The sequence below is a fragment of the Lygodium microphyllum genome, chromosome 29 (assembly GCF_053477565.2).
Source record: "Lygodium microphyllum isolate KBCC chromosome 29, Lygodium_microphyllum_v1.1.10, whole genome shotgun sequence".
NCBI lineage: Eukaryota > Viridiplantae > Streptophyta > Polypodiopsida > Schizaeales > Lygodiaceae > Lygodium > Lygodium microphyllum.
Window position 1 is genome coordinate 70642907 of NC_141163.1, and position 288358 is coordinate 70931264.

Genomic DNA, 288358 nt, shown 5'->3' on the forward strand with positions numbered 1-288358 from the left:
TCTTGGCTTGCAACTTGACAGTAGGCTCAGGAATGTCTGCTTTATTGATTCCATCATTTGTGTACACTTGTTGTGTGTTCATCTCTAGCATACCATATACATCTCTCTTTGCCCTCTTCTCTAGCTTGTCCACCAACCCTAGATCATTCTCCACCAACTTTGGACTGACCATCCACCACTTCCACGGTCCTGGTTATGTCTCCTTGTTTGATCATAATTGTGCCAATGTTCTTCCTAACATTAAAGGACTTAAGGAAACTTGTGCACCTATTGCAATCTATTTGTTGACCAATCTTCTCTAGGTACTAGCTAGATTGCATTTCTCGCGATAATCTGCCTCGTCGCATCCACAATTGCCATGAGATCTTCCAGGTTGTGTATGCTCTGATATTGTAGCTAGTTGAACACCTGTATCTCTATGGTTAGGTGATATTTGTTCCATTCTTCCTCGATAAACATTAGTCCTACCATTAGGATCCCTAACATAATGCAATAGCTCACAATGAGTTCTCTTTGAAGGAATTTTTTAAAAAAGGAAACATTATCAAATAATGAAATGTATAGGCCAAGGAATGAAAATTTTTAATGTTCATCCATCCATATATTCCACACAAGAACTTTGTGAAGAAATTTTCACTAAATGAGAATTCACCTTCAATAAAAATTCACCTTTCACCATCCCTCCCCTCTTGGGACAATGAGAATCCTCCCTAGGATTGGAGAATGAAGGGATAAGGGCATTTGGTATGCTCTTGATGGGCTTTACTATTTCAAGAGCCAATCGTAGAAGTTTGGGTTGTACTCCAATGTAGCCTAGCGGTCCACGTCTTGTGGGCAAGTTCCCACATGTGTGATATAGGTCAAGACATCAGTCAAGAGATCATTCTGCTAGAAATATGAAGTTCATCTTCTGTCAAGATCCTATCTAAGTATGGATTCAGCACGACATTGTCTTCTAATGGTTTGTTTTGTGTCAAGGCTAGCATTCTAAATAAAGTTGGGGGCATGTAAGTGGGGACATATTCAGAAGTATTGATGGCTCGTCATTGCTATGCATTGGTCATGATTTGGCACTCCTCTTGTTCCCATTGGATGCATTGAGTGTACCATTTCCGTAGGAAATTGGACTCAGATTCATTGAGCTTTTTTAGCTCATCCAATTCATTGACCAGCATTGGAAATTTTCTTTTCTTAAAGGACGTGATTAACCACTGGTTTGAGGATTTCACTTGGGAAATTTCAATGACAATCAACTCAAAGCATTCATAGCTTCTAGAAAATAGTATGAAAGTTGAGTCCAATCATTTGATACAAGCGAGTAAGTCCTCTCTCATGTTCACGACCATATCAGATGCCAATTCAAAGGCCTATGGGTGATTGGGGTTTGACTAGATTGGAATGTTGAGCTATGGTGGCCTTTGCAATTAGTTAGTCATTGGAGGGTTTTTTATTTGTTGATTTGTGATGGAACTTGTAATTCAAGAGCCATGTGGATCTCTATTTGTATACTGAGTGGTGCATTGGAGGTGTTAGGGCAAGGCCTAACGGTAGTGGGTTTGATTTTTGGACAATAGACCCATTGAGTATTTGTGGGTTGAGCATCTTCTTGCTCACTCTAGTTTTTATCTCTTGCTAGCTTAGGAGTGTATGTATGTTGGTTGGAAGGTTGCGGCAGATAGGCAAGTGTGACATTTATGGGTTTAGGCAACCACACCAAGGTGTTGCCATCATAGAAGCCTCGGGTGCGCAATGGGGCTTTTGGCATCCATCCCAATTTGGTCATTTGATTATTCATGTAATGTCGGTTTTTTCACTTAGGTCTAGTGTATGGGACATGAGAGCCATGAAATCTTGTAGGTGTGCCCTTGGTAGATTACGATTTCTATTTGAGAATCCACTTGGTTATCAGAATTATATATTTACTTGGGGCTTCCAAGTGTTGCAAGCATTTCCCACTAGATGTCTATGTGGATTCACCCCCCCCCCCCCCCCCCCTTAGGGATGACAATGGGTTTAACTACCAATGGCACTATGGCCTTTGGTAAAGCCATGGTGGCCTTGCTAAAAGTCGTGAGACTATCCTAACATTGCCTATGGGAAGGTGGATGTGCTAAGAGTTGTAGTCCACATTGTAGTGAGTTTGTTTCTTGAAAGTGCGAGCCAAAAGTGATTCCTTACCAACACATTTTTTGTTAGGTAGTATGTAAAAGATGATCAAGAGGCTCTTAGTATTGATATAAACCATTACATTGCACTTTCTAATAGAGGATAGGGCTCCCTCCAAATGGGTTGAGCTTGGCCTTAGTAGTCAATTGTACTTGGGGCTAACAAATGAGGGTCCAATGATCATATGTGAGGATGTTGTTGTCAGTTCCCTCGTCGATTAATGCATCAAAAGTATATACCCTTTGGGCATTTATTGTTATGTGCAAGAAGATTGGCACTACTATTTCTTCGTCCTCATCCTCCATGCTTGTGATCGTTACCACTCTAACACTCATACTTCTTAATATAATTGCCATTGAAAAAGTGTCAAGATTGTGGGAGAGAAGGAAGGAGTCTCACTTGTAGCTTTCTTGCTTGCACAATGGGGGAATACACACAGAGGTGGAGGCTGAAAGCAGTTTTCCTCTTCTTAGTTGTGTAAGCCAAAAGAACTCTAATACAAAGAAATAGAAGAACCCTATATATGGGTTTCAAACCAAACTCAAATAACTAAGGTGGCATACTAACTGAGCCATGAACTAGAGTAGATAAGGATGGCTATCATCTAGCTATTATTCATGGGCAGTATACCAACCGCATCTGACAAGTGGTAACATAAATGCACAACGGTCACCCTGGCATATCACGAGTGGAGCTCGATATCTCAACACTCCCCCTCGAGCTCAATCCCAATTCCTGCACACCAAGCAGGTCTCTGAACTTGCGTAGCTTCTCTGCGCCCAATGCCTTCGTAAATATGTCAGCTACCTGATCCTCTGTGCTGACATAAACTAGATCAATAAGACCTAGTAAAACCCTCTCCCGCACATAGTGATAATGCACCTCAATGTGCTTTGTTCTAGCATGATAGACTGGGTTATTTGCCAAGTGTATACTACTCATGTTGTCACAATAAATGACAACTGGCCCATCTGTAGGCTGACGCATATCGTAAAGTAGCTTATACAACCAAGCTACCTCACATGCAGCCATTGTTGCGCCCCTGTACTCAGCCTCTGTGCTCGACAAGAAAACTGTAGGCTGTTTCTTGCTGCTCCAAGTGACTGCAGCACTTCCAAAAGAGAACACATATCCACTGGTAGATCGTCTATCAGAAATACTACCAGCCCAATCAGCATCAGTGTATCCATGCAACTGTATCTGAACCCCAGTCTCATAAATTAATCCATACTACAATGTGGACTTCACATACCTGAGTATGCGTCTAGCCGCATCCAAATGCGGTTTCCTTGGAGCCTGTATAAATTGACTTACCAATCCAACAGCATAGCTCAAATCTGGCCTGGTAATAGTCATATAAATCAAACTTCCTACTATGTGTTTGTACATAGTAGGGTCTTCCAGAAGCTCACCTGCATCTGCGCTTAGCTTCACATTCTGCTCCAAAGGAACTGAAATAGGGTTACAGCCTATCATCCCATATTTGGACAGCATGTCCAATACATACTGCCTCTGTAAGAGCCATATCCCACTTGGTGATCTAATCACCTCAATGCCCAAGAAATAACGCAGATCTCCCAAATCCTTCAACTCAAACTTCTGCTTCAATAACATTTTCCCATGAACAATATCTTCATCACTGTCACCTGTGATAATCAAATCATCAACATAAATGACAAGCAGCATAATACCTTTCTCTGTTTTTCTCACATAAAGTGAGAAATCTGCCTTGGAAATCTGAAAGCCAATAGTGACAAGATACTGTCCTATCTTGTCAGACCATGCTCTAGGTGCTTGCTTCAAGCCATACAATGTTTTCTTCAACCTGCAAACAAACTCAGGATGAACAGCATGCACATAATCTCGTGGCTACTCCATATATACCTCTTCTTGCAAATCACCATGCAAGAAGGCATTCTTTACATCAATCTGACGTAAAGACCATTCCTTTGATGCAGCCATAGCAATGACTGCTCTTATGGTTGCCATCCTTGCAACCGGACTGAATGTTTCTTCATAATCAATACCATATGTTTGTGCATACCCCTGGACTACTAATCTTGCTTTGTATCTATTCACAGAATCATCTGCATTGTGCTTCACCTTATAAACCCACTTACAGCCAATTGCATTCTTACCTTTAGGCAAAGGTATCAATTCCCATGTAGCATTTGCTTCCAAGGCATCCATTTCTTCATCCATGGCTTTCTCCCATTTTTCTTTTCCCATGGCTTGCTCAAAAGAAGTGGGTTCTGGTTCATGTATCACTTTGACCATATATGCATAGTGAATGGCTGTAAATCCATCATATTTCAGCCTATCCAGAGGATACCTAGCTCTGGTAGACCTGCGCAAAGTAGGTTCACTCCCAGGTGCTCTCAAAACATCCCTGGTCTTCCTTATTCCAGGTGTAACAATAGAAGGAATACCCAACTCATCATCAATGCTCTATTCTGAGCCACTGGATTCACCATCCACATAAGAGTGACCTGCATTCACATCAAACATTGGCTGATCTACCTTCTCTTTTCCTTTTCGTGATACCTGAATACCACTCTCTGCATTGCTTTGAGAATATTATCCTGATCTCAATCTGCCTGCCCATGGCAAAGAATGTGAACCACTGCTAGAGGACGCTCCAGGTCCACTAATATCTTGTGACTGCTGCTGTGAATTCTGTGCAGCATTACCATTTTGTGCATCTACATTATCAATCACATTTACTAGTTTATACCATCTACTCATCTCATAAAAAACAACATCTCTGCTCACTGTAAACTTACGAGTAGAAGGGTTATAGCATCTATATGCAGAGAGTAACCAAGAAAGATACACTTCTCAGCCTTTGGATCCAACTTGGATCTCAACTCATCTGGCACATGAACATAGGCAATGCAACCAAAAATCTTCAAATGAGAAATATCTGGTTTCCTACCAGTATACCTCTCCTCTGGAGTCATCCCATGTATTGCTGCAGTGGGAGTCCTGCTCATTATGTAGACTGCTGTAGTAACTGCTTCAGCCCAGTAAAAATCTGGCAAGTCTTTTTCATTGAGCATGGCACGAGATACCTCTCCAATATGCATGTTTTTCCTTTCTGCAATTCCATTTTGTTGTGGGGTATGACTGCATGAATATTGTTGCTTTATGCCATGCTCCTGCAGGAACCTTGCAAACTCATTTGAGAGGTACTCTCCCCCTCCATCTGACCTTAGGCATTTTATTTGCAGGTCTGTTTCTTTTTCAACCATAGCTTTAAGAGTTTTGAAATGCCCAAAAACTTTACTTTTCTTTTTCATAAAATACACCCAAACTTTTCTACTATAGTCATCAATAAAAGTGACAAAATAATGACAGCCTCCAAGAGATGCAGCTTTAGTAGTCCACACATCAGAGTGGATTAATTCCAATGGCTTCTTACTCTCTTGAACATGTCTAGGAAATGGTTTCCTTGCCTGTTTTCCAAATTGGCAGGCTTCACATACCTTATGCATTTCTGTAACCTTGAATTTAGGCAATCCTGCAACAATATTTTGGGCCTGCATTGATTTAAGTCGCTATACATTAACATGACCAATGCGTTTATGCCAGATATCAATATCTGCAACTACACTGGTCCCATATGCAAACATTGCTGCACTCAATTCAGACATGTCTGCATCCAATGTAAACATTCTGCCCTTCTTCTTTCCTTTTGCTATCAAGTGACCTTTATTTTTCATATCCTCAACAAAGCATCCATGAGGATTAAATCTCACCTGCAAGCCCTGCTCAACCATTTGACCAACAAAAACCAGATTCTTGGTGATATTCGGGACATGAAATACATCGAACAGGTATTTTTTTTCCCATCCTGCATAGACAAAGGAATTTTTCCAATCTGCACAATAGGATGTGCAGTATCATCACCAGTCTCCACATACACAAAAGAATGGAGAAGTTAACTATTCTTAGGGTTATTGTTGTCCCATCACAAAGAAATCTAGTGCTAAGACAAGTGCAAATATTGCTTTCTGTTGTTCCTTCAAAGGATGATATATTTAATGACCTTGTCAAAATTATGTGTGATTTATGGATTAATATTGCAAAGCTTGAAGATCAAGGAAGATAAGTGGCTCTAAAGGATCCCCCTATGGAACAATTCATTTACCGATATATTTGGTGTCATAACCTAATTTATCATGATCGCAAAGATTGTGATTTGTATAGAGAGGCCTTGTACAAAAATCTAATTTGTTAGAAAGAATGAAATATTCATGCTAGTGAGATAGAATTCCCCCTTGCTACAAATTTTAGAAAGGGAGGTATGTAGATAACTCCTTATGATTTGTCCATGTGGACAACCTATGTAGTAGTGGATTCTACAACCTATGTGGATTAAGAGCAAAGATGAAAAGAGAGTTGTGCACTTTTAAAATATTTATGCAAATCATTATAGGACTAGAGATACTTTGAGAGATTTCCCATTGTCATCTAATGCAAAATAGTTTAGAGAGTTGGGGTTCTTATGTAGAGTTAGTGTTACAAATTGCAGTCATATTGGGATCTAAATAGGGTTCTAAGTCCATCATTATACACATGGATTCAATATATTTCACGCTATTATTTATTTTATGATCTAGAAAAACATATGTTTGGAAGACATGGTTGAATTTAAAGTGGATAGAAACTATAAGACAGTGGACCAAAAGCTGAAACCAATTGTAATGCCATGGCCTTTTGACAGTAAGGAATTGATTTAGCCAAACTTGAGGGATCCAAAGAAGATCCATTATAGATTTATTGTAGATTCTCTCAAAGAATTTACAATGGAAAGTGAAGATCTTTTGTTATTAACAAAGATATAGTGCTTTTAGCATATGCTATCCAGGCATGGTAGGGCTTTTGCATTTCAACTATATGAGATAAGTTTGTTGATTCAAGTTTTATTTCGCCCATGGTTATCTTTATGATTCCAAATATACCCTAAAAATTACAACATTTTCAATTTCAAAAGGCATACTTGCCTAACCCAATAGTTCTATTGAATGAGAAGATAAGGGTAGGAATTTAAGAGCCCTCTTCAACTCTAAATTCCAACAAGTGGTTCATAATACCAAAGAAGAATGGGATGCTAAGATTTATTTAGGATATGTAGCCAGTGAACAAGGTGACTAAAGATTTTGTAGGGAGAGTCATATATTCATTGAGCAATATGTATTTAGGTTATGACTAGTTTTAGTTGGCACTTGAGAGAAGAGATCTTACCACGATGAAGACTCCATTAGGTTTAGTTTGCACATGTACCTTGCCTCAAGGGGATACAAACTTTGTGGCCCACATGATGAATGCCATGAACAAAGTACTTATAGATTATATCCTACATTTGATTATGCATTTCTTGGATGATGTACCCATAGAAGGGTGTACAAAAGAAGAGAAGCAAATTTTGGTTTTTCCATTTTCCTTGCATCCTCCATCCATTCTGCATGACCTGTCATGTGGTTTGATGCACCTGAGTCAACATACCATACATCATTGCTTTCTTCTGCACTTGTCACAGAATTGTTCATGTGCTGCACCATAAACAAATGCTCATTTCTGTCATCACCCTGTCTACTAGAAGATGCATAATTCCCTTGTTGCAATTTTCCATTCATGATGTATTTCTGCTTTTTATAGCAGTTCTTAGCCATATGACCCATTTTACCACAGTAGTAGTATTCAACATTGTTGTTTGCATTTTGGCCTCTTTGCCATCCACCACGACCTCTTTGGCTCCCCTTGCCTCTAGAGTTACCACGTCCTCCTCCATAGGACTGGTTTTCTTGAGTTTGCTGCATATTTTGATTTCTACCACGGCCTCCAGATCGGCCTCCTCTACCTCTGCCTCTACCTCTTCCAGCATTTGAGTAGAAGACAGCTTCTTTTGAAGTTCCTCTTGAAGAAGATGCACCACCATTTCTCTGCTCCTCAGAAATTAGAAGAGCAATCAACTCCTCAAAATCAGGAAATCTTTCACGGACGAAAATGGATGTTCGAAACTCTGCATAATCCTTTCCTAGACCATTCAAGGTCACAGAAACTAAATCATCATCTTCCACTGGCCACCCAATGGAAGCAAGTGCATCTATAATCTTCTTCACCTTCATGTGGTAGTCATTGATGCTCATATTTTCTCTTTGCACATTATGCAACTCTTGCTTGAGCTGCATTTTTCTGGCTTGCGTATTTGTGCTATACATTTTTGACAAAGTATCCCATGCCTCCTTTGGCGTACTTGCATCTTGAATATGCACAATCATAGAGTCTGAAATGCTGATAGATAGCCAGTACATAACTTTCCTCGCTCTCTTATGCCATGCTTTAAATGCCTGCATTTGCTGTTGATTGGGAACATCACGAAGAATCGGTTCTTCTTCATTTCCTGCAACAAATTCCCAATATCCTTTTCCCATGAGGAAATTAGTCATTCTAAACTTCCATGCTTGGAAGTTGTTCTTGTCAGGCTTTTCAGTGACAATCTGTGAAAGAGAATCAGACGCCATTACAGAACACTGCAAAAAATTATGACACTGCAAAGAACACAACTTCAGCCTCACAAGGGCAAATCTGCAAAACTGACGAAAGTGGTATTTGACCACACAGTCACTTCCTAGTGACGATTTTGCATCAACAGGCAACAAGGATGATTCTGTAACTCCCAATGTCTCTGCGCACAGGCATACGATGCAATTTTTACAGTAACTTTTCACCGACCTGTAGAATAGTGGTCGCACAGCATAAAATAGGGTCTTTTTCTGAGTGCGTGCAGAAAACTTTCGCCTCCAAAACAGGCCCCGAAATGGCCTCAAATCAAAAAAACAGGGTCACTAAGGGCTAAAGCCCTTACCCGCAGCATATACTGCCCTCTTGCTTCACCACGAAGGGCGTCTCAACCTGAGACAACGCACTCTTGCACTTTCTGGCTGTGCTACCTGCAGAGACTTGCTCCCAAAACAGAAAAATGAAAGCAACACTGGTCCTCTTATCAGAACACCGCGAACTTGGCTTGCTTTCTTGAGCTCCTTACCACGAACAAGGCTCTGATACCATGTCAAGATTGTGGGAGAGAAGGAAGGAGTCTCACTTGTAGCTTTCTTGCTTGCACAATGGGGGAATACACACAGAGGTGGAGGCTGAAAACAGTTTTCCTCTTCTTAGTTGTGTAAGCCAAAAGAACTCTAATACAAAGGAATAGAAGAGCCCTATATATGGGTTTCAAACCAAACTCAAATAACTAAGGTGGCATACTAACTAAGCCACAAACTAGAGTAGATAAGGATAGCTATCATCTAGCTATTATTCATGGGCGGTATACCAACCGCATCTGCAAACTGACAAGTGGTGACATAAATGCACAACGGTCACCCTGGCATATCACGAGTGGAGCTCGATATCTCAACAAAAAGCCTATACCCTCTCCTTCTAGGGTTTCAAGCTCCATGTTTCCTATTCTACTAATATTGTGGATTTTGAAAGGTCCCAACCATGTGAACTTCATCTTTTGTTTGTGACCATTTATAGAGTATAACAATACTAAGTCTCCTCATTCAAAGTCACATTGTTTGACATGCTTGTCAAACTAACTCTTATGTTGTGCTTTTTCACAATTTAGGGCATGTGTTATAATGAGCTGGGTTTCTAATAAGCATTCTAGCTTGACTAGGCGATTTGTCCATGCTTCCTTGCCATCCCATCTTTCTTAGATCTCTATCCTCAAGCTTGGAATGGAGAATTCTACTAGTATGACTACTTCAGTTCCATGGGTCATCTTGAATGGTGTTTGTCCTATGGCCATTTTATAGGTTATCCTATAAGCCCATAATGCTGCTATTAGCTTGTTGTTCTAGTTACTATCAGAGTTAGAGACCACCTTTGTTAGGGCAATCACTAGGATTTTGTTTATGGCTTCAGCTTGACCATTGGCAAGGTAATACGATGATGATTTTTGATGGATTATCAAGAAAGTGGATAACAAGTGAGCAATCACCTCATTGATGAAGTGTGTGCCTTGATTAATAAATAATTCTATGGGACATCCAAATCATGAAATCACTTTCTCCCAAAGCAATTTGGTAGTGATCCTAGCATCATTCTTTCAAGTTTCCCTTCAGTCTACTTGGTGAGAATGTCTCTATGGAGCTACGATTATATACCTCACTTTATGAGTATTGTGCTACATGGATGATCAAACCAATGAAATAAATCACCCATTTTTCAAATGGTTGGCATGCTATTACTAGGGTCTGTCTTAACCCTTACAAATAGGAACCTTGGTTTGCTGGCACTCATCGCAGTGCTTCACAAACTTAGCTACATTGTGGAATAGTGTAGGCCACCACAATTGGGAATAAAGCACCTTATGCTGTAGTATCCCCATTGAAATGCCCTCCATCAATTCCACCATGAGCTTTCACAAGGACATTATGCATCTCATGCTCATAGAGAGATATTCTCAACAGTCCATCTTGTCCTAATCGGTAGAGTTGGTTGGCAATCAACTCAGAATGAGACGTTTTAGTCTAGCCTTTTCAATTGGATGTTCAAGTAATCCATGTTCAAGAATGTGGACTATGTCATCTATCCAATAAGGTGTAAGATCCACTCTAAACAAATCTCTTTCACTGTTGGAGATTCTAAATAGACATGCATTGAGTAGGTCATCTACATTGCCATGACCACAATTGCTTCTCTTGTGGTTATGCTAGACATATGGTCAGCTATGTAATGTTGTTTTCCCTTGTGTGCTACCATAGAGAGGTCAAATTCTAATAGCATAAGTAATCATCAAGCAATGTGCCCTATTGCACAGGGTTTGCTCATAAGATAAAGCAATGCTTGATGATCAACAAAGAAAGTAAAGGGTGTAGTTAGAAGATAATGTCAAATTTTCTTAATAGTAAACACCATAACTAGCCCTTCCCTTTCTATTGTGGAGTAGTTCATCTATACTAGTGATGAGTTATCTACTTGTAAAGCTCACTAGGTAATCCAAGTTATGATCTCCAAGTTGATACAATATAGCTCCCATGGTGAGCTTAGATGCATCAATGTGCATATGGAAGTGCATATGGAAGGTAATGGACCAATCTAGGACTTGTAGAATAGGTGTGGTCATCATATCCTTTTTTAATTCTTTGTGCACTCCTTAGTCCACTCAAATATAATCAATAACTTGTAAAGTGGTCGTGCAATGAATGAATAATTCAACATAAACTATCGATTACCTCCCGTGGCCAGAACTCCCTTATACTTGGTTGGTGGTGGTAAATTGACAATCACTCTAAATGTGGAAAAGTCGATAGCAATGCCATTTTTTGAGACTATGTATCCTAAGTGTATCCTGGGATACATCCATGCTTTACCCAAAATTGGCATTTTAAGGGGTTTAGAGAGACGTACTACCTACATCATGTAAAGAGTATGCAGAGTTTGCTTAGGTGCTCTTCCCAACAACTAGAATGAACATACAAATCATCTACAAATACTTCGAGCCACTTCCTCACCATGTCATTGAAAATGCTACACATGAGAAGTTGAAAGGTAGCAAGAGCATTAGTAAGCCCAAATGGCAATGAGTAGGTAGGCAAAAACACCCCATTCTATTGCAAAAGCCATTTTGTGCATGTCATCTAGGTGCATTTGCACTTGGTTATAGCCAGATAGGCCATCTACGAAACTACAAGCTTTCTTCCTTGCTACTCTGTCAAGCATGTGCTTGGCATATGGTAATGGATACTTCTCTCTCTTTGTCACTACATTGATCTTTCTGTAATTCATGCACACTCAAATGTTTCCATTCTTCTTCAAGAAAATTACTATGGGTGATTCCTAGTCTGTGTACTTAATCTCGTAAAAGAATCCAAAATTCAACAACTTGTTTATTTCCTCCTTCACTGCATGAGCATGCTTTGGATTCATTGTGTATAGTCTTTGTTTGTTTGGTGCTACATTGGGAGTCATAGGAATTTTGTGAGTCACAATACTCAAGTTGATTCCCTTTAGCTCTTCTAAGGACCAAGCGAGTACATCTACATACTCTCGTAGGAGATTAATGAGATTGTGCTCCTCTTACTCACTTTTAGTTTTATCGATTATGTACACGAGTTGAGGCTTGTCCCCTTCTTTTGCCAAGTTGGCTTCCTTAACTTTAGCAAGTCGTCCTTCAATGGGTTGACTAACCTATTGTTAACCCCAATACAAAGAAAGCAAAAGGAAATAAAAAAGACGTAGGGCAAGGCGTAAAAAAGATAGCCCGGCTGAAGAAAGAATAGGAGAAAAGGCCAAAAGCGCAAGGGCAACTTTAAAAGTCCAAGGCAAATGCAAAAGGGGAAAGGTGCATTTTAAAATAAAAAGGCGCCCCCTGGAATCTTGTAAAAGAGCGCCGGGCTCTCACCCGTGCAATTTGTAAATGTAGACGGCAGTGGAAAGGAAGCTAGGAAGATAGAAGGACAATGGTAAAAAGGGCCTAGGCTACGGTCGGCCATGTAAAAAAGGGGAAAAGGGGATGACCGCCCAAAAGGGATTTAGGGTTTTGTATATAAAGTTGAAAAGTGAATGAGAAGCTCATTCTTGTGTGTGGCCAAAAGTAGCTCTCCTCTTTTTCTTCTTCTTCTTGTTCTTGCTTGCTTGAGCTTGTGCTTGAGAGAGGGAGTGTGAGAGTGTGAGGGAGTGAGTGTGTGAGGGTGAGGGACCGAGGAGGAGAAGCTCTCCATCTTCTCCTCTCTTCTTCTCTTCTCTTCTCTTCTCTTGTCTTGCTCGCGGCAATGGAGCTTGGAGCGTGGAGCTTGAGGATGGAGCTTGCTTGAAGCTTGCACTTGGATCGTGGAGCTACCGGAGTGCGTGGGAGAGGAGGTAACTCAAACGGCATGGAGGTAAGCTCACTACACCCATAGATATGGATGGTGCGTCAGCTATGTGAGAGGTAGCCATTAGTGCTCGGCTTGGAACGCTTGAAACAATAAGCGGTCCGTGGGTCTTGGCGGTTGAGTGAAAGCTCCCACACCTATCCTACTCATTTGGCTCCTACTAACACCACTATGCAATTGCCCTTCTTATACTTAGTGAAGCGTTTGGGTAAGTCATGTGGTTTCTTTTGTTCTTCAACTTCTAAGGACTTGGATTGTTTCCTTCTCTCTTCTTTGAGCCTCTTGCGCCTGATTGGAATGGGAGGTCCCCTTTGGTGCATCTGATCTTAAGTGGTCATGGGATTTCTCGATCACTTTTAGAGCTGACTCTTCTGACTTAGAGTTAAACTCATAGCCTTCATTGGAAGAAGGAATTTCCCTTAGTGGTCATAGCTTTGAGATAGATTCCATTCTAAGGAGTGATAGTGCCTAATCGCACTAATTGAGCTTGCTCATAATCCACTATGTTTGGGTGCTCTAACCACATACGATCACAATTTGGTCTTCATACTCATTAATCAAATCCTCATACTCAAGCTGTTCATCATTTCCATGGCTCCCGTTTTGTAGGGCATTTCTCATCCGCAATGAGGGCCCAATTGTATAATAGATTTAGGTCATACACCTTAGTCCATTGTTCCTTTGGATTCTCCATGATATTCTTAAGAGGTTTGAAGTTTGTAGTGGGTTTACCAGCTAGCTCTCTTGTTAGATATTCATGAATTCCATGTAGTTCAAGTTTATTAGTTGGTACATGGTAGGTGATAGGCATTGGTTGGTTGATGGTACTTTATCATGTAGAGAGACATTGATGGTGTGGCATCATTCTTGGGTAACTCAGAAATTGTGACTCCATTGGTTTTACTAGTTGCTTCTACAACTTGCCCGAATGGTTGCTAATACATGTATCCAATCACGCTCAAACTCAGGACAAGGAATATACTTAGTTAGAGGTCCATGTTTTCACTTTCCTTGTTATTAGTAACCTTTTAGAATTGTAGAGATAGCATCAATATCAACTGGTGACGTTTTTTTGGTATCCATCTCCATTCAAACAACTTCTATTCTATTTCCTCAGAATATTAGACCATTACCCCAATCCTCTATCACTCAGGCATTTCTCATCCATGGCCTGTCTAACAAAATATCATAGTCCACTCTCTTCATAACTATGAAGTTAATCGACAAATGGAATCATGCTATCTTCAAAGGACAATCTTTTAGCACTCTGAATAGTACTTTGACTTTCATTCTGTTTGCTAGTGCAACATTGAACCGTGCAATTTCGACTAGTGGATTTTTCCAAACTTGCAGAATTGCATGGCTAAGCACACTAACTCCTTCACTTATGTCCACAATTTCCTTTTTTGTGGCATCACCTAATGCAACAATAGGTAAGACTGTGTGCATTTCAATTTCCTCCCAGAAGGCGTTCACTTGTAAAGATTTAGATAATGAGTTCAAGGTTAAGCTGCATCATGGTGGTTTGGCAAGTTGGTTGCTTCGTGTCTATCGAGTCTAGCATTTTTTATTTTTTATTTATTGGTAAATTGGTCTTTTTACCCATTATTTCAATACTTGTCATAGCATGAGTCTTTGCCTAAGCAATTCTCCTTAATGGCAAGGTTACAGGGGTTGATATCAGTGTTGCGAGCAAATTGCCAACCTTTTTCTTTTCTTTTAATTCCAAGCTTTTTTGTCAATACTATTGGGCAGTTCATGCATTTATAGCATCTAGATTTCACTTGCTATGCTACATGGGGCATTGATGTGCTTCTTGAAATCAAATGCATAGGGGAGACTAGGGGACTCACACTGGAGAGCTCATTAATATCATCCTCCATGATGGGCTCTGCATCCTATAGGTGCACTTGAGCTTCTCTCACCCATTCCTTGACTTTGTCCACAACTTTTAATTGGTGTTTTAGGTTGGGGTATTCTCTAACCTTGGCACTTCTCTTTTCCATTGTCTTAGGAGTAGATTTTTCTACTTCCTCATTCATAATCTATTTCCCTTTGGTCAGTGTAGTGGCACTATCAATTTTAAGTGTTATCTTGGTGTTTGGCCCCTTTCTTCTCCTTCTTTGGCTCTTTTTTCCCTCAGAGGTTGCATCTAAGTTGCTAGGTCCAAGTAATGAGATACTGGCTTGCTTTGTTTGGGCTTGGGTCATGACGTTGAGTGGGATTGGTGTCATCACGTGTTTCGACGCTAAAGAGTCAAAGTGGTATTGATGGCACAATCGTCGTACTAGTGGAGGGTTTCTATCTAGGGCAATCAATATAGATGAAATGTGCCCGAGATTTCCACAAGTCCAACATGCCAGTGATTCTTGGTTTGGGTGCCCTCCTAGACCTCTATATGTTCCTCTACCTAAAGCCATAACTGGCATTGGTAAAAAATCCATCAATATAGGATTATCCTCCTCATCATAGGAGACATAGAGATTCACGTACATTTCATCCTCCAATGGCTCCTCTACAAAGTGTGTTGGAGCATCACTCAATGGTGGGTGAGACACTATGGGATCATGTGGCCTTGGGATTCCGATGGGATTAATATCCATCCTAAGAGCAGTTGGCTTTGAGTCATTGGGCATTGGTAGAGCTAATGGAGTTCATCTTCCAAAGTTGGGGCTGATATAATAGGCTGGAGTATAGGGTTGTGGGCATGGGAGCCTTCTTAGCAATCCGCACGTGTAATGCATTATGTCCAAACCTACCATAGTTAGTACAAGGCCATGATTTGGAGTTAGGACATTCATCTAGGAGATGATTCCCACCACAATGTATACACTACATATGGGGTCTCACTAGCCTTCTTAAAATCTTGTGTAGCTTGGCCAACTCCAACTTCAAGGCAATTATTTCTTGGTTTTGGTCTATGTTTTTTCCCTTATCCTGCATGCATGCCTTGACCGATCACTAGGGATTGTGATTCTCTTGGTATTCCTAGGGTGCTATTCTCTTGCGGTGTAACTCTTAAGCTTCTCTCTCTCAAGAAGTCATCCACATGTATTGTCTCCTCAAAGATCCTGGCTAACACGTCCCTTTGCAAGTTTGACCTACTAACTAAGGCTCTTATAGAACTCTTCGTTTCAGATTCTATTGATAAACATAGTGGAGACTACTCTCTGATTGGGTTGCTCGACCATTGGGATCCTCTTGTAGAGACTTCTCACATGAGTGATATAGACTTGGATTTCCTCCTTGCCATTTTTAGTTGACATTCATCGACATGACAATGAGGATGTCTTTGTAATGTCCCCATTATTAGCTTATTTTAATGTGAGTATACATTCCATAGAAAATTGATTTATGTTGCACATTTAAAAAAACCTAGCTCTAATTATGAAATTGACTCTCATTAAGAAGATTATTATTATTATTAATGAGGTATTATATGCCAATTCATGGAATAAAAACTTGGGAGACCCTCCCAAGACTAGCTTATTAAAACTATGTTTGTAGTATAGAACAACAAAAAAGAACTAGCCTAGTGGATAGTCACATGGCAGTAAGTGCACTTGGGTGATGACACTGTCGAGATGGGTAACCTCCCGAGAAGTTTTTCCTACAAGAGCCAATGGGAGCTTCTTGCGTGCAACCAATGGCACCAACGAAGCCTTTGTAGCCCATTGCCAAGTATGCCATGGCCAAGATGAAAAGGTCTATGCCTTGGTCGTAAGCCTTGGAGTGACGGTCGCCCGATGATGTGCTATGTAGTGCTTGCCCATAGATTCGTAAATTTTTATATTTGCACCACAAAAATGGAGCTCCTTCTCTGCTGTCATCAATGATATCATCAGAAGCGCTAAAAGAAAGTATTCTCTCTTTGTCATCGACGATATCATCGAAAAACACTAAAAAGCAAGTGTCCTTTCTTTTACCCCCTTGTAAAACTATAAATTGAGGACTTGGGGATGACCAAGAAGGGGGATAATAGCAATCTTGACGAGAACGAGACGCTAATCGAGAAGTAGGAGACTCTGTTCCACGAGACAAAGAGATATCATTCCATTCAATCTAAGGAAGGGGATACGCAAAATGTCTCTCATCCTCCTCTAATCTAATCTGAGAAGAGAAGGCACTGAAGAACTTTATCATATTCTATCAATCCAATTAGAAGTCATACCTCTACTCTCGTCCCTATTCCGTCTACTAGAGAGAGAGAGAAGTATTGCTCTCCACGAGGCAAGAAGAACCATCCACGAGGCCTACATCATTGAGTCCCACAATAACCATCATCATCATCAAGAGTCTTACACCTTTGCCAACCGGTATTACTGCCATATTCTACTTCTTCTACGAATCATATTTCCATCATGGCCCCGAAGAAAAAGAATTCAAAAGCAAAAATTGCAAATGACCCTACTAACATGGAAGCAACTATTAGAGTTGCAAGCACAGGAGTCACTAACAGAGTCACAAGCACGGATAACAACCCTCTACTAATTGCGATACCACAGGTTTTTCAAAAAAAAAATCTATCCGAATTCAATAGAAATAAGATAAGTCTCTTAAGAAATAATGTGATCTTAGAGTATTCACTTGGTAAATTATTAGAACATCTTATAGGCTAGAAACTATTAGGAAAACTATGAAATTCTAGAACTCATGAGAAATCATGAGGAATTTATTAAGAACAAACCTTGAAGAAATTAGTCAAGGATATAGTTTAATCTAGAAGCTTCGACACAATATTTTAAGATCGAAAATATCTCTAAGTTAAAGAAACTGACTTAAGGCCAAGAAACTTGGTTACAAGAATAAATATTAAACTGGGAAGTTAGAGATCCCAAAATTGAGATACCCTTAGTTAAATTCCAAGGGGAAGAGTTCATTATGTGAAATTCAAGTATCAATTGCTACTAGATTAATCATCACTTGAAATTTGCATGATTGATTGAAGTGATAACTGCTTGAAGACATCAATCTTGTTTGTGATTTTCTAGATTAGATCCTAATTGAATAAGGTATTGGAAGAGATATAAATTGAGGAGTCATATACCTCCCCCAAGGATAGGTGCTGAATCCCCATACTAAGAGGGGATGTTTTTACCGTCGTGGAAACATGGACCGAATCCAATGGCGAGAGGTCTCCCAACAGGGATTGTATTAAGTAGGAGGTGGTTAGGGTGCATTGGGGGCACTGGCTAGTAAATCCTTTAAGCACCTAGGAAGTACTTGGTCCCCGTATATGGCCCAAGTTCTACTTGGGACACCTAAAAACGCTAGCTATAGGTTGATTTGATCTTGGTGATGTGTAGATGTGCCGGATGAGATAGCACATGAAATTGTAATGTTTCTCCTCTATGGACGGGAGAACACACATTATGGAATATAATCAATGAATTTGTTTTATTTTGATTGTATGTCCATAAGTAATCTACACAAATGAACAATATGCATAAAAGGATTCTTTTTAACTAATGAAGGTGTTTCTATATGTTTCACGTAATGTGGTAGGTAATTAGATAACTAAGAAGTTCCATAGAGGGAAGTGGGTGCATGGATTCCCAACGAATCTAGTCCTATGGTAGGGTGGTCTCGGTTAGCCGAGAGATTTTCCCAAAAACAAATGCTAGGAATGGCCAATTCACTAACTTACCTAGGGTTTGGTCTCAGAACCCGAATTGTAAATTATCTTAGGGGAAAGGTATGGCAGCTGTGCCAGAGCACTACGAGGGATTTAATAAATCCTTAGTTTGCTATTGGAAAAAAGTGTTGCACTCCATGAACTAAGGGTAATGGCAGTTGCTCCTAGGGTTTGGTCTTAAAACCCAAACTATAAATTTTCTTAGGGGAAAGGTATGGCGGCTGTGCTAGAGAACTGCAAAGGATTTCATAAATCCTTAGTCTACTATTGGAAAACAATGTTGTACTCCATGAATCAAGGGTAATGGCAGTCACTCCTTCTGGACAAGAAGCCTCTCAAAGGACACCTCCAAATGTGAGCTACTTGTTAATATGTGACTATTAGGTCAATTACGAACCTTCAGGTAGGATCATCCATGGGTAACGGCAGGACGCTTTCCCTATGGGGTAGACCTAGGGTTATAGAGCCGGACAAAATCTGATCATTCTGGTTAGAGTACGGATGGCAACAGTTGGAAGGTAAACTATGGGCGACTGCCAAAACGTTACTTGTCACGTAATAAAGGTGGCTACATTAAAATGGTATTCGAGCCAAAAGAAATTTTAAAAAAACTTGGTAATTGTAGCCTCAAATGTGAGTTGTTTTTCCCTTCCCTTGCTAATATGTGTTTTTATCCTATCCAAAGAGACGAAGATTGGGAGTGGTTCCTAGTCTTTCGAGCAATGTTTACATCGGCAATGCATTCTATGGATTATGGATGGAGAATACAAGTAATGCGGTTTCTGGATCGCATCTATTTCTTAAGCTAATAGAGATGAGTTGCATGACTCTACTTATCATAAAGATTGCGTATCTTTTTCCATAATGTATAAGCACCACCCTTCATCTCAATGACATTGAAGTATACATGCTTTGACAATGATAAACTAATGGTAGACTTACATAGCTCACCGATCTCTTCCCAATCATATGTATCATCAACTTTTGGCCTATGCCCTCTAATTTCAATGTCTTGACTTGCTTCTTTTGCACCAATACCTACCAAAATTGTGTTAAACTAAATCGATATATTTACGAGGAAGCGATAAAGGTCATCCTAGCAGGCCAAATTATAATTGTTGGTTGCTCTAAATAGTGCAACTATGTCAAAGATGGACTTCCCAATCTTCCTTTAAAGTATCGATTTTTAGATGTCCATTCTTCAAAGCTCGATTATTACCCAATGGATGTATCCAAATGCCATGCTTAGATTATATTAAGGAAATTTTCTCTCCCAAATAACCAACCATCCCAAAATAAACCATGTACTTTTCTCCTACACAAAAAGAAATTATTTTGTTTATCCATTGAATATGAAATTGATTACCATTTTAGCAATTAAGAATTACAAGTCAGTAGATATATCTGAAGTCCATGGAAGATTATTTCATTGCTGGTGGAATTACCCTAGCTAATCAAGCAATGATCTTCATGTTAAAGCTAAGGAGAGAAGCCTGAATTTGGTGGAAACAATGGTGTAAAGTCCAAGGAATCTCCGAAGCGTCTGCTAGTTGGAACCTATTAAAGGATACAGTGCGAGACCAGTATCTTTCGCCAGCATATTGCACGCAAAAGATGAATGAATTATTTGGTCTAGAGCAACTTGGAATGACACTGGAAGCCTATTACTCGAAGTTTGTAAAACTTCTCAAGTAAGCACTGTCTATAGATATTGCGCAACAAGTATCCAAGTTTTGCCACGGATTGGATGTTCTCTTGAATACACGGCTTGAAGCAATGCATCCATTTGGCCCTCAAGACGCATTGATAAGGGCAAGACTAATCGTACAGGAACTCCGGACCAAACCAAGAAAAAATAAGCCTTGAAATAATAATTTCCAAAATAGAAATATAACTAGGGGCTATGCAAAAAGAGCCCAAGGTCAATTCCAATCTACTAATAGCAAGAAGGCTAAGATGTCGACTGTGGAGAACTTTACTGGTGGTAATAAGGATACTTTCAGATGCTATTATTGTAATGAACCTGGCCACATCCAAAGGCGATGCCCAAAACTCAGATAGAATGAGCACCAAAGCAAGTTTCGTAATAACGACCAGAGCTGCAGACAGCCACAATTAGAGGAATATTTTTTGACATAACCCTCAAGGAAGTAGAAGATGATGAAGTCCAACCTTGGAAACCGACATGGAGAGAAAAAAAATTCATGCCTCTCTCAACAAGAAGAGACCAAATCCACAATTCTTAGTGATTCAAACACTATCAACCTATAACGGTAAATCCTTTAAAATTTTGATTGATTGTGGAAGCACACATTCATTCATATTGCCAAGGTGTGCTAGAAAACTAGGCATAGACACAATGCATACACCTGGGCTGATAATAGTTGAGTTAGCTGATGGAAAACAAGTTTCCTCAACACAACAAACAAGTAAGGTGGAGTTTAATCTAGGTGGCAATCAGACCAACATGCAATTCAGAGTGATGAACCTGGGAACCTATGAGTGCATGTTAGGAATAGACCAGTTAATTCCCAATGACACTCATATTCATCGCAAAAAGGGCCAAGTCACATTCTTGAATCTTGTAGGATAACAAGTGACCACGCAAGGAATCAATTAGCGAAATATTCTCGAATCATGAAAGGTTTAAGAAAAGGCTCATGTGTATACCTAATCAAATAAAATAATACTGAGTAGCATAAAGAAGTTGAAGATGAACCAACGTGGCTTAGGGAATATGCTGACATATTTTCTAAAGAATTAACTAAACTTCCACCACAAAGAGAAGCCGACCACAAAATCAAACTAGTACTAGAAGTTGCACCATTTGCAAAGCGACCATATCGAGTCCATTCCAGAAGCCATAGAACTAAAGGAACAACTCAAATAACTCTTAGATCATGGATATATTAGACCCAATAACTCACCTTAGGGAGCTCCGGTGTTATTTTAGAAAAAGAAGGATGGGACTCTCCATCTCTACATTGATTATCGAGGGCTAAATTAGGTAATGATCAAGAATAAGTATTTGATTCCAAGGATCGATAAACTACTTGATCGACTACAAGGAGCGAAGATTTTCTCAAAGTTTGATCTCAGATCAAGGTATTACCAGATCATAATCAAGCAAGAAGATACCCCAAAAAACGCTTTTAGCACAAGGTATCATCATTACGAGTTTAGCGTAATGTCATTTGGATTAACAAACACCCATGTTACCTTCAATAGATTAATGCAATATATATTCAGACTTTATCTTGATGATTCCATCCTTGTATTCTTTGATGCCATCTTAACATATTCCAAGGATGAAGGAAGTCACGAGTCATAAATGCAAATAGAGACAATGCAGGCTCACAAGCTGTATGCTAAGAAGAAGAAGTGTATGTTCCTCAAGAAGCAAATCGAGTATTTAGGGTTTATAGTTTCAGCAAAGGAAATTTCAGTAGATTCGTCGGCCAAGGTCAAGGATGTACAAGATTGGACACCTCCGACCACTATAAGTGAAGTTCGTAGCTTTTTGGGTTTAATAGGATGGTATAGGGTCTTTAGCAAGAATTATGCCTTGATTGTTGAACCCCTCGCTGGCCTACTCAAGAAGAAAGTTGCCATTAAATGGATCCAAGTTGAACAGTCTAGCTTTGAGAGGCTCAAGCTAAGCTTAGTCACAGTCCCGACCCTCAAACTACCCGATCTTAGCAAAGAATTTGAAGTAGTGACCAATGCAAGCTTTCTTGCTTTGGGATACGTACTCATGCAGAAAGGAAATCCAGTAGCATATTCATCCAGAAAATTAAAGACTCACGAAAGAAATTATGCTACTCATGACCTGGAATTACTTACAATTATCCACTCTCTTAAGTTATGGAGACTTTGTCTACTCGAGAAGAAATTCTTACTAGTAACTAACCATAAAAGTATTAAATGGATCTTCACTCAACCAGATCTAAATATGAGGCAATGTCGGTGGTGGATCGAAGTCTTGCGTGTAATATATCAAAAGTTGAAATTCACACATAAACCCCCTTTTAAGTAATAGGGATAATGAGGTAGCATTTTTTTGAGGATAATGCAAAAAAATTTTATTATTCCCCTCCCCAGCCAACTGTTGTGCTCGAAGGGGAGGGGAATAGAAAGGAGTCGAAAGCTCCTCGATGGGACCTTGCTGGAGGAAGTGCCATGCAGGGCGACACGAGGGGAGGGAGGAATTCCTTCCCTCTCCCTATAAAAACCCCCTCCAACCAAGGGGGAGGGTAGAGGGAAGAAAAGGAGGACGATGCTGCCAAACTCGATGAGGAGGAGCTGAAGTGAGGAGGAAGAGGCGGACGAAGAGCAAATTCACTGAGGGAGCCACTGCCTACAGCCGTCGATTTGCAGCGCTGCCGGCCGTCACCAACAAGGCATTGAAAACCCCCCTGCCACGTGAAGCATAGAAGCTTCTTAATAGAAGCTTCTTAAGGGGGGGCTAATTAAGCCCCCTTTCACCCCCCTTGTATTTCCTTTTAACACTTTCCCCCCCCCAGGGTTTTTAAATCACCCTAAGCCCTTTTCACCCCCCTTGTATTCCCTTTTAACACTTTCCCCCCCGAGGTTTTTAAATCCCCCTAAGCCCTTTTCATCCCCCTTGTGTTCCCTTCGCCCCATTGTGTTGCCCTTTGTCTTTCCCCCCCTGGGTTTTAAAACCCCTAAGGCCTTTTCACCCCGTGTCCACACACCCCTCCCCCGTGTCCAAAAATCCCTTCAAGATCCCCCTTCCTATACCTTTCACTCCCGTGTCCAAAGATCTCCCAAGGCCCCCTTCATATGCCTCTGGAAACACACACACAACCCCCCTGTTTTAAGGCCCTCATCCCATGGATGTTGAAACCCCGTAATTTAAACCTTACTTCCCCCGTATTTAACCCTTAAGCCCATTTCCTTTGGGCTTGTTACTTCCCCCCCCCCCCCCCCCCCTCGTGTGTAAAACCCTATAGGGCCTTTTCCTTGGGCCTTGTAAGCCTTTCCCTCCCAAAAGAATTAAGGCCCTAAAGGTCTTATTACCCCCTCCTCGTGGTTAAAACCTTAACGGTTACTTGCCTTTCCAAAATACCCTTGGGACTTGGTTTCTCCCCTGCTCAAAAAAGTGAAGAAGAGTATTGACGTGCAAGGGAGCGACGATGGAATTCTGAAAAGGAGTGTAAAGCTGCTTCCACATTCGAAGGACTACAACTGCGATGCCTCCTAAGAAAGTCCAAGGAGTAGCTACGGGAGGGTCATCTCCCAGTATCCATGTGGATATCTCACCCCAAACCCAGCTTTTTCCTTCTTAATTTTATATCGGTTTTAATTCAATCGTGCAAGATGAATTGTTAGGGATAGGATATATTTTGTCCTAGTTATTTACGACGAAGGAATTTAGTTTAATTGAACATGCAAAATAAATAAAGTATAAACATAGTTTTCCTTCAAATAGCATTATGCATTGAAACGAATTATGAGCAAGATTATTTACCCACTAAAGTAGTGTACTTCGGTTAAGCCTAGAAGGTATAAAATTGCATATTGCACTATTAACCCCTATTCTTTTTACAACGAATCATCATGGAAGGTGCGAATCATGAAAGGTTTCTTACGATGCTTAAACTCTAGGAAGTTATCATTGCTAACTGCATAACTTAGCAAGGGAAAGATCGCTTATTTGGCATGAGTTTTGTTCGCAAGGAAAAAGGAAGATTAATTGAATTTACCTAACCTCAAATCAATAAAGTTTAGGATTGAAAAATCAATTGACACATAGATAACAAATCGTGCGGAGGTGATCTCGATATTTCCTTCTAAAAGTTAACCAAATTAATATAAACTTAGAAATACCTATGCTGTAAAATATTCATTGGGAATGAATTAAAACCCAAGAAACGTTTATACCTTAAATACTTGCCCACATTCCCTGATTGTAGGGTCAGTGAATTGTAAACGTAAAAGAAATTAGGGTTCATCCCCGAGTTTCTTAAAAGAAAGTAATAAAGCTAGGAAACCCTAGGTAACAATGTCAGCTTAAAGAAACTGAAACGGATTGTTTCGTAACTCCATTATCGCATAGTACGATACAGGACTTGCATGGCAAGTACGAAGTCATATGGTCTTGTGATTGATTCACAAGAAGAAAGGCTAAATTCTCGCAACAAGGATGGCGGATCCTTACGCAAGTTATCTTGCAAGAGGATGTATACTTTGATATCCTTCTAAGTAAGGAAGGTTAAAAACCAGAAAACTGAAGTATCCAATGAACTTTAGGGTTGACCAAGTTGGGTTAATAGGGTACGCCCTAACCCAGAATATAAGGGATCTTGCCAAGTTGCAAGACACCCCGGATCGAGTGCCAGATGCATTCGAAAGGAAAGATTCCTTCTTTAGCAGTTTAGCAACAACAAAAATCGATCAATGGAAATGTTTGTGCTTGCTAGAGATTTTAGAGCATTGTTTGACTTGTTTGACCAATGAATTACAAAGTAAATAAGTATCTATACTTCAGGTTGAAGGCCTGAAGGGAGTGGCAGCTTCAGTTACCCCCAATTGCCTACCTGACCCTAACCAGGGGGGTTGTTGACTGCGCCGGGAACGTGGACCGAACCCGCCACGAGAAGTCTCTCCGTTGAGCGCTACTTGGAGCAGGAGGACACTTGGGTGCCAGGGAGGGCTCTGGCCGTAAATCCCTCGCCTTCCGGGTCTTGCACAAGAGGCTAATGTGACTCAGGATTGGATCTCGAGGCCCGCATACTAGTCTAGGAGCGGAAACTTGGAATAGTGATCCCTGTGGATTGCTGGATAGCCTTCAGGTGGATTGTGGATAAGCCTACGGGCAGAACTTTTGTATTTCAAAGATAAATATGATGATCTGTTAATAAAGAACTTGTCTGAGATTGTTTTTCTATGTCAAGTGATAAGATTACGTGAAGGAACCAGTGCTTAACGGGTTAATTAAAGAAGCTGATTGTTACATGTCCAACTAATGTGTTAGCTAATTACATAATTAAAACAACCCGAGGAATTCCGGAGGATGGGCCATGGGTCCGTCCTACGGATGGGTGGTCCCGGTTGGCCGGGAACTTTTCTCAAATCACGAGGAATAGCAGGATGGTTGTCAAAAGACACGATTAACAAAAGCGTTGACCTAGAGTTATGTCTTACCCGATTTATGTTGTTTTAGGGGGAACGGAATGGGACTATGCCTTATGGTAGAAAGATTGAGCTTTGCATCCCTCTCGTTTCCCATTCTCCTTGAACCAAGTGCAACATGAATTCGCTTCGGACCTGGTGTTTCTGCATAAAGTAGTTCACTTGGGTCCGACGCTAGTTGCTGTTATGAAATGACCAATCAGGAAAACCCTAATTCCCGTCAATCCTAAGTGGGAACGGCCAGAATACTTCCGCTACGTGGCAGACGTGGAAAGCCCTAGATCGCAAATCCCGTAACATTCCATGGGAGTGCCGGGCGGAGCTTTCTAGACATCCTTACTGATGGACTGCTAAGACGTGTCCTGGATGATACTAGTGGACACGTTACAGTTGGTATCAGAGCCGACCAACAAACGGAATTGTTTTTATGAAATCTCAATGAAATAAAGTAAAGCAATTGTTGCTGTCCAAACATTTCCTTACCTTCAATGTTGTCTTGCAAAATTACGAAGCGTGGAACAAGTTTTTGGTATTTCGAGTCATGTTTATGATTGCAATGCATTCTCCGCTTTATAGACGAAGGATTGGGATGATGAACATCCTGGAGCAGATCCATAATCCATCACCTTTGTACATGGAACGAAGATGGACGGGTGCTTCAGGAATCTACTATATAGCCGCCCACCGGTTTGCTTATCTACAGACCAACCTAAAGAGGATCAAGTGGTTGGAAGACCTAAAAGTCATGAAGCTGTTCATTTTCGTGGAATCTCACGTAAATTCAACTTTACATATTCAAGGTCAGAGGATTGAGAAAAACTCATATGTATATGAGGAAGTAACCCGTGTAATTCCCGCCGACAGGATTAAAGTGTTGGGCCGCCATAAGAAGTATGGATTCCAATGGAAAGGATATCCTGAACTTCCAATGACTTATTGATTCCTGAAGATCCATGACCCAAAACCTTACTATTACACAGTTCCTATAGATAAATGCAATACAACGTTGTTCTCCCCAAACTAAATGTAACAATTGGCTTATCATCGCATGAAACGTTGTATTCAAAAGGGCTATGCCCATATAAATACAAATAAAGACTTCTTTTTATCAATGTCTGGCTGTGCATAACAGTTGATAAAAAGTTAAGTAGCTACATTGTTTAGAGATAGCTGAATTAAATATGTAATATAAGCTAACGTCGAATATCGTATAATAACATTAAGAAAACATTTATTCAGGTACAACCCCAGGTACAGGTTCCTAATTCGCCTCCTACATCAAGTACTGCTGTAATCCAGGAGAAGAAGTTCCTTCTTAAGCAGATTAAGCCACCCAAGTTTGACAGGAGAGGCAGATTCATCCAAGCTGATGCTGAAATTTGGATTGAATCCATGGAGAATTACTTCGAAGCAGCCGGTACTGCACCCACCAATCAGGCTATGCTCGCCAAGTTAAAACTCACCGACGAAGCCAGACTTTGGTGGGAGCAATGGTGCAGGGATCAAGGGATCGCAGAGGGATTCGTTACCTGGGAGAAGCTGAAGAAAGCCATGTAGGGAAGATACTTACCACCTGCATATCGCACGCAGAAAATGAACGAGTTCTACGAGCTAAAACAGCTAGGACTCACTCTTGACGCATACTACTCTAAATTCGTCTCACTTTTAAAGTATGCGCCACAGATGGACATGACACAGCAGGTGTCCAAATTTTGTGCGGGCTTAAATCCACCAGTAAATACCCGTCTCGAATCTATGCATCCATCAAATCTTCAGGATGCACTCATTCGAGTGGTGCCTATAATTCAGGAGATGCAGTCTAGACCAAGGGGTAACAAAGCTTGGTCTTATAATGACCCGAACAAAGGAGCATTCAGACCTCAAATTAAGAGAGTTCAAGGCCATAATCAGGGACAAAGAAAGAAAGCAAGGACGAATAACGTCAACAACTTTGTTCCTACTCAAAGTAATGGTTGAAACCTCCATTGTTTCCACTGCAACAAACCCGGTCACTTCAAGAGGCAATGTTCCAAGCTTGGTGGAGGACATTGCCAAGCGCCTTTTCAAGGAACCGGCCGTGGTCAAGGAGCCGCTACCTGAGGAAGAGGAAGAACCACCTGCATTGCCAATAGGTAAATGTGCGAAGAAGGAGAAGAAGAAGATCCAACCATGGAAGCAGAATTCGAAAGAGCGACACTCCATGCCGCTTTACACAAGAAAGGGCCGAATCGTCAGTTCTCGGTGATTCAGACACCGTTGAACTATCAAGGTAAAGGTTTCAAGACCTTGATTGATTATGGTAGTACACATTCCTTTATCTCACCAGCATGTGCAAAAAGATTAGAAATAACCACAGTAGAAGCACCTACCTTGCTTATGGAATTGGCAAATGGTCGTGAGGTTACTTGTACCAGGCAAACTGCTAAGGTGGAATTCTTTCTGGGAGGAAAGAAGACTTCGGTCAAATTCAGAGTCATGAATTTAGGTATCCATGAGTGTCTACTTGGAATGGATTGGCTTAAGCCTAACGACGCCCACATTCACTGTGGAAGGGGTCAAGTTTCCTTTCGAAACTCTGAAAGGGAATTAGTCACAACTCAAGGTGAGGCAGGAGTGCCAAGAATCCAATTGGCCAAAGTATCTCGGATCATAAAAGGAGTCAGAAAAGGATTACCTGTTTACTTGATCAAACTCAACAAATTAGATCAAAAGCAAGAGTCTCATAAAGGACCTTCTTGGCTAAAGAAATACACGGACGTATTCCCTGAAGAGTTGATTGAACTTCCGCCTCAAAGAGAAGTGGATCATGAGATTAGGTTAGTACCAGGAGCTGTGCCAATTGCAAAGAGACCTTATAGAATGTCCATACCAGAAGCAATTGAGCTGAAGGAACAACTCAAACAACTGTTAGATCAGGGCTACATCCGGGCTAGCAATTCACTATGGGGAGCTCCAGTACTATTCCAGAAAAAGAAAGATGGGACACTTCGACTATGTATTGATTACCGAGGGTTGAATCAATCAACAGCCAAGAACAAGTATCCTATTCCTAGAATAGATGAGCTTCTTGATCGTCTTCAGGGTGCGAAGATCTTCTCCAAGATTGATCTCAGGTCAGGTTACTATCAGATAAGGATCAAGGAAGAAGATAACCCAAAGACGGCCTTCAATACAAGATATGGGCACTTTGAGTTCTTGGTTATGTCATTCGGGCTTACGAATGCACTTGCCACCTTCAATAGGTTAATGCATGATATCTTTAGGCCATATCTTGATGATTTCATGCTTGTCTTCTTCGATGACACTTTAGTCTATTCTAAACAAGAAGAAGATCATGAACCCTTGTCCTTGAGACAATGAGGTCACACAAGCTGTATGCTAAAATGAAGAAGTGTGTATTTTTCAAGCATCAGATTGAATATCTGGGATTCATAGTATCAACAGAAGGAATCTCAGTGGACCCAGCCAAGGTCAGAGATGTACTTGAGTGGCCAACACCAATATCCGTCAAAGAGATACGTAGCTTTCTTGGATTGACAGGATGGTATAGGGTCTTCATCAAAAACTATGCTTTGATTGCAGCACCTCTGACAGACTTACTGAAGAAGCAAACTTCCATTGCATGGTCAACTCCCGAACAAAATAGCTTCGACAGATTGAAGCAAAGTTTGGTATCAACACCTATCCTAAAACTTCCAGACCTCAATAAGGAGTTCGAGGTAGTAACTGATGCTAGCATTCTTGCCTTGGGATGTGTACTTATGCAGGAAGGTCATCCAGTAGCGTACACTTCAAGAAAATTGAAGAGTCATCAAAGGAATTATGCCATGCATGATCTGGAATTGCTAGCTGTCATCCATGCTCTAAAGCTCTGGAGACACTACCTGTTGGGTAACAAGTTTACTCTAGTAACCAACCATAAGAGTCTCAAATGGATCTTTACCCAGAACGCTTATGGCAATTGATGTGGAGCTAACCTAGCAATCAATGGCACTAAAAGGGGACTAGTTAGTCAAGTGTATGGCAATAGTAATTACCTCAATATCTAAAAGTGTTGGGGTAAGCCTACATGGCCGGACTCTCTCCTGAATCACCCTATTCATGCATTTGGCAATACCATTTTGAGGAGGGGTGTAGGGGGCAGTCAACTGATGCTTAATATTTTTCTCATCACAAACTACTCAAAAGATTTTGAGACATACTCACCCCCATTATTTGACATTAGGTATTTTAGCCTATACCCAAACTAGTTCTCAACAAGAGCAAGCCAATGCTAAAAGATAGACAAGACATCTGACTTCTACTTAATAGGGAAAGCCCAATGTGAGCAATCATCAATGAATGTGACAAAGTACTTCACACCATCTACTAGCAGCAAGACTGACAAGGCATGGGAGCACATACATCCAAATGAATAAGAGCCAAATGCTCACCCATATGCTTCATGTCAAACTTCTCACGCATTCTATATGTTTGCTTGCCATATGAACAATGATCACAAAACTCAAAAACACTTATAGTCTAGGAAAAAAAGACACTACAAACTAATAAGCATTTTCATTTCTTTCAAAGACATATGCCCAAGGCAATGATGCCACAAAGAGATACATGTGGAATTGCAGCCATAGCCAAAACATTATCAACTAACCTAGATACAAGCAAAGGATAGAGGGTATTGGACTTAGTTCCACGTGCAATAACCAGATTTTCACAAAAAATCTTTCATGAGGAATCACCAAAAGAGACAATATAACCTTCATCATCCAAGGTGGAAGTAGAGATAAGGCTCTTCCTAAGAGCCTGTACCATGATGTACGTCATTGTTAACCCTCAAACAAACAAGGTGAAAAAGCTGGAAAATCTAAAGCAGAATACAAGGCCAAGGCAAAAGTGAAACATAAGACAAAGGTGCACCAAGAAAAATATGGAAACACAAGAAGTGCAGAAAATGCCTAAATAAAGGAAAAAGGCGCACAAGAAAAACCGCAAGTCAATACTTTTGTAAAAGAGCGCAAGCGCATCATGATTTAATTTAAAGAGTGCTGTGCAATTTGTAAAGCTAGATAGGCAGTAGGAAGGAAGCTAGAAAGATAGGAGGACAATGGGGAAAAGGGCCTATGGCCATGTAAAAAAGGGGATAAGGGGATGACCGCCCAAAAGGGATTTAGGGTTTTGTATATAAAGTTGAAAAGTGAATGAGAAGCTCATTCTTGTGTGTGGCCAAAATTGGCTCTCTTCTTCTTCTTCTTCTTCTTCTTCTTCTTCTTCTTCTTCTTCTTGCTTACTTGCTTGAGCTTGTGCTTGAGAGAGGGAGTGTGAGAGTGTGAGAGAGTGAGTGTGTGAGGGTGAGGGACCGGGAAGGAGAAGCTCTCCATCTTCTCCTCTTCTCTTCTCTTCTCTTCTCTTCTCTTCTCTTCTCTTCTCTTCTCTTCTATTGCTCATGGCAATGGAGCTTGGAACGTGGAGCTTAGGGATGGAGCTTGCTTGAAGCTTGCACTTGAATTGTGGAGCTACTGGAGTGCACGAGAGAGGAGGTAACTCGATTGGCATGGAGGTAAGCTCACTATACCCATAGATATGGATGGCGCGTTGGCTATGTAAGAGGTAGCCATTAGTGCTCGGCTTGGAACGCTTGAAGCAATAAGTGGTCCGTAGATCTTGGCGGTTGAGTGAAAGCTCCCACATTTTGGTTCCATTGACGAGGCAAATGGATTCAAGCCTTGAGCGCTTGCGCGCTTTGAATCGAGCATTGAAGTAGGGTTTTCCCTGAACCGGTGCTTGAGGTAGATAGGTAGGAAGTGAGGGAGTTTGAAGAGGTATTTGATCTCCTTAGCAAGTAGGTTTTTGTTGTTTTGGACTTGGGAAAGCAGTATTTTCCTTATGATTTTTTCTTGCATTCAGGAAGAATAGGAGCAAAACATTGAAGCATGCATTAGGGTTTTTGGTTGCTGTATAACAAGCTGAAACATGAAAAATAATGGCAAAAAATGAATTTTTGGATTAAATGCTGGTGAAGGGAGCAAGACTAAGGTGAGTGCAAGCCTGGGCAGGGTGATAAGGGGCCAGGAGTGGCAAGCAGGGTTTCAGGAGAGCATGAGAGAGGAAGAGAGATTCATCACGTGGACCTGCTTTGATCTAGCCATCCAGGAGTTATTTTCCCAGCACAGGTGATTCCACACATTTCCCTACATGAGTAGCTTGGATGTGGAGGTGCTCAACAAGTAGGAAGGCCTCGATCGCTTAGCGCGACAAATTCTTTAAAGTTCCGCAAAAATCGTGTCGCGCTCGGCCCATCCGAGTGACGGCGATTCTGAGCCGAGTCCTAGAATCGGCCCTCGGACTGCTCGGCCATTTGGCCCTTTAGTATTCGGCCCTCGACCAACTACACTCGAATGCCTTTCGCTCAGCTCGTATGAGTGAAGCATTTGGACCAACTTTGAAATTCGGCCCTTGACTCTGCTGACTCGGCCCAATCCTACTCGGACAAGTTGACATTTGGCCCAACCAAATTCACCATTCTGCCCTCAGTCCACTTGACTCGGCCCACCTGACTCGGCCCTCAGCCCACTTGGCCCTCGAACAACCACACTCGGACTGGCTGAATTTGACATTCGGACCAATTACATTCGTCCCTTTCTACTCAGCCTCGGACGGGCCGAATTGGGTATTCAGCCCCTACAATTCGAACCTATTGGGATGAATTTGGATTTTTTCAAATTTTAACCTGTAGACCCTAAAACTGACGAAGAGACCATATAGAGCCGAAAACACATCATAGATCTATCATTGGGCTAAAATCTAGAGCAAGTAGTTCAAAACTTGGCTATAAACAATCCTTCAAATCGCACATGGCATTTACCGTAATAGCCTTGCGGGCCAAGGGGGACTGCCTCCCCCCTGAGACCCCTGTAGAGGTGCCCCCTCTATACCTCCCCCAAGTAGGTTGGAGAGAAAATGTGCGCCATGACATGTCCTCCAAATTAGATCCTAGTGTAGTCATAGCTCTACACAAGTATGGACTCGCACCTGCAAAAGAGCAACCAAAAGCCCATACCCGAAAAAAGACACACAGAGACCCTAGAACCTCAATGGGCCAATCTAACCAACAAGGAAAAAAAGACCACACTGCAAAAACGCGTATGTATTGCATTCAGACTACATCTAGTCAAATCGTAAATCAACAATATCAAGCTACAACTGCAAGGATGACTAGATATGACAATCCTGACAATAGATGCACCTTGAATAGCACTACACAGACGATCGAAGACATCAGTGGAGAATCCACATCTGGTCGTGCAGTTGGGGACTCAAGGACATTTGTCAGAAGGCTTCAATTTATAAGCCAAGATGAAGACATAGTACCGCCTGCTTATCTTAGGGTCAAATTCACCGTGAAAAGAGAGCACACTGTATATGCTCTGCTTGATGAAGGAGCAGATTTTAATATCTTGACCTATGAAGCATGGACCCTACTAGGCCAACCAGATCTCACACCGACTAATGCAACTCTTAGCCCTTACGAGGGACAACCACAAGCACTCATAGGAAAGTGAAAAATCCTTGTGACAATTGAAACTGAAAGCTTGCCTATCCTATTTCATATTCCTCCAAATAGTGCTAATTGCAGGAAGGAAACCCTCCTAGGAAGACCCTTCAAAAGGGTGATCAAGTGTGAGGCTGATTACGTAGTACAGAGGATACACTTGACACTACCGAGTGTTAGGATAGTCACAACCTTTAGCAAGGGTGACCTCATCGAACCTCGAGGGAAAGGCAAGGAAGGTGCTGACATAACAGGCAAGCTTAGTAATGAGAGCAAGGACATGTTGAAAGAGTTGATACAAGCAAAGGTTGAACAACGAGGACCAGTGAGTGAAGCCATGCTTAAAACAAGGAGATCAAGAGCCAATGCCAAGGATAGGCTTTGGACTTACAAATATCTAGAAGACCACAAAAGAAGCCCAAGCCTTATAGACAAAGGCATCAATGGAGAGCGAGCACAATGCCGAGATGGATATATCCAAAGCATTGCTACGTGCTCAAGGGTAACTGATGGATTTGGATACCAAAGCCCCCTCCTAAACCTCTTCTATCAGCCGAAGGCCAGATCATATCAAGAGCAAATAAGCGTAGGAGGAAATCTAAATGAAAAACCAAGTCTCGAGTCAAAAACATTGGGGTGACTGAGCCCCTCACAATCGAAATTAAGAAACCAAACGGGACTATTCGAAGGGTAGAGCCTCAGCCTAGCATGCTTAATAAGAAGATGTTAGATGTAACCATTGAGTGTGCACAAAGACCACTAGTGCTCAAGGAGCCTTTGATTTCCCAAGAGGATAACAGGCATCATAGCCACAACATTGCTCATGGCAAGGTTAAATGCTCAACAAAGCAAATGGCAAAATCATCTAACAACCACAACCAAATCTTCCATCCAATGTCAAAGCCACTTAAGAGTCCCAAGTCTCCTACACCCTCTTTCCCAAAACAGACACAGGAAGCACAACACTAGTTGTCAAGTGCAGCTGCTCAATCCCAATCTCTATCTCCATCTAAGCTTCCAAATGTCCAAGAGGTGGGACATGACACCACCCGTAGCTCTCAGCCCAAGGATATGCCTATGCAATCTAATGTGACTAGATCAACTGATGCTCAATCTACACAAGTGAATGCTCAAAGGGCAACAAAAGACACACCCACTTTCGATTTGCTTGAGGACCTAACACCGCAATCTATTAATAGTAGCAAGTCCACTGGACTAGCCGTTACTACTTCCAATCAGAAATCACAGCAGTCACAGCCTTTGTCCGTGATGATGCCCCTTGCAGAATATGCCCTTAGCCATTCACCTGTGAAAGAGGTGTTGCAACCAACATCTTTGACACCCTTGGCACTGCCAAAGCACCTAAAGCCTAGGTTTGAGGAGAGACCTCTCAAAGATGTGGCCAAGGAGATGGCGCATCCGACCAATCAACCTAGCAAGGTTGTTCAGCAAGTCACAGCTAAGTCCCATGAGAGCACACAAGAGAAAGAGAAAAGAGTCCTAAGGCCCAGCCAAGCACATCGACTAACCTAGTTCAAGGTCCTGAGTCCTTAAAGGAGACACTGCAATTGCCCAAGAAAAAGAGGACAAAACAACAGAAACAACGACAGTTGCAAGTGGTGGTAGACGCCAATAAGATCGAGACCAAGAGCACTAAAGAGCTGAGGAATAAAACATCAAGCCCATCTACCAATGAACCTGTTGCCATCTCTCCTAACAGCGGTGAAACCTCAGACGTATCCATGTGTTCTGATAAGTCAGAGCAACCATTTTCATCAATGGTTTCTTGCAACACTCGATCCACTGACAAACAGAACTCGCATTGACCAATCAAGAGTGGATACAACACTGTCACAACAAGGTGATAAGACTATACCGGCCACATCCGAGGAGAACTATGACACAATAGCAGCAAGGCCTCAGGAGAAACATGGAAACCCCGAGAGCATAAGCAATCCTAGCATTGACCAATCTTGCTCATCTAGGCCTGAGCCCCCAGCTATGATAAAGCCTAGGGAAACTCCTACAACCTTGCATGAGATAGCAACCGAGCAAGCCCTCGTTGAACATAGAAGTGTCACAGAATACTTAACTGAGTTGGATGCTAAGCTCAAAGTGTTCGCACATGTCTATGTCCTAGCAGACATGGGCACATTCCCTAAGGAGTAGCTTGAAGAATACTTGCTATTTCCCCTATCCTGGGAAGATCAAGAACATCTTGAAGAGCACTATGACATGCTCCTGCATGAATGTATTTGACTCACCTCTGACGAGGAAGCTAACAAACTATGCTTAACTGTAACATTCAATTATGTGCTCTGCCAACCAAATCTCTTAAAGATAGAGCAACTAAAATGACAATCAGAGGGTCGAAGTCAATTTGAAAAACTTTGGTTTGAAAACCATGTTGCAATGGCTGAACTAGGAGCCCAAATTATGACAATCTCAGAGGAGCGATTGGCCAAATGGTGGTCTCAAAGAGACCCAACCTATGTGGCACCAACTTCCTTTCAAGTGCCAACTACCATTTGGGGTACGGACTTAGCTGGAACTAGCCAAGAGAACTCTCTAGGGGGGCCGATAAGGTTCTCACTGAGGAGGAGTTACATATTGCCAGTAGACTCAGACAAGGTACCATGCTACTCGATGTTGCAAAATATCTATCATTATTGAGTAACCTGCCACGAGTATTGTACTGGCATGTGCCACACTCTAGTACAATCTGAAGTTCTATAATTGGTTTTTATCCTCATGAAGTGACATGGATTTGTAGATATAAACATAAATAAACAATGAATTTTGTGACCCTGTATAGATAATATCAACACACACAAGCAATGATAGTCAAGCATAGGGAGAAGAGTTGGGTTTGACATGCTGAGCTCCTCAGGTCCTCCTCTCACCACACATTTAGAAGTCGTGTGACCTAGACCAACCATTGCAATATGTTGAGGCTATCAGGTCACACTCAAGCAAGTCACATGCTAAATTGCATGAGTACAACCATTGCAATATGTTGTAATGGTTGCACTCAGGTTACACTTAGGCAATGGACTAGGTAGCATGTGACTTGCGTGAGTGTGACGTACAACATATTGCAATGGTTGTACTCAAGTCGCACTCAGACAATGGTTGTACTCAGGTCACACTCAAGCAAGTCACATGCTACCTAGACCAAAATGCAGTTGAACATCACCAATACTAACTATCTCTAATGCTAGGTCATTAACCAAACGAACAGATCCAATTATATTGTGATAGAAGTGAAACCACTCTCTATGAGGGGTCACATGAAAGGAAGTCCTTAGAGGAGTCACATGAAAGGAAACCCTTGAATCTATCAACCAACACTGAGTATATCTTGACAAAGCATCAGTCAGCTCTAAAGCATCCAAAGAAGAAGTTGCCAAGCTAAGATCATCACCTACATTAGGTTGCCCCACATTAATATCCTCAATCTTGATATTGGACTTACTAGGCATAATATTGTGATAATCATTCTTGTCTTGCACTTTATCCTTCTACTTTTCCTTGTGCTCGTCTTCGTGCATTTTATGGAATTGTGGCAGAATATTACTTGCTTTTCTACAATAGTGGCAAGTAAGATGAGACTTATAGCCATGGGACTTACTAAGAGACTATCCATGTGTCCTAGATTGAGACATGTTAGAGTCTATACCACAACCATTTCCATCCTACCGACCTCTCATAGTCAATGCATGTGATGTGGAAGCATCCACTTTCTTTTTATTCATCTCTTTTGTTAAGAGGACACTCTCAACATCCTACAATTTCAATCTATCCTTAGTACAGAGAGCTGTATGAAAAGTGTCCCACAACTTTGGTAGAGTACCAAGAAAAAATAAAGAATTCAAAGTATCCTTGAACTCAATCTCTTGTGAAGATAAATGGTTGATGACCAAGTCTGAGGTCAGAGTCCCTACATATAATAGAGCTTCACCTTATTGAAGTTCACTTTAGTCTTCAAATCTAATCCTTGAAAATCTACTAAAAGGGTTGTAGAGCCATTATTTCCTAGACGAACAATGTTATAACAGCCATCCCACTTGGGTTCTAGTTTTCTAGGAATAGCTCATGATGGATATCATAATATAGTACCAATTGAACCTTGAAAATTTTATACTTATTGGCTTGAAGATCACGAAGCGCTTTCATCCGCTTCGTCCCTACTTCTTGATGTAGCAAGGTTTGCAATCTAATATCATCACAATACATAAGGGAAGTAAACCTTTCTTGCAATGCTTCCTCATCACCCGAAGAATGATTTAGACAAAACCTTACTTTAAGGAGCTCAATCTCCAAAGGCATCACACATTCTTCCCCATATACTAATTCGAAAGGGGTGCGACCTGTAGCTCTTTTATATATCATGTTATAAGCCCAAACAGCTACATATACTAATTGAAAGGGGTGTGGCCTATAACTCTTTTAAATATCATGTTATAAGCCCAAACAGCCACATATAACTTTTTATCCCAATCATACTTGCCTTTGGATACAATCTTGGATAAAGTCCCCACATGTTGCTTATTGATACACTCTACTTACCCATTCACTTGGTGCTCACTAGCATGCTAAGTATTTTTTAGCACAATGTTTGTGCTACTTAGTATTCCTAGCATGCAAATTAGCATGCTGAGTATGTTGTTTAACATAATGAGTATCCTAGTTAGCATTCCTAGTGTGCTAACTAGCATATTGGGTATGATGATTAGGACATTTATGCAGTTAGCATACCTAGTATGCTAAATACCATATTGAGCATGTTGAATTGCATACCTAGAGTGCTAATTAGCACACCTAGTATGCTAGTTAGCATTCTAGGTATGTTGGTAAGAACCTAGTCCATACTAGTTAGCATACATTGTATTCTAGTTAGCACACATGCTATGAAATTTAGCATACCTCATATGCTTGTTGGCACACTGAATATGCTAGTTAGAATACATTGTGTGCTAAATTACACACTAATTATGCTTGTTAGCATACTTGGTATGCTAATTAGCATACCTAGTACGCTAGTCACCACACATGCTATGCTATTTGGCATACCTCATATGCATGTTGGCACACTAAGTATGCTAGCTAACATACCTTGTATGCTAATTAAAACATTGTATATGCTAGTCAACATACCCTATTACATGCATGTTAGCATATTGAGTGTGATGGTTAATGCACTAATTTGTTTTGATTAACATACTCAATGTCTTAATTAGCATTCTATATATTCTAGTTAGCAATTAGTTATCCTAGTTAACATACTACTCATGGATAGTGTAGGTTGAGTTCTTTCACAAGTTCAAAGAAAAACATCTAAATCGCAAGATTTGTATGAGAATCTTTGAGATGTTGAAGCCATTCTTTTGTACTTCATTAAAGGATAGATACACATGATGTTGTGAATATGATGTGCAAATGTCCTTTTGAAAGGACACATTGAACCACATGCACTCTCATGCTTTTGGGTTGCATGATGCATGTTGCAACTTTGTATATAGTATTTGTGCGATAGGTGAAAACATTAGCATGGGTTGCTTGGCTTTATATCATGCATTCAAAGGTGTCACACATTTGTGGGAGTCAATTCTTTGTTCAAAGCAATGAGATGCATGTCTCCATAGAAAAGAATGTCTAACAAGAGTCTATAAGATATACAGAGTGAAGAGGTTGGAATTATGCAAGGAATTATGTTGCTTGGAGACATCAAAGCCAAGTTAAAGTATTACTATGAAAGTATTTGCATATGTAGAAGCAAAATACAAGCATGGAAATAGTTAAAAAATGAAAAGAACTATTACATAAAGAAATCTAGTGTTGGGAATTCCTTCAACTCTTGAAGACCAAGTTAAAGCTCTTCATCACTCATAACTATGTAGCTCAATGGCAAGGATAAGAGTTCAATGATTGTCTACTTTGGTTTTTGGATGATGTGGTTGTCTCAATTTTTGATTTTGTAGCCTATTTATGCCTTCAAGGACAAAAATGAGATTTAGTCAATGCACTGGCACTCTAGTGAGATAACCATTTTTACACCCATAACGTAGTACTACAAGGCAGGGGAGGTAGTCAAAACAATCCACTTCTTCATATTAGATGAAAAGGTGCATGATACATTGTTTGTGCAAAATTGCTTCATGTGACCCTATGATTGGTTGCAACAATAGGGTGTCACTCCTAAAAAACATTGGGTGTGGTCCGATGATGAAACCTTGCAGTTCAAGGGAGCTAGGCCTTTCTATTTTGTTGCAAGATATGGCAAACTGATAGGGATGGGGATGAGCTTGTTCTTGTTTGGATCAGGGCATGGCAAGCGAGAGCACGATGGTGTAGGAGCAGCTGTGAAAAGAACCTTGACCCATGAATAGCTAAAAACTAATGGGGTTATTTTGAGGTGTGCAACAAATGTTATTGATTATTGCCAAGTCAACACATCACAAGGAGCATCGACATCATATCCTTCAAAAGAAAAGGAATGTGTAAATGTGTTTTGGGATGTCAAAGTGGGGGATTTGAATAAGGAGGTCAAGTGGAATTGTGCCACTATGATGAAATCTCACTCTTTGCATGCTTTCCATGGTCACCAACCATAGGATACAACTGCCCCGCTTGCAACATGAAAATTGGCATGCTTTTGTGATGTATGCATGCACACAAAGTGGAATTGTTGCATTAATAAAGCTTACATCATGCAACCTTGGGATTATCATGTTCCAATGTCATTATGTGATGAGGTTGTGGCCAATTCTAAGCTAATAAATGAAGTTCCAGCAAATGAAGTCGTTGGCTATGATAATTTCATGTATGAAGGTCATCATGATCTGTTCAGTAGTGCCCTATGTGTTGGCAACACATTTTCAGTAAAAGTAGATGCTTTAGCCAATGCTGGGGATGTGGATTTCTATCTTGTCAAGTGTGTTGCAACAAGGGAGAAGGTGGAGAAGGGATACATTCACGAATGGAGAAATGTAATTGAGAAAAGCTCATATGTTGTGCAAGGATTGTATTACAAGAAATTGGATGCATACACCTTCAAGCTAGACCACAAGCAGCCCATCATCCACCTACTTTCACATCTAGTATGATATATCAAAATACCTATGGAGCACATCCCAAGGAGAAGGTAGGTGTGAGGCATGTGTACACAATGACCCTAGAAAGCTATAAAGTAGTCTATAATAGCAAGATAATAGCATGCCCTTTGGTTTTTAAGTTGTAACCTAAGGATTTTTAATATGGAGTTTTCTCACAAAATGGGTTCTATGTCTCTTGTGTGTATACACGGCTATGACGTTTATCATGGTCAATAACACATGATTGCATTGTATGCTGGTTATAAGTATCTTCACAATCAATATATTAGGTATGCCAGCTACCATATTCTTTATTCTAACTGGCTTACTCAATGTGTTTACCAACACTCAACATGCTACCATTGCATTCTTAGAATGTTTATAATACTAAAGAGTATGCCAACAGTAGACAAGGCATGGCCCAAAAGAATTGAATAGTATGTAGAGGCGAGCTCACGCTCAACTACCAAGACCCACGGACTGCTTATTGTTTCAAGTGTTTAAAGTGAACACCTATGGCTATCTCTCACCTGGCCAACACACCTTGGATCCTGCTGGGGTGTAGTGAGCTTACATTGATGCCCAAATGAGTTGCCTCCTCCCTCAAGCACACTGGTAGCTCCACGATTCGTGATGCAAGCTCAAGCAACCTCAAGCCTCCACCTTTAACCTCCATCATCCATAGTCGTGCGTGAGACAAGAGAAGAGAAGAGAAGAGAACAAGAGAGGAGATAATGGAGAGCTTCTTCTCCTTGATCCCTCACCATCATACACTCACTCCCTCACACTCTCACACTCCCTCTCTCAAGCACACACAAGCAAGCAAGAAGGAGAGAAGAAGATAAGTCCACTTTGCCACACACCAAAGAATGAGCTCCTCATTCACTTTTCACTTTATATACAAAATCCTAAATCCCTTTTGGGAGGTCATCTCCTTATCCCCTTTTTTGGCCTAGGCCATTTTTCCCATTATCCTCCTATCTTCCTAGCTTCCTTCCTACTACCTATCTACCTTTATAGTTTGCACAAGAGGGAGCTTGGCACTCTTTTACAAAAAGTTTTAGGAGCACCTCACATTTAAAAGTGTGTTTTTTCCTTTGCCTTAGCTTTTGAGGCTGCCCTTACACTTTTTGGTCGTTTCCCTTCCTGCTTCTTTTGTTGTGTCTAATTTCCTTTTAGGCCACCTCTTTTAGGTCCTAACTTACACTTTTTCCTATGCTGGAGTCAACATTACCCACTCCTAGCCTAGTTCTAGTCCCATGGCACAAATGGGTAGTAATTGGAAGGTGGAATGGGTGTAGTCGGATGGCTTTTTTGAGTTTGTATACAATCCCTTGCAGCAGATGGTGTCGGGTGGATCGGCTCTTGAAATTGAATATGGTGTTGGGCATGGTCTTTCACTTATGGTGACGATAGGGGGATCTATCCTTTGAAATTGAAGATAAAGTTGGACGAATCCTTCTTGGAGAATGGCGGATGGATGGCTCCATTTTTTAAATTGACAATGGTGTTGGATAGATGCCTCCTCCTACCTTCCGAGGGTGCTATGACTTGAGCTTAACATGGCTTCTCCTTATTCCCTTCAAGTTTCCTTACCCCTTCACCTATGCCCAGTTAGACTTTCCCACTTGCACAGGCGAAAATCTAGTATTTCTTATAAAATGAATTACATTGCACCTCGCACTTTCCTTGTGAGAGTCTTCGAAGGTTCTCCCTCATCCTTGAGAGAGCCTTGCTAGAATATCATGTGCTTTCTTTCGTCCTTGAGAGAGCATCCTTTATTCTTAATAGGACCTTCCTCATCCTTGAGAGGACCTCACCAAAGTAGTCGGAGCTCCCCCACATTGTTTCTGAGGGTGCCATCTCCTGCACTGTTCCTAATGAGCTTCTTCATTCACTTTTCAACTGGGGCTTTTGTGGCGTTTGTCTACTTCATTTTGGTTGCATGGTGACATGTGCAACGGTGGTAGTGTAAGTTGATGATCATGTGGCTGCTGGGGATTGGTCTTTGGAAGAAATTGATCAATCGGTTTAAGTGGTGGAGACCCAGAGTGTATTGCATGAATGATGGGGCCTCCGAAGTTGGTGGGTTGCAGCATTGGTTTCACCTGAAAAGAAAACAATGTGCACTACTTGGGGGATGTGTCTACCTTATCGTGTGGTGCATAGTGCTCGTGCGAGTGTAACTGGGAGTTGGGTTGTCGAGAACCATAGGCAAAAGCCTAGGTGTTGTCCCACACTTGAGGACCTAGTTTCTATATCGTTGGAGGTGCAGTGCATGGCTTAGAGATCAGGCGTGGAAGTCCTACCCTTGAGGTGCCCTAAGCATGAAGTGGGGCATCAAAATGAGCTAGGAGGTTATGGATGATCGAAGCCACCAAATTTGCCTTAAATTGAGAACCCCTAGGTGCAATGACTGCAACATGTGGAGCTAACCGCTTTTTCTCTTTTTATTTTTATTCTCTTGTTTCTTTTCTTTTTCTTTTTTCTCTTCTCTTTTTTTTGGGAAATTACATAGTCATGATGAGAGCCAATCTTTATCATCCATGTCAAGAGAGGGTGGAGTTGGAGGCTTACGAGATTTACTAAGGAATTGCCAACTCTGCATGTACCCTCTGAGATTCAGGCGCACTTGGAGAGTGGTACTAGAAAGAAATGGATGATTGCAGCATGTGAAGCAACTATCATTCATATCTTCCAAGAGGGCTAAGCAAAACAAAGTAGAGCTGCTCGCATCATCAATCTTGGCATGGCACAACTATCTATTCCATTGGGATAAAAAAAGAGGGGTGGAAGTGATGCTCTTGTGGTGCGGGATCCTGTCTAAGTAGTATCCTAAGTAGTCTAAGATAATTATTTGCAGGTAGTGATGAATGTGCAATTGGGACAAGAGGAGAATTCATCAATGAAGCGGACTATAGAATCATATAGGTCCTATGGTGCAAAAATGAGGGCATTTTCAAGTTTAATAGCGTTGGTGTTGTAGATCCATGGGAAGTTGTACCATGCATGGATGCTTGGGTTAAAATCCACTCCTGCCCTTCTTGGATATGGCATGAAGATTGGATTATTTCACTCGAAGGGTAGGGTCTTATAAAAAGCCATACTTACACGTGTCCATGTTCATGTAAAAAATGCACCTCCTCCATGTGGATTGGCACTCATATCCCTTCACAGCCTTGGGCACTTCAAAAAATTTATATTGCTAAAAATCGACGTCCTTGATCCCCCATAGGGTGGGATTCTTCTCTCTCTCCGACCTCCATTTGTCTCCTAGCCGACTTCCCACATTAATGACCTCTTCCACCACCTTGTCTGGCACTACTCTACACAACTTGGTAGGGAATCAGAATTTAAGGTCGAAGGGGCATTCTAGCAGTCTCCTGTTGCTCCTAGATCACAAGTTCGGCATTGAAGCTTGCTAGGCCATTGTCCTGCTTGGTGGAATGGGTGCGGTCAACACCACTGTTAGCTTGGCATTCAATTTGTGTCTTGCTTACTCCATTATCCGTTTCCTCTTCCTTTTAAGCTCTACTTTTCTTTCAGCAAAGATGTCTACCTACTGCTACTGCTGTTTTTCTGGGCATGAGGAAGGAGGTTATGGGACAAATTCTTCTTCATGAGGTCCCACATCAAAGCTTGTGCTAGCCCCTTTTCCTCCCTGGTCTTCTTGTTGTGCCCCCTTATTAAACCCTAGTGCATCAGCTTCTTGTATGGTCAAGCCTGCTTGTAGTAGATAGCTTCATTGCTCCTCAAGGCCAAGGCTAACACCCGTGGGTTGTGCCGGCATCTACAGGCTTGCTCTTAGGGCCCTTTGTGCAATCCCTAGCTTCTTCTTTATGGATTCAATGGCCTCCCCTTCCTCCATTTGAGTGACATCTAGCAATGTGCTCATCAGGAAGGCACTTTGCTGGGCTTCGAAACTCACTTGGGTGGCCTCTACTCTACTCTTAGCTATAGCACTTTGTCCTCTTCCACCTGAGCCAGACGGCGTGCCAAAGATTTGACTTTTCTCTCATTATGGTTCACTCAGCCCTCTGCTCTCTTCTCCATTTCCTCAATGCTTTCTCCTTGCCTTTGAGTCAATATCATCAACCTCTTCTCTTGATATTTGGTTTCTCTTTTTAGCCTATGTTTCCCTTCTTGCTCTAAGGTTGCCTCTTGCTTCAATTTCTCAATCTCCTCTTAGTATCCACATTCCCTTTCTTCCCTCACCACCTCTAACTCTTCTATGGCTTTATGGACCTTTTCCATCTCCCCTTGTAGGTCTCCATAGAGCCTTACAAGCTCAACATTATGGTGTTGTAGGCTTACTAGGGCTTGAGAATCTTCATTCAGCATTGCTTGCCACTCAGTTTCTGCTTTGTCCTTGGCTCTCAACTACTCCTTCAGCTCACTTATCTCCTTTTGGAACATGGCCACTTGATGAGTTTTTTTTAATTGTGATGCAGCCATGACCTCTTTTTTTGCCTCTAGCTCAGCATGCCATCCTCTTATCTTCCTTTGCCTTCTCTAGTTTTGACATATTTGTCATAATCTGTAGGTGGCAGTTCTATCATGGGCGTGGAGGTTGTGGAGGTTTCCCTCTTTTGCTTCTTGGGATCCTGCCTAGACTCAGTGTCTACTCTACTGCACCGGTCTTTTAGTTTCTATTATGGAGGTACCCTCCCCCATTCCTTGGGTCATTTCCTTATTAACAAAGTACTACACCCAAGCCATGAGGTTAGTAGCATCCACTTTGGTCATGGACCTCGATGTTGTTCCTTCACTGCAATTGGCACGATTTTTTACGCTTGTGTCTTGAGCTCCAGCTCTCATCTCTAGATGGGCTCATGGTGCCCAACTCATCCTATCTGCCTAGCTACTCTAGAGATAGGCATGCTGCCAAAGCCATGTCTTTGTCTTCTTTCCTTTTCGACTCCTCCTCTTCTTCTTCTACCTTCCTTTTTCTCTTCTCCTTAGATTTTCTTGATTCCTCCTTCAACTTCTCTGACTCCTCCTTTTCTTTCTTCTTCCTCTCTTCCCCTTCCTTCTTAGACTCTCTTTTGGCTTTTTGTAAGTATGTTTTTTCTTTTTTCTTGCTTTCCTCCTCGTCCTTCTCTTGCGACTCCTTCTTTGGCTTTTTGGGTTTTCGTTGGTTACTTTACATTTCTTGTTCTTCTTCCTCATCATCACTCACTGTCCTTTCACTAGAGTGCAGCTACTATTCATGGTGAGGAGATGACCTCTCTGGTGTTTCTCTAAATCCTTCTTCTTCACCCTGTCCTTCTCCCAATGCTTCCCTTATTATAGTTGTTAAAACCCCCCCAAAGTCAATGGTTGAGGCCTTGGAGAATGACACTTTTCTTTTTGCCTTGGTAGCTGGGGACTCTTCTCCTACGATTCTTTCTCCTATTGCTAGTGCTTTTGCTAAAGACTCGATGGTCTTCCGCACAAAGCCATTTAGGTTCACTTCGTCAAAGGATCTTGTTGTAATGCTCCCAAGCATAGGCACATTGATTTGGCTCATTATTGAGTTGTACATATGGTTGGAGAACATTGCATGCATCATTTTGTCTTGGAGCTAGATTTCGGAGTCAGGGATGTCTACCAAACAAGCTAATGCCATCGATTGTGTGGACCATCACCTTATCCATTCCTAACATGGCATACATATCTCTCTTCGGTCACCTTTTCCCACTTTATTGGCTAGGCCTAATGCTCTTTCCACCAACTCTGGAGTCAACTCGATCTGGGACTCGATGGGTTTTTTCTTCTTCTCGCATGTGACTGTGCCACAGTTTCTACCAAAGGTCTAGAGGAACTTCGCACACTTCTCATAGTCAACAGCTTGGCCAACTTCCTCCATATACTTTTGCAGATGGCATTGTTCAAAAATTTGCCTCAATGCTTGTTCCTCCATGGTGACATCCTCCAAGTTCAAGACATACCTAAACTTGAATTGGTTAAAGACCCTTGTTTCCATGGAGAGACCATATTTTACCTGCTTTTCTTCGGAAAATGGCAACTTGCTGGCTTTTTCTTGGCCTACCATGCTAGTCACGTGTCATGGAGCAATGTTCATCATTGGTGTTTTTCAAAATAATTATTTACAGAGGGAAAATATCACATGCTTGTAGAATTAAAATGCTTAATTATATAATTAAACTTATCCCTCAAGCAATCCATACATTCCTAGTTTTATGACCCTTTTTCTTAACCATGAATTGGCTTTGATTCATTTTCCTTTGCTTTTGAGTTTTATTCTTATTTCCTCCTTAACCCCTCCCATTGTGAAAAGCAGAAGAATCTTGCTTAGGATTATGGTTAAGGGGTTAAGGGCATTCTATGCATGGCTCTTATGTTTACTTTTGCATGACCCAAGGATAAAAATTGGGGTTGTATTCCATTTGAGCATAGTGGTCCATGTCACAGGGTCTGACACCTACTTGTGTGATGTAGGTGAGGACATCAAGAAGGAAATCGCCAGAGTCGACTATGTTAGCAATCTGGAGTTCCTCTTCTGTGAGAATTCGATATAAATAGGATGCCATCGGATATGGTCCTCAAGGTGTCGATTACAAACAGTGGTCAACACCCTATAGGAAGTTGGAGCTACATATGTCGGGTCATACTCCACAGTTTTAATCGCACATCTCTATTCAACATTTTTCATGACTTGTCATCCTTCTAGTTCCCATTGAAGTCAAAGAGCATACCATTTGCGTAAGAAGGAGTCATTGGTAGTAGCAACCTACTTCAACTTTTCAATTTCCTAGTCCGTGGCAAGGCCTTTGCTCTTGACATAAGATGTAATCATGTGTTGTTTGCATGCTTGGTCAATGGAAATCTTAGTGGCAATGAGTTCCTTGACTGCCTGGGAAGTTTTGATAAATATAAATTCAGATTCCTCCCATAAGCAAGGTAGCATGCGCACTTCCATTGCTAAACGCTTGTCCAAAATACCTAAGTCTAGCTTATCATAACTTTTAGCAAGCATGGTAAATGTGGCATCCAAGTGTTTGAGGCAAGCAAGCAAGTTGTCGCATGTATTCTCAACTAAGTCTATGGCCAAGGTTAGAATGGATCTCCACTAGTAAGAGGATCTAAGGCTGACAAGTGGCTTAGGTTTGGTTGGGCTTGATAGTTCCACAGTTATCGGGTGCAGCTTTGGTTGCGGTTCTGGCTAGGGTTGTGGCCTTGGTGCACTAGGCATGGCTAGTGCAGTGGGTAGCACTCTACTAGATGCTTGGGCAACGGTTGGGATACTAATAAGGCAAGGTTGAGGCAATTTAGAAGTAGTGAGCTGCGGTTCGGGTTGATAGACTTGTTGAGTCTCGATGGGTTTAAGTTTTGGAAGGGTAATGGGCCTTGCAGCCAGAGCCCTTAGCAATGCTAATGCTTGAGTCATTGATGCTTCGTGTGGTCAATTTTGAGGGCGGAATTTGAGTAGTGTCATTGGTTGTTTTGGCTTTACGTACCCAAATCCTAGGTTTCGAGGGAAGGTTCCTAGACTTGCAAGTTTGTGATTGGGTGCTCCTTGGCAGCAGTCTTCGATGTTTTAGTACCCATTCGAACTGGTATTCAAGGATTTTAGCTTTGTGGTCGGATTTTTGGTGGTGTTGAGGTTTGGTGGGGTGTGACAAATCACAACCCCTCTCCTTAGGCTTGATGGTGGGTTTCTCTACTGGTGGCTTGGTAGATTGTGATGGAGTCGTGCAGCCCTTGCTAAAGGCTGTGACAATTCATACATTGCCAATGGCTAGATAAATAAGTTGTGTGACTGGTAGTTGACATTACAATGAGTCTGCTTTTTAAAGGTTTTTCCTAACAGTGATTCCACGCTTGCATCTTTCATGTTTTGCAACACATAAAAGACCATGGGCAAGATTTTAGACTCAATAGAGACAACAACTTTGCACTTTCCCAGAAGTGCATATGATCAGCCCCCCCAAATGGGCTGAGTTTGGCATTAGTGGGCTATAACTGTGGCTTCCTGATTTGAGTCCAATGATCGTGAGTTAAGATATTAAAGTTAGTGCCCTCATCGATCAATGCATCAATGGCATGTGTCTGCTAGGTTGTAATGGTCATGCGCACATAAGCCGAAGCTATGGCTTCCTCATCCTCATCTTCAATTGTCGTAATGGTAGCTACTCATATATTGGCAGGGGATTCTAGCAGCATTGAGGGTTCGTGAAGTGGATGTGTGGGGGGTAGTACTTCTTCATGGGGCTTCCATTAAAGAAGCCTCTGCCCTCACTTTCCATGGTTTTGAGTTCCACATTACCGATTTGGCTTATGGTGTGAATTTTGAAATGTCCTAACCCCCTAAACTTCATTTTCTACTTATGTCCCTTGTCCGAGTACAATAGTACTAAGTCACCCTGTTTGCAGTCTCGCTGCTTGTTGTGCTTGTCAAACCAGCTCTTGCGTCATGCCTTTTCACAGATCACCATATGGGCAGCTAGAAGACGAGTTTTTATTAAGCGTTCTAGCTCAACTAGACATTTCATCTAGACTTCCTTTCCCTCCCACCTCTCTTGAATAGCAATTCTCAAGCTAGGAATGAAGAATTCTACATGTAGAATTGCCTTAGCTCCATAGGTTAACCTAAAGGGGTCTGTCCCATAGCCATTTTATAGGTTGTTCGATAGACCCATAAGACTGCCATTAGCTTGTTATCCCAATCACTACGCAAAGCAGAAACTACCTTAGTCAGGACATTTATCAGAATCTTATTTGTTGATTACGCGTGGCCCTTGGCCTAAGGGTAGTACTATGAGGCCTTCCGATGGATGATTAGGAAGGTGGACAGGAGGTGGGCAATCACCTCATTGATGAAGTGCATGCCTTGATCACTAACAAGTTGGATGGGGAAACCAAATCAAGAGATTATCTACTCTCGTAAGAACTTAGCAGTGATTCTAGCATCGTTCTTTTGGGTGGCTCAAGCTTCTGCTCACTTTGTGAGATAGTTGGTGGCTACGATGATGTACTTGGCTTGAGAATATTGAGCTGTGGGACTGATAGGCCCAATGAAGTCAATCCCTCATTTCTCAAATGGTTATCTTGCAATGATGGGGATTAGCTTCATTTTGTCCTTGCGAATTGGTACCTTGGTCCGTTGGCACTCGTCACAGTGTTTAACAAATTATGCCACATCTCGGAAAAGCGTGGGCTGCCACAGTTGAGACTACAATACCTTGTGGGCCATCGTATCTCCATTGAAGTGTCCTCCTGCAATTAAGTCATGCACCTCAAATAGTACGTCGTGCATTTCATGCTCATACACGCATCTCCATAGCAATTCATCTTGTCCTAGCTGATAGAGTTGGCTTGCTATTAACTGATAGGGTTGGATTTTGAGAATGAGTCACCTCAGTTGGGTATTTTTTATAGGTCAGTCAAGTAGTCCATGCTCAAGCACTTGTACTATGTCATCTGCCCAGTATAGCATCAAGTCGACTCTAAACAGATCTCTTTCGCTAGATAGGGCAAATAGATGTGCGTTTGGCAATTTGTCTCCAATGGCATGTCTAGCGACTTCTCTTGTGGGCATGCAAGACATATGATCAGCCATATATTGCTGCTTTCCCTTCTGTACAATGATGGAGAAGTCAAATTCAAGAAGCAAAAGTAGCCATTGAGCTATGCATCCTGTGGCACAAGGTTTGTTCACTAGATACAACAAGGCTTGATGGTCAACAAAGAAAATAAAGGGCATAGCCCCACAAGAAAATGTCAAAGTTTATTTATTGCAACACCATGGCTAACCCCTCATTCAGTTGTGGAGTATTTCATTTTTGTATCTGTGAGTTGTCTACTAGCAAAGCTCACCGAATAGTCTAGATTGTAGTCACCATGCTAGCACAACACATCTCCTACTGTGAATTTTGAAGTGTCAATGTGAACATAAAAGGTTATGTTCTAGTCTAGGGCTCTTAAGATTGGTGTAGTGGTTAGAGCCTTCTTCAATTCCTCATATGCATGTTGGCATTCCTTAGTCCACTCGAATATTATCAGTAGCTTGTACACGGGTCTAGCAATCAATGTAGAGTTTAGTACAAACTGTTGATAGTATCACGTACGGCCTAGGGAGCACTGAAATCCCTTGTAATTGATTGGGGGTGGAAAATCAACAATAACCTTGACATTTGAGAAGTCAGTGGAAATGCTATTTTTGGACACCATGTGCCCTAGGATGCATCCGTGCTTTACCTAGAACTTGCACTTTAAGGAGTTCAATGAGAGACGATATAGTTTACATCATTCAAAGACTGCTCGGAGTTTGTCTAAGTGTTTCTTCCAGTTGGAGTGAGTACACAAGTCGTCAACGAAGACCTCTAACTCTTCCTAAGCATGTCCTTGAATATTGTACACATGAGCCTCTGGAAAGTAGTTGGTGCATTAGTCAATCCAAAAGGCATGACTATGTAGGCAAAGACACCCCACTTAGTGGCGAATGTGGTCTTGTGCCTATCATCAGGGTGCACTTGCACCTGATTGTATCCTGAGAAGTCATCCAAAAAACTATATGCCACTCTCTCGAGGATGTGTTCAATGTATGGCAATGGATAGTTGTCCCTCTTGGTAGCAGTGTTTACCTTCTTGCACTTTTATTGTTCAATTCTTCTTTAGTACAATCACTATGGGCGAGACCCAATCCGTGTGCTCAATCTCATAAATGAATCTTGCCCTTAGTAGCTTGTCAATTTCCTCCTTAACAGTGTGAGCATGCTTGGGATTCATAGGGTACAGTCGCTACTTAACCGACGTTGCATCAAAGGTCATGGGGATATTATAAGTCACGACACTCAAATCTACCCCTTTCAGCTCATTGAGGGACCAAGCAAAGATGTCCATGTACTCTCGCAAGAGAGCAATGAGACTTGCTTCCTGTTTCTTGCTCAAGTCATTAATGATAAAGACATGTTAGGGTGTCTCCCCTTCCTTGGCCAGATCAACCTCCTTGACCTTGACTGTTGGTTCGCTTGCTTGTCCTTATCATTTGGCTCCTTGCAAGATAACTACCTTATCACCTTTCTTAAACTTATTAAATCGCTTTGGCAGGTCTTGCGGTTTCCTTTGCTCCTTAGCCTGCATAACTCTAGGTTGCTTGTGTCGCTCTTCCTTTATCCTTCAGTGCCTCAGGTGGACTGGCACGTCCCCTTTGGTGCATTTGGTCTTACGTGGTTGTGGCACCTCAAGAACTCAAAATCAAATTCTCCATCTTTGCCAAAAGATGGAGTCTCTCCTGGTGGTTTTAGTTCGAACGATGACTCTGTCCTAAGCACTAACAAAGCACTTGGCTAGGCAATGCCTTCTTGTTCGTAGTCGATTGCCTTTACATGCTCCAGCTAGGCTTGATCACAATCCATGCACATGAATCCTCTCTCAATTCTAAAGGCATTCTTCCCACACGGGTTGGAGTCAGCTTGAATTTGCTCTATCATCCTTCCCTTAGTGTTATATTCCATTGTGTCCTCCTCTCCTTCGCTTCCATCACTAAAGGAACAACAATCCTTGTATTCTTCGCTAGATCCTCCTCTGACTGCTCATCATCTCCTAGGTCTTGATAGGGCCTTTCCTTCTCATTGATGGCTAAGGCCCAATTGTATGTTAAGTTTAAGTTGTGCACTTTGGTCCATCACCACTTAGGTTTGTCCAAGAGATCTTTGAGAGGTTTAAGGTTAGCAGCTAGATTGCCCACTAGCTTGCTTGTTAGATATTCTAGGCTCTCCAAGATTTTTTGCTTGTTACTTTTGAGACATGGGGTTCGACGGAGTTGGATCATCCATTCGAGCTTTTGGCCATCATACGGATTGGCACACTGAGGGTGTGCTTTTGGGCTTATCAGTTGTCCTAACAACTTGCTTGTACTCCTCGTTGTTTGTCGAGAATGGAAGATCTATCGTAACGAGCATGTGCATCTAATCTCACTCATCTTTGAGGGGGTAGGGGATATATTTGATTAGTGGCCTATAAGGTTGTCTAATTTGCACATCACCCTTTAGCATGGTGGAGATGGCATCTAGGTTGACTGGTGTGGTCTTTCATATATCCATCTCTACTTTTACTACCTCTGTTTGATTGCCTAAGAAGATCATATCGTTGTTCTAATCTTCTATGACCCATGCATTGCACATCTTGGGCCGGCCTAATAGGATATCATAGTCTACTCTCTTCATGACTATAAAGTCAACAAAGAATTGGATCCCTGCAATCTTCACTAGCCAGTCCTTTAATGCTCCAAATGGCCGCACTTTCATTCCATTGGCTAGGATGACATTGAACCTAGCATTCTCAATAGGTGGGTTACCCCAATCCTGGAGTACTGCGTGGCTCAGCACACTAACTCCTACTCCCGTATCCACAATTCCCTTTCTTGTGGTGTCTCCTAGAGCTAGGACTGGTAAGACTACATGCATTTTGGTGCCTTCCCAAAAAGCATTAACGTGTAAGGACTTTGGCTTTGAGTGTAGCATTAGACTGAGTATCTAAGTTACCGCAATCGTGTAGATCAACTACCCCTTGCTCCATTGATCCTTCAACCCACTCCTTTAGTTCTTGCCATAGCATTGGATGCTGCCTAAGTAGATCTCCTAGGCTTAGAGTTACCAGGGTGTTCATAAGCATGGTGAGGAGATCGTTAGCTGCTTGCCTCTCTCCTAACACTACCTTTCTTGGCCAATGGCTCTGACTAGTTTGTTGGCCCATAGCATGCAGGTTCTAAGCAGCAATGTTTGTGGCACAGCCACATCTCTCGACTTTGGTCGTGGAGGCAAGGCTGGTGTGCTTATGCTTGAGAGATCATCGACCTCATCTTCCAGTATGGGCTCAGCATCCTTTAGGTGCTCTTCCGCTTCTTTTGCCCACTCCTTGACCTTTTTGATGGCCTCGAGTTGGTGCTTTGCCTTGGGGTACTCCCCCACCTTTGCACTTCCTTTCTTGGCCATCTTTGGAGCTGACGTTTCTACCTTTGCGTTTGTCACCTTTTTTCCAATAGGTAGCATCGCGGCACTCTTGGTTTTTAGCATGACCTTTGCATCAACTTTCTTTCTCCTTTGCCACGACTTTTCTTTTCGATTGAAGCTACATCTAAGTGGTTAGGCCCTGCCAATGATATGCTTCATAAAAGTGTCCATAGCTAATTTACTAAGAAAAGTGAGGGGAAAAGTTGCTTATATGCATGAGCAATTGCAATTGACTTTCATAGGCCTACACTTTGGATTCTTGCACCTCTGTTTACCGCAGCACAGAGGAGCGGGAAATGGAAAAAAGGAAATAGGCAAAGGCGCAGGACAAAAGGAAGAAAAAGGCGCCTTAACCGGTAACCAGACCCTGAAAAATTTAAAAGCACGGGCACGACCCTCAGGAAGTCTTAGAGTCACCCAAGGAAAGTAAAAGAGTAAAAGGCGCACCATTAAGTGTGAAAGCGCTCTCGAATACTTGTAAAAGAGCGCCAGGCTCACTCCTGTGCAAATTGTATGCATTAGTTGGGAATAGGATAGATTAGAACGGTGGGAAATGAGAAATGGGCCTAGGCTAATGGCCGGTCGTGTAAAAAAAGGGGATGACCGCCCATGAAAAGTAGGGCATGTATATAAAGTTCAAAAAGTGAATGAGAAGATCATTCTTGTGTGTGGCCAAAGCTTCTTCTTCTTCTTCTCTTGTTTCTTGCCTTCTTGCTTGTGCTTGAGAGAAGGATTGAGAGAGTGTGAGGGAGTGAGGGAGTGATTGTGTGAGAGTGAGGGATCTTGGAGAAGAAGCTCTCCATCTTCTCTCTTCATCTTCCCCTCCTCTCTTCTCTTCTCTTGTCTCGTGCGTGGCTATGGAGGATGAAGCTCATGGGAGAGGGATTGAGATTGCTTGAGCTTGCCTCAAGGATCGTGGAGCTACCGGTGTGCAAGAAAGAGGAGGGTACTCGATCGAGCATCAAGGTAAGCTCACTACACCCGTAAGGTAGGCATTGCGCGTCGGCTATGTGAGAGGTAGCCATGGCCGCTCATTTTGAAACACTTGAGCAATAAGTGGTCCATAGGTCTCGGGGTAGAGCTTGTAGTTCCCCTTCATTTTGGTTCCGTTGTTGGGACCGACGGAATAGAGCCTTGAGCGCCACATGCATCAAATCGAGCATAGAAGTAGCGTTTGCAGCCCGAACCGGTGCTCAAGATAGCTAGGAGATTTAAGAGGTTTTAATCCGTGAAACAAGTGTTTTGGTTTCTTAGAAGCATTAGTGTAGGACTACCATTCTGCATCTCTGTTTTACATTTTGGCTACACTAGATTAAGGTTAGATTAGGTTAAGAAAAGAGAAAACAGAGGTTTTGGCTGCTGCTGGAAACAGGGAAACAGGGGACCAGATTCAAATTTCTGGGTAAAACAGGGAAAAGGGAACTGGCTTTAAGGTTTTGCAGTGCTAGGAAAGGACCTTAAGGGGCTTGGGAGGCCAGGACAAACCTCATTTCACTGGTTAGCTTTGTGAGAGAGAGAGAGAGAGAGAGCTTCTGGTTACCAAGAAGAGGGAGCGCTATCACGATTCTGGGTGCCATCGATTTGTGCTCCTCCAGGTGAGTCTGGTGCTTCTTAGTAGTACCCTAATCAGATCTGGAAAGTCTCTTGTGATTGTGTATAGCAAGCGTCAAGTGAGATCAAAACGTGTCGAAATTGCGCGTGCCGCCAAACACAGTCGGACCAAGTCTCAGTGGTCCGATTCCCAGAATCAAACCACCCGAGTCCTGGAGTCGAACCGTCCGATTCCAAGAATCGGACCGTCCGACTACTAGAGTCGGACAACCCTGTCCGATTCCCAGAATCCGACAGTCCGATCGGACGTGCCACGTGGCACTCGGACCACACCATCCGACTGAGGGACTCGGACCAGGCTGTCCGACTACTGGACTCAGACCACGCTATCCGACTGCAAGAATCGGACCGTCCGACTACTAGAGTCGGACCAGCCCTGTCCGATTCTCAGAATCAGATAGTCCGATTCTGAGAATCAGATGGTCCATCCTGCCAGAAGGAAAAATAAGGATCTTTAGTTGACTCTGCCACAAACCTGACCCCCCGGACACAACCCTGAACACCCCCAAGACCCAGTTTGACCTTTAGAACCTTAGAGAGCAATCGAACTTAGAGCAGAATAGAAAACGCAGCACAAACCTTCAGAAAGACCATAGAATAGTCGGGAACCGAGCTTAGAACTCAAATCAGGCTAAGAATGTGGAGAGAAACAGAGTGGAGTTCGCATTAAACGCTTTCTGCATCAGCACTTCACTCTTGTGTTCCACTAAGTTTGCACTGCAAGAAAAGAGAAAAGCATGTTTTCGCACCAAGCACTACGAAAGCACTAAGCATAACATGTGAATAAGGATTGCAGCTGCTTTCAAATAACAAGGAACACATCAGGACATCTAATAACATTAAAGAACCCACTAGTAGGAGAAGACCCCAAGACTTAGACAGGTACCTGAGTGCCCTACTAGTAGGACTTGGAGAAGACACGAAGACACGGAAAGCAACAATATAGAGGATTGGACGCTGCCGGAGCTGCTTGGATTTATTGACAACCTCGTGGAGCTAGAAGCAGAAACAATGTCGGGATCAAGAGGCAAACAAGGAGAGGACCAATTAGACTTAGGGGAATCTCCAAACTCAGTCCAGGAACTGGTCCACAACTACGATCTACTCACTAGGACCGTGATCCAGGGCAGACCTGTAGAGGAAGTGGTAGCAAACCTGGAAGAAGAGAGAAGAGCAATCAAGAGAGCACTAGAAGGCATAATTGCCTACAACCATGAGCAAAGGGCTAGAAGCCTACAGCAAGACGTAGATATGTACGAGGCTAGACGAGTGCTAGACCTAGCTAGAGCGGCCAAATCTGGACCGAATGTAGAGAGGGAACGGGCAGCATAGGCTGACATGACATTGAGCGAACTAGTAGCAAAGCGACTCTTGGACAATATGTCCGTTGAACAGAGCGCTACTGCCCTAGCCACCGCGCTACTATCGAGATTGGGAGTCACGCAAGGGGCTAAAGGGTAGGCTAGAATCCCCATCGTAGCAAAACAACTAGCTAGATACGAACCTAGCAGTGACCCGTACAGCTTCATGGAGCAGTTCGAGCAAGTATGTGAGGCAAACGGTCTTAATGACCCTGCGCAGCAAGCTCAAACTTTCGGCCTGTGCTTAGGCGATAAGGGGAGAACCTGGTATTCTAGTCTAGATGACGTAGAACGTACGAATTTTGTTCGCCTTAAGGGCCTCTTCATCAAGAGGTTTTCGGAGGCAGGGTATTCGGATAACCTCATCGTTAGGTTGATGAATATCAGTCAAAGGGAGAAGGAAGACGTTAGGGATTACGTCACTCAGGTGCGTAGCCTCTACAAGAGAATCCCTGCCAATGAGTGACCTACCGAGAGGGCAGTGTCTACAGTGTTCATGAACGGGATTCGGAGTGAGGAGCTCTACAAGGCTTTGGCCAGTAACTCCACCTTGCAACGAGACGTGCTAGCTAGAGTTTTCGAGAAGGCAATACGCGTAGATGATCAACTCAGGGAAGGCAGCATGAGGACTACCAACCGAGAGAGTGCAAGCCAGAGGGACCCTGAGAGATCAACTACTTCGGGGGGAAAAGCAACTGCTAGTGTGCAGGATAAGGGAAAGAGTGTAGACCACAACCAGGGGATGGCAGAAATGAGAATGGAGATTGCACGGTTGCAAGAGTTGGTAGGGAAGCCTGTGAGATCGCATGTACAATGTATATATTGTGGCGGCAATCACCTCCCAATTGAGTGCCAAGATCCTAGATCTCGATCGTGCTCAAATTGCAGTAGATTCGGACATGATGCAGTGCATTGCAAAATGCCGAGGAGATTCCCGTACGCGCAGCAGTACAACCCTCCATACTTAGGTAATAGGCCACCCAATTTCTTTGGGAGGGGAGCCCAATTAGCTCTCCCAGCACTGACTGACTCAAGACCTGCCATACCTAGGCTGGAGATGAACCCAACTGGTATACCCATACCACCAGGTCCTTTTGTAACCCACCCATCTAGCGATGCTCCTGTTCACTTTGTGGAGGAGGAGCCTAATGAGGAAGAAACATATGTCAACCTGTACATATCCTATGACGAGGAGGGAAACCCAGTCCTGATGGACTATCGGCCGATGCCGGTGATGGCTTTAGAAAGAGAAAGAGGCAGAGGCTTTGGAGGGCCAAGCCAAGATCCAGTCACATGCTGGACTTGCGGCCACCCAGGCCACATTTCATCATGTTGCCCAGAACGAGAACAAGCTAACAAGGACAAAGCGGATCTCCGATGCACAGAGTGTGGAATCACACATCTATTTCTTGACTGTCCTAGGCGGAAGCCATCAACCAGCTCTTCCAACATACCATCAGTGCCTTTGGGGCTTTTTGGAGTGGAAACCTTTGACAGTGAGGATACACCCATCCCACTATATGTTATGACGCGAGCTCAAACAAAACATGTAGGCATCTCTTTGCCAGGGCCAAGTAACCTTCATGCAACCTCAATAGGAAAGAAAAGCCGAAGGAGACGAAAAAAGAGAACCGATGCAAAGATAACTCTTAAAACCGAGGAAGCGACTACGTTAGAAACGGGAAAGAGGGTCACAGACGCAGAAGCGGAGACCTCAGCTCCTAAGACAGTCGACCTAGGGAGTGCCAAGGTAGGGGAATATCCCCATCCCAAACGGTAGCTTGAGGCTATAGCTAAGGTCAAGGAGTGGGTCAAGGACGCCCAAAAGCACCTCAAGGATACTGAACCCATATTAGAAGATCCTATTGACGATTTCTCCAGTGTGAGCACACCAGTCTCACCTTCAAAACCACAAGCTGCGAGCATACCTGCACCACTAGGGGCAACTCAGCAACAAGGCCAAGGGGAAACTTGCCAGGGTAGACAGAACGCATGGCCTAGAAATGCTAGCCTCAGGGGAAGACAAGAGCCCAGTAGCCTCCTCACAACCTTGTTGTCTACTCCAGTAACTCTAAGCTTGGAAGACCTGCTTAGGCAGAATCATTCCTTATGGCAGGAGTTAAAAGACTTGATGGAGGGACACACAGGACTTGTGGGTGTTGATCTGCAAGATCATGATGCGGTTACACAAATCTCAAGTCTAACTCTACACTCAACTCCTAAGTCTTTGCACATCAATGCTTTTTGGGAAGGCACTGAAATGCATGCAGTTTCACCCATCCTAGCCTTAGGAGATATGACGTGAAAAGGAATTGTAGACATAGGCGCAGGTGTTAGTGTACTAAGCCATGCAGTCTTAGAGGCATGGGGAAACCCTCTTGTAGAGACTGCCAGGTTTAACGTCACGTTAGCAAATGGAATGAAGGTAAGACCATTCGGGGTCTTAAAGAATTGGCCAGTAAAGATTGTCGATGTGCAGTTTTCTGTAAACTTCATTGTCATGAAGGGAGTGGATTACGACATACTATTAGGCCGACCTTGGATGAGGAATGCGCGTGTCATTGAGGACTGGGGCAATGGTTTGATTTTCCTAGGGAATAGAACTAGTGCAGTAAGGGTGGAGATGGACACTTGGAAGACGACCCCTGTTGACCTAGATGCCATCTGAGCTATACTGAAAGGCGATACTCAAATGACCAAACCCTATGGATCACTCACTAAATATATTCCTTGCCTTGAGGATGAGAGGGATTGGATGCACGTTTTGGCAACCATTGACCTACCATTCTCGGATGAGGAAGAACTATATCGGCAGGCTGCTAAAGCTGCAACCATGCCAATTGAGGAGCCAATTGTGCCACTCTGCATGATGGCAAGAAGCTCACTCAACCCAGGCAAACCAGCCTCGTTCCATATCCCCAACAACAAACTAGAGCTTCAGGAAATCGTAGAGTATCTGACCAATAAACTAGAAGGCTACTTGGCTGCTAACTTAAAACCTCTACGTGATCTATTAGCTAAGCTAGGATGGAAATGGACCAAGGTCCACGACCTGAATTTGTTATATAATTGGGCTTTAGTTACTGATGACAAGGAGACAGGAGAGGAAAGCTTAGGTGATGATGAGCAGTCAGAAGGATAGGACTCTGATGACGAGGAGTATGAGGACTATCGCTCTACGGGAGAGGAGAGGGAAGAAGAGATAGATGCAATAAAGTACGACACGGAAGGAAAAGCGATAGAACAAATCAAGGCAGACTCGAGGCCTAGGAGAGGAAGGACCAGTCAGAACGAAAAAGGAGTCATGCGAATGGAGTGTGACAAATCGTGGCTAGAACACATGTGATCCGTGGATTACGAGCAAGCCGGAGTGGCACAACCATGGGTAATCCCAGTGCTCAAGACAGATGCACCTACTGAACTACGACCCCCTGGGGAAACACCTTCCTCAAGTGAGGGATGTGAGTTTAACTCAAAGTCGGAAGTCAGCACTGAGAGTGATCCCGAGATACCACAACCTTCTAAAGTCAAATGCACCAAGGGAGACCTTCCAGTCCACCTAAGGCGCAGGAGGCTAAAGGAGGAGGCCAGGAAGCAAGCAAAGGACTCAGAAGCAGAAAGACAAAAGAAACCGCAAGATCTACCCAAACGGTTTACAAAATTTAAAAAGGGTGACAGAGTCGTGATTCTGCTAGGTGCGAAAAGACAAGACCAAACTAGTGAACCGATCGAGGGACCCGCCAAAGTCAAGGAAGTTAACTTTGGCTAGGGAAGGTGAAAAGCCAAGGCCTGTATTCATTGCAGATGACTTGACGGAGGATGAGGAGACCAAACTTGTTGCACTCTTGCAAGAGTACATGGACGTATTTTCCTGGACATTGGATGAACTTAAGGGAGTCGACCCTAGGGTTGTGACTCATAATATCCCAATGGTCCCTGATGTAGTGCCAACGAAACAATGACCTTACCCCACGAATCCCAAACACGCCCATGCAGTAAAAGAGGAGATTGATAAACTCATGAGGGCAGGATTCATATATGAGATCGAGCACACGGACTGGGTATCACCTATTGTGATTGTCATGAAGAAAAATGGAAAAATTCGAGTGTGCGTGAACTACAAGAAAGTGAATGCCGCTATAAAGAGGGATAACTATCCTTTACCTTACACTGAGCACATGCTTGAGAGGGTAGCACGTAAAGAAGCCTATAGTTTCTTGGATGGTTTCTCGGGCTATAATCAAGTGCAAGTGCACCCCGACGACAGGCACAAGACTGCCTTTGCCACGGAATGGGGTGTATTCGCCTACATTGTCATGCCCTTTGGGCTGATGAATGCACCTGCGACTTTTCAACGCCTAATGTGCACTATCTTTAAGGACATGCTTAGGCGCAAACTGGAAGTGTTTGTAGACAACTTATGCGCACACTCTAGTTGGGCCAAACACTTAGAGAAAGTGAGAGTTGTCTTTGAAAGGTATAGGTTGTACCACCTCTCGTTGAACCCCTTAAAGTGCCAGTTCTGGGTGAAACACGGATGCATCTTAGGGCACGTAGTGTCAAGGAACGGCATTGCCACTGACTTTTCTAAAGTCAGAGTCATTGTTGACTTACCGCCACCCGATAACTACAAGGGAGTTCAGTGCTTCTAAGGACACACTGGATATTATTGATGCTTTGTACTAAATTACGCACTAGTTGTTAGACCATTGTACAAACTGTTGATAGTGTTCGAGTGGACTGAGGAATGCCAGCACGCATATGAGGAGTTGAAAAAGGCCCTTACTACTGCACCAATCTTACGAGCCCTAGACAGGAACATAACGTTTCATGTACACATAGATGCGTCTAAGTTCACTATTGGAGCCATGCTATGCCAGCCTGGTGAACATAACTTAGATTACTCGGTGAGTTTTGCCAGCAAGCAGCTCACAGAGACCGAGATGAACTATTCCACGACAGAAAGGGAGGGATTGGCCATGGTATTTGCGGTAAAGGAATTTAGGCATTACCTGTTGGCCACTCCAGGAAGGCGAAGCCAGTATACCACAAGAACATACCATGGAGTTCCGGTTGTGGCAGGAGCTAGAAAAAAAAAACAGATTAATAAGTGAAATCGAGTTTCTAAAGAGTGAAGGGCCAAGAGTCTCAGCAGCAGAAGCAAAACGGCTACAAGATGAAGTGCAAAGATTACAAGATGCATTGGAGACCTCCCAAGAAGATGTAGAGGCCCTCATGGCCATGGCTTTCAATCAAAAAAGGCTATTCCTTGCTGAGATCCAAAGCCAAGAGCAGCTGGTGCAAGAAAAATCAGAAGTACTGGCCGAGGTGCACCAAAGGCTCAGCATTGTAGATCAAGCCAAAGGGATTGTTGAAGAGCAGCTGGCTCACAAGTTAAGAGAAAGGAACCAGTTGTGGTTTTTAACAAATGAGCAACAAAACAGGTAGTGACCACCTTGGTGAGCCAACTGGAGGAAGAGAGAAAAAGGATGGAGGAAAGAGCTATGGATTGGGAAAGGAATAATTTTGACAGGGTGAGGGACTTGACCGAACGCCTTGCAGTGGCAGAATGCGAAAGAATGCTTGCAGAAGCCAGGGTTGAAGCTGCCGAAATAACTACTAAAACACAGCGGCAGGCCTTCCTCAACATGGTACTCCATGTCACACAAGCTGAGGGCGATGATCCAGTGGAAAAGGTGAAAAGAAAGTTGGAGCTAACCACCCGAGCTCTAAGATATGGTCTTCAAGAGCGGGAGCTCCCAACGAGTACAGGGATCACTAAGGAGCAACAATTCCGCTACTTACGCTGTACGGGCCTTTCCACTGTGCTGAGCTCAAGGAGCTAGGTTTTGAGGAGCATGAACAGCCACCACCACCACTGCCAGTCATCCCATCTGTCGTGGAGCGATATGTCGAAGAGAGTCCGGATTTCAAGCAAGGTGATGAAGAAGAGCAACAAAGAATGCCGAGTCCACCTCAACCCGATCTCCCACAGGAAGAACCTGCAGACGCCCATCTGCCTAAGCGTATAGTTGCAGCAAGGAGGAGAAGACAAGAATTAGCTGAGGAGGCCCAATGCCGAGCACACACAATTCCAAGACAACTTCCTGAGAAGCCCATGCCACTGAGAGGTGATGCACATCCTGTAGACTGGCCCGAGAAGTTGGTCATTTGGCGTCAGCAAGAGTTCCATAAAAGGCCGTTTGAGCTCTTGTTTGCTTTCCCACGCTCTCTGGACTGGGCCCTGCCTCTAGGAGTCTTAGCCAAGATCAAGGATCTGGCTAATGAACTTACAAACAGGTGGATAGAAGAGAGGAGCATGATAATGACCAGGTGGCGACAAGAGCCACAGGATTACTGGGAAGATAAGGTCAATCTGGTTCCCAAAACCGTCCAAGGCTACAAGGCACAGCCGAAATGGCGGAGGAGGATTTGGGACACCAATTTTGATGCATGGACCGCCTTTTGCAGTTCACTCCCCGAAGAGCGCAATGATCCTATATACATGCCCTACCCCTGTAGGCATGGAGTGGACTATGATAGAGACTTGCATGGGGATTACAACTTCCCAAAAATATATAATGTAAATGCTAGGAGCCCTGAGGAATGCTTAGTGTTTAGGTTAGAATATATACTTCCTTCTATAAATCGTTTCCTTGTAGACTTCTCTTCCTACCCGGATCCAGCGTTTTTGACCACTTGTAATTACCTCCGACTTATCAAATTCCTGCTACTCCAAAAACCCACAGCAGAGGAAGCCCATCTTCCCCCACTCTTCTTTGATATCAACCTAGGAATAGATAGTAGAGCTATGACTAGGTTAATGATGCGGGCTACTCTCCTTCCTTCCTTTTGTCTAGAGCTCTTAGAAAATATGAGTGACACCCGCTTCACAAGGTGTAATCACCCTTTCTTGTCAACCACTCCTCTAAGAGCTAAGGCCGATATTAAAGAATACCTACAAAGTCGCGCATTCTTATCTCAATGCTTGCGACCGCCTCGTGATTAAGTGGGTGTAATATGCCTTGACAATTGTACTCCCTCTCTCATTCTCAAAAAAAAGAAAAAAAGAAAAGAAAAGAAAAGAAAGCAAAGAGAGAAAAAGCCACAAGGAAACAAAGACAAGGTGACTAAAGAGAAAGACAAGAGCAAAAAAATAGCAAAGCTGAAAGATGAATCTACTACTCAGCAAGTTAACAAGGAGAACGCTTCACATGTGCTTGCAGTTTCCCTTCATTGTTATTGTGCACCACACTCACTCCATCTAGGGTTCTCCCTAGCCCCTTTCCCACTTCACACTTGGGGCACATCAAGGGCAGGACTTTCAGACCTGTCACCCTAAGTTTTGCACTGCACCTCCAATGGCGTACGAACTGGGTCCTCAAGTGTGGGACATTACCAAGGGCTTGCCCAAGGTTAGACCCAGCTCCCAGTTCCATTGGCACGGGCACCATGCACTACACAGTGAGACAGACACACCCCCTAGGAAGTGCACAACTTTTCTTGCAGGTTATGTTCGTGTTTCAAGAACTGGCTGCTTGGCTGAAGAAGATCATCCACTACATCCTCCAATGACAAGGAATTTTTCCATGAGTCGAATATGACTCCATTACTGCAACTTCAAGAGCTTCGCTACGAAGGTTTAAATGGCTCAACAGATTTCATGTTGCCAATCATCCGCCTACTGATGAGGCTGCCATGACTGAACCAAATCAAGCAGAAGGAAAACCCAGTGATGGATCTGCCATTGGCATAGATCTTGGAACCTCATCGTCCAATGATCCATGCCCAACGCCTCAAGATCTACGGATCGCTTATTGATTCCACAAGCCTGAAGACCTTCAACTCAAAACTGAAGACCTTCTACTCAAAGACAATGATCTTCAACCAAGGCCATGGATTTTCAAGGCAAACAGCATTCGGGGGGTTTCTCCAAAATAAATCCCTCCAATACAATCCTCCTAAGGGATTGCTTATTGCTTCAAGCGTTTCGGATACTCAAAAGACGATCGGCTACATAAGGGGAGCCACAACTGTGTATGAAATCCCGAGCATTTTCATGAAGTCTAAAGCACGTCGGATACTCTCCTGGTCATCATCATCAAACTCCATCACCTCTCATTCACAAGCATCAGTGTCATCTATCCACCAGTTCCACTTAGCAAAAGCATCATCTATCCCACTACTTCCCACCACAGTGCCATAGGACTAGCACTTAGCTAGGAGGAGGGTAATGTTTACCACAGCACAGAGGAGCGGGAAATGGAAAAAAGAAATTAGCAAAAGGCGCAGGACAAAAGGAAGAAAAAGGCGCTTAACCGGTAACCAGACCCTAAAAAAATTAAAAGCACAGGCACGACCCTCAGGAAGTCTTAGAGTCGCCCAAGGAAAGTAAAAGAGTAAAAGGCGCACCATTAAGTGTGAAAGCGCTCTCGAATACTTGTAAAAGAGCGCCAGGCTCACTCCTGTGCAAATTGTATGCATTAGTTGGAAATAGGATAGATTAGAACGGTGGGAAATGAGAAATGGGCCTAGGCTAATGGCCGGCCATGTAAAAAAAGGGGATGACCGCCCATGAAAAGTAGGGCATGTATATAAAGTTCAAAAAGTGAATGAGAAGATCATTCTTGTGTGTGGCCAAAGCTTCTTCTTCTTCTTCTCTTGTTTCTTGCCTTCTTTCTTGTGCTTGAGAGAGGGATTGAGAGAGTGTGAGGGAGTGAGGGAGTGATTGTGTGAGAGTGAGGGATCTTGGAGAAGAAGCTCTCCATCTTCTCTCTTCATCTTCCCCTCCTCTCTTCTCTTCTCTTGTCTCGTGCGTGGCTATGGAGGATGAAGCTCATGGGAGAGGGATTGAGGTTGCTTGAGCTTGCCTCAAGGATCGTGGAGCTACTGGTGTGCAAGAAAGAGGAGGGTACTCGATCGAGCATCAAGGTAAGCTCACTACACCCATAAGGTAGGCATTGCGCGTCGGCTATGTGAGAGGTAGCCATAGCCGCTCGGTTCGAAACACTTGAGCAATAAGTGGTCCGTAGGTCTCGGGGTAGAGCTTGTAGTTCCCCTTCAACCTCAACATTAATCTACCAAAAAAAATACAAAAATGACATGGTAAGAATATAGGTTAGTCATGCACATGTACCAAACATAATTTGCAACTTGGTCATTGGGTTTGACTTGTATCAATGAGTATATGTCTCCATATATGACTTTCTCTCTAATGAAATGATAGTGCACTTCAATATGCTTGTGGTCCTTGCATGGTAGGTTGGGTTCTTTGCCAACATAATATTGTTAATGTTATTAGAATACATGATAACTCCACCATCTATCTCAATCCCCATATTGCATAGAAGTTGTCTCAGCCATGCATGCTCACATGCTACTAATGCTATATCTCTATACTTTGCTTCTGTGCTTAGCAAAGAAATTGTGGGTTGCTTTTTGCTACTCTAACTCACCATGGTTGAGCCAAATGAAAAATCATACCCACTAGTGGATCTCCTATCCATAATACTTCCTACTCAATCTGCATTTGTGTATCCAAATAATGTAGGCATGATCCCTTTCTCATAGAACTAGCCAAATTTAATCGTCTTCTTCACATACCTCAAGAATCTCCTCGTTGCATCCAAATTTGACTTGCATGGCTTTTGCATGAATTGGCTTATGACTCTCATTCAATAATTCTAGTTTAATCTTTGTTATGGTTAGATGGATGAAGCTACAAAACATCTTTCTAAACATAATAACATCCTAAACATAGTATCCATTATCCACGATCTTTATATTTTGATCCAATGGTGTATCCATGAGCTTACATACTATCATCCTATACTTTTTTAACATCTCCAATGAATATTGGTTTTGCACCAACCGAATTCCATGTGGAGTATCAATCACTTCAATTCCCAAAAAGTACCTCGACAATCCAACGTCTTGGATGTCAAAGTCCTTGTGCAACCCCCATGCTTTACTCTAGTAATCTTTCTTTCAAGAGGACATGCAATGATAAGATCATCAACATAGATGATCAGAAGAACCATTCTATCCTCTATATGTCTAACATAAAGTGAATAATCAACCATGCTTTACTGAAATCCCATTCTACATAAGAACCTATTGATCCTCTCACATCAAGCTCTAAGTGCTTGCTTTACTCCATATAATGACTCTCTTAAAATTCCAAACATAATGAAGATACTTAGGGTATACATAGCATGTTACTTCCTCTTCCAATATACCATTCAAGACAGCATTGTTGACATACATTTGATATAATTTCTAGCCATAAATCAAAGCTAAGGTAATCACCTCTCATTGTAGTCATCTTTCCCACTGGGTTAACTATCACCTCATAGTCCAATCCATATATTTGTGAATAAGTATTTGCAACTAACCTTTCTTTGTACCTTTCCAATGAGCCATCCAATTCGCACTTGACCTTTATACACCCACTTATAGCCAATTTCCATCTTTCCATAAGGTAACTCTACTAGATGCCATGATAACACATGAAGACCATGAAAACAAGAAAAGAGAAGGATAGGAAAAACTGTAATTTTTTGGAAATCGCCATGGATCTAGAATGAAATTATTTTATTGGATGTTGTAATGAGAGCCAGGTTGTTTCGCATGCAATATGTATTGACATTAGACTAGCACGTTAGACAAGACATATGGTTAGGATTTCCAAAGGGGATGTGAAAACCTTAACCCTAAAACCTGTGTATAAAAATAATGAAAAATAATGGAAAATATTATTATTATCTATTCCAAACTTTGTTCCTTGCTTTCTTGTTCTTGCATGAGAGAGAGAGAGAGAGAGGTGGTTTGAGAATAAGGGAGTGAGAATGAGAGTAAGGGACCTAAAGGGTGAAGCATCCAGTGATTCTTGTGCTCTCTCAATGCCTTACCATGCTCTCTTTTGTGTAATGAAGGCCGTAGAGAGCTTGGGAGTTTAAAAGATGCACCTTGGATCGTGAGGCTTGCATGTGCATCATTCATTTTCAGAGATATGCTTTGAAATGCTCAATAAATACAATGGATCTTGATCCATGTGCGAGTGGCCAAGTGAGAGCTAGTCTAACAAGAGTCATGGTTGAATCTCTTGAAGGAATAAGAGGGTTTCTGAACATCCCAAAATATTGAGCATGTGTTGCTCAATATTTTAGTTCCATTTCTAGGACCTTGGACACATCAACTATGAAGTCACTTGTATGTTGAGTGCACTACAAAAATAGAAGGGGTGTATAACCATAAACTCTAAAGCATATGTGCATTTGTTAGGGTTTTTGTTCACATGATTATATGCAAGCTAAAATGGTTTTCATTGGATAAAAATTGTATGAACTCATTTTTCCTAGAACGTAATTTGCTTGCATAGGTTCATGAGCAGGATAATGCATTGACAAGTTGTTTTGGAGAAGAAAGTATCTATATTCATTTTTGCTACATGGCATTACTTATGCACCATCCACAAGGAGAGGCACACATGGTGGGTAGGGGAGCCTCACATGTACATCCCTCTATGTTAGGTATACTTGGAGAAACAAAGCAACAAACATGGTGTTTGGTTTTGGAAAGCTAGTGCTTTCCTTAATTAGAATCCTCCTTCTCCAATTGTAATGCACTAGAGATGTAATGCATAGAATGCATAAGTTATGGCATATCAATTTGATTAATCACCTAAGGCTCATTTAGGAGGTGCACATGTGTTTTATATAGCTTTTTCTTCCCATTCTCTTTCAAAAAATATCCTTTTTATTGGGTGAAATGCAAGTCTCCTCTCTCCAAAATGTCTAGACCAACTCCTTAACTTTTTCTATGCTAGGGTTATGATAGTGTTGCTTGTGGCATCATGTAGCCAATGAAAACAATCATCCATTAACAAGCCTCACCTGCCATGACTGACTTTAAGGATCCTACTATTTTTGCAGTAGGCATGTTTTCCTTTGAATTCAACATCATTTGCAATGTTGCATTCCTAAAAAACAACTCCTTGTTAGAACGTGGCTACTTGAAAGTAGCTAGTGTGTTGCAGACATTGGAGACGGTTGTGCTCTGTAGTACAAGAGTTTTCTCCACTAAAGACTAATCATGGATTGCTTGAACAAAGCGACAAGGTTCCAAATTTACTGCTTCACTTCAATACCCAAACCTTTAGTCCTACTCTTGAAAGCTCTCACAATCTCAAATGAGATTTTCTTTTTCTCCTCATCATCGAGGGCATGATATCATCTCTTAACTTTCATCTATTTGTGCTCTTGCTATTTTCTCTTTCTTTCTCTCTTGTATTTACTAATCACAAAAAGAACTGGATCTTGGAACTTGTGATTCATCACCTATAATGGCTCCCTTCTACAAGTTTCTCTTAAGGTTTTCAAACGTACATAAAACATTAATTTCTTGAAACACAAAAAGAGCTGGATCTTGGGACTTGAGATTCATCACTTATAATGGCTCCCTTCTACAAGTTTCTCTTGACGTTTACAAACGTACATAAAACATTAATTTCTTGAAATCATTTAAATGTATATCTATCAAAACTTGATGTTGTAATTTGGACATATTATGAAGAAATGCCCTCACTAAGCTATAGCTTTCAAAAGTTCATGATGTACTTTGTATATACCATGAAGAAATGTCTTCATCACCTTCCATACTTTCTACAATTCAACTTAGAAAAAGACTTAAATAGGATACCCACATAAGGTAACAAAGGCTTCATAATGCCCCCCAAAGCTCCCAATCCACTAGCATAGAAGCTAAACCAAGATCCTAATTGCCATTGGATAGACTCAAACGACTTGTGCCATCCTTAATTTTTGCAAAATAGTTGAAGATGCATTTTTTCAAATGCTAGCTCTTTCTCCTCTAGAAACATATATATCGTCTTCAAAATATGCACATATTTGAGTTCAGTGGGCACCCATATGATAAGCTACATCTTCACTTTTTGCAAGTAAGCTTGTGACTCATTTTGGTAAAGTGTCAGCTCTTGAAATGCAATTATGTGACCAACAAAAATAGACAACATTTAAAGTAAGTTGGCTACACACATGATTGGCTCATGAAGTTGTTGAAGTTGCACATCAATTATATACACAATAAAGCCTCCCTCAAGGCATGGCAACTATTGAGAAAGTCAAGGAGCTATTAACTTCATTAGGTGTACATGAAGACAAGGTAAAGATTAAAAGGACAACTTAACTTATAATGTAGCGCAAAAAATGTCAATGGGTGGAAAAAAGGTGAATAGATTCTTGATTGAGCAATATGACTAGTAAGCCATGAAAGTTAAAGTGGGAGGTGTGGAAAGATTTATGCAAATACAATATAGATCTAGAAAGAGACCCTAGTCTTAAGAATATTTGAGTGAAAGTTTGGCATTCTTTTGATAAGCTAGTGTGTATAATGTTAAAACCATCAATAGATCATTCCACTCAAGTTGAATTTCATATAGTGGTCAATGATTTTACAAGGCTAGTTGTGAATACATAGGGAGAAACCAATATTCTCCACTACATGGTATGCATTCAACCCTACTACTTGCATGTTCTTTAATGTTTGTATACTTTAATATTTTAAATCCAATGTCATTGCTTCATATATCTGCCACATGTATTGTATGCTCATGGATCATATATTTTGGAGAAGTATGGGTCTTTGGATATATGGAGCATCCAAGGTATGGAAAAGTCTCATTACTGGGCTTGTGGTGCATATTTCAAGAACACTTGAGGTGGTTGTGTCAAGAAAAGCTACCCTGTAGAAATATTTGATTGGTTTTATAGATGTATCTTTGATTGCTCCATCATATTGGAGAATACTAAGGCTATCACATTAGCTAAATCTCTTAGGCAACAAATCCAAGCATGTAATAAGAAAAAGTGACAAAACACATCTATACTGAATACACATGTAGCAAAGTACATGACAAGGTGAAGGAAAGGGTCGAAATGGGCATGTATGTAAAACCACGTGCGAATCCCCCTTAAACCCTAATATTAGATTTTATATTAATAGAGCTCTTTTAGCTCATTTTTTATTTCATACTTATATTGTTGTATTCTCTTCTCCTTTTATAATCCACCTCATGAGTGCCTACTAGGCAATAACATCCACTACTAGGCCAAGGCCAAGGATAAGTGTTTGCTTCTTCCCCATGGCAAGGCAAAGAGATCCCTAATTCAACCAATGGGATGACTCTAATAGCAGTACAAGCTCATCATCTCCATGCCCCCCACCCCCTAGGGGTCCATCCAAAGGCTCCAAGACTCTACCTAAATTGACCTTAGAGCCTTTCAAAAGATCTTGTGGACAAGAAGACTCTTTGAAAGAGGAAGAAGTGCATGAGGATGTGGAAGCTAATAACAACCAACTAGAGAATAATGAGGGTGATGCTTTTATGGATCAAAAAGGTGGAAACAATGATGATGAGGGCAACATTGACGATGACATCAATAAGCCCCATGATAGGATAGAATGGCATGAGGCTAGTACAAATGAAATCGAGGGGCACTCAAGAGATGGTAAGGGCCCCATGCGATGCTCCAAGCTACAAACGAAGTGAGCTAGACAACTTCCTTCCCCTCCTCGAGTACCCCTCCTACCCGCAACCCCACTAAGCAACCCACACCAGAGCCCCAACATTTGGCCCCACAAGCATAAGGATAACAACCACTACAAGTTCTAGCTGGACGAGTCCCAGTGCAAAGGCTAAAGTAGAGGAAGAACTATTACCTAGCAACTCTCAAGGAGATTTGTGAGTCCCAAAAGAGCATAGACTCACTGATCAAAAAAGTGCCCTTTGTGCACTTAGTGGAGGAAATCCTTTCCTCATGCAGATATCAATTTTTCATGCAAGGGATTGCAATGGAGACTATTCAAGAAGCCTTAGAAGTGTACCTTGTCGCCCTTTTTGAGGACGTATATCTACGTACGATTCATACTAAGTGTGTGACCATTATGTAGAGAGACATGCAATTAGCTAGACACATAAGAGGAGAGAGAGATTAGATTTGTAATACATACTGTAATACAATGTACTTTGTAAACTTTGACATGTAATGTTTTGCTTTTTATTGTTCCTCAGATGTCTCATATTGTATTTTTGCATAATGGTTTAATGATTAAATTTGCAATATCAATTGAAAACTCAACAAATAAGTAGAATGAGTAGTCAATTATCGAGGCAACCATCTAGTTAACATTTATGCTTTGTCGAATAACAAGTTAGCATGTGACATACAAGTGATGAAGTACTGAAAATTTTTAAAAATTTTACTAGTGAAAAATTTGTGGTTTGACAAGCCAAGTTGTCGTCTTACCCATTCACGTGTCGTAGTATCCAAGGCATCTTGCACAACTTGGATGACCATTTCTTTGACATTTTTGATTCACACTAAGCACTTTGACCTACTAAACCATAAATTTTTCACCAATCAATTTTTAATTATATTTTTTATATATGTCATACTTTGAAAATATTAACACTTGTATCATGTAACATCGGTTCATAAAATACTTCAATCTTATGATAGTTGAATATAAAAAAATAGAAAATATGTTTGATATAGATTGTAAGAGAAATATATTTGATTATAGTACAAAGTACAATGGGTTTTTTCTTTACAAGGCTATGCTTGGAATGCTAAAGCTTGTTTTTCTCATGGGCTTGCTTGTGCCTCTTCTTGGTCTCTTGTAGCAACCCAACCTTAACACTCTCCTATATGTGGTAGCCTGGCTAGCTCTTATGGCATTGCCAATGCCCATGGCCTATAGTATTATTTGGTGCATGCATGTACAAAAAATGTGCTTCAACTCCTTTTCAACAAGAATTATCTTGTGCACATATGAGGTGATGGTGGATGCACACAATACCTTTGACAGGGCCTTCAAGATAGAGAGTTGAGCCCATCCATTTGGGGTGAATGTGGCATGGACAATGGCCATGTCACTAGTGGGGATTCGACCAATGTAGTGCTCTATTGAGGCATCCTTCCTAAACAATCATTAGTCCTTTTGGAAACTTGTAAAATCTCGATGTAAATCTATAGGGCACACTCTCGATGTAATATTTTTCATAGGGCACACTCTCGATGTAATGTATCTTTGACCTTCGCACCATTAATGTGATTATGAATGGTAAACAACAATTAAAAAATCATAAGTAGAAAATAATGATGATTTTTTAATCCATTGGGATTCCTCAATGGAATGATTTTCAAAAAAACTAAATATTTATTATACTAATTACCAATTCTTGTAGTGGTTAAGTCATGGTCTATTATCTTTTCAAGAACTAAAATCTTAGTATCCTCATCTAACAAAGGTGGATCCTTAACTATAGGTGTTACAAGAGGTGTACCTTGAAAGAGTTTTAATAAGGTACATGAAAGGAGTTATGGATTTGCCAATGTAGAGGTATACCTAATCGAAAAAAATTATCATTAATCTTGCGTAGAATGTGAAATGGCCATTATAATGAGAAGTCACTTTGATCTTGGGATGCTAGTTAATAGCTTTTAATCGACATTTTTCTATGTGCAACTATATCAAAGTATTTTCATTAAATTTAATGGCTTGACACTTCTTATTAACTTGAATAGTATAGGGAAATTGAGATTATTTAATACATTCATTAGCATCCTCAATAATTTTCTTATGGGTAAAGCATTGACAACATGAATAGTGTAAGCAATAGTGGTCATAGGAGTGGAATTTTTCTTGACATAGATAATCTCGAAATATGCTTGGCTAGTAGTAGAGTGAGGTGTATTATTATAAGTAAATTGTGAAATGGACAAATGTTGATCCCAATTATTAGATTGGTCAATTGTATAAGACTAGAGGAGGTCTAGGATAGTGCTATTAATAGCCTTGATTTATCCTTTTCTTTTAAGATGAAAAGTGAAAGTGATGTCTAGTGTAGAACCTAAGTTCTTGAATAAGGCAACCTAGAAATGATTACAAAAACAACGGTCACGATCAAATAAAAGAATTTGGAAAGAACCATGATATGGAAAGATAGTGCTAATGAAAAGCTTCACAACTTGAGTAGTTAAAGTCTTTTTGCATGGAAGGAAATAGGCTTGTTTGCTAAAACTATCAACAATTGTCCAAATCATATCATTATGGACTAAATTAGTTAGCAAACTAGTGATGAAATCCACTTCTAACATGGTATCAGAGCTCAGGATCTATGCTCCTATATTTTCTTTGTTGGCCATTGCTTAGGCGACTAGTGCTCCAACCAAGCGACCTATTTTACCTGTGTTTTTGCTTACATCAACATCCGTATAGCGTGTGTTAGTCCCTCTACTATCTACGTGTCAATTCTAGCCTACATTTTGGTGTTTCTGCATCTTCTCCTAACTGGGCGACTGCATTTTCACAGCATTTTTGCTATTTCAAACAGTTTTTGGCTTAATTTTTGACTTTTCGTAGCAGATTTCTTCTTGTTTGGTCAGATTTTGGTGAATACTACATGTGAACTCTCATTTTCTGTAATCTGTGCTTGTAGTTTGACTGTGTTTCCTCTCCAAATACCTTCTTTTCTCTACTTCTCTTCTAAATTCTCTACAGATGGCTCCTTCATGCACATCCACTAATGATAAGTTACACGGACTTGATAATCTTACATGGAGTGATGCAATAAAGGCTTGGTTTAGACAAAAGCGTTTATGGTATATGGTTTGCGGAGCTATTGAATGTCCTCACTGGCCTTCTCTTGCTTCAACTGATTTTGATGAAGACAATCATGAGGAAGCGGTGCTTACATGGGATTCGAATGATGCTCGTGCTTACTCAGCCTTAATTCGGTGTATTTCCAAAGAATTCCTACAAGCGGTTACCTCTTGCAGGACATCTTTTAAAGTATGGATGATGTTGCAACCGATGTACATTGCACCTTCCACTATAAGGGCAATTGCTCTTTATGGACAAATACAACAAATTTTGTTACAAGCCAAAGATACTATCTAGTCTTTTCTACTTCATATGACCCAAATCCAAGACCAACTTCGGCAAATGCAATCTACCCTTCCAAAGCCTCATTTTATTGGACTCATACTCTCCAAACTCCCTTCAATGTTCGATGGAGTGGCGAATGCTTTGAGGGTGCAAACATCATCGACTCTTGTTAGTTTTGCACATCATGTCCTAGTGAGGCTCTTGCAGCTTTAGAGAGGGGTTCAAAGAAGAAGTCGAAGTCCCAATGTTATCATTGTGGGAAGAAAGGTCATTTACAGAAGGACTGCAAAGAGTTAGTGATACAACTAAACATGCCACAAAATGTGCATGTCGAAATGCAAGAGCAAGGGTTCAAAGTATGTTGGTATTTGAGGATGCAAATACCTTACTGATGGCTATTGAAACTAATGATATTGATGAGGAACTTGGTCAAGAAGAGTTCGTTGACCCCATAGACACCTTTCCTTTAACATAAGTGGTCATATGTCTTTGGATGCAGGTCGAAAGAGTGACTTATATGCTACCATTCTTTGTTCTATCTCATTGGATACTTGGAAAGGATCAAGAAGTCCTACTACACTGCACATGCAAGGCAAAATTCATGGCAAGGATGTGTTTATACTAATAGATAGTGACAGTATACATAGCTTCATCAATAGAGCAGACATGGATAAGCTGAAGTGTTTTCTCACAGAATTACAGCAACCTCTTAAGGTGCAAGTTGCCAAAGGAGATGAGGAAATAAACACTCAAATGTGCCCTACTGTGCATATACAACTGGCTGAAAATTTTGGACAGCAAATGGATTTAATTGCATTAGAGATGGGGCCTATAAATGTAGACTTGGGTTGTGACTAGCTGAAAACTTTAGGCACAATTACCATGGATTTCTCATTGCTGTACATGGAGTTTGTTAGTGCTGGACAACTCATTCATCTGCAAGGAATCCAAAACAGAACTGAATTTTAGCTCATTACCACCAAACAACTCAAGAAAGAGTTTAAGAGATGTTCCAAACTCTTTGTACTGCAGTTAAATAAGGATACTTCAGATCAGCCCAGCAAAACAGTGAATCATTCAACATTAAAAGCCCTCCTTGAAGAGTATAAGGACTTGTTTCAATTATCCACAACACTACCCCCCAAAAGAGCAGTTGACCATCCCATAGATTTAGAGCCACATTTGAAGCCAGTGAATAAACCAATGTAAAGATTGTCCAAATGTGAAAGAGAAGAGGTTGCTAATCAGATTAAGGAAGGATAGGGGATTCATCGAGCCTAGCTCATCCGTGTATGCTTCACCTGCTTTACTAGTCAAGAAGAAAGATGGCTCATTCACGATGTGTATTGATTCTCGAGATTTAAACAAGATTATTGTGAAGAATAGGTATCCCATACCTAGGATGGATGATCTGCTTGATGAACTCAAGGGGACTAGGTACTTTACAAAGATTGATTTAAGATCTGGCTATCATCAGATCTGTATGCGTGAAGGGGATGAGGTTAAAACAACATTCAGGATTGATCGAGGACTTTATCGTTTCTTAGTCATGCCATTTGGATGACCAATACACCTGCAACTTTTCAGAGCTTAATGAACAAGATACTTCATCCATTTTTATTCAGAGTTGTGCTGGTTTTTTTTACGATATCCTTATCTATAACCATTCATTGGAAGCTCATCTCTCATACATGAGACAGGTGTTTGATATACTGAGACACCATAGAATTTTTGCCATGGAGTCAAAATGCTCTTTTATGCAGACTGAGGTAGAGTGCTTGGGTCGTATTGTTAGTGAGGCATGCATTAAGACTAACCCAAAGAAAGTGCAATGTGTTAGAGACTGGCCTCTACCCTTGCAAACACTGCCTCATTGAGAGGATTTCTCGGTCTTTCCTCCTATCGCAAGTTTATCACGCATTATGCAACTATTGTAGCTCCTCTTACTAACAGACTTAAGGAAGCATTTTTCTGGGATGTTGTTCTAGATAGGAGCTTCAACCAATCAAAGGACTTACTCACTTCAGCCCCAATTCTAGTCTGCCTTGACTTTTCCAAGGAGTTCACTATACAGTGTGATATAGTGGGAGGGGTATAGGTGCAATACTTTTACAGGAACATGGGGTAATCGCATTTAAAAGTCGTAAACTTGCTAAAGATGAGAGGGTGATAAATGTCTATGACCAAGAAATGTTGGCAATCCTTCATGCTATTAAAAAGTGGCACCATTATTTATATGGTAGTCAATTTAGAGTCAAAAGTGACCATAGGGTACTCAAGTATTTCTTATTTGAGTCTAATCTCACTCCCAAGCAACGTAGGTGGGTAGCCACTTTGCAGAACTATAATTTTGATATCACACATACACGTGAGAAGGACAATGTAGTGGCCGATTCCCTATCAAGAATGTGGGCATGCAAGGTCTCAACTATCATGGAACTTCACAATGACTGGATAGATGAGCGTCAGGAGGCCTATTGTTGGATGTTGATTTCAACCATATTTTTCAAAAATTACAACAATGTCATTATGAGGAGAACTCCCCATTTCAACTAAAAAATGACCTCTTATGATTTCAAGGAAAAATTCTATTTCATACACTTCCCCATTCAAGCAAAAGATCATGCAAGAGATGCATTCATCACCTACAGCTGGCCATTTAGGGGTGTTTAAAACGTATGATAAAATTGCAAAAAGTTTTCTTTGAAAAGGCCTTTGGGGATATGTCAAGAAATTTGTCTTAATTTGTGTGCCATGTCAACAAAACAAGGACAACACATTAAAGCCAAGTGGGTTGTTACAACCACTACCCATTCCTTAAGGCAAATGGACACACATCACTATGGACTTTATCACAGGTTTGCCTCTCACCAAGAAAGGGTGGAATAGCATTTATGTAGTGGTGGTCAGACTTACTAAGGCACCTCATTTTTTTCCTACAAAAGTCCAATATACTGCATCACAAGTAGCCAACCAGCTCATGGAATATGTGTTTAAATTGCATGGATTACTGCAGGTCATAGTACATGATAGGGATGCCAAATTCATAAGCAACTTTTGGCAGGGGGTATTCAGCTCAATGGACACTCAATTGGCTCCCTCTACAACCTATCACCCACAGACGGATGACCAAACAGAGAGGGTTAATAAATGGCTGGAAACTTACTTGAGGCATTTTTGCTATGATGTTCAGCATGCATGGGACTCTTGGCTACACTTGACTAAGTTTGCCTACAATAACTCCACTCATTCCAACATTGGAGTTTCCCCTTTTAAGGCTTTATATGGATACTCCAACATTGGAGTTTCCCCTTTTAAGGCTTTATATGGATACAAGATCCCTCTTCCGACAGTCATTTTCAATGACAATATCAATCCTCATAGTAAAGAAGAATTGGATCAAATGCAAGCCTTACTTCAACAATGCAAACTAAATTCGAAGAAAGCTCAAGATCAAATGAAGCTTTATGCTCATGTGAAGAGACAAGACATTGAGTTTCAAGAAGGGAATTTTTTTTATTGAAAGTGCCTAAGTCTAGGTATGCCACTCTTAAAGACGGATCTAACAACAAACTAGCTCACATATTCTACATGCCTTACAAGATCATGAAGAGAGTGGGTGACTTAGCATATCGATTGGAATTATCCCCTTCTACTAGGATTCACAATGTCTTTCATTTTAGTCACCTCAAGCCCTTTATTGGATCATCACTGGATTACATAGAGGAGCTTCCCCCCGTGGATGAAGAAGGCATCATTCAATACATTCTAGAGGCGATCATTGACCAAAGAGAAAAGAAGCTTCATACTCGGTCCATCATGGAGTGTTTGATAAAGTGGCAGGGTTTACCACTTGAGAAAGCTTCTTGGATGCCAACTATAGTTGTGGAAGAGTTCCCCCCATCTCTTGGAAGCCAATTTGGCTGAAATTTAACTCATTGTGGCATGTTCCAATCCAGTAAGCTTGCAAGCAGCCTTCTATTTTGAACTAGATTTTATTCTAAATTTTGGACAACATTAGGTCCCATACACAAGCTAAAAGTACTCCTTAAGAGCTCTGTTTCCATGTATCAAACACCTTGATCAGAGTTCTCTACAGAAAGTTATCTCAGATTTACTACAACAGGATCCTGTAGTAGACAGCATGCTTTCCATTGCCTACAACCTTCATTTTCTTAGAGAATATGGGTCAAGATTTAAATTTTATCATTCCCCAATCATACCCATACATCATATGTGATCAATGACCCTTTATACATCAACAATTACCCCTTATCCCATTAGATCACCCTTGTGAGGCCTACAATAAAATAGTACTCTGGTCTGCCCCACCCTGTCTTTTGTACTAAGTGCCCAACTTGTTTTTTAGGGCAAAAACTTTTGGGTGGGGATAGAATGTAATTGAGGGAGAAATAAAATAATGGGGATCAAATATCAACTACAATGGTCGGTATAAAAGGTGTAAGGACTTGATTTTTTCACTATCATTGTTATAATACAAGTCTCCTTGATCTTCTCTCTTTCTCAGCTTTCATGGCTGCCTTCTCTCTCTTTCTTTCCCTCTCCTTTCCTAGTATTTCTCTCTCCTCATCACTCTCTTTCTCTCTCTTTTGCACCTCATCCTCTCTCTCTTCTATAGTCTCTCTCTTCTCTTTCTTCCTCTCCAGCCCATTCCCTAACACATGGATATTATGATAGCTTCCATCTAAGCTTCTTGTATTTCCACCAGAACATATAACCGAATTAAGCAGACACACCACTCTTAAAAAGATGGCTGCTAAAATAGGCACAACAAAAATGTCATGACATTTAGTTTTCCACAAACGAGTGCCAATTTTTATCTACAAAAAAAATGATCAATCAACAAATTACTTGAGACAATATATCCCAGTGCAAAGCACAAAAACAACCATGTAAGGAACAAAAATCTATAGAAAAGAGAAATATATTACAAATCTAAAATGAATAACCAATCCGGATGTCTATAATGTTAAATCGTGCTTGGCGTCAGATGAAAGAAATTGCTAAGCTCCTAGATCTTAAGAAAAGCATCTTTCCTCATAGCCTTTCACCTAAAGCAGGTCAAGTTCTGTAAGTTCTGTAAATCGACTAAGTTCTGCAAGTCTGCAACTCTGCAAGTCAGACAAGTCAACTGGAGTCAGAACTGACTTGTGTTCAAAACTCCTAGAAGGGCTGTTCCTGTGCAGAAAGTCCGAACTGCAAAGTTGTTCATTGGAAGGTACTCTACCCATACGCAGGTTTGCTGAAGCATTTTCAGCATACGAAGAAGGATAAAATGCAGATTTTTTGAAGATTGTGAAAGCTATACCCAAAAATACATAAGCCTTGTCTTCCCGAACTTGAGCTACGCTCATCCCGCTAACTTGATTTTGAGTGAGAAAGGTCTTTTGAGTTTTGTAGGATGACGGAACCACATATGGATGATCTTATGGCTCAAGGCATGGGGGGAGATTGCACCCAATTTGTCTTTTGCTCTTGTCGTTCATGCTTTTTACCTTGTAATTTGTGCAAAAAGTAGAGTTCCATTGTTCTTGGGGACCTTCCGGCATTCACTACGTGAGCATACAGCATCCGATCTGCGCACCAGTGGTATCTGAGTCACCCTCTAGCCTCTCCCATCTTCCATAAAGAGAGTAGACAATCTCTATCCAAACCTTGGAGAGTCTCTAAAATGAAGATGTTTAATAAATATATGGCATGACTATATTCTACAATCCAAATAAACCACACAATAATGCTAGCTATTGGGTTTCATTTGTGGCGATGCCCATGAGTCCATTGTAACTGTGAAACATTTGGGTAGCAATCTTTCTCAAGAGTTATGCTAGCACGAGGTAAGAATAGCTCTCTTGTACATTCTGCTATACACAAGTTAGGCCTTAGTTTATGACCCAACCAACCATCCCCCACATCTCATTGATCATAGTTTTTGATGTGCCATGAAACACCATCTTGAGGGCTCTTCTCCAAACCTCCTTAGCCTTAAGGCAATCCAATACACAATTCATGTTTGTCTCGGTTTTCTATATCTAACACAAGCAATTGAGACCCTACCATAACCAAGCCCATGCAACATGTTGGGCTTTTGTTTCCTAGTAACTAGAGAAACAGTAGGCTATCACCTAAACTTCTCAAAAATCTAGCTTGGAATGCTCATAATATATCCTTTCAATCAAATGCTAGGTACGGCGGCTTACTCTCATCCTAGTTCTATGGATCCTCTTCTTCAATTTGATGGTGTATTAGAAGAAGGGAACATCCTGTTGGGAATAAAGGCCTCATGCCTTTTAAATGTAATCGGGTGTGAACACACCCTTAGCACTTGTACTTACACACACACACACACACACACACACACACACACACACACACACACACACACACACACACACACACACACACACACACACACACACACACACACACACACACACACACACACACACACACACACACACACACACACACACACACACACACACACACACACACACATATATATATATATATATATATATATCTCTCTAAAATCCTAAAGGTACACACTCGTCATTGTACCTGTAAATGTACTCACTCTCTACTCTACTCTCTCGCACTCTCTCTGTCTCTCACTACATGTAACGACTGTCTGCTCGATCTTCGTGCCTCCCCCTCACTACAAACTGGTATCAGAGCAGGTAAGAGATAACTCAGGTGTTGCATGAGTCCCAGGTGGACTCGACGAGTGTCAATAGGCAGTTAGGTGCAAGCAAGAGTCGTTGGCCGGTCACTGACAGGGCAACAGTCAGTAGACTTAACAGGCTGCAAGCAAACGTAGCCTACCTTACGGGACTATTTGACAAGCAATTCGTCAAGCATCGTGGACAGCTGCAAGCACAATCGACAGGCGACATGCTGGAGACCAAGCGACAACAGGAGCAGCAATCGTTTGGATTAGTCGTGGACCAGCGGGAGGGCATTGACGAGTGCAACCAACGGGACAGCGCTGCCTGGGTAGGCGACGTGATGCCTAACGTGGACGTGGGTCAATGGACCCCGTCATGTTCCTATTATTCCCCTTTCTTTCAAAGGAAAAATCAAATTCTACCCCTTTTGATGGGGTTTCGCGGGTGTACGCACAAAATCTCATATTTGTGCAAAATTGGCCCACAAATTTGGGGCTTTTTCCAAATTTGGGGATATCAACACAGAATTGGACAATCTGACTCAAAAATTGCAAAGTCACTGCACATTTGCCCGGGAATTTTGGGGCTTTTCACATTTTAGTGAAATTCTTTCAATTTCATTGAAATTAGTGCACGCAAGACTTGGAAAATTTTGGGGATTTATCCAGATTTGGTGTGAGCAAGCTGCAACATTTATATATGTCTCAAAAATTGCAGGAATTTGACATTTTGTCCCCAACATTTGTGGCTTTTCATGTACATGCGCAAATTGGGCTGAAATTAACCCAATTTCTTGACATCGAGGCACATTGGACCCCGTGCAATTTGGGGCTTTTCCAGTTTGGGCAAAATATGTGCTGCATTTGGGCATTTTATGTACATGCAAGTTGGATTCCGCGCAATTTGGACATCAACACTTGGTAAAATTTGGGGGTTTTGCTAAAATTTCTCTATTTTGGCAAAATTGGCTTGTCCTATGCATAACATAGGAAATACAGATGTGTGTTTGATGCTTTGAGCACAAAATCTTGGAGCTGTTTACCGTTCGTGTCAAATTTTATGCCTGTGGATACATGCACAACAGAAATTGCAACTGAAATTTTGGGATTTCTCATGTAATGTGATGCATATGCCCTTGGAACAACTGTAATTAGTTGGATAATGCTGTAGCACATGGTTTGGTGCTCCTAAAAATTTAATTACAGATCTGAAATATGTACTTTTACATGGTCATTTATAGTTAATTGATACTCCTTTGTACCTTGGTCACTTGGGTAATAGTTTGGGCCTACATTTGCTGGTTTTTTTGTCAAATTTGGGCTAAAAATCAAGGCTGGCAGCAATGATAGCAATAATTTGATGCGCATAAAGAAGCTTGAAGGTACACATAATTTTGTAGTTTGGCAAAAACAGTGCTACAATATCCTGTTACAAAAGAAGCAGGCAAAGCCGATGAAAACCAAAGGGGCAAAGCTCGTGGACATGGATCAAGGCGATTGAGATGAGTTGAATGAGCTTGCACGCTCAACCATAGAGCTATCGATTTCTGATGCCTTGCTCTTCAACATTGAAGGTTTGGATTTTGCATATGCTATATAGACTAGACTGGAAGAACTGTATGCACAAAAGAGTACTGCAAGCAAAGTGTATTGGCTGAAAAAGCTTATGGTTTTGCGTATGAAAGAGGCTATAGCAATGTCTACTCACTTGAGTGAGTTTAACTCCATTTTCAGCCAATTGGTTGCCTTGAAGTTCATGTTGATGAGGAATTTAAGGCTACTTTCTTACTTTGCACACAATCAAAGAGTTGGGATACATTTAGGACTGCTATGAGCAATTCTAATGTAATCCTATTATATGCTGATGTAGAGAGTGCTCTACCTATGGAAAAGATGAATCGGCAGAACAATGCATCCAACAAATCTTCCAGTGCTTTGCATACTAGGGACAGATTATAGCAAAAGGGCAAATATGATGGAAAGGGACGCAGTAAATCACCTGGCAAAGATGTTGAATGGCATCATTGTGAAAAGAAGGGTCACTTTAAACATGACTGCTACAAATGGAAAAAAGAGAAAGGAAAAGGCAAAAGGACCAATGATAGCAAGGAAGAGAAGAATGACAGTCATCTTAAAAAGAGCAATGTAAAAATTGAAGAGGTGACTACATGACAGTGACAATGGAAGTGATGTACTCTTTGTCTCTTCACACTTTGGTGCACATGCTTTACTTGTTGCAGATACAGATGATGACATGCATACCTGGATTCTTGATTCAAGTGCTTCCTTTCATGTCACCCCTCATCGTGAGTGGTTTTCCACCTATCCAGGGGGTCGACATGGTGTTGTCCATCTTGGGGACAACTATGTATGTGAGATTGCAGGTATTGGTAGTGTGCAATTACAGTTTCAGCATGGCTCTGTCTTTACATTTGAGCATATACGACATATACCTCAACTCAAGAAGAGCTTGCTAAGCACAGGGCAGCTAGATGATAATGGTTTTCATACCACCTTTGGTACTGGAAAATGGAAGATCTTTAAGTGATCTAGGGTTATTGCCAAAGGTTGCAAGAGTGATACTTTGTATCCACTTCATGTATCTAGTGTGCCTAACCATGTTGTTGCCGTGACCGAGTAGCCAAGCGTTTCTTTGTGGCATGGCTAATTGGGACACATGAGTCAAACAAGAATGAAAGTGCTTTCTCGTTTGGATTGCTTGCCTTGTCTTTGTTATGCTGATTTTAAGCATTGTGATCATTGCATTTATGGCAAACATGCACAGACTTCTCACAAAAAGTCTCTTTCTTTGAAATCTTCTCCTCTAGAGTTAGTACATTCAGATGTATATGAAATACTAAGATTATCTTTAGGGGGAAAAAAATATTTTGTCACATTTGTCGATGATGCTACACGCAAGGTATGGGTTTATCACATTCATAGCAAGGATGCAATGCTTGATAAGTTTAAAAAATTCTTGGCATTGGCTAAAAATCAGGCAGATAACACTTAAGTGTCTTCGCTCTGACAATGGTGGGAAATATGTGTCCAAGGCCTTTCATGCATTTTGTGACAGCAAAGGGATAAAGAGGGAGCTCACTGCCCCTCATAATCTGCCCCAAAATGGAATTGCAGAGCATATGAATCCGACCATACAGAATAAGGTCTGTACGATGCTGTCTCATGCTGCATTACTCCATGATTTTTGGGTAGAGGTTGTTATGACAACCGTTCACTTAATTAATCGATCACCAAACAGGTCTTTCGAGGGGGAGGGAGTTCCCCAAGAAGCGTGGTCGAGCAAGCCACCTTTATATGCTCATCTGAAAGTGTTTGGCTGCAAGGCTTTTGTGCACATTCGTAAAGAAAACTGCAGCAAACTTGAGCCAAAGTCCTGTAAATGCATTTTCCTAAGATATGGTGACGAGAGTGAAATGGGGTATAGACTGTGGGATCCCAAGAAAAGGAAAGTAGTACGCAGCAATGACGTTATCTTCCAAGAAGATCACATGCACAAACAACCCGAAAAGACTAAGGAGGTCCGTAGGGTTGTATTCCGGGAAAAAATATCTTTTGGACAACAAAATATGCATGTTGTACAACAGCAAATACCTGCTGTAAATGAACCTGTGAATGCAAAAATGATGCTGGAAATGATCAACCAGCTATTGCCCACGAAAATGAGCCATTACATGTGTAAGAACAGGCAAGGCAGCAAGCTCTTAATGCTAATTTGCAGACTGAAATGCCAGGATAGCATGCTGAAAATGGAAATTTGCTGGAACAGCCAGCAAACAATGACCATTGGGTTAGGAGATCCTCTAGGGCTACTAGACAACCTAACAGGTTTGTTCCTGGTGCAATTAATGTGGCTCATTATTTCATGTTGACAGACTATGGTGAACCATCTTGCTTCAAGGAAGCAATGGACAGACAGAACAGCAAAAAATGGTACAAAGCCATGTTGTCAGAGATGGAATCTCTTGAAAAAAATGGCACTTGGGACTTGGTGCAGTTGCCTAAAGGGCAGAAAACCCTTCCATGCAAATGGGTTTACAAGATGGTCACTTCTGGTTCCTCACCAAAGTACAAAGCAAGATTGGTTGCAAAGGGGTACAAGCAGGAGCATGGAATTAACTTTGATGAGATTTTCTCTCCTGTAGTCAAGATGACTACATTGAGAACCATTTTGGGTTTGGTTGTAGTTGAGGATATAGAGCTCATACAGATGGATGTAAAGACTGTGTTTTTACATGGTGATCTATATGAGGACATATATATGCAGTAGCCTGAAGGGTTTGTTGAATGTTTTTACATGGTGATCTATATGAGGACATATATATGCAGTAGCCTGAAGGGTTTGTTGAACAAGGGAAAGAAAAAATTGTATGTAAACTCAAAAGAAGTTTGTATGGGCTGAAACAAACACCAAGAGAATGGTATCATAAGTTTGATACATTCATGTAGTCCCAAGGCTTTCATAGAAGTCAAGTGAATCACTGCTTGCACACCAAGAAGGCAGCAAATGGCAGCCTGATTATTTCGGTTTTGTATGTTGATGACATGCTGATTGTTGGCAGGGATACTCAAGCATTGGATTCATTGAAGCAAAGTCTTCATAGCAGCTTTGACATGAAGCATCTTGATTATGTAAATCACATTCTTGGCATGCGAATGCTCAAAGAGAGATCGAAAAGCTTACTCTATCTATCTCAGCAAGAGTATATCTCCAAAGTTTTACAGCGTTTCAATATGGAGGGGAGAGGAAAACAATTAGGATTCCATTGCCTCCATATGAAATGGCCAAGATACCATTGCTTCAGCTGTTGGCAATTTGATGTATAATATGCTTGTTACATGTCCTGACATTGCCTTTGCATTGGGAGTGATTAGCAGATACATAGCAACCCCTGGCAAGAAGCATTGGGATGCAGTGAAAGGTATTATGAGATACATTAAAGGCACAAAGAAGTTGTGCATCTACTTTGGAAAACAGAAGGCATCTGTTGTTGGCTTTACGGATGCAAACTATGCTAGTCATGTGAACTGCAGGAAGTCCACTTCTAGGTATATGTTTACTTTCACATGAGAAGCAATCTCTTGGATCTCTAGGCTACAAAAGTATGTTGCATTGTCTACTACAGAGGCAGAGTATGTGGATGCCAATCTGAGGCATGCAAGGAGACTTTATGGCTTTCACATCTGGTGGGAGAGCTTGGCATCACAGAGTTACATGTTCTCCATTGTGATAGTCAAAGTGCTATCATGCTAGCACGGAATCCTGTATTTCATGCAAAGAAAAAGCACATACATGTGAAGTACCACTTCATTAGAGATGTACTTGATAGCAAAAGCATTGAGCTTGTCAAAGTGCCTACAGATGATAACCCTGCAGACCTTCTCACGAAGGGTCTTCCACTAGAGCGGTTTGCTCATTGCCGACAAATGATGGGAGTTGGATAGATATATGTATTTCAGCTTTGTACATACCTAGACTTAGTTGATTCTTTTCTCCTCTTAAGGCACATTGCCTTTAGGTGGGAGGTTGCTGGAAATAAAGATCTCGTGCCTTTTAAATGTGCTCGGATGTGAACACACCCTTAGCACTTGTACTTACACATATCTATCTAAAAACCTAAAGGTACACACTCGTCATTGTATCTATAAACGTGTTCACTCTCTACTCTGCTCTCGCACTCTCTCTATCTCTCACTGCACATAACTTTCTGCCTCAATCTCCATGCCTCTCCCTCACTACACATCCTTCAATATCTTTAGGGCTTTTTCCAATTTGTAAAATTGATGTCTTACTCTTCCCAATAGATGAATCTACTTGAGAAAACATTATGTTGTCTCAAAGTACCTCTCTAGAATTTTGTAGACTCGATTTCTTAGGGGTTAATATCATACAAAGAGATCCCTCCAAATCCTCTCCCCAAGGTCCCACTATGATTTCTAGAGAGGCCTATAGGCTACTCCTATACATTCAATAACTCCAATCATTCATCATGCACATCACAAGGTCATATCTAAACATGTGCTATTGTTGTGACAATGAGTCAGCATCCTAATCCTCTATTAAAAGCATCCAACAAACTTTGATTGGTCCAAATCCTCTCTATTGAGTATCATTCTTCTATACTGAAAATATATACCTCCACTAGTGGCAACCACTACAAGAAGAATATCTCATTTGATAAAGAGCCCAATCCAAGTCCAAGATGTGTTTATATCAATCCTCAACTCTCAAGATACCACCTCCATAATGCCCTCTGTAATGACTTTGGTCCTTTTAATATCCTAAAGTCTCTCTCTGTAGATCAATAAATATGGCATGTTTTTGTCTTACATAAATGGTCGAAGAGAAGAGACTCTCACATCTCTTCAACCATAGTGGAAGCTATTTGGTGACATCATGCACATATAAATCTCTAGGTTCTCTTTATAGTAGCCACAAAATTTGACAAGACCTCTACAAACCCTTAGATCTCAAATTTGCTAACAATTCTAATGAACTAGCCGATCATTGTCATCCATGAGCAAGACCGGACTTCCATCTCCATTTGACCAAATAACAATTCTAATGAACTAACCGATCATTGTCATCCATAAGCAAGACCAACTCTTGTTGGTCCAACTCTTGTTGGACTTCCATCTCCATTTGATCCAAAAATAATTCATTAGGACTCAATTCAGCTTTCTAATGTATGATTTGGAGAATGGCCAACAAGAAGTAATTCATTACGGCAAGTAGAACCTAGTTAGCCACGATCACTACCTTCCTTGCTAGAGAAAGTCTCATCTTGCTCCGATAGAGAAGCTTCTATATAATGCTCAAGAGTAAGGGTGTTGACTACAACTCTTAAGATAATAACAATTCCCACATGATGACTAAGATATGTCACTAAAGTGCTGCAAGGAACTGAAGTAAAGTCTTCATGTCTCCTCCAATCTAGTTGTGGATGTCACAAACCCAAATTCCATAAGATTTGTAACAATTAATAAGAGCTTCTAAGGCTCTAGAAAATGCATCCATTATCATAACATACAAATTCTAAAATTCTAGTCTTCTCCATCTAAGTATTTAGTTATACTCCTAGAAACTCTACATCCAAAAGCTTCTCAAATTCTTGGATGGGCAATCCAATGCCATGAATACATATAAAATTATCCCTCAAAAAATATATCATGGCCTCTGTTATAAACAAAAATAGTGACATTGGACATTTTAGGAACTTCCAATCAAATCTAGTATAAGCCTTCTAAAAATTGAGACATAATATAATAATGCCTCATCTTCAAAAGCACAAAAAATTAATAGATTTCTAAAAGGCTTAAATATTCTCTAAGATACCATACACTTAAACAAATCTGTTTGCTTAGAATGAATGATATTTTACATTAAAAAAGATCATTTGAGATTAATTGCTTCAATAAGAATCTCACATGCAATCCTAATCAAAGTAGTCAATCTCCATTGAGAAATCTCTAAACATCCTCATTCCCTCAAAAGTTTCAATATTACTTGGGACATTTGAATAAAACCTATATAGATATGATGGATGATATTTGGCAAAAGAGATAATCTAACACTGAGGGACTAATCCATAGTAGTTGAAAATTATATCAATATTATCTACTTGCTCTCTAATAGCCTCCTCTCTAATAATGATTGGGATAGACTTTTACAAATCCCAAAAACGTTTTTTTCACTTGCATGGACAAGTTTTACCAAGTGACAATCTTTTGATCCCATTTTCTAGCATTATTCAACTTATTAAGTTAAATTTTTAAATATTAATTTTAAAAATTAATTTAATAATTATTCTAATATCCAAAAATAATTCCACCAATCAATAATAAAATTGGCTTAGTCAATTTGTCTCCCAAATATCCATGAGTAGTTATTAGCCCTTAAACCAGCATTAATTAATTAATTAATGCTTAGTCTCTAATATCACCACTTTGGACTATGTTAAAATTTGACACTATGTACTATCTAGTACATCTCAACCATAACTTATTACAACTTCTATCTTTAAAAACAAGTAATATCTTGAGGTTTTGAGCCCCACATTGTGAAATAATTAACTTACATCTTAAATGTGCAATAAAATTTCATGTCCTCCTGATGTAATAACTCAAAAGAAGACCGTGTTCAATACTGGACACTAGCAAGATCCTCCCTTGGAAAAGGGACCATTAAGTATCTATTGATACTCTCATTGATTACCATAGAAGTACTCTACCAAACAACCTCTCATAACCTAAAGGCCTAATAATGAAATCTAAATGGGTGTTATAATAATCTATGACCGTTGTTCAATCTCGAGGCTCCCCACAAAGGATTTGTTTACTCTTTTGGTTCTCTAAAGTCCTTATTAGGAGTATCTAGAAATTTAGTATGTAAACAATTCATATTCAACATATCACCTTCATGTATCCAAAAGGAAGCAATAATTGAAAGCGGATGTCCTAAAAATAAAAAGTGAAAGAAACTAATAAATGCTAAAAAATGGCTTAATACTTTCTAAAATGATGTTAGACCCTGGTGCCTTAAAATCCTTCACTATTTTTTGAATGCCCCAACAAACCAATAGTGGTTTTATAAGAATCTCAAGTTGAATGCACTCTTGTATAATTCATATTTAACTTTTGGTGAAATTTTTAAGTCTCTTGTACGTGCAAAAAAGCCTCCTATAAATGTTTATCATTGCAAATAATCCAACAAGGTCTAGTCCAGTCCGCAAGTCCAACTACTACTTAAATACCATGGGTAAACCATGGTCTATGGACATTGTAAATAAGCAAATCAACTAGACAACAATGAAAAAAGGGGTAAATATAACATCCAATCTAAAAGTTCAAACAAATAGAACTTATCATCCTTTTACATGTAAACTTTAAGAGCCATTGCTTCTCTATCTTCTCCTTTTTGTTATTATCATAGGGTATTAGAGAGAGGAAAACAAGTGTGACAGCAATCTCGAAAGAGGCTTTGCCTTTGGTAATAAGAAAGGAAGTCTGTGTGAGAGCTTGGGAGTCTTCCCTTCTCCTTCTCTTCCTTCTATTTTTCTTCTTCCTCATCTTTGATTGTGTATTGGCATCCGTGAATGGATTGAACAATAGCAAGCTAATATGAACCAAGGGAGATCTACACTTGAATCATCACACTATCGGAGCTTCCCTCAATTGATCACACTACAATGGAAGAGGTAAGGTTCGGTTAGCTACCACACCTAGCTTTAAGCTTTCTACTTGCTTCTTTGCTTTTTTGGCATAGAGTGAAGAAAGTATGGATGATTTGAAGCTCAAGAACTAGCAAACTCTATGAAAGGTAGCTTGAGCTTAGAGAGTCAAGACCTTAAATTTTTTCCTTTTATTGAAGAAATTTTGAAAAACCAAAAACATAAACCGCAATCTAGTATAAAGCATAGTCATAGACTATTCATTTGATTGTTTTGCATGGACTGTAAGAGCTTCATGATTCATTATCTTAAAAGAGCATTCTTGAAAGAAATGATACCATTCATGAACATGTATCATACTTTGGATTTCAGTGCTTCCATGGCTAATGTGAGCATCAACAATCTCTGGTCTGCAATTCAAGCATGTAAACCATTTCCATACATCATTTCACATTTTTTGTGATCTAGATGCTTGTTGGGAGTATATCCAATTGCATTGCTCACGTGTAATCTCCCTATTCTTGAAGAGATGACTGTATCATTCCTGATCAGAGTTCAAATTTCCAATCCCTTTCAAGTGGCCATAGTTTGTGAAGGCTCTTCCATATTAAGGTCATGCCAATTGTGGCCTGTGTTATGATTAAAAGCAATCGTTCAAGGTCTTAATCAAGCAATACTTCAAGTGGGTTTTCCAAACTAACACACAGCCTATTTTTGGAGGAAAAAAAAAGCATTCATCATGCCACCTTCAGCCATCAGCCACCTATCCTCACACTGCTGCCTACATGCCATTTGGAGCTGCTGCTGCATGTCGTCAGCTTGCCACCATCATCAGCTGTTGCCGCCCTAACTAGCGGACATTGCCATTTGTGAAGGTCTATTCGCAGCTGCCCAGACTGTTTTCACCTTCCTGGAGCAGTCGCCTTGCTGACATCATCATCCTCACAGCTGCTGCTGCATTTTCTGCATCCATACAGTTGTGCACTGCTCCTGGCCACCCTGCTGACGTCACCTCCCACAACCTGCTGCATCATCACTCTGACTTTCTGTCACCTTGCCAACATCATCCATCACAGCTACTATTGCATTTTCTACACCTGTACAGCTGTGTTTTGGCCCGGATGAGGCCCTCCTGCTGACATCACTCAAATGACAGGTTTCCTCTCACTTTCTTAAACAAGGTGGGAGGCTTAGTATTGCCTTTCATACTTGAACCCTGAGGAGTAGCAAGAGAACTGAAGGCCAACAGGTTTTGCGTAGAGCTAGCTTTTGAGATCGAAGGGAGAGAGGGAAATGAGGTGAGCTGAGAGTGATATCGGAGACACGGGAAACTCCAAGAGTGTGTTGATGAGGGATCCTGAAAATGCAACAGTAGCAGTCCACTAGGTTGATGATGATTTGGGCTGCAGTAGAGGGAGCAAAACGCACTCCTCCAAAAGTAAGCCTGATGATGGCGATGAAGCAGATCAGCAAAATGCAGCTCTCAGGCTGAAAATGCAGCAGTCCCACATTATTTTCCTTTGAAGCACCCAAAGCTACATTGAACCCGATGACGACCTATTTATGCTCTGGGTGAAGGTCTTTTGAGAAAGAGTTCCTTAAGCACCATAGTCACTCCATTCATTCACCATCTAGTAATAATCTTGCCCTTAATATGATTATATGGACATTGATGACAATGAGGTTTCAGAACATCATATCACCACTATTACAGTAATCAAGACAAGCTCAAATATAGACTAACTTTATTGAGCTACATTACATGCAGTCCATATGTGGCCTATTCCGCACATGGAAGTTAGGTGTTACAAAATTGTACCATTGCCAATTCCTCCATCTTGGTATGAAATTTAGTCCCGGCCTTTGCCAATCCAAATCATCTAGTCTTCTTTCTTGTTAGCTCCAATCATTTCTTGAATGATTATGAATCCACAAAAGGGATTGAGGTACCATTCTTGCATCTTAAAACTGAACATTAAAACCTCAAACAGCACATTCTGCCGGTAGAGATGCAGACCAGACAAAATTATGTATTAACTTACATCCAATGTGAGCTCAAGGCAAAATCAAGTAATTACTTGCATAAAATGTTGACAGAAAGTTCTGGAAATCAGGATAGCATCAATTTTCAGAAAACATGATTGTCAACCTAGATGAAACTGATGTAGACAACCAATTCAGATTTATAAACACAAAAGCAGGGCCAAAATCGGACTTTATTAGCTTTTCTAGAGACCTTGAAACAGGTTCAAAGCATCCCATGATGAATGAAAGGGACAGATATGCGCATTGGACCTTGGATTACTCCAAAAATGGAATCTCTGTACTCTGGGATTACATCAACCCAAACCTCCCACCCCCTTTTCCTCAGGGACCCTTCCCCACATATAGAACCCTTTTCCAGTAGAACTCGTGGCTGTGAGACCTCAAAATTTTGCAAAGGCTAAACAAAATGCTGTGTTGGGTATTCTTTGTGGTATGCATTGTAATCATAATACAAGCGCTCACCTTTTGCTATGTCTCGAATTGCAACCAAAAGAACCCTTGCTTGTCCATTGATATTGTATCTAGCACACCTCAAGTTTTGCTTCTTCCTCCCTTCCCTACATATCAGAACAAATTTGGCATCACTAGCTTGGAATAAAAAGCTCAGCATGAAAAATGAGAAACAGAAAACAAAACAAAGGCATGATTCTGGTCGATTGTCACATTCATGTCACTGCCTGCAGTATTTGAGGGATCAGAGAAGATTCACTACAAGGTGTGATTGTTGATTCCTGAGATAAACCGTGCTATATTTCCTCTTTTGTCTGGGCATATCACTAATTCTTTTGACGGATCATCTGGGAAAAGAAGACCCATGAGATTGTCGCTATCATCCTGCAATCTGTTACACATGTAGTCTACATCCCCCGTATATTCAGCAATCAATGTCAGATCTTTGATGTGGCTGTCCGCTTCCACAACGAACCTGCAAAATTGGCTCTGCTCTGGATTACTGATGGTCCTCATTAAGCAAATGCTACCAGATAGAAATAGAAACATACCCTTCACGATGATCATGTGTCACCATTAGGGGAGGCCATTCTCCTTTTGAACACATTGACTTACAGAGGCTGAGCGTTGCCAGATCTTCCTTTCCTATGACCTGGCACCATCCAGAACTATCGGTAAGGGAGTCACGAGTTACAGGTAACACTTGAATGTGGAAATGACAAAAGAGAATGGTTATCCAAATACTTAGACAAGTTGCCTTTTTGGTTAATCTCCTACTCTTTTCATTCCAGACCATGTCACAAAATGAAGAAAGGCTAGTTGCAACACTTTTCTAACTATATCCACTGATTAACCATCCATGCATTTTATATACATCTGCAGAGACCACCATCAGTGTAGACACAAGAAAATTTGCACTATAGATGCTTACACCTTAAGCACCTTATATGTAGCTTGTAGGTGGACCACACGCACAACATACATCTGCAGACCACAACTACTGTAACCAAAAAAATATTTGCAATGTAGATACCTACACCTTGTAGACGAACCCAACAAAGCTGCATGCCTGCCCAGGGGCACCATGCATATATTAACAAACAAGTGTCGTTGGATGCTTGCACCAAAGAACCCTGTGTTGCACTGTATAAAGAGTCACCGTATATTCAAACATAACGGAGGCAATAAGCAAGAAGTAGTTCTTGTCTGCTCACTGCTGATCTGAAGCACATATATTCAAATTGTGCAGTAGTCATCATACTAGTTTCAACCTGTCTATGCTACAGTGTACCTTCCTAGAGTCTGGTCCCCCAAAACATTGCCAAGCATTGGTAACATAGCACTTGTAACAGAATCTGCCCGTCGGCCCTGCACGTCAGCTCCCCCAGGTCAATGTCTTGCGTTGGACAGCTCCACGTCAGGTTGCAATGGTTGTCTCCCTGTCCCGCCACCACTGGTAGTGCCTGCCCCATCATCCCTACCCCTCAGCTCCCCCTGCCATCCCCCAGCCCCACACCACCTGTCTCCACCTCCTGGCCCGCAGCGCCAGCCTCTCCCACCATCCTCCAGATGCCCAGCCCCCACTGCCCCACCTTTAGTCCCCCAGGTCCCTGCTCCCCAGTTCCCTAATCCCCAGCCACTCCTGCCATGCCCCAGCTCCCCAGTGCCCACCTCTAGCCCAGAGTTCCCTGCTGTCACCTCCCAGTCCCCCAGTCCCTCCTGTTGACTGCAATCCAACCCCCTATTAACAGTAAACCTGTCATGGAAAGGGCTGTACACTGAAATGGTGGCTGTCTGAATTGAGCTCTCCCACAGGCCCAACAGAGCCAGAAGTTCACCCACAAAATGGAGAAGATCCAGATAGATCAGATGATTACCAATGCCATCAACAAAGTCAACAACGGACTGAGTATAGTGAACAGGCAGTTGAACAAGTTTAGAAAGCTGGAATTGAAGATCAAAGTCCAAGATGAGGAGATTCAATCACTTAGGCAGCATTTGACTGAAATTCAGCTCAGCCCTAGGCTAGGAGGAGAAATTCAACCTAGCATGACCGAGAAGCTCGCTCGCACATAGTTGAGGGAAACGGGGAGATGGAAACCAAAACACAAATGTAAAATTTTGAGGAGGAGAAACAGAAACACTACGTCATCAGGGGCCGGGGTTTTTTTCTTTCTTTACCTAGCACGGCGGGGGGGGAGGGAGGGGCGGCTCAGAAGCTAAAACTTTGAATACAAAGTTTCAAACTCAAAATCAAAGCTTTCTAATTTCCAAGTTTTAAAAGAGTTCTACAAAAGGCATAAGCTCAAAGGAGCTTTCTGATGCATACAAGGATAAGTGCAAAGAAAGAAGAGTTATAATATGCCGATTGCAAAGAAAGAACTACAAATTTCAAAACCATACAAGAGAGTGAGTGATAACTAATTATCATCTCCTAGTTCCTCTTCCTCTCTATCTCCCTCTTCCTCATGCATGTCATAATCTTCGATTGTTGTAGGAAAATCCTCTTCATTAGGATCCTCCTCATCACCTACACCTTGCATAGACCCAGAATCCTGCTCACTTTTATGGAAGCCTATGTATACATCTTGAGAATACTCTGAATTCATTTTTGTCAGTGAACATAGGTTTGCATTAACAAAAACGAGATCATCTACTCTCTATAGCCCCAAGCATTTCCTTTTCTTTGTATGGATGTGACTAAAGGTGCTCCAAACCCTCTCTAATGCTGATGATGGGCAAACTTGACTAAGAATTTATATGGCCAAGTTTTGAAGCTTAGGTGAGTCTGCTCTATAGTCCTCCCACGAAGTCACTGCACCAACATGGAATCTACAAGATAAATGCAATAACGATAAAAAATATCCACTATTGATTCAAATTATAATACTAAAAGATGCCTACATAAAGACTTTTAAAAAATAGATGAGATTACCTATCATGTTGAGCATCAGGCCACCTAAATATTCCCTCCTTATTGCAAAAGTTTGCAAGTTGATCTTTCACCAATTTACGTTTCTCGGAAGTAGGAACCAACTTTTGAAGAGTTAAATTCCAACCTCCCACCACCTTAGCATCTGATTGAAGAACTCTTCCCTTGTGTTGAAACTCACGATCTAGCGCATAAGCTACGCAATGTAGGTAATACTAATTCCACCTACTCACCACAAGTTCTTCAATCTCTTGCAGTCTAGCTTTATTAGTCTCAATGGATCGGATGTTTTCCATCATCCAATCCATTGCCTCATATATCTCCCCAATGTAGGGAACATCACTATCCACATGAAGCAACAACTTCACAATGAGTAAGCAAAGAAGCAGCAAATGCCTTACCTTAGGCCAATCATCCTCTTGAGTGATGGTGGTATAGCACAATTCTGCCATAGCTCTATGAGAAGTAGGCCAACCCTCCCATTCTAGACTAGCCAGCATCTACTTCAATGCCAATCTCATGTTGTGTATACGACCAAACATTAGAAAGTTGTATGCAAATTCGATCTCTACATATTTTAGCAACTCCCTTGCAAACTTTCTGTATAATGCCAATGAGAAATGGTGACAAGCGATAAATGTCACTACTTCCTTACCTATAGTGATAATGCTTTTTACCCATGGCAAAGAACCAATGTCCTTTAGCAAATTGTTGAGGCAATGTGCCATGCATGGACTCCATGTGACACTAGGGTACTTGCTTTCCAACAAGCCACTTGTTGCTCTATTAGTGGCCTCTCCATCTAATACAAATTGCACAGCATTTTGTGGGCCCACATACTCCACAACCTCACTCGAATGCTCGCATACGATAGGAGCTGTCTTTTGTCATGGACCACATCTGTGGACTTGATGTAAAGTGCTTTGCCGCGACAAGTTGTAAGCACCCCTTCTAAAGAATGACTGCACACATTCCCCTGCTAGTGATACACCGTATGAGCTCCACTTTTGCTTTATTGGTTGTATGGCCTCTTGAATGCTTGAAACCACAACCTCAAAGTGCTTTTCCCACAGTGCATCATATCTGGGTGGTGTACAGGTGGACCCAAATTGAGAGATCTCTATCACCATATCCTTAAAGAAAGGAGATCATGCAGCATTAATAGAAATCCCACAAGAATAAAAGAAACGGGCCACTGCTAGATCAACTTGTGCCTTGTGTTTGGGATGCCAAGAAGTAAACACTGTTCTATTTACCTCGAGAGGCTGGTTGGGAAGTTGCTACAACCCCATGCGTATTAAAGACACTGCCAGCTGAGAAAGAGGATTGGCTCCCTCAATCTACATGTGCATGAGGTCCCAAGGTTGCACTAGTGGGTTGCCTTGACATTGGAATAGCAAAGAGATTTCAAGCAGCTTTCGATTCTAGAAACATTTGTGCTCTCTCTCTCCATTCGAGCATCCTCCTCCATAGGGATCTTGGCGCAAGCCTTAATCCCACTTCCAATGAGACCAAGTAGATGGATTTCACCCTTTCTACTGATCCACCTTTTTCAATGCCACAGTCATGGCACATCCACCACCTGGCACCACCTTTCTTACTATTGTACTTGTGTAGGATCTTGACTTTATCTCACCAATAGTCAGCTTGGGTTCTCTCCTCCTCCACACTAGTCTCATTAAGAAAAGTTTCAGCAGCTTCAGGATTCATATTGTGAGAGGAAGAGAGCAGTTTGGGCTCTGAGAGAGAGAGAGAGAGGGTGGGGGGGACGTGTTTGCTTGAAGGCTAGGATGCTTAGATAGATGGTGATTGATTAGAAGATGCCTTGGGTAAAGCCGAATTGCATATTTATAGTATGCTTGGTGCCCTTGCTGGATTATTTTCTTAAGTTTTATGACTTTCTTGATTGCACAAAAGAGATGTAGTTATTAATTAATCTCTGTGATATTCTACAATCTGTTAGAGAGAGAGAGAGAGAGAGAGAGCTGTTAGTGACAGTCCTGAGTTTGTTCTAAGCTCATAACTGAAGTCTGTTCGCAAGTGGACTGGTAGGCTATTAGTGGAAGTCCTCAGTCTGCTGTATGGTCATGACTGAAGTTTGTAACTTTGTTGGCAAGTCAATTGTGGTAGAGAGAGAGAGAGCTGCTAATGGAAGTCACAGGTCTGTTATGCTCATAACTGAAGACTGTTGATAAGTGGACAGAGAGAGAGAGAGAGAGAGAGAGAACTCCACATCCACAAACGAACTGTCCCTGCTCGTGCTGGCCAGAAATGATCTTTGAATAATACGCGGCTGTGGATATGATGCACAACATGTTTCTCCAACAGCGACCGAGAGAAAAACAGGAAAACGGATAGAAAAGGCCAACATTTTTAAGCATTAAACATTAAATCTTAAATACTATTTAACAGTATTAGTTTTAAAGACAACGCTACAAAACATTAAACATTAAACATGATGATTAAAGCATTCAGTACATTGATTATTTACGTGAATAGTATCGTGAATAAAGTGACTTTAAATGCCATTATTCACGTTAGAATTAATCGTTTCAAACGTTTTAACAAAAACGTTTTAGACATGTCACGAAACGGGGCAACAGAAAACATTTCCCGAATCGGGAATGCCATGTTGCAGCCATTTCCCCAAAGGGAAAACGTTTCGGACAGGGAAATGTGTTTTGGGGCTGACTCCACACGTTTCAGCATTTCGAGTCCTGCAAAGTGGCGTTTTGGGGTGTTTCCACCTAGCATGACCGAGGTAAAAAGCATTATCACTATTTCGGTCATGCTAGGTTGATTCTCTAGAGGGACTTTAGAGACACTTGGATGCATTATACTCCTATGCACTGGACAATGGACTTTCAGTGACCCTTGGAAAAACCAAGGTGATGTATTTAATACTACACCATAGTGGATTAGGAGATCAACACCTAAATTAGCATATGGACGAGAGGAGTTGGAGTATGTGGATACTTATATATAACTCAAGAGCCTTATTCACGGGGCCCACATTTTCTATGCGAGAGGTAGCAAACACTAGATTGCCTTGCGGATAAATAGCACTAGGTGGTTTGGAAAGTATGTGCTCACAGGTACAGTTTCAAGAACCCTGCACCAGGTTGTGGCTATTCGATACACTTGTCACATCCACAGTACTCCATGGAGTACAAATATGGGGTCCCAGTCTTGACCACCATAGCAGATCAAGAGGCACTTATGACGAATGGAGGTCCATGGAGAGACCCTTGGTGTCCATGATATCCAAGATGATCACATGTAAGGTCTCACTTCCACATGACATCATCAAAGCTGAACTAACGGCTACATCGATTGTGGTAGAGGCCCTCATCCAATTGGTCACATACATACATAGCCCACGGGACTTGCCCAGACATAGATATGCATGGTTGGCTCTTAAGTCCTCTTGGCAACTCGCCAAAGAGGGTGATACTTCATGTTGGTCTACACAAGTGTCGGTCAGGTTTGAGCTACATAGCATTAGCAATGGATAGCTTATCCCCCTTCCAGTACTCCCTTGATGCACCATTTCTTGATTCGAGCAAGTCAGAGATCCACAGGATCATCAAGATAGATCTTACCGGATCCTAGATATCAGGTGGACATGGTTGCTTGAGATACATGGACATCAAACTTTCACATGGGATCAAATATACTATTGGATTTTCTTTTGCAAGTAAAATGTGGCTGATTATATTACTCGAAAAGACCGACTACAACGGAATGCTCATGCTCGGCAAACTAGCTGGAGCTGATGCAAGGTAATAAATAAATCATGTGCACAAGCCTCTCAAAGCAGTCTGGGGGGGATGGCGCAAGAAGCCATTTTGGGGGGGGAGGGGGGGCATATCACCACCTAGGGCTGCCTACCTACATCATGAAGAACAGGTCTTGGCCGCCCCAAGTGCGCATGAAGTGAAAAAGAAGCTCTTAACGAGCTCGAGACTCACCTTGCACCGAGTCCCATCGGCCGTAGAGGGAGTGGATGATGGAGGTCCAAAGCTCTACCAAAATCGCCTATACTGGAAGTCTCTCCCCACCAAGAACCTCCTGACACCGCACCTTCCAGATGTGCCATCCAGTAAAACTCCCTAGAATCTCCCATACCCCAAAGCGGTCTATTGTGGGCTCTAGTACTTGGCGGATGGGTAGAGCCTCCAAACCGACCACTGCGCACGACCCAGTCTCAATGACGAAGATCGTGTCCTGCATCCCAACCTCATACAAAAGGTGACGGCCCTGGCTGACTGCCTACCAGCAAAAAGCTCCCCATGAGATACATCCAAGGTTGGGTGCTATATGGCAGAGAATATGGCATGCTCCTCTCCACACGAGCTGCGCCACCTCACATGACCAAAGGCAATGCTTTTGGAGTTTCCAAAAACTGTTGTGTGCAGCGTTTACAACCTCCATCCTTCTACATCTGGGCTAACCGACTCCCCACTGCCAGGGCTCCATGTGCCAACAGCCATAAGAAATACGATACCCTCCTCGGCCTCCAGCTGTCCCATAGGCGGCGCCAAAAAGTCCGCCAGAAAGCATCCCTAATGCTATGCTCGGCCGAGTACCTACTACGCAAAGGCGCCCAATCCACGTTCTCCTGCATCAGTACGTGTCTGCCAATTTTGGCTGTGTACTCCAAGAACCTCCGTGGCTTCTTGGTGACCGCAATGGCCGGCCATAGCCACTCTCCAAGGTCCCACTCCAGCTCATCAAGTGGCCTGCTCTCCCATATCCAAAGGCGCAACTCTCGGAACTCCTCCCAGAACACATAAGGGTCCAGACACCATATCTTTCCCTGAAGGCCAACCACCCGAATCCTCCTCCACGGAAGGACAACTATCCCCTCATCTTGCTGCTCTCTATCAAGGACCAGATGCCCCCCCTCCTGCACCGTGAAGAAAGTCCCATGTGGGGCGCCGCCCACTCTACCTGCCACCTATAGGGGAATACCTATCGGTGAAAACCTAGCGGCCCATACTCTCGAGGTATCGTTGTGTCAGTCTCCCTTCTCCTCATCTCAACTCCTCTCTGGCAACCTGATGCCCACCGCAACACCTCCTGGTCCACCATCCTGTACACCTCCTGCCATGTCCTAATGGTACGAGCCGGGTCGGCCTTCCAACTAGCCAACCTGATGTGAGGGCGCTCGCCAATCTATACCCCATCCCGATCTCTAACCTCGGGATTCCAGATCACCGGCTAGCGGTCTATCTCTTCCTGGCAACCTAGGGGGCTCTGAATTAGAGCCTAACGGAGGCCCTGCCACACACGAAGTAGGCTGCGAAGGAAGGAGGATCTCGGGGGCATGATCTGGGCCATTGTGAAGATCCATCTCAAGGACGACCTCCAATCACTGCCGCGAGCCTCAGTCTACACTCGTGGAGACCCTCCTGCAATAGGACCTTCCATGTCTGCCCTCTTGGTGTGAGATTGCGGACTACTAGCTTTTACAATATAGACAGATCATCAAACATTGAGGTACTTTCTAACGTAGATGAAGTTATCCAAGAAGCATCTGAGATGGGCAAATTCTCTATGTTTCATTTGCACCGTCCACTCTACCTGTCACCTGTAGGGGGGTGCCTACTAGTGAAAACCTAGCTGCTCCTACCTCCCGGGGCTCTATCAGCTCTCGTATCAGGGGAGTAAGCCACTTCAGAGGTATTGTTGCATCTATCTCCCTTCTCCTTACCTCCACTCTTCTCTGACAGCCTGATACTCGCTGCAGCACCTCCTCGTCCACCATCCTGTACACCTCCCGCCATGTCCTGATGCTACGAGCCGGGCCGCTGGCCTCCCAACCAGCCCACTGGATGTGTGGGCGCTCACCTATCTGTGCCCCTTTTCGATCTTTGACCTAGGGGTTTCAGATCACCGGCTAACAGTCTATCTCCTCCTGGCAGCCTGGGGGGCTCTTGATTAGGGCCTTACGGAGGCCTTGCCACACGCAAAGTAAGCTGCCTAGTAGGAAAGGTCATCTAGGAGGATGATCTGAGCTGATGTGAAGATCCATCTGAGGGACGGCCTTACTCACTGCCAAGCCTCGGTCTACAATCTTGAAGGCCCTCCTGCAATGAGACCTTCGAGGTTTTCCCGCCTAGTGTGAGATTGCGGACAACTAGCTTGTCCAAGAGAGCCATACTCTGATACTCTGGGTCTATGATCCCAAGCCCTCCCTCGGACCGATGCCATATGATGGTCGCCCACACCACCTTGGCCCTGGAATCCCTGGAACCATCCGACCCTGACCAAAGGAAGTTCCACGCTAGGCGGCGAAGCTGCACTACGCAAGATGAGGAGAAGCACCAACACGAGGCAATGTACCAGGCCGTCGCTAGGAGGACCTGGTTAACCACCAGGGCTTGGCCGGCTAGTGAGAGGCGAGAACTGTGCTCCGGTAGGTCAGTTTCCTCCGAATAGAATCAAGGACAAGAAGAAACTACTGGGCAGGAGTGATGTCGAGTCTGACCTGGAACCCTAGGAACCGGACGGTCTTCCCTCTGCTCACCCATCTAAATCCCACGTGGACGCCCCACTCCGTGCTAGAGTCTCGATCTGTGAGGAAACCAACTGACTTTCGCCAGTTGATTTTCGCTCCCGCTATAGAATAGAACACATCAAGAGCCAGCCTCACTCTCTCCAGCATCAACTCATCGTCCTCTATATAGAGGGCTGTATCATCTACATACTCAGAGTCTAATAACTCAGTCTCCTCTCTTACTGGAAGTCGAAGGCCGCGTAATCCGCTTACACATGACCTGAGAAAGTGAGACATCACCTTTGCAAAGAGTAGAAATAGATATGCCATCAGGGGGCAGCCCTGTCAAACCGATCTCTCCAGCCGAAACTCCTCCCATTGCCTTCCGCCTGTGAGAACCCTGCTGGTGGCCGATCTGTAAAGGACGGAGACTCCACAAATCCAAATCTCGGTAAATCCCAACCTCACCATGGTGCCCTCTAGGAAATCCTAGTCTACCCTGTCATAAGCTTTCTCGAAATCCAAGAGTAATACGGCTAGTCTCTGCCCACTGGGTTGGGCCCACTTTGTCACCTCAAAGAAGGTAAATACATTGTCAAGGATGCTCCTATCTTGGACAACGATTGTCTCTGTGTCATGGATGATGTCTGGAAGCACAGGGCGTAGTCGCCTACCAATCATCTTTGCCAGTGCCTTATAGACCACTGACAATAAGGTGATCGATCTCCACTGGGAAAGCTCCAACAGGTCTCCCCCTTTGGGAAGAAGACTGATAAGGCCTACCGAGAGACTCCATGGCATCTGTCCTAAAGTGAAAATCTCCTGGAAGGCCATCAATAGGGGGTCATTCACCACTTTCCAGTAGGTAGCAAAGAAGGCCTTAGAGAGACCATCCTCCCCCGAGCATTTCTGCCTATCCTTTGTATGGAAAGCCTCCTCTAGTTCCTTCTCTGTGAAGGGAGCTAGGAGGGAGCGTCCCATCTCCTCTGTGACGAGGGAGGGATGTGACCCCATACCTACTGTCTGCATCTTTGTCCTCTAGCTGAAGCTATCTCCTGCTGAAAAAGGTGCGTGTAATAGTTGATGGCTCCATCACCTCGGCTTGGCTAGAACGAGTCCTCCCATACTGATCCCAAAAGTTGCACATTTGCTCTCCTGCGGAGCGAGGCTAGTGCACTTGGAAGAACTCCCTGCACATCGTGTCCCCCTTCCTCACCCAAAAGGCTGCTGAGGTTCGGAAAGAAAACTCCGAGCGTCTATCCTCTAGGCCAGCAATGGCTGCTCGGGTGCACACCTCCTATGCATGGACGGTAGGATCCCCTGGTGCCTCCTATAATAATCTCTGCGTGGCTGCCAGGTCCCGCCGATGTGCTCTCTCCTCCTCCCAACTCTACTGCTTGGCTTGTATGGCTACCTCTTGGCAGATTCTGCTCGACTCGGATAGGACCTCTGCAACCTCCTTTGTATCCGATCCCTTCTGTCCCAGTCTCTAGTCCAAATCTGCTCTATCTATCTCATCACCTCCTCCCTCCTATAGATCAAGTCAGGGATCCGACTGGATCGTGTGTCTAGGGCGGATGCTGGGGGGGTCAAGTGTCAGGAGAACCGGGACAACATGGTGCCTGCCAACGTGTCCAACCGCTCCAGCAAGACTCCACCTAGCCGCCTATATCCCCAAGAGAAGTCCAACGACCTCTCCCTCCTGTGAAAGGCAAGGTCTCTCCAGGCATCATGTGCTCCAACTGCCAGCAAAAAGACCTCCCATGCCTCCTGCTCCTCCCCAGCCATGCCCTGGTAGTTTTTGCCTCTGTCCTGTTGGTCCTCCAAAGCCTCTAGGTTGTTGAAGTCTCCTCCAACGATCCAAGAGTCCATCTACGATCTCCACCCAGAACCTACTGCCTATCCTAACTTCCGTAGGGGCATAGACATTGAGGACTCCAATGCACGAGTCCCGAATATTCAATCTAATCCATAGAACCCTCCCTACCACTATCATCCCGTAGTCAAGTACACAAGCGGTGAGACTCGTGCCAATAGAGGTGCATACACCTCCACTCCTGCCGTGGGCACCTATGGCGTGCTCCCAGTAAGTGTGCAAGCAGCCCGCAAGTACCTTCCCTACCCGCTGGACCTCGGTGGGGGTAAGCTTATGCTCCTATAGAAGCAAGATGTCGATCCGTCCAGCAAGGGCAAGCTGCAACTCCTACTAAACAATCAACTTCCTGGAACCACGTGCCCCACTGTAGTGGAGACTATTCACATTCCAGGATGCAAGATGTAAGCTCATGGGGAAACCTGTGACTGACCGAACAAGCATCTGATCAGTGTGGATGCTGCTGATGAGGAGGAGAAATTGCGAGGCATGCAAGTACGCTTTGCCGCCGGTCTAGATGGTGAACTCCAGTCCCCTATGGTGGCCCTCGGCCAGACCATAGGGGTGATAGATGCTCCAAGTGGTACTATCAATGCATCGATCAGCCATGCTGAGAGTCGTGACTCTGTACACTGGTAGAAACGGGCTGCCTGTGCCAGGGGCCACTCGATCACGTCCCTCGGAGCTCTCCACTGTGGAGGGGCTCGAAAGATAATGCTCAAGTGTGGGACCTCGGCACCAGCCCACCAATTAATGTCCATCATACAACCAAGCCACTGCTATGTAAAACAGTGCTAATCCTTCATCTCCCATCCACTGGGAGATGTGATCCGCCACCTGCTTCAACTCCTCCTCTATCTGTGTAGTCGTCCACTTCCTTGAGTAAGAGGACTGAAGAAAAAAAGAGGTAGTTTGGTCCATCCAGAGGTACTAGTAGATGGACCTTGCCCCTCCTTGACTTATGAACTACAAAGATCCCCACCTCAAGAGGTAGTGGGAACTCTCCGCGCTTCGCAACTCTCAGGTAGGACCATGGGCCACTGCGGAAGAACTCCTGTAGCAACAGTTGTGCCTGTCTAGGGAAGGTGTGACCGGCGGCAAGGGCAAATGAGCTAGTGGCTGTATGGGAGGGGCAGATTGCTGGTGCAAGGAGAAGGTAGATGTGTGTGGCTCATCACCTCCTGTGGGAGGAGGGGGGATGGGTCTAGGGCGAAACACCTGAACCGGGCGGATCAGGGGGGGGTGCTCGGTAGGGGAGGTGATGGGGGAAAAGAGGATCGAGGGATGGTCAAATGGACGGAGATGCATGGCGGGTGTGGGGGGGGGTGGGGGGTAGTGAGAGGGTTGTGGAAACTCAGGCAAGGCAGTCTGTGGCGCGGGTGGAGGATGTGGGGAGCTGCAGTCCTGCCAGGTGGGACGTTTAGAGGGGGGCTGTGGAGTGCTCTGCCGAGGGGGCGTCGCTCGCCCGCCTGCTCCCTGCTAGTTGACGCAGGGTCTAAGGAGTTGGCTGTACCCCCCCCCCCCCTTCCGTCTCCCTCTCTTTCGCCTTTGGACCCGTATGAAGCCGTCAGTGTCCACCTACGGGCCTGTCGGTGGAGCCGCCTTGGCTCTGAAATGCATACAAACTGCTCCCTGATGCCCAAAGTCGTGGCATCGCAGGCAGTGCCCTGGTTGCCCAGTCAGAATGACCTGCTACCTAGGAGTGCCTGCCTGCCTCAATCTCTAGGAAGTGTGGGATATTCTTGACCTCTTTCACTGCCACCCGTACCTTTGGGACTCCTGCTGCTGTCACTGCATCTGTGAAAGACGCAAAAAGGACAGTGCCGAAGAGCCATTCAAAGTCTTCCACCAACTGGTGATACTCTATCGCCACATGCCGGGGAAAAGAAGGGTGACTTGGTGCCGAAGGAACCTGTTGTGGAGTGCAAACGCCTCCACAATAAAGCCACTGTACCAAGGGACCATATATATGACCCCCTTCCTAGATGCATATGGTGAACTGGGGAGTAACTTACGAGCTGCGTCCGTCGCACTGAGCCAGACCATGAAGATCCCTTGGCCCATTAGGACCGCCTCCACAATCTGCGCTGTGCTGATGCGCAGCGTGGAGTGAAGTCAGTCCCGAAGCTGGGCCCTGGCTAGGGAATGTCCTACTATACCTCACCATAAATCATTGTTTCCATTAGCCCCAGCTCCTTAGCTCGAACGGCTAAGAGCTGCTCCTCAGAGAGGACGACGCGCAAGGTGTTTGACTGGAGCACTCGCTGAGTGCGCCGCTGTCTCACCAAAGGGGTTTCCATTGGGTGTCCCTTCTGAGAGAACTACCAATCACGTCGCAATGCTACCTGAGAGAAAAAAGTTGTTGCAGGAAGAGGGAGCAACTGGAGGGTGGGGGGATCAATGGGGGGAATATAGTCGTGTCTGGGCGGACAGGCGGGGTAAAAACGACCAGGCGAGGGGGAAGCGGTTAGGCGGAGCAGACAGATGGGGGGGGGGGGGGGGGGGGGGGGGGGGGAACGGCCCGCAATCCGGGGGGGGAGGGGGGGAACAATCAGACAGAGCAAGGGACGCAATCGACCTAGGGGGCGGGCGCAATCAGACAGAGCAAGGGGGCTGCTTGCGACATGATGGTGCTGAGCGTTTTTGAGGAGATTGGATGATAGCTCTAGACCTAGGAAGATTTGTAGTTGACGATGCTGAGCGTTTTTTAGGAGATTGGATGATAGCCCTAGACCTAGGAAGATTTGTAGTTGCAACTTATAGCCACCTCACTGATCTTTTGCAAAACCTAAAAAGACACATAGTATATCATACTTAGCTTGGGATACAAGTGTTGCTTTCCCTTCATTTTCTTAGGCCTAGCCTTTTCCAAATGCAAAAGAATCCAATCAAAAAGAATGAAAGCTTTTCTAAGATTTAGCAAGATTCACTCAAGGTCCCAAATAAGCTCTTCTTTCAGCTTATTGAATACTACTACTTTCTTATCAGGCCATGTAAAAGGAACTTCCTTCTTCTGCAAAGCATAAAGAAGTGGAGAAATTTCAGCGAAGTGACAAATGCACATCCTAGAGTATAAGCATAACCCCAAAAAACTATGTACATCATGCAAGGTTCTGAAATAGTAATCAAAGAAGGTGCCCACAAAGGCCCTATGCTTTCAAGAGAGTTTATCCATGATTTAACTACAAGTTGTAGGAGCATTTGTAAGCCCAAATGGCATAACCAAGAACTTATATAAGCCAAAATGCACTTGAAGATGTCTTACAAACATCCTCTACTCCAATGCATATCTAATAATACCTACTCTTAAGGTCTATCTGGTGTGAAAACTATAGATTGCTCTAATGGATCAAGGATATCAAGAATCCTTGATATAAACAAACAATTTTTTATAGAATTCTTTTTCAACATGTAATTGTCTATGCACATCCGTCCTGAGCCATCATTTTTCTAAATCAAAAGCATAATGAATAAAAAGAAGATCACCTAGGCTGAATCAGCCCCTTCTCCTACAGTGCTTTTACCTAACTCAAAATCTCCTCATTGCACTGCACTTACTTTATATGGTGACCAATTTGAAAGAGTATTACCAGCCACTAAGTCAATAGCATGATCGTCAAGCCTCTCTTGTTGAAATTTGGTCACTCTTTATCCTGCTTAGATAGAGCATCCTCAGGACTCCATGAGGAAAAGACTAACAGAGATTTCATGGCGTAGTCTGTCATTAAAGTTAGTGGGCTAAATGTCTCTCTTTCTGTATGGAATTGGGCATCTTCACTTGAATTCACATAACCGATCATTATTTCAATTAGGAGGCTTCTAATAAAATCTTTCTTTCTATTTTAAAACATTTTTTATGAGTTGTGGTATCCCCTAATCTGGATTCTATAGCTATGCTAGGCATATCCTATTCTCTATGCCCTTAAATCTCACGAGTGTGAATGCCACTTTGATCTCACTAGTACAATTCTGAGTTCTCATAGGGAGGGACATACGTAAATCTGTGAAGCCCAGGTGTCTAATAGAACCATCATTTGTAAATCCAAGAAAATGATCTCAAGACTGCTTCATCTTGGAGGGAACGGTACCAGAGCAAGTCTCTTGATTTTCAGGTGTGTGTCAAGTGTCAAACTCAAATTCAAAAGTTGTGTTCCTCTCCTCTCTTGATAATCCAAAGAATTGGGCTTTTTCATGATAATTTTTATATATCCTGAGGCATGATAGTAGATGGGTATCACTTGTGTCAATTCACTCATGGCTCTAGGACTCGGCATGTTCATTTGTCTAAGCTTCGCTCTAATACATCTAATGTATGTGATGACCCTAAAATAGAACATCTACCAGCCTGAGGATTACTGTAAGCTATGCTTTAATGATCTCATGTGGTACTGAGGGTTTGCTCCAAATCATCTCGAGGGTCATATGAACATAAGGTTCCTCCCTCCATCACTAAACATATATGGAGAGGGTAAAGGCCAATAAAGATACTGCATATGAGGCCCGAAATGACTTATATCATGTCCATGGAAATTCCATAACAGGTGAAAATAAACAGTGTACAAAAAACTGATATGCCAAAGCTGAAGTAATATTTTAATAGGTTCCATACTGCAAAAGGTGTCATACCAAATATATCCTACATGGGTCATGACAATGGGACACTTAGTGTAATGAGGCTGAGGCAATGTGGGAAAGTCTTCTAATGATAAGCTGTAAATGGTCATGGCCTACCTACATTCTTGCGGGTAAGGGCAATGTCACTGGGGTTAAATGTCATCTATGAGGTGAAATCTTGATACAGGACCATAGTTGCTCCCAATCATCAATGACATGAAATCATGTATTTTGAGTATCTACTTTATTATATCCATCTCAATGTTTCTGATTTTTTGCAGAATGGAGCCTCAATGCTGTGCTGAGATAGTAGAGTGACTCCATTTGCATGACATTAACAGAAAACCAAGTGCATATTTGAGCATATAACACTGTGCCTTTGTGCAGTGAAAGCTGCCCTTGAGGAAGCTAGTATCAATTGAGGTTATAGATGTGGTGGTATCTCCATATTCTTTGCAAGAATGTCACTATTTGAAACACAAGGCCTTGGAATGTACCAACTATGGCATCGAATTTGTGTAAGAAAAGGAGAGGGTGTTGTTGCTTGATTGGTTTTGCCATCTTGCTTTCAGCCTCACTAACTTCACCTTTTTGACTGCCTCACTAAGAACTAAACTGCCTTTCTCAGGACCACCCCACCCTGCAAAACACAGGACTCCAATTATAGCGGATGGATCCATCTCAATCTCTTCAACTAGCACAGCACTCCTCCCAGAAACTTGCAGCTGGAGGTGACACGAGTGTTGGTTTCCATAGGTTGGTATACCCTTGATAGACTACACTCTTCAAATGGACGCAGTGTCACTACAATATAATGTACATGTACCCACCTTCCACCTTAGTCCCATTGAAGTTTTGTGCATGTCCAAACGATTCCACAAATCATACAGAAGAGAAATCAACCCAAACAAACATGCTGACCTCAACATACAGAGGTAAAATAAAGGTGGTAAGTTTTGGGCCATGACACACCGGCCAAGAAATCACACCAGTAAAAATTGGTATGCAACAATAAAAAGTGGTCCCCACCATAAAAAAGTGGCATCTACCACTAAAATGCGCTGGGCAGGCACTTCTTGATGGTGTCTCTCAACGTCCTACCACTAAAAAGTGGTACACAGCAATAAAAAGTAGTACCCACCACACAAAAGTAATGTCTGCCATTAAAAGTGATGGCCAACCACTTTCTGATGGTGTCCAACCACTAAAAACTGGTATGCAGTAATAAAATTGGTACGCACCACAAAAAAGTGGATCTACCACTAAAAAGTGTCGGGCAACTACTTTTTAATGGTGTCTTACAACTTTTTAATGGTATGAAGCAATAAAAAGTGGTACACGCCACAAAAAAGTGGTGTCTACTGCTAACAAGTGCTAGACAACCACTTGTTGATGGTGTCTTACAACTTTCTACCACTAAAAGGTAGTATGCAGCAATAAAAAGTGGTACCCACCACACAAAAGTGGTTTCAACCATTAAAAAGTGCTGGCCCACCACTTTTTGATGGTGTCCAACCACTAAAAAGTGGTAATGCAGCAATAAAAGTGATACACACAACAAAAAATATGATTGATGACTGTTTTCCTATTCTTGATGACCATTATGCCGGGATTCCCTTTGATCCGAGAGGATTCCTTCTAAGAGAAATCAGCATGCCACAAGGCATTCCGTGTCCAAGATTTTGTGCTATTTTGGGTTTCCTCTGCAATACAGCTTACTATATTAAAAGTACTGTTATTGAATAAATTGCCTTAATGTCATCAAAGCCAAGGTTTCATGGTTGGAGGTGCTATCCCTCAATGTATAGTTCGATATGATATCTCATTTACTCAAAGAAAGGAAACTCTTTCATCCATAAAAAACTACCTCATCCTTCTTTGGCAAAATGGTTTTTTCCCTATATTACTATTTGGCAATAACATACAGGTATGGAAGGATCAAATAAGTATGGTTCACTACCCCTAGCTGAGCTACACGTGACCCTTAAATTTTCCATCTTTTCAAAAATTAAGGTTTAAACCTATAAAAATAAATACTAAAATCTACAGTTAAACTGTAAATCTTACACCATGAATAGATTTAACGGCATTAAAAAAAGCAATGTGTTTTTGGGACAGGCAACAAGCTAAAGGTGACAGCATAGTGGTTTTAAAAAAGCCTTTTGATACTTGTTTGGCCTTTTTCCCAGGGCCAACTGTATTATTCGTATTATACTTTTCCAATAGCAAACCGCTGCACTTTTGCACTTTTGCAAATGTTTGGTATTTGGACCATATGCATTTGAGAAAAACTATGCTTAGCACCATGCAACAGCTGAGCACATTTGCAAATGTTTGGTATTTGGACCATATGCATTTGAGAAAAACTATGCTCAGCACCATGCAACAGCTGACTTCATGGAAAAGATCAGTGACAAAGATGTCTTCCCCTTGGGCTAGGAGAAGAGCGCAAAACAAAATCTCCCGTGAGCTTGAGAATAGACCATTCCCCTAGATCTCAATACATTACAAGCAGTATAAATAACAAAAAAGGTAGGTATGTCTTCAGATAGCAAATTATTGTCAAGGTAGGCTTCTCTAACAATACTCCTCTTGTGATGACGTTAAATGACTTGCTTGCCGCTCAAAAAACCAACACACAGAACTCAGTAATAATAACGAACATAATTTGAAATATTAGCTGGCATTTAGTCAGGTGGTGTTGAGTCAAGTCACAAAACTGCCTGATTAACATATGAACACATCATAAAAGAACAATACAGAACAAGATCAAAAACGACCAGATATATGACAAATGAGAGGAATGCTGATTATCCAAGAAGTTACACATCATTATATCCAACTATCTAGATATCCCATGACAATAGCATGCATACATTTAGTAAAACCAAGGTTCAAGGGCGGTCATTTCCATAGTTCACAGAAGTTTAACTAGAATGAACTTTTTCACATCCTAAAATGATGTGACGATAATGGTGTTTACTGCATTCAAAGATTGATGTACAATTTGCAAAGCACCAAACATTTACATTCACCATATGAGGATTTCAAATTTATGATAAGCAAAAAAATATGGCTGAGACATTCTTTATGTCACAATAACGAGAGATTAAAAAAAGCATGTGATTTTAGTGAAATAAAGAAAGCAATGATGTTTTGTGCTACAAAAAAGAAGAGCAATGTTTAAAGTGCTCACAAAGGACCATCCCTCAAAATGCAATACGAGTGTTTACATTCACAATATCAGGATTTCATAATCTATGATAAGCACGCAAACGTGGCTGAGACATTATCCATGTGGCATTGAACAGATGGAAAAAGCATGTGATGTTAAGAAGCTCAAGTCAAGTGATAACACATTATACCACGAAAAAAAAACAAGAGAGGTGTTGATACTACTGAAAGCAAGAGTCAGTCATAGAGACCTGCATGCCTCCTCTTTCAAAAGCCGCTTGGTTAGCTGATTCAGGAGCAAGACCAGAAGGATATGTGAGCTCATCGCTGAACTCCACATTTGTACTAGTTAGAGCCGTTGCAAGCGAGGCCATTTGCTGTAATCTTCGAGTAGGATCTTTTGAAGGTATATGGGGAAGAAACCGCCTCTTTTTTTTATAGAGACACAAGCTGTGCCTTCTTCGTCTTCGCACCTCTGAGCTTAGTTCCACATCTTAACACACAGAATATCCCCAAAAAGTAACAAGACATTAAGATTGACACATTTTCTTCCTCCCTCCCTCCCTCTTGAAATTTTAAGGGTCTGCAATTGGAGACACAAGCAGCATAGGACCTACTGTTGCATCATCAAGCTTTCCACCAGCATGTGCCAAAAAAGAAACCAGGATACTGAAACGAAAGATCATTGTGAGCAATGCCTGCTGGGTAATGTGCTGAACTGTATGCTCTTTTCCTTTTGGAAATCATGTTCACATGCACTGAATTGATTGAGTCCAGTTCACTATTAGTATTCACTTGATAACGTGCTACTTTATTCTTGACTGGCCTAGTCACATCTCTCATAAAGAGCAGGTCTCTAGTGACCAACCACATCAAGCCTCAAATTGCCCAAACTGAGTTCTAAACACTTTGTAGTATGTACCAGCCCTATCACTCCATATTCATTCAGCGTACCATCTTTCTTAGCTTTCTATAAAGCTAGCCTTAGTTAGTGGGCTGGAAGGCCCTTAGTGCATTCAGTACTTATTTCATCAATCATCATGGAGAGAGTCAAAAAAAAAAGGAACAAAGAAAGATTCTTTGGGCCCCAAATGGCAATAACTACTAGGAAGGGGAACAGGGAGCCCTCCAGCATAGGGACACGAAGGCCACATTCTGGAAATGCGGTATTAAAAACTAGGTAAAACTTAGAAGTTCTAGTTCTTTTGATATAAACACTTCATGTGTATTGAAGGACACTTCAAATGAATCAATTCAAAGGAAAAAATGAACAATACACTTCTTGTTTCTTTGTTGGGGGGGGGGGGCACACATACACACACACACACATCGCAAGATATATTGACATCTGCATAAGGCCAATGTGGCCTATGAGACAAAATCAAAAGTACATCCATGTCTAATGTCATCTCATCAGTACGGTGAAGATAACATAAAATCAGTAAGAGGCCTATGAGACAATGCTAAGAAATAGGGTTTCACTCACGCCTATGCTCACAGAGGAGTGTCAGTGATCAATAGGACACGGGCACTTTTTACTCTAGGTATGGGAGGTTTTTTCCCCCAAAATTATTCTCTTCTTTCGCATGTGCCTATGTTACACACTTACGGGCACTTATCATGTTCAAGTGTGAACACCCCCTACAACCCTAAGGTTTAAGGGTTGTACTTTGTACTTTCAGTTTACACTCTTTCAGTCTATTGCATTGGGTGTTGTGCTTCACTCTCCACACTGTCTACGGCACTCTCAGCTGAGCTTTGATCCTCTCAAGACTCAGCCTCACATTTGATATCAGAGCTCCAGTTTCTCAGCACTCAGTCCAACAGATAGCTCCAGCTTCAAACCTGAAGGGCTGCCAAACAGGCATCTAGACTGTTCCAGTCCGCCCCCTGCACCAGAGGTCCACCAACTCCCAGCGTGGTGGCAACTGCACCTCTCTGCAGAGCAGCGCCCTGTGCAGCCCTCATCAGTCAGCCCGCCCACCAGCCTGCCCATACCTGCAGTGTGCCGCCCTGTGGAGCTCATCCCGCCAGTCTGCCTGCGCCGCCCCTGGTGTGCAGCCTGTGCAGCCCCTACCTTGTCAGCGCAACCTCCTCGCCGGTATCCTGCGCCCTGAGCCGCCAACCCACTGCGTCCTCTGCAGCACACGCTTGCAGCACCGCCTGGTCCAGTGTGCAACCCGCCAACCTGCAGCTCGAGCTTCACCAGCATCCAACAAATTTGCTCGCACTGCCTGACAGTTCAGCTGATCCTCCAGCTTCGAAAATCAGGGTAAAAGAAAAAATTTTATCAATTTTTTATTTCAGATCTCATTCACTAGAAGGGGCTTGTGCCTAGGCATCATTTCTCTGCTTTTGCAAGTGCCTGGAACACATTTTACGCAGAAATTTTGTGGAATTTTGGGGCTTTAGGGCTTTGGGAAGACATTGGTAAATGTACTACAGTCTCACTCTGAAATAGACTGCTTTTGACAATTTTGGGGCAAGAAATTTTGGGGTTTTTGCTCATACAGTGTTGCTGAGCATTGAATGCACCTTGGACTGCATGCATTAAAGACAATTTTGATAGAGTATATCTCAATGTACTAATTGCAGCAAGCTATTTGCTGTAATTTCTGGAAATTTTGGAGATTTCCAAGTTGGTCCAATTTGGACATTGCTCTTTTGCTTCTTTTGGTATTGATTATCATGGCAAATCAGGGAGGGGATGTATTTACCTATGTATCCAAGGAGGATAGATTGGATGGTAACAACTACTCACTTTGACTACTCACTTTGGTCCTTCATGATGAAGAATGTGCTGATTGAAAAAATCTTTGGGACTATGTCAATGGAGAAGAAGTAAGGCCTAGAGTTGTGGCTCCTACTACTCCTCTAGGAGGATGTGGACAACGGGCACCTCAACCTGTGCAACTTGCTCCACTTCAACCACTTCCCCAAAGATCAACAGCTCAAAAAGCATGGGATGCACAGGCTTTGTCACTGATTGCATTGGCAGTTCAGCGATCCATCATTCCTCACATTCGATCTGCAACTTCTTCAAGAGAAGCTTAGCTAACTTTGGAGCAGATGTTTGCTGGTAAGAATGAGACCCATATCTCTTTCTTAAAGAAAGAGCTCAAGACATTGAAAATGGATGAGTGTGATTCTATGCACACTTGAACAAAATTCAGGACTTGCAAGAGCAACTTATAAATGTCGATGAGTACTACTCAGATACACAACTGATATCTACTACACTGAACTCGTTACCTCCTTCATACTTGGCCTTTCATACGGCCCTAAACCTCACCATGAGGATTGCCCCACAGCCGATTACTTTTCTTCAGTTAGTCAATTTGCTTCTAGAGGAGGAGTAAACAAGAAGAAATAGTGATGTGGATGCCTAAGGCTTTGACATTTATGAATGGAAACAACTCCTGCCTGTCGCATTGCATGAGCTACCCCCACCCTGATTGATTCGCCGCACCACCATCGCTTGAGCAATCGCACCTACCTGTCTTTTCCCTCTCCGTCGCTAACACCAGACCCCCCCCTCCTTGCACGCGGTCCATTGCCCCTGTCTATCCGTCGCCCGTCTTAGCCATTTGTCGCATGCCTTGTCACCCCCCTGTCTGCGCCCCTTGTCTATGGCCTATTGCACTTGACCTGCCTTCCCCCCCGCTTGCGGCTCAGTGGTGCACTTGCCCTGCCAAAACCCCCCCCTCCCGACCTCCCCTGCTACCCCTACCGCCTCTGCCCTGAAGCCCACAGCACTCATCTGACAATTCCACCACCCGTACTCCCCCCCCCCCCCCCCCCCAATTGCTCCCTTCCTTTGTAGCAACTTTCCCCCCCACCGGTAGCAAAGCAACACGATAGGTATGCTCTCAACAAGGACGTGCAATGGAAAGCACTAGTCAGACGCCAATGCACTCTGCAAGTGCCCCCCAGTCAAACACCTTGTGCATCATCCTCTCTGAGGAACAGCTCTTAGTAGTCCATGCCACAGAGCTGGAGTTGAAAGAAACAACGATCTTTGGTCACATCGTTAAGCATTCCTCATCGAGGGCCTAGCTTCGGGATTGGCTCCACTCCACGCTGCACATTGGAACAGCGCAAATAGCGGACACAGTCCTCATGGACCAAGGGATCTTCATGATTCGACTCTCCTCTGCGGACGCAGCTCGTGAGTTAGTGGATAGCTCACCCTATGCCTCCACGAAGGGGTTCATTTACATGGTTCCTGGTACAACGACTTCACAGTGGAGACATTTGCGCTCCATCACAATTTTCTCAGGCATCCAGTCACTTTACTTTTTCCCGGACTGGCGGACTCTACCGCTAGCTAGTGAATGACTTTGGACGACTCTTCAACACAATTCTTCCTACCTCCTTTGCGGATACAATGACAGCTGCAAGAGTCCCACAGGTACCAGTGGCCGTGAAAGACACAAAGAGTATACCAAAGTTCCTACAGATTGAGGCAAGAGGTCACTCCTTTAGGCAACAAGTCATTGTGACTGGGCAACCAAGGTAGTGTCTGCGCTGCCATGACTTTGGGCATCACGCAGCAAATTACATGTGTTTCGGAGCCAAGGTGGCCCCGCCGACAGGCTCGCAGGTGGACGCTGACGGTTTTACACAGGTCCAAAGACGACAGAGAGGGAGACGGCAAGGGGGGCCGTAGTCAACCCCTCAAACACAACCGCGGCAACAGGGACCAAGAGGGTGAGCAATGGCCCCCCACAACCCGCGCCCCACCCGGCAAGACTGCAATCCCCCACATCCACCACCCGCGCCACAGGCTACCTCACCTAAGATCCCAAAGCCCCCACACCCACCCCCTCCCCTTCCCATGAATCCCCCACTAACCCTAGCCCACATCCCCTCCGATCACCCCACTATCCCTCGATCTTCTTCCCCTCCACCACCTCCCTTGCCGATCCACACCCAGTACAGTGACCCCCCTCCCGGCCCACCCCCCCTCTTCCCACAGGAGGTGATGAGCCACACACACCTACATCCTCCTCTCACCAACAATCCTACTCCCCCTCCCCACACAGCCACCAACTCATCTGTCCCTACCGCCTGTCACACTTTCCTGAGACAGGCGCAACTGTTACCACAGGAGTTTTTCCGCAGTGGCCTGTGCTCCTACCTAAGAGTTGCGGAGTGCAGAGAGTTTCCACTACCTCTGGAGGTGGGGATCTTCGTGGTACACAAGTCAAGAAGTGGCAAGGTCTATCTATTAGCACCCCTAGATGGACCAAACTATGCCTTCTTCCTTCAGTCCTCTCGCTTAGGGGACTGATGATGCCACAAATAGAGGAAGAGGTAAAAAGTCAGGTGGCGGACCACATCTCCCAATGGATGGGAGGAGGAGGACTAGTACTATTTGCACAGCAGTGGCCAAGTTGCATGATGGACATTAATTGGTGGTCTAGTACCAAGGTCCCACACTTGAACATTATCTTTCGAGCCCCTCCACAGTGAAGAGCTCCGATGGATGTGATCGAGTGGTCCATAGCACAGGCAACCCGTTTCTACCAATGTACAAAGTCACAACTCTCAGCCTGGCTGATAGATGACTTGGTGGTACCACCTGGAGCATCTATCACCCCCATGGTCCCACACGAGGGCCACCATGGGGGACTGGAGTTCGTGCCATCCAGGCCTGCGGCAAAGCGTATTCACATGCCCCATAGTTCTTCCTCTTCATCAGCAGACCGAACAAATGCATATTCGGTCAATCACAAGTTTTCCCATGAGCTTACATCTTGCAACTAGGAATGCGAATAGCCTCCACTACAGTGGGGCACATGGTTCCAGGAAGTTGATTGTTCGGCTGGAGTTGCAGCCGGCCCTTGCTGGGCGGATAGACACCCTACTTTTGCAAGAGCACAAGCTCACCCCCGCCCAGGCCCATCGGGTGGGAAAGGTTCTCCCAAGCAGGTCACATACTTACTCGGAGTATGCCATCGGTGCGCACAGCACTAGTAGAGGTGTTTGCACCTCTGTTGGCCGAGCCTTACCGCTTGTGTACATGATCATGGGCGATTGTGGTAAGAAGGATTCTATGGATCAGGTTGGATATTGGGGACTCGTGCCTAAGAGTCCTCAATGTCTACGCCCCTACGGAGGTTAGGACACACAGCAGGTTCTGGGTGGAGATCGCATCGGGACACCTCTATAGGGTGGAGATCGCATCAGGACTCCCAGAGGCGGACTCTTGGATTGTTGGAGACTTCAACAACCTGGAGACTCTAGAGGACCAGCACGGCAAAGACGGAAACTACCAAGGTATGGCAGGGGAGGAGCATGAGGCATGGGAGGTCTTCATCCTCGCAATAAGAGCACGCGATGCCTGGAGTGACCCAGCTTTCCACAGGAGGGAGAGGCCACTGGACTTCTCTTGGAGATACAGGCGGCTGGGCGGAGTTTTTCTTGAGCAGTTGGACAGGTTCTATGTGGGACCGTTGGGGTGTTCTCACGGAGACCAAGTAAGGCAGTTGGCCAGTACCACTCTATCTAATCACTGCCCGGTTCTCCTGACACTTGACCCCCCAATGTCAGCCCTGGACACACGATCCTGTCGGATCCTTAACTCGATCTACAGGAGGGAGGAGGTGCAGAGATAGATTGAGCAACTTTGGGCTAGGGAGTGGGGAAGAAGGGACAAGATCGCAGAGGAGGTTGCAGAGGTCCTAGCCGAGTCGAGCAGGATTTGCCAGGAGGCAGCCCTACAGGCCAAGCAGCAAAGCTAGCAAAGCTGGGAGAAGGAGAGAGCACTCCAATGAAACCTAGCAGCCACCCAGAGACTTCTCCAGGAAACCCCAAGGGACTCCACTCCCCACGCACAGGAGGTGCGCACACGGGTTGCCCTTGCTGGCATCAAAGACAAGCGCTCGAAGTTTTCCTTCCAAACCTCAGCAGCTTTTTGGGCATGGAAGGGGGACACGATGTGCAAGGAGTTTTTCCAAGTGCATCAGCCTCGCATTTCAGGAGATCAAATTCGTAGCCTCTGGGATCAGTATGGGAGGATTCACTCTAGCCGAGATGAGGTGATGGAGATTGCCACAGACTACTACAGACACCTTTTCTAGCAAGAGGCAGTCTCACCCAAAAGCACAGGGTTGTAGACAGCAGGTTTGGGACCACATCCTGTCCCTCATCACAGAGGAGATGGGTCATTCCCTCCTAGACCCCTTCACAAAGAAGGAATTAGAGGAGGCTTTCCATGCACAGGACGGGCAGAAATGCCCGGGAGAGGATAGTCTTTCTAAGGCCTTCTTCGCTACCTATTGGGAGGTAGTGAAGGACCCCCTACTGCTGGCCATTCAGGAGATTTTCAGCTCAAGATAGATGCCAGGGAGTCTATCGGCAAGTCTTATCAGTCTCCTCCCCAAAGGGAGAGACCGGTTGGAGCTATTCCAGTGGAGACCGATCACCCTGTTGTCAATAGCCTATAAGACACTGGCTAAGATGATTGGTAGGCAACTCCGCCCCGTGCTCCCAGATATCATTCATGACACACAAACACGTTTTGTCCAGGATAGGAGCAACCTCGACAATGTCTTCACCTTCTTCGAGGCGACTCAGTGGGCCCAGCACAGTGGTTAAGGGTTGGCCGCCGTACTCCTAGACTATGAGAAAGCCTACGACCGAGTGGAGTAGGACTTCTTAGAGGGCACCATAGTGAGGTTGGGCTTCCCCCAGGCATGGATCCGCAGGGTCTCTGCACTCTACAGGTCAACTACCAACAGGGTTCTCATAGGTGGCAGGAGGGGGGAGGAGTTCAAGTTGGGGAGATCGGTCCGCCAGGGCTGTCCTCTGGCCCCGTATCTGTACCTACTCTTTGCAGAGGCAATATCCTACTTCCTCCAGTCACGTGTGAGCGGGCTACGTGGCCTTCCACCTCCAATGAGGGAGGAGACGAAGCTGTTAGATTCAAAGTATGCAGATGATACCGCACTATATATAGAGGATGATGAGCTGATGCTGGAGAGGGTGAGACTAGCTTTGGAGGTGTTTTGCACTACAACGGGAGCAAAAATCAACTGGCAAAAGTCGGTTGTACGGACCCGAACTCTAGCACGGAGTGGGCGTCCACTTGGGATTCAGGTGGCTGTGCAGAGGGCAAACCATCCGATACCTAGGGTTTCATGTGGGAATCGACATCACTCCGGCCCAGTAGTTCCTTCCTGTACTCGACTCTATCAGGCAGAAGCTTACATACTACAGTACTACCTGCCTTTCTTTAGCAGGCCGAGCCCTAGTGGTCAACCAGGTCCTCCTAGCGACAGCATGGTACATCACCTCGTGCTGGTATTTTTCCTCGTCTTGTGTAGCACAACTCCGCCGCCTAGTGCGGAATTTTCTCTTGGTCGGTTCAAACAATTCCAGGGATTCTAGGGCCAAGGTGGCGTGGGCAACCATCATTCGGCATCGGTCTGAGGGAGGACTTGTGATCATAGACCAAGAGTTTCAGAGTCTCACCCTATTGGGCAAGCTAGTAGTCCGCGGGTTCACACCAGGCTACTGCAGGAGGGTCTCTAGGAGTATAGGCCAAGGCTTGGTGGTGATAAGAGGCCATCCTTGAGATGGATCTTCAAAGAGGCTTAGATCACGCCCCCCAGATCCTCCTTCCTCCGCAGCCTACTTCGAGTGTGGAAGGGCCTCCGTGAGTACCTAATTCAGAGCCCTCCAAGATGCCAGGAGGAGATAGACCGCCAGCTAGTGGTCTAGAATCCCCAGGTCACAGATAGGGACGGGATAAAAATTGGTGAGCACCCCCACATCTAATGGGTTGGCTGGGAGGCCGGCCCCACTCGCACTATCAGCATATGCGGGAGGTATATAGGATGGTGGACCAGGAGGTGCTGCAAAAGGCATCAGGGTATCAAAGAGGAGTGGAGCCGAGGAGAAGGGAGATCGATGCAGCGATACCATAGGAGTGGCTTGACCCCCCAATCCCAGAGTCAATAGAGCCTGGCGAGATATGGGCTGCTAGATTTTCACCGGCAGGTATCCCCCTACAGGTGACATGCAGAGTAGGTGGCGCCCCCTACGGGATTCTCTTCACCGTGCACGGGGGGGGGGGGGGGGGGAGTGGTTGGTCCTGGACAGAGGGGAGCAAGATGAGGAGAGCACTGTCCTTCCATGGAGGAGGATTCGTGTAGTCGATCTTCTGGGAAAGACCTGGCCTTTGGACCCTTGTATGTTTTGGGAGGAATTCCGGGAGTGGCGCCTCTCGATATGGGAGAGCAAGCCACTTGATGAGCTGGAGTGGAATCCTGGAGAGTGGCTATGGCCAGCCACTGCGGTCCCCAAGAAGCCACTGAGATTCTTGGAGTACACAGCTAGGATTGCCAAACATGTACTAATGTAGGAGCACATGGACTGGGCGCCTTCGCATAGTAAATACTGAGCGGAGCACAACATCACAGATGCCTTCCGTCAGATTTTCTAGCGTCGTCTATGGGACAGTTAGAGGCCGAGGAGAGTATTGTATTTCCTATGGCTTTTAGCACATGAAGGACTAGCAGTGGAGCAGGATGGAGGGTGTAAACGCTGTCCACAGCAGCTTTTGGAAGCTCCAAAGCACTCCCTTTGGTCATGCAAGGCAGCACAGCTCATATGGAGAGGAGCATGCCGCATTCTCCGCCGTCTAGCACCCAGTCTTGGATGCATCTCATGAGGACATTTTATTGGCAAGCAGTCAGCCAAGGCCGTCACCTTTTGTATGACGCCGAGACGCAAGACACGATCTTCATCATTGAGGTTGGGTCTTGCACAGTAGTCGAAGTCGGCCTGGAAGCTTTACCTAGCCACCACATCATAGTAACATGAGACAGGGAACGGGAATGGGATTGGGTAAAGGACCGTCCCGAGGATGGGGGGAAAAAACGGCAATTAAAAAGTAGTTTTTTTTTTAAGTATTTTAAAATCACACTTAATCTACTCTAAGAGAGGAACATTTGAAGGACACATTTGCACCAAATAGAAGAAAATAGAGCATCATATTAGGAAATCCAAGACTCGTGACCACTTGTCACTCAAGAGTCAAGAGCCAAGGCTCAAACTACAATGACAAATGTACATAGAAGATGGGAGGAGAGTGTAAATACTAAAGCCAAAAATAAATACAAAATGTCAAAATGCCACATAACATAATGGCAAATACTAAGTATGAGGGTAAATCGTAAGACTCAAGAATCTAGAGTGCTCTAGAGAGTCGAGAGTTGAGACTAAGTAGTGAGTCGGATAGTGGGATGAAGCGGAATCTCCACGGAATCTATGAAGTCCTCGACAACCTGTGGCTCCTCCTCACCTATGCCCTCAAGGTCCTCCAAAATCTCAACTATGTGAAGTGGGTCAACCTCTAGATCATGTTGTGCCTGCTTCCATTCGATGAATGAATCTGCTTTCTTCACCATGCCTTTGCAAAGCATTCGCAAGTTGAAACTCACAAAGACCAAATCATTGGCACGATGCACTCCAAGGCAGTTCCTCTTCTTAGAGGCGATGTGGCTATACACTGACCAAAGTTGCTCCAAGCAATTGGAGCTACAACATTGTGAGAGAATGCGGATGGCAAATCGCTGCAACTCTGGACCATCTGCACCATCATCCTCCCACCAAAGTGCTGAGCCGATCTTGAAGCGATCCGTCTGTGCATCTGGCAATCCATAACTACCCCTCTTCTCACGATATAATTGCAATTGATCTCTGATTTTGCACCTGATACCTGCGTCTGGCACTAGACAATCCAAGATAATCCTGAAGCCATTGCTAACCTCTTTGTCCTTTTCCTACTTGCAACCTTGAAATTCGGGATCCACCATGTAGGCTGCTGCATGGAGAGGGGAGTAGTAGGCATCCCACCTTGTCACACACATGGATTTGATCTCATCATAGTCCTCATCAGGAACATAAACCTTGAGGCGCTCTATCATCCGATCGATGGCCTCATATACCTTGCCGATGCATAGCAACATGCCATCGACAACCCTCAAGAGGTCCATGACTGGTTTGATCATGGTGTCAATGCGTTTCGCACTTTCCCACCATGTCGTGTCATTTGCTCGTGCTTTCCACTCTTGCCCCCTTGCTGTGGAAGCCTCTATGATGCTAGGAAACTCATCACTAAGGAAGAGTCCTCGTAATGCCCCACTAAATGTGGACAAGCGGCCTCGCATGAGAAAGTTGAAAGCAAACCGTGTCTCTGAATATTTAAGCAAAGAGAGGTTTGACCTCTTGGTGAACTCATGGCGAATCCTCCCATGGTTGAGGACAAAGGTGACAATTTTGTTGGCTTCATCCATGACAAGAGCTATCCATGGTAGGGCCCCAATGTCTTTGATGAGATTGTTAAGACAATGGGCCATGCAAAAAGAGATGGTGATGCGAGGATATGTGGCTTGAAGTATGTTCCCTGCTACTCGATTTGCCGGTTCGCCATCTGCACAAATGGTCACCACATTCTCTGCTCCCATGGTTTCTAAAGTTGTTGCCCACTTCACAGCAAGCACATCGGTAGACTTCCTGAAGCCGGAGGCGTCATGTGAGTCAACAAAATACATCTCTCCAAGAGAGTAGGCCACCATTCCATGAATAGACCGCTTGCGGGTGTCATTCCATCCATCCACCACAAGTGTGACACCATTATTGGCCCATAGCTCCTTCATATTTGCCGCAGCAGCCTCAACACTCCTCTTCTCCTTTTCGAGAAGGGTGGTGCCAAGGGTTTCCGAAGAGGGGGGAACATAGGAAGAACCATATTCCCCAATCTTCGTAACCATGGCTCTAAAGAATGGAAACCTATTCAAGGTTCATAAATCAAAGAGAGCATGTTAAGAATCAATATGATGATAAATAATAATGTTAAATGAACATAATAATTTATTATTTATCACTTCACACTAGAAACTCACCGAGCCGCATGGAAAGCAATGTGATCATGAAAGAAGAAACGAGCCACGGCCATGTCCGTCTCTTCTTTTAAGCGAGGATTCCAATTTTCCTCGAGGGTACTTTGGCGAGGACGAGAAGATGGGGTGTTGATGGGAAGGTATGTGATGGCACACCTCTACCCAAGTTACTGCTAGCCTCCATAGGACGTCCTCGTGACCCCACCATGAGATTGGGATCAATGGCCACTTGTGGAGATCGCCTTGCCGCTTCGGCCACCTCATAGATTGCGAGCTTATCAAGAAGCTCGTCTTTTCTCTGGGGTCACCTTTGTGCAATATCTCACCTCATTCGCGGGTTCGCTCAAGAGATGAGCTCGCACCTTGTTGGCACCACCACTACATTTGTATCCACAAAGTTTGCATGACCATGCTCTAGCACCGCCTCCCGAACCATAAATACGGCAATCGACCTCATCCCACCATGACCATCGATGTATCGCGGGTCTTCTCCTTCGAGTAGGGCTGGTGGTTCCTTCATGATTATCATTTTGTGAAGAGGTGGATGCCACGGTAGATGTGGGTCGGTTTGTAGATGGGAAAGTCGATGAAGATCCCATAGATGATAGAAACTTTGAAAGTTTGATGAGAAGTAGCCTTTGAAGTTTGCCCTTGAGGCTTGACTCCTTGAGCCTTCAAGGGAGGGAGAGTAGAGTCTAGACTCTAGAGACTTGAGAGGGAGAGAAAGAGTAGATAGTAGAGCAATGAGCATGTAGTATGTACTATAGACTATAGTACTAAGTAGTATAGTCTATGTACTATGTAGTATGTAGTAACAATGAACATGTAACATAATACATGTACATTGTACAATGTATGTAGATAGTAGAGCTTAAGCCTTAGAGGGTAGCCTTGAGGCTTGAGGCCCAAGGGAGAGAGAGAAAGAGAGGGAGAGAGAGAGAGAGAGAAAGCTTGTACAATGTAGAGGGTGGCCTTGAGCCTTGAGGCTTGAGGCCCAAGGGAGGAGAGAGTGGAGACTTGAGACTTGAGAGGGAGAGAAAGAGCCTTGAGCACGCCGGCCTTCAACCTTGAGACTTGAGACTTGAGAGGGAGAAAAAGAGCCTTGAGAAGTTGAGACGCTTGGCCTTGGAGTGTGAGTGTAGCTTGAGAGTGGAGCATTATATAGGAAACATTGGCAAGAGCATGGCGGAAATGGCTGTTGGCAGTCAAACAGTCAAAAAAAAAAATTTCAAAAATGGCCCAACGGCTCCCTGGGCCGTCCCCAATTGGCGTCCCTAACACACGCGCGTTCCAGGAACGCGTCCCCGCTTGGCTCACCGGTGTCCCCACTCAGAGACGGGACGTCCGTCCGTTCCGGAACGACCCCGCCCGGTCCGGTCCCTAGGACTGCGTCCCCCCGTCCCACGCTGCCGTCCCCTATTACTATGTGCCAGGTACTGGAGCCCACAACAAACTGCTCTGAGGTATGGGAGATCGTAGGGAGTCTTACTGGATGGCACATTTGGCAGACACGCTGTCAAGAGGTTTTCTACAAGGAGAACCTTTCAGCATAGGCGACTTTGGCTGAGCTCTGAAACTCCATCATCCACTCCCTCCGCAGCCGGTGGAAACAGGTGCAGGGCAAGTCTCGAGCTCATCAGGAGCTCCGGTTTCACTTCTTGCACACCTGGGGCAACCAAGACTTGTTCTTCATGATACAGGCAGGCAGCCCCAGATAGCAATACACCCCCCCTCCATGGCTTCTTGCCCCCATCCCCCCTAGACCGCCTTGAGAGGCTTGTACACTTGATATATCTGTGACTCTGCATCAGTTCCAGCTAGTCTGCTGAGCATGAGCACTTATTTGTATTCAGGTTTTTTCTGAAGTAATATAATTAGCCACACTTTATTTGCAAAAAAAAAAGGCTAACATTTATCAGAAATGTCATGGATGAGGCCTATTGGGAGGATGCAACTGCATTGGTAAAATCTGACTCCCATTTACACAGTTTTGAGGATCACTAATATGAAGGGTAGTACTCTAGGCCTTTTATACGAGCACCCTTGACAAAAATATCTTCTTGTTTCGAGATAAATAAGTAAATCAATAACAATTCGTTCTAATTTCACCTTTGTAATCATATGTATGAATCAATAATCTATTATGATTCATAATTTATATTGCTATGTGGGTAACAAGTTAACTTTAACATATACTATAGAGTGCAGGACATTCGCACAGTGTGGAACAGGAGATGGGATGGTTTCACAAACCAATCCATATTGTTGCACATTGCTTGTATCCTCTTTGACGCAGCGAGGATCAATATGTAAGTGAGGAGCTTGAAAAGGGGCGGCAAGATTATTTTAGTAAATGGGCTGATGGAGATGTTTCCATCATTACGCAACTTGAGGATGATCTCCTCAAGTTTCATAATCACACTCTCTCATTTGCACGCCCCACAACAGAGTTGCGTGAGACACAACTCCAACCTGTGTCTTAGTGGGAGAAGTATGGAAATTGTGCTGCAATATTGGTAAGTAAAGTAACAAGTTTAAACAGTAAACATGTAATATGATATATCATGCAATGATACATATAAGTTGTACATAAATAAGTGTGTTGAATTTCTTTTTATTCTTTTATTGGAATTTAGCAAAAAAGGATGGCTATCCATGTTCTCTCACAGGACTATGGTAGTGGTCCTACTGAGAGAAATTGAAGCACATGGGCATTGTTTCACGCCAAAATGAGAAAAAGTTGAAGACTGCTTCGCTTGAGAGATTGGTTTTTTGCCATTGCAATTTGCGCTTGATTGAAAATTCAAGCTATACACTTGAGCCAAAGCAGGTAAATATAGATAAGATTTACATAGAGAAGGTGAACGACATCCATACCATTCCAAAGGAGGAGATAGACATCTACAATATGCTATATGAGGAGACATTTGCACCTCCGCATCAAACATGGTCTAGGCATACATCAGCTAGAGCAAGAGGATCTTGACTTCAATGTGGAGTTGCTTCTACCTCTACAACTCCAATGGCTCATGATGATGATGAAGCCTCCTCCTCCTCTAGTAGTAGTACTAGTGTTCCTGCTAGTAGCCCTAAGATGGCTGAGACAAAGATGGCTTTGGATGATGTTGACTGACTTTCATGAGTCATTAGATGAAAGGTCGTGATATGATGATTCATAGACTTGTACTTTGTAGACTTGCTATTAATTGATTATGTAGATTCATGTTTATGGTTCAATGGCATTTGGATGACTCGGGACTCATGAGATACTATGATACACCATACATCATACATCATAGTTGTATTTCTTTTTCATGCACTGTTTACTATGTTACGACTCATGAGTACTCTCTTTTTGAGTCTATATGACATAATATGAGTCTATGACTATTCATTTTTTAGCCTTCAATCTTGAGTTTACTGTCTATGACAAGTTACAGTTTTTAGTCTTAAATTGAATCATGATTCGCGTATATTGAATCATGATTCTCGTATACCTTAAACTTGTCAAAATCTCGATTCTCTTCAAAGTTCTAATGTTATATTGTTAAGAAATTTAAGTTTTTTCATGTAGAGGTTCAACTAATAAGTGGTGCTACTCCATATATTTTTAGTTATATTTATGACTATATATTTTTTTATTTTTATACCTATATTTTTTAAATTCTTGTTTCCCATTTCGGATTAGGGCCAAAACTATGTTTCGCAACTCCAAAACGTGTTTTTCTTTCGCCATTTCTAAAACTCCTAGCAAGTATGGGCTCAGGATAGGACCCATCGCATCAATTTGGATCATGAGCTCCAAGATTTTAAAATCACCAACAAGGATGATTTGAAACTCAAGTTGGCTGAGTATAGGCATCTTCTCATTGAATTCTCAACCATAGGGACTCCTAAGTCCTCTAACGATCAGGTTACCTTGTTCTTAAGATATCTGAAAAGAAAGTATTTCCATTTTGTGCAGCAGGTAATCTCACAGCCTCAAGTGCCCACATTTTGAGTTTGAGTGTCAGTTGTTGCGTTATGCATGATTGTTCAATCAAATTATAATATGTCCTCAGTAGAAGGGGCTCTCGTTGCAACAAGCAAGGGCAAAAAAAACTTAAATCAAAATCAAAATCAAAACAAGGCTAGTGAATCCCGAGGAACCACATAAGCTACTCTTAAACCTAGATAGCAGAATGCACCTAAGAAAAATCGGTATTGTCAACATTGTCAAAAGGCTAGCCATTATGATACGAATGTCGATCTAAGGCAAGAGGCACATAGCCAAAATCAAAGAATCATACCCCCACATCCTAGTCAGATAGGGAAAGCAGGATAGTAGCAACCCCTAATAGGAGCAGCCGCGAGGCTAGACCCACATTCCAACCGGTCAGTCATCACAGTTGGCAAACTACTCAACTCCAAAGGGTTTGTCTGATTGGTCTCCAAAGACCCACATCATCTCCTTAGAGACATTGGATGCGAGTCTCATTCACATCTACAAGTTGTCTCTTGACGAGCTGACTGCAAAGGCCCACCGATCACAATCGAGCACATCAACACCTATTTGGCTTGTGCACAGTAGAGCTACCCATCACATGACTCCTATTGAGAACATTTTCATTTCCCGAGCCCCTATAGCTGACAGAGTCCGTATAGGAAACAACTCCTCAGTCAAGATTCAAGCCCAAGGTCGTGATTGTTTTTCCACTAACCAAGGTCCGGGATTTGGCTTCGCTGGATGATCTCTATCATGTCCCCCAACTTGGGATGAACTTGTCCATTCAGCAACTTTACTAGTTGGGGCGAGCAGTTTTCTTCACAGCGACCACCGTCGCGCTCCTAGACTCTTAGACTAGTTTAGTGATTATTGAAGGCAAGGCACAACCTAATGGCCTTTACCACATTACCCATTTTCTTACGAGCCAACTGCCAATGATTCGGAGTTTCATCACTTCCAAGCCTTGGCCACCATACAGGAGTCCATGGACTTTCAATGACTTTGCATTGGCCACCATATAGGTGGCCCATGGACTTTAAGCGTCTTTGGCATTTTCACTTGGAACATCTTGACCACAACTCTCTTTATGAGCTATTGCGTTAGGGGCATAGTTTCCACAAACGGCGTTTCTGGTGCCCAGAAACGAGACAGCCGTTTCTGGCCGTTTCCGTTTCTGGGAAACGGCGTTTCTGCCAGACAGGGGACGGGCAGGGTAAAACCCCCAAAACAGGCTGTGTTTCTTAGTCGTCTGCATATTTCGTCTCTCCCCCTACTCGTTTTGGACTCTCCTACTGCTGCACCTGCTTGAACTGAAGCAATCGTGCCTGAACTGCTGCACATCAGCCCGTGGTCACTCAATAACGCTGAAAGCTCTCTTCTCGAAAGGTAACCTTCAGCTGTGAACATTCAGCTTGTTTTCTGTATATTTCTGACCTGAAAGTCTGCAATTTTCACAAGATATATGAAATTTTTTGTCCTGCCACTTGTGTGTGCACTATTTCAGCCTTGTGTGTCATTTGTTTGTGAACATTCACCCTGTTTCATGCAGATTTCAGACCTGAATGTCTACAATAATCAATTTTCAGCCAAGATATATGAAATTTTTTGTCCTGCCAGTTGTGTGCACACTATTTCAGCCTTGTGTCATTTGTTTGTGAACATTCAGCCTATTTCATGCAGATTTCAGACCTCAATGTCTGCAATGATCAATTTTCAGCCAAGATATATGAAATTTTTTGTCCTGCCATTTGTGTGCACACATTTGAGCCTTATGTGTCATTTGTTTGTGAACATTCGGCTTGTTTTCATGGCATATGTAGATTTCAAAACTGAATTTTTGCAATTTTCAGCCAAGATATAAGAAAATTTTTGTCTTGCCAGCCATGTGCACATTATTTCAGCCTTATGTGTTATTTGTTTGATGTTTGGACAGCTTTCAGCCAAGAAAATACAATGGCTCCTGATCCTAATTGGCGCCATGTTACTCTCATAACCTCATATGAGGGATCAAGTGGATCTAAAAAATAGAAATGTATTTATTGTGACATGGTGAAAACAGGGAGTGTCACTAGAGTCAAAGACCATCTTGCTCATGTGCAAAGAAGAGACGTAGCTCCATGTGCAAATGTGCCAAGAGATGTGAAGCTTTCTCTTGATTTATGGAGGAGACAACCGCTTGGTCTTCCGACAGTTGGTGCAGAACAGGACCAAGACTTAGCCACAACTCAGCAACAAGAGGGTAGCACAAGTGTGGTTGGACCGTTAAAGAGAAGTAGGGCTGCATCAAATCCTGTTGCAAGTGCATCCGCTTCAGTCTCGGTCTCTGATTCACGTGCGACGAGGACTCCTTTGCCTCAGCCTGATGTTTCAGGTGCTCCTAGAGGTTCATTATAGAGGGCTAGCATACATGCTGCTATGCAAAAGCAAGCCATAGTTGAGGCAACTCAAGAGTTGATGAGATTGTTCATTAGATGTGCTATTCCCTTCCATGTGGCTAAAACAAAGCAATGGAGGCGAACCATAAAATCCATCAACAGCATTGGATGTGAATGGGAGGGCCCATACTCAAAGGCACTACGCACACGGGAGCTCAAGAAGGAAACGGCATGCATGGAGGTTCAATTAGAGCCATTGAAAGATGCATGGAAGAAGTATGGGTGCACCGTTTTGTGTGATGGATGATTTGAAGCCCATAGGAGAAATGTGTATGATGTCATGGCCTCATGCTATAAGGGCACTATGTTTGTGAAGGCCATTGATGCCTCTTTGCCAAGCCTTGTAGTGACAGGTGCATTTATATGGCAGCATTTGTGGGATGTCATCTTGAAAATCGGGCGAATATGTTGTGCAGGTTGTGACCGATAATGAAAGCAATTGTGTCTCCATGGGCAGCATGTTAGAGGAGTAGTTTACAAGCATTGTTTGAACACCATGTGCTTCTCATTCCATTGATCTTTTGATTGAGGATAAAGGCAAAATTTAATGGGTTGAGGCCATATTCACCACGGCCACAAGTATGGTCAATTTTGTGAGGAGAAGGCCCAAGGTTCTTACCATATTTTGCTCATTTAGCCACCTTGAGCTCTTAAAACCCTCCACTACCAGATTTGCCTACATCTTCATTGGGCTTGAGAGATTGGTACGCATTCACAAGGAGTTGGTGCGCACTATATGGTCTGATGAGTTCATGCAGTGGGATGAGTATGATTATCCAAAGACTATGGCATTTCGATGCAATGTCATGAATGATACTTGGTGGAAAGATGTGAAGGCTATGGTGAGAACTCTCAATCCTATCTACACAGTGCTACGCATTACTGATATGGAGGGTAGCACTATGGGTCTTCTTTATGAGTATATGGATAAGATAGGAGAGGCTCTAAAAAACAATAACTTTTTGCCCTCGGACAAGTAAGTAACTCTTGAGTCTTTATTTTACAAATTGATATTATATGTGTGAATTTTGAAATTTGAATAACTATTCTTGAGACTTGAATTCACATTTCTTCAATATTGGCATCTTAAGGACTACTCAAATCGTAGCTGTGTAAAAGAGGAGATGGAATTGGTTTCATAGACCAATTCATCCAGTGGCCCATGTCTTGCATCCTCTTCGGCGAGATGATGAGCAGAGTGAGTGTGAGGAGCTAGAGAAGGGATTCATGGAGTATATGAGAAAGGTGACAGGTGGCGATGTGTCAATGCTTCAAAGGATTGAGGATGATCTTTTGACATTCCGCAATGAGAGCTTGCATTTTGGTAGAGAGACTGCAAAGTTAAGAGAGACTCAACTTCAGCCTGTCTCATGATGGGAAAAGTATGGAAATTGTGCACCCACATTGGTAATTTACAACCCCAAGATTTCTTTTAATAATTATACATAATCACATATTTGTAATTTATTATCACTTGCATTCACCGCATAGTTTGATTCTTGGAAGTTGAATCTTAGATTCTTATGGCTCCATTTGTGTTTCTATTTGAATGACGATTTATAGAAATGCATTGCTATACAAGTTCTCTCACAAGATTGTAGCTCAGGCCCTTGTGAGAGAAATTGGAGTACTTGGGCCCTTTTCCATACAAAGAAAATGAATAAACTTACCATTGCTCAGTTAGAGAGATTGGTCTTTTGCCATTGCAATCTCCAACTGCTTGAGAAAAACGATATTCATCTCGAGCCTGCGCAGGTGATTATAGTTATATTTTGCTAATAGCTTATGGTCTTTGAAGTTTGACTCTTGAATGTCAATTCTAAAATCTAAAGATTGTAACTTTTTTGAATCTCTATGTCAAATAAACACATCTAAATATTGACAAGATCGACATAGAGAAGGTGAGGTTTGTTCCAGACATCACTCCAAAAGAGCGGGACATATATACCATGCTCTACCATGAGATGATAGCCCTGGGCCGTACCACACGCAACAGGACTGTTTCACAACGTCAGAGAGCCATAGATGGAGCTAGCACTTCAGCTGCTCTAGCAGATTCTCTAGTAGATTCAGGGGCTTCTTATAGTTCTGGCTCATCAACTGATGTGCATAGCGATGAGTCAAAGAAGGATCAGGATGACAGCACCTCTATTGGCTTAGATGATGTTGCTACAGATGCTTAAGCCTTAAGCCTTGATTTTATCGTTGATGTTGAACATTGTTGACAGTTGTCAGTTGCTTATGTTTTTTCCCATGGCTGGCCAATGGCCGTTGTTTGAACTTTGAAGTTATCAGTTCTTTGAGATCTCATAAATCTATTCTTACTTTGATATTTGACTCTTGAGACATGTCACAACTCACATAATACATCATATGATCATTGCTATAGCTTGTAGTCTTGACTCTTGAGTCTTTAAATTGGCTTTCGTTGATGTTAGATGTATCTAGATTCTAGAATCTAGGTTGTCTTCTTTTGAAATTTGAATGATGAATGATAAATCTTGATGCATCATGTATCTACTTAGTACTATGATCTGTCACCAGTAACTACTCGTATTATCATGAGTGACGAGTGATGAGTCTCATGAATGATGAACTTGACTTTTAACTTTTAAGTTCTGATCATGATTCTTGGATGACAGATGTTATGATGTTAGTATGTTACACTTTTGTTTCAAAATATTGTAAGTTATTTTGGGTGATTTAAGATTTCTTCGTATCTTGTGATTTGCAGTTTGCAAAATTGATAACTATGTAAAATTGCTGCGCAATGTGATTTGTGAAATTTAAATTATGGGTCTTGGAAGTTGGATTCTTGTGCTAAAAGTTAAGATTGTTCAGTCACCAGTGACTCTAGTCTCTAGTATACTTAGTATGTGTATATATATGTATATTCAATCATAATTTATTAGTTTCTCGGAAACGCTGTTTCCACCAAAATTTCAAATGGCCGAAACTCTATTTCTTCCAGTTTCTGAAACTCCCGTTTCCGAAACGCATGGAAACTATGGTTAGGGGATAGTTGAGGGCCTTCCATGCCTAAAACTATCTCAAGAGGTCTATAAAGCATGTCAACTAGGAAAGCAGCATCGTACACCCTTCCCTCAGCAGTCTACCACCTGTGCTGAGGAACCCCTTGTCAAGAAAATAGGTATGATTTGATACCATGTCAAGAAAATGAAAATGAAACCAGAGAGACAGCAGACCTGTCAAACACAAGGAGAGCAGCCCAGATACTAACGCCAAGGGATGGATGATGACACCACATGAAGGGACTGCCACCAGGAGGGTAAACGCAGCCTATGAAGGCTAGTCAACCCAAAAAAGGTGATGCTAGATGTGAAGGAGATCTCCAAGCAACCAAATGCAAATCTGGTGAAGCCTGAAGGAAGTGAAAGAGATCACCAACTATGGAGAATTAATGCCAAGGTAGGAGTGCTATCGCCAACAATCTAATAATGACGCCAACAGGGTGGAGCCTCCAAATGCAAGACCTGAGCAATGGAACAAGGTACCTAACGGAGAAGAGGAAGGATGACCACAAATTGCAATGCCCTCCAATAGAGGCATGGACAGCAATGAAAGTGAAGAGGAAAGAGAGTGGTAGTTACGGAGAAAGAGGGGTCAAAAATTATTGAATTGGTTGAGAGGTTTTCTCTCTCTAAAAATAAAAGGCACATACTTGAGTCCGAATCTCCCCTAATGACATGCGAAACCCTAAGTAAAGTGTGTAAACTGAAAAAGTGGTTTCTCAACACCCCTTAGACTCATTCATGTAGATCTTTGTGGTCCCACATCCACTTCCGCATTGCATGGCACGTTGTACTTGTTTTTTATAGTGGATGATTTATCTCGATACATGCGGGTATACTTCCTCAAGCACAAGTCCAATACCTTCGCTTATTTCAATGCTTGGAGACTACTACTTTATAATCAAACTGGTCGTCATGTAGGTACTATGAGGAGTGATTCTCGTGACAAGCTAACCTCCCACAAGTTCTCTAAGTTTCTACAGGAGTAGACATTGCTCGCCAACTCACCTCTACCAACTTCCCAACCCAAAATGGAGTCATAGAGTGTAGGGACCAGATAGTCATGAATATGGTATGCTCTATCCTATTCGCAGCAGAGCTCCCTAAGAGCCTTTGGGTTGAGACTGTTAACACTTCAATATACATCCTTAACCAATGTTGATTATGGCGGTGTCAGAGCGTTTGGAGTCGAAAGTCTACCGCGGGGAGTAAGAGACAATAAGGTGAAGGGAGATTTAGGGAGAGGAGTAGACAGAAGAGAAGGGGTGCATTATGAGAAGATAAATCTCTTATAGACAAAAACGTGCATAAAACAATGTTTCTCAGACCACCAATCTGATGCTTCCATTGGCTCCGAAAGGGGGGTAAAATACCACCACACCTAGCCAAAATTCTCCCAAATCGCTCCTCCTCCTAGTTGTATTGTTCACTGCCTGAAAACTGCGATCGCATGTCACACAATTTCATCAATTTTTCTTTTTACATAAAATCATCCCATAATGGCTGAAAGCTACTTGCTTTCTTTTACGTGTCATCTTATTCTAGAAGTTGTCTACAATTTTTGGATTTTTACAAGAAAATATATCTAAAATATCAAAAATTGGCTAAACTTGTCCAAAAATCTAGTATTTTTGAACCATCCACACTATGAACACTGACATTAATGACTAATATGGCATTCGCTCTCTAGATCAATAAGAAAGCCGCACTCTAGAGTTTTTCACACTGTGTCCGTGTAGCGGCACGACAGTGGTCTCTAAAAAAACTCTATATGAGACATTTTCTAGCTCTCGGCCTATTGTCTCTCACTTCTGAGTCTTTGGTAGTCGTGCTTATACGCACACTCCTCATGACAAGATAGAAAAGCTCGTCCCTCGAAATGATCTCTTAATCTTTGTGGGCTATTTTTCCAAAGCAAAAGCCTATTGTTTGCTCGATCCTCAGACGAACAAGGTGCTCGTCAAAAGGGATATCATCTTTGATATGAGAGACATTGTGCAGTCTTCTACACCAAACTCTATGTTCTCACCTCCGCTCATATCCTTTAAGATCGTGCCTTTTGGGCATGAGCCAAGTCTACTATCTACTCCTAATCTTCTCACAGATACTTCGATTCCCAGGCCTTCTCCATGAGACCCATTACCTTGATCGTATCAACAAACCATGCGGGATTCATGGATCCTTCCACCGGATTCTACTTTGAAGGGCCCTAAAAGGTCTCCTCAACTCGCCACTTACACTTCATATCCATCGTTGATTATAGCTTATTACATTGCCCAAATAGTTAGCAAGAGGCTCTCTAGGATCCTCTGTGATATGAGGCCATGGAGAAAAAAACTAGATAGTATCAACAGAAATGGGACGTGAACCTTGGTGAATCATCCTCGTCACAAGCCAGTCAACGAGATGAACTGGATATTTAAAACCAAGCTAAAGGCTAATGGTACTTTAGACAAATATAAGGCTCGCCTTATAGTGCAAGGTTTCATGCAAAAGCATGACATTGACTATGAAGAAACCTTTGCATCTACCACTTAGTTGACATCATTTCGTCTGTTGGTTGTGCTCATCGCTCATCACGGTTGGCCGATCTATCAAAGGGACGTCAAAAGTGCCTTTCTCAATGGTTATTTAGAGAAGAGAGTTTATGTGGAGTCACCCCCAACTTTTCTTCCGCTAACCAAAATGACAAGGTATATCACTTGGCAGAAAGCTCTTTATGGACTAAAGCAAGTGTCGAGGTCTTGGTACCACAGCATAGAAGAGTTCTTACAAACTCATGGATACCACTCTAACCCCTATGATCCAAATCTATATGTGTACACCACTAGCATGGGGGTCAGCTATATTCTATTGTACGTTGATGAGATACTACTCACTAGCTCAAATTCTGTGGCTATCACACAGATCAAGGCAAAGCTTTGTGCTTCATTCAAGATGAAAATTGATATCCAATTTCTTAGGGATAAAGATTGTTTGCTCCAAGAGAAGTATCTTTGATAAAGATTGTTTGCTCCAAGAGAAGTATCTTTCTGTCACAGCAAAAGTACATCTTACTACTAATGAAATAGTACTTCACAGATTAGACACCACTAGTGGCCAAGGCCTCCTCATCCCACTGTCCATCTACACAAGGATACATCTAGTTAGCCTTTTAATGCTCACACATATCAATCTATTGTAGAAAAACTACTTTGGGTGATTCATACTAGGCTAGATCTTGCATACTCAATTTGTTTGCTTAGTCAGTATATTAATGCACTCAGAATGTCTCATTGGATTGCTTGCCTTCATGTGTTAAGTTATTCGATGTGTATCTATAATTATAGACTAAATTATGATACTGGTTTATGCTTGCACAGCTACACTAATTCTAACTGGATGAGAGATCCTCACATCTGATGTTTCCCTAGTAGCTACCTCTACATCTTGGGCACAACACCCATCTCTTGCGCTAGTCGTAAGCAAAAGACGATGGCGGCTTTCATAACCAAGGCCAAGAATTGGACTCTCTTCAATGATACCATAGAAGCTATTTATTTGAGAAACTTGCTAGCCCCACTTCAGTTTTCTTGTGAGACACCTACAATCGTCTACTACAACAAATAAAGTGTCACTACCCTTACCGGCAATCCGATGATTACCTCTTAGATATGGCACGTGGTGGTTTATTTTCATTTCACCAACGAGCAGATTGAGCTAGGCACTATTTGCCTAGAGCTTGTGCAGTCCAGTGCCAAGTGTGCATATATTTTGTGTGAGAGAGTCAGGATCGAAGCTCAGCACAGAAATCAATAGATAGTGTGAGAGTGAAGCACGATACCCAATACAATAGACTGAAAGAGTGTGAACTGAAAGTATAAGGTACAACCGTTAAACCTTAGGGTTGTAGGGGATGTTCACACCCGAACACGATAAGTGCCCGTAAGTGTGTGACATAAGCACATACGAAATAATGCCATAAGTGTGGGGAAAAAAACCTCTCCTACCGAGACTAAAGAGTGCCCCAGTGTCCTATTGATCACCAACACTCCTATGTGAGCGTAGGCGTAAGTGAGTCATAAGTAAATACCCAACAAACTTCCCTTGAGTAAAGAGTGATCAAGAGTACAAGGATCATCCGCCACCAAACGAGATCAAATTTAAAGCATTGCGAAATGCTTCAAATTTGTCACGACGAAGAGCTTTGGTGAAGATGTCTGCCACAATACTGGTGATAGGGCAATAGACAAGGCTAATATCACTTGCATGTAGCCTCTCTCTGACAAAGTGATAATGTATCTCAATGTGTTTCGTGCATGCATGAAACACTGGACTCCGTGCCACTGCAATGGCACTCTAACTGTCAGTGAACAAAGAAGTAGGCTCCGTAGTAGATACATCTAAATCAGCTAGCAAGCGTCTAATCCATACTCATTCAACTATGGTAGTGAAAGTTGCCTTGTACTCATCCTCACATGACAATGGGCAACATTGGATTGTTTCTTGCTAAGCCAAGATATGCAAGACGAGCTGAGAAAGAAATAATTGCCACTAGTAGAGTGACGTGAATCATAATCACCAGCCCAATCAGAATCACTATAAGTATGTATCTGTAGTTGTTCCCCTTGGCATAAAGCAATCCAAGAGATCTAGTACCCTGCAAGTAATGCAAGACACACTTAACAGCTTGCCAATGTGACATGCATGGCTGATGCATATATCTGCTCAAGGCTGAAACTGAAAACTGTATGTCCGGGCTAGTGTTACCTAGGTAAATAAGACATCCAACTACTGGAGCATATATGTGTATATCAAACAAATCACTATCATCATGTAATGACAGCTTTAGTCCAAGTTCCATTGGTGTACAGATTGGCTCGCAATCCTATAAGTCAAACTTCTCAAGAAGTTTACCAATGTATCTTCACTATGATAAACTAATACCTCTACCATCATGTATAAACTGAATGCCCAAGTAATAATGCAAAGACCCCAAGTCTGACATGTTAAAACTTTGCTGCAAATTTTGTTTAAATGCTGAAATCTGATCAGCATGTGTCCTTGTAAGCAAGAGATCATCAACATATAGACAAATGATCAACATGGATCCCCCCTGTTTACATACGTAAAGGATAGACTCATATGAGTTGTTTATGAATCCTTGGCTAAGCAAGAAAGCATCTTTCTTTGCAAACCAAGCTCTAGGAGCTTGTTTCAAACCATATACAGCTTTTTTCAGCTTACAAACCAAGTGTTCCAATACCTCAACTACAAAACCAGTGGGCTGCTGTACATATACTTCCTCATGAAGTTCCCCATGTAAAAATGCAATTTTAATATCCAACTGATGCACAATCCATCCATAATGGGCAGCCAAAGCAACCATAGACCTGATGGTCGTCATACGGGAAGTAGGAGCAAATGTCTCCTCATAGTCAATGCCTTCCTTCTGTGCCTTGCCTTGTACATGTCAATGGATCCATCTACATTCTGTTTCAGCTTGTAGATCCATTTTGTTCCGATGGATTTCTTCCCAAAGGGCAAAGACACTAAATCCTATGTTTGATTCTTAGCGATAGAATCCAATTCAGCTTGCATTGCTGCCATCCAATGCACACTCTGTTGTGCATCTTCATCATCAAGTGTGCTTGCTGCCATAACAAACTCCATGGTATGTGTAGTATGATGCATACGAGCTTACCTTCTAGTACAACCAGCCACGGGTGCATCTAAATGACTATATTTCATAGTCTGTAAATACCATCTAGGCATGTGTCTTGCCTCCTGACTGTGCATGAGCTGAATTTCAGTTTCAGCTCTTTCCTGAATATTCAGATCAGCCAATGGCTGATTTTCTGCATTTTCCAAAGGAGCAACTGGCTAAACATTGAGTTCACTTGCTAAATCACCAAATGTAATGGGCAGCAGCCCTTCAAATACATCATGGGAAGCTTGATATGTATCTAAACCAGCAAGGGACAATTCTGATTTTTCATCAAATAATACATCCCTACTGACAAACACCTTCTTAGAAACAGAATCATAGACTCTGTAGCCTGTGCTCTCACTACTATATCCCAAAAAAATGCATTTGACAGCCTTGTTATCCAACTTTTTTCTGAGTACCTGTGGAATGTGTGCATATGCAAGGCACCCAAAGGTACGAAAGTGTCCAACAGAAGGTTTCCGGCTGTTCCAAGCCTCAAAAGGCGTAATTTTCTTCAATGCTTTGGTGGGGCATCTGTTCAAAACATCGCAAGCACACATGATAGCTTCCATCCAAAAACTATGTGGCAAGCTCTTTGCTTTCAGCATACATCAAGCCATCTCCATGAGTGACCGATTCTTCCTCTCTACAATCTCATTCTCCTGTGGAGTATAAGCAGTAGTGTACTGAAGGATAATGCCCTTCTGCTTCGATAAAGAATTCAGCATAGAGGACATGTATTCCCCCCTTCAGTCCGAATGGAGAACCTTAATTTTACAACCAGACTGGTTTTCAACAAGTGCAATAAAAGTCAATAATGCATCATACACTTCTAACTTTTTGACCAAAGAGTAGACCCAGCAAAATCGAGTAAAGTCATCATTAAAAGTCACAAAATAGTAACATCCTCCCAATGACTTTGTCAGCACAGGCCCATATATATCTTAGGCCCATATATATCTGAATGCACTAACTGCAACTTGGCTCTTGTTCTAAAAGCAACATCACGGGGAAACAAAAAACGATGCTTTTTCCCCAAAATACATCCTTCGTACAAGTGCTCGGGAGGTCTCTCCAGTAGTGGTAATCCATCAAGCATATGTGTACGTTGTAAAAGCATCAAGCTGCCAAAGTTCACATGCCCCATTCTAGCATGCCATAACTCTGCCTGTAACATAGCAGGAGTAAGCGTGGATGCCAAGTACAATGACTGATCAACTGAAATAGAATCCAACTCATATAAACCATGACATAAAGTGTCTGTCAAGACCAAGTCATGTGTTCTTTGTCTCTCACCATGCATCTGTCACATCATCAAATGTGACCTGCAATCCACAACATGCCAAAGAAGAAATAGAGAGCAAATTCTTCTTTATGCCTGGCACAAACAAAGCATCTTGTAGGCAGAGAATAGAGCCATCAATGGCTGTGAGCACAATCTCTCCAATACCTCTAACAGGGTATAATGCATTGTTGGTACACTGCACGGACTTGCCAACTAGAGTTGCACCAACAGAAGCAAATAAATCTGTGCGAGATGTAATATGACTAGAAGCACCACTATCAAAAAACCAAGTGTCTACATCCTCAGTAGAAGTAAATGCTTGATCAGCCCAAGAAGTGTCATAATTACATGTGTAAAAGAAATAGTCCCTATCTGCAACAAAGGATGCGGACTCAGTAGCAATGGAAAAAGCATCAGAAACAGTCGTCTTTGACTCCTCCTTTTCCTTCGCGATGCACTTTCTGCACTTAGTGATGTAATGGTATGACTTCTTATAATAATGGCATTTACTCTTTTTGGCTTGCGTGCCTCCTTGTTTTTTATTTGTGTGATGTGCCAGAAGTCCCAGAGCTTTGCGGAGCATTCTATACTTGGCTGCCTTTGCCCTTCTGTCTAGTCACTAAAGCTTGCTCAAAGACTATAGCATCCACACCACTATTTCTTCTTCTTTGCTTCTCCTCTAGAAGCAAACTGACTAACTGAAAAAAAGTGAATGGCTGTGCGGAAATCCTCATGGTGAGGTTTAAGGCCGTATGAAAAGCCAAGTATGAAGGAGGTAATGAGTTCAAAGTGGTAGATATCATCTGTGCATCCGAATAGTACTCATCAACATTCATGAGTTGCTCACGCAAGTCCTGAATTTTGTTCAAGTGATCCTGAATAGAATCACCTTCATCCATTTTCAATGTTTCTAGCTCTTTCTTTACGAAAGAGATGCGAGTCTTATTGTTGCTTGCAAACGTCTACTCCGAAGTTATCCAAGCTTCTCGTAAAGAAGCTCCTGAACGAATATGGGAATGATTGACTGCTAAACTGCCAATGCAATCAATGACAAAGCCTGTGCATCCCGTGTATCCCATGCTTTTTGAGTTGTTGTTCTTTGGGGAAGTGGCTGAAGTGGAGCAAGCTGAGGTGCCCGTTCTGCACGTCCTCCTGGAGAAGGAGTAGCTGAAGCCATAACTCCAGGTCTAGATTCTTCTCTAGTGGCATAATCCCAAAGATTTTTCGCCACAAGCACATTCTTCATCATGAAGGACCAAAGTGAATAGTTGTTTCCATCCAATCTCTCTTCCTTGGATACATAGGTGAAGACATCTCCTCTCTGATTCGCCATGATAATTAATTACCAAAAGAAGCAAAAGAGCAATGTCCAAGCAAGACCAAACTAGAAATCTAAAAATTTCCAAAAATTGCAGGAAATAACTTTCTGCAATTAGTACACCGAGATGCACTCTGTCAAAACTGTCTTTAATGCACACAGTGCAAGGTGCATTCAGTGTTCAACAACACTGTATTAGCAAAATCCCCGAAATTTCCTGCCCCAGATTTGTTCAAAACAATCTATCAGTGACTAAAAATGTAATACATATGCCACCGTCCTCAAAAAACACAAAAGCCCCAAAATGTCTGATAAATTTGTCCACAAATTTTGCATCCACCATACATATCCATAGTTCTGTGTCTACTTGGGTAGAAAACCCCTCTTTCAAAAAGTTGATTCAGGAATAAAAAATGTTTAAAATTTTTTAAAAAATACATCAGAAATGACGGGTTGACATGGGCACAGGTACAAGCGAGCTCGCGGGTGTCAGAGTTCCGATGGAAAGGTGTAGAGAAGGGCTGCAGATGACGGGCAGTGGACAGGGCGGAGCTGGGCATCGCAACCAGACTAGTAGCAGGCGTCAGAACTGTGGTGAGTGTCGCAGATTCCTCAGTCGCGGTTGTGTGGCACTGGAGACAGACAAGCAGGCAACGCTTAGCAAGCGGCGCTTCAAACGCCAATAGACGGCGCTACAGAGGCGGACAGGCGGGCAGCGCTCAGTTGGCAGTGTTCCTTGATGCACGCGACTGAAGACTGGCGGGGTAATGTCCAGGTAGCGTGACTGACGGGAGCTGGCGGGACTTTTTGCAGTCTGGCGGAGCGTCTGGCATGGCGTATTACTAACGTGGGGACAAGCGGGTCAAGCTGCTGCATGACAAGGCATTGCTATCCAAAGCAGAGCAGCAGGGCATCTCCTTTTGAAGGTTGAGGCTGAACCTGAGCAGAGACTCCTGAATGCTGAGCGAAGCTTAGTTGAACAGGGCCTCAGCTGAACAGAGCCAATGCTCTGATACCAAATGTGAGAGAAAGTCAGGATCAAAGCTCAGCACAGAAATCAATAGACAGTGTGAGAGTGAAGCACGACACCCAATGCAATAGACTGAAAGAGTGTGAGCTAAAAGTACAAGGTATAACCCTTAAACCTTAGGGTTGTAGGGGGTGTTCACACCCGAATACAATAAATGCTCGTAAGTGTGTGACATAAGCACATACAAAATGATACCAAAAGTCTGCGGGAAAAAACATCTCCTACCAAGAGTAAAAAGTGTCCCAATGTCCTACTGATCACTGACACTCCTATGTGAGAGTAGGCGTAAGCGAGTCATAAGTGAAATACCCAACATATTTTAACCAAGGCATGGTCAACAAGCTGGTTTTATAATACCTTCTACCTCGGATCAACTTAAGTACACCCTTCTCTACTTCTCCAAATTGATAAGAAAAGGGTGCATCCCTCTTACTTCTCCTTTCAGTTTAAGAGGGGCAGTTTCCTTCTCTTGATAGTGACAGTGATGATATTTACAAGTTTTCACTCTCAAACATTTGTTTACTTCCTATTGTGTATTATGGACATTTGTAACTTCGTCCACATCGTCAGAATGACATGATTGTAAAAGGGCACTTGGACAAGTGAGCAATTCCCTTGTGAGGGCAGTATCGAAGTGGCATTGTTGCATCGCATTCTACATAAGCATCAAATCTTGCATCTTCCTTTGCATTACTCTATGCATTGGCATTTTGTTCATATAAGCATGTTTCTATGCATATTTATCCCTTTTTTGTCTCCATTGGAGTGATTGACTCCGGATCCACCATACTCATGACATTGCAAATGGCAATCTCGTAATGGAAATTTTTTCCTATGCTTATATGCCAGCTTTGCTTGTCTTGATTACTCACCACGTCGCCATACTTGTCTCTCCACATATTCTCCATATGATTGACACACATACACACTCCCTTAGGAATCCCTAGACACTTATCTTAGTAGTATGTGGAATTTTTTTGTCTGTTTTATGAAGATAGTGAGGCTATCCATTCTTATTTCCCATACTTCGGGCACAGTGACTCGGTGGGATGACGAACACTAATTTGAAATCATCAATGTTAGATCCCATGCAAAATTAAATCACAACCCTTAAAAATGAAAATAAAATAAAATAAAATAAAACAATCCATTGTTGATCCCATCCACCTTGCAAGGCTTAGTAGGCCCCTCGGCAGCCAACAAGCACCCTCGGTTCAATGCCTTTGCCTCTCTAGGGTGATTACTTGGGCTCCCTTGGTAAGTTAACCATCATCTCAATAGTCTTTGTAGATCACTAAGCAACCGACATGTACCCTTTGTCCCATACCCTAGCGGATTTGGAATGGGACACCTTGGAGTAAACAAAAATAAATCAAAAGGGCTTATTTCTCATGGCTCAGTTTTGGGCTTGAGAGGGGGTGTTGAGCTAAAATTCCATTAGTCTAACTTAAAAAGCCCCAAACACACCTAATTAACGAAGAAACCTTCTTATTTTAAAAAGAAACGCCATTCTAGAGAGTCACCATGTCACACATGTAAAACCCTAATTTGGGTGTCCCAAAGTTTCTATAAATAAACATGCAACCCACCACTCGCCCTTAATCTTATTTTTTGGAAGTTTCAAGAGTCGTATCTCTACTATCCACACCTTGTTCACAGAGAACATTGCCGTCAAAGCTTCCCATTGCTTTCTACTACCATTTAGTGCGTAACTCCAGCCTCCATCTCCTTCATCCTTGCTAGAGACTGCATCTAGAGACATTCCTATGCTAGCAATTTCTCAATTGTGGCGTTCTGTTGATTCCTTCTGTCACCTAGCTACACACATTCTTCTAGAGGCTGCATTTACAATCTAGACTTGCCGCCCTAACATTCTCTCTCCTCCCCAAGCTATGTTTACTGTCTATGGCTACCGTCTTGACTCTCTCTACTATGTTTGCATCCCATAACTGTCGCCCAGATTTTCTCTCAAGTACTTGCATTTTTAGTCTCTCTCTCCTCACTGCTTATTTGCATCAAATCAATCTCTTTCGTTGCGCTTGTTGTTGTTCAACACACGGAGGCTGCTTTGTTGTATTTCAGGATGCGTTCAAATTAGGACACTCTCCAGCTCATAACCTCTGCCTTGATCCCAAAGATATGAGAGTTCGAGGTTCAATATGCACTGCATTTTGTGTTTGTTGCATGAGTATTGTATATTCAGTAGTCATTCACTTCATTATTCATTGTGTTCTCTGTCTTTCAGTTACCCTAACCCTAACTATGTTCTATATTATCAATTTGTGCTTTATCATACGATTGGTTTTGTGTTTTATACGTTAAGAGCATTTCATGCAATCACTTTAGAGGATGCCAAAATTTTCAACCACAATCCACTAGCATCTTCCCACTAGTTTCTACGAAGCCGTTTGGAGAATTTATTGCCATGACTCAACCAAGTCGGCAAGCAACATAGAATCTAAGACGTGAGCTGATCTCTATACAAATTCCAACATTGACGACTGTCGTAAATGACCAGCAGCACTAAGAACCGATTCGCCCCTTGATTGGGCTATATTTTTTGCCCAAATTGGTCTTGAGCTCTTGCATGTGGGTCCATTCAAATGGGGATGAGAAAACCCTAAATCAGCTGCAACTCCTTCAATCACAACTGCTACACTAATCATTGTACCTTCAATCAATGGGCATGTTCTTCAAAATGGCTAAGAGAGCCCAATTTCTCCTAAAAATTAATGTTTTGACAGAAAATGTCTTTACTGCCCACCTTCATGGTTGTGACTAGCTAAGAATGGCTCAGAGAATATCGCACTTCTATCGCCATAAATCCCCTGATCAGCTATCACCCATTGTCCAGCTCCAAAATCAGCAGTCGGCTACTGATTTCTCAATCCCTAATCAGGTCATATATTGCTAGTCTCCTCAAATGTTGTCATCATCTGTTGTAGATACTGTTGAGATGACAAGCTCAACACATGCGGACATTAATGATGGACTGCCTGGTTAGATGGGTCTACACGTCTACACTTAGCACGTCGGTGGTCATTATGACTCTCACATGGCCACTGACTCATTACTTATTATATTCAAGTTGTTACACCTATTTACAACTAGCATAGTTATAGTGCCAGTCGACTAGTGTAGTCGGTTATGCATTGTTTGACTTAGAAGGCCACTTTCCTTTATGTTGTATCTTATCTATACTTTGTGTACATTGAAAAGTGTGTGGAAGAAGAAGAAGAACCAGCAAGAAAACGTTTTGGCCTCCATCTCTCTTTTTGTCTCTTGAGTAAGCTTCACCTTGTGCATTCTATGTGTGTTTGGCGCAGCATCTTGAGCAAGTCCCTCCACCACGCGATTCTTAACATGGTATCAGATCCGCACCACTGAGAGAGGCTGAATTCGAAGGCTGAAGTGAAGGAGAATAAGCAAGGTTCAAGCAAGCAAGCCACGGGTAAGAAGCTCTCCCATCCTTCCACTCTCTCTCTTGGATAGTGCCTGTGGAGGCACCAAAAGCAGAGTTGAGCAAAAAATCTCAGATTGCTGTGAGATTTGGTGTGCGAGCAAGGCACTGTATATTCTGCAATTTCGCCCTATAGGGCTTTCCTGCAATTATTTTGGGTATCTGAGGCCATTTCAAGCCCCGTTTTAGAGCAGCAAGGTTGCGGACAGCAATTTCAGGGTATATTGTGATTTCAGCTGTATTGACCAAAAATGGGTGCACAGGTTACAAATTGCGAATCTGTAATTTTTGAGGTGTTTGCAGGAAGAAAATATAAGGTTTATCTGTAAACAGGTTGCAGATTACATGTACTATTGAGCAATCAGTGAAAAAGGTTGCTTGGTGTATTACTGTGCACGTGTTGTGGAAGATTGCAGAAAACTAGCTTGCTGTGCTATATCCTTGTTTGTGATAATGGCAGAGAACAGTGAAAATCCCATTATTGAGAAGCTCGACAAGAAGAACTACCCTTCATGGAAGTTCCATGTGACGAACTTCCTCATTGGAAAGGGCCTTTATGAGTTTGTCTCATGTGAAGAAAAGGAGCCAGAGCTGGGTATCCCTCCGACTGTAGATGAGTTAAAAGCATGGAAAGAGTGGAATGTGAAAGACAAAAAGGTGATGTACTGGCTATCTGCAGTAATTGATAATACTATGCTGGGACATATCAGGAATGCAAAAACTTCACATGCAGCTTGGACAATTTTTGAGAGTATGTTTTCAGTAAACACAAAGGCACGAAAGATTCAACTCAAGCAAGAGTTGAATGTCTTGAAGAAAGGGAAAATATATGTCAATGAGTATGTGTTGAAGGTGAGGAGAATTGCAGATGCTTTAGCAGTGATTGATGCAATGCCGGATGATAATGATTTGGTTTCATCCACTCTGAGTGGCCTTAACAATGAGAAAGCATGAAAATCATTTGTTACTTCAGTATATGTACGGAAACCATTTCCAAATTTTGATGAGCTAATCTCTCTCATGATTACTAAAGAGATCAATATGCAGGGTGATTCGTCTGAAAGAAATTGTGAACAGGTCCAAGCATTTTACTCGAGTTCAGGAAGGGGACATGATAGATCCTCTTCAAGAGGCCGTGGTACAGGACGTGATAGTGACAACCAGCAAAATAGATTGAATCAGCAATTTGGCGATATGCAGGTTTCACGAGGTCGTGGTAACTTTAGAGGCAGGGGGAGCTTTAGAGGAGAGGTGGATGGCAGAACAGAGGTTCTAACAACTCTGGCATTGTGTGTCACTACTGTGGCAAAACAGGCCATATTGCAGCCCAATGTTATACTAAGAAAGATGATATTCACAGTGGTAAGTTGCAGCAAGGAAATTATACATCGTCTTCACGACATAATGAAGACAAAAATGAACGTCTGTTTGTTATGCAGCATATGCCGAATGCTGTTATAGGAAAGAGAACACATGATGATGTTTGGTATGTTGATTCAGGTGCATCCAATCATATGACCAGCCATGCAGAATGGTTTGGAGAGATGCAGGATTTGCAAAATACAGGTTATGTGCAGACGGGTCATGATTCATACCACCCAATTTCACACATTGAAAAAGTTCCCTTGTCCTCCCATGATGGTAAGATAAAGAGTATTTCAAATGTATTACATGTGCCATCTATTACAAAGAACTTGGTGTCAGTCGATCAGATGGTAGAGCAAGAACTGCAAGTCATATTTAATGCAAAGGGCTGCTTTGTAGAAGACTTCAATGACAAGTGCAGGTTGGTTGCAAAGGGAAGTAGAGTTGGACGTATGTTTACTCTAGATGCTGGAATTCCTACTATGAATGCTGCTATGTATGCTAAAGGAAAAGGTGTTGTTGCAGATATTGAAATTTGGCACAAACGCATTGGACATACAAATGTACAAAGGCTGAAATTAATGCAATCCAAAGGGTTTGGTTACAAGTTTGCCTACATTTAGAGTTGCAGAATTTCATAAGGTATGCGAAGCATGTCAGTTTGGTAAGCAGGCAAGACAACCCTTTTCACATGACAGAGATGTAAGCAGAAATATCCTTGATGTTGTGCGTACAGATATTTGGGAGCCTACACAAAATGTATCTCTTGGAGGCAGTTCATACTTTGTCACATTCATTGATGATTGTTCTAGAAAGTTGTGGGTATATTTTATGAAGGAAAAGAGTGAAGAGTTTGAGTACTTTAGAACTTTCAAGGCTGCAGTTGAAAGAGAAACAGGCTTAAAAGTAACGTGCTTGAGGTCAGATGGAGGGGGAGAGTACCTCTTGAAAGAGTTCAGGGATTTTCTGAGATCTCATGGGATAAAGAGACAGTTCACATGCAGGTATACCCCACAGCAAAATGGGGTTGCAGAAAGAAAAAACAGGCATATTGCAGAAGTTGCACGCACCTTGATGGCTGGAAAGAATATGCCTAGGCATTTTTTGTCTGAGACTGTTCATACTACTGTTTATATTATGAACAGAACTCCCACAGTTGCAGTTTATGGTATAACTCCTGAAGAATGCTTTACTGGCAAGAAGCCTGACATATCACACTTGAAGGTATTTGGCTGTGTTGCATACGTTCATGTACCAAACGAGCTATGGAATCTAAAGGCAGAAAAATGTGTTTTTATTGGATACTCTTTAGAGCAGAAAGGGCATCGTTGTTATAACCCTGTCACATGTAAGTTTAGAGTGAGCAGGGATGTCATCTTTGATGAAATGAGCAGTTGGTATGCATCTAGTGGTGATGCATTGGATGATGATGATAATCATGACACTCATGTGCACACTGAAAAGCAAGATTCACAAACTCTTAGTGGACCAGAGACATCCTCTGGTAGTCCTTGGTCTGGGAGACTAAGGAGTAGCTCTAGATCTTCAGGTACATCTAGTAGCACTACAGGTAAAGACAAAAGAAAGAATAAAGTGTCAGATGGCATTGATGCAGTTCTTGATGGAGACTCCAGTGGCTCAGAGAGCTTGGATAATGAGCTTGGCATTCCTTCAGTGAGGACTCCAGGTGTGCAAAGAGCACGCGTCAATACAAAGACTCCATTGAGTGATCCAGTGGTACACAGGTCTAGCAGGGTGAGATACCCTGTTAACAGATTTGGTTTTGAAGGTTATGCAGCTCACCATTATGCTTATATGGTGAAAGTGATTGAGGATATTGAGCCCACATGTTTTGAGGAGGTTGTTGGTCATGCTCATTGGGATGCAGCAATGGATGAGGAGATGGCTGCATTAGAGGCCAATAAGACTTGGGATCTAGTATCATTGCCGAAGGGCAAGAAAGCTATTGGATGTAAGTGGGTTTATAAGATTAAGCACAATGCAGATGGTTCTATTAGTAGGTACAAAGCTATTAGTAGGTGCAAAGCTACGCTGGTTGCAAAAGGCTATGCCCAGACATATAGCATAGATTATGAAGAAACCTTCAGTCCAGATGCAAGGATGGCAACTGTCAGATGTGTGATTGCTTTGGCAGCAGCCAAAGGTTGGAGGTTGCAGCAAATGAATGTGAAGAATGCCTTCTTGCATGGTGATTTGCAGAAAGAAGTATATATGAATCAGACAGTAGGTTATGAAGATTTAGAGCATCCCACGTATGTATGCAAGTTGAAGAAGGCGCTCTATGGGCTCAAGCAAGCACCTAGAGCATGGTCTGACAAGCTCAAAGAGTATCTTGTCAATATTGGCTTTTATGTTTCTGATGCTGATCACTCACTTTATGTGAGAAAGGGAGATGTAGGTTTGGTCATCAGTCATCTATGTGGATGACTTGATTATTACAAGTGATAGTAATAGTGGGATTACTGAAGTCAAGGACTTTTTGAAGAAGAAGTTTGAGATGAAGGATTTAGGTGAGCAAAGGTAATTCCTTGGCATTGAGGTGATCAGATGTGATGATGGTATATGACTGTCCCAAAGACAGTATGGCTTGGATATGTTGTCCAAGTATGGTATGACAGCATGCAAACCACTTTCAGTCCCGTTGGAGCAGAATGTAAAGTTGAGTATTGATGTTGGGGATGAGATAAAAGACCCTACTATGTTCAAGAGGATAGTGGGGAGTTTGATCTACATGACCATTACAAGGCCAGACTTGAGCTACGCTGTTGGTCTTGTGAGTCAATTTATGCAAGTACCTAAAAAGCCACATTTGGATGCAGTCAGACGCATATTGAGATATGTGAAATCCACATTACATTATGGACTTTTCTATGAGGCAGGTACAGATATACAGGTGTTTGGATACACAGATGCAGATTGGGCCGGTAGTATGTCTGATAGAAGATCTACCAGCGGATACATGTTCTCTCTTGGTAGTGCAGCAGTTACTTGGAGCAGCAAAAAGCAATCTACAGTTGCTTTGCCGAGTACAGAGGCTGAGTATAGAGGTGCTGCTGTTGCAGCATGTGAGGTAGTATGGCTGCAAAAGTTATTGGTTGATTTAGATGTATAGGTGAAAGGTCCAGTTGTCATTTATTATGACAACATGAGCGGTATACAGTTGGCTAGGAACCCTGTGTTCCATCCCAGGACAAAATATATTGAGGTACACTACCACTTTGTGAGAAAGAAGGTACTAGCAGGTGAGATTGACTTGGTATATGTCAGCACACAGGATCAGATAGCTGACATCTTCACAAAGACATTGGGTACAAAGAAGCTTAAAAAGTTTCGAAGCTTAGTTGGAGTTGCAGAGATGCAGTTGAGCTTGAGGGGGAGTGTTGAGATGACAAGCTCAACACATGCGGACATTAATGATGGACCGTCTGGTTAGATGGGTCCACACATCTACACTTAGCACGTCGGTGGTCATTATGACTCTCATATGGCCACTGACTCATTACTTATTATATTTAGGTTGTTACACCTATTTACAACTGGCATAGTTATAGCGCCAGTCGACTAGTGTAGTCGGTTATGCATTGTTTGACTTAGTAGGCCACTTTCCTTTATGTTGTATCTTATCTATATTTTGTGTACATTGAAAAGTGTGTAGAAGAAGAAGAAGAAACCAGCAAGAAAACATTTTGGCCTCCATCTCTCTTCTTGTCTCTTGAGTGAGCTTCTCCTTGTGCATTTTGTGTGTGTTCAGTGCAGCATCTTGAGCAAGTCCCCCCACCACGCGATTCTTGACAGATACCAGGAAAGCTGTCACATGCCGTCCATTAGTCTCCTGATGGCTGCCACAAGCCAAAATCGCCTCCTGGCTGGCTGGAAACAGTCTACACAGCAATCTTCCTCCTCCAGAATGGCTTCCCACAACCTCAGCCATCCCCCAACAGCCTTCCCTCAGTTTACATGGCAGGTTCTCTCACAAACTGCCAAGTAGCATAGGTTCCAAAATGGAACTCAAACTGTAGACTTAATTTTCAGCAATAAATTGTCCTCTCGTCCTTGCCATTAAGTGGCATGTACCCATCCACATTTAATGCGCTAAGCCCCTTGAAATTGAAAGTCTACACAACAGTCTTCCTCCTCCAGAATGGCTTCCCACAACCTCAGCCATCCCCCCCAACAGCCTTCCCTCAGTTTACATGGAAAGTTCTCTCACAAACTGTGAAGTGGCATAGATTCCAAAGTGGAACTCAAACTCTAGACTTAATTTTCAGCAATTAATTGTCCTCTTATCTTTGCCCGTTAATTGGCCTATTTCCATCCGCATTTAATGTCCTAAGCCGCTTGAACCTGAAAGTTGTTTAAAATTTCAATTGGCCTTAATCTATTATAAAATTTTTGACTTGTGCCTAGGCCTCACAACACCACCATTCATTTCAATGGCCATTTAATGCTCTAGGCCAAAACTAACACTAGAAACCCACAAGTACCTATCCAACAAAACATGGTACGAGGGAGTTTTGAAAATGGGGAAAACAAAAACGGGAAAAATGGAGTTTCGGAGTTTTGGCTAATTTTTGGAAACAAGGAAATGGCATTTCAGATTGTATACTAAAATAAATACATTATTACATGGGTATGTGTATATATATCAATGCCTACAACAATGTGTACCCAAATTTCATACAAAACTTTCATTCTCCATGTTATATGATCGAAATCATGATTCATTACACATGTCACAATTGAAGACTCAATGTTTATGATAGTTTAACACAATTAGGACTCACTTTTCAAAACTTTAAACAATAAAATGAATTATAATTTATGACTCATGAATCATCTGAAGACTAACATTAAGAACAGTGAAACCAAGATGCATAATAAGTAAAATCAAGATACATGTAACTATGTCATGTGAATAATCTATTCAAAGTCCAATGAGTACTGAGAACTAGTAACTACTGAGTAATAAGTATCAACATCAATGAACAATCATGATATCATCATGTGCATGTGACATATGTAATGCCACTCGTGACTAGTAGCTTGCAACGACAATGCTAAACTAACTCTTGATTCCTGAGGTATCATGACTCCCGTCTCTAGAGTCCATAAGTCATGACTCATCCGGATTTCGAGGATCCCTGGCACATGTATCATCTCCTCATTTGACTGTGATAATCCTTCTATCCGTTGATTGGAGTGGCATGCCTCCAAAATGAATCCATAAATGGATCCAATGCCATGATTAGGTAATGCCAAATGGAAATTTGGAAAGAAGTTAAGAACTTACAAAAAGATTAGAGCATGAAGATAATAATAATAATAAAGAGCGGAAGAAGAAGAAAAACTTAGAATGAAAGAAAAACGGAGAAGAACTTAGAAGAAGGAGGAAAGAAGAAAAAGAAGGAAAAAAGAAAGGAAGGAAGAGGAGGTAGTGGTGGTAGCGTACTTGAGCAAGAGGAGGAGATGGTTGTGCAAAAGACCGGGGCGAAACTAAAAACTAGTCTGCCCGCCCACCGTAGGGTGCTAAAACGGCATTTCTCCATCCTCGTTTCAATCAGAAACGATTGTTCCAATCGGAGTCCCCCCGAAACACCATTTCGGGATACTATGCAACATAACATAACATAACTTTTACTAATGTCCCTTGCATTGCAATGTGACAAATGCAAAAGTACTGAACTCAAAAGAGCGTAAGGCACCATAGTCAAACAACATCGGCAGCTATTATTTAACCATGCTACTACCAAACACATGCTGAAATTTCTAGCCAACAAAACTAAGTCATCATTCACAAGAACAAATCGTAATTGCTATCATAACCATATGGGATGCATCTATAAAGAATAAAACAAAACTGTTTTGACCATAAAAGCATAGTAAAGCATAAACTCATAAACCATACTTGTATTCTCATTGGCATCACATAATGTCGTCCAGCAAATCTCAATAGAAAACCACTTATGTCTAATGCAAATGTATAGCCATTGCAAAAACTATTACCAATCTATATAACAACTACAGTGACTAGTCCCCTAAACAGTGATCCCATGACAAATATACCATTAGCAAGCAATACCTTGGATACAAGTTAAATACATCTGAGATCCACTATATACATGGGTTAACCATCACTAGAGGAGTAAAAGTGCTACCTCCCCTTGAGCATTAGGTGGTACTTTGGAGCTCTCACTCTATTTAACCTCAAGGAGTCTTGGCTCAAGATGAAATGTATCAAGGTAAATCTGAAATGACTGAGGAAGGTCTACCAAGTTATCCTCTTTCATCCATCTTGCATCCATAGTCAAGAAGAAGCCAAAGATTGGCCTATCTAAAAAGTTCGATGGAACAAGATCAAAGATTAAAGGTTGTTTACATACAGTTGCTTATCCACATGCAACCTGAGCACTCTCCTAATGATGCTTCTAAAGTGGGGCATATGTACATGCTCGTCTCGAGTACATCCCTCTCTTGCTTCACATCCTTACTTGAGAAGGAATCTCCTCTACTTTATAATTTCAAAGTTTTTTGTTCTAGAATTCTCAGCTACCTTTGGAGACACTGATAAAGCTAGAGTTGCCAAGACCAAAATAAAAAGTCTACATCAAGGATTTAGACCAACATCAACTTTTGCATCTAAATTGTGACAACTCACTTGTGCTTAAACTTGGCATGAGGATTATCTTATTAGCCAATTTCATTAGAGACTAAATGATGATGTAAAATATCTTCCTTTAACAATGCTAAAAGTTCACACATTAAGTCACTTCATTTCTCAAGCAATAGAATGTGATAATCACCTATTTGAAAGATGTCAAGAAAAGCACCATAGGGCTTCATTAGGTCTAGATACCACAACAACAATGGTCGTTCAAGGAAGACAAGAAACCAATATAGAGCCTATGCAAATTCATTCGATCTGATTCAAGCCATTGCTGACTCAAAAAAAGCAACAACATTCTCAAGGATTCTATTTGTATTTTGGAGAACTTGGGCATACTGCTCAACATTTTCCCAACGAGAGACTACAAGTAGAAAGCTCTATTGTGCCCTCATTTCCAAGAAACAAGGATAATCGGTCACAATAGGGGCCCTGTGGTTGGATGAAATCAAGAACTCTAAATTATCTACTGAGACTAGTTTAAGTTTTATATTATCAATAAGAGTTTATATACCAAATTACCAACTAGATAATAAAGCACTTTTGGACTCTAGAATTTGACCTTCAATCAAGTGCCTCGGGCCTACCAAGTCAAGGGAAACGATCCTACCCCGTCAATGGAACCATGAAACCAGTCTTTCTTTCTTAGAGTGGATGCTAATAACCTAAATAATCAATAATTACAGCAAGCAATTAATACAAATAATCAATGGAACCATGAGACCACCAATCTTTCTTTCTCAGAGTGGATGCTAATAACCTAAATAATCAATCATTACAGCAAGCCATTAATACAAATGAACTGAAATGCACAATTTACTACCTAATCCTGGACAAATGGATGAAGTACACTTAGATTCTTCAATCTCCTTCACTGATCCAAGTGCCTCTTGCTCTCATACATAACAATAGCCACTTGAATCTCCTAAAATTGCCTGAATTTCAGTGACTGAAATTCAAGTCTCCAGTCCTTCAATTTTCTAAGCATGTTTCCCGAGGTGGCTATCAAACCCTAATTTCTACCGTAAATTAGGGTTTACAACAAAGATTCACCAAAATCTCCACCTCCAATAGCTGAATCTATTGAAAATTGCTGAGAAAGGAGGAGAATAGACTAGAGGATGAGAGGGAATGCTAAGGAGAGAAAATTCAGACTTTCATACACTGAATATGATGCATTTTGGCTAAAAAAGCCTCCAAACTGATATCATCTAATGCTATAGTCTCTTTTGGGCATATCATCAGCACCTGGTGGGGAGTCTCTTGCTGGCTGAAAATGGCTTGTCAACCATTGCAGCAACAATGGCAACCTCTCTCTCTCTCTCTCTCTCTCTCTCTCTCTCTCTCTCTCTCAGCTTACACAAGGCTAGAATGATCCACTCTCAACCTCCAAAAACATCTATCCCACTTTTGTAGGCAAGTTTTGCCAAGTCATCCAATATGATTTCCAGCATTATCCAACTTTATTAAATTAATTTTCAAAATATTAATTCTGAAAATTAACTTAATAATTATTTATAACTCAAAAAAAAATCTCACTGGCAAAGAATTAAATTGGCAAGGCCAATTTATCATCCAAGCGATCCTCAGCATTCATGAGCCCGGAACAGACATTAATTAATTAATTAATGCCAATTCTTTAGGGTGACCACTAACACTTTAGGGCTAATTAAATGGTCTAGAGTCTCAACCAAATTCAAATGCTAGATACCACCTAGTACCTATCCAATATGACTTATTACAACTTTTTCCTTTGACATGCACTCATATTTTTGGGTCTAAGGTCCACATTATAAAATAATTAACCTTCACCTCACATATACAGGTTAGTCATTTCTAGGTCTCACATCCCACATTGTGAAATAACCAACCTACACCTCACATGCCCGAGTCACATTTGCACATTTGATTAACTCTTTAATCAAATGCTAAGCACAGCATCCAAATTTCACGTCCTCATGACACAATAGTCTTCCAACATCTGATGAATGACATCTTCTGTGAGTATCTAGATGACTTTGTAGTAACAAATGTAGATACCATCCTAATATTTTCCAAGAATCAAAAAGAGCACAAGCATCACGTGCAGTAAGTTTTTGACAAGCTACATGAAAAGGGCTTATATGCTAAATTTGAAAAGTACTTTTTTCATCAATCGGAAGTGGCATTCCTTGGATATATTTTCTCTCAAAAGAAACTCAATGGATGCGAAGAAGGTGAAGACTATTCTTAAATGGGAGACACCAAGATCAATTAGAGATGTGCTTCTTGGTATTTGCAAACTTTTACTGAATCTTCATTAAGGATTGTTCGAAGATCATTGTGCCGCTCGTGCAATTAAAAGGAAATGATAAATTTATTTGAGACTCCAATAAAAGAAGACATTTCAAACACTTAAGCAAGCCTTCAATACATCCCCCATATTGATACATGTAGATCTATCAAGCCTTTCTTCTTGGAGACTGATGCATCAGATTTTGATACTATCCTTTCCCAAGCTTGCAATGATGGTCAAATACATCCAATGGCTTTTCATTTAAGAAAATTCTTAGTAGCTGAAATTAATTATAAAATTCAAAATAAGGAATTTTTGGCTACTATTCACTCTTTTGAAACATGAAAGGCATCTTCTAGAGAGGGCATCCCACAAAATCACAATCTTTACAAACCATAAAAATCTAGATTGCTTTATGAGTCCTCAAGTCTTAAATCAATAGCAAGCAAGATGGAGTACCTTCCTCTCTAGATTTGATTTTGTCATAACATACCAACTTGGCAACCAACACGAAAAATCGGATACATTTTCTCGAGGCTTCTATCTTGCACCTTAAAAAGGAGATGCAATTCATGGCCAACAAGATTCTATTGTCTCAAAACTAGGAGAATTCCAACTTTAAAGAATAACAAGTAGAGCTCCAAAAGATTCAACCTTCCTTCTCTAAGTCAATAAAGAACTTTCCAAGGATTGCTTTGCTCAAAATATCAAGGTTAAAGAAGTGTTGAAGGCTTCCAGGAAGTTGAATGCCTACTCTATTATCAAGGACTACTATATATACCACCCGGATCGCTTCAATTACATATACTCCAAACAAGGCATGACTTTGCAATTGCAAGACATTTTGGATTCAATAAAACAATGGAGCTCATCTCTCAAGACTATTGGTGTCCTCAAATATGGCAACTAGTTATAGAACTTGTACGTAGACATTTTGAAGCCAATAAAACAATGAAGCTTGTCTCTCAAGACTATTGGTGTCCTCAAATATGAAAACTAGTTAAAGAATTTGTACGTACATGTGATATATGCAACAGAGCCAAAGTCCCTCGCCATCAACCTCATGGGTTGCTCCACCCCTTGCCTATTCCTAATCACCGTTGGTAATCTATGTCAATGGACTTCATCACCCATCTACTCTCCTCGAAGGGGTTCAATTTCATTGTTGTAGTGGTTGATGGCACACTTTATCCCCACCCATAAAATAGTTACTAGCAAAGGCACGACCTAACTTTTCCTTGAACATATCTATCGTTATCGTGGGTTATCCAATGATATTGTTTCAAATGGAGGACCTTAGTTTGTATCAAGTTTTTGGAGAATCCTCCTCGAGCTCCTAGGCATCCAAACCAACATATGTTCAGCCAACCACCGTCAAAGTTATGGACAAATAGAGAGTAAATCAAGTCTTGGAATGATATCTCCAATGTTTTATCAATTACCATCAAAATAACCGGGTGGATTTACTACTCTTGGTTGAATTTGCCTACAATAATGCTAGCTATACCTCTACTAGGCAAACTCCATTATTTGCCAACTATGGAATACACCCTGAAATGAATATTTATATGTGTCACCCAATAAAGAATTCAATAGCTAGAATCTAGCTAAACACTTGTGAGAGATTCGTAAGGAGTTAAAGTCACGTATTCAACAATCCTAGGAAAGATATATACGCAATGCCAATCGACAACGGATGCAACACCCAACCTACAACATTCGAGATCGATTTTGGCTTTTACAATAAGATTTATGTTCTTCTCACCCTTTTCAAAAGCTAGATTATCAAAGACTTAGACTATTCAAGATCATTGGCCAAGTGAATCCAATCACTTATCATCTGCAGTTACCACAATCCATGAAAATTCACCCAATATTCCATGTCTCAATCTTGGAGCCTTACCATACATCCTCAATAAAGAGGAAAATTAACTACTACCACTATCTATTGAAAATCGAAGGTCATCTAGAGTATGAAGTTGAGACTATCCTTAATTCCAAAATCTCTCACGAAAGACTTGAATATCTTGTTCATTGGAACGGCTATGATACTAGTAACCAAACACGGCAACTAACCTCCCATCTTCATCGAGTGCGTGCTAAAGTAAAGGAGTTTCATCAACAACATCCATTGATACGAAAAGCCTTATAAAGACCCCACAACTCCTCATGGAGCTCATCACTAAAGAAGAGGTAATGTCATGGATATTTGTATGTTCTAGAAACTTCTAGAAGATACAAGAAAGTTTTAGAAGATTCTAAGAAGAGTTTAGAACATTCTTTGGAAGGTGTTAGTAGAGTGCTTGCATCAATACTTACATCAGCATCACTTATGCCATCACTTATGTCAGTAATCATTAATGCTTAAGTCACCAATGATAACATCGTCTACAAGCTTCCACTTAACCATGTCAACTCAAGTATAAATGAGGGTCTTGGGCTACAAGCCCTTCAAGATTTGCCAAAACCATTTGTGAGGCTCCAAGGTAAATCCTCTCTAAGTTCTAGTTCAAGCCATGGATCTTCAATTCTTGTCTCTTATTGTCTTATCTTATACTTAAACTATTTGTCACAACTCTATAGAAACTGAATTTGTATCCTTTTTCATTAATTTGTCTATATAATGATTTATTAAATTTATTTCCTTTGCACTAATTAGATATAAAGAAAAGTGCATTGGAGCTGGCCACTGATGAGTGGTCACAGGTTATGGTGGACCCACACGGTGGGTTAGAGAAAAGAAAGTTCACACTTCCACCTATATGACCCGATTGGGCGCCTGTGACTAGAACTCACGCATATCAGGGTTAGACTCGCACACAGAAAGGATTGATGCCTTGAAGTGTGGGCTAGATCCACCAGAACAGACAGTTACAATCAACAAGATGGCATGATCATGAAATGCTTGTATAATGTGCATGTGTGGGCTGAAAGCTTGAAATGCACATTTCTTTGCATAGGAAAGTCACATGAAGATTCGGATACCATTTTTGCGATGTACACGGAAAAAGCTTTCATATGATACCCATATTGGGGGGGTCCCTAAATTTTAGGAGATCCCTAAATTTTAGGAGGTCCCTAAAATTTAGGAGCCTCGAATTAGCCTAAAAATACTAGTCCTAAAAAATAGGGATGTCATTCTAAAAATAGTAAGTTCTGTACTCTGACTGTGCTTACTAAATTTGGTTGTTTCTATTCTTGACAGTATTCAACCCAAAAAGGAAGGCCATAGAGAAGAGACAAGTGTCAAGACACTTGTCACACAAGTTTCCAAGTGTCCCACCACTTGTCACATCTCATGACATATGACTGGACACTTGTCTTGTGCTACTCCACTTTCCCCTTTTGTACTAGCTCTCCCCTCTCCTATAAATAAGAGCTCGTTTTTCTTCATTGATCATCATTTTTCTTTGCTGTAAACTCATGTACAGCACCCACAGATAGCCAGAAACTGGCCCATCCATCCCCATCATCATACCCCACTTCTCCATTATCAAATTCCTCCATATTCCCTCTTCTATCACTGTTTTTTTAACAAGACAGCAAGCCTGTAAATTCATTACAGCACCTCCTTCTCGAGCTCTTTCTTCCATTTTAGCTACAAGAAGTAAGCCCTATCCATGTACTGCTGATCAACGATGGAGAAAGGCTGAATTCCCCTTTTTCTTCTCTCATACTATAAAGAAATCAGTTCTTATCATTGCATAATAGATAATGCATGTGTGTTTGTACATCTTTGCATGATCTTGTGAGAGTGAGAATTACTTCTTCTCACTCTCAGGTTGATTGTAACTGAGCTCTTCCCTAAGGGACTTGGGTTGAGCAGAAATACATTCCTTCGGGGGGGGTTGCCCATCTTCAACCCTCAATCTTGTCTCCATTACTTTTACATTTTCATAGCTGTAATTTTGTGAGTAATTTTCATTTTCAGCTTTAAGTGTTCATTCTCTTTTATATTAAATCTCGAAAACAAGTGAATATCATAATTGTTAAGCATACTACGTTGTTCGGGGCGTTTACAGTGGTATCAGAGCTTTGACTCGGTCCTCACCCCCAACACTGGTAGTGCTTACAACTATAAGTTTGTTTGTTTTCAGCCCTTGCATTGAGTGCTTGAGCATATTTTTTTCTTTAGTCTCAATGGATCAATCGAGTGCTATCCTTCAAGCCATTCAAAGTCTTAGAGAGGAGAATCAGCAAATTCGTGAGCAACTTCTCAAACTAGAAAAAGTTGAGAATCCCAAAGAATTCAAGGAAAAAAGCCCATCTACTTCAAGGAGACAAAGCCATACCAATGAAAGGAGCCGATCAAGAAGTCCAACTACTTCTAAGAGGCAGTCCCATTCTACTTCAAGACAAAGAAAGAGATCGCGTCGAAGCTCATCCTCTTCTTCAAAGTCATTTGGCGCCTATTCTGATGGATCCTCTTCTAGTAATGAAGAGTCACACCCTTCTCGTGGAAGACCTCATCATCGTCAAAGGTGTCGACATTCTTCACCCTCGTCTCCATCTTCATCCCCATCAAGCACTTCATCATCTTCAACCTCAAGATCCGAGCATGGACGAAGGAATAAGAAGAAGAAGAAGACTAAGTCACTATCTCAACTTGAAAAGAAGATCAAGTTCAGTATGTATGATGGTTCCCGAAATCCTGATCTTCTTCTGAAGTTTATTCGTCAATTTCAAATTTAGTATGGTCGTGACAAGTATAAAGAAAAAGAAAAGATTAAGTTTGTAGCTTTACATTTAACCGACTTAGCCCATACTTGGTGGACGGGGTTGGAATATGATCATGCTGCCCCAAAATCATGGCAGTCCTTTGTTCGCCTGATACAAAGCCAATTTCTTCCTGTTCATTTCAAAAGAGATGTAAAAATGGAATGGGATCGGCTTTGGCAAAGGAAAAATGAGTCACTTGGTGTATACCAAGAGATTTTGGGAGCTACTTTTGAAGGTCCAACATTTCAAGAAGATCAGCAGTTCGGAAAAGCTTAGGAAGTTTCAAGGAGGTTTGCATTTTAAACTTCGTACTGCTCTTAATCATTATCATTGTTCTAGTCTCAGGGAACTCATTGACCATGCTGAGACATGGGAAATGGAGCACAATGGCAACAAATCATTCCAAAAGAATGATAAGAAGAGAGTAGCTGATGATGAGAAGTATTCAGCCCCAAATGAAGGACAAAAACAGTGGCAAAAGCAGCCATCAAATCAAAAGAAGATGAAGCCCTATGCACCTCCTAATGCTCCTCAATTTCGCTCCAATCTATACCCACAAGCAAAGCAACTTTCCGAAGAAGAAAAGCAACGCTTCATGAAAGAAGGGAAGTGCTTTAAATGTGGACAGACAGGCCACATAGCGAAGCAATGTCCAAACAAGGGACAAAGCAAGGTTTCTGACAACAAGCCTAAGTCGCCAGTGAAAATCAATGCTATCAGTGATGTAGTTGCAAACACAACTCACACTCCAGAGACGCGCAAATTATTAAAAGCTTGGGGACAGTTGCAAGGTAAGCAAGCACTATTCTTGATAGATCTTGGGGCGAATGAAAATATCATTTCCTTGCAATTAGCTAAAGAGCTTGGATTAAAGAACGAAGAGATGGACACTCCGGCAGAAGTTCGCCAAGCTTTAAATGCTGATGAAGGTGACACAGTGAAGACTGTGATACCCTACATTGGCAAGCTCAAGTTTCAAATTCAAGGCTACAGTGACGAAGATACCTTCTGTATCGGAGACCTTGATGGTTGCGATGTGATTCTTGGCATGCCCTGGAATCATAGAGTAGATTCAACCATCTTCTCTCAGAAAAAGAAGGTAGAACTCACCAAAAAAGGCAAGAAGTACGAGATCCAAGCTGGAGTTTCTGGAGACACCATACCTATGGTAAGCCATATGCAAGTCTCTAGAGCAATTAAGGATTGTGTTCAATGTTGTCTGCTTTATGTCACCGATGTAAAAGATAATACGAATGCTGAAAACCAAGAGCAACTTCAGCTCTTGGAAAAGTATAAAGATTGTTTTTCGGAAGATCTTCCTTATCAGCTTCCCCCAGAAAGGCCAGAAGACCATCATATTGATATTATCCCGGGCAGTTCTCCTCCTAATATAGCACCATACCGTGTGAGCCGTCCTCAACAAGAAGAAATCAGAAAGCAAGTCGAAGACCTACTCAACCGTGGGCTAATTAGGCCAAGTAGCTCACCATTTTGTTCACCAGTTCTTCTTGTTCAAAAGAAAGATGGCACATTCAGGATGTGCATTGATTATCGAGCCCTCAACAAAATCACTGTGAAGAATCGGTTTCCTATTCCCAGAATTGACGACATTTTGGATCGTCTAGGAGGCTCAAAGGTTTTCAGCCGCATTGATCTAAAGAGTGGTTATCATCAAATTAGGGTAATACCACAAGATGTACACAAAACTGCTTTCCGCACTTCATACGGTCTTTATGAATTCTTGGTGGTTCCTTTCGGATTAACCAATGCACCAGCCACCTTTAATCGAATGATGGAGCGCATCTTTAGAGAGCATCGACAATATGTCGGTACTTTCTTTGATGATATTCTTGTCTTTAGCAAGAATGAAGAGGAGCATCATCAACACTTGGAAATTGTTCTACAATTACTACAACAAAATCAACTCTTGGTAAATGGTAAAAAGAGTGAATTTTTCATGCATAAAATAAATTACCTTGGGCATGTCATCTCTTTTGAAGGGATTCAGATGGATCCTGAAAAGATCAGGATAATCCAAGAATGGCCTCATCTTCGTGATGTACATGAGGTGCGATCGTTTCTTGGCTTATGTTCTTATTACCGCCGCTTCATCAAGCATTTTGCACATATGGCTTCTCCACTTCATGACCTTACAAAGAAGAAGATCTCTTTCCAATGGAAGGAAAAAGAGAAGGCAGCCTTCACAAGGCTGAAAGCAGCTCTTACTTCTGGACCTGTTCTTATCATTCCAGATCTGGTAAAACCATTTGTGGTGGAAGCAGATGCTTGCAGTGATTGTATTGGTGCAGTGCTAAATCAAGAAGGCCATGCCGTAGCCTTTGAAAGCCGCCGTCTAAATGATGTGGAGAAAAGGTATGGCATTTATGAAAAGGAGCTCTTAGCAGTGGTTCATGCTTTAAAGATATGGAAACATTATCTTTTTGGCAATGAATTCCTTATTAAAACCGATCATCAAAGCTTGAAGTATTTCAAGACTCAAAAGCATTTGCAGGAGAAACATGCAAGATGGGAAAATTTCTTGTCTATGTTTCATTTTCAAATTATGTACACTCCAGGGAAATAAAATGTAGTTGCTGATGCACTTTCTAGAGTGCCTCGCATTGCAACTATTACAGTGGCTCATCATGAAGATTTTCAAACGATGAAGAATACTTATGATGAAGATACTGATTTTGCAGCAATTTGGTCAAATTTACAGCAAGGAGGTTCTCATCCAGATTATTCCATCAAAGACGGTTACCTTCTCATGAACAATCGCCTTTGTGTCACTCAACCTGTTCGACAAAAGGTGCTTAAAGAAAGTCATGAACCCCCTTATGCAGGGCATAGAGGGAGGGCAGCTACTCTAAGTGCAATTGAGCGCTACTTTTATTGGCCAACATTACGAAAAGATACACATAACTTCATTGAGGCTTGTCTTGTATGCCAAAAATCCAAATATGATAGGCAGAAGATTCCAGGATTGTTGCAACCTCTTCCAGTGCCCAAAGATCTATGGGAATCTATCACAATGGATTTCATCTCAGGTATTCCAAGAACACCTCAAGGTCATGATATGATTTGGGTCATAATTGATAGATTCAGCAAACAATCACATTTTATTCCATGTCATAAAACATTGAAATCCGCACAAGCTGCAAGACTTTTCATTCAACATATCTTCAGATTACATGGTATGCCTTCTGAGATCATTTCAGATAGAGACTCCAAATTCACAAGTAACTTTTGGCGTGCTTTATTTGAGAATTTGGGAACCACTTTAAAGTTCTCCTCAGCTTTTCATCCTCAAACTGACGGCCAAACAGAGGTGATGAATCTCACTCTTTTGGATATGTTGAAAGCTTATGTTAGTGAACATAAGTCACAATGGGAGAAATATCTTCCATTATTGGAGTTTGCTTACAACAATATAGTGCACTCATCCACAGGGAAAGCTCCAAATGAAATAGTACAGGGTAAAGTGATTCCTCCTCCAATTATTCGCACTAAAGATAAGATTTTTGCTGCTGATGAGTTTGCTTCAGATTTAAAAACCGCAATGGATCAAGTTCGAGCCACTATCAAAGTTGCCCAAGAGCGACAAAAGAAGCAAGCAGATAAACGAAGAAGACCTTTGGCTTTTGAAAAAGGTCAATATGTCTTGCTAAAGTTTGATAAAAGCAGGCTCAAACAAGGTTCTGGTCAAAATTCATCTTTTCCAAAGCTCTCCAGTAGATACTTTGGACCCTTCAAAGTGATTGAGAAAATAAATGAAGTTTCTTATCGACTTGAGCTTCCTACTCATTGGAAAATACACAATGCTTTTCATGTAAGTTTACTAAAACCTTACATAGGACCAGAACCAAAGGAACCCATTACTGAAGATCCCCCAAGAGTTGAAGAAACAGAGCAACTCTTGGAACCTGAAAAGATTTTGTTTCTCAAGGATCGAACCACGAGAAGTGGCCTTGTGACACGAAAATTCTTACTAAAATTCAAGAATCTACCCACAACAGATGCACAGTGGGTAGATGAAAAATTCATGAAGGATTACCCAAATATTCTACAACAATATCAAGAAGATTTTCAGCTGAGGACAGCTGAATAAAAGCCAGAGGGCTGTCACAACTCTATAGAAACAGAATTTGTATCCTTTTTCATTAATTTGTCTATATAATGATTTATTAAATTTATTTCCTTTGCACTAATTAGATATAAAGAAAAGTGCATTGGAGCTGGCCACTGATGAGTGGTCACAGGTTATGGTGGACCCACGCGGTGGGTTAGAGAAAAGAAAGTTCACACTTCCACCTATATGACCCGATTGGGCGCCTGTGACTAGAACTCACGCATATCAGGGTTAGACTCGCACACAGAAAGGATTGATGCCTTGAAGTGTGGGCTAGATCCACCAGAACAGACAGTTACAATCAACAAGATGGCATGATCATGAAATGCTTGTATAATGTGCATGTGTGGGCTGAAAGCTTGAAATGCACATTTCTTTGCATAGGAAAGTCACATGAAGATTCGGATACCATTTTTGCGATGTACACGGAAAAAGCTTTCATATGATACCCATATTGGGGGGGTCCCTAAATTTTAGGAGATCCCTAAATTTTAGGAGGTCCCTAAAATTTAGGAGCCTCGAATTAGCCTAAAAATACTAGTCCTAAAAAATAGGGATGTCATTCTAAAAATAGTAAGTTCTGTACTCTGACTGTGCTTACTAAATTTGGTTGTTTCTATTCTTGACAGTATTCAACCCAAAAAGGAAGGCCATAGAGAAGAGACAAGTGTCAAGACACTTGTCACACAAGTTTCCAAGTGTCCCACCACTTGTCACATCTCATGACATGTGGCTGGACACTTGTCTTGTGCTACTCCACTTTCCCCTTTTGTACTAGCTCTCCCCTCTCCTATAAATAAGAGCTCGTTTTTCTTCATTGATCATCATTTTTCTTTGCTGTAAACTCATGTACAGCACCCACAGATAGCCAGAAACTGGCCCATCCATCCCCATCATCATCCCCCACTTCTCCATTATCAAATTCCTCCATATTCCCTCTTCTATCACTGTTTTTTTTACAAGACAGCAAGCCTGTAAATTCATTACAGCACCTCCTTCTCGAGCTCTTTCTTCCATTTTAGCTACAAGAAGTAAGCCCTATCCATGTACTGCTGATCAACGATGGAGAAAGGCTGAATTCCCCTTTTTCTTCTCTCATACTATAAAGAAATCAGTTCTTATCATTGCATAATAGATAATGCATGTGTGTTTGTACATCTTTGCATGATCTTGTGAGAGTGAGAATTACTTCTTCTCACTCTCAGGTTGATTGTAACTGAGCTCTTCCCTAAGGGACTTGGGTTGAGCAGAAATACATTCCTTCGGGGGGGGTTGCCCATCTTCAACCCTCAATCTTATCTCCATTACTTTTACATTTTCATAGCTGTAATTTTGTGAGTAATTTTCATTTTCAGCTTTAAGTGTTCATTCTCTTTTATATTAAATCTCGAAAACAAGCGAATATCATAATTGTTAAGCATACTACGTTGTTCGGGGCGTTTACACTATTCTTATATCGAGGTCTTCTCTTGTATCAATCGTGTATCAAGAAATATATTGTTGTACTTCATCCTTTTGTAATAAAGAAATAAATTCGACTTCTTCAAGTTATTCTCTTGTAAGTTGTGAGGTGGCAATCCTTATCCTTACCAAGTTCTTGTCACTCTCATAACAGTTACACCCTCTAGCACATCTCCACAAAAGGGTCTTAACAACTCACATCAAAAGCACCATGTATCTTCCAATGCTGAGAGAATTTCAGCCTATATGCAACATCACTTAACTTTTCCAATACCTGGAAGGGCCCATCGCAACACGTATTCAACTTAAGATACAAATGCTCCTTGCCTTTCATCTTTTTCAGCCTTACCTTTTCAAAATGCACCAAGCATATGTCAAGAAACTATGTGAATGCCTTGAGAAGCACTTTGTGAAGAAATCAGTCATGCATCACATGAAAATTTTAGGACACGTACAACATCTTGTGCATGAAAGGTTGTTGAGAGAGCACGATATTCTTGCATGTGACACTATTGCTTCTCTTTTTGGATTACCTAAGATTGTGGATAGTAAAAGGTTCCCACCAATTGTAAATGGTGATGCTTTCGAGGTGGAATTTAGAACATATCCAATCTCCCTCTCAAACTCTATCCACAGCTATGGCAATCAACTACCCTCTTTTGCTTCTCTTGAGACCTCTGAAGTAATTACTTGACCTTTTGATAGGCTATATTTATATTCTCAACAAATCCATCAGCCTCAAATATCTTATCCTTTGTGTATAAGATTGGTGGAGCTTTCTTTCCACCTTCACAATCTCAAAGGGAGCCTTACCAATGGAACTCTGCACCGCATTGATACATATAAAGTCAACCAACAATAGAAATTATTGTCACTATGTCTTATGCTCTAAAACATAGCACCTTAAAATATCTAAAACTATAGAATTTGCCTCCTCTGATTGTTCATCAATTTGTGAATGGAAGGATGATGAAACTTTTAAGTTTTAGCATGGTCCTAAACAACCCCTTCCAAAAAAAATTAGTCATTCGACGATCTTGATCATTTACGATCGACTCTAGAATGCCATGGTACTTTATAATGTGCTGCATGAAAATGTGTGCAATATGATCAACCTTGATGATCTTCCGTATAGGAATAAAATGAACCTACTTACTAAATCAACATACAATAGTCCATGTTCCATCATTTTCCATAGGTGTCCTTAGAAGATCAAAAATAGAATCCATAGCGATGCTTTGCCGATGCCTACTAATTATAGAAAAGGGTACAACCTTGAAACCTTTTGCCTATCATAGTTGACCTTCTGATATACAATGTATGTGCGCACAAACTACTCAACATTGCATCTCGACTCTCAAGGTTGGCCAATAAAAGTGCTTACACTAGCATGAATGCCTTTATGTCATGGATTCGTGGGAGCATGACTCTTAATCATGAGTTTAGGCATCAACTACTTATTGACACATAGCCACTTGATGCATCGTAAGAAAGCCTGTTAGCAATCATATGTTGTCTTGCACAGTCATCTCCTACCTATAAGCCTCAATTTCACTTAGACGAGGACATTCTATCTATGTACCATTTCAGGTGCTTTGATGGAGGAGGCAACTTTTCCTAGAGCATGTGTTACAATGCACTTCTTTTCAATCAGTTTTACTGTGTTCACACTCGCTAATCTAGTTTTCCAGTCCTTTGCATTTCGTTTTCAATGGCTAAAGAGTATATTCATACTAGTTATGAGGCGATCAGCATTTTTTAGTGGCGATAGCATCATTTTATGATTATTCAGTAGATTTGCCAAATTTAGAGTATGCATGATCAGCAATCAGTCAATTTTGGTACTTTATGACTATTTGTAGCCATCTCCCACTGGCTGGTCATCATTCTTCTTTGCAAGTTGAGCACACTCCAAGTTCTGAAACTCTCATCCATCTTCTAGTGCTAGCATTTGTCATCCGCCTGGTTTCAATGCCGTCATCGACACTTTGGGCTCCATGTCCGCTCTGATCAATCCATAGTTGAGGGAAACTTTGGAATGGAAACAAAAACAGGAACAAGGACGGGACGAGAAAAAGAACGAGAATTTTCAAAGGGTCAAAACAAGAACAAGAACGCCACATCATCAAGGAAAGACAAAGATTACATGATATCCTAGTCAATAAGATTTAAAGACTTACTTCAAAAACTTAAATTCATCAACATGCAAGAACTTATAGTTGTAAGTTGGAAGATGTTAATGAAGTTATAAGCTGGAATGAGTTATAGTTATAGAGATAAGATAAGATCTATTAACGTCTCTAAAAGGCCAGAATCGCCTATGAGACCATAACCAATACAACCGGTATCATAATCTCTCATCAGAGAAGAAGAGATAGAGATAAATTTATGTGTAGGTCTACATGGTAGATTGGGATGAGAAGTACGAGAAGTATGGAGAACTGAAAAAACTGAAAAAGCTCAAAAAACTAGGTTTAAAAAGATTAAGAGTGTAGAGTATCTCCCCCTCGGTCTATGGAATCCACCAAGACTCTGCAAGCTAGCTCTGACTGAGTCAATGCACCAATCTGCATCTATAATGAGCAATCATGATGCGAATGTGACACATATGGGCATGCCTATGTCGCCAAGTAGGTACTCTAGGGTGCCGTGCTCTACGTAATGCTATAGCTCTGTCAACTATGATGCCACTTGATGATGTCCCTCGATGACGCCTATCAATAGGAGATGTAGTGTTTGGGGTGGCAGCAGCTGGGGGTTTAGCTACACTGAAAAAGTCTGTAATTGCTCTCTAAAGGGGTGGATGAGACTGGGGTTGCCTCTTGTCCTATAACAATATTGCTCTGCGCCGCTAGAGGTCCAATAAGAAAAGACCCAAACATCTTTGGTCCTCACAGTCCATCACCCGTCTTAGTGGTCCAAAGCCCTCCTTAAGGAGCCAATGATAGCAGCCTCGAATATCATAGTATATAGTACATCTGCAAATGTAGTGCTCCTCCGTTTCTAGCTCCCATCCACAAAGCTAGCACATCCTCTCATTGGCTGCAATATGGCTCCATCGACCTGTCTCAATCAACAAGTGATGCAATGAGGTGCGAATCTGACCAATAGCAACTCGGAGTCCATGAGAAAGTTGAGCATCCATGTATCTCGGCCTCACTATGAAGCCATCATGAGAGAGTTGCAAGAAGTGCATTGGTATTGTGCCGTTTTCGTGCCTAATGGGAAAGGGGGCTTGCACCAAGTCCTTCTTGTCTCCACCTTAGTGATATCTGCTCTGATCACACTATTCAGCTCTGCATGACTGAGACTCAAAGTAGGGCAATCAAGGCTGTAATTGAACGGTGGCAATCTATCTATACTCATGCCATGTAAGTTCAACCACGTGCTCATATGTGCATACCAACACTCTATCTCCCTCTATTGGAAGCTGTCTTGAAGACTCCAAGGCTAGTCTAGGGTATCGGTCTTTAGGGAGCTGCCATATCCTCTAGAGGAAAGTAATTGCTTGGAATAATGTCTCAACTACCATGGGTGCATCGCCCAGTTCTGCTCGGATGATCTCTTGTGGTACCGAGGCTTTTGCCCTTATCATACGTGCTATCATCATGACCAACGGCCTTTCCATATGTTCCTAGCCATGATGCCATCTTAATGTTGTGCTTCCAGTCTATCACAGTCCATAAGTGGCATCCGTCTAGTATGATAAATGCTTGGGCCCCAAATGGCTGCCCCATAGAGTAGTGTGGGCATAACTAAAGTGTCAGAAAGCCACAATTTGGTATGAGGCTCTTGAAACTATATGTGTGCACACTACCGCTCTAGGGTACCCAAAGCTGCATATGCCCGTGCAAGCCTAGCCTTTGAAGTTTCCTTCCATGAAAACTGTGGCCCTTTGAAAGTGACTCCAAGGTATACATATTGTCTAACCATTTCCACAAGTTGACCGTCATAAATAAAGTGATGCTCTGAACGTGTCACCCAAGCTGCTGAGGTGTTAAAGACCATAATTTTAGTCTTTCCAAGATTAACCTTGAGACCTTTATCTCCACAGAACACATGCAATGCATCCGGATGTCGTTGTAGTCGCTCAGGTGAATTTGAGATAAGCACCATATCGTCTGCATATAACAAAATTGGAATCAAAAATCTCATCAATGTACACTCCAAACAACAAAGGAGAGAGGGGACAGCCTTGCTTTACACCAACCGTGCTAGACACTGAGTCTGTTGTGCGTCCAAGGACTCCTACTCTCCTTGTCACAGTTTTATACAATGCATAAATACACCCCAGCATATCCTTTGGGACCCCAATGGCTCGCAATCTTTGCATGAGTCTTGCACTGGTACAATATCAAAAGCCTTGCATAAATCCACAAAATAGCAATAGATTTTTTGTCTCCATGATCATCCCTCCTCAATCAAGGCCCTTAGTGTGAATATATAGTCTAGCATGTTGTATCCGCGGCGGAAGCCAGCTTGTCTTGCAGACTATATTTTCTTTGTTTCGGCCCACCAACTCAACTCATACTCCACAATAGAGGCATATATCTTTGCTAGCATATGGCCAATCATAATGGTACGGTAGTTGTTAGACACTCAACAACAGGCGTGCACAGGCTCAGCAAGCGCAGGTCAGAATCAACAATTGACTGCTTGACAGAGGCAATTGGATCAGGGGGACACATTTCTACAAGCGATGCCAACAGGACCTACAACAGCTACAGCAGGTCAACATTGCGGCAGTCAAGCGGACAGGCGTAGAGAGTAGGGACAGCATGTGACGAGGCGACGGCCTGCAACCAGGAGGTGACTACACATGGCACGTATGCTGGTGTGCAAGTCCAGGGGGCAACTAGCACAAGTCTAGCAGGTGACAAGGTCACGATTCGGCCCAGGAAAAAATCACGCCTGGTCAACGTCTTGACAAGCCTCATTTTTTCCTTTTTTTTTTTAAATATCCTACAATCCTTTTTTCTTCTCCCACTACCAAGTGTTCACGTGTGCAAGCACAATGTGCAATCTTGGCTTAAAAATTTGGGGTTTTACCCAGATTTGGGAACTATGATGCAAAATAGGACAATCTGACCTAGAAATTGCAAAATCAGTACACATTTGCCTGGGACATTTTAAGGCTTTTCACATTTTAGTGAAATTTCTTTAATTTCACTAGAATTTGTGCACATTGGACCCAAGAAAATTGGGGCTTTTGCAAAATTTCTTCAATTTGTATAACAATTGCCTAGTATATGCACTTGGGTACATGTATTGATGCAATCTGGACGGATTTCCTTTTGAAAATTTGGGGGTTTTGACCAAAATTGTCAAGTTTATGCCCATGAATGCTTTTGGAACAAACATTGTAGTCAAATTTTGGGGATTTCACATGTAATTCTGTAATGAGTGAAGCCCATCAAAGCGAAGGGAATAAAACCAGCAGGTATGGAACAAGAAGAGTAGAATGATTTGGATGAGCTTGCATGCTCTACCATTAAGCTCTTCGTGTCAAACAACTTGTTTTTTAACATTGAGAAGCTGAATTCAATATATGAAATGTGGCAAAGACTTGAAGAATCGTATGCTCAGAAAAGTATAGCCAACAAGGTTTATCGGCTGAAAGAGTTAATGGAATTTCACATTAGTGGAGGTACAGCCATGTCTATACATTTGAACAAGTTCAATTCCATTTTCAATCAGCTGATTGCTTTGGATTTCCATATTGAAGATGAGTTCAAAGCTACTTTCTTGCAATGCACTTTGCCTGAAAGTTGGGATACTTTTAGGACAGCCTTGAGTAACTCAAATGCTCAGCTATTATATTCTATTGTGGAGAGTTCTTAGCTGATGGAAAAACTCAACAAACAAAATAAGTCAACAAACAAGCCTTCTAATGCATTGCACACTAGGGGCAAATTTCAACAAAAGGGCAGTTCTAAAAATAGAGCACATAGCAAGTCTCGTGGCAAAAATGTGGAGTTTCATCATCGTGGCAAGAAAGGGCACTACAAACGGGACTATTTTCAATCGAAGAAAGAGAAAGGCAAAAACAAAAACATTGAAGACAACAAAGCTGAGAAAAAGGACAGCCAACCTACAAAGAAGAGCAGTGTGAAAATAAAAGAGGTAAATGTAGTACCTCAAGAAAATGATAGTGACTGTGATGTACTTCTTGCTTCTTCTTTGAGCGCACATGCATTGATTGCAAATTCTGAGGATAACATACACACTTGCATACTTGATTCGGGTACATCTTTTCATGTTACACCACATCATGAGTGGTTTTTTTAACTACAATGGTGGTACACCTGGGGTTGTCCACTTGAGGGATAACTGTGCATGTTAAATTGCGAGTGTTGGTAGTGTGAAATTGGAAATTCAGCATGGTGCCATGTTTGTTTTGCACAATGTTAGGTGTGTACCTCAGCTCAAGAAGAGCTTGATAAGCACAGGGCAACTAGTGTTAGACAGTCGTTTCCTAGACAACTGGACAGCTCGTCAGTACGAACATCAATGCCACCTCAGCACCTACAGTTGGCCAGATTTGCTATGAAATCGGCCAGATTTCCTGCAATCGGCTGCATTAAATGCAACCGACCTGGTGCTGGGATTATCTTTTTTTCGGCTATTTATAGCCTATTTGGTGGCTCACTCCAGCATTCATTATTCAGATTCTGATCTTGAAGATCTGTTGGCTGAGACAAGACTGTGCTCGGGCTGACCGAGATCGAGGTCATCAAGTCGGAGACATACGCAGATATTTCCTCTGTCCCCTTGTGTATTTCTGCACTCTTATACAGCATATACACCGTAGATTTTCTACGTTTACACTATCTCCTTTTATCTCTCTTTCTCTTCTCTCTGTGTTCTCTCTCTCTCAGTCTTTGTCCTACGCTTCCACATCGCTGCACTCTGGCATGGTATCAGAGCGGTGAAGATGGACTGACTGAGGGCTGAACCTATCTAAAGAGGAGATTTCAGCGCGACACAAGGCTGCGTTTCTAGGTTTCGAGGGTGAGCGGGAGGGCTGCGCATCGGATCAAGGCTGAAGCGAGCGTGGGCGTGCGGGAAAGGAATCTAATCGGTGAATTTGCGGCAGGTTATTGCTGTTCGAAGAGGAGAAAGGCTGCGTTTGAGGCCTTCCATTGCAGATTTTACCTTTTCATCGCCTCCGGCGAGTGAAGAAGGTTTGGGCAGCAGAGGAATCAGTCCTAGAAGGCTGCATTTTCACACTCAGAGGGGGCTGCTTTTGCATTTGTGCAAGTATTGTAGGTTAACATGTCTTCAGAGACTGATTTGGAGTTCCAGGCGATCATGGACAATAAGGTGCATGTCCTACCGGCTCTTCCAATGGATCAAAAGCTTGATAGTGACAATTACCGCATCTAACGGGTGATGATGTTGGCCATTTTAGAGTCCTATGATTTGGCGGAACTGGTGATGGAGGAGATTAACAGGCCCTCGGTGAGGGATGAGTCCAAACTCTCTTCCAATGCTCGTGCAGAGTTGGACATGGCCCAGTCTCATTGGGACAAACTGAATGCCAGGATTCGATCTTTTCTGTTTGTCTTGCACCACAACCGTGACAGCTCACATCGAGCACTTGACGGTGGCTCGTGAGCTATGGCTGGAGCTCGACCAAATATACAATCGGATGACCCTGATGAAAAGGGTTTCTTTGGAGGTGCAGATGCGGACTTTGTTCGTGAATAAGTCTTCTTCGCTTCGGGAACACATCAACAAGCTTCAACAGCTTCGGATGCACGTTCAAAATGTGGGGAAGTCTATTTCTTCCGAAGACATGGCGATCACTTTACTATCCCAGTTGCCGTCATAATTTGGTACTTTTTATCCCGCTCTTATTGCTTAAAGGCGGGAGTCGACTCTTTGGTGGGAAGAGTTGGTTCATATGGTCTTGGATCAAGAGAAAAAATTGAAGGGACAGAATGCTTCCAAATCGAAGGCATTGGTTGGTCAAGCCTCTCAGAAGAAGGAGAAGGACCAAAAAAAGGAGGAGGAGGACAACAAATCCAAGAAGGACAAGGAGAAGAAATCCACTTGCCATATTTGTGGCAAGACCGGTCACTGGAAGAAGAATTGCCTTAACAAAGATAAGAAGGATACCAAGAAGAAGGACACGAAGGACTCTGGAGCGGTGGTTGCACCCTCATCAACTACTTTTCTACACTTAACAATCATTGAGGACTCTACACCGACAACTTCTGATGCTGCGATGACAGCTGCCCAGGCTCGAGAGTGGTTTGTGGACACTGGTGCATCACGGCACACGACTCCTTCTTCCGTTGGTGTTTCCCCGGAACTTATGGTATTATTTTGTATGTGCTTATGTCACACACTTACAAGCACTTATCGTGTTCGGGTGTGAACATCCCCTACAACCCTAAGGTTTAAGGGTTATACCTTGTACTTTCAGCTTACACTCTTTCAGTTTATTGCATTGGGTGTCGTGCTTCATTCTCACACTATCTACTGATTTCTGTGCTGAGCTTCCATCTCGACTTCATCTCACACACACTAGCTTTGATATGAAGAAACTTGGTGAGGCCAATCATATTCTTGGTAAGCATATACTCAGGAATAGATCGAAGGGTCTTCTCTATCTATCACAACAGGAGTATATTACTAAGGTTTTGCAACGTTTCAATATGGAGGGGGGGAAAGCCATTGGTGTACCATTGCCTCCATATGTGAAATTTAGTGCAAATGACAACCCTACATCTGATGATGGAAAGGCTAATATGGCCAAGATTTCTTATGCCTCAACTATTGGTAGCTTGATGTACGCTATGGTTGCTACACATCGTCTTGACATTGCATTTACAGTGGGAGTGGTTGGCAAGTACATGACATATCCTAGCAAAAAGCATTGGGAAGCAGCGAAGGGTATCATGAGATACCTTAAGGGCGCAAAGGATTTGTGTATCTGCTTTGGGAAGCATAAGTCATCTGTTGTTGGCTTCACAAATGCAGACTATGCTGGTCATCCTGACTACACAAAGTCTACTTCAACATATGTGTTCACATTTACAAAGGGGACAATCTCTTGGATATCTAGGGTGCAAAAGAGTGTTGCATTTTCTACTACAAAGGCAAAGTATGTGGCTACCACTGAGGCATGCAAAGAGGCCTTATGGCTTTCACGTCTAGTGAGAGAGCTTGGTATTACAAAAATTCCTATCCTCCATTGTGACAGTCAAGAGTGCTATCGTGCTAACACAAAATCCTGTCTTTCACACAAAGACAAAGCACATACAGGTGAAGTATTATTTTATCAGGGATGTACTTGACAACAAGAGCATTGAGCTTGTCAAGAAACATATAGATGATAATGTCAAGATTGTGGGAGAGAAGGAAGGAGTCTCACTTGTAGCTTTCTTGCTTGCACAATGGGGGAATACACACAAGGGTGGAGGCTGAAAACAGTTTTCCTCTTCTTAGTTGTGTAAGCCAAAAAAACTCTCATACAAAGAAATAGAAGAACCCTATATATGGGTCTCAAACCAAACTCAACTAACTAAGGTGGCATACTAACTGAGCCACGAACTAGAGTAGATAAGGATAGCTATCATGTAGCTATTATTCATGGGCGGTGTACCAACCGCGTCTGCAACTGACAAGTCGGTGACATAAATACACAACGGTCACCCTGGCGTATCACGAGTGGAGCTCGATATCTCAACACTCCCTCTCGAGCTCAATCCCAATTCCTGCACACCAAGCAGGTCTCTGAACTTGCGCAGCTTCTCTGCGCCCAATGCCTTCGTAAATATGTCAGCTACCTGATCCTCTGTGCTGACATAAACTAGATCAATAAGACCTAGTAAAACCCTCTCCCGTACATAGTGATAATGCACCTCAATGTGCTTTGTTCTAGCATGATAGACTGGGTTATTTGCCAAGTGTATACTACTCATGTTGTCACAATAAATGACAACTGGCCCATTTGTAAACTGATGCATATCATAAAGTAGCTTATGCAACCAAGCTACCTCACAAGCAACCATTGCTGCACCCCTGTACTCAGCCTCTGTGCTCGACAAGGCAACTGTAGGCTGTTTCTTGCTGCTCCAAGTGACTGCAGCACTCCCAAAAGAGAACACATATCCACTGGTAGATCGTCTATCAGAAATACTACCAGCCCAATCAGCATCAGTGTATCCATGCAGCTGTATCTGAACCCCAGTCTCATAAAATAGTCCATACTGCAATGTGGACTTCACATACCTGAGTATGCGTCTAGCCGCATCCAAATGCGATTTCCTTGGAGCCTGCATAAACTGACTTACCAATCCAACAGCATAGCTCAAATCTGGCCTGGTAATAGTCATATAAATCAAGCTTCCTACTATGCGTCTGTACATAGTAGGGTCTTCCAGAAGCTCACCTGCATCTGCGCTCAGCTTCACATTCTGCTCCAAAGGAACTGAAATAGGCTTACAACCTGTCATCCCATATTTGGACAGCATGTCCAATCCATACTGCCTCTGCAAGAGTTGTATCCCACTTGGTGATCTAATCACCTCAATGCCCAAGAAATAACGCAGCTCTCCCAAATCCTTCATCTCAAACTTCTGCTTCAATAGCATTTTCACATGAAGGATATCTTCATCACTGTCACCTGTCATAATCAAATCATCAACATAAATGATAAGTAGCATAATACCTTTCTCTGTTTTTCTCACATAAAGTGAGAAATCTGCCTTGGAAATCTGAAAGCCAATAGTGACAAGATACTGTCCTATCTTGTCAGACCATGCTCTAGGTGCTTGCTTCAAGCCATACAAAGCTTTCTTCAACCTGCAAACAAACTCAGGATGAACAGCATGCACATAACTTGGTGGCTGCTCCATATAGATCTCTTCTTGCAAATCACCATGCAAGAAGGCATTCTTTACATCCATCTGATGTAAAGACCATCCCTTTGATGCAGCCATAGCAATGACTGCTCTTACGGTTGCCATCCTTGCAACCGGACTGAATGTTTCTTCATAGTCAATGCCATATGTTTGTGCATACCCCTTGACTACTAATCTTGCCTTGTATCTGTTCACAGAACCATCTGCATTGTGCTTCACCTTATAAACCCACTTACAGCCAATTGTATTCTTACCTTTAGACAAAGGTACCAATTCCCATGTAGCATTTGCTTCCAAGGCATCCATTTCTTCATCCATGGCTTTCTTCCATTTTTCTTTTCCCATGGCTTGCTCAAAAGAAGTGGGTTCTGGTTCCTGTATCACCTTGACCATATATGCATAGTGAATGGCTGTAAATCCATCATATTTCAGCCTATCCACAGGATACCTAACTCTGGTAGACCTGCGCAAAGTGGGTTCACTCCCAGGTGCTCTCAAAACATCCCTGGTCTTCCTTACTCCAGGTGTAACAATAGAAGGAATACCCAACTCATCATCAATGCTCAGTTCTGAGCCACTGGATTCACCATCCACATAAGAGTGACCTGCATTCACATCAAACATGGGCTGATCAACCTTCTCTTTTCCTTTTCGTGATACCTGCATACCACTATCTGCATTACTTTGAGAAGATTCTCCTGATCTCAATCTGCCTGTCCATGGCGAAGAATGTGAACCACTGCTAGAGGACGCTCTAGGTCCACTAATATTTTGTGACTGCTGCTGTGAATTCTGTGCAGCATTATCATTTTGTGCATCTACATCATCAATCACATTTACTGGTTTATACCAGCTACTCATCTCATCAAAAACAACATCTCTGCTCACTGTAAACTTACGAGTAGAAGGATTATAGCATCTATACCCTTTTTGCTGCAGAGAGTAACCAATAAAGATGCACTTCTCAGCTTTTGGATCCAACTTGGATCTCAACTCATCTGGCACATGTACATAGGTAATGCAACCAAAAATTTTCAAATGAGAAATATCTGATTTCCTACCAGTATACCTCTCCTCTGGAGTCATTCCATGTATTGCTACAGTGGGAGTCCTGTTCATTATGTAGACTGCTGTAGCAACTGCTTCAGCCCAATAAAAATCTGGCAGGTCTTTTTCATTGAGCATGGCACGAGACACCTCTTCAATATGTCTGTTTTTTCTTTCTGCAATTCCATTTTGCTGTGGGGTATGACTGCATGAATATTGCTGCTTTATGCCATGCTCCTGCAGGAACCTTGCAAACTCATTTGAGAGGTACTCTCCCCCTCCATCTGACCTTAGGCATTTTATTTGCAGGCCTGTTTCTTTTTCAACCATAGCTTTAAGAGTTTTGAAATGCCCAAAAGCTTCACTTTTCTTTTTCATAAAATACACCCAAACTTTTCTGCTATAGTCATCAATAAAACTGACAAAATAATGAAAGCCTCCAAGAGATGCAGCTTTAGTAGTCCACACATCAGAGTGGATTAATTCCAATGGCTTCTTACTCTCTTGAACATGTCTAGGAAATGGTTTCCTTGCCTGTTTTCCAAACTGACAGGCTTCACATACCTTATGCATTTCTGCAACCTTGAATTTAGGCAATCCTGCAACAATATTTTGGGCCTGCATTGATTTAAGTCGCTGTACATTAACATGACCAATGCGTTTATGCCAGATATCAATATCTGCAACTACACCGGTCCCATGTGCAAACATTGCTGCACTCAATTCAGACATGTCTGCATCCAACGTAAACATTCTGCCCTTCTTCTTTCCTTTTGCTATCAAGCGACCTTTATTTTTCATATCCTCAACAAAGCATCCATGAGGATTAAATCTGACCTGCAAGCCCTGTTCAACCATTTGACCAACAGAAACCAGATTCTTGGTGATATTCGGGACATGAAATACATCGGACAGGTATTTCTTTTTCCCATCCTGCATAGACAAATGAATTTTTCCAATCTGCACAATCGAATGTGCAGTATTATCACCAGTCTCCACAAATCCTGGTTTTTTCATTTTCCTTGCATCCTCCATCCATTCTGCATGACCTGTCATGTGGTTTGATGCACCTGAGTCAACATACCACACATCGTTGCTTTCTTCTGCACTTGTCACAGAATTGTTCATGTGCTGCACCATAAACAAATGCTCATTTCTGTCATCACCCTGTCTACTAGAAGATGCATAATTCCCTTGTTGCAGTTTTCCATTCATGATGTCATTCTGCTTTTTATAGCAGTCTTTAGCCATATGACCCATTTTACCACAGTAGTAGCATTCAACATTACTGTTTGCATTTTGGCCTCTTTGCCATCCACCACGACCTCTTTGGCTCCCCCTGCCTCTAGAGTTACCACGTCCTCCTCCATAGGACTGGTTTTCTTGAGTTTGCTGCATATTCTGATTTCTACCACGGCCTCCAGATCGGCCTCCTCTACCTCTGCCTCTACCTCTTCCAGCATTTGAGTAGAAGACAGCTTTTGAAGTTCCTCCTGAAGAAGATGCACCACCATTTCTCTGCTCCTCAGAAATTAGAAGAGCATTCAACTCCTCAAAATCAGGAAATCTTTCACGGACGGAAATGGATGTCCGAAACTGTGCATAATCCTTTCCTAGACCATTCAAGGTCACAGAAACTAAATCATCATCTTCCACTGGCGACCCAATGGAAGCAAGTGCATCTGCAATCTTCTTCACCTTCATGTGGTAGTCATTGATGCTCATATTTTCTCTTTGCATATTGTGCAACTCTTGCTTAAGCTACATTTTCCTGGCTTGCGTATTTGTGCTATACATCTTTGACAGAGTATCCCATGCCTCCTTTGGCGTACTTGCATCCTGAATATGCAAAATCATAGAGTCTGAAATGCTGATAGACAGCCAGTACATAACTTTCCTGGCTCTCTCATGCCATGCTTTGAATGCCTGCATTTGCTGTTGATTGGGAACATCAGGAAGAACTGGTTCTTCTTCATTTCCTGCAACAAATTCCTAATATCCTTTTCCCATAAGGAAATTCGTCATTCTAAACTTCCATGCTTGGAAGTTGTTCTTGTCAAGCTTTTCAGTGACAATCTGTGAGAGAGAATCAGACGCCATTACAGAACACTGCAAAAAATTATGTCACTGCAAAAACTCAGCTTCACCCTCACAAGGGCAAATCTGCAAAACTGGCGAAAGTGGTATTTGACCACACAGTCACTTCCTAGTGACGATTTTGCATAAACAGGAACCAATGATGATTCTGTAACTCCCAATGTCTCTGTGCACAAGCATACGATGCAATTTCTACAGAAACTTTTCACCGACCTGTAGAACAGTGGCTGCACAGCATAAAACTGGGCCTTTTCCTGAGTGCGTGCAGAAAACTTCCGCCTCCAAAACAGGCCCCGAAATGGCCTCAATGCAGAAAACTTCCGCCTCCAAAATAGTGCCCTCTTGCTTCACCGCGAAGGGCGTCTAAACCTGAGACAATGCACTCCTGCAATTTTCGGCTGTGTTACCTGCAGAGATCTGCTCCCAAAACAGAAAATCAAAGCAACACTGCTCCTCTTACCAGACCACCGCGAGCTTGGCTTGCTTTCTTGAGCTCCTTACCACGAACAAGGCTCTGATACCATGTCAAGATTGTGGGAGAGAAGGAAGAAGTCTCACTTGTAGCTTTCTTGCTTGCACAATGGGGGAATACACACAAGGGTGAAGGCTGAAAACAGTTTTCCTCTTCTTAGTTGTGTAAGCCAAAAAAACTCTCATACAAAGAAATAGAAGAACCCTATATATGGATCTCAAACCAAACTCAACTAACTAAGGTGGCATACTAACTGAGCCACGAACTAGAGTAGATAAGGATAGCTATCATGTAGCTATTATTCATGGGCGGTGTACCAACCGCGTCTGCAACTGACAAGTCGGTGACATAAATACACAACGGTCACCCTGGCGTATCACGAGTGGAGCTCGATATCTCAACAGATAACCCTACAAACCTTACGAAGGGTCTTCTAGCAGAGCGGTTTGCTCATTGCCACTAGATGATGGGGGTTGGATAGTATATGTGTATTTCAACTTTGTACATACATAGACTTAGCCGATTCTTTTCTCTACCTTCAGGCACGTTCCCTTAAGGTACGAGGTTGTTAGGAATAAAGGCTTTCCATGCCTTTTATGGTGTTCGAGTGTGCACACACCCTTACACTTGTACTTTATATATATTATGAAAACCTAAAGTGGTACACCTTGTCATTGTATTAAACACTCTGTCTCAATCCTTGCATATTGACATCAAATGGATGAATTGCAAGATGAGCTTGCATTCCTTGGCAAGACAATTTTATCAGAGAACATGGTGATTATTCTTATCGCTCATCTTTCATCTCCAAAGTATGATGTCTTCTACACTAGTTTGCTTACCTCCAAGACTCCAGACACTATTCTATGGGAGAAGTTAGCTCTGCTTGTTTTGAAGCACGAAGAGCAACTCAAAGAGATTGGACTTAGTGGATCTTTACTAAAGTTTTTACTTTAGATTCGGAAGGGGTAACAAGAAGAACAACAAGAAGGCCAAGAACAAGAAAAGGAAGCATGTTAAGCTCTTATAGTCTTCTTCAAGCGTTAACACAAATTCAAAGGGAAAACCTACATGCCCACATTATGAGAAGGGCACCTATCCCAAGCATAAAATACCCTTATCTTTTACCAAAAGTAAAGGATAGAGCTAAATGATCTAAACCTTCCTCTATCTCTACTCCACAGTTGTTACTTATGAGTCTATGTTCCTTTACATCCATGCAATGCGGGATCCTTCTTCTTTGTTTGTCTTGCCTTTAAAGAGGTCCTGGCTCATCAAGAACTATGCTTCAAGTCATGCAACTCCTCCAAAAGATTTGCTACAAGATCTCCATCCATGAAAGGGTATAGTCACTATTGGTGGCATTTCTTTGGTGCCTATTGTAGTGGTGTTGGTACTTTGTCGTTATTGCTTGACAATCCATCAAGCTCCACTTCAGATATTCTCTATGTTCCAAATTTGGGCTTCCCACTCCTTTTAATTCATGGCCTTACTAGACTCCCTTCAATTGATGTTCAAGATTTGGGCTTCCCGCTCCTTTCAATTCATGGCCTTACTAGACTCGATACCCGGGTTATATTCACCACAAAAACCGTCTTTATTGAGGATTGTTCTACAAGAGCCATTTTAGCCACAAGTTGGTAGGGGAGGATGCTACACGAGCCCCATTCCCCTTCCATTGTGCAAGGCCCTCGGAGACAATCTTCCATAGCTACATCTGTTCCCAATTATGCAACACCTATTTCATAGGTTCCATCCCATTCCCCACCATCTCTTCTAGTGGTTCGCTCATATCCCCCATTTCTTTCAGAGAGGGATGATATCAGTGATATAGCTGTGGATTCCTTATCCCCTTGTGTTTTAGAGAGAGATTCCTAGGATCATGTGGAGTTTCTTCATCCACGCAATACACCAATGGACTTTTTCAACATTGACACTTTTTCTACCACCCTTGGATCCATTCCATCTTCTTTGGCCTTCAACCACATCCAGGATCTAAGAGGTGATGTTAGCAATCATGTGTCTTGCACAATCATCTCCTGCTTGTGAGCCTCAATCTGAGTCAAATAAGGATATTAGGAGCTCTAACATTCTGTCTATATGTCATTTCATGTATTTCAACAAAGAAGGCAGCTCTTTCTAGAGCATGTAGTACAATGCATTTTCTTTTTCTGTCAGTTTTAGTGTGTTTACACTAGTTAATTAATGGTTGGAGAGTGTATTCACACTAGCTATGAGGTGATCAGCATTTTTAGTGGTAGTTGCAATGTTTTGTCATCATTTGGCATGTTGGCCAGATTTAGCACTTGTCTGATCAGCAATCAGCCAATTTGGGCGTTTAATGGCTATTTATAGCCATCTCCCACTAGCTGCCCATCATTTATCTTTGCAAGTTTAGCACACACTGAATTTTGAGACTCTCCTCCATCTTCCAGTGCTGCCATTTGTCAAAAGCCTAAACTAGTGGCCTCACTGACACCTTGGGCTATGTGTAAAGACTGATCAATCCTTGTATTTAACTTTTTTTTGAGTTGAGTGCAGATTTATCACTTCCATTTTCTTATTTCATTGCAATCTTCCCTTTCTTCTATGTTTCTGTGTGTTTTCTTCTTCCGTTGCACACTCTCACAAAGTCATCTCTAAGCATATAATGCTCATACCTTTGGTCATTGCAAAGCTAATCATACACATTCTTGAAGCCTATATCAGCAACATATTGCTCTTTCATGGCATCCAACTCAATGTGATATGACATAGCGGCTCCTAAAATCTGAAGCTTCCTAGACGATGCATCAGCCACCACATTTTTCTTACCATCAATATGCACAATTTAGGAGTGAAACATAGAGAGGAAGTTTTCCCAACTCACATGCTTCTCAAGTAACTTCGTTTAGGTAAGAAAATATTGGAGTCTTTGATGATCAATCTAAACTCTAAAATTTGCCCCAAGGAGATGGTGTTTCCATGTAGATAGCACATAAATTACAGTGAGAAATTCTTTTTTAAGTACCAACAAATTCTTATTTGCACCATGGAGAACACAACTCTCACGGCCATTATCCACCCATCTTGCATCAAAACAGCCCCAATGTTGTTATCACACGCATATCACTCTACCACAAATAACTTCCTATAGTCTAGCAATATCAACACTGAATTTAAAGTCATATTTTCATTTAACCGCTCAAATGCTGAAATTTCCATTGATGTCCATCTAAAAGAAATACTCTTTTTTTACAAAGTATACAATTGAGAAGCAATTTCAAGAAAGTTCCAAATGTACCATCTGTAATATGAGTATAGCACCAAGAAACTACGGATCTCATGTAGATTCTTCAAGTGTGAGAACACACAACTTTGACTTTGCAAGGTCCGTACACACACCATTACTTGATGCAATGTGCCCCAAAGTGAATCGCATGCAAAAAGAATTCACTTTTCTTGTCATTAATGACCGATTGATGCTTGCTCAACTCATCATCTACTATTGCCAAGTGTTTCCTATGCTCTTGCTTATTCTTTGAATGTACTATCATGCCATCAAACAATGTACCCACAAAAGCCTTCAGGCTAAATATTCCATCCATCATGCAATTGAAGATAGTGGGAGTGTTAATGAGTCCAAAAGGCATGACCAAAATGCATACATACCAAAGGAAGTGCAACAAGCTGTCTTAGGCAAATCCTCTAATCTAGTATGAATCTGATGGTAACAATTTTCATTTCTATACGGCTAAAAATCAACCCGTGCAATCTATCCATAATGTCATCAATCCTAGGAATGGAAAACCAATTATTGATCGTGATCTTGTTGAATGCACAATAGTCAATGCACATACACCATAAACCATCCTTCTTCAACACCAACAACACTAGAGAGCAATCATAATCTTCTCCTATTGGGCTGCAAAAGTGGCTTATGATGAGGGTTACTGCTGTGGGTTAAATCCATCACATGATCTTAGGTCTTTCAAGAGGCAACTATCCCAAAAGTGATTGTGAAAAGCAATCAGCATACTCTTTCAAAAATGCCATGCGATCTTTATCTAACTTTGACATGTTACCCACAACTTTATTATCATCTTTATCTTTAGTAGACAGAATACCAATAGTTAAAAGAGAAAATCCTATGTATGTTCAAAGGTGATTCTTCATTACTTTGAAAATGGTTGAAGCCGATACAACCGGAATAGGTTACTCTTTAAGCTTTACATCTACAGTATGGGTATTGTCCTTATGTTGAAGAGTAATAACTTTGTCATGGGAGTTGATCAACGCATGCACACGATGACACCAAGACATTCCAAGCAATATACCACAACCCTCCAATGGAGCAATAAAGAACTCTCTACTATCCATTGAAACCAACCTTCCTTCTCGGAGAGGGTGGTAATAACCTGATTTAACAATAATTACAAGAAGTTAAAATTTTGCATAAACTCAAGTACACAATTTACCACTTTAATCTTGGGCAATAGATAGTCTGTTGGCCCCAAAGCTAGCTCTCTTTGCGGTATTTCTTTTTTCTGATGTTGGCCCCAAAACTAGCTCTCCTTGCGGTTTTTTTTTTATCTTCAATTGCAAATGGATGGAGTACAACTAAGATTCACTAATCTCCTGCGCTAATCCAAGTGCCTCTTGTGAAATAAATTTAGCCCCAAATTTGATATTGGCTGGCTAGTCTCTTCAATCCCCCTAAGATTCTTCAATTTCAACTGCTATAATTCAAGTCCTCGATCCTTAATTTTAAGCATGCATCCCAAGGCAGAAAACCCTAATTTTTGCTATAAATTAAGGTTTACATCAAAGATTAACCAAAATCTCCACCTCTGATGACTCAAACGGCTGGATTTTGCTAAGATAACTTGAAATATGGCTGGAGTAAAGAGAGAATGCTCAAGAGAGAGAAAATTCAAACTCCCATTGCGAGAATTTATCACGCAGCGAAGCATCTATTGTACACGCACTCTCTATCAATTGTGACCCACTGGTCACCTTGGTCTTGATGCAAAGATCGTGAATTTCTTTGGTCAGCCCACAACAATGCTTCTCTATCTGCTCTAAAAAGGGGATAGCACAATAAGGAGTGACAGGCAGCAATACCTCCCAAAACTTATTGTTATATTTCTCTAGATTATTGCATTGGGAAGCATCCAAGGTTGGCAGATGCATTACCATACATGCCAGTTTGCGCTCTAAACATCATGCCAACATGATATACATGGAATCATGCATTCCACTTACCATTCTTGAATGCATTGGGCATTGCATGCATTGCCTACTATATACCGTAAGGATTCAGGCCATACATACCTATAGCTGAACCTTAACCAACCATTGCATGAAAAATAGAATGTCCACCAAAGTATCCCAAATGCCCAACATTTGCTTGCCTATCTTGCTGTCCAAAATTCATTGGATTTGCACTGCCAAGATAGCCTTGCAGCTATTGTGATTGCCCAACTGGCATCATTTGCTATTGCTCATTTTCAGTTGTGTGTACATCTTGAGACTGAACTGCCTCTTCTTTTGGTGGCTCATGCTATCTTGAAGCTCTAGATAATGATCTCTACTTCTTGCCTTTGTTGTCCTTCTTTGAGGCATTCATGAAGTGCACAAACCAAGGATTCCTTTTTTTTTTTAGAGAAAAGTAAAATTCTATCGACACACCTCAAAACAAAGTGTCCCAAGGCTAAAAAACCAGTACAAAGCAGCCTTGTAACAGACTTCCATATCAAGAATTATATAACAAGGGGAAGTCTATTACAATGCTTGAGTGAATAGCCAACCGAGAGGTCTATAATGCCAAACCATGTGGGTTTGGAAGAGGAAAAAGGTGCCAAAATCCCGAGTCCTAAGAAAAGCATCTCTCCTCTTCCTCATAGTCTCCGAGCTGCCCTGTATTCTCTCCCATCTCCCACAAAGAGTATGCATAGTCTCTATCCAAATTTTGGAGAGAGTCTTAGCAATAGCTATGTCCAAAAAATCAATAGCCTAGCTACATCTGGTTGTCCATAGATACTAAGCAATAATGCTAGCAATGAGCTCCCATCTGTGACAATGCCCCTGAGTCCATACTCTCTGTGAGAAATGTGGCATGAAAGTCCTGCTCAGAAGCTGCCCCGAGATGAGATAAGCCAAGCATCCCTATACATCCTCATACCCACAAGCTGGGCCTCTATCAATGACCCATGCAACAATCCCCCCTGTAGCAATCATAGAATCTATAGTGCCATGAAGCATCATATCCTCAACCATGCTTTAAGCTGATCATCATATTCTTCTTCTTCTTGCTCACAATCACCATTTGAAGGCCTTGAAGGATCCACATACTCTGTGATCCTTTATTATGTGATGGATCATCATTGCTTGAACCAATTTCGCTAGAGTATTGAGGATGACATGCTTACTGTTTGCACTCAATTGATCACCAATTCATCAAAATGCTATCACACTGGCTTGCAGACAAGTGCCCCAAGCCCACCTACTCCAAGAAGTTGATGTGCCTTGACAAAAAAGCCATGAAACCAACCTTCCTTCTTGGACAGGGTGGTAACTGACCTTATTTAACTTTACTTACAGCAAGCAATAAATGTACAAATCTGAAAACAATACTTTATCCAATTAATTTTGGACAGCCAACACCCATTTGGCCCCAACAATTGGCACCCCTTGTGGTCTCTCTTTAACTTGTATTGCTTGAACTTGTAGTACAAAGAGAAATTAGCTAATCTGTCTATAAATTCCAACAGCAGGGCTGTCACAAATTACCAGTAGCACTAAGTTAATTTGCTCCTTGATTGAGCTACAATTTTTGCACAAATTAGTCCTTAAGCTGTTGCATATGCGGGTCTAACAAAATGGAGGATGGACAAACCCTTCAGATCAGCTGCCATTTCTTCAATTGCAACTGCTACTCTGATCATCAGGTCTTCAATCAATGGAACCGGTCTTCAAAAAACCCCAATTTCTGCTGCTGGAAATTGGGGTTTTCACAGCATGTGTCTCTGCTGCCCACCTTCAATGGCTGCCAATGGCTCAGAATGGCTGAGGGAATATCAGAGGAGTCAGGAGAAAGCCAAAGAGAGAGAAAATTGGCAGTTCTGTCACCAAAAAATCCCCTGATCAGTGGTCGCCTATTTTCCAGCCCCAAAATCAGCAGTTGCCTACCTACTGATTTCTCAGCCCCTGATCAGGTCACCTGCTCCCAGAGTCTCCCTAACTGCTGTCACCAGCTGCTGTAGATGCCAAGAAACTGTCCCCTGCTGTCCATTGGTCTCCTAATGGCTGGCACATGCCAAAATCGCCTCCTCATTGGCCAGAAACAGCCCACACAGCAGTCTACCTACTCTAGAATGGCTTCTCACAGCCTCAAGCATCCCCAACAGCCTTCACTCAGTTTGCATGGCAAGTTCTCTCACAAATGGCCACATGGCACAACTTCAAAATTGAAACTCAACCTCTAGACGTAATTTCACCAATTGATAATCAGTTGAAAATTAATTATCCTCTTGCCCTGCCCATTAATGCCCATCCACATTTGATGTGCTGAGCCCTTTGGACTTGAAAGTTGTTTAAACTTTCACTTAGCCTCAGTCTAGCATTAAATGTCTAAATTTTTCCCAGGCCACATGACACCCCAAGTCACTTCAAAGGTTCATTTAATGCTCTAGGCTGAAACTAATACCAAGCACCCACAAGTACCTATCCAACATATAACACAACTTTTGCCAATGTTCCCCCAATGCATAACTTAGGTTTTGGACCTATAGCCATGCCATAACTAACATATACTTCACATGTGCACCAAAGCTAAGTATTAAAAATACATGTCCCCGTGACAATGGCAAACACAGAGAAACACAAAATGTACGACATATAGAACATGATTCATAGAATGCTGAATGAGAATATAAATGATACAATCAATGTATGCTATCCCATTGGTTATACATTGATACCATTTGGCCAATGGTTTGGGTGCCCTAGCTAGCCTAAACTGTAACTTAGGACAATTGGGACTCTTAAGACCCCTAGTCTCTTTATTGTGGGGTTTCTTATGCTGGTTAAGTCATTAAGGACTAGGATTGTGTATAAGTACATTAGCACATGATATGTGGTATTATTCATTGTTGCATTTCAAACCTTGCACTTTCATTCCATCATTAGTAGATTGAGTATCATTTGGCTACAATTCCACAATTACTTCACTCCTAGGCCAACAATGGTATCAAAACGGCTACTCCATGACCATTGCTCACGATAATCTTCCATGTCCACATTACCATTGAGTGACACACCTCGGTCAGCTACTATAGGATTTAGGAAGCCATTGCAGCAGCATCGGCTTTGATTTTCAATGATGATCAATTCAACAATCCTTCACACCACTTATTTGCTATAGATCAAGGGCTTCCTCTTCTACCACCTATATACTGAGATTGGACCACCCAAGGCTATGCAAACAACCACCTCACTATAAGCACCTCTACCACAACTCCCCAAATGCCGCCCTTCGGCATGGCCCACCTAGTCATCTAGAACCAGAGCCTCTCAACATGCTCCCTACCAACACCATCTTATTGGCTACCATTGTCATGCCCCAAAACACCACCCATCTTCCTTGTTGCACCATGGTTGCTACTTGGACTACCAATCAAGCTGCTTGAGCTATCATATTCACTATCACCTTCAACTCATTGATCAATCATTTGCTTGCCACATTAGCCAACATGTCATGTCAATGTACAAAGTCACCACTTTTCCTCTACGCCACAACAATCAGCAAATCAACTCAACTACCACCCCATCTGTGTGCATCATCTCCCCCACACACCTTGGCACACCACCAAACAAGCCCTTGTTCACACAAAACGCTACCCAAGTATAAATCTGGAGCATTTCATCAAATTGATACAATTCAGCCATGAACTCGTCAGACTTTGGCCTCTCAATTTTCAATCATTGAGAGGGGCATCCTCACATCACCAACATAGTATTCAGCTTGCCACTCAAGTAGGATAATTCACAGCCCTTTTGTGAATCATTGGTAAGCAGTGAAGAGTATATTCATACATCTCAAAGACACCAAGGATTTAGCCTTCTCTTCAAGGTTGTTTCTTCATTTAATATGCATGGATTCATGGATTGTGATTAGGATGGTTACTCAAAAGAAAATTTGATAGATCTTTAATGAAGGCTCTTCCTATTGGAGTTTCAAGTTTTTCAACAAGCTTTACATTTGATACCTTTTAAATAGGATTTCTCATTTAGTGTATTGTTGATGTTTCTGTATACATCAAAAAATACATATGCAACTATGTTCATATATTTATATTTTCTAGGATTTGCTATTTTCTCCTAGATTAGTCTGCCCATACCATGGAGGAGGGGGTTGTAGGCCATCTCATTGCCCACTCATTTATGTTTTTTGGTCAATGGTTTGGGTGTCCTAGGTAGCCTAACCTTCACTTGGGACAATTTGGGCCCTTAGGACCCTAATACCTCTAGGGTTATGGTGTCTTATGACAGTTAAGACATTTAATTCCCATCGCGCTTGTATGAGAACAGAATAAGTGGGCCAGTTATTGGGAAACTAATTAAGGCCTAATTTTTCATTGCTCAACAGAGATCTGGAAAACTGGGCAGCAAGTTGAGTGCTGAAAGGCACACCTAATTTTGTTCAACAAAGTTGGATCATAAAGCCCAAGGAAAGACACTCTCGATCCAAAGTTCGGGTGGTTCAGTCTAGTTTTTGCTACTAGGATTTCTTCCTAATTGTACACCTGGGCTGTAAAGATTTGTATCAATGATCTTCTAGTAAATAAAAGACACACGATGAGGGCCCCAACAGTTTCTAGCATTGGTGTCTCTGATCATGGCCATTCTAGCTCCCATATCTTTATGCTTTCTGATTTTCTGCCTTACAGAATTATTGTTTGCAACAGTCTCATGTTTGACTGCCCTTCAATCCATTGAAGAACAGTCTCATAGGTTGACACTTGCATTAAACTAATTGTCTTTATTTGCTGCTTAGAAAGGGCAAGACTAAGCTCAGCAAGATTGATTCTCTACTTGCCATTTCCAGAAGCTACCTTTGCACTTTAGCATTGCACTTTATAATCTGGTTGTTGAGACTTTTGTTCAGCTGGATTACATTTCTGACAGGTATTCACAATCTTTCGGAGGGAAGAAGGCAAAGAACATGTGGTTAATGTTTGAGAATGCAAATTGTTAGGCAACTTGGAGATAAGTGATGCAATGTAGGAATCATGCGTAAAAATAGACTGGGTGAAGACATCAATGGAAGTTGTACTATGATAGACAAACGAGAAAAAGAGCTCATTGCATTGAAAGAGGAGCTAGATGCAAGAATGCTAAGAGCCCAAGTACTTGAGGAAGCAGTAAGAAGGAACGAAAGCCCAGCAGCCAACTGTGATGTGGGAGTTAAGATACTTGTAGATTGCTTGAAAACTAGGAAACAGCCATTTAATAAAAGGTTATGTTGAGAATAATGAGAAGGAATCAGAAGCCAAGGAGCAAATATTGCATTAAAAACAACAGGGTATGGATGCTGGAGAGGAAAAGCAAATGCATGGGAAATATGCTTAAAGACTGAGGAGGTCGAACTTGAAATCCAAATGGATAACCTTCCAATGCTTCTATCATGGAAATATTCCACATAACTTAGGGCTGTCCTTCCACATCTTTAGTATGATATTCTCAGACAGTAAAAGTGGCTCTGTTTAGGCCCAAAACTTACTCTAACTACTACATGTAGACCATAGTACTGTTGTGCACACTGACTGGACAAATATAAACAAAGGTAAAACCTTGTTCATGAGACTAATACTTTCCTAAGGCTTTTTCCAAACCCCATTTTGGTGAAGCATACAAAGAAGTAGTTCCATAAAGGTTTTGAAGTGTTTCTCTCACAAATGTCTCACATGCCCTACTTAAAGCAGGCTTTTTCTTGCATGGCTAAAAAGCTATACAAAGATGCCTACATAGCAGCATAAAATACGGGTGTCTAGTGCACAGGCTCTGGAAACCAAATGACACATTGCGACAAATCCATTCAAATAATCCAAATGAATATTTCCAATGGGAATGTTTTCCTCTCTGTATTGCATTCTGCAGTTTGGCTTTGAGTAAATAACATGAACCCACTCCGTACATATTTATGTACAGACATGCAAACCACCATCCAAAAAAGTAAAGAATACGCAGTCAATCTTTGTAATGCATTGAGCAGACGTATAGCTAGAAATGACTGTAACAAGAGAGACTAGCATAAAGCAACCATCTCAAAATCCTTGTTGGTAGGGCCTTAGCAGGTCCACGAAAGCAAAAAACGTATATTTTTTAAAACAAGCTGCTTGTAGAATCATTCTGAATAAACTCATAAAATGTATTAATGCAATGCTTACATGAGAAATCCATAAGTAGCATGGTAAATGAAAGTGTAAGTCACCGTCGCTTACCAGAACCATTAAGAATTGACTTCTGAATGTGGAAAAAATCAACTATTTTTGTCTGTACCAGTGGGAATTCTGCATTTATTTATTCATGAATAAATTAAAAGGCAAGGAATATTAAATAAAACCCCTAGTTCACAGCTGAATAATTTATGAATAAACAGAAAATCATAAGCCTTTGTGTACAACAAAAAATAAATAAACCATCAATCATCCCCCCACCCCACCCCCACCCTGAAAAAACGGAAAAAAGAAGCTAACATTCATCCCAAAGAAGGCTTTAAGACCCTGGAAACAAACAAACTCTCCGAGCTTTGATCAGTCAAGGGTCATTCGTCAGATTCGAAAAGCTGGTGCTTGTTTTGATGAAACTTGTTTAACTTTTAAATATTTGCATTTTTGGTCTTGAAAATAGCATGCATGATGAATATTCTAAGTACCTATCTATGGTATGATAGGAATGCAATGCATCCAAGAAACAAAGCATGAGAAAGAGGTGATAAGTAGTGCATTAACCAAATTCATATGTGAAAGATGGTTATAAATACCAGAACTAGCAAATGCAAAGCATCTTGCTGATGTATGCTGTGCACATTCGCATAGAATGTGAAACCTGCCTTCCTTTTTACAAAAGGGTTGTGGAACCCTCAATAATACTGAGTTACAGCAATTTACAGCAAGCAATAAATTCATAATATAAAAGATAAAGTGAAGATTCAACACTTCACCACTTTGGGCTGAATTGCCCTCAAGAAATTGAGACAAACCAACACCCCCCAATTGGCCCCAAGAACATATTAGCAAATACGTCAGCTCATGTGTGAGTCTATGCATGCAAAGGCTAGGGACATTATTTAGGATATTTAGGCATTTTTATTTGTGTCATTTTATGGTCATACTGGGCATTTATTGCTGGCCAACCTTATCATTTTGAGGACATATTTTTGTCCTATTTATTCAGGCTCTTCCTCCTCAATCAGTTAGTCACTCATCATCACTTGTGGATCTTCTGCTAGGGAGAGGAGCCAGTGCCGATGCCCTCGCAGCCAGTGACTCACTATTGTATGCAACTGTCTCATGTTGGATATATGGATTCCATTTCCCGAGCATACATCTCGGTTCTCATCTATATTGTGTTCTTCAATGTTCTTTCTTTCCCTTTCTCTTTTGTCTTGTGTTTCAGCAGTTTATTACAGCATATGTTTACACTTCCATTGCTTCTCCAATTCTAACATGATATTAGATTTTAGGTTCTATGCTCCTACTGTATTTTCTTTGCTGATTTCAGGACTGTTTTGACCATTGTTGGTTAGGCAATTGCTGCTCCAACCAAGCCACTTATTTTACCTGCGTTTTTGCTAACGTCAGCATCCGTACAGCCTTCGTTAGCCCCTCTTCACTTGGCTGCCTCTGCCCTTCTATCTAGCCATAAAAGCCTGCTCAGAGGCTATAGCATCCACACCACTATTCCTCCGTGTTTGCTCCTCCTCTAGAAGCAAACTGACTAACTGAAGAAAAGTGATTGGCTGCGCGGCAATCCTCATGGTGAGGTTTAAGGCCGTATGAAAAGCCAAGTACGAAGGAGGTAATGAGTTCAAAGTGGTGGATATCATCTGTGCATCCGAATAGTACTCATCAACATTCATGAGTTGCTCTCGCAAGTCTTGAATTTTGTTCAAGTGATCCTGAATAGAATCACCTTCATCCATTTTCAATGTCTCTAGCTCTTTCTTTAGGAAAGAGATGCAAGTCTCATTCTTGCCTGCAAACATATGCTCCAAAGTTAGCCAAGCTTCTCGTGAAAAAACTGTTGAGCGAATGTGGGGGATGATTGACCGCTGAACTGCCAATGCAATCAGCAACAAAGCCTATGCATCCCGTGTATCCCATGCTTTTTGAGTTGTTCTTTGGGGAAGTGGCTGAAGTGGAGCACGCTGAGGTGCCCGTGGTGCACATCCTCCTGGAGGAGGAGTAGCTGGAACTACAACTCCAGGTCGAGCTTCTTCTCCATTGACATAATCCCAAAGATTTTTGGCCACAAGTACATTCTTCATCATGAAGGACCAAAGTGAATAGTTATTTCCATCCAATCTGTCCTCCTTGGATACATAGATGAAAACATCTCCTCCCTGATTTGCCATGATTTTTCAATTGCCGAAAATGCAAAAGAGCAATGTCAAAGCAGAACTTCACTGGAAATCTGAAAATTTTCAGAAATTGCAAGAAATAACTTTCTGCAATTAGTGTACAAAGGTGCACTCTGTCAAAACTGTCTGTTATGCACACAGTCCAACGTGCAATCAGTGTTCAGCAACACTGTACCAGCAAAATCCCCAAAATTTCCTTGCCTCGGGTTTGTCAAAACGGTCTGTCAGTGACTGTAACTACAGTGCGTATGCCAATGTTTCCAGAAAACATAAAAGCCCAAAATTTATGAAGAATGTACCCGAAAAATTTGCATCCAATGTGTCCCAGACACGTTTTTGAACGTTGTGCCTCTTGCGTAGGAACCCTTGCTTCCAAAAATTTGTGTTGGAGCACTTATCGCGTGTGTCAGGCAACAGATGTCAGACGGGCCTTTGCGTTCAGACGGCACTCGACTGACCTGGCCGGTGACGTGCTGGTGACGGGCACAGGGGGCAGCTGTGGGACGAAACAGCGCAAACGGCGCAGGGAGAGGCAAGTGCCTAAGGTCCAAGCAGGTGGGCATTCGTTGGCGGCGCTCCCAACAAAGTGGCGGGCTCAGACCACGTCAGGGGCAGCAGAGAATAAGCAGCGTAGGCGTGGCAACGCTGCTGGCACAGGGAAAGGCTGCAGAGGACGGGCAGCTCTGGCACTTGCGTGCAGGGTAAAGGTAGGAGCTGCCACTGAGTCTGGGCACTATTGTGGTGGACCTGTTGGGTGCACGACGACCTAGCTGACGAGCTCCTCTGCTGACTGATGCTGGCTGGGAGATGAGCTGAATAGAACTTAGCTGAGCTGAACGGAACGGAACCTCTGCTGAACAAAGCCAATGCTGCTCTAATACCAAATGTGAGAGTGGAGGTCAGAATCGAAGCTCAGCACAGAAAACAGTAGACAGTAGAGAGTGAAGCACAACACCCAATGCAATAGACTAAAAGGGTGTGATCTGAAAGTACAAGGTACAACCCTTAAACCTTAGGGTTGTAGGGGGGTGTTCACACCCGAACACGGTAAGTGCCCGTAAGTGTGTGTCAAAAAGCACATATGAAATAATACCATAAGTCTGGGGGAACAAACCTCTCCTACTGAGAGTAAAAAGTGCCCCAGTGTCCTATTGATCACCGACACTCCAATGTGAGCGTAGGCGTAAGTGAGGCGTGAGTGAAATACCCAACATGTGTTATATGTTGATAATTTGATTTTGACAAGGGATCATACACAAAAGGTCTGAGAGACCAAGACAACTTTACATCAGGCATTCGAGATGACAGATTTGGGGCTTCTTCATTTCTTCTTGGGTCACGAGATTTATCAGTCTTAGAGGGGGATTTTCATCTCTTAGCAGAGATACATTCAGGAGCTCGTGACTTTTGAGATGGAGACTTGTCGGCCCATTACTACTCCTATGGATCCGAATTGGAAGGCCACTTCACACTCAGATTCTCCTCTGATGGATGCGTCACGCTACCGTCAATTGATTGGATCCTTGATTTGGCTTCTCAACACTCGTGTTGATCTTTGTTTTGCTGTGGGTCTTTTGGCAGGGTTCATGACGGAACCCAAACAGGTGCATTGGCAAGCTGCCCTGAGGATTCTTCAATACTTGAGGGGGACCTCTGACTTAGGGATTTCTTATCCCGCAGGTATAGATACTTCAGATCTGGTTCTTGCACGTTGGAGTGACTCGGATTGGGCTGGCAATGTGGACCACCAACGGTCTACTACAGGCTATTGTTTTATCTTGGGTACAGGGGTTATCTCTTGGAGTAGCAAGAAGCAGCCCACGGTAGCCCTTTCTTCTACTAAGGCGGAGTATCGGGCTGCGTCTTCCACCACATGTGAGGTTGTGTGGCTTCGGAGATTGTTGGAGGAGCTTGGCTGCCCCCAAACTCGTCCTACTCTATTGTAGTGCAACAATGAGAGTTGCATTGCCTTGGTACAAAATCCTGTATTCCATGCCCAGAAGAAGCACATTGAGATCCAGTATCACTTCATTCAGGAGAAGCTTTTGGATGGAACCATTAATGTGGAGTACTGCAAGACTGAGGATAATCTTGCAGATTTGTTTACGAAGGCGCTTCCCCAAGCTCTTCTTCGGCAGCATTCCAGATCCCTCAGTCTGATGCCTCATCCAGGATCTAAGAGGGGGTGTTAGCGGTAGAGTCATCCCCTGGACAGGCTGTGCTATAGTTTCTACACAGTTAGGGTTTGGTACAACATACAAATTACAAAGCCACGTCAGCACAGCAGACAGAGTATAGTGCCACGTCAGCAGCCAACCACGCCAACAGACTGTGCAAGTGCCACGTGGCAGCCTCTGCAGTGCAGTCGAACAGTATTTGGCATTAATTTATTGCAATCGGCTCATTTAATGCAGCCGACCTGTTTATTTTTATGCCTTTTATTTCTGCTTTATATAGCAATCCTCCAACACATTGTTGACACATTATTCAGTGATTTCAGATTCTAATCTTGAGATCTGTTGGCTAAGACAGCTCGAGCTGACGGAGATCGAGGTCACCAAGTATGATACATACACAGATATTTCCTCGGCCCCCTTGTGTATTTCGGCACTCTTAAACAGCATACTACACCGCAGATTTTCTGCATTTACACCGTCTCCTTTTCTCTCTCTTCTCTCTGTGTTCACTCTCTCTCAGTCTTTGTCCTACGATTCCGCATCGCTGCACTCTGACAACTTCTTAATTGGCAAAGTATCGTGCATTGCATTCTACAGCTACGGAGACAGTTTGGCTTCAGTGCATACTGGCAAAGATAGGTGTTCCCCAGCTTGGACCTACGAAGTTGCATGTGGACAACTAGAGTACTCTGGCTTTGGCAAAGAACCTTGTGTTTCATGCTGGTACGAAGCACATAGAGATTCAATATCACTATGTTCAAGAACAATGATAATGATTGAGAGCAGTACGAAGTTTAAAATGCAAACCTCCTTGAAACTTCCTAAGCTTTTCCGAACTGCTGATCTTCTTGAAATGTTGGACCTTCAAAAGTAGCTCCCAAAATCTCTTGGTATAGTCACCAAGTGACTCATTTTTCCTTTGCCAAAGCCGATCCCATTCCATTTTTACATCTCTTTTGAAATGAACAGGAAGAAATTGACTTTGTATTATGCGAACAAAGGACCGCCATGATTTTGGGGCAGCATGATCATATTCCAACCCCGTCCACCAAGTATGGGCTAAGTCGGTCAAATGTAAAGCTGCAAACTTAATCTTTTCTTTTTCTTTATACTTGTCACGACCATACAAAATTTGAAATTGACGAATAAACTTCAGAAGAAGATCGGGATTTCGGGAACCATCATACATACTGAACTTGATCTTCTTTTCAAGTTGAGATAGTGACTTAGTCTTCTTCTTCTTCTTATGCCTTCGTCCATGCCCGGATCTTGAGGTTGAAGATGGTGAAGTGCTTGATGGGGATGAAGATGGAGACGAGGGTGAAGAATGTCGACGCCTTTGACGATGATGAGGTCTTCCACGAGAAGGGTGTGACTCTTCGTCACTAGAAGAGGGTCCATCAGAGTAGGCGCCAGATGACTTTGAAGAAGAGGATGAGCTTCGACTCGATCTCTTTCTTTGACTTGAAGTAGAATGGGACTGCCTCTTAGAAGTAGTTGGACTTCTTGATCGGCTCCTTTCATTGGTATGGCTTTGTTTCCTTGAAGCGGATGGGCTTCTTTCCTTGAATTCTTTGGGATTCTTAACTTTTTCTAGTTTGAGAAGTTGCTCACGAATTTGTTGATTCTCCTCTCTAAGACTTTGAATGGCTTGAAGGATAGCACTCGACTCATCCATTGAGACTCTAAGAAAAATATGCTCAAGCACTCAATGCAAGGGCTGAAAACAAACAAACTTATAATTGTAAGTACTACCAGTGTTGGGGTGAGGACTGAGCCAAAGCTCTGATACCACTGTAAATGCCCCGAACAACGTAGTTTGCTTAACAATTATGAAATTCACTTGTTTTCGAGACTTAATATAAAAGAGAATGAACACTTTAAGCTGAAAATGAAAATTACTCACAAAACTTCAGCCATGAAAATGTAAAAGTAATGGAGACAAGATTGAGGGTTGAAGATGGGCAAACCCCCCCCCCCCCCCCCCCCCGAAGGAATGTATTTCTGCTCAACCCAAGTCCCTTAGGGAAGAGCTCAGTTACAATCAACCTGAGAGTGAGGAGAAGTAATTCTCACTCTCACAAGATCATGCAAAGATGTACAAACACACATGCATTATCTATTATGCAATGATAAGAACTAATTTCTTTACAGTATGAGAGAAAAAAGAGGGGAAAACAGCCTTTCTCCATCATTGATCAGCAATACATGGATAGGGCTTGCTTCTTGTTGCTAAAATGGAAGAAAGAGCTCGAGAAGGAGGTGCTGTAATGAATTTACAGGCTTGCTATCCTGTAAAACAGCAGTGATAGAAGAGGGAATATGGAGGAATTTGATAATGGAGAAGTGGGGGATGATGATGGGGATGGATGGGGCCAGTTTCTGGCTATCTGTGGGTGCTGTACATGGGTTTACATCAAAGAAAAATGATGCTGAATGAAGAAAAACGAGCTCTTATTTATAGGAGAGGGAAGAGCTAGTACAAAAGGGAAAAGTGGAGTAGCACAAGACAAATGTCCAACCACATGTCATGAGATGTGACAAGTAGTGGGACACTTGGAAACTTGTGTGACAAGTGTCTTGACACTTGTCTCTTCTCTATGGCCTTCCTTTTTAGGCTGAATACTGTCAAGAATAGAAACAACCAAATTTAGTAAGCACAGTCAGAGTACAGAATTTACTATTTTTAGAATGACATCCCTATTTTTTAGGACTAGCATTTTTAGGCTAATTCGAGGCTCCTAAAATTTAGGGACCTCCTAAAATTTAGGGAACCCCCAATATGGGTGTCATATGAAATCTTTTTCCGTGTACATCGCAAAAACGGTATCAGAATCTTCATGTGACTTTCCTATGCAAAGAAATGTGCATTTCAAGCTTTCAGCCCACACATGCACTTTGTACAGCATTTCATGATCATGCCATCTTGTTGATTGTAACTGTCTGTTCTGGCGGATCTAGCCCACACTTCAAGGCATCAATCCGTTCTGTGTGCGAGTCTAACCCTGATATGCGTGAGTTCTGGTCACAGGCGCCCAATCGGGCCATATAGGTGGAAGTGTGATCTATCTTTTCTCTAACCCACCGCGTGGGTCCACCATTACCTGTGACCACTCATCAGTGGCCAGCTCCAATGCACATTTCTTTATATCTAATTAGTGCAAAGGAAACAAATTTAATAAATCATTATATAGACAAATTAATGAAAAAGGATATAATTTATGTTTCTATAGAGTTGTGACATCAGAGAAGCATATGAGATGGACAAACTTTCTCTCTATGCTTCATTTTTCAAATTGTACACATTGATGGAAAAAAGAATGTAGTGTGGCTGATGCACTGTCACGTAAGCCTCAGTTATCGGCTATCAACATGGTTTACCACATTGAGTTGGATGCCATAAGAGATCAATATGCTGCTGATTTCAAATTTGGGAATGTATATGATCAGCTTTGCAATTGCCAGAGACATGAGCACTTTATGATTAGAGAAGGTTTTCTGATGATGCATGGACGACTGTGTATCACAAAGCAGTTGAGGGCCAAGGTGATGATTGGGCTTAATGCATCCAATAGTACAATTGGGGACGATTGCAAGGATTTCATGGGAAAGGGCTGTCATGAGAGAGTGAAATTTTGATTGCTCTACTTAACATTTGGATTAATTTTTAATCAAATGTTTAAGTATGTGTTGCACATGTGGAGTGCATCTGAGATTATTTTATATTTACAAGCCAAGGATGTGAGGAAATCAGTGAATGACAAAGACAAAAGTTGTCTAAAGTAATGTTGCACAAATGCTAGGTGGTATTTGGTGCTAGAAATTGACCTAAGATATTTTATTAGCCATAAGTGTCAGCTTTGGTGACACTAGGGATTTGGCATTTAATGGTACTTAATGCCAATCCACGAGCTAAAGAAGACTTGGGAACACTTGGGAGATGGATTGGCCTAGCCAATTTAATTGTTAGTTGATTAGACTACTTTTTTTGGCAGTAAAATAATTATTAAATCAATTTAAAAAATTTAAAGTGAAATTTTATTTTAATAATGTAGATAATGCTAGAAAATGGGATTAGAAGGCTGCCACTTAGCAAAACTTACCCGTGCAAGTCAAAAAGACGTTTTTGAGGTTGAGAGAGAGAGAGAGAGAGAGAGAGAGAGAGAGAGAGAGAGTTGCACATTGTCAACTTGTGTGCCTGCAAAAGCTATGTGCTCTGCAAAGCTATCACACTAGAGAGTATGTGTGAGCGAGTAACGATTTGACCTGAGCAAAGAAACCTTTGCATGCTGCTTGAAACGCCCCTCTATAGCACGCACTATCCTTCCCTGTACACAGAGAGAGAGAGAGACATAGACTGACATGATGGAGCCTTTGTGACTGTTCAGCCCACCAAATTCGACCGTCACCGTGCCCTCTTGATCGTGCACTCCTTTGTTTTTCATCCAGACTTGGAGTGGTGCCACTGTGCAGTAAACCCTAGCCAATGTACAACTGAAATCATCTGAGAGAGGGAGCGCTTGATCTCACAAATCATGTGCAGCATACACGCAGGGCTTGAAGGAGACAGATTCTATTCATATTTGAGACAGCCAGTCAAGGTTGAGAACAAAAGAGAGAGAGATAGACAGAGAGATTTCTGTTATGGCAAATCTGCAGATGCCAAATGGTATTGATATGGATTTTCTTGACCAGCATATAGGGCATGGGGATGACAAAGATTTGGCGGAATCAGATGGTGATTCGTCAGCTGAAGACTCTAGATAGTTGATGAATGGGGATGAGATGGATGAACGTCGTAAGATGTCGGTTAATGAACCAGTTTTATGTGCCCCAAATTTCCCTCAGCAAGATGTTCATGCTTCATGCTCATAGACTGATGGATCTCTTTAATTTATGCTGGCCACTGCCAACAATCTTATGTCAGATTATGTTCATGCTGATGAGGGTAAAGCGAGCTCCTTATCGGAAGGGGATCATGTGGTTGCTATTATGAGAACTGACCTGGTCTTACAGCAGATTGCTACTTTCCATGAGAGGACAGCTATCTTTTACTTTACGGGAAGGACTCCTTTGATTACTAGGATTTGTGCTTGGCTGCAATCCATGCTCGTCAGTGTTGAGGTGTGTCAAGATGATGCTTCAAGGCAAGTGCAGGCCCCTCTCATTGAAGAGATCTATGATGGAACGTATTCCTTTTTCGTTCCCCGGAAGTGCGTGCTCACTTTATGCAGCGTATTCCTTTGTTCATGGATGCTCAACTAGTACATATGGCCCCATGGAAGCCTATGGCTGAGTTTCAGGAGGTACTTAGGCAGGAATGCCCAATTTGGGTGGAGGTGGTTGATTTTCCAGCACATCTTTGACGACTTCTTCCTTCAGTTTTGAGAACACTTGGTGAGGTGTTGGTGGAGCCTCAGTTGGCCTCCCACAATAGGAATAGGGCCTATATGCTTTGGGATACGGGGAAACCTCGCCCGTCGACCAAAATTCGTTTTGAGGTTCCTGGCTTGCAAACGTTGGTTTATGAGCTGAAATGGGGCACATTTGCTGGACATTGTTTTAGATGCAGCCAATTGGGCCATTTCATTTCAGAATGTGATAGAAGCCCTGAGGTTTTACAGCATTCTCTGGATCGTGACATGGATATGCAAGAGCATCATCCCCAGCAAATGGTTCAACAGCCAGAAGTTGATCATGTGCCTCTTGTCCAACATGGACATGATGATGGAAAGAAGGATGTTTCCCAAGCTAGTATTGAGCATGCATTGCTTTCGGTTGGTTGGAACTTGCCTCCTCAGGATGGTTCTTGGGTCACCGTGGTCAAACGTAATGCTAGACACAATTCTCGTTCAACTCCTATTCGCCCACCTTTGCACCCTATCAATCAGACTTTTCAACACAAAGGTAAGGGGTTTTATATGAAATCTCAATCTTCACGTCTTCTTGCAGTTGGTGCGGATGATAAAAGGGCTTCTGATTTTGCTTTGCACTTTGACACGTGTGGGAGGCTTGTGCCTCCTCGGGATGTTTTTCGTTCTCAACAACAACAGTTTCCTACTCGTACTTCGATTACTAGTTTACAAAGGGCACATCTTGTAGATGTGATCCGAAGTGAGATGGAGAGATTTCACGCAGCTAAAATCGTTGATGTTAAAGGGAAAGGGAAAGTGGTGATTCAATAGTTTTCTTTTCTATGATTTATTACTACTTGCTTTATGGAATGTTAAAGGCATTTCTTCGGACAATAAGCAGTATCCGTTGTGGAAAGTTGTGTTAGCTGGAAATTGAGATGTTTTTTGTGCTGTGGAGCATAAACAGCATCCTTTGGCAAGATCTTCTTATGTATATAAGGATTATAAAGTTTTTTTTCGTGATCGGACTCTCCACATAAATCTGGAGTTATGTTGGCCGTCAGATCTTCCCTGCAACCATCTTTGGTTTCTCATGACCCTCGCAACAAATTTTTGATACTGGAAATCCTATATGAGGGAGAGATTTTGTCGCTGGTGGGCATGTATGCTCGTTCTACTGCTTGGGAACGTTGTCAGCCTTGGGATGACTTGCATTGCCTTGCCATGGCTCGTCAAGGCTTTGTTATGGGCTGATTTTAATACATGTGTATCTGCGGATTAGGCAACTTCACAGCACTCGATCATGGATGGTCCTGAGCAACAAGCTTGGGATACTCTAGCAGTTGTCTTTGAAACAGGACATGTGGTCGTGGATGCATCCTTCACAATGTAGATATACTTATCGTTCTCTTTAGCATCCAAACACATGGGCTAGACTTGATAGGATCTACATCTGTCAGAGTGATTCTTTTATTCCTACAGCCACTGATATGTGGGTGGAGTGACAGCATGTCTTGTTAGACCACTATCCTTTGGTTTTGGAATTCATCCACACACATGTTCATGCCTTTAAGGCTCTCCTTACTTGTTTGCCTCTTCCTTTCTTGCAGTTTTTGGAATGTATTCAGCAATTGATTGCTTCTTTTAGCTTGAGGGTCCTATCTAGAGGGATGGAAGCATGGGCTTTTTTTAGGGATAATGCACGAGTGTTGTCCCGACAGTATGGTATTCAAAATGCTTCCTCTTTACGAGCTGAATTGCAGCATGCGCAATCTTGTTGGCCCACTCGTTGTCTCTGTATCAGTCAGGGGATATCATTAATGACTTGCTCACATGCATTGAATGATTGAAATGTAGAGTTCAATCTCTTCAAGAAGAGAAATATGCTAAATACAAATTGCTGGCCAGAGCGGAAGCTTTACATGATAATAACTGTTAATCTCATCAATTCTTTGCTCGTTTACACCAAAAATACGCTCGGAAAAATATTGTGCGTCTAATGGAGGAGCAAGGCATTATGGTGACTGATCCTGCTTCCATCATTCAGATGTGTGTTGACTTTTATAAATCTTTGTTGGATCCAGAGGAGATTCTTTCTGATGATGTTCACTCTACTCGCCGATACATTTGTGATTTGGTTAGTAACCAAGTTAAGCCAAAATGGGTTGATTTGATAGAGGTTGATATTACAAAGGATGAAGTGGAAGATGTGCTATCCCATTTGCCTCGAAGGAAAAGCCCTACCTAGGATGGGCTTCCTAATGAGCTGTTTTCAGCCCATGTTGAGCAGCTTAAGGACCCATTAACTCGCCTATGTTAGCAAGTGTGGAATTTTGGTATGATGCCTTCAGACTGGAAGATTGTTGTCATTTGGTTATTTCCTAAAGGCTAAGGTTTCCTCTCCAACCTCTTTGAAACAATGGAGACCCATTTTTGTTATGGGTTCTTTATATAAAATCTTCTCTAAAATCATTGCCATGCAAAAAGTATTTCCGCACTTGGTTCATCCACGTCAATATGGTTTCATTAAGGGTCAGAATATAATGCAAAACATTTTGAATGTTCAACTGGGGATTGATTATGACAAAAGCCTTAGGCCAACAAGTTGTTATGCTTCAGCTTGATATTGAAAAGGCACTTGATCATGTTAGCTGGTCTTTTTTGCAGCAGCTAATGCCTACCATGGGATTTGGTCCTCACATGATTTCTCTTGTAAATACCATTAGTCAGGGTGTTGTGGCTCATATTGCACTTAATGGAGGGATCACAAATGAAATTGCCTTATCTCGGTCTCTTTGGCAAGGCTGCCCTCTCAACACTTTGTTGTTTGCTTTAGTCACTCACCCAACGCTCTCATTGTTGGATAAGTTGGTTGATCAAGGCGAGATTGTTGGTTTGTCTCTTCCCAGTGGTGCCCAACTTTTGGGTCAATCTTTGGTAGATGATTCCTTTATGTTCCTTAAGGCTGATTGCACTAATGTTAATTGGGCAATGGTTGTGTGGAATCTTTTTGCTATGGCATCAAGACTTTATATTAATGTTCATACACTGCCCTCTTGTACAGAGAATGAATTGCAGATCTTGGGCTCGCATGGAGTTGTGATTTCTAAGGGAGATATAACCAAATACTTGGGTTATCCTATTGATGTGGATGTAGCCCCCCGTGCCTTGCTTGATTGGATGTCATCCCATATTCATGATCGATTTATGTATTGGAAATCTCAAGGTTGGCCTCTTCATGTGAGACTTAAAGTTGCTCAATGCATCATGATCAATATGATTTCGTTTTTCTTGCCACTGCTTCGTTGGACCAAGAAGTCTCTTTTGGAATTGGTTTAGCCTATCCAATTCATGTTGTGGAAAAAGAAAGGCAATCGTTTGGGCCAAGTGTGGATTTCATGGCAGCATGTGACTACTCCTAAAAGGATGGGGGGAGCAGCTTTATTGGATGTTAATCTACATATGGCTACTTTGAGGCTAGCTCTTTTGCAAGCACTATGTAGAAAGTCATCCCTAGACAGATATTGCAAAATTTTTCATAGAAAGGACTAGCATCTCTCATGGTAGCACGGTTATTCATGCTTCTTGGTGGCATGTGCTTAATTCCACAAGGCCTATTAAGGTCTCCTAGTCTTTTCTCCTTTCTCATTTGATTGCATCTTGGTAGGAGATGCTATGTTTTGCAGTTTGGCACCCTTTGGATTTTCATAAGGAGAAGAATTTGCTGCAAGGAGAAGCATTGGCTACCTCCAAGTTGTTGGATTGACCTAATAAAGATGTGCAGCAAGATAAGTCTAATCGGATGGCTCGTTTGGGGTTGCAAACAGTCCATGATGGTGTCATTCCTGGGCAGCCCCATCTTTATTCTTTCAGGTGTATTCGTCAGCACTTTCAGGTGCCTCAAGGATACCGTGGCATTTGGTCGTCTATACACATGTCAGGCTTCTAAGGTTCTCTCCTTTGCCTCACAGCCATTGTCACCTTGGCGTGATTGGATGTTTGTGCTTCTTGATGATTTTGAGAAAAGGCCAGTCAACCAAATATATCATCAGATGGTGAAGGCCAAGAGATGGGTCAATGGAAAGGCTAATAAATTATGGCGTATTTGGGATAGCAAAAAGAAGTGGCAAGAAAGATTCATCCAACTTTGGAAGTCTAAGGTTCCTTATCAGGGTAAAGTGTTCATGTGGAGGTTGCTTATTGGGGGTCTTCCAACTGGTGATGTGTTGCGTTCTTGCAAGATCTATGTTGGTCATTGTGTATTCTACACTACATGTGATGAGACATTGCTTCATCTCTTTGTCTCTTGCCCTATTGCTCGACAAATTTGGAGTTTTGTTTCCCGTGTGTGGTTCTCGACGACCCGGCATCAGATATCAGCTTGTTTGTGGATTATGGGAAAGATGACCTCTACGTCTACTTTGCATTCAAATTATTTCTGCCTCTTCCATTTCCTTAAATAGACAGCCCTATGGCATATTTGGCGTACTCAAAATGCCTTTATTTTTTATTCAGTATCGGGCATTCATGGTCATGTGGCCCGTGTTTGTGGTTTAGTGTTATGACAGATCTCCTCTATGGTGTCAACTGATCTGGTTCTTCCTGACATTGTTACTCCCTGGTTGGATATTGTTCGCTCCACACCAGCTGTCCTTTCTGTGTGATATTTCTGTGTTAGGGTCTTCGTAGTTATTTCTTCGCTGACCTAATGGTTATCTTCACAAGAGAGAGAGAGAGAGAGAGAGAGAGAGAGAGAGAGAGAGTGTGTGTGTGTGTGTGTGTGTATGATTCCAGCCTTGTGCAAGCTAAGAGAGACAGATGGAAGGTTGCCTTAGTCACTACAACAATTGATAGGCCATTTCCAGCCAGCAAAAGACCTTGCACAAGCTAGTGGCATGCCCTGAAGAGACTACACTAGTAGGTGACAGCAGTTTGAGGACTGTTTCAGCCAAACAAACATCATATTTGGTGTGTTCCATCAATTTTCAAGTTGTCTAGACAGGGCAGCAACTGATTTCTTCTATTTCTCGTGTGACGAAAGTCTGAAATTTCTATCTATTCATCATTCTTTGTCATTCTCCAGCCATTTCCCAGCCTTGCTCCGAAGATCTCAACATTCTAATCCTTGGAGGTTGAGAAATTGAATTGTCTCTATTGCAAACCCTAATTTACAGCAGAAATTAGGGTTTGATAGCAACCTTGGGAAGTGTGGCAAGAGATTGAAGCCTCAAGACTTGAATTTTTAGTGTTGATCTATCAAATGGTACAATGCATCTTTATATCCCAACACAGGTACATCTCTAAGTTACTTTCGAAGTTTGGTATGGTCGAGTGTCGCCCCATTTCTTGCCCCATGGATCCACAATCCAAGCTTTTGATGACCAATGATCCCCTTCCAAATACTACTTGGTACAAGTGCCTTGTTGGTTCATTGATCTAGCTTATTCACATTCGATTAGATATTTCCTTTGTGCTAGCATTATTGTCTTCTTTTATAAAGACTCCTACTCAAGCTTACTTGAGAGCCACTTTGCCCATTCAACGTTATTTACAGAGGACTCAACCCTATGGCATCATGTATGGAGAGGGGGCCACTCTTTCTGGATGGAGTGACTTAGACTAGGCAAGTGATTTGGATTCGCAACAATCCAGTATAGGTTATGCATTCTCCCTTGGCTCGAAAACTCTCTCGTGGAGCAATAAGAAGCAACCTACTATAGCACTTTCTTCTATAGAGGCTAAGTATCATGAGAACATGTAATTTTGAAACCTTACTTAATATGTGGATTAATTTTTAATCACATGGTTAAGTGAATGTTGCACATGTGAGGTGTAACCGGGGTTAGAGTAAATTTACAAGCTTGGGTCCGAAGGAAATCACATGTTGTCAAAGGCAAAGTTGCTATAAGTTATGCCACACAAGTACTTAGTGGTATCTGGTGCCAATTGTTGGCCTAAGTCATTCATTTGGCCATAAGTGTTAGTTGGTGACACTAGAGAAGTGACGTTTGATGGTACTTAACACCAATCTAATGGTCAAAGATGGTACAAAGACACTCGAGAATGGAAGTTGCCTAGCCAATTTAATTATTGGCCAATCAGATTATTTTTCAGGGCATAGAAATAATTATTAGATTAAATTAAACCACATGTTAAGTGAGGTTTCAAAAATACATGTCCTCATGATACCGAGTATTGTGCCCTTCGTTCCACAGCTATGGAGGCAGTTTGGCTCCACCAGATGTTGCTAGAGATTGGCTTTCCATAGACAAGTCCCACTCAGCTATGTGTGGATAACCAGAATGCATTAGCCTTGGCCAAAAACCTTGTGTTTTATGCTCACACAAAGTGCATAGAGGTTTACCGTTTAGTATCATTGTACAAAAGTAAATCATGGATTCTAAGTTAGCGGTGGTCTACTGTCCTATGGCAAACAATGCTGTAGATCTCCTCACAAAGCCTTTTCAAAAGGCTTCTATGCTTCATCACAATAGGCTGAGGTGGAGAAGAGCAAATAGAAAGGCAAAGCAATTATCATAAGGCAAAGAGAGACCCAAAGTCATGAGAGCAACAATCGACCAAGATGAAGGTCAATCAAGGTAAAGATAAGAGTAAGGCTACTGGATTTTATGCCAAAGAAAATGAAGCACCTGGAAAGGAGCAGACAAAGCACAAAATTGGAAAAAGGAACATCTCACTCAAGAAGTTGGCAAGAATCCTTTGGTGGGTAAAAATGTACATGTATGCTTGTTAAGGAGAATGAGAAGTCAATGAATTCTATGGTACTTATCACGGTGGCAAATACTAAAAGGCTCAACATTATATCATGGAACATAACGGAATTATGTTCCAATAAGAGGAAAGTTTCATGTATAGGTACAAAGCACAGAAAGGAAAACCAGTCTTCCTTGCAATAATTCCTTGATTATACAGGTAGATGCAGCATTTATCATAGACGCTTGAACTAGAGAAGGCCTTGCTTCTATCTTCAAGTTTCTTGAGGAAGGTTTTAGAAGATTCTACAAGGTTGCTCGCATCATCACTTATGTCAGTAGTGCTTACATCATCATCAATCTCATGAAGGCTTACATCAATCCTTATCTCATCAATGCTTGTGTTGTCACCTATGTCAACACTATGCCAAAAGCTTTTCTCTTAGCCTTCCTAAACTCAAATATAAATAGGGGTCTTGGGCTACAAGCCCCTCAATCTTTGCCATCACCAATTATGAAGTTTCTATGAGGTAAATCCCATATCAACTCAAGTCTTGTATCTAGCCTAGTCATGTTTTGTCTTGTGTTGTATCCAAGTCTTATACGCAATCTTACATATTCAATCTTGTTATAATAAAGATTCGAGTTCTTATTGAGTTATATCTTGTGAGTTATATCCAAATCTTCATGGTCCCTCAACAATATACGTGACCTTGAAGTGAAAGAAGAGCTCCACAAAGAGGTGTTGTAATGAACTTACAAATCTACTATCCTATAAAACAGCTGTGAGAGAATGGGAAAATTAAAGCATTTGATCATGGATTGGAGGATGATGGTGGAGATGGTTGGGAAATAGTGAGGAAAACTAATGTACAAATTACATGTGAGGAAATGAGCTCTTTTTAGAAAAGAAAGGAAGACACAGTGGAAAGAGAACAAGTAGAGTAGCACACAACAAGTGTCGAGCCACATGTCGTGAATTGAGACAAGTGTTGGAACACTTGGAAACTTATGTGTCAAGTGTCTTGACACTTGTCTCTTCTTTATATTCTTCCTTTTTGAGCTAAGAACTATCAAGAAATAGAAACAATCAAATTTAGTAAACATTATCTATATAGACTTACTATTGTTTAAATGTTGTCCCTATTATTTTAGGCCAATCTAAGGCTCCTATAATTTAAAGACCTAAAATTTTGGGATCCCCTAAAAATTAGGAAACTCCCCTCCGCTCCAAAAAAGGGATATCATGTAAAAGCTCTTTTCAAGTACATTACAAAGACAGTGCTAGAATCCTCATATGAGTTTTCTATGCAAAGATATGTACATTCTAAACTTTCGACCTACGTATGCATATTAAACAAACTTTTCATGATAATGTCCTTTTGCATATTATAACTATCTATTCTAGTAGATCTAGCCCACACTTTAAGACATTAATCCTTTCTATGTGCGAGTAGACCTTGATATACTTGAGTTCCAGTTATAGGTACCCAAACAAGTCATAAAGGTGGAAGTGTGCACTTTCTTTCTTCTAACCCCCTATGTGTATCCAACATAACTTGTCACCGCTCAGCATTGACTAGTTCTATTACACTTTTCTAAACAAGTGTTGTTACAAAGAAAACAAACCCAATGAATAACTAACTATCTAAATTAATTTAAAAATGCATAAGTTCTTTTTTTGTAACATTATAAAACCCTTCGACTTTAATTGTCCTCAACTAAAAGCCATCCTAGCTAGGGTATAGGGCCTCCAGTCACCCTTTTAGATCTCTTCTCATCCATTTGTAGGCAATGGCTAGATAGTTCTCAAATTTGATCGAGTATTGTCTTTGGATTTTTCTCCCCAGTCTTCCCTATGAAGGCAACCTACTCTATTTGCAAAAAATCCATTGTTTTATCTTGTGGATCTTCTACTATTAACATATTAATGCATAGGCCTTTTAAAGGGCTTAAATATGACAATGAGAGAACAAGCCAAGTCACAGAAAAACTTCATTGATACTTCATTCAATTCTAAAGGACTCATAATGCCTAGTGAGTTTGACCAATTCTCTCTCCTTTCCTTTGTGTTTCTTTTCTCAAACCTTAGAAGAACCTATCGTCCTAATTAGTCCCCTCTTCATGCTTATCTATAGTGCGCTCTCATTTTTGTTGTGATTGTTTGATTTCAATTAGACTTTGATCCATCTCTTCTACACATTTGTCAACTAAAAAGACATTATCCTACGTTTGCATAATAAGTAACAACAACAACGTATACAAACAATTTAAAAAACCTCTTTTCCAATAGAAGATGCACAATATTGTTGTATGTAAACCTTATTGAAGATAGGAATATTTCTCCCAATTTGATTTCCTACCATAACAATCGTTACTAAACATATTTTTATGCAATGCTTTTTCAATAGTAGCGTAAGTGTACTAAACATATTTTTATGCAATGCTTTTTAAATAGTAGCATAAGTGCAAAGCTCTTTATTAATAACGATGAGCTTGCATGTTAACAAGGTTATTGATTTCAATAGAAACTTGGAAGCGATGGTTAATTTTTCTTCAATTCGAGGTTCTCTTCTTTCTTTGAAGTGTTGAATATGTCTATCACAATCATGCACCAAAGACAAAGGCTCGAGCTTCTATTTTGCTCTTTGAAGTTCTAAATTAGACATGATGAACCTGCTTTAGAGAGGTTAGCAATACATTCTACTATGTAGCCAACTTTCATCACCTAGTTGATTGTTGGAAGTTCTACTCAAGAATCGTTGTTGTTGACTTCCCTCATATTCAAGTGATTATATTCTATGCTTCAAAATGAAATTTGAATTGTCATTTCTTCATACATCTACTAACTAATACGCATGTTGTTCTATGATTGCTTCTTTAGGGACCCTTCCCCAACCCTTTTAAAGCTTTCCTTAATGAGGTGAAGTAGTGTTGGCATACATACGCACACACTGCACATTCAAGTATTTTCTGTATGTAGAGGCTTATTCCCCATATTCTCTCATCACTTATTGACAGATACCTAATCAACTCAAATTATTCTAATTTGCATTAGAATGCAAAGCAAAGGAGAAGAACATTTTTTAAGGCATCTCTTAAAAGGAACCTACCTCAAGCTAATGATTGAAAGAAACTTTCTCTAAGCAAATACCCAACATCATGTAATAGCCTTTTAAGTTTGCCATAAGACTCGCCTTTCAAGTTTGCTCTAAGACTCGAAATCAACCTTGTTAGGTCCAAGTCTAGGTCTTAGACTCATATTAATGTCTTCCATCACCATGGAATACAATGTTACATTCCTATCAAGTATACAAAGATGATAGCAAAAAGTTGTGGAGAATACAACCATCAAATACTTCTTTAACCTCATAAACAACCTTTCCAGATCAAAACATTCACAAAAATAAATCGTACACCATGATATGCAACCAAACGTTGTCATTAGTCCAAGTCAACCATCAATGGATTTATTTTGTTGCTTGCTTTCAAACCAAACTTTGTGTTTCAAACTAAACTTCCACGATGCTACCTTGCTCATGATAGTTTTACTCCTTCACTATACCAATCCAATCTATGAACCATACATAAATGTCTTTGGAGGTATGCACTGTAGAGCACCAAAAGTGGTATATAAAGGAAGCCTTAAAGTCAAAATGCATAGAGGTGGTCATCTAACCATGCACTATAAGTAGTCTAGATCAAGTGCATTCTATATGTCAAAAAAGAGATGCAAGGGAAGTCTTGAATACAAAACACATAGATGGTGATCACCAATACCATGCACTACAATGAGTCTAGCTCAACTTCACTCTGCATGCATTCATGGATTTGTGCAAGTGAGTATTACCCCAAAAAAAAAAAGTTTATTTATTTGGCTTCTCGTAAGTAAACACCAAAATCTAGGCATGATGTGTCCATTCCCTTCTACATAAAGGTATGTTTCAAAAAATACAAAGAGAGAATCGCAATGTGTTCTAGCAAACTTTAGCTAACTTGATATAATTCAACTACTCTACTTTGAATAGGCACATTAACCATTACAATAGCATTACATTGAAGGTAATGCTAACAAAATGCTGGAGGAGTTAAAAACGTAAAAAGATCTGGGAGATACAAAACTATGATCTCAAGTTGCAAGCAAGCAAGGATATGGTGCACAATTAATTGAAAACCATGGCATGATACGCAATGATATGGGCACTTTGAAGAAAACATCAATCATAAGGGGAGAATCAAAAATCACATGACTTATGCTTGTGGACGACCTTAATTCTTTGTTATTAGATCCTCTAGACAATTTATGATCTAGTTTGTCAGGAAGTGCTTCTCTAACCTCACCTTGATATTAAGTGATTGTTTCGTCCAAGATAACAATAAGGAATGCATTTCTAGATGTATATTGGAATTCCTTTTTACTATTGATCTCTTCATTACTTTGGTCTCATAAGCCTTTACTAGCTTTTCATCCCCTCCCTCCCTCTCATACCATTTTTGACGTGTAGCTTTATACCTTTGCTAAATGTCAGTTAAGGTCTTTCAACGCACTTCAGTTATTATGAGCGTAAAATACTAAGCCAGCTTATAGCAAGAGAGCACACCTGCAACTGTTTCTTTCTTCGAGCAAAATGGGCAAAACCATGTGCCTGTAGGAACCTTGATCAGAATAGGACACAAGCAATACATGTGAAATCCATCATCGCAAGCATCACAAATAAGCATTTCTGGATCTCCCTCTCCTTTTTTGCAGATTTTACAGACCAGATTATCATAAGGGCTTCCTTCAGGCAGTTCGTCCCTTGCAATGTGCAAGACTGGACCATTCTTATATATGTCTTCTAAAGACCTTTCCTTCCTATCGCATTCTTCATCAGAGACCTCCCTTGAAATAACTTCCTCTATGCCATCACCAGCTTTTCTGTCAGAAAAAAAATCGACACGTTTTGCATTGAAGTAGTTGTTGCAACCTAAACATCCTGCTCCGCACATGCGGGGCCGCCTGCTTCTTCTCCTTCCATTTGCACAGGAACTGTCTCGGACTGATTCCCCCATACTGCAAGGTCTACAGGTTCACTTAATGGAAAGCATGTATATGTGTGACCAATTGAATTGACCCATGATGCCATCTATGTCAAGCATTGCTGCGTCCTCGAGGAAGTGCATTGACAATACAGTCCCTAGCAGCAATTCTACCAGAAGGTGCTGTTAAAAATAAGAAACTACGCAACCTGCTCGTACGGCAGAAACCAAAGGTTGCAACATCGTTACAATAGTCGAGCCGTTTATTGTTTAGTGTCTCCAATGCGGAAACCCTAGTCTTGTTCCGCCAAAGCCGTGCAGGTTCAGAATATGTGCAATGTACTTCAAGATGCCACTTTGGAACGGTCCTGATAACTCAAAGGCATGTCCGCAAAGGTGCGTATGGAAATGGTGCAAAAATGGAGGCCGAACATGGCGTAAGCTTCTTGTACGATATGATCCACGATTGAAATAACACTTGTTCTAATAAGGAAAGGCATGCCGCAGTTGTTGATCGGAAAATGGGAGTCCTTTGCTTCTACGCGTCCAAATGATGAGCGAGCAGGAGCCTTGGAGCCATGGAGGTCGTGCAGCCGGCCGGGAAGAGCTTCGGGGTGTGGTGATCGGGATGATCTCCTGCCAGAATCCTGAGTCGTCGCATAATACAAGAGGAGTCAAGATATGACAAAAGAGAGTGCAATTTTCATCTTCAGACAAGCAAAAGGGAGGACAAAATAAAGGGCAGGAAATGGAAGATGCGAGAAATTTGCAAAAATCAGCTGCATGGGCATACCGATGGACCCCGGCACCCATCAGTTGACGCTGCCACGCATGACTCACCCTTTCACCACGTGGGAATATACATGTAGCCCATGTGGCAAATAAGATGCCCGTTCACATGGAACCAACTCTCGGCGTCCATTGGATGTCATACATGTTCTTGAAATGGAACAAATGCAACTCAAGGTAGTGCCACACCTAGAGTCTCATCTAGATGTTCAAAGTGTAAGTAGTTGTACTTTTAGTACATAAGGAGGGAAAAGAACATGCCATTGTCCACACCATGCTCACTATACTCATGCAACACTACTACAAAGTCTCGTTTGCTCATAGATAACCCTCATTAGTCATTGTGCCCCCATACTACAGGTAGAGCTTGAAACCCACCAATTTGTCCCTAGGAATCATACCTGGTTTGCCACGCAACCCACATAGATGCCTTAACAACTCCTCTAAACACTACCAAAAATGGCATCGCATTAAAATTTTAGTTTGAAGTGCACATAATCAACACCCTCACCAAGTGGCAACCAACAAAAGGGTAGTGTAATAAAGTATGTTACCTTTGATAGTTGCAATTATTGTTGGCACGTGGGTGTTAGCTTTCCATGCATGAAAGGAACTAAGGCCAATAAGCATTTGAGTGGCAACACTCGAGATGCTCAATGTGCTAGTAAGCTATGGTGCTTCATAAAATATTTAAAGAGTGCTTGTGAAATTCATGGATACATATGCATGATTTCAAAGTTGAAGAAGTCTATTCGAGTGGGGTACAACATGCTTAGAAAAGTTGAGATTACGGGAAACAAAAAATAAATGTCAAGGCTCTTACGGGCATTCTTGTTACCTCATATCAAGAGGATATATGCAGTTTTGCAACTAGTAGGACTCTACTTTTATTTTTGGGAAAAGTACTAATCAATTGAATTTCCACCTATCAAACTACAAGCATCCCTTCATGAGTATCGACTCATGGACAAAGCATTTTCATTTGTGCTTGTTGAATCAACTAGAAGACAAGAGTGGATGTTAAATAGTGACATTGCCTACCAAGGGAACCTTGTGCATGCACTATCATGATCTTCCACTTTCTATCTTGAGGGGGTTCTTCAATAAAAATGCCATTCATGGCCTATATTCCCATCAATCCCTGATTTGCTATGGAATGACACAAGTGTTTATTGGCTAAGGTATCATATGTTCCTACTTCATTTGATGTTGTTTTGGGGGATGAGTAATAATAGGTCTCAAAGGCCTCAAGATTCTTGAAAATTTGATATCAACTCTAGGTGTTGCTAGCCTTTGGTCAAGTGGAGCAAATAAGGCTAATTGTTGTTGTCTCGAGTAACAGAGTCCTCGATTGGGTTGTCGATTAGCTAATCTTTACACATGGGGCAAGGTAAGGTAGCCTTCTTAAGGCTTTCTAATAAGTTTCATCATACCTGAAGTATCCATAGTTGGTGCACAGTCCACTCTTTCTAGAGCATTCTAATAGAGGATGATATGCACGATAATGTATGCATTGCATGTCTTTTCTATAAGGCCACGACATCTTCAAGGATTCCGTGAACTACCATAGAGGCACAATGCTCTACATTCCCTAATGCATCTTATGTACATCATGAATCAAGCCATTTCAATCATGCTTGCCTAAAAATTTCATGATAAGGAGATGAAGGGTGCTAAAGTTGTGATTGAGGAGGAGAGAATGGATAAGCAATAAGAACGCAATTAATTTAAGCAATCAAATTCACAATCTACCATTATAAGGAGCTAGCAACACTTAGTGTAGTACTTCACAACCAACAAGCTGCCAACTTTATGAAGGTGGATGGGGCAAAGCTCTTTTGAAAAAAAACATGACAAACTCTTAAATGGATGTCACCAAGGGTAAGGGAGCAACAATGGAGAACAAATAGAAATGGCGATAAGAAGGTAAGAAGAAGAAGATATCACTTAAGAAAGGATTGGAGGGCAATGGTATTAATCATGAAACTTATAAGAGTGAATTGTGCACCCAAGCAGCTTGAATCTATATCATGGATGTAAGGGGCATGTATCAAGAAAGCTTGTGGTAGGTTTCTCTACTTGTGTAAGCCAAATGTAATTAGTTTCAAAGATAAGACTATGGTTGAGAACTATTTTATTGACTTAGAGGACATGACTATGGCCAAAGGACATGAGTTGGAGGATATTAACAATTACTATTGTTTTATTGAAGTGAGAAAAAGAGGAAGGGGTGGCATTTTTATCCTTGCTAAGAAGGATCTTAAATCTTATCCAGTGTGTTTTGATGGGACGAGAAACATATTGCACATGAGTGTCAAAGCTAGAACATATTCTGTTTCCATTATTTTGGTGTATGGCCCCACTTGCTCTAATGATAAGGGACAAAAGTGGCTTGCTTGAAGGACAAGGTGATATAAGACAATTGTCTCCTTTTTTAAGGAGATGGGAACGTCTTTTGAGTCAAAAGATAGGTCAATGCATGTATGCTGAATGAGAAGAGATATTTTTGGGACATGATAACTTTGAAACATCCAATTCACACTTTGATTGTGCCTGGCATGCAACTTGCTTAGGTCATATCTATGCTAATACTATGTAGCGGCTAGCTATGGGTCTAAGTATAGAGAGTCATCCAACATCCTTACTTTTGATCATAGCCCTGCATTGGTAACATGATGTATGTATAGCTTTGATATATCTAATAACAGCCCTCAGTCTTTTAAACTTGATTTCTCCTTTTTAAAGGACCATAGTTTCATCCAACATGTAAAATAATCATGGAGATCCATATCTGACCTCCTAAGCATTAACAAAGAAAAATCGAATAGCCAAATCACTAAAGTAACAAAGGTTACAAAATTATGTGAGATAACAATGCAATGCACAAAAAAAGCTTTTATTGTGCTTCCCATGTAGAGATTATCTCTTTACACAATTGCTTCTAGCTTCCATGATGAGGCTTACCACATTTCTTACAAAACACACAAGATTACACTAAAGTAAGCATAGAAACTTATTAGTGTTAAATTGGAACTAGGAGTGATTCCTCATCTAAGCCATCAAAATATTGAACTAGTAGTCCATAACTCTTCAAATATACCTACAAACATACAAAAAACTACTACATTTTGGTGTAAAGCTACCAAAATGGAGGAAAAAGTAGCTACACCCTATAAAAGGAAGTTGTAGATGCCCCATATACTTCATAAAAGTCCTAAACAATGTAGAAAATATGTGTTCTTCATGAAAGATTTGCTCCAAATAGCAAGTTGAGTGTAGTCTTCTCTTCTTAGAATGTTTGAGTCCTCTGTTTTGGCCTTGATAATGTGTGAGAGTGTGGAATGGAAGAAGAACGCAATTATGGAGAGAAGGGAAGAGAAAGACTATAATGAAAGAAGAGAACAAAGGTGATAAATCTCCACTAACTTCTAAAAAGAATGCTGAATATAATTGGATTGATTAGTCCTTGCATGCAACTCAAAGTGTTAATGAGGACATCGAAACCAAGCTAATGACAAATGCTAGCGTCAAAAGATGGAGAAGAGCAGAAGTTGGAGTGTGCAAAACTTGCAAAGAAGAACGATGGCCATCCAATAGGAGATGGCTTTAGACAGTCATAAAGTCCCAAAGCTAGGTGATTGTTGATCAAGTATAGTTTAAATTTGGCAAACCTATCAAATAATGACAAAATTATGTAGTCACCACTAAAAATTCTAATCACCTCATAACCAGTGTGAATATTATTTCTAACCATTAAAAAAGAAATGTAGAGGACTAGAAAACAAGATCAACGATTTAGTGTAAATACACTAAAACTAAATGAAAAAGAACAGTATTGTAATGCATGCTCTAGAAAGAGTTGTCTACTTTGTCAAAGCACATGAAGTGAAACATAGATAGAATGTCCTCATTGAACTCAAACTGAGGCTCACAGGCAAGAGATGACTATGCAAGTTACATATGATTGCTAATAGGCTTTCTTATGATGTATCAGATTGCTAAGTGTCAATAAGTAGTTGATGCCTAAACTCACGATTGAAAGTCATGCTCCCCCGAATGTATGACATAGAGGCATTCATACTAGTAGAAGGGCAATTTCGCATTTCTTTTATTGGTGACTACCATTGGGATGCAATGTTGAGCAATTTGTGTGCAGATGCATTCTATGTTAGAATGTCAACTATAATGGTAGAAGGTTCCAAGGTTGTTGTACTCTTTTCTATTGAGACTTCAAGCTCTTGTGTATGATCGATAGTGTCTTAGCTATGTCCAGCTATATCAATATGCGTGGGACCTTTAATAAGTCAAGTTATCAATGTGGCCTAACTAGAGTTAGTCATGGTTAGTTAAACCTAGTGTATGACTTACACTTGAGTAATGGAATAATAAAAAAAGAAGGAGTAGAGAATGACTGTGTGCTCTCTCTCTATCTTGGCTTTCCTCTATCTGTGTCTCGTCTCTCTTAACATGGTATTAGAGCCATCTTGGATGGGCTCTCTGCAACTTAACAAAGTGAAGAAGACCTGAAGACTGAAGAGATAGGATCTTTGTGAAGAGGAGCAGATTGCCATTGTTCATGCTGTGAGTAAGTGTCATAGGTCATTCATGTTTCTTATTGCTATTGGAGTATGCCTGGGTCATGTTTGGAGCATTTGGAGGTTTCATTGACCACATCAGAGAGAGCACTGATCATCAGTGTGTTGAAGATTTGCTGGAATACACCTCCAAGCTGTTAGTGTGATTGCGCTTGCTATCCAAATGATTCCCCATGGCTGCTAACCAATAAAATAATCACTACTCAAGTGATCTACAGCTTGCATACACACTTTGGAAGGTACTTGAAGGTCCTGACATGGCAATGCATTGATGTAAGCTCAGTTTGAAGGTTATGCATATGTACACAGACCTAGAACAGAGCATGAACTACTATAAATGGTGAATATACACCATGCATTGGATCTTGGTTGAAGCATTGAAGCTATTTGACATGCATTCTTGGCTCCATTGAAGTGTAGATACATCCTTGAAGACATATGTATTGTGTCTTATGCATTTGAGTTGCAATTTCTTGGACAAAACACTCATATTTGAGAGTGTATGATAGGCTAAAAATTGTCATAAAATTGTGGACAACAAGCACTCATTGGTCTTGAAGCATTACATAACATTGGTTAGCTTATATCAAATGTATGACATGGCATATGTCTGTTGTGAATGTTTGGAGGACTGAGATGAGCATTGAATGCTCATGAAAGCTGGATTTTGAAGCTGGAAACAAATGTATTGATATTATCTTGGTTGTTTACAGATAGGGAATGCATTCTATGGCACTGTTTGTTGAAGACAGTGTCTATGGTTGTCAGTATGGTCATGTATTGACCCCTACACTTAATAGCACATGTATGAAGTACTTTGAGGACATTTTGGAGTTGGATAAACCTGGTTTGACTAAGTATTGCCTGACTGCAACCTGCAAGCAAGGTATTCAACACTTGTACTTGATGTATATGCAGTGAACTGTGCCTGCATGGTCATGTATGGACTCCTACATGTACTAGCAGATGTCTAAAAGTTTTTGGAGCATGTATGACATGTTTACATCTCAATTTTGACCTTGAAAGACCTGGTGGTCATTGAAAATCTGCAGATTTCAGACTACATGTTTGGTTGACTGCAGTGAGGTTGCATAATACAGAGTTACATGGTCTATGTGTTGACTGATGTATCTACAGGTTATGCCACATGTTTGTGGATGGTTTTGAGATGTTAATGGGTTAAAATACCATGATTATAACAGACAGTTAATTGCAAAAAACTATCATAAACAGTCAAAGACTGCAATAGGTTAGATAGACTTGTTGGCTTGGAGGAAGTTAGCAGGCATTGACTAGCCATTGCCTGTTACAATATGGCAAATGCAGACAGAACTGACAACATAACCCAGATAGTGGGGGAAAAGCTTGATAGTAATAATTATGCCATATGGAAGTTTCGCATGGAAAACTTCTTGATAGGTAAAGGATATTGGGACTTGGTGACAGGTGTTGAAGCTGGACCTGAAATCCCATAAAATTCTACAGCTAATCAAATATGAGCGTAGCGATCTTAGTTGGAAAGAGCTTGCAGGGTGCTATACTAGTTATCTTTGTGTATCTCGGATGCTATGGTAATGCAAATCATGAATCACAAGTCACCAATAGATGCATGGAACATATTGATAAGGTATTATGGCACAACTACCAGTGCTAGGAAGATACAACTAAAGCAGAAATTCAACAACATGGAGAGAAAAGGCAGATCTATACATGATTATGTCACAAAGATTAAGACTATTGCAAATCAGCTGACATCCATTGGAACATAGGTTGAGGATGAAGACATGGTTGCAGTGACATTACATGGTTTGGGATTTGAATATAAGTCATTTGATACTTCCATCTCTGTGTGAGTTGAAGTGCCAGATTTTAATGAGTTGGTTGCATTGCTTATTCATGAGGAAGTTAAACTTGGATTGGCCTACAGGTTCTAGCAGTTCCAAGAGCAACGATGTTGTCTTTTATTCACATCAACGCGGCCGTGGCAGCCATGATAGAGGCTATGGTTCTAGCAGAGGAGGCCAACAAAATGTATCTTATGGCAATAATAACTAGTAGGATTCAAATGCAAGAGGAGGTGGAAATTTCAGAGGCAGGGGGAGATCCAACCCTAGAGGCAAAGGCTCTTAGCAACAACAACGTCCATATGACAATCCTAATAAGGATAAGGATTGTCACTAAAGTACGATCATATTGCCAAGGACTGCTGGAAGAAGTAGGGCAATCAAAAGGGCAAGCAACATGGACATTATGCATCATCCAGTCAGATAGATAGTACTTCTTGGAATAGACTGTTTGCCATGACATATGTGAAAGATAGGGTTGCTGAGAAGTCTATTGAGGATGTTGTTTGGTATATTGATTCGAGGGCATCGAATCATATGACCCCTCATGGTGACTATTTTATTGACATTGTGCCTAAGAGGAATAGCTATGTATGCACAGGGAATGACACGCAACATAGCATTGAACATAAATGCAAAGTGCCTTTGGTAATCCATGATGGCAAGAAGAAGAACTTACATGATGTATTGCATGTCCTGTCAATTACTAAAAATCTATTATCTGTGGGCCAAATGACTGAGCAAAATTTGCAGGTTAGGTTTAATAAGTATGATTGCTTCATTGAGGAGTTTAGTAATGGCTGCAAATTGATTGCTCGTGGTCATAGGAATGGCAGGATGTTTACTCTTGATGCCACTTTGCCACAGTTGGAATCAGCCATGTTTTCCCATGGCTCTGGCACAGTTAGAGATTTTGAAATATTTCATAAAAGAGTGGGGCATGTTTCTTCGGGCCTGCAAATGGTATAGAAGAAACAGCTTTGTTACATGTCTACCCAAGTTTGCTTACAAGGATATTGGTCATGTCTGCAATGCTTGCCAGTTTGGTAAACAATCAAGGTTGCCATTTGTCAAGCATGTAAGAAATAGTAAGCAACCATTGTAGTTGGCTCACTCTGATGTGTGGGGGCCATCCCATAATGCATCTATGGGAGGCTTTAGGTATTATGTGGCATTGTCGCTATACTTGGGTTTATATACTAAAAACAAAAGATGAGGTGTTTGTTCTTTTTCACCAATTTAAGTAGCAGGTTGAAAATGAATTTGATTGCTATATCTCTTGTTTGAGATCTAACAATGGTGGGGATTATGTGTCAAATGAATTTGTACTGAAAATGGCATACATAGGTAGCTTACATGTAGTTACACTCCACAGCAGAATGGGGTAGCTGAACGGAAGAATAGGGCCTTAATGGAAGTTGTGTGTGCAATGATGAATGAGAAGAAGATGCCGCTCTATTATTGGCTTGAGGCTGTTATGACAGTCATGTATATCTTGAACACGACTCCCACTATAGGTATTCATGATATGACACCATTTGAGAAACCGTATGGGTACAAGCCTGACATCAGTCACATGAAACTATTTGGCTATCTTGCTTATGTGCATGTTCCTGATAAGAAGAGAAATAAGCTAGATTTGAAAGCACATAAGTGTGTATTTATTGGTTATTCGCAGGAGAAGAAGGCATATAAATGCTATGATCCCTCTACTCAGGAGAGACACTAGTTAGTAGAGATATTATATTTGATGAGATGGTCTCTTAGTATGCATCACCAGCTGCAGTGCCATCGAATATGCCTTCTACACATGCTTCTAGAATCTACAATTGATTCGCAGCACAGTACATTGATAAGCCCTAGTGGTACAACGGTATCTCCATGGACAAGGAGATTACGGAGCTCTGGCTCACAGTCCACTGACACCACTATGTCAGTGAGGGGGAGATATGATGTGGTGGACAACAAAAGGAAAGAGGAAGCTTCTGATGATATATCAGGTGTGATGACACATGGCATGATGACTTCAGGCTATGACTCAGCTGACAATCTAGATAGTGAGCTTGGTATTCCGACAGTGTATACACCTAGCACTAGGCAGAACAAATATATTCCACCTCATGAGAGAGGGGAATCGATAGTGCAAGCACAAAAGCTTAGACGCTCGCACAAAGTCAAGTACCCTGTGGATAGGATGACTTACAATGGTTATTCTGCAAAGCATTATGCTTATATGACAAAGGTGACGAAGGTCAAAGAACTTGCTACATATCCTGAAGTAGTGATGGATAAAAATTAGTGCATATCTATGGATGAGGAAATATCTGCCTTAGTTGAAAATAGAACATGGGATCTTGTACCACTCCTAGAAGGAAAGAACACCATTGGTTGCAAATGGGTCTACAAGATTAAATTCAAGTCAGATGGCAGTGTAGAGAGGTACAAAGCTAGGCTGGTTCCTAAAGGATATGCTCAGTAGTATGGGTTAGACTATGAGGAAACATTCAGCCCTGTTGCCAAGATGGCAACCATACAAATAGTGATCACGTTGGCTGCTATTAAAGGCTGGAAATCGCAATAGATGGATGTTAAGAATGTGTTTCTCAATGTTGATTTAGTAGAGGATGTTTATACGGATCAACCTGAAGGGTATGTACACCCTGATTTTTAGCATTATGTATGCAAACTGAAAAAAGCATTGTATGGGTTGAAGCAGGTTCTAAGAGCCTGGCATGCAAGGATCAGTGGAGCCCCAAGAGGAACACTAAGGAAAAGGGGCTTATACTGCAAGAAAATCTATCTTGTAACATTTTATTTCATTCTTTTGAGAACCACAACAAGGAAAAGAACAAATCTTCACATAGCATCATAGTAGATATCTCCCACGGATTTAATAGAATCAACCATAATCTTCAACATCTTCACAAAATCCATCAATAGAACAAGAAACACAAAAGAATACACCATTTTTTAATGAAAATAATATCACATATGACTCATATTCATTGTCTTCATATTTCTCTCTCTCAATCTCTCATAGAAGAATACATTGTTTTGATAGAATTGGCTATCTCTGACTCTCTCTCTCTCTCTCTCTCAATCCATCAATAATACATCATCTTCTCACTACAATACTCAATAATCACTCATAATAATTATTCTTAGGTCGTGGATGCACCTCCCCAGAGGTATGGGAGGTATGAAAGGACACCAGAGTCACTACAATGTCTCTTCATAGCTCACTACTGTCACTTCACTCCAGTCCCTTTTTTAGTCTTCAGCAGCTACTTCTTCCATTTGTTTTAGCTCTTTTGAACTTAGATTCATCATTTCCAAAAGTTAGAAAACTTTTCCAAAGTCACATATACATTCTATAGAACACTTACAAAAGATCTACAAAATAGAACATAATAGAGGCTCTACTATAGAGGGTTAATAGAAGATCATCAAAGGGTTACATAAAGTCATCAGAGAATATCAGAACCTCATAACTCATACTAAAACGATCCCAAACTATCAAAAACTATTCAATAATCTTTCAAAAGATTTCAACCTTCATCAATCATCAATCCATGCTTCATACATAAGAAAATCAGAACAAAACAGAAGGTATCAGAACCAATCAGAATCTATTAGAACATCACATAGCCTCATATTTCTATTGAGAATCATCATGAGATTCCAAAAAATAATCAATATAAACCAAAACACTTTCGAACACTTCCAAAACAACCAATCATCACTCAAAATCCATAAAAAATCAACAATTCATGTCTCAAAAACAATAAAAATCAACCAAAAAATCTAGTCATTTCTTTGCTGTCTTCTTGCTCTTCTGTTCCTTCTGTTCTTCCCCTTCTTCTTCACTCTCAGTTTTGTCATTGGATACCTCTTTGTCTTGGTGAGGGGGCGATCTCTTGGGTGTTTCTCCTTCTCCTTCCTTTGCATCCTGAGCCTATTTTACCACCTCCTGAATGAGGGCAGTCAAAATGCTTCCGTAGCCAATGAATGAGGCTTTGGATGAGGCCTTCTTTCTTTTTGTGGTCTTGGACACTGGGGAATCCCCACCTGTTGGTTATTTGCCCAAAGCTAGCGCTTTTGCCGCATGGTTAATGGTCTTATGTACATAGATTCTAGTCAACTTTGTCCAAGGTGCAAGCTGCCACATTCTCCAGCATAGGCATGCTGATTCGATGCATCAAGGAGTTGTAGCGCTGGCTGGAGAAGAGCGCATGCACTAGCTTTGCTTGTAGACGGGCTTCCGCATTAGGAATGTCCTAGATGCTGATGCCGTCATTGGTTAGTACTTTTTCCCTCTTCATCTTAAGCATGGCATAAACATCTCTCTTATGCTTTTTCTCTACCTTCGGCTCCAACCCCAATGCCTTCTCCACCAAGGCTAGGTTTAAGTGTATCTGCACACCTGCTTGGCCTTTTCTCCCCTTCCCACTGTCATGGTGCCGCACTCCTGGTCTGGGTTGTACGTCCTGAGAAACTCCACACACTTCGTGTGGTCAGGCTCTTGTGCAAACTTCCCAAAGCTAGCGCTTTTGCCGCATGGTTAATGGTCTTATGTACATAGATTCTAGTCGACTTTGTCCAAGGTGCAAGCTGCCACATTCTCCAGCATAGGCATGCTGATTCGATGCATCAAGGAGTTGTAGCGCTGGCTGGAGAAGAGCGCATGCACTAGCTTTGCTTGTAGACGGGCTTCCGCATTAGGAATGTCCTAGATGCTGATGCCGTCATTGGTTAGTACTTTTTCCCTCTTCATCTTAAGCATGGCATAAACATCTCTCTTATGCTTTTTCTCTACCTTCGGCTCCAACCCCAATGCCTTCTCCACCAAGGCTAGGTTTAAGTGTATCTGCACACCTGCTTGGTCTTTTCTCCCCTTCCCACTGTCATGGTGCCGCACTCCTGGTCTGGGTTGTACGTCCTGAGGAACTCCACACACTTCGTGTGGTCAGGCTCTTGTGCAAACTTCTCAAGGTACTTTGTGAGGTTGCATTGCTCGACAACTCTCTTGGGTGTTTCCTCCTTGGCCACCACACCCTCTATGTTATGGATGGTTCGAAATTTGAATTGGTTGTAGGTGCAGTTTTCTAGGGTGATGCGATATTGCATTCTTTCCTCCTCCGTGAACGAGAGTTGGTGGTGGGTACGGACTTGTTGCGACATCTTTTGTTCCTGTCATAAACCCAAGTTCTCATTAGTGCTTTCAAAATAATAATTTGCTGAAAAAGAAAGACTCTATGTGTTTATTGAATGAAAGCATTAAAATCCAATGTAGATTCTTCCCTTCAGATTTGACTTTTTTTTCCCTTTATTTCAAAGTTCTCGTGCCATTTTCCCTACCTCACTCGTTTTTTTACATGTTTATGCATTTGCTTGATTTTTCTTGGTTTTGGTTTGATTCACCTTACCCTCCTCCCCTTCCAGCTCGAGAAGAATCCTTCCTAGGATTGAAAGTTAGGAGGTCAAGGGCATTCTGCAATGTGGTCTAGGATTTACATGCATAGGAGCCAAGTATAGAAATTGGGATTGTACTCTAATTGAGCTTCGCGGTCTAGATCAAAGGGTCAAATGCCTACATGTGTGATGTATGTGAGAACATCTGCTAGGAAGTCATCGAAATCGACACGGCTAGCAATATGTAACTCTTCCTCAGTCAGTAAGCGATTGAGGTAGGGGTGTCCTTTGATGTGCTCTTCCATGGGTCGACCACGAAGAGTGGTTAACACTCTATACGAGGTTGGCACGATGTAAGTGGGGTCGTACTATGCTATTTTGATTGCGCGGCATTGCTCAGCGTTGGTCATTATTTGGCATCCTTCAACTTTCCATTGCAATCGAAGAGTGTACAAGTGCCTTAAGAACGGGGATTCGGTATCAGCAAGTTTTGATAATTCTGCAATTTCTTAGTCAGTAATGGCAGAAGTGGTTCGTTTATCATAGGACATGATGAGGCGTTGTTTCATGGCGTGCTCTTTGGATATCTCATTGGTGAGCAATTCAACAACGGAGTTAGAGGATTTTGCGAATGCAAATTCAAATGTCTCCTAAGAACAAGGCATCGTTCGAACTTCATTTGCAAAGGGTTCTTGCAATAGGCCTAAATCCAAGAGATCATAGCTCAGAGCTAACGACATGAAAGTGGCATCGAGTCGTCTAATGCAATCAACCACATCCTTCTCTGTGTCCTCAGCCAGATCGGCAGCCAATATTAAGAATGATTTCCACTCATAAGGGGGTCGAAGGCATGTTAACGGTTGGGGTTTGATAGAACTAGAGCCTTTGACAACAATTAATTGCGGTTGCGGGTGTTCTTGAGATTGTAGTTGGACCTCTTGAATTAGGGCTAGGGTAGTAGCATTGACGTTTGACAGACTGCTACCTTCGGTATGGATCAGGAAGTCTGAGCTGCTGTATCAGGTGTTGATTCATGTGACAGTGTTTGTTGTTTGGGCCGATAGGCTTGTTTGACTTTCTTGGGCATATGTGCAGATGAGCGTGATGGATATGAGTCTTGAAAGCGCTACGACTTCTGGCTTTGAGATTTTATAGGGCTTGGTGTGATCAAACTTGAGGGCGGCGTGCGAGTAGTGCCTTCGACCGTGTGGGCCTTAGGGATCCATATCCAGGCATTTCCCTCATAGTAGCCTTGCGCATGCAAGAGGGCTTTAGGGACCCATCTTGGCTTGATCATGCATCGATTTTTGTAATTGCGCCTTGGCCTCCTAGGTTTAGAGTTTCTAGTGTTATGAGGCCATGAGCATCGACTCCTAGGTGGCGGTTGTAGTTGCTTGGGCCTCCATTGAAGCCTAGGCTATTGGACCTTAGCCTTTGCTGCTGTGAGCGGAGATTCTAGAGATTCAGTGGGTGGTGGCTGAGCACTACCCCTCCTTAGACTTGGCTGCTAACATTTCTACCGGTAGTCTTGCGGACTTTGATGAGGTTGTGCAGCCCTTGCTGAAGGCTATAACAATGCGAACGTTGCCTATGGCGAGGTGGATACGTTGCGATTCATAATCAACATTGCAGTGAGTTTGCTTCTTGAAGGTTTGCCCTAGTACTGATTCCGTGCCTGTGTCTTCACCGTTTGGCAACACGTAGAAGATCATTGGTATAGTCTCAGACTCAATAGAAGCGGCGGCCCTACACTTATCCATATTGGTATAGAGTCTCAGACTCGATAGAAGCGGTGGTCCTACACTTGTCGAGAAGTGCGTATGAGCGGCCCCCATATGGGCTTAATTTGGCATTGGTGGGATGTAGTGGTGGTTTGCCCAGTTGGGTCCAATGATTGTGAGTTAAGACATTGAAGTCTGCTCCCTCGTTGATCAAGGCATTGAAAGCGCATGTTTGCTTGGCAGTGACCGTGATGTGTAGGTATGTAGGTTTTATGGCGTCCTCATCCTCATCATCCATTTCAGTGATTGTGGCTACTCGTACTTTGACAGGGGGTTCTAACATTGGTGGCTCATGGAGAGGATGCGCGGGAGGGTAGTACTTCTTGACACAACTACCATTGAAGAAGCCTATGCCCTGGCTGTCTAGAGTCTCGAGCTCAACGTTGCCAGTTCGACTAATTGCATGAACTTTGAAAGGTCCAAGACCTCTAAACTTCATTTTCTAGATATGCCCCTTAACTAAGTACATGAGTACTAAGTCTCCTTGTTCAAAATCGCGCTCTTCGACATGCTTGTCAAACTAGGTCTCGTGTCGTGCCTTCTTACATATGAGTGCGTGAGTGGCTAGAAGACAAGATTTCGAGAGGCGTTCGAGCTCAACCAGGAATTGCGTCCATGCCTCCTTTCCTTCCCATCGTTCGTAAAGTGCTATTCTGAGGCTAGAAACGAAGAACTCTACATGGAGAATTGCTTCAGTTTCGTAGGTCAACTTAAAGGGAGTCTGGCCAACAGCCATTTTATAAGCTGTACGATAAGCCCACAAGGCTGCTATCAGCTTGTTATCCCAGTCACTGCGCGAAGCAGAGACTACTTTGGTCAGGACATTTACAAGAATCTTATTCGTGGATTCTGCCTGGCCGTTTGCTTGAGGGTAGTATGGAGAGGATTTTTGATGGATAGAAGAAGCGTTATCACTTCATTAATGAAGTGTGTGCCCTGGTCTCACTGACTAGTTTGATGGGGTAGTCGAATCGTGAAATCACCTGCTCCCACAAGAACTTAGCAGTCATTGTAGCATCGTTCATTCGTGTTGCTCTCGCTTCTGCCCATTTCGTTAGGTAGTCTGTGGACACAATGATGTATTTGGCTTGTGAATACTGTATAGCTGGGCTGATGGGTCTTATGAAGTCAATTCTCCATTTTTTGAAGGGTTTTGTGCAATGATTGGGGTTGACTCCATTTGATCCTTGTGAATTGGGGCCTTTGTCCCACTGACACTTGTCACAATGCTTAACGAATTGTGCTGCATCACGAAACATCATTGGCTACCATAGTTGAGACTGTAGCACCTTGCAGGCTATCGTGTCTCCACTAAAGTTTCCACCAGCGATTCCATTGTGCGCCTTTGAGAGCACATCGTCCATCTCATGCTCACACACACATCTACGTAGTAGTCCATCTTGCCCTAGTCAATATAGCTGGCATGCTATCAACTGGTAGGGTTGGATCTTGAGGATGAGTCGCCTAAGCCTTGCCTTTTCTATCAGTCGCCCAGGCAGTCCATGCTCAAGCACTTGGACTATGTCATCTATCCAATATGGCGTTAGATCAGCCCTTAAATAAATCTCTCTCGTTGGAAAGGTTAAAGAGATGGGCGTCTGGCAATTCATCGTCAATGCCTTCTCTAGCGGCCTCTCCCGTGGGGATGCGTGACATATGGTTAGCCATTTTATTATTGTTTTCCTTTCCGTATAACCACGGAGAAGTCGAACTCCAAAAGAAGGAGCCACTGAGCTATGCGTCCTGTAGCGCCAGGTTTATTCACTAGATATAGCAAGGCTTGATGGTCCACAAAGAAGGTAAAGGGTGTAGCCAATAGATAATGCCAAAATTTCTTCACAGCAAACACCATGGCCAAGCCCTCTCTCTCTGTCGTTGAGTAATTCATTTCCATCTCAGTGAGTTATCTGCTAGCAAAGCTCACTGGGTAGTCCAGGTTGTGTTCACCAAGTTGGCACAACATCGCCCCCACAGCAAATTTCGAGGCATCGATATGCACGTGGAAGGTAATGGTTCAATCTGGGGCTCATAGAGTCGGTGCTGTGGTTAGAGCCTTCTTCAACTCTTCATATGCTCATTGGCATGCTTCAGTCTATTCAAAGACAATCAACAGCTTGTATAAAGGTCTGGCAACAATCAACGCGTAATTCAACACAAACCGCCGATATTAAATATGGCGCAGATGAGGCGTTGGAAGGTGGGGGGACATTAGTCAACCCGAAGGGCATGACAATGTAAGCAAAGACGCCCCACTCAGTGGCGAAGGCAGTCTTATGCCTGTCGGCAGGATGCACTTGCACATGATTGTATCCTAAGAAGCTGTCCAGAAAACTGTAGGCTTCCTTGCCAGCCACTCTTTCAAGCATGTGCTCAGTGTACGACAATGGATAGTTGTCCCTCTTAGTAGCAGCATTCACCTTCTTGTAATTGACACACACTTTGATTTTTCCATTCTTCTTCATGACAATGACTATGGGCAATACCCAGTCCGTGTGCTCAATTTCATAAATGAATCCTGCTCTCATCAGCTTGTTAATCTCTTCCTTGACTGCGTGAGTGTGTTTTGGATTCATAGGGTATGGTCGCTGCTTGAACGGCGTAGCATCTGACGTCATGGGTATGTTATGAGTTACTACACTCGGATCTACCTCCTTAAGCTCTTCTAAGGACCAAGCGAATACATCTATGTACTCTTGCAAGAGAGTGACAAGACTCATTTCCTCTTCCTCAGTCAAGTCATCGGCAATGAAAACTGGTCGGGGTGTCTCCCCTTCCTAGGCTAGGTTCACCTCCTTGACCTTGGCTGGTCCCTTGATTGGTTCACTCATTTGCCCTTGATGTTTGGCACCCAACAAGATCACTACCCTATCCCCTTTCTTGAATTTCGTAAATCTTTTAGGGAGGTCATGTGGTTTTCTTTGTTCTTTCGTTCGTGTGTATTTAGGTTGTTTTATCCTTTGCTCTTTCAACCGTATGCGCCTCAAGTGGATGGATAGGTTCCCTTGGTGCGTCTGGTCTTGGCCAACCTAGGTATCTCTGGGTCGCAATCTGAACTTACCTCCAACTCAGAGTTGAACTCTCCATCTTTGCTAGAAGAGGTGGTCTCCCCTGGCGGTCACAATTCAGATGGTGACTCTGTCCTAAGCATTGGTGTCGTATTGGATTGGGCTAGGCCTATTTGATCAAAATCTATGGCTCCTACGTGTTCCAACCAGGCACGATCACAATCGATGCGCATGACCCCTCGCTCTATCCTGAAGGCACTCTTTTTCTGTGCGGCTTGGAGTCTGCCCGTATTTGTTCTATTTCCCGTTCCTCAGTGTTGTATTCCACGGTATCCATCTCACCCTTGCTTTCGTCACTGAAAGATTGGCAGTCTTTGTATTCGTTGTTGGAGTCCTCTTCGTCAGCTGCTCGTCGTCTCCTAGGTCTTGGTATATCTCTTGTCTTTGATCGGGGATTAGGGCCCAGTTGTACATGAGATTCAAGTCACCCTGGACCATTGCCACTTGGATTCATCTAAGAGATCCTGGAGTGGTTTGAAGTTTGCTGCTGGATTGCTAGCTAGCTTGCCCGTTAAATATTCTAGAATCTCTTGGGGTTCCCTCTTGTTATTCGGCACTTGGAAGGTGACATGTTTAGGTCTCCCCTGAAGGGTTCATGCTATCATGCAAACTGGTACAGAGGGTGCATCTTTAGACTTACTGATTGTTCTGATGGCTTGCTCGTATGCCTCATGATCCAAGAATGGTAGTCCTCTAGGCATGGAATATACTTGGTCAAGGGTCCGTAGGACTTCTTGACTTGAGCGTTCCCTTTAAGCATCGCGGAGATGGCATCCAAGTCGACTGGTGAGGTCTTCTAGGTGTCCATCTCTACCCTCACGGCATCCATTCTATTGCCAATGAAGATTAAGCCGTTACCCCAATCTTTGATGACTCTGGCATTGCGCATCCATGGTCAGCCTAATAGGATATCGTAGTCCACACCCTTCATGACTATAAAGTCAATCGAGAACTGGACACCTGCGATTTTCACTAGCCAACTTCTTAGCACCCCGAATGGTTTCACTCTCATACCATTTGCTAGTGTGACATTGAACTTAGCAATCTCAACAGGTGGGTTTCCCCAATTTTGAAGCATTGCGTGGCTAAGCACACTAACCCTAGCTCCCATGTCTACGATCCCCTTTCTCATTGTGTCACCTAGGGCTAGGACTGGTAAGACTGCATGCATCTCGGTGCCCTCCCAGAAGGCATTAACGTGCAAGGACTTTGGCACAGAGTGTAGCATCAGAGTCGATATTTGTCTCTCTGCATCATGGTCATACATATCAGCATCTTGCTCTCGTGATCCTTCAACCCACTATTTCAGGACTTGCCATAGGGTGGGATGCTGCTTAAGCAGGTCTCCCAGACTTAGTGTCACAGGGGTGGTCACCAGCATGGTAAGGAGGTCGTTGGCTGATCGTCTCTCTCATAATCCAGATTGTCCTGGCCAATAGCCGTGACTGATTTGCGAGCCTACAGCATCAAGACTTGGCCTAAGAGCTACTACTTGTGGTGCGGTCGCATCCCTCGACTTTGGTCACCAGGGGGTGAGACTGGCATGCTTATGTTGGAGAGATCATCGATCTCGTCCTCTAGGATGGGCTAAACATCCTTTAGGTGCTCTTGGGCCTCTTTCACCCATTCCTTCACTTTCTCTATGGCCTCTAGTTGGCTCTTCGGATGCGGGTATTCCCCTACCTTAGCACTTTCCTTTTCGATCGTCTTAGGGGCTGAAATTTCTGCCTCTGCATCAGTGACCTTCTTTCCAGTAGACAGAGTAGTAGCACTCTCAGTTTTCAGTGAAATCTTAGCTTCAAGCCTCTTCTTTCTCTGCCTATGTCTCTTCTTCGCTATCGATGCTGCATCGAGGTTGCTAGGCCCCGGCAGTGATTGGCCTGCTTCGTCTGGGCACGAGTCATGACCCGCAATGGGATATGTGTGGCCTCCCCATTGAGGTTCTTGATACCAAATAGCCCCAATGGGACAGATGGCACGTTGGCTGAACTCGAAGATGGTTTTCGCTTTGGGTAGTCGACGAAGAGGTGAGTGACCCCACACTCAATGCACCTTAGGTTAGCTTTGTCTCTGCTGCTCCCTCTCAGGGCAGCATGATGAGACATGCCCTGGGTGACTACAAGTCCAACATATAATTGGATCCTGTGTCTGCCCTCCTAGGCCTCTACCTCATCCTCTTCCTAATGCCATCACCGGTACTGGTCGATAGTCCATAAGGACTGCGTTGCCCTCGTTGTCATGTGAGACGTAAGGGTATATGTGAGTCTCTTCCTCATTTGGCTCTTCCACATAGTGGACTGGAGCGTCACTCGGTGGATGGGTCACGTAAGAGAAGAGAAGAGAAGAGAAGAGAAGAAGAGGAGAGGAGATGGTGAAGAGCTTCACCCTCTTGATCCCTCACTCTCACACACACTCACTCCCTCACACTCTCACACTCCCTCTCTCAAGAGCACACACAAACAAGAAGGAGAGAAGAAGAGAGGAAGAAGAAGACTCTTTTTGCCACACACCAAAGAATGAGCTTCTCATTCACTTTTCAACTTTATATACAAAACCCTAAATCCCTTTTGGGCGGTCATCCCCTTTTCCCCTTTTTTACATGGCCGGCCGTAGCCTATGCCCTTTTTCCCATTTCCCACCATTCTAATTTATCATATTCCCAACTAATGCGTACACTTTGCACAGGAGCAAGCCTGGCACTCTTTTACAAAGATTCGGGGGGCGCTTTCGCATTTTAATTCTTTTGTTGCCTCGGGCCGACATCGAAGCTTCCTGAGGGTCGTGCCCAAACATTTGAATTTTTCAGGGATTGGCTCCCGGTCAAGGCTAGCTCCCGGTCAAGGCTCCTTTTTCTGCTTTTATCCTGCGCCTTTTTTGCTATTTCCATTTTTTCCATTTTTTGCTCCTCTGTGCTGCAGAACCACGGTAACAGGTAGGCTCTCTGATGACAAGATCGAATCTATTCTCCATGCGCTCTCTCTCTCTTTCTCACTCACTCACTGCAAGGGTTGCAAATGAGCTCTCCCTTGGCCTCTTGGTTCTTAAATCCCTTCCTAGGTAAGGTTTGGACGCTCCCAATCACTCACTTGCCGACATTAAGCATCCCGAGCAATCTTTTTGCCATTTTTTGCATGATTTGTGCCCTGTTTTTCCTTGTTTTGCAATGGTAAACCCTACCCTTTTTCAATTCAATTTCCTAATCCTAACCTATGTTAAATGCAATAAGAATCGAAAGCAAAAAACTGAAATGATTTCTCCATGTTTTCCAATCGTCAAACAAACAAAATAACCCAAAATACTTACTTGCTTCGAAGATCAAAAAGTCCAATTTCCTACCTATCTCAAGCTCCGATTCAGGGATGAATCCCTTACTTCAATGCTCGATATGAGGCAGCAAGTGATCAAGCTTGAATCCGTTGGTCCCGACAATGAAACCAAAATGTAGAGGGAGCTCATGCTCAACCGCCAAGACCCACGGACCACTTATTGTTTCAAGCATTTCAAGCGAGCTCTAATGGCTATCTCTCACTTAGCCGACACACCGTCGATCCTACGAGTGTAGTGAGCTTACCTTGATGCCGAAATGAGTTGCCTCCTCTCTCGCACACGCCGGTAGCTCCATGATCCTAGATGCTACCTCAAGCATCCTCAAGCCTCCTCCATCTCCAAGCTCCATCCACGATAGCCGCACGAGAAAAGAGAAGAGAAGAGAAGCTCCATCTCCAAGCTCCAAGCTCCATCCAGCATAGCCGCATGTGTGAGAAAAGAGAAGAGAAGCGAAGAGAAGAGGAGATGGTGAAGAGCTTCACCCTCTTGATCCCTCACTCCCACACACTCACTCCCTCACACTTTCACACTCCCTCTCTCAAGAGCGCACACAAGCAAGGAGAAGAGAAGAAGAGAACTCTTATTAGCTACACACTAAAAGAATGAGCTTCCATTCACTTTTTGAACTTTATATATAAGCCCTAAAATCCCATGGGCATCCATCCCTTTTTTACATGACTGGCCATTGTGGCAAGGTCCTTTCTCTATTTCCCTCTTCTAGCCTTATGCCTCTAGCCTACACCCATCTAATATTTTACGATTGGCACATGAGGGAGCTTGGCGCTCTTTTACAAGAGTTTTTAGAACTTTTTGAGACATCTTTCATTTAAAATTACGTTTTTTGCCCCAGCTTAGATTTAGAGGCCGCCTGCATGTCTTTGCTCTTTTTCTATCTTTTTTTCACTTTTTCCTTCATTTCTCCGCCATCTTTCTCTGCCATCTCGATTTGGGGTTAACATTATCAGCTACTTCTTCCATTTTTTTTAGCTCTTTTGAACTTAGATTCATCCTTTCCAAAAGTTAGAAAAATTTCCCAAAGTCACATATACATTTTATAGAATACTTACAGAAGATCTACAGAACAGAACAGAATAGAGGCTCTACAAAGGGTTAATAGAAGATCATCAGAGGATTAGAAAAGGTCATCAGAGAACATCAAAACCTCATGACTCATACTAAAACCATCCCAAACTATCAAAAACTATTCTTTAAGCTTTCAAAAGATTTCAAACTTTATCAATCATCAATCCATGCTTCATATAGAATAAAATCAGAACAAAACAAAAGCTAAATAGAAGGTATCAGATTCAATCAAAACCTCACAGAGCCTCATATTTCTACTGAGAATCATCATGAGATTCCAAAACATAATCAATATCATCCAAAAAACTTTCAAAATCCATAAAAAATCAACCATTCATGCCTCAAAAACAACAAAAATCAACCAAAATATCTAGTCATTTCAGCATTCAACAATCAGTAATTATTTCTAGAGTTTGGGATTCACTGTTGGCAGGGCTAATCATAGTCTGTTTACGAAAAAGACAGACAAAGGTTTGGTAGTGATGGTTATCTCTGTTGATGATTTGATAATCACAAGTGATGATGACTTGGGGATACATCATGTCATGCGGATGTTGAAATTTGAATTTGATATGAAAGACTTAGGTGAACTAAAGTATTTCTTGGATATTGAGGTGATCAAGGCTGAAAATGGTTTATGGTTGATGCAAAAACACTATGCCATGGAAATGCTAAAGAAATATGACAGAGCTTAATGTAAACCATTGGACACACCTCTTGATCAGAATGTCAAGTTGGACATTAGTACTGGAGCTGAAATTGGTGATGTGACTATGTATAGGCAGATAGTTGGAAGTCTGATCTACTTGACCATCACCAAGTGTGAATTGAGTTATGCAATTGGGCTCATAATTCAGCTCATGCAGAAGCCTAGAAATCCATACTTGGATTCTGTTACGTGGATTATGAGATATGTAAAGTCCGCTATAGATTATGGGCTATTTTATGTGAAAGATAAGCCCTTGACACTGGTTAGATACATGGATGCATATTGGGCAGGATGTTCATATGATTGTAGGTCTACTACTGGCTATGCCTTCAGATTTGGAAGTGGAATGATCAGCTGAAGCACTAAGAAGCAACCAACAGTTGCATTGTCTAGCATTGAGGCAGAGTATAGGGTGTTGCATTGGCAGCATGTGAGATTGCATGGCTGCTCAAGCTTATGGTTGATTTGGACATACAGGTGGATACTCCAATGACTTTATTTTGTGACAATCTCAATAGTGTACTTCTGGCAACAAATTCAGTATACAATGCCAAAACTAAACACATTGAGGTACACTATCATTTCATTCGTGAGATGGTTCTTGCCAGGTAGAGTGGATCTTATGCATGTGAAGATGAATGAGCATGTAGTAGATATCTTTACCAAGTCTCTGGGTAAAGATAAGTTCAGACAATTCTGATAACTACTTGGTGTACAAGTTTTATCTTGAGCTTGAGGGGGAGTGTTGATACTTCAAGCTCTCGTGTGACCAATAGTGTCTTAGCTATGTCTAGCTATATCAGCATGTGTGGGACATTTAATAAGTCGGGTTAGTCGGTGTGACTTACAATACCATGGCATATCAAAGTCGATTATCAATGTGATCAACGTCCTTGAATGACTAGTTTTTTTTGGAAGGGACTTTCAAAAATTTTCATCATCCTTCCATTCACACATCAATAAATAATCAAAGGAAATTTCTATAATTTTAGATCCTTTAAGATATTATATTTCAGAGCATATGACATAGTGGGAATGATTTCTATCATTTGTTTAGTTTGCATATATCAATATGGTACATAGTTCCATTGATAAGGCTCCCTTTGAGATTGTGAAGGTGGCAATAAAGTTTTACCAATCACACAAAGATAAGAGATTTGAGGCTTATGGATATGTAGATGTGAGCTATGGCCGATGAAGTAAGAGAGCAAGACCTTACTCTATTAGTCTCACTGAAAGAATAAAGAATGAAGTGATTGTGATGGGTGCCCCCACTACTTATAGTATACACGTGTGTGGGTACAATTAGTGTAGTGAATACTGCATTTTACCCCCAACAACCTCCCACTTAAAGGTGACTATGCCTCTAGTGAGAAGAGAACAAGAAAAAAGTTACAAAGTACAAATGCACATAAAGTACAATAGGATAAGGAAAGATGTCATCTCATCCAAGACCCCCATCATCTTCCCAAGGAAGACAAAATATTCCACTGAGAGACTTTTAGTGAGAAGATCTATAGGATTTTGGTTAGTTGAGATCTTGACAAGCTCAATGGACTTGTTCATAACAACCTCTTTGATAAAGTAATAATGCACCTCAATTGCTTTATCTTTGCATGGAAGACTGAATTCTTGGCCAATTGAATAGCACTCATAGAATTCAAATGTAGTGTAGAAACCACATCACTAATACTAAGGTCTGGTACCAAACATCCTAACGAGAGAGCCTCCTTGCACTTTTTCCTTAAAGCCCTTAGGCTAATGCATATAAATCTCATTATGAAAGTCCCCATGTGGGAAAGCCATCTTGACATTCATTTGATAAAGGTCCAAATTTGATTGCATGACTAAGATGAAAACCAATCATAGGATAGTCATCTTGACTACAAGAGAGAAGACTCCATTGCAATCAATACCATGCTCCTACTTAAATCCCTTAACAACCAAGTTAGCCTTATATATTGTCTTGGGGCATCCAAGTGTACTTTTCAACTTGTACACCTACTTGACATGGCAAAGCATGCTTTCCATTAGGCAAAAGAACCAAATCCCATGTATAATTTTCCGTAGTGAGTCATACTCTAATAGCGTGGCCCTCTTCCAAGTGTGACTCTCACCTTTATATATGGCTCATCATAAGTAAGAGGCTCATCAGCATTTGTCACCATAACATAATCCATGGGGGACACAAATCGATCAAGTTGACATCTGTCTCTAGTAAACGCCTCAAAATAGGTTGTGGGCATACCTCAACAACTTGCTCAAGCTACTTACGCATTTTCTCTTTGTTAACCCCGAGTCAAGATGGCGGAAAATGAAGGAAAAAGCAGAAAAAGCACGAAAAAAGAGCAAAGACATGCAGGCGACCGCTAAAGCTAAGTCGGGACAAAAAGCGCAATTTTAAATGAAAGGTGCCTCAAAAACTTGGAAAACTCTTGTAAAAGAGCGCAAGGCTCCCTCCTGTGCCAATTGTAAAATATTAGATGGGTGTAGGCTAAAGGCATGATGCTAGAAGAGTAAAATGGAAAAAGGACCTTGCCACAATGGCCGGTCATGTAAAAAAGGGGATGGGTGCCCATGGGATTTTAGGGCTTGTATATAAAGTTTAAAAAAATGAATGGAAGCTCATTCTTTGGTGTGTGGCTAATAAGAGCTCTTATCTTCTTCTCTTCTTCTCTTCCTTCTTGCTTGTGTGTGCTCTTGAGAGAGGGAGTGTGAGAGTGTGAGGGAGTGAGTGTGTGGGAGTAAGGAATCAAGAGGGTGAAGCTCTTCACCATCTCCTCTTCTCTTCTTCTCTTCTCTTCTCTTCTCTTTTCTCACGCGCACGGCTATGGTGGATGGAGCTTGGCGATGGAGGAGGCTTGAGGATGCTTGAGCTTGCATCAAGAATCGTGGAGCTACCGAGGTATATGAGGGAGGAGGCTACTCACATCGACATCAAGGTAAGCTCACTACACTCGTAGGATCAACGATGCTTCGGCTAGGTGAGAGATAGCCATTAGAGCTCGCTTGAAATGCTTGAAGCAATAAGCGGTCCGTGGGTCTTGGTGGTTGAGCGTGAGCTCCCTCTACATTTTGGTTCCGTTCCGGGACCAACAGATTCAAGCTTGAGCACTTGTGCGCCTCATATCGAGCGCATCGAAGTAGGGGATTCATCCCCGAAACGGAGCTTGAGATAGGCAGGAAGTTTGGATGTTTTTGATCTTCAAAACAAGTAAGTATTTTGAGATATTTTGGTTGTTTGATGATTGGAAAACATGGATAAATTATTTCAGTTTTTTGCTTTCGATTCTTGTTGCGTTTAGAGTAGGCTAACATTAGGAAATAGCACCCGAGAGGCATAGGGTTTGCTGCTATAAAACAGGGAGAAAATCGAGGAAAACAAGTGGAAAATGGAGGAAATGCTCATTTGAATGTGTAGGAATCGCAAGGAGAGTGATCGGTAACATCCGGTTAATGTCCAGCAGGGGTATAAGTTCTTGGAGGGCAAGGAAATCCTCATTTGCAACTAGTTGAGAGAGAGAGAGAGAGAGAGAGAGAGAGAGAGAGAGAGAGAGAGAGAGAGAGAGAGAGAGAGAGAGAGAGAGAGAGAGAGAGAGAGAGAGAGAACTTGGGTGACCCATTTCGATCGATCAGTGCGAGGAGTTACATTGGTATCGACGATCCCCAGGTATATAGATCTCTTCCCCATCACTCCAGCATCATTCCTGTTGAATCTTGTAGCTTGTAATAATCAATACCTTAAGATTTTTGACAATTTTATGCTCGAAAGTGCGTTCGGGTCGGCGGGATCGGACATCCAATCCAGTGTCCGATTTTGAGAATTGGATGCTCGGACAACCATCTGATCGGACCATCCTGTCCGATCGGACCACTCGGACCAACCCGTCCGATTTTGGAAATCGGACCACCTATCCGATCGGACGCCTCGTTCGATCGAGGCAAACGGACCCACCCCTGTCCGATTCCTAGACCACCCACTTGGTCCGATCGGACCACTTGTCCGATTTTCGAAAATCAGACACTTGATTCCTGTCCGATTTTGAGAATCGGATAGCTCAAAATCGGACCCACATGGTCCGATTCTGAGAATCGGACCACTGGTAAATCGGACGTTCAATTCTCAGAATCGGACACACCCTTAGGCAGAAAAAAGAAAACATCAAAAATTGACCCCCGCGACCGACTGGAAGTGCAACCCGCTCCAGGACAACATAGCGAATGCCTTGTAGGCAGTTCCCGACGTAGGAGTCACGACCAAGGGATAGAGGGACAGTGCTAGAGCACTCCCCAACGACCTGACGCATTGAGAACAGAAATCCAATCGTAGGACCTGTGATCGATCCCTGAGTGAACAACAAGAAGCAGCGCAGACCCTAGAATCCGCTAGAACGGCCAGGACTTGAGCGATGAAGCTTATCAGGCCTGAGACGAGACAAGAGGGCGTAAGGCATATAGAGATTGTTTGCCGCACTCACATTGAATTCCGCACTTGAAGTACACATAAGAAAGCTAAAAGCCTAATTGACCACAAGTGCACGAGAGACGACACACATTGAGTGATCATAAATTGAGGATTGTATTCAATAAGTCAAGGAACTCACTCAGATAAAACCACTCAAGGAACCCACCAGCAAGAGAGAACCAAGACATAGACAAACCATCAAAGCGCAGAGTAGGATCAAGCAAGGAGCACCAACGACGTGGATCTATCAAGTCTATTCAAGTTGATCGACATCTTAGTGAAGTGCGAGAACTCGACCATGGAAGCGAGCTCAGACCATCGGTCTAATGAGGAGCTCGATTTGAACGTATTCCCAGATGCTATTCAGTAGAGCTGGTGAGCAGTTACGACATGCACGCTCGGTACGAGCACCGCGGCAGGACAACAGACGCAATCATCACAGATCTAGAAGAGGAGAGAAGGCTAGCTCGCAAAGCATTGCAGAGCATAGTCGAGTACAATAGGGATTAGCAGGCTAGGACCAAAGGCAAAGCATGGAGCTGCATGAGGTGCAGCGAGTGCTGGAACTTAGCTGGACGAAACTGAACGGACCATGAGAGAGCACTAGAGGGAGACTTGACGTTGAGCGAGCTTCTCATGAAGCGGTTGCTCGATAATACAGCAGCAGCAGGCAGAGCAAAGTGCCACCGCACTAGCGATGTTGCTGCTCGCAGGATTAGGGGCAAGCCAAGGCTTAAAGATCCAGGCCAAAATACCGATTTTTGCTAAGCAGCTCGATAAGTACCAACCTCATGACAACCCATACAGCTTTGTTGAGCAGTTTGGGCAAGTCTGCGAAGCCAACGGCCTCAATGACCAAACTCAATGCTCGCAAGCATTCGGGCTTTGCCTAAGCGACAAGGATAGGACGTGGTATACGAGCTTAGATGCTGCAGACCATGCCAATTTCAATAGCGTCAAGGATCTCTTCATTAAGAGATTTGCCGAGCCTAGATACTCCGATAATCTACTAGTATGCTTGATGAACGTCAAGCAGAAAGAGAAGGAGGATATCCACAACTACATAACCCATGTGAGGAGCCTCTTAAAGAGAATCCCTACGGGTGAGTGATCGACTGAAAGAGTAGTTTCAATTGTGTTCATCAACGGCATTCGAGACGAGGAGTTATATAAGGCTTTGGCAGGCAATTTGAGCTTGTAGCGAGATGCGATAGCTAGAGTGTTTGAGGAAGCCATAAGAGTCGATGATCAGTTGAAGGAGTGAAATTCCAGGAGCTCGATTCTAGAGGAGACCAACTCGTGAAGCTCAGAGAGAGCGTCAGCCCTCTAGTGAGTGATCAATCCCATCATCCCAAGATAAGGGGAAAGCCACTGAGACAGCTTGGCTGATGTCAAGATGGAATTAGCCAAGTTGCAAGACATGTTGAGACGACCAATGCGCCCGCACGTCCAATGCGTATACTGTGGCGGAAACCATTTGCCGGCCGAGTGTCAAGACCCTAGGTCAAGACCTTGTGCTAATTGCAGTAGGTTTGGCCATGATGTCGCACATTGTAGATTACCAAGAAGACTTCCGTACTCGCAACCCTATGGCCAGCCTTACCTAGCGAACAAGCCGCATCCATTCTTCGGAAGGGGAGCCCCATTGGCTCTTCCCGCGCCTAACGATATGAAACCAATCGTCCCTAGAATGGACATAAACCCAACAGGCATTCCTAGACCGCCTGGTCCTTACGTGACCCATCCATCGAGCGACGCTTCAGTCCACTATGTGGAGGAGCCGAATGAGAAAGAGACCTACATATACCCTTACATATCGCATGACGACGAGGGCAACGCGGTCCTCATGGATTATCGACCCATGCCGGTGATGGCGTTAGGAAGGGGACAAGGTAGAGGCCTAGGAGGGCAGACGTAGGATCCAATCATCTGTTAGACTTGTGGTAACCCAAGTCATGTTTCATCACGCTGCCCTGAAAGAGAGTAGCAAAATAGAGACAAGGCAGACCAAAGGTGTTTAGAGTGCGGAATCACCCATCTCTTCATCGATTGCTCAAAGCGAAAGCCATCTGCTAGCTCAGCCAACGTACCATCTATCCCATTGGGGCTGTTTGGTGTCGAAAACCTCGATGGGGAGGCCACACCTATCCCATTGCGGGTCATGTGACCATAGCCCAAACGAAGGAGGCCGGCATCTCTCTGCCAGGACCTAGCAATCTTGACGCAGCCTCGATAGGAAAGAAAAGTCGTAGGTGGAAAAAGAAGAGATCGAAAGCTAAAGTCGCACTATGTTTAAAATTGATACAGCTTCTATCCCATCTTGGTATGCTGCTATTACGCATTATCTATCAACAGGAGAGACGGGAGCTGGTTTGTCAAAGGCTGAAAAGAGAAAAATCAAACAACAGGCATTGAAGTTTTCCTTGATCGCAAGGATGCTATATCGACAAGGTGTTGATGATATCTATCGCCGATGTGTGATGCCTGACGAGGTTCCTTTTATCTTGGAGGAGTGTCATGACTCTGCATGTGGAGGGCACTTTGCGGGACGGTTGACGGCGCAGAAAGCGTTAAGAGCTGGATATTGGTGGCCGTCCATCTTCCAAGATTCTTTTGAGTATGTAAAGAGATGTGATACCTGTCAAAGGCATGACAGTAGAGAGAATAGGAAACGCCCACTTACTCCTATCATGGCTATCCTTCCATTCGAGAAGTGGGGCATTGATTTTGTGGGTCCTATTACCCCATCGTCTACTACCCAAAAGAGGTATATTATAGTAGCGCACTGATTATTTCACAAAATGGTCAGAAGCTCGGGCGACGAGGCAAAACAATGCAAAAGAGACTGCAAGTTTCCTGTTAGAACAGATTATCTACTGCTTTGGTCCACCGAGAGAATTAGTGTCGGACCATGGAACCCATTTTCTGAATAAGCTGATCAAAAGCTTTGGCAAATCAAGCACAATAAAATGACTCTTTATAATCCACAAGCGAATGGGCAAGTTGAAAGTACTAATAAACAGCTTGTGGGTATCTTGTCTAAAATAGTCTCCGAGAAGAAACGAGACTGGGACAAGAAGTTGTATGTGGTAGTATGGGCGTATAATACCACGTTCAAGCGAGCTACCGGCGGCCATACTCCATTCAAATTGGTTTATGGGGAAGAGTGTGTGTTACCCCTTGAAATCGAATTGCCAACCATACGATTTGCAATTAACCATTCTTTGGGAGATAAGGATTCCCTTTTTGAACGTTTCACGACTATAGCCCACCTGGATGAGCTAAAGTTGCAGAGCTTATTACAGCAGGAGGTAGCCAAGTGTCAGATGAAGCACTTGCATGACCTTAGAGCGAAGAAATATACCTTTAAAAAAGGACAATTAGTCCTCTATTACAATGCACGTAGGGAGCTGTTTCCAAGGAAGCTGGAACCCAAATGGGATGGCCCCTACAAGATTGTTAGGCTAGGGAAAAATAGGTCTACGGCCCTCTTAGCTGATCTACAGGGAGTAGAGTTTAAAAATAAGGTTAATCTTAATAAGATTAAACCTTATTATTTCTAAGTATGCTAATATAGAGAAATGCATTGCAGGTCCATACTAGGGATGATTTGAGACCTGCGGAAGAGCTTAAAGTTGGTTGATGGGTCGGTTAATCCCTTATTTGGAGCACCCATATCTGGAGCAGAGATACCATTAGGGGAAAATCATCTGGTGGAGCAAAGGATATAAAGTGATTGAGCAAGAAGATGGAACCTTTGTGTGGAAGATTAAAGTCTTCTACCATCGTTGCTTGCGACTGTTGAGACGAGTATCCCTATTGAGTTTAATGAAGAAGGTGGGATGGAGCCGCTCAACATGCTCAACTTTGATTACCATAATTACAAATAGAGGAGTTCGTGATTGCTAGCTGTGTAAACCCATTGTGGACATATACATTATATTTTGACGGAGCGTCCAAGGGCCCTAATAAAAAAGGAAGTGTTGGAGTAGTAATCTGAGATCCCCGATGTAGAGTGACGATGAAGCTAGCTACTTATCTCGGGGTAGGATTCACTAACAATATGGCAGAGTATAAAGCCTTGATTATGGGACTGCATGTTGCCAAACAAGGTGGTATTCGTCGGTTGTTAGTAAAAGGGGATTCCCAGTTGATCCTGAATTAGCTAGATGGGACATACACAGTGCAGAATCCCATTCTCTGTATGTATCATCGGACTGCTATGACCCTACTAGAGGAGTTTGAGAGAGTGTCTTTTCAGCTGATTCCACGTTATTGGAATCAGTTTGCGGATTCTTTGGCAAATCTTGCTTATGAGGAAGACCTCTTCTTTAATTGTGGTCCTAGTTTGGATATTGTCATCAATGATGAAACAGGACCCGATCGCTTGTGGGGTATGTTATCAGAACATGCAATATATGGCAAACGATGGTTGATATGGGTGATGCAAAGAGTAGCCGAGACCAATCTACCCTTATTATCTTGGACCCATAGGCTGATTAGACAACATATTATGCGTATGCCTCTTGCTATCTATGCAGGAGGGATGGGTCATAACCTTATGCATTTAGTTTAGGGCTACGATCCTATTTTTCCTCCTTGGAAAGGAGTCTATTCCTGTATATTTGGATTCTTCCAGGGAGGGATGTGTAGATGCTCTTTTGTTTGATTTCATTAGGCCACGAGGGCCCGTTTTGCGAGGCTTTACTGTTTGATTTCGTTAGGCCAAGAGGGCTCGTGTTGCGAGGTGTTATTACTTTATTTCATTAGGCTAAGAGAGCCGATTAAGTTTGGTAGTGAAGTGCTTTATTTCATTAGGCCAAGAGGGCCAGTTTTCTATTTAGTGCAGGTACGGTTAATGGTTTCTTGTTTTAGTGTTGTGCTAGACAGATTCGAAAGAAGAGCGTGGAAGGAGCCTTTTGTTGCGCGGAAGCTTCTTGTGGCCCTCTCCAGGTGATATTTTTCCTTTATGAGTACTGTGGTTTTTATGCTATATGTGTCTGTCTACTTGTTGGGGGATTTTTCTTTCTTGTTGGGGACCAGCGTCCAAGGCATGAAGTCCCGTGATTTAGGTTCAGTATGTTTGAGGGAGGTCTGAGTAGTTGTTGCCTCTTATAAAGACATTGTTAAGCATTGAAAGACCTGTTTTAGACTGAAGCCCTAGTGACCCTGTTCTGCTAGCCTACTAGGCAGCTGTTCTAGGAGTTCTTGTCAGTTGTGAGGCAGTTAGAGAAGCCTGCCAAAAGGAAAATAAAGATGATGCTAGAGGAAAAGAAACCATGAATCACTTAAAGACAATACAAAGGTGCGTAAAAAGGGGTTCTAACCCCTATAAATAGAAAAGAAAAGAAATGTAAATTTATACGCAGTTGATCATTGCCTTGCGAGGGCTTGGTAGGTTCCTGGGGACGAGTCAGACCCGGGGCCGATGCCATGTCTTCCTAGGGGTGACATCTTGCTAGAAAAGAAGAAACTAAGGAAGGTTGAAGCGAAAATAAAAGTGAGCGTTAGAAAAGGATTAAGTGTTGCCTTGCAAGGGCTTGGTAGGTTCTTGGGTACCGAGACAGGACCTGAGGCCGATGCCCTGTTCTCCTTGGGTCACTACGCTCAGCTCCCTCCTTTTTACATGCCCAAGTATAGAAAATGAAAACCCTAAAAGAAGAAATGTGCTAAAAAGAAAATACTTCTTGATCAGGCTATAGGAGTCCTCGCCTAGTAGGAGCTCCTAGTTGTGGTGTCCTTAGTTAGGTAGGTAGTTCAGACCACCACTTAGGGCAACCTCTTTGATAGTTCTTTTTAGTTTGGCCGTGTTGGAGTAGTTGGTTAGAGACTAGCTTCAGACCTTTTATCAGATTCTGCTAGGCCTACTCCTTGTGGATGTCATGCCTTGGTTTTGTCAGGGGGTAGGGTGAGCACTGTGTTGTCTTTAATATGTATCTATTTTATATCAGCTTGATGCTTCCTTTGGTTGTTTTGTGCAGATCTGGTGTGGGATTCGACGGGCTGAGTCACCCTATCCCGTGGTCACCAATGAGAGCGGAATTTTGATGCCGAGAAGTGCTTAAAAATAGCTAAAAATTACGAATATCAAGGGAAAAATATTCAACGTCGAAGGCGACGGCTCGATCCAAGACGATTTTAAGCGTCAAAGTGCTTTAAAGGCGCTCGAGTGACACTTGTTGATTTTTCATAATTTTTCAGACTGTCGTGCGGGTTGTAAAGAGTTACCGGCCAATGCGGGATGTCAAGCCGAACGCCCCAGAGCTCAATTCGGAGTCCGGACGGGGAAGGAGCCAAGAAACTGGGCAAGATACGAAAAGGTGGACATTAGAGTGGCCAAATGTAAGTGACCTTTGGGGGGGGCCTTGGGGCATTTTATGCCACATCAAAGCGTGGCATCTTTTGGGAGAGCATGAAACGTGAAGGAGGGCGCCATTAGGAAGGCGCCGAAAAATGCACTTGATGCATGAAGATGGATCATGCAACCTCAATACAACCCCTGCAAATGATCATTGCCCTTGCTTCCCCTCTGCTTGCTGGTCACATTGCCGTGCTTCGCTCCTCCAATGGTGGTCTCTATGAAGATCTCTGATTTCGGTCTTTCTCTCTCCTCCCTTTCTCTCTTCTAAGGGCAGATTCATGTGGTGAAGAAGAAGAAGAAGAATGGATGACGGATGCTTGTCCAATGAAGACCGGATTGCTCTGTGGTTCAAGAGAAATGAAGATTGCTGATTGCGGACTATCATGGACATTAATGGCTACTGAAAATCAGTCCCGAGATATGGCAAATAAAAACCCGCAACCCGCAAAGAATGGTAATTTCATTTTTACAAAGGAAATTGATGTTTTATGCAATTTGCTTCATGAATATTTGTTCCCATGGGATGATTATGCATTATGTTGTTATTTGCTATGAGTTTGATCAGTTTATGGTCATAAAAATTAGAAAATCATAAGTGTTGTGACTAAAATTTATGGTGTAAAACCCGTATAACACGCGAAATAAGGGAAAATTGGGTGTTTTTGATATATAAATGGAAAATATAATAAGACACACCAACTAAATTTGTGTTTTTGCTACAAATGAACCTAAGGGCCATAGCCCACAACTCATTTTGTATTTTTAGTTATTTAATATTGCAAAAAATACAAAGAAAATAGGGAAAAACCACTAAAAAATAGGGAAAAAATGGATTTTGAGTGCCGAAAATTAAGGAAAAATAAGAACCATGTTTGTGAATGTTTGTGGGATCTGAAGCATGAGGATTTGCCTCAGTTCAGGCCCACATTTTTTTTCTAGTGTGGTTTTCTTTGCGTTTATACACAAAAAACATGGAAAATATTACCCTCAACCTATGCACTGTGCACAATCTAAACGGTGAGGGGGTAGAGAGAATAAGAGTGGTGTTTAAGTGCTGAGAGAAAGAAAAGGCTGATTGTTTTCATCTATGCATATCATATAGATCGATCGTTAATTTAAAATAAGGATCTAGTAGCACGAGGTCTCCTCAGTGCTAGGTTCGGGCAACGTAGCAATTACACGTCAGGGAAATTCATTGAAAGAATGCTTTTGCACTAAGCACAATGTTGATTTTTATTTGTTTAAGCACATGGACATTCACAATTTGCATGAAGCATAAAATGATAAAAGGTATCAGACAATACCTCCTAGATGCATAACACCTGTATTCTCTAGATCGTGACCAACGTTGAGTGAGTAAGGTTGTCCCAAGCTGTAGGCTAGGCGTTGGGTCTAAGGGGAAAGTAAAGTGAGGAAAATGGTACATCTTGGAATGAAATAATTGGTACATTGAGTGGAAATATGTGCGATATTGTGTTTTATGTTGAGCGACGCATCGAGGGGCCAATCCCCAAGATGTAGGAGAGTCGCAGTGAGGTAGCGGCAGTCAGCCCCGTGGGAGGACCTCCTATGTTTGTACTTCGTGCTATTTGGCAATGTGCTAGGGACTCCCCCTGAGGAGTGTTAATTGGGTTAGAGTTGGACTACGATACGTGATATAAACACAAGATGTTTAGGAAGGCAATGTATGATGTATGTGTCATCAACGTTCCTGGCCGCGAGGCCGTGGGGTTGTTGAGTGCATGATAGAGGTCCAGCTAGTGCATGAGCCAGTGCCGGCCCGTTTTAGGTCCCATCAGTTAGTTAGACCTATCTTTACTATCTAGTGTATGTGACTAGGGAAGTGAATGCTACATTGAGTGCTTTTTGGAAATAAGGATAGTAATGAGGGTTTTTTTCCCTCTTACTTGATGGCTTTGTTACTGTATCATTGTTTTCTCCCCCTCGGCTAATATGTGACACCCAATATATTAGTCAATAGCAAGCTAGATGATAGCCCTATATACTCCAACCAAGCCACATCCCTTCTACCACCCATCACCCTACACCCTATGACATCATCCACATCATATACATCTACCAGTAGTACATTGTCATTAGCATCATCATGCCTTGATTTGTCACCATCAACAATGTCATGATATCAACTACATCATCGTCTATCCACCCACTTTCCCATGCCATCATTTGCCCATGTCATCATTGGACCATGTCATTGTTTATGTCACCCAACTAGTCAAACACATATGCATATCTATATTGACTTTCTTAAATCAATCAATACAATATCTTGAATATCTTTAAATATCACATTATGATACATGCAATAATAAAACTCATAGATACACTAATAGACTTTAGCTTAATCATCTTAGTATTTCAACACACATATCTTACGTTGTCGTGGCACTATGCGGACAGGATGTGAAAAACTCTGGAGTGCATCATCATCTAACTTTCTTATTGATGTAGAGAGTCCATGTGATTTGAGTCATTAGTGTTAGTGTCTGTGGCATAGATGATCCAAAAATACTAGATTTATGGACAATTTTAGCCTATTTTAGATATGTTGGATATTATTTATTGTAAATATCTGAAAAAGCTAGGAAAACTTCTAGATTAGGGTGGCATGCAAAAAGCAAGTTGCTTTTTCAGCTAGTTATGGGATTTTTCATAAAAAAGAAAGATGGGCAAAATCACGTGCGTTGTGATCGCAATTGATAGCCAGAAAACAGCACTTTGAACTGGAAGAAGAAGAAGGAGTGAACTAGGAGATCTTGGAGATTCAGGCTTCCTAGTATTTTATCCCCCTTTCAAAGCCAACAAAGCCATCAGATTTGGGTTCCAAGAAGCAGAGAAGAAGATGTTGTTTTGATACACGTTTTGGTCTGCGAAGGAGCTCCAAGAGATCTAATGCTTGGAGATTGCTTCTGAGTAGTGCCAGACAAGGGATTTCAGGTTCTGTCATACATATTGATTCTGAAACATTACAGGAATTGAAAGTTGGTGTAGAAGGATTTATTTTGCCTATTGAAAGAGACTATTTTATGCAGATGTTGACTAGGCATGGAAAGGCATTTGCATTTCAGCCAACTGAAATAGGTTGTGTGGATCCAAATGTTGTCTCTCCTATGGTAATATTTACTATGCCACATGTACCATGGAACTTGAGGCCTATTCCAGTGCCTAAAGCTTACTTGCCAATGCTGATGGATTTGCTAAATGAAAAGACTCGCATGAAGATCTTGGAGCCCTCTTCAACCCCGTACTCAAATCCTTACTATGACCAAAAAGAATGGGGATTTGAGATTTATTCAAGACATGCAACCAGTCAATAAAGTGACCATAAGAAATGTCGGTGTAGGTCTTGTGGTTGATGAATTTGCATAGGCTTTTGCAAGCAAAGTGATCTATTCTTTGGGTGATCTTTACTCGGGGTATGATCAGTTTCAGCTTCCACTTGAAAGCAAGGATATCACAACCATGAAGACTCTCTTGGGGTTAGTACGGATGTGTACTCTCCCGCAGGGTGCAACAACCTCAGTGGCACACATGACAAATGCTATGAATAGGGTCCTCAGGGATTTTATACCACAATTGGCAATGCCCTTCTTGGATGATATTCCAATCAAAGGGTGTGCAGCAGGATGAAAAGAATGAAGAGATGGATGCTCATGGGTGCAAATAGTTTGTTGTAGACCATATTATGGATTGTGAGAGGATTTTGACGCATCTAGAAGAGGTGCATTTAACTTTTTCTTGACAAAGTTCTGTCTTTGGAGTTGAAGAGGTTTTGATTGTTGGGCATATGTGTGGGTCCTATGGGCAAAGACCATCACCAGCAAAAATAGGTGGGATTGATAAAATGCAAGATGTATGCACAAATATATCAGAGGTGCATAGATTCTTGGTTGCATGTGTGATCTATTTGATATGGATTCCTCACATTGCACATGTAGCTGATGCTCTATATCAGCTTCTGAGGAAAGGTTAGAGATTTCATTGGGAAAGGAAGCATTAGAAAGCAATGGAGAAATTGAAGCAACTCTTAAAATCTTCTCCTACATTAAGAAAGGCTAACTATTCACATGGAAAGCCTATCATTATTATAGTTGATACAAGCCCAATCAAAATTGGATGGGCAATTGGGCAAGATGATGAGGAAGGGCAGAGATATGCAATAGGCTTTGGTGCTAAAGTATTGATGAACGACAGAGAAGGTGCCCACATGTAAGAAGAGAATTATGGGAAATTGTGACAACCCTTAAATGTGATAAAGAGTATTTTATGGGTGCTCGTGTAGTCATTGAGACCCGATTGTTTGCTGGTATTGGGTATGATTACTAGTTGTGCTACCTTGGACATTGCTATGCTCTGATGGATTGCATACATCAAATCTTTGAACCTTGAATTTTGGCATATTGCAGGAAGAGATAACCCAATAGTGGCAGACATGTTATCTCAAGCATGCTATGAGAATAAAGATGGAATTATGGACAAGGAGGAAGAAGATGACTTTCTTGTGACTGAAAATGATGTTGTAAGAGTGAATTTAGCAATTCAAGGTGATACTACAGCATTAACAGAAGCTTGGGAAACAAAGAGAAGAAACTTTAAATGTTTTGTATCTTGTGTAGGAGCATTTCTAGAAGACAAATATGCAGGAGAGTGGTTGAGAATTGGACTTGATTGATCAAGTGGAAGGGAGAGCTCTACATACTAAGACAACAAATGTCATGTGTACGTTTCTCTTAGAAGAGATCTTTTGTCGGTATGGCTGTGTGGGGAAAATTACTATAGATAGGGGTGAGCTAGATGCAAATGAAGCTCATGATTTCTTTGCACGGTTGGGGATAAAGCTTGCTTTAACTTCAGCCTATAATCCTGAAGGAAATGGAAAAAGTGAAAGAGGTCATCCATCTATTGTGAAGGCATTGGCAAAAGCATGTGGAGAGAAGGTAAAAGAGTGGCCACGATTTCTCCCTTACGCCTTGTGGACTGACAAAACAACTCATAGTGTTGTTACAAGATATATGCCTATAGAATTGATGTGTGGTCAAAAACCTATCATGGCAATAGAAGACATGAAAGTTGCATGGAGTGTGCTACCTTGGGAGGAGGAGTTGAATCGAGAGGAGTTTTTGGCCTTACGCATTGGACAGTTGGAAAGAAAGTCAGAAGACACATAGGCAACACTTGAAGAATTAAGGGCAGCAAGGATACAGAACAAGAAACAGTTTGACAAAAGACATAGATTGAGGCCAAGAACCATACAAGATGGGGATTGGGTATTGGTTTATGATAGCAATTTAGACAACCAGCATTGTGCCATGCATAAATTTTCCAAAAGATGGTTTGGACCCTATGTGGTAAGACAGGTGTTCGACAATGCTACTTATGCATTAAATGAGTTGGATGGGATAGCCTATATTGTGCTACAACAAAACTTAAAAAATCAAATATTGACTCAATTCCATATTTTACTTTCATCACCTCAAAGTACTTCCTACCTTGGTTGACTCAAATGGCATTACTACATGTAGCAAGCAAACATGTGAAGGTAATAGAATATGAATTCACATCTTGTTCTCACATCTTACAAGCAAGTTACCCTCCTGATGCTCACCATGTGATTTTATCATTACAGTCCATAAAAAAACATCTTGGACAAGTAACATATCAAATAATTCATGTCCTTCTATAGAGGAGCCACACTTTGCATACATATATATCAACATGTTTCCCATGAGGGAACTTTGTCACATCTTGATTTTCTAAACTCAAGATGTGTTGCATGCCCTATTTCCAAATCTCATAAGGTAGCATAAGCTCTCAAACAAAGAACAAAAGTAATGGCACCCACAAACACACCTTCCACTACTATCTGTTTGAAGCAATATAGCGTTCTTCATTAAGCCCATGCTGAGCATAAGATGCAATCAATGTAGCCTATGACACTATATCGCGAACATGCAACTAATCAAACATGTCTTGTCTTGCAATCAGTCCACACTTCCCATACATGCCAATGCATTACCAATCAGCCTTGATTTTTGTAATTTTAGATGTATTTATTGACATATGTCCAAGTCCCACAAGTTCTCAAGCAAAGAACATATATGATATCTTGGGCAAATACACATTATGCATAGCCGAAGCATTCCATCTTTCTTCTTCTGGAACAGCACTGGAGCTCCCCATGGTGAATTGCTAGGATGGATGTAGCCCTAGTCTAACAGTTGCTTGAGTTGCTCCTTCAGCTCAATCGCTTCTGGGATGGACATCCTATATGGTCTCTTTGTGACTGGTGCAGCTCTTGGCACCAGCTTGATTTCATGATCGACTTCCCTTTGAGGAGGAAGTTCTGTCAGCTCTTCAAGAAATATGTCTGTGTATTCCTTTAACCATGAAGGTTCTTTCCTAGATTCCTGATTCTAATCTAGCTTATTTAGTTTAATCAAATAGACAGGTAGGCCCTTCCTAACTCCTTTTATTATCCGTGTTGCTTTTGCCAACTAAATTTTTGGCTTACCAGCCTCTTCTTGAGTTGTAACTAGTTCCCCTTCAGAATTTCGAAAGGAGACTTGGCCCTTTCCACAATGAATGTGAGCATCATTGGGTATTAGCCAATCCATTCCAAGCAAACATTCGTGGACACCTAGGTTCATTACCCTGAATCTGACCGAAGTTTCCACCCAGCAATAATTTCACCTTAGCAGTTTGCCTGGTACAAGAGACCTCTCGACCATTTGCTAATTTCACAAGTAAGATAGGTGCATCTATTGTGGCTACTCCTAATCTTTTTGCACAGATTGGTGAAATGAAGGAATGTGTACTGCCACGATCAATCAAGGTTTTGAAGCTTTTACCTTGATAATCCAATGGAGTTTGAATCACCAAGAATTAGCGATTCGGGCCTTTCTTGTGAAGAGCAACATGAACCGTTGCCCTCTCAATGTCAACTTCCATGGATGGAACTTCTTCATCACCCAGCTCCTTGTTGGCAACACTGGAGATTCTCCCTCTGGCCATGATGGTGGCTCCTTGGCCATGGACAACTCCTTGGAATGGCCCCTAGCATTGTCCTCTACTAAGCTTGGGACAGTGCCTTTTGAAGTGACCAGGCTCGTTGCAATGAAAGCAACGGAGATTGCGGCCATTACCTTGTGCAGGAATGAAGTTGTTGACAGCGTTGGCCCTAGCTTTCTTCCTTTTTCCCTGATTTAGGCCATGCGCTCTCTTAGCCTGAGACCTATACATTCCCTTGTTCTGATCCCTGTAAAACCAAGTCATATTGTTCCTTGGCTTGGTTTGCACCTCCTATATTATTGGTGCAGCTCGAATGAGTGTGTCTTGTAGGTCCATTGGGCGCATTGATTCCAAGCGGGTGTTTATGGGTGGATTTAACCCAGCACAAAACTTTGACACATGTTGTGTCATATCCATTTGTGGCATGTACTTTAAGAGAGAGACGAACTTTGAATAATATGCATCAAGGGATAGTCCAAGCTGCTTCAATTCATAGAATTCGTTCATCTTCTGTGTGCGGTAGGCAGGTGGTAGATATCTCCCTCGCACAGCTTTTTTAAGCATCTTCCAAGTGACTATCCCTTCCGAGATCCCTTGGTCTCTGCACCATTTCTTCCACCAAAGTCTTGCTTCGCCGGTAAGCTTCAGTTTGGCGAGCATAGCTTGGTTAGCGGGGGTAGTTCCTGCTGCCTCAAAATAATCCTCCATGGACTCGATCCAGACCTCGGCGTCAGTTTGAACAGTCATTCCCTTACCATCAAATTCAGGTGGCTTGATTTGTTTGAGAAGGAACTTCTTCTCTTGAATTACAGTTGTACTTAATGCATGGATCGGACTAGGAATCTGCACTTGGGGTTGCGCCTGGGCAATAAGATTCTTTACATTAAAAACTTACCAAACGTTTCTCATATTACATTAATATGCCTAGTACAACTTTTAGTCAAGTGACCTAATCACTCAACTCCTTTACCAACACTTACAGCCATGACAGACAGTGATACAAATCTTGTTCATTCATGAGGGCATAGCCCCTTTTGAGTACATTTATTTTGGGAAAGTAGAATAAGCTGATTGGCACATCGGTTTGGGAAAAATAGAATCATGTTACATTTGGCTACGGGGACTAAGTAATAATATGGAGAGGGGTCATGGATTTTCAAGAATCGATAGGTTATAGGAAGCTTGGGGTATCCCTTCCTTTGATACCCGTTCTTCTCATAATGTCCCAACACCTTGATTCTGTCAGCAGGGATTACTCGAGTCACTTCTTTGTACACATACTTGTTCTGCTTGACTTTCCAATCGCCGACATGCAGGGTTGCGTTTGTGTGAGCCTCTACAAAGATTAACAGCTTCACGATCTTTAAATCCTCCATCCACTTGATTCTCTTCAAGTTGGTCTGAAGGTACGCAAGTCGGTGGGCTGCTATATAATATATTCCTGATTCACATGTCCATCTCCGTTCCATGTACAGGGGTGAAGGATTGTAGATGAGGTCTAGAATATTCATCATGCCTAGCCTCTATCGATAATCCGAAGCACGCATTGCAGTCATAAACATAACCTGGAGCATCAAGAATTTGTTCCATGCTTCGCGACTCTACAGCCCATCATCCATAAGTAAGTAAGGAAATGTTTTTAATGGCAACATTGCTCTACTTCCCCCCATTAAGTTCCCTTGTAAATATTAGATCCAGTTGGTTCGCTCTGATACCAACTGTAACGTGTCCCCCTGCCCACTTGTAGGACACGTCTTAGCAGCCCATCAGGAAGAGAATCTAGAAAGAAACGCCTGGCACTCACAAGGAATGTCACAGGGTTTGCGATCAAGGTCTTCCCGAGTCTGCCATGAAGCAGAAGTATCTGGCCGTCCCAACGACCTAAATCAGGGTTTTTCCTAATAGTCAAGTTTCTAGGAAGTAGCTAGAGTCGAGCCCCAGATGAACCACTTTGCGCAAAAATATCAGGGTTGAAGTGGATTTATACTGCACCTAGTTCAAGGAGAATCAACCTCTCTGCCTGTAAGGCATATTCCCATTCCGTTCCCCTAAAACAGCATAAATTGGGACTCTAACTCTATTGATTCTAGGTCATCGCTACTTCGCTATCAATTCCTTTGAGAAAAGTTCCCGGCTAACCGGGAACCACCCTTCCATAGGACGGACCTAGATTCATGTCCACCGCACTTTCCTCAATGTTGCTTAGTTATCTAATTACCTACCACATCCTGCCTGATGGCTATCCCAGCAATCCTCAGGATTGCTACTCCAAGTTCCGCCCGTTGACTAGTATGTGGGCCTCGAGATCCCATCTCGAGTCACATCGGCCTCTTGTGCAGGATCCGGAGGCAAGGAATTTAGGCCAGAGCCTCCCCTGGCACCCAAGCGTCCTCTTGCTCCAAGCAGCACCCACAGAGAGACCTCTTGTGGCGGGTTCGGTCCATGTACCCGGCGCGGCTAACAACCCCCTTGGATAGGGTCAGGCAGACAGTCGAAGATAACTAAAACTACCTCTCCCTCTAGGCTTTTAACCTAAATCATTAGTTGTTTTTCTTGAATTAGTTCCTTGAGCAAAGAAATACAAACAGTGCACCTAAGTGTACAATCACGAGCATTCCAGTGGTCGCTCGTACGGCCAACTGCTAAGGTGTGATTCCTTTTCCCCGAATACTCCCAGTATTCGATCCTGGATCATTCTGACTTGGCAAGTCCCAAAGGTTTAGCAAGCTGGGTTGCTTGTTACCCTTTTTCCTTGGGTTAGGGTTTATACCTTGTTGACCCCAAATTGTCACTATCTTAGGTTTCCTTATACTATAGTCAAATAGATCCTGGACAACCTCGTCGTCCTAAACTTGGTTGGTCAATTTGCTTCTTGGCAATTCACCACTGCCCTAAGCTTGACAAATCAGTTCCCAATAGAGAGTATTGTAGTAGGGCAACTACTCATTTCTTAGAGAATCTAATTTGTAATTAGAACTCACCAATCTTGGTCTAAGGTGTAGCAGTACTATCTTGTGATTTAGACACAAGAGCATATGACCTTGCAGGCTTCTTGCATGAGATAGGTGTCAGTACCTAACTTGAGGGATTATATCTCTCATCATACGGTACTTCTTGATCAAGAATACCTTTGATCAAGATATAGGGTTTGGGAGTCCCATTGACCCCAATCCAAAACCCTAATCCTACTAGGTTGATAAACGTTTTGGCCCTAGGGTCCTGAATTCCTTGCGGAAGTCTAGCATTTGGTCATCTGATCCTTAGGGTGAGAACCCTAGATTATTTTTGCACGGTTGTTTTGATAACCCTAACTTTTCATGAATGTGGGTAGAACTTTTAAGATCGAAAACATTAAATCAGCATCCTAAGTGTGATACTAAGCAGAATTTTATCATAACTTAACCCAACCTAGCACATTGAGGCGACCGTCGTATGCTAGCTAATCATACCTTCATGAATTTCATATAAGCTACTCAATTACACGTGAATTACTTAGTTGATCTAACCAACTTACGATTAAAGATGATCTTCCCTTTAAAGATGCAAATACTTTCCTCTAAACTTGCAAGTACTTTCCTTAAAAGATGTAAGTAACTGCAAGGAGTATGAGATGTATCATTCCATGAGAATATGCAATTTCAAGACCATAGGCCTTTCACCTTTATGCAACTATAGGATCTACAATGATCTTTCCATCTTTCCTTGCCCTATACGATTTTGATTGACATTAAGAACTACCTCCTATAAACCTTACGTTTATGCATCGAATTCAAAGCTTTTGTATTTTAATGAAGATTCATCCTTTCCCAATTGTGAATTTGATAAAAGAACTCTATGCATGGATGCATCATTCTTTCATGACCAGATGCCAATGAATACATCATTGATTTAATCCTTCCTTTATCACTTAACTCAACCTAAAATGTAACTATCATTGCATGCGAATTGCATACTATATGTTTTTGTCAAGTTCATAGATCTTTTCCTTTCATTGCAACTATTTAGTCAACATTTAATGACCTTCTACGATTATCCTATATACGAGTCACAACCAAGAATTTATTACATAAGTGCATCATGTGTTATATGCCCCTTCCTTTCCAACAATGTGAACCTCTAAATACGTAAGAACATCTCAAAAATGCACTTAACCTATATGCACGATGCAACAAGGACGTCTTTGCACAAGTGCATCTTTTTAACTCGTGTATCATATGTTTAAAATGCGACTACCGTTGGCCATGGAAGTGCAAGAACCTCGTCATGCAACTGAACTTTTTACATCGAAGCAAAATATATAAATTTTCTAATGCATTTAAGTTTTTCTATGTGAATTAAATCATGCTTTACGAATCCTTTCCATGCGAAGATATTTTCGAAACCTGGGCATTTAATATCGGGGCATTGTCCACTCTCGTACTTTGGGTGGAAGCTCCCATATGTGCTCCTCTCAATTTTTGCTTAGGAGCCATTGACGAAAATAATATCGAATCAACGAACTCTCCCTTGGTCCCCTTTTACGAATTCCAAAATTGCTTATTGCCCGAGATCTCCTTCGTGGCACAAGAAATAAGCCTTGGGGGACATGATCTATGAAATCCAACACCACGGGTGAACTTGGTTTAGTGGAGCTTCAATAGAAGCTTCTTCAAGCTTCTGATTTTTCTGAGATGATGTGAGAATGATGACAAATGGGATGATGATGGTGAGGATGATGATGACGAATTGCATGAGGACGATGAGGACAATGGTGTTGGCGAAAGCGTGACAGTGTGGGTGGCAACTTGACAGTGTGGCGGCAGCTTGACGGTGTGGCAGCAGCTTGACGATGTGGCGGCAGGCCCATACAATGCCCCCCTTTGAAGTTTGGGAGGGGGGTCATATAAGGTGGAGGGGGGTGTTGCCTTAAGGAAAAGGGAGGTATTTTTGGAACAATGGAAGTGAATACGTAGGAGAATGGAAAGGCAATTTGATGAGTGGTTTTTTATTTACGCACCTATGAAAATCAAAATTTTGGGTGTATTTACTGACACAATTTCAATGGACATTAGGCTTTTTCTAGAGCTAGGGATGATGTTTCTCTTTAATCCCTTATAAGTTGAACCATTTTCATATTATTCTCTCTTTTTCTATTGATACTTTCAATTATTACTATTTCTAGATTTTCATGTTACTCTCTCTTTATCTATTAATATTGGTTTGGCATCCTTGTATATCAAGTCAAATTTGCCAAAAGAGTCTTGGTTGTACCTTGTGTGATGTTGGCCTTCAAATCTACATGTTATAGATGCTTGCAATTGTGAGATTTCAAATCACAATAAAAATATATATTATGAGTCTGATTACCGTTGTAACAGATAAATCTATTGATGTAAATACTTTTACCCACTATTCTGGGTTTGTAGCTATTGCTAGGAAATAAAATATTGTTGTTTTTGTTGTTGTTGCTTCTCCAATGATGATGTTATTTCAAGTGTCTCTACTATACTTTAAGAATGCTATCAATATTGCTTGTCTATTGGTTAATAAGATATTGTGCTTCAAAGTTGATGTACCTATTGGGCTTTGTTAGACCACTATTACTATGAATGCCTACTATTGTAATTTGCATGTAGACTACTGTGCAACTCTAGACAAACTAGTTGCCATTAAATCATTATAAATCGCTTATTGAAATATCACTGGTAGATAGGAAATTATAGGATAGATATCATATTCAAGAAGATGAAGGACATGCAACTGAAATGGAAGTGCAAAGATGAATTGATTCAAAGGAAGAAGTAGGGTATTTGTGCCACAAGATCAATGCAAATGCAAGAAGAATCAAAGGGAGGACCTAATCATCCGATATAGGATACAAAAGCTCTAATTGAAGGGGAAGGCCATCTCAACAAGCACCTCTCAAATTCCAAATCAGCCCAATCAGCATTAACTTTCCTTCCATCTTAGTGCAATGTTGGTTTGAGTTGTAGCTTTCGAGCCTTAGTGCTCCTCTTAAACAATTTGGCTATTGCATCCCATATATCTTCTACATTAGTATTTTCCTATATGTGACCCAATATGTTGTCATCAATGGTGATGGATATATGAAAAATGGTTTGATGGGTCTTTTTCACTCATGCTTTCATTGCTCCATCATGTCCTACTATCCTAGCCTCTATGCCATCTACTACATCCCACAAGTACTTAACAATGAGATAATCCTTGATGTGAAATTTCCATACAAGTTAATTATTCTTCCCAAGCTTTTCACCTATGATCACACTAATATTCATGCTCTCCTAAGACAAGTTCACAATTTAATTTTAGCAAAGTAAGCCCAACAAGTCAAGAAAAATCTCTATATCTATGCTTCTAGTCAAATGGTGCATCCATTGCATAAGCATCCACTATAGAATGGTAGATACAATTGCTCATTAATGTTGAGAATCAAAAGCATCCATAATATGCATTCCCAACAAGATTTTGCAAATTTGCAAGTCTAGCATAGATACTAAACACTGAGGATGACCAATAGAATCCAAATGCGATCCAAATGCATGGATTCAACGAGAAAACAATACTTAGATTACAACTAGCACGAGTTGCATAGTATACATTTGTATAATGTCTATGAATGTTATCATAAAGAACTTCTACAAAAAAATCAAGCTCACGCCTCTAAATTTAAAAATATTATTATTATAAGTGACTTTTAGCATCATCAAATCTCATATGGCTAAGAGCTTGTTGTTCTTTCTTTTTGAAGCCAAGGATACTACCTAATTCAGCATGTTGTCATTTCAAAACAGTCTTTGTAATCTGCACGCAATATCAATCCGTTTGCCCTTCTTAACAGACAACTCTTTTTACAAATCATTGAAGTACAGGATTTGTAGGCTGCCTCCTTGGGTATGCCTCATCTTCAAGATCCTGATGACACCAACCGTCGACATGATTTGCATCACCAACCCCTTGAGTGATGTGAGCTTTCATCCTAACAGGATGGGGATGTGAGTATGGGCTGCCCTCTGTATCTATCAGAGAGTGAGACAGAGGGTGGGGTGAGTGATCAGTCTTTCCCTTTAAATCAAATGAGAGGTGAGATGTGTGAATGGAGTGTTGCATGCACGGGATGGGCATCTCAATGCACAAAGCACAATCTGTTTCTGTGCACTGCACTATAAGGCTCCCTGGCCTTCCTTCTTGCACTGTATGCCGGCACTAGGCATGATGCATAGTTGCACCATCAAATGCACACAAGGCATACAACCTTTGCACAAGTGACCGTCAGGATTACATCAATGGGTTTCAGGGTAGGGCTGCCCTCTGTATCTTTCAACACAGCGTGAGACAGAGGGTGGGCTGAGTGTGACTGGAGTTTCTTCAATCAATTACTGAGAGGTGAGGATTGAGGGATGTTACGACCTTTGGAGTCAGGTACGTTCCTGTTTCCCTATGCACCCATGGGCTGGGTTTCTACCATCAACACAAGACACATCACTTTGTTCTATACACTGTCCTACAAGGCTCCCTTGCCTTTCTTCTTGCACCTATGCCAAACGGATTGGATGCACTGATACACCATCAATTGTGCACCCCTGGCATACTCCCTCTGCACCATTCCTTTGTTGATTCCTAAACTGGGTGTGAGCTATGGGTTTCATCCTGATTTCCTCAAGTGATATTAGTCATGGGGCGAGTGACTACTCTTTCATTCCATATGAGTGATTGTGAGTTGAGTGTAATATCCCTCATCATCGACGAATTTCCTGCGATTCCTTCAACCAACTATCTCCCTAGGTGATGCCGTGTGGTCCCTGCCACAAAGGATGTGTGCTGTGAAGATATCTTGCAGCTAACAACGACAGTGGATCTGCCATCGACAGTCAACCTTGATTCTCGACAACATGGGCCAAGTTTTTCTAACCCTACACCTTCTGTTGTCAGTGACGGTCATGTTTTAAGTGTGGGTAAGGTTTTAAGTGTGGGGACGCATCCCTATGCGTCTACTTTGCATACCCCTCTGCATTTGCCTTAACCTGATAACGCATCTATGCCTGCCCTGCTTTTACCCTAATGGGGTCCCTTCCCCACCCACCCGTCCATTTTTAACCCACCCTTAGGGCCGTTCCCTTGCAGTTTTCCTTCATTCCCTGACTTTGTTGTCCTTCCACGTGAACGTACCCTACGTTCACCGCAATTCAAATCCAAACTTATAGCCCTGTTCATCCCTTGAACTGACCATTTTTCCTTTTTACCGACCCCTGTTCCGACAGACGATTCTCAAGTTATTAATTTTTGAAGTAATTCCTGTAAATTGAACAGTTTTCCATGTGAACGCATCTTACTTGCTTCAGAACTCTAATCTGATGAGTCAGGCCTGTCCTACACCTTCCCCCTGACATTTTTCCTTTTTACTCCCTATCATTCTGCTGAACGGTTCATTCGTTATTAATTTTTACGGGTTTTCGGGGCCATTTTCGTGCGTCTTTTTTATATTTTTCCATGTGAACATGTCGTATTTTCATCGAAATTCCCGTTTGATGTGACAGTCGTGTTTCGTCCACCTTTCCTCACATCTTTCCTTCTTTCTCCCCCCTATTTTGCCCGTCGGATTTTTAGTTATTATTTTTTCCATGTGTTTTCGGGTCTATTTTTTCTGTTTTTTGCACGCAAACCTCTCCTAATTCCCCCGGAACTCAGTTTGGATGTGATAGCCTTGTGCAACCCCTTCCCTCGCACATTTTTTCTTTTTTCTACCCTCTGTTCTGGTGCACCGATTTTTTGTTATTAATTTCCGACCTCGTTTTCGTGTGCCATTTTTCCGTTTTTCCCATGTGTTCTCCATGCATCGCCGCCCACAGTGTCATCGTCCGCCGGCCTCACCCGCAGTGCCCCACAGTGTACCCTCCTCTCCGTCTCCTCCCGGCCTTCTTCCCCTCACGCCGCCGCCATGCGGCCCCACCACGGGCTTCCCTCCTGCTCCCGCCGCACCTCCCCTCCTCGCTGCCACTCCTTCCTCTTCTCTTCTTCTTCTTCTTCTTCTTCTTCTTCTTCTTCTTCTTCTTCTTCTTCTTCTTCTTCTTCTTCCTCCTCCTCCTCCTCCTCCTCCTCCTCCTCCTCCTCCTCCTCCTCCTCCTCCTCCTCCTCCTCCTCCTCCTCCTCCTCCTCCTCCTCCTCCTCCTCCTCCTCCTCCTCACTATGCCTCCAGGTTAGTTAACTAACCACCCCTAGTTAATTAACCACACTTAACTTAACTAACTTTAATTAGTTACCTAACCCTACTTTAGTTAGGTTAACTTTTGTTTAGTTAGGATAACCCTACTTTAGTTAGGTTAACTTTAGTTTAGTTCGGTTAACCCTACTTTAGTTAGGTTAACTTTAGTTGAGTTAGGTTAACCCTAGTTGAGTTAGTTAACTCTACCCTAGGTTAATTAACCCCAGTCTAGTTACACTAACCCTAGTCTAGTTAAACTAACCCTAGTCTCCTTAACCTAACCTTAATGTAACTAACCCCCCTTAGGTTAGTCCCCATAGACTTGACTTAGTCTACCTAACTAACCTAGACTAACCCAGACTAACCTAACCTGCCTTGACTTAGCTTACTTACCTGACTTTGACTACCCCAAACTCACCTAGTTCCCTTTGACTAACCTGACTTGACTTAGTTTGACTTACCTGATTTACCCAGACTAGCAGGACTTAGTAGACTTAATTAGACCCTACTTACATAACTAACCTGATTTTCCTGATTTAATTGATTTAATTAATTTTTAAATTCATTTCAACTTAAAAAAATTTCAAAAAAATTCTAAAAATTCCCTTAGATTTTTGCCAATTTTTTGGCAATTTTTCAGGTGAAATTTTCCATCCCTAAGATTACAAAAAATTAAGTATTTGCCAATTTATTCAAAATTACTTACAAAAATGCAAAAAAATCATTTAAAATTAGTTAAAAAATACATTTAAAAATTTAAATTTTTAAAGAAAATTCCACCCACCCCCCCCTCTGACCTTTTTCCATTCATTTTTCACTTTACAATATTTTCATATAAGGCATCAATCTTTTTTTTAAAACAAACAAACAAAAAAAAAACCAAAAATCAAACAAATAAAACAGATTAAACATCACAATCTAAATCTTATTTTCCTTCCATTAATTGTGGATATTTCCTTATTGACTGAACTTTTATTTTTCCTTCATCACATATCCATATTTAATTATTATTCCTTTTGAAAATTACCAAAAAAAAAACAAACAACACACAAACAAACAACCACATACAATTTATTTTTAAAAAAACAAATCCAGAAACACACACATAACTCCAACCACCACACATAATACCCCTAAAATATCAAACAAACACAATATAAAATTCACAAACAAAAAAAAACAATATTACTAAATCATTAAAATAATAATAAAAATCACCACATCCACTAAGGTGTTGTCTTTGTTGTTCAATCAATGGTCTTTACTTTTCTTTGACTGGATTCATTGCTTTTGGAGGACTCTTCTGTGTGCCTTCAGGCCATTGCATACACACCCCTTCCAGGTATTTATTTTATGCGCTTTATTTATTTTTATTTTCCCCTTAATCACCAATTAATTGTTAAAATAAACTATCTATTCACCCACATTTTCCACGCGCATTCGCGCTAAACACACAATTTCATAACAATAATAATCAACCAACCGTTCACTTTGCACGCACTACGTGTACTTAAGAGGCACTTTAATTTATAATAAAGATGAACCAGCCATCACAAGAGCACGCGCTGGCAAAAAAGCGCTCCACATCACTCTTAATTTATAATTTAAGGAATTTGCATTTAGAGACCCAGTCTGGGCATCGTCGTCCGGGTTGCGTTAATGCATAATTTCAACTTAATAATTTGTAATTAAAATTTTAAGAAAAAAACCGTCATTTTCTTATTAAGGTTTATCACCTAATAAAATGTCACCCATTGTTACTAATTTATTAAAATGAACCCTTCATTAAAATAGTTCCCCCTCACTACACTTTTTCCCCCTTTTTAATAAACTCGCTTCGTGGGATGGGCATGTAAAAGTCTATTAGTTGACACTGATGGTCCAGGTTATGGTCCCGTCTTGATGTCCATTTTTATGGTAGTCTGATTTGTCCATGTGTTACGATTACGGGTACGGTATGTAGTTTTTTCTTTATTGCTTAATATGGGGATTTGGGTGCTTGTATGTTGCATCGCATGAAGCTTTCGGTCGCATATGTATAGAGGTCATGCCGAAATTTTTCTCGGCTGTGTATTGTCTGGGTTGGTACTTGGGTTAGTTACGTCTATGTCTGTATGAGTGTCTTTCTTTTTGGATTGATTCATTTTTTATAGCCCTTTGGTTGTTTTGCAGGCATTCTTTGTGACTGTCTGTGTTGTGGTGTGTGTGTTTACCATCTGAATGGCGCCTCATGCTTCTCCCCCTATCCAGTATGTCCCACTGGTCAGTAGGGATTATTCTTCCCTACTCACTTTTGAGCCTCTCACGAAGCACTGGAGCAAAGTAATTAGGATTCATTCTATGCTATAATTAGGCTCCAAGTTGATGTGATGCTAGTATGTAGTGGGTTTTATCCCTTTTATATCATTGCATACCAAGCAAACACATTCAAATTCTCTAAAGATGTTACATTAGGCTACTAGCTCCTCTTCAAGAAGACCAAGTCTACCCACTTTGAGATTATATTCTAAGATTATATTCAATTATATTTGCATTTGTAAAGGTCAATTGCTTTTCACCTTCCGCTTGTCTTATGAATGCATCATGCCCAACTTCAGGGCATAGGTGAGGGGGTTACCTCTTCTCCTAATGATCTGCTAGAATTAGCCTCTGTTGCATGGGGGACTCTTCTACTGCCATCAAGGGCTAAAATGGAATGAGGGTCACTTGTAATTGTACCTTAAGTGGAACCATGCTTGACGAGATGATTCATCTTCTTATTATACATCTAGAAATGTCACATGACATGGGATATCTATCCTTTCTCTATTTTTGTGCACTTTGGCATGGGGTTGTTGTGAAATAAGGCATAGCCTAAGCCTTATCCTATGGTTGTATTAAGTAAGTGTGTCAGAGGCTGTTGTAAAGTGTCCTAAAGGTCAAAGTGTCTATCACTTTGTAGGATACTTGTAAAAGTGGATGGTAGAGAAGAAAGAATGAGAAGAATGAAGAAAGCTTGAGCCTCCATATCCATGTCTCAACCACCTTCCATTGTGCATCCCCATCAAATCTCTCATCTACTTTCAGTTGGTATTAGAGAAAAAGCAAAGGGACAAAATATTGGAGTGAGGAGCTTGCTGAATTGAGGTCTACATCATTGGCTTGAATGCTTGCTATCCGCCATTAAAATCAGGTACAAATCCCTATCTAAATCACCTACAAAACAGGTCTATGGATTGGATGAGCTATTAAAGCTCGGATTTGGGGGCAACTGAAGCCCACATTTGATGCACTTGGTAAGGCAAATGAGGCTGGAAATGATGTATGACAACAAGACATTGGGTTTGTGAACAAAGAAGAGGAAGAGGAAACCATTTATGTCTATGACAGAGAAGAGGAAGAGGAAACCATTACTCATTTGATAGAGCTTGAAGCTCTAGGACTTGGTTTTTAGGACAAGATGATGTGTTTGGCCAAATCAATTGCCATGAGCACATGCCGTGGGGTGATTCAGAAAAACGGCACCATTGTTGGTCCCCCGGTAGCTCCCACTTCCTCCCTTTTTTAGTTTAAAGTATAATGCTTAATAGCCTTATCATTAGGGCTTAAACCTCCTTCATCTAAGCTGTGTTCACATTGGACATTGAAAATTGGTTATCTTCAAGAGCTGCTTTCATATTGGAGTGTCCATGAACTCGTTATTCTCTGAACTAGTTCATAGTTAGAGATTTCACACTATTGCATAGTTGAACTAGCTGTTTTGGAGGCCTAGAAAGTCAATTTCATGCCATTTTCGAGTGCAATTTTGGAGGCCCAAAAATTGCAAAAAAAAATCCAAAAAATTTGTATAATTTCAAATTGATTGGGAGTTTATTTCTAGCACAAAAAATTGCATAAAAATAGTAAGGAAATTGGTCAATTTTAAGCCCGTATTTTGATGTTTTTTGGATCATATGAGCACCATTTGAGTTGGATGGTTCTTGCTGGACAGCCAATGTATGATGTATGGGCATCATGTATGAATATATATGATAGCATTTGAGCTTATGTATAGTAGCCATTCTCTTGGAAGAGAATTTACATGGATTTTTTGGCTATTTTTGCTACATTGTTGGTCTCAGGTTGACCATTTGAGGCAATGGATTGGTTCATGTTGCTAAATGCTTGATTGGGGCAGCACATGTTGCTAGTTTTTCTAAAATTGTAGCTATCAAAATGTTAGACATAGCTCAAATTACTCAGATTTTTGGAGATAAACTAACCAAGGACAACTATAGTGTTTGGTCATATAGGATGGAGAACTTTCTGATGGGTGGGGAGAGGTCTTTGGGACCTCATTACAAGTGATGATGCATGTCCAGATCTTCTTGAGGAGCCCACAGAAGAGCAAAAGAAGGCATACAAGGATTGGACTGGAAAGAACAAGACGATTTTGCATTAGATCTCTATATGCATATTAGAGACCTTGATTCCTTATATCAAGAAGGCAAATAATTGTAAAGAGGCATGGGAGATCATTGAGAAAATGTATGGGACATGTACAGAGGTAAGGAAGATACAACTTAAGCAAAGATTGCATGGAACATGGAGAGGAAACCGCACTCTATGTGACTATTTTGGAAAAATCAAACAGGTTGCAGAAGATCTTGCATCTATAACTACACCAGTGGATGATGATGACTTGGTTTCAGTCACTCTTAATGGACTTGGCCCAGCATATAGATTTTTGGATACCTCTATTTCATTTAGAGGAGGCTCTATGCCAGACTTTGAACAATTGGTTGTTGCAGAATTGATTGCTTTGCTACTCATAAGAAACAAAGTTGGGTTTGAATGCATCTAGCAGTAGCAAGAATGCAAGTGGAGATCTCTTTTATCATCAGAGAGGGCATGGTAGTCCATCTAGAGCTAGAGGCTCATCTTATGGCCATGGTGGTGATAGCTTTTCACGTGGTCGAGGTACCTTTGTTCGTGATGATTTCATGCCTACAGGCAAGGGGAGAGCTTACTCTAGAGCTAGAGAACGGCCCCTACTCCTCCACATAGAGATTGTGCATGTAATTATTGTGGGAAATATGGAAATTTTGAAAGGGAATGTTATCACAAGCCAAATGCTATGCCTAGGGTTCAAGGAAGGACTCAATATAACCATTATCTAGGTGGTTATGGAGGTGGAGGTTATGGATCTAGAGGTGGCTCTGCTCTAGAGGCCATTTATTTGCCATGGAACATGTACTATGGAGCATGACACACCCTCCCAATGAGGATGATTGGTTTTTGGACTTAGGGGCTACAAATCACATGACTCATCATGTTGAGCGGTTTGACACAAAGCAACAAATGCAAAATGAAGAATATGTAGGTACTAGGGACACTTTGCATAAAATTACTCATATTGGTAGTGTGCCACCTGTCACTAGAGATGGAGTGGAAAATAAGCTTGGGGATGTACTTTATGTACCTACCATCACTAAGAACTTAGCATCAATTGGACAAATGGTAGTAGACTAAGGATTGCATGTGAGATTCAATAGATATGGATGTTTCATTAAGGAATTTCGAGATGGAAGGCCTAGCAAATTGATTGCCAAAGGAAAAAAGAAAGGCAAGTTATTTGCATTGGATGCAGGTATTCCCGTCATTCAGAATTCTATGTATGTTGAAAGTGGACATGGTCAAGATAAGGATGTTGAATTATGGCATAGGAGAATTTGACATGTAAACCTGCAAAGACTAAAACAAATGCAAACCAAACAAGTTGTTCATGGTTTGCCCCATTTCGGTTATGTTAATTATGATCATGTATGTGAGGCTGATCGGTTTGGCAAGCAAACTAGATTAGCATTTCCAAAGAGGGGGAGCATCAGAAATTATCATTTGGAAATGGTGCATTATAATATTTGGGGTCCATGTTAGAATATCTCATTGAGTGGGAGATGCAGGTTCTATATCACCTTTATTGATGACTTTAACAAAATGACTAGGGTGTATTTCATGCAACATAAAATGAGGCCTTTGAAAGATTTTTGGAGTTTAAAGCTATGGTTGAAAAATAGTTTGGTGATTACATAAAATGCTTAAGGTCTAATAGTGGAGGAGAGTACATGTCATATGAATTTTTCAATTTTTTGAGAGATCATAGAATCAAAAGACATGTGATATGCAAGTACACACCTCAACAAAGTGTTGTTGTGGATACCCTAATGAGAAGAAGGGTTACAAATGCTATGATCCAGTGACTAAGGAAGTTTATATTAGTAGGGATGTCAGATCCAATGGGTATGAATCATGGTACAAGCCCAAGATTGTAGTGAACTTGGATTCCTATGAGAGTAGTGATGATGATGCTCATGGAAAGAAAATTTCAGAAAATGGTAAGCTTGGAAATCAACACTTAGAAGATATTTATGGACCTCAAGAGAATGCAGAAAGCAGTGGCATATATAGTCCATGGAGTGGCAAGTTGAGGAGTTCACAAAAGAGTGTGGAATTGCAAAAGGCAAGAGGCCTATGGCTAAAAGTTCAAAGGATGAATCTATCGATGATGAGTATGGTATTCCTCATGTAAAAACTCCGAGTACTAGGAGTGCATGAAAATATGTGCCACCACATGCAGGAACAGTTGAGACACTAAGTAGTGCACCTCAATTGAGGAGATCAAAATGGGTTAGATATCCTGTTGATAGATTGACATATAATGGGTTCATGAAGATGCATTATGCTTATATGGTTTCTTATGTGCAGCATGTGGAACCTACTTGCATTGAGGAAGTAGTGGAAAGTAAAGAATGGAGACAAGCTATGGATGAGGAGATGAATGCATTGAAGAAAAGCAAGACATGGGATTTAGTGCACTTACCTCATGGAAAGAAATCAATTGGTTGCAAATGGGTGTATAAAGTCAAGTTCAAATCGGATGGTTCTCTAGAAAGGTATAAAGCAAGGCTAGTTGCAAAGGGTTATGCACAAATATATGGATTGGATTATGAGGAGACATTTAGTTGAGTGGCAAAGATGACTACAATGAGATGAATGATTGCTTTGGCTTCTATATATGGCTGGAAATTGTATCAAATGGATGTGAAAAATGCATTCTTGAATGAGAGTTTAGAAGAGGAAGTGTACATGGATCAACCTAAAGGGTATGTGAATCCTAAATACTCGCATCATGTATGCAAGTTGAACAAGGCATTGTATGGACTAAAGCAAGTACCAAGAGCTTGGTGTGAGAGGATTAGCAGATTCTTGTGCAGCATGGGATTTCAGCAGAGTATGGCAGATTACTCACTCTATGTGAGACATACAGAGGATGGCATGGTTGTAGTTGTCATCTATGTTGATGACCTCATTATTACATGTACACTTGAGAGGGAGATTGCTAAAGTTAAGCATAGTCCTCAATAAATAATTTGACATAAAGGAACATGGTTTGTTGAGATATTTTTTGGGCATTGAGGTCATTGATACACCTCATGGTATTTGGTTGGTACAAAGGCAGTATTCTTTGGAGATGTTGGAGAAGTATGGCATGGTAGGATGTAAGCCAGTGGGGGATACTCCATTGGATCAGAAAATCAAAATGATTGATGATGGGCAATATGTGGAAGATGTGACTATGTTTAGAAAGATGGTTGGTAGTCTTATCTACTTAACCATTACAAGGCCAGATTTGAGTTATGTTGTTGGATTGATTAGCCAATTTATGAAAAGACCATGTAAATCACACTTGGATGCAATGAGGAGAGTTCTAAGGTATGTGAAGAAGATAGTTGGATTTGTCTTATTCTATGAGAAGGGAATAAAACCTACCTTGTTTGGGTATATCGATGCATACTGGGAAGGTAATCTTATGGATAGGGAATCCACTAGTGGTTATGCATTTTCATTTGGATCAACCATGGTAAGTTGGAGAAGTAAAAAGCAAACTACAATTGCTTTCTCAAGTACAAAAGTTGAGCACCGAGGTACTGCATTGGCAGCATGTGAGCAAACATTGTTGAGATTGGTTTTATGTGACATGGGGATTGAAATTGATGGTGGAATCATCATATATTGTGACAACATTAGCATATTTATGTTGGCAAAGAACTCAGTCTACCATGCCAGGACAAAACACATAGAAGTGCACTATCACTTCATTAGAGAGAAGGTCGTTGATGGAGAGGTCATGTCAAAACAAATGACCAAGTTGTTGATATCTTTACCAAAGAATTAGGTAAAGATAAGTTTGAGTATTTCAGAAGTGCAGTTGGAGTATTATCTTTGCAAGCTCATTCTGAGCTTAAGGGGGAGTGTTGAGAAATAAGGCATAGCCTAAGCCTTATCCTATGGTTGTATTAAGTAAGTGTGTGAGAGGTTGTGTTAAGTGTCCTAAAGGTCAAAGTGTCTATCACTTTGTAAGATACTTGGAAAAGTGGATGGTAGAGAAGATAGAATGAGAAGAATGAAGAAGAAGAGAATGAAGAAAGCTTGAGCCTCCATATCCATGTCTCAACCACCTTCTGTTGTGTATCCCCATTGAATCTCTCATCTACTTTCATGGGGCATTGACATCATCATCTTTCCCTTAAGTGGGACCACACTTGACTAGATGATTCATCTTCTTATTATACATCTAGAAATGTCACATTATATGGGATATATATCCTTTCTCTGATTTTGTGCTCTTCGCCATGGGGCATTTGACATCGTCATCTTTTCCTACAAAGGTTTGGTGGTAGGAATCACTAATAAATGAAATATTATTTTTCTTGATCTACTTCTTGTATATCCTTTGCATACTTTGAGATCCATTAATCAGCCCGAAGGGAATCATCATCAATCCATCCATCATCATTGGGCCTTCAATTAGTCATGACATTGTGACTTCTTTATCATCAATGTCATTTTTTAATTTTATAGGTTCATATTCATCACTTCTACACTCATCCTTGTCAAACTTTGTATCGACTTCTAGAGGAGCTCTATAAGAGAAGAACAAGCTTTCCATTTCCAACTTCTTTTCTATCTCTAGCTCCAAACTGGTCATGTAATGAGGGGAATAGTATGTCCATGCTTCAATATCTATGTTGGAATTAACTCCAAAAGTTATTATTGGATCAGGCAAGTGGTACTCACCCATTGATAAGGATTTTGCTTCCTTTTATAATTTTCTTACAATACTCAATGTCAAGGACTATACCTTTGTTATCTTAGGAAAAATTGGCCTTGCCACCCCATCTTCTACGAAGGTTTTGTCTTCTATGTCTTTGGAAAAATTTGATGAGACTTTTAAGAAATTTGGTCTATTTCCTTTTTGAGAATTGTACAACTTCAATACCACTTTATCTGTCCACCTACCTAGGGTTAGAGTTCCTTTGAAGCAATCATTCCTTGCCCTTGCTCTAAATAGCCATGGCCTTCCCAGCAAGAGTGGATAAGAGCTTCTATATGAGTTAGGTTTCGCCACCAAATAAGTGAATTAGTAATCTCATCTTGCCAAGGTTTTCTTGACATAAGGGAGGATACCAAGAGGCATTATCCTACTTTAATCTACTAGTCGGATGTGCCACTACATTGGCTACATGTCTTACAATCCCATATCTTCATTATCACATCTGTCATTATTTTTACTGACGAGTCTCCATCTATCAATGCAGTAGCATTGAAACACCCTTCAATCCATAATCCATATGCTAGGATCTAGGAAGCCATTGGCCACATCCACCTCCTTCATAGGCTCTTAAGCTCTAGTAGGTTTGGTTACAATCATTGAATTGGAAATCCTCAATCTACACCTTCTTGTCAAAATGCCCTTGAATCTTTTTTTATAGATAGGGGATAGCATCAACAACTAACAAAATTCCAGATTAGGCTGGAATATGTCAAGCTCCTTAATTAGATTATACTACATTATGGGTTCCACTGTCTTTTCTAGATGGCTTGGGAATGGAGCAAGTCCCACATTCATTTTCCTTCTCTCCTCAATAATGGATTGTATTTCTACCTCTCCCAAAGTTGGAGGTATATCTACCTCTTCTAACTTCGGAACCTCTTAATCTATCTCCTAGATTTTCTCTAGAGTGTTCAATTACATTAGATTACTCTATACTTTACTATTCTATGATGTACCATTCTATGGCTCTATTGGGAGTTTGAATTTTATAATCTTTATTGGGGCAAATGAGGGCTATGAGCATCCAAGGACCAGGCTGCCATCTCCCAGGCCTTTGTCAAGAGGCTTTAGCTTGTGGAGTGTTCTTCAAAGGCAATCAAATGCACAACAGATGGCTACCTTCACACTCGATGAGTTGTGTTGCCTCATAGATGATATAGACTTGAGGGTTCCAAATATTGATTCTTTTATTGAAAATCTAAATGATGCTAGTTACCTCCTAAGGAAAGACCATAGGACTTACTAGGTGCTATCATCTTCATACGTGAGCATGTTCCAGAAAGTTATCCACAATCAAAGCTAGGATGCACCAAGTCTTGGAGTAGATGACAAGATTTTGTGCATTATTATTTCTGACTAGATCCTCAATTTGGTCACAGTTCTTGCCATAGATGTGGCTATTGCCTATCGACTTGCAGACATAGAGATTGGCCTAGACGTGCTCGACTAAGCAGTTGAAACCGCACCTGTGTATGGATATTTCCCTAGATTTTGCTGCTCTTTCACGAGCCTCTATGTGCAGATCTTTCACTAGCTTTTGCTACTCTTTCACAAGCCTCTGATGTAGCTCTTTCAACATCAGCCCTCTCTCGTGCCTCCACAGTTGCTCATTCTTGTGCTTCAGCTGTGATTCTCTCAACAGTAGCCCAAAGAAGCCATAGAGAATGATCTCCATCCTACGTCGCCTCTCCTTCTTCAACAACTTCTTTAACAACCTTGACCTCTCCTACTTCACCACTCCATCTTCAACAACTTCTTCTTTATCTCTCTGACTGTTGTAGATGAATCTGTGCTATCTGAAAGTGAATGTTGTCTCAGGAATGGCCTTCCTCTTCAAAAAGTTCTTCTGGACTTTACATTCTTTCAATAAGCAAGGCACCTGAAAGTTAAAATGCAGTAGCAAGAAATCACTTTGGAAGACAGCTTTGATGATGTAGTTGTAGGTTTTGAAAGGTCTGAACAACAAGTGGAAAGAAGTGAAGCCTAAAGCCCTGTTATTGAGCCTCTCATGGATTGTTTGCTAGCTTCATAGTCAAAGTGGTGCTCCAACTGATCCTTAGAATGCAAGGATTGATGCTACATAGGTTTTGGAGTGGAGATATTGCCATGGAAGAAAGATCCAATGTAAGCATATTCCATGGGAGAAGAGAATAGACCTAGAGAAGAAGAACAGATCCTTTTTTATGAAAAAGTAACGAAGCTTTTTGTCATCTTTAAAGTCTTGAGGACTCCATTTTGTCCATCTTGCCCAAATTTTTGGTTAAAACTTTGGTCACGACTTGCCAAAATACTTGAAACCTACCATTATCCATTGGTTCATGCCAAGAACCTCCATCTTGGTCATAGTTTGTGGCAGATCTCTAGGTCTCTAACCACAGTTACGAAGGAACTAACTCCTGTGGCTAAATTTGAACTGAGGTTTTCACTCCCTAGTCACTGCAGTTAAATCTAATGCATGAGAATGACTTTTGATAGGATCTAAACTAATGCTCTCATACCATTGAAATGAATGGATCTTTTGAATCAAACTTGCCTAATCTAATGGAATCAACAAGGAATTGACATGGAAAAGAAGCTGAAATGTATTAACTTAAGGAAACATGAAAGAAATGCTTGAAACAAGTTGGTGCCATGGAAACTCACCTCCATGTAGGTGAAAGAAATGAACTAATGAGACTACCAAGAAAACTTACATGACTTCCAAGTTCATAATGAAAAAGGCCCCTAACTTTGGCTAGGGCTGCCTATTTATAGCAAACCCTAAGCCCGAGTCCTCTAATCTTATTATAAAGGCTTTTAGCTTGTCATAGGCCTTATTTACTTCATTACACAATAAAGTCTCTTGCACTAGAAATTATTTCAAGACATTTTGTATACAATCTTTTACAAACATGTCTTATTGCTCTATTGATTCTATGATCCATGTAGGATGGGCATGAGTTGATTATTAGAGATCCATAGATGAGTAAGACCACAATAGCTACACATATGATTTCAAACCAAAAAGGTCAATGTGTTATTTGTGTCTATGTAGCCATCGGCCCAAAGGCCTCTTCCATAGCTTAAGTAGTAAAAAAAACTTTTAGGATAGCGGTGCTATGGAACATACTATTGTGGTATTAGAGATTGCAAACTCTCTAGCTATGTTGCAATACCTTGCTCCTTATATAGGAGCAACTCTAGTTGAATACTTCATGTATCGTAAGCAACAAACTTTGATAATTTACAACAATATTTCCAAACAAGCTTAGGCTTATTGACAAATGTCTCTTCTACTTGGAAGACCACTAGGGTGCGAGGTATATCCCGAAGATGTTTTTTATTTACAATTCCATCTCTTAGAAAGAGAAGCTAAATTAAGTGTTTAGCTAGGTGAAGGAAGTATGCCTACCCTTCCCATTGTCGAAACTCAAGTTGGACGTGTTTTAGCATACATACCAACAAACATTATTTCGATCATCGATGGAAAATTCTTCTAATCAAAATATTTATTTAATGCTAGAATTTGACTAGCAATTAATGTAGGAATGCCCGTATCTAGAGTAGCTTTTATTGCTTAGATAAAAGCAATGAAATAAGTCACTAGTAAGCTTAAATTGGCACAATTTGCGGAATTGGAAGCTTTTGTACAATTTGCTTTTGATCTCGACAAGGCAACTCAAAATAGGTTAGTGAGGGGTTAGAGGCTACACCAATAAGGAGTCTCAATTAGCCCCATTATCAATGGAAGAACATGTAGCTACTATTTATATTGGAGTCAATGGATATTTGGAAGTAGCAAAAGTTGAATAAGTTAAATTGTGTAAATATATAACAAATAATAAAAGAAGTTATTAAGAAATATGAATAACTTTTTCTACTTCAGGAAAAGTAATTTGAGAATGCATGAATATATAACAAATAATGAAAGAAGCTATTAAGAAATATCCATAACTTTTTCTACTTCAAGGAAAGTAATTTGAGATTGTTGACTAATAAGCGGATTGTTTAGAATATATAAAAGAGATTCAAGAATTGTCTATGATGATTGTTCCATCATTAGTCTCTCTTGGTCAATTGTGGCACGTTTACACCCAATAGGATTTGAACCTGTGCTAAAGGTTTAAAAGACCTCTGTCCTATCCATTAGACTATGGGTGTTACCCTCGGAATGCATGATGGAAGCATCATCATCTATATCCCCATCATCACTGAACTCAATGCCATTATATCTGCCCACTTCCCTTGCATTACCTAAGGAGAGCTTACCTTTCTCTATTCTCTCCTTCAAATCAACTAGATCTCTATGATCCTGTGCAAGAGTGGCAACTTTTCCAACATCATAGGGATTTCTATTAGCAGAGGCACAAAAGGCCAATGAGCACTTCATAAGGGCAAAAGAATATTTTCAATAAGTTGTGGATGTGGAACCTAATAATGTTTTGTATAGGAAGGCAGTGGAGATGTTTGCAATGGCATCGACTATCCATCAACAACTTCAAATGCAATGAGTGCTCAGTGACCTATATCTAACTCACCATTTGAAAGTATCGATTGAAATTTTTCCAAGGGTCAAGAATATGAAAATAAACAGTGACTATAAGTATGACTTCCTTGGCTTGGTGGTTCTTGTTGTTGGAATTTTTATTTGGATTGGGTCTATGTGATAAACATAGAAGGTTTTATGGACCAAGGACCTTTAGCACAATCCACCTATACCTTGAAAATAGAGTGAGATCTACCATACAAACTACTTTGATTCCTAAACAATAGAATCTATGGTTAGAAAATGCAGAGTTATTTGCAATGAGGATCATGACAACGGAGTAAGAAATGGCTTGAACAATCAAGGGCACAAGTTTTCTCTTCAAGAAACAAACGTGATAGCTTCATTTTACTGGTGTATGTTCCTCTTTGGCATGCATTTCAACAAGCTTGCAAAAATGAAAATAACATGAGAAGGGAACCTGGTAGAATAGCATAAGGCACCAAGGCACCCTATGTATGACATACTGGACAGATCAAGCATGTTGTGCTGATAACAAAGTGCATTAGAAACATGACATGCGCTCTAAATTTTTCCACTAAACAAGCACCTAAGAAGAAGTATATATTCAATCCAATGTATAGTAGCTATTTGGAGGAGTACTTGAGACAACAGAAGTGTGGATTTATGCAGCAAATTTCATAGACAATTTTGTTTTGCTCTAGGTACTTCTGCTTCAGAATATGACATGAAAAATAGCACAAGATTGCAAGGCAGAATGTCATCATGCTGTTGAAGATGGCACGAGTTGGTGATAGAGCTTCTATGAATACTTTTGGCTTCTTTACATTGGTGAGGGCTTGACAATGACCTTTGAGTGAGTTTTGAGCAAAGCAACATCCCACTTTGATAATGGTTCAATTGCAGTAGGTTGCATGGAGGTGGAGTTATCTGGACCTGTCTAGATGTAGATAACACAATAGCTGAAGCACATGAAATTCAGCTCAGGAAAAAGGGCAGAGGGGCTGCAGTAGGTTGCATGGAGGTGGAGTTATTTGGACCTGCCTAGATGTAGATAACACAATAGCTGAAGCACATGAAATTCAGCTCAGGAAAAGGGTAGAGGGGCTGCAGCGGCTGAGGAAAAAAAAAGCAACAACACAGCAGCAACAAGAGAGCTACAACAGAGGGAAAAAAAACAGTAGCAATAGCAAGAGAGCAGCAACAGAGAAAGGACACTGGCCTCGATGCCTTCTTTTCATCAAATTCCAAGCTTAGAAGTGCACTAAGGTAGAGGGCGCCAAGTTTAGATGCTTCTACACAGTGGAAAGCCTCTTTTGCAATATTAAGTGTGAAGAAAGTTGCATCAGCATCAACTATATCAGATGATTGGACATCCTTGTTCAATACTACACCTACTCCTGTGGAAGAGAAAGGAACAACCAAAGGAAAAGAGTCACAAAACCAGCACTCTCATTTGAAGCTAGACATCATAGGCTTCAAATAGAGCTATCATTTGTTCCATTTGGACTTGTATTCATCAAGTTATGGTCAAAACTGTGTCTATGGATAGGTGGGATAGCATGCATGCAGAGAACAATTTCACAAGTGTAGCAAGTGATTTAGGGAAATGAAGATGGGCATTGACAAACTCATTACTCTCTTTGATGTATGGCTACCACCTACAGCATTTTCCAATGTCTCAAGTCCCTCCACTTGTGAGAACTATGGTCAGCAATGTCATGATACTTCAATGAATGAGTATGTATCTCATGGCAACTCAACATATAAACCATATGGCACTTCTCCCTCATATGAGTAACATTTTGGCAAATGTCTTGAACAAAATGGATGCTATACTTCATGTCATGATGAGCAAAATGGGTATCATTCAAACCATTTTTGTCAGCAAGATGATGTTTCTTATGACAGATTTGATCAAGAATATCATGCATCTATTCCTTACCAAAGCAATGACTATCATGGCTACTTTGAGCAAGGATATAATGCTTGTGAAGATTCTTTTGCTTATGATTAGCATGTACATACATTTGGACATTAGCATGATGCATTTGATCAACCTTCTCATCATGATTATCATGTTTCTCCTTCAGCATGACTTTGGACAGCATGCTTATAAAGATGCATGTGGTAATGTTCATGAGAATGTTAGCCATCATGATCAGCATGGCATGGATGAATGCAGTAGTTATGATCGTTTTTATGGACAGCATTATGGGAATGAGAGCTATGACACTTACTATCAGCCCAACCATATGGGTTATGTATCACATGAGCCACCTAAAGCATTACAAGTTGAAGATTTCTATGAAGGAGAGCAAGTACATGTAGATGTGTACAGCATAGATGGTAATGACGATAATGAAGAAGAGAAAATGGAGAACAATGTTGAAGAATATGAGGACAATGAGGAGGACCTTCGTGAGAATCTCACTAAGGGCAGCATGCAACATAAGGAGGACTTTCATGAGACCTCTATCCTTCAAGAGGGATATGATTATGCAAATTTTGGTTTCTATGGTGATTCTATTGATGATGCATATCAGCCCATAGGTGATTGGGATATGTACATGTTGGAAAATGAAGATCCTTTACATCCATTTGACCATGATGACTATGAGGCGGATTATGAGAATGTTCATTAGCCTTTTGATCCAAGGGATCATTGGGATGATTCTTCTTTTCCATTTGACCCGGGCATAGTCATTAACAGTTTTGGCAATTGTTTTCATGATGATGATCTATTTGATGGATTCCCATTTGATCCGGGAGGATTGCTATGGAAGAATGACTAGACTATTTGATCCCTTTACCTGAAATATGATTGACAACTTGTCTTCATTGATTTTTATTTGGTTTATGGGAGAAATAGTTGAAGAAGCATGAGTTTGCTGTTTAACACAACTTGTTATATTAAATTCCTGTCATAAAAATAAATGGTCTAACATCATAAAAGTCAAGATTTTATGCTTGCTTGTGATGCTCTAGGTGTATTCTTCAAAATGACACCTCATTTGTTTGATTCGAAGCTATATTTCAAAAGTTAACACTCTTTTACTATGACAGCTCTTTCTTGGACAGCATGAGCAACATGAAGATAGTCATGAACTTCTTGGACCATGGATTCTTCTTCAACTTGTGCCTTTGAACTTTTATGCTACATCCATTGTAGTATCTTCCCATTTGTAGCTTTGAGGACAAAGCTAATTGAAGCAGGGAGGGTTTCTAATGAAGTAAATAAGGCCAATGACATGCTAAAAGCCTTTGTAATAAGATTAGAGGAGTAGGGCTTAGGGTTTGCTATAAATAGGCAGCCCTAGCCAAAGTTAGGGGCTTTTTTCATTATGAACTTGGAAGTCATGTAAGTTTTCTCGGTAGTCTCATTAGTTCATGTCTTTCACCTACATGGAGGTGATTTTCCATGGCACCAGCTTGTTTCAAGTATTCCTTTCATGTTTCCTTAGGTTAATACATTTCAACTTATTTTCCATTTCAATTCCTTGTTGATTCCATTAGATTAGGCAAGTTTGATTCGGTTAGAAGATCCCTTCATTTCATATTGATTGAGACTTAGAAGCCAAGATTTGACCCTTCTCATCGATCAATTGGGTCTAAGCATTTACAACATGATCAAAGAAAGGATTAATGACTAATATTTGCATAATTCTCCCAATTGCTTTTAGAGAACCCCTTTCCTATATGGTTACCATCAATACAATGCCAACATTATCAAATTTTGAATTTAAAGTGATGTCTACTAAATCATCTTCAAAGTATACCAATTCCCTAGCCATTAATTTGTTCAAACTAAGAATTTGGGCTATTCTATCTCCCACTTAAGATATAGTGCAAGTATTAACAATTTCCATTTCTAGGGAGTATTCCTCAATTTTCTTATGCACGAAACTACCAATCTCACCATGCCAAATATTTATTACCATTAGTATTTGTTAAGTATATTCTTGAAGAATGAGACCTATAGCTCATCAACTATATTTTTCCATTGCCCTAACTAGGGTGATATGGTAATCAATCACGTGTAGATACAATTCGTTATCCAAATGATTAGTTAAATTTTCAATAGCACTTTTAGAAGCAAGACAAAAGACTTGTTACCTAACTTGTTCAATGGCTCATTGCTTTTCAAAAAAATTTACTTTCTTCTACTCTAACTAATTCCCATAGAGACTTGAAAGAATTCGACTCTAAACATGCTATTGATACTCCAAAACAATCAATGGAAAAGAAAATGAGATTTCATTCAGTTCTACAAAATGCACCGATTCTTGTGTAACATGGCTCAATTTGCAAGCAATTCATCGAGATTATGCACTTCTTTTTGTTCCAAATGCAACTAGTAAATTCCAAATGCCTCACTCAAATAAATGACTTGCACACACTACCCTTCCAAAATAAAATAATATACCTAAAACTAGAACCAAGTTGATTAGGTTTATATCCACCAAAACATTGATGTTCAAACTGAAGCTTTACCTAGAGTGCAATCGTTGAAAAGTTAGTCATATTGCCTATACTTCCCACATTTTCTACCCTAAGGCCATAAATAAGTTTTGATCCAACTTAGAGTGGAATAGAAAAAGAATAAGATTTTTTCTAAGAAATAGGAAGTTTTCAAAACCAATACAAAGAAAGTAAACCATTGGTTTGTAGTCTTGTTCCCACCAACCTCATTAGCACTCTCAAATTGTTAAATGCAAGCTCTTAAAAAGAAAGGTTTTGGGTGGGGGTGGGGGGGTCATTGGTTAATGTTAAGAGCTTGAACCAATCAATTATATTGAACGATCATCCTCTATTGGTGAATGTTTTCCTCAAGTGAAAAAACAATTACGAGGAAACCATTTTTCCTTTTAACAATACAAAATCAAATGAAGGGACTCACAAATAATAGTGCTAGTGTGACAATCTATCCATAAACTTTAAGGGCTTTCATAAAATCCAAACTCAAGAGTAAAGTACCTCAAATCTTACCTTTCACCTGTGGTTGTCTTACAATACCTTTGACTGCTTGGCCAATAGCAATTTCTTCACTGACACTAAGACCAATGGAAGCAAGGCCTATGGTTAATCTAGCAACAATGATAGAAGTAGTAGAAACAAAGGGATTCATGTTAATATCCTCCTATTTTTTATTTTTGGTGAATCGGGTTCGTCGAAATGGGACCCTTTTCTCCTCCTTTCTTACAATTTCTTTTTTTTCTTGCAGAAGAAAGAAAAGGAAATAGAGAAAAAGGCCTAGCATATAAATTCAATATTACTTTTCATTTCTACAGAATGAGAGGGTGGGCTAATCCCGAGTTTGAATTAGGTGGGACTTGAATTTTCATTATGTTATCTTACAAGCATTGATGAGACTTAGTATCATTGATTTTCACACAAACAATGAGTCCCTATTTTCAATTTGAGTAAATAAAATTCCCTTAAGAAGTCTCTACTATTAATCCTTCTTTTTTCGTTCTTGTGACTATTGTACCTCACAAGAAAAAATAGGACCAAGGTGAAACTAGGACTAATTCGGTAAAATAAGAGTTGTTTTTTTTCCTTGACTAGTCAGCTTCAATTAGTTAATTTCGAGTGTACAACTCTTACTAGATAAGCTAGAGAAAGTAGGTAAAAAAGAGATAAGGAAAGGAAGAACAAGAAAAGAAAAAACAGAATGAGAAGAGGTAGGGTGCTACTGCATCATTATATCACGGAAGTTGCTTTTGCTACCACAATGACCTAGTGTAGATAACCGACCAATTGTTAGGTATAGTTGTTTTGCAATGGAATACCACAAAGTGATCGATAATCCATCTAATCATGACCTTTCATGGATTCCCCTACATAAGCTACAATCAAAATAGCAAAAAGTAAAGTTTGGATGGCACTAGTAAATATTCCTAGAAGCATCATGGGGATGGGTACAATCAAAGGGATCAATGAAATGAGAATAGCTACTACTAACTCATCAGCTAATAATTTCCAAATAAGTGAAAAGTAAGTGATAAGATTTTAGTAAAATCTTTTACATTAATAGGTAGCAATACTAGAGTCTGTTGGATGTACTTACCAAAGTAACTAAGGCCTCTTTTGTAGGTTTATAGGAAATAGGTTTCTTTAATAGATAGTTCATTTGTTGTGCTTGCGACAACTCAATGAGCCCCCTGGGTAGAAAAATAGTAGTTATTCCATCTTCTAATAATACCACCTTTGATTTCAATTGTCAAATGATAACGTATATGTGTTTATCAAATACTTGCATCCCAAGATCTCAATCTATCATATGGTAATGTTATTAATGTATCACCCTTACCAATGAAATCTTTGAGATCTTTATGAACTATTGCTCCTCAAGTGGATAAGTAAGGCTTGGCATGCGTAACCAATAAATAGTTCTTGTTTATAGCCATAACTTGGCATATTGGTGTCAATTATTCTCATCATTCACCAACTAAGAGATTGAATTTTATTGGTGTGGTTTCTAAAAAAGTAAGGCTATCGAAAAAAAGGTAAATCACCTTATCATAAGCTCATTTCTAGAAAACAAATTGATGGATATTTGACAATTTGTTCATCAGTGTTTGTTAGATATGTATTCATCTTTTCCAATGCATCCTCTTTTCCATTATTAAAAATGGAATGGTTCACTGGACAATATAGAATCTGCACAACTTTTGTTTATCAAAAATCTAGTTATACCTTACCATCATACAGGTAAATTGTATAATGATCCAACATGGAGAAATGTATGAGAGAGGTCTTTCATCATTACATTGATGAAAAATCCACAATATTTTTTTGTGAAAGGAATTGGAGAAAAAGAGGAAAAATGTTCCTCAAGATCAATCACTAAATGGGTTTGAACCAATTGAATACTTGTCCCCCTTTTTAATTTCTACGTGCTCATCATTTTCATAAAGCATGTACATAAAGGATTGGGTCCTTATGCATTCCAACGTTTCAAGTGTATCATGAGGGAAGTTGACCTACACTGAGAAATCACCATGTACTATGTATTCAATAATTGGCCTTATCAAAAGAGAAGGTTTACGTGCCTCGCAAAGTAAAAGGGATTGTAGATAAATCTGATTCTCAGCTTTGAATCCATCTAAGACAAAGTTTCCTAGTCCAATTCTAACACTCCCATTATCAAATACTGTAACGTGTCCACCTGTTAGGACACGTCTTAGCAGCCCATCGGAAAGTATATCTAGAAGGCTCTGCTCGGCACTCCCATGGAATGTTACGGGTTTTTCGATCTAGGACTCCCTGCGTCTGCCACGTAGCGGGAGTATTCCGGTCGTTCCCACTTAGGACCGACTTGAATTAGGGTTTTTCCTATTGGTCATTTCCTAAGGCAACTAGCTTCGAACCCAAGCAAACTACTTTACGCAGAAACGCCAGGTCCGAAGCAGATCCACGCTACACTTGGTTCAAGGAGAATGGGAAACGAGAGGGATGCGAAGCTCAACCTCTCTGCCATAAGGCATAGTCCCATTCCGTTCCCCTAAAACAAAATCCGCTTCAAACCTGGCGTTTCTGCGTAAAGTAGTTCACTTGGGTTCGACGCTAGTTGCTGTTAGGAAATGACCAATAGGGAAAACCCTAATTCAGGTCGGTCCTAAGTGGGAACGGCCGGAATACTTCCGCTACGTGGCAGACGCGGGGAGTCCTAGATCGCAAACCCCGTAACATTCCATGGGAGTGCCAGGTAGAGCCTTCTAGATATACTTTCCGATGGGCTGCTAAGACATGTCCTGAAGATAACAGGTGGACACGTTATAGTTGGTATCAGAGCCAACCAATAAGGAATTTTTTTTATGAAACCTTAATAAGATAAAGTAAAGTGAATGTTGCTGTCCAAACATTTCCTTACTTTCAATTCTGTCTTGCAGAATTACAAAGCATGGAACAAGTTCTTGGTATTCTGAGTCATGTTTATGACTATGATGCATTCCTCGGATTATCGACAAAGGGTTGAGATGATGAACATCCTAGAGCGAATCTATAATCCATCACCTTTGTACATGGAACAAAGATGGATGGATGCCTCAGGAATCTACTATATAGTTGCCCACCGATTTGCTTATCTACTAACCAACCTAAAGAGGATCAAGTGGTTGGAAGACTTGAAAGTCGTGAAGCTGTTCATTTTTGTGGAAGCTCACGTAAACTCAACTTTACATATTCAAGGTCAGAGGGTTGAGTTGAACTCATATGTATATGAGGAAGTAACCCGTGTAATCCCCGCCGACGGGATTAAAGTGTTGGGGCGCCATGAGAAGAAAGGGTTCCAAAGGAAAGGATACCCTGAACTTCCCATGACTTACCAATTCCTGAAGATCCATGACCCGAAACCATGCTATTATACAGTTCCTGTAGATAAATGTAATAGAACGTTGTTCTCCCCAAACTAAATGTAACAGTTGGCTTATCATCACAAGAAATGTTGTATTTTGAAATGGCTATGCCCATATAAATACAAATAAGACTTCTTTTTATCAATGTCAGATTGTGCATGAGAATTGATAAAAAGTTAAGTGGTTAAATTGCTTGGTTGATAGCGGAATTGAAGATGTAATATAAATCAATAACGATTATCATGTAATAACGTTAAGAAACCTTTATCCAAGCACAACCCCAGGTACAGGTTCCTAGTTCGCCTCCTACATCAAGTACTGTTGTAATCTAGGAGAAGAAGTTTCTTCTCAAGCAGATTAAGCCGCCCGAGTTTGACGGGAGAGGCAGGTCCGTCCAAGCAGATGCTGAAATTTGGATTGAATCCATGGAAGATTACTTCGAAGCAGCTGGTACTGCACCCGCCAATCAGGCTATGCTCGCCAAGCTAAAGCTCGCCGGCGAAGCCAGGCTTTGGTGGAAGCAATGGTGCAGGGATCAAGGGATCGCAGAAGGATCAATTACCTGGGAGAAGATGAAGAAAGCCGTGTAGGGAAGACATTTACCACTTGCATATCTCACGCAGAAAATGAATGAGTTCTACAAGCTAAAACAGCTGGGACTCACCCTTGATGCATACTATTCTAAATTTTTGTCACTTCTTAAGTATGTGCCACAGATGGACGTGACACATCAGGTGTCCAAATTTTGTGCTGGTTTAAATCCACCAGTAAATACCCGTCTCGAATCTATGTGTCCATCAGATCTTCACGACGCACTCATTTGAGCTACCCCTATAATTCAGAAGGTGCAGGCTAGACCAAGGGGTAACAAATCTTGGTCTTATAATGACCCAAACAGAGGAGCATTCAGGCCTCAGATGAAGAGAGTTCAAGGTCAGAATCAGGGACAAAGAAAGAAAGCAAGAACTAACAATGTCAACAACTTTGTTCCTACTCAAAGCAATGGCCAAAACCTCCGTTGTTTCCACTACAACGAGCCCGGTCATTTCAAGAGGCAATGTCCCAAACTTGGAGGAGGACATCGCCAAGCACCTTTCCAAGGAACGGGCCGTGGTCAAGGAGCCGCTACCCGAGGGAGAGGAAGAACCGCCTGCGTTGCCAATAGGAAAATGTGCAAAGAAGAAGAAGATCCGACCATGGAAGCAGAGTTTGAAAGGGCGACAATCCATGCCACTCTACACAAGAAAGGCCCGAATCGCCAGTTCTCGGTGATTCAGACACCGTCAGACTATCAAGGTAAAGGTTTCAAAACCTTGATTGATTGTGGCAGCACACATTTCTTTATTTCACCAGCTTATGCAAAAAGATTAGGAATAGCCACAGTAGAAGTGCCTACCTTGCTTGTGGAATTGGCAAATGGTCATGAGGTTACTTGTACCAGGCAAATTGCTAAGGTGGAATTCTTTCTGGGAGGAAAGATGACTTCGGTCAAATTTAGAGTCATGAATTTAGGTATCCATGAGTGCCTACTCGGAATGGATTGGCTTAAGCCTAATGACGCCCACATTCATTGTGGAAAGGGCTAAGTTTCCTTTCAGAATTCTGAAAGGGAATTAGTCACAACTCAAGGTGAGGCTGGAGTGCCAAAAATCCAATTGGCCAAAGCATCTCAGATTATAAAAGGAGTTTGAAAAGGATTACATGTCTACTTGATTAATCTCAACAAGTTAGATCAGAAGCAAGAGTCTAGTGAAGGACCTTCTTGGCTAAAGGAATACGCCAATGTATTTCCTGAAGAATTGACAGAACTCCCGCCTCAAAGAGAAGTGGATCATGAGATTAAGCTAGTACCAGGAGCTCTGGCAATTGCAAAGAGACCTTATAGAATGTCTATACCAGAAGCAATTGAGCTAAAGGAACAACTCAAGAAACTGCTAGATCAAGGCTACATCCGTCCTAGCAATTCACCATGGGGAGCTCCAGTACTGTTCCAGAAAAAGAAAGATGGAACACTTCGACTATGTATTGATTACCGAGGGTTGAATCAATCAACTGTCAAAAACAAGTACCCTATTCCTAGAATAGATGAGCTTCTTGATCGTCTTCAGGGTGCAAAGATCTTCTCCAAGATCGATCTCAGGTTGGGTTACTATCAGATAAGGATCAAGGAAGAAGATATCCCCAAGACGGCCTTCAATACAAGATATGGACACTTTGAGTTCCTAGTTATGTCTTTCGGACTTACAAATGCACCTGCCACCTTCAATAGGTTAATGCAGGATATTTTTAGGTCATATCTTGATGATTTCGTACTTGTCTTCTTTGACGACACTTTAGTCTATTCTAAATAGGAAGACGATCATGAACCCCAACTTTGGATTGTCCTTGAGACAATGAGGGCACATAAGCTATATGCTAAGATGAAGAAGTGTGAATTCTTCAAATGTCAAATTGAATATCTGGGTTTCATTGTACCAGCGGAAGGAATCTCAGTGGACCCAGCCAAGGTCAGAGATGTGCTAGAATGGCCAATACCAACATCTGTCAAAGAAATATGCAGCTTTCTTGGATTGACAAGATGGTATAGGGTCTTCATCAAAAACTATGCTCTGATTGCAGCACCTTTGAACTTACTGAAGAAGCAAACTTCCATTGCATTGTCAACTCCCGAACAAACTAGCTTCGATAGGTTGAAGTAGAGTTTGGTATCAACACCTAT

The 288358-nt window shown here is 41.7% G+C and overlaps 1 protein-coding gene and 4 pseudogenes across 7 annotated transcripts; 2 read left to right on the top strand and 3 right to left on the bottom strand.

Annotated features, from left to right (window-relative positions):
* The first annotated feature begins 39988 nt into the window (after positions 1-39988).
* Positions 39989-40539, top strand: LOC148010768 (uncharacterized; annotated as a pseudogene).
* A 34554-nt stretch (positions 40540-75093) lies between these two features.
* Positions 75094-214737, bottom strand: LOC148010769 (histone-lysine N-methyltransferase ATXR6-like). 7 transcript variants are annotated; one of them, XM_087671210.1, is made up of 7 exons: positions 213584-214737; positions 192598-192666; positions 112099-112340; positions 93304-93404; positions 93015-93227; positions 92765-92859; positions 75094-75319 (listed from the first exon to the last, which is right to left on the bottom strand). In XM_087671210.1, the coding sequence occupies exons 1-7, from the start codon at positions 214032-214034 to the stop codon at positions 75312-75314; spliced, it is 1179 nt and encodes a 392-aa protein (XP_087527336.1). In that variant the 5' UTR covers positions 214035-214737; the 3' UTR covers positions 75094-75311. The 7 variants fall into 7 exon arrangements, with proteins under 7 accessions (XP_087527336.1, XP_087527337.1, XP_087527334.1 ...); XM_087671211.1 differs by lacking the exon at positions 75094-75319 and adding an exon at positions 89774-90269 and having other exon boundaries at positions 213584-214736; XM_087671208.1 differs by lacking the exon at positions 75094-75319 and adding an exon at positions 90537-91700.
* Positions 122077-124358, bottom strand: LOC148010770 (uncharacterized; annotated as a pseudogene).
* On the top strand, positions 130761-135344 carry LOC148010771 (uncharacterized; annotated as a pseudogene).
* Positions 169647-170632, bottom strand: LOC148010772 (uncharacterized; annotated as a pseudogene).
* Positions 214738-288358: the final 73621 nt, after the last annotated feature.

Coding starts and splice junctions, on each gene's coding strand:
- LOC148010769 (XM_087671207.1), bottom strand. CDS start 214,034: ATGGGGGAATCAGTCCGAGACAGTTCCTGTGCAAATGGAAGGAGAAGA. Junction 93,405..112,098: donor TTGAAAGAGGAGGCATGCAG/GTCTCTATGACT, acceptor GGATGGTGCCAG/GTCATAGGAAAGGAAGATCT. Junction 93,228..93,303: donor ACACATGATCATCGTGAAGG/GTATGTTTCTAT, acceptor CCAATTTTGCAG/GTTCGTTGTGGAAGCGGACA.